This window comes from Balaenoptera physalus, assembly GCF_965194825.1.
Source record: "Balaenoptera physalus genome assembly, chromosome: 13".
In the NCBI taxonomy this organism is placed as follows: Eukaryota; Metazoa; Chordata; class Mammalia; order Artiodactyla; family Balaenopteridae; genus Balaenoptera; species Balaenoptera physalus.
Window position 1 is genome coordinate 37,257,502 of NC_138892.1, and position 265,126 is coordinate 37,522,627.

General features: G+C 36.3%; 2 protein-coding genes and 1 pseudogene across 12 annotated transcripts; 2 read left to right on the forward strand and 1 right to left on the reverse strand.

The window, feature by feature from the left end:
• Nucleotides 1-931: 931 nt before the first annotated feature.
• On the reverse strand, nucleotides 932-172,399 carry METTL25 (methyltransferase like 25; the record flags this gene model as incomplete). Of its 10 annotated transcripts, none has more annotated exons than XM_082418980.1 (13): nucleotides 932-3,505; nucleotides 74,244-74,352; nucleotides 75,914-75,985; nucleotides 76,550-76,624; nucleotides 88,220-88,313; nucleotides 100,699-100,772; nucleotides 105,245-105,274; nucleotides 108,668-108,762; nucleotides 141,485-141,632; nucleotides 144,194-144,793; nucleotides 152,572-152,678; nucleotides 153,165-153,329; nucleotides 172,132-172,399. In XM_082418980.1, the coding sequence occupies 12 exons, from the start codon at nucleotides 172,397-172,399 to the stop codon at nucleotides 74,260-74,262; spliced, it is 1,821 nt and encodes a 606-aa protein (XP_082275106.1). In that variant the 3' UTR covers nucleotides 932-3,505; nucleotides 74,244-74,259. The 10 variants fall into 10 exon arrangements, with proteins under 10 accessions (XP_082275106.1, XP_082275105.1, XP_082275108.1 ...); XM_082418979.1 differs by lacking the exon at nucleotides 932-3,505 and adding an exon at nucleotides 27,823-35,769; XM_082418982.1 differs by lacking the exon at nucleotides 932-3,505 and adding an exon at nucleotides 39,828-40,023.
• Nucleotides 168,970-170,176, forward strand: LOC309640399 (LIM domain-binding protein 2 pseudogene; annotated as a pseudogene). Its single transcript has one exon. The product of its transcript is annotated as an LIM domain-binding protein 2 pseudogene (transcript).
• A 46-nt stretch (nucleotides 172,400-172,445) lies between the features above and the next one.
• On the forward strand, nucleotides 172,446-177,649 carry CCDC59 (coiled-coil domain containing 59). Its single transcript, XM_082419107.1, has 4 exons — nucleotides 172,446-172,737; nucleotides 173,718-174,054; nucleotides 175,162-175,261; nucleotides 177,013-177,649. The coding sequence occupies exons 1-4, from the start codon at nucleotides 172,584-172,586 to the stop codon at nucleotides 177,172-177,174; spliced, it is 753 nt and encodes a 250-aa protein (XP_082275233.1). The 5' UTR covers nucleotides 172,446-172,583; the 3' UTR covers nucleotides 177,175-177,649.
• The last annotated feature ends 87,477 nt before the right edge of the window (nucleotides 177,650-265,126 follow it).

Below are 265,126 nucleotides of genomic sequence, written 5' to 3' on the forward strand. Positions count from 1 at the left end.
ATAATCTTACCAGATCTTTAAGAAAATGGTATCATTTCAGCCTAATCAGGTTTTGTTACAAGTTATGAAAAGTTTAATTCTTGGTTGAGACATGGCTCTGGCTGAGCAGTCTAAGGTGATTTCTAGGCTGCTAATCTGTAGTAAATTCCTTTTTCTAATAAAATTCTAATCATTACATTGTGAGGCTTTTAATTTTTTTGCTTTGTTTATAAAAGTTTTAATTTTTTGAGACTTGGTAGCTTTCAAAGAGGTAAGGAATTCTTCTAAGTTTTATCCTATCCATTGCCTTGTCACGTTGATATATTAGTGTGGTTTGTCAGTACTATTAAAATCTTATATATTTCTTATTAGTATTTTATTTTAATTAGTTGGACCATCAAGAATTGTCAGCTCCTAGGAGATGAGGGATTGTGTCTGCCTAGTCAGCTTTACTCTTTTGTACATTTGGTTAATTTATCATTTTAGAACACTCTGTTGAACCCTCCTTTTACTTGATTATTGTATGTGACCAGTGAAGCTGATTAGCTGTGGACACCCTTTGAATCTGATTAATTACATGTGCTGGTCAGGCTTTCCTTTTCTTGTTACTGAATCTACTTTTGCTGAGATAACTTGGCTTTCTTATGGACTCTTTTGATTAAAGAAAGTATATACCTAAACTTTATAGATAGATACTTAGTTAATACTTTTGTATGTTAACAATTCCTTATATATTTGGATCAATAAAATATGAAGCATATTCTATTAGACACACTCTTCTTGTATAATGTGATAACTTTTGGTGATCGTCTATAAACTTTTCTTGTTTGAGTATTATTAGGAACTTCTAGACTTTCTTAGATTCAATCTGTTTAGCTAACTATTATAATTGTCACAAGAATTATTATCATTAAACTTATTTTAATGCTCAAACTGTATAAATTTGGAGGACTCTGGGAAGATGGTGGCAGAATTTTTAAATTTCTCCAAATCTCATCATATAAACAAGTATAGAGACTCGGACAGCAAAACCTAAAACACATGGACAACATCTACCACTAGGTTAACTATAATCTCCCAAATATGAGCAGGTGAAGACCAACCACAACCACCAAGAAGACTCACACCATTTCAACAGTGATGTGAGAGAAAGCAGAAGGAAGACAAAAATTTCTGATGGCTCCAGAGCTAAAAAGTATCCAAATTACCAGCAGGTACTCACTGGTAAACTCATCAAGAAAATTCGAGGCTAGCAGCTGGAACTGGGAGGGAGAACTGCAGACCTTAATTCACAGTGTGAGCTAAGGGACCATGGTATGCATGATGGTGTTGGACAAATCTGGGCTTTATAAACCTTCGAGAGTGTTCAGCTAAAATTCCCTTCCAGTATCAAATCTTGCATCAAGTAAAAAGTACTGAGAGTAGAACTTCAATAGGAAAAAAATAAAAGAAAAAGTTCAACAAAATATTGGGGAGAAGGAACCAGAGTTAGCAGATCTCAGGAAAATGTCAACTTTTGGTTTTGAACACATTTTGAATATTACAGAAGGAAATCTAGAGCTATGATTCTAGGAAAGCTATCTTGATTCCTCCCTTTCTAATACAGAAAAATGCATAACAAATGAAAAGCACAACAGAAAAGGATTTTTATAAAGAGACAGTTTTATAATAAGAAAGAAAATAAGGAGCAAAATAATATCCTTACAGACAATGAAGGCATGCCAGGATCATTTGAACACAAAAATAGATGAAAACTGTAACCAAATTCTTCAAAGATAAAATGATTTAAGAAAACGTTAAAGCCATGAAACAACAGAAATCTTACTTCTAAAATTTTAGAAATTAGATAATTGGAGAACAGAATAAGAAATAGAAAAAAAATGCAATTTGAGCTCACAAATGTAGAAAATTATTAATAAATGAAAAAGTCATTTCAGAATTGAAGAATAAACCTGAAGGAATTAATAAACACAATGAATGCCTTAAGAGAAATAGAAAGTAAAAGGTGAAAAATGAAAAAGAAGTAAGGTGTTAAAAAGTATTTGAGAGACAGTGATAGCTATAGATGACAAGCAAAGAAGACTAAACACACATATAAAAGGGGATCCTGAGGACAAAAACTAAAGCAATGGAAGATAAAAAATACTAGAAAATATAAATCCAGAGAACTTTTCTGAAACAAAAGATGGCTTGAAACTACCTGTTGAAAGTGCAACTGTATTCCTGCTTATGAAATAGCTAATTCTATTCTGAGCTTATGTCTTTCTTATAATACTTTGCCAAATGCAGTCAATGGAAACTAACACTTGCTACTAACATTTTGTCTTTCAACTTCTTCCCCTAAGACTTCAATTCTAATAGGTATATTAACGGCTTTATAATTTTTTTTGGTGACAATTTTACCATGTGTTTTGTTATTGCATAATATGGACCCTCCTCCTTACAGCCTCAGATAAAAGTTTTCTCACTGATCATCACCCAACCCCTAATCCAATGCCACATATTCTTTTTTTTTTTAATTGGGGTATAGTTGCTTTATAATGTTGTGTTAGTTTCTGATGTACAATGAAGTGAATCAGCTATATGTATACATATATCCCCTCCCTCTTGGACCTCCCTCCCCTCCCCATCCCACCCATCTAGGTCACCACAGAGTACCAAGGTGAGCTCCCTGCGCTATACAACAGGTTCCCACTAGCTATTTTACACACGGTAGTGTATATATGTCAATCCCAATCTCCCAATTCATCCCACAGCCATTGCCACCCCCCTTTTTCACTGTAGCACTCCAATTCTGGTCTAATACTGTATTAGCCAGAATATACTAGACTATGCTGTGGTTACTAACCATCCCCAAATCTCAGTGACTTAACCAAAAGGCATTTTTTTCTCATGTTGTGTCTCTATTGCAGGTCAACTGGAGGCTCTGATTCATGGTTTTCTTATTCTGGGATCCAGACCTTCATCTGGATCATTGTCAGTAGCCATGACAAAGGAAGAGAGTTACTGAGGACCTTAGATGAACAATTAAATGTTACAGTTCGGAAGTGGCTCATGTCTTACTGATAACTCATTTACAAGAACTAATAACATAGCCCTGTCTAAACACAACAGGATCAGGAAATATATTCCTATCCTGGAAGGGTGATGAAACAGTATTTACCAAACAACCCTAATGACCTTCAACATAAACAGAAACAAATGTTATTTTATACTTTGCTTTTATCACCTAACAATGTTTTAGAATTCTTCCTATCAGCACATTTTTACATCATTTTTCAAAGCCGCATAGTGACCCAGTATATAGCTATAATAATCAGTGATTTAGCCTTTCTGCTGCTGGTAAATATTTAGAATGTTTTGCTATAAGTATTGCTATATTGAACATATTTATACATAAATGTCTTTGTATAAGTAAAAGTATAGCTTTAAGTTAGAAAGAAAAAGAAAGCTCTGACATCACTTACAGATAGGTTTCTGTCGTTTGAAGCTGGGGTGGCACTCACAGCTGGACCATATTATTCTCCTGTTGGACATAAACAATTTCATGGAACACCAACATCAAACAAGGTAACTCTGAAACCATGATAAAATTAGTCTAAACAAGACCACTTTGTAATTTTCTCTAAGCACAGACAAAAACAAGGTCACTGTACAAACACCACAAAATACCAAGCAGCCTCTCTTCCACTTAATAAGACTGGCTGTTGTTTCTTTACTAATTATAGCTTTAGCCTCATTTTAGTCTGTCCTCCCTCTAGATAAGATTAATTGAGATAGTCATAGACTTGTCCTGACTTTCTGACAGCACCCAATCTAGTTCAAAGTCTCACTTCCTTTGACTCTCCCCAAAAGCATCCAATCAAAGGTGAAATCCTATAAAAGAGAGTTAGAAATGAACCCTCTTACTGAGGCACCTCGTGGCTCCCTGTGGTATGCATTCTGCTTTGCTATAATGAGTCATAAATCCAACCAGTTCAACTACATGTGCATTCTTGGTGCTCCTTGACTGAAAGTCATTGACACATATGATCCTTGAAGTTAAATTGTGTAACAGTAAGGTAGTACAATTTAATTTTGAGCAATGCTGGTAATTGTCCTTTAAAAAGATTGCACCCATCAAGGATGGGTGAAGAGGTCTGTTTCCTCACAGCTTTGCCACATTGTATAACACCAACTTTTTTGATCTTTGCTGATCTAATATATAAAAAAATAACATCTGCTTCTTTTGATTTACATTTCTTTAATTATAACTGAAGTTAAGCATCTTTTTATATTTTAAGTCATTTTTTCCCCCTCTTACTCAGTTTCCTATTGGGTTTATTTTTCCTTTTGATTTGTAAGTATTCTTTAAAGATTAAGGCTATTATTTCTCTGTGTGTTATATGAGTTGCGAATATGTTACCAGCTTGTTACTTGCCTTATTTTTAATAAAATTGTGTTATTGTAGACACGTAGTTTTATGTAGTCAAATTTATTTTGCTTCTTTATGGCTTCTGAATTTTGTATGTTAACTAGTTCTCACTTTAAAATTATAAAAATAAAAATTATCCCATGTTTTCTTCTAGCACTTTTAGAGTAAGTATTCTCCGTTCGTACATGTTTTTTCCCTGTAGCAATTGCCTTTGATCCCCACACCTTACACGTTGAAGATTTTGCATTTATTGGCACTATCTTTTCTTACTTTTTTTCCTACTAATTTGTATTTTACTTTCAGTTTCTTTAATAGTTTCCCCCTAATCTGGTGTATAATTACTGTTTGTGACTATATTTCCCTTTCCCTATAGCAGTAATCCCTGAAGAAAATGGTGTGAAACTACCCTTGCTATTCTCAGCTATGTATTATTGGGTTGGGTTGCTCCAGAGAAGCCCCTGAAAGTCTCAGTGGCTTAAGTTAAATGGTGATTCCATCTCCTGGCCATTATGGTCCAAGGTAGGGCCCACAACCTCACTGGAGGTAGTTACATACAAAGAGACACACTTTGCCCTTTATGGAAGGAGAAATTTACTCTCTCTTCTGCAGGAGCTAAAGAACCTATCATCTCTTAGTAGGTAGAGTGTGAAGATGTGAAGTTTAGAACATGGTAGCTACTTTTTAACTCTAATGGACAAGCCTGAATATACTGAGGTCACCATGTAAACCCTGAAGGATGAAGCAGACACCTTGGAAGGATGAGGGAAGGACTGGAGAGAAACGATGCTGACATCGTTTGAATTGCTAGATCCAGCCCTGCCTGAATCCAGTCCTACATCTGGATTTTTCACTTAGGTGAGATAATAAATAGGTCCCCCTTTAAAAAGCCAATTGGAGTTGAATTTTATGTCATTTGTAACCAAAAAATTCAGGATACTTTTTTTCTTTCTGCCTGTTATCTTTTTTTTTCTTAATAAATTTATTTAGTTAGTTAGTTTTGGCTGTGTTGGGTCTTCGTTTCTGTGCGAGGGCTTTCTCCAGTTGCCGCGAGCGAGGGCTACTCTTCATCGCGGTGCGCGGGCCTCTCACTGTCACGGCCTCTCTTGTTGCGGAGCACAGGCTCCAGACGCGCAGGCTCAGTAGTTGTGGCTCACGGGCTCAGTTGCTCCGCAGTATGTGGGATCTTCCCAGACCAGGGCTCGAACCCGTGTCCCTTGCATTACCAGGCAGATTCTTAACCACTGCGCCACCAGGGAAGCCCCCTCTGCCTGTTATCTTTTAATGTTTCTAACATTTCTGTCTTCTAATTTCATTTCACTCTAAGTCAGATTGCACCTGGTAGGTTATGCCCTGACTCTGGCTCATAGCTACTTTCTTGCTGGCCCACACAGAATAGACATACAGAATATACTTTTTTCTTTTAATTTGAATTAGTTGCCAACATTTTAAAATGGAAAAGAATTTCCATAAATATGCAGATTTGTCAAACTGGGTTGGCCTTTAATTTCAATTGGTTGGAACTAAGTAACAACTACGATCTCAGGCACATGTCCCTTTGTTTATTTACCTGTCTAGTTTCCCTGGGCTTTTGGGTTTGGGATCCTTATCTACAGCATGATAGATAATAGGATGAAGAAGAAGATAGGGGCCCAGGCTTGTTTCCAAGTAGAATAAGAAAACAGCGACCCCTACAGGATGTCTTCACTACTTTAGACTAATCTCTGTTTTTCTCAAAGTATTCAGTGAATTGCCAGTCATACAGGGAGTCCTTAATAAAAAGATTAATTGAAAAGTTAAGAATTACTTTTCCAAAACCTGTAAAATACAAAGCCAGTTAAAATAAGAAGTCTTAAAGTTATTTTCTTCTGCTTCATTTGATACATTATATATGCATAAAAACCCATCTCATAATTGAATGCTACTTTAATGAATGTGCTAATGGTGGCTTAAAGCTTTTTAAATTTAAAAAGATCTAAAAATACCACTCCATTCTTATCTCTAACACATTCTACTTTATATCAATCCAGCTTGACTGAGTCTAAATGACACTCCATGGAACACTTTAGTTCTTTATAAAAGGCTGCACTAACAAGCAAATGTAATCACAAGATGCTATCAGTCCTTCCAAGCAGGAGAATGAAATCAGTCCTAGGCTGGTGACATGTCTGGAAGGATTGCCTGCCTTCTCTAAGTCAAAGGGGACAGGCATATTTTCTAAGAGAGTCTGAATTCTGTCCTGGTAAATGACCAGGCACCCTGACTCTTGGTGGATTACAGCTGGCAGTTATAAAAAGAAGCATTATACAGATAAGAGCTTTTATTTTTAAAATAAAAATCTATCACACTTAAAATTTTGTTTTGGTATGACATGGGCATTTGAATAACATGTATATCTAGTAAGTACTTTTAGTATATACACTCCAACATTATATGTGAAAATGCTCTTTCATAAATATTCTATAAATATTTTATAAATATTATTCATGTTTCATTTTCTTAGAAGAAAGATATGTTTATTTCTTTGTGTTAAGATTCAAGGTCAAGAGTCAGGTTAAAGGCATATAAATTCTGTTTAGTGTTCAAAGTCTAATCTTTTCACTGATGAATTTGAATATGGAGTTGGGCATGATAAAGAGGAAAAGTGAAGTCAAAGGCTACTGAATCATAATAATAGCTACCAATCCTGAGTACTTACTATGTGCCAGGCATGGTATTAAAATCTCTCTCCATATTTCTCACAGAGTCTTTACAATATATCCTTATTATTCCCATTTTCCTTGCCCAAGGACTCTAGAAGGGTTTGAAATGCTGTTCTGTTTTAGGGACATGTGGTCTTTGTTGAGAATCCTGGTCCAGAGATCAAGAGGAAGATTTTCAGGAGAAAAGTGCAAGTTGGAGATACATTTATGTACTAGATTGTTCAGTAGCAAGTTACTTTCTCTAGTATTTTCATTTAGTTAAGTCTTAGGCAAATATTTCAGGCCATGTGAGCCGCACTTTTACATGCTGCCTTTTTGCAAATTAGAAAAAGGACTCCCCTCTGGGCAGGTAAGGCTGGCCAGGGGAATGTGAGCTGTATTTCTACCAACACTAGCTCAGTTTGTCAGGAGCCCTTGTGCAGAACACAACCTAGAGAACCAATTCCTGTGTCTCTGGCTGAGAATAATCCAACAAAGCTGAAGCAGCGGCCCCTGAGGTCATAATGGTAGTGGCACATTCAAGAGGAAGCTGAATCTCAGGGTCAGTTGATGGCTCAGTAACCCCTGTTCACATAGAGATTGTTTTCATTTGAGAGACTTGGGAAGCCTGAATTTACTTTCATCAAGGAGGTTATAGCAGCCCTTTTAGTTAGGAAGACTGCCTTTTAGAAGATAAGGACCTCAAATAGATTAGGAGAAATAAACTACATTAATATGAAAAAGCAAAGAAATTGTTAACTTTTTAACTACAAACCATGGAAGGTCACACCATGATCTGTTTGGGAAGCTTCCTGGAAAAGAGATGATTAGAAGGGTCAAAGAAGCAGAAATAGCAGATCAGTGTGAGGAAATTTTGAACAGGTGCTTTGAAGATATCAGGAAGTGGAAAACTGGGCAAGGATAGTGGGACAAAAGAGAGATTACATGATATGGGAGCACTGAACACAAACAACTTGAAAAAAATTTTTATGATACAGCCGTCTACACATCAAGTCCCATCTTGATTACTTGCTATTTGATCTTTACCAAATCATTTGGCCTCCCTCTCTGAGCTTTTGTTTATTGACCTATAAAAGAATGTTAAGGATTAAAGGAAGCATCATAACAATATCTACCTCAAGTAGTTCTTTTGATGATTAAATCAAGTGATGTATGTTGAAGTGCTTTGTAACCCATGATGCACTATGTCAAGTGGTATCTCTATTTATAATTTACCATTCATTTAAACAGCCCCTGCCCATAAGGCAGAATGTCAGATCCTGAAGGATGTCAACTGCCAACGCTCAAAAGACATAGATAACCACCAGAACAACCTGGTGATCAGGCAAATCTGGGCCATTATCTACTGTTGTTATTATATTATTATGTCCTTACTGTTAGAGAGAGTATCACCTTGATAGAGTCTTAATAGGGTCTCTGAAGGAAGAGATCAGAGATGGATATTTACAGGGGTTTAAAGTCTGGGCTCCTGTGGTTTAATCCTAGTCTTTCAAGTCAGGGATCTCTTTGGGACTGGGAAAACTTCATGATATAAATAGTTTAAGACTGGTAGTCACAGACAGGTGGAGATGAATATGATTCTTGATGAATAAATGATTATTTCATCAGCAAGCAGCTTGCCAGATGAGCAAGCTATTGTCCTAAGAAGGCGACTGGTTGAATAGCTTATTTTTCTGAATGAATTTTCTTGAAGTCCCTGAAGTAAGCTGAAGAGTAGCAGAATGTGCCCTCCCCCACCCCTCTAATATGCTTCTTTGGTATAAGGATTATTTTGTGCTGATTATTTTTAAGAAACTGCAGACACTGGAAAAGCTCTGAAAACACAGTAGAGTTACACTTTTGTAAGGAAAATCTATATTTATAAAGGAAATTTACATTAGAAGGTGGGTCTGTATCAGGAAGAGACCTATTACCAGAGATAATCTTTTTACCTGAGAGACTTATCTGCTTGGCAGGATAACTTGTGTTTACCAAATATTTGCTCCTCTCACCTTTCCAGGAATGGCTTTTCCCCCTTTGAAGCCTCATTCCCCTATCCCTTGCCTTTGCTCAGGATGACATATAAGTCTCAATTGTCTGGCTGCATTTTGAGTCTCATATCTTTGTGGTGCTCCCCTATGTGTTTATGTAATTAAAAAATTTTTTTTCTCATGTTAATCTGTCTTTTATTACAGGGGGTTCTCAGCCAATAACTCAGAAGGGTAGAAGGAAAATTAATTTTCCTCCTCCACAAAGCAATGAAGTAATTTGCTGGTTTGTAGCCTTATCTTCCTGGAAAATGATAGTAAAGTCATATTGATGTAGGCAACCTTAGTTCTGTTGCAATAACCATCAAGGCCCAAGATAGAGCTGTCCTGCCAAGAGTGCCACGTCAGCAAATTAAAATCTGGATAATTTTCGTGTCCTTATAAATGTTCTGCTTGACCAGAAACACACTACAGCCAGTCAGCCTGAAACCAAGTCCCCCTAAAACTGACTTCCTCCACTGAGTTTATGATTAATCTCTCTATTCAAAACTTTACTCCCTTTCTTGTCCCATCCCTGTTCCCCTCAGAACTGAGGAATAGCAAAGAAAAGAGGGGGTTGAAAGCAAGCAGGACCCTATGGGGCCTCCCCAGGTAAAAAAGCCCCTCTGTGTACCCCATTTCTTGTCTGTAGAAAATAACTTCAGTCTTCCAGACCTTCCCTCAGTTCCAAAGAGCAGACTCAAGCAGTTAATGATTAGAACAATAGAGTCACAGGCTCATAGTTCTTCCTGAAGGGATATAGATAACAATTGGATGCATATCTTTGAGCTGTTCTGCAGAAACTAAGACCCACCCCCACCTGATGGAGAATGGTGATCATATGCTGACCACAAGCACGTAGACCTCAGACTGGTTGGAATCAGAAGGTTGATGAGTGAGATACTTGAAACATCACCCTGTTACCTCACCACCAGCCAATCAGAAGAAGGTACACAAGCTGATCATACATCCTATGACCTTCTCCCTTAACACTTTTTTAAAAAACACTTGCCTGAAAGCCATCAGGGAGTTCAGGTCTTTTGAGCATGAGCTGCCCATTCTCCTTGTTTGGTGCCCTGAAGTAAACACTGTACTTTCTTTCACCACAATCTGGTGTCAGTAGATTGGCTTTGCTCTGTGCAGGCAAGGGGACCCGAGTTTGGTTCAGTAACAAGCCATTCCTCAAATGCCAAACCAGCTCTGGGCTTTTTACTTATTTCCTTGTTCCTTATTCATTTTCTAGTTTTCTCTTCCTTGTCCCTTATTCTTTCCTCTTTAAATGCTTGCTACTTTCTCCCCTGCCTTACTGCTCTCCACATGGAGACTGTCCACTTCATGAAGTATTAAATAAAGCTTGTTTGTATCACCTAAATTGCCTTCTTCAATCATTTTTAATAGTTCTTAGTCTTGGTGGTGAAGTTATGTGGCTACGTGCAGTCTTATTTTCAGGGATATATAAAGATATTTCGAGGGAAAACCTAGCACTGTGGAATAAACTGAGACTTCGGACCTACTGAGTTCTGGGTGTAGTCCTTGGAAAATTACTAAATTTCCTCATTTTTGAAAATTGAGACCAACTCTGTCAATATGACTTAACTATTTATTTCAGGTAATTCTTGTCCAGGAAGATAAGAATGTAAACTAATGTATAATTTCACTTTTTGCTTTAGAAAATTCTTGCAAATTAGTTTTCTGGGCAAAGAGTTTGCTTACTCTGGCCAGCAGTTCTTCTATCAGAACAATAGATGACTCATCTGAGCAAACAACTCACTTATCAGAAAATTTTACTATTAAGACTCCTTTAAGGGACTTCCCTGGTGGCGCAGTGGATGACTCCATGCTCCCAGTGCAGGGGGCCTGGCTTCGATCCCTGGTCAGGGAACTAGATCCCACATGCATGCCACAACTGAGAGTTCGCATGCCAAAACTAAGGAGCCTGCCTGCTGCAACTAAGACTTGGTGCAACCAAATAAATAAATAAATAGATAAATATTTAAAAAATAAATAAAGCCTTACACCATTCTAAAAAAAAAAAAAAAAAAAGACTCCTTTAAAACCTTCATCTTGATGTGTCCTCTAATTTTGAATTATTATGCAACAACTTTGCCCAAGCTTTGTAGTATAGTCCAAAGTCAGGGAGCCTGATTCCTCCAGCTCCGTTTTCCTTTCTCAAGATTGCTCTGGCTATTTGGGGTCTTTTGTGTTTCCATACAAATTGTGAAATTATTTGTTCTAGTTCTGTGAAAAAATGCCATTGGTAGTTTGCTAGGGATTGCATTGAGTCTTCAGATTGCTTTGGGTAGTATTGTCATTTTCACAATGTTGATTCTTCCAATATAAGAAGATGGTATATCTCTCCATCTGTTTGTATCATCTTTAATTTCTTTCATCAGTGTCTTATAGTTTTCTGCATACAGGTCTTTTGTCTCCTTAGGTAGGTTTATTCCTAGGTATTTTATTCTTTTTGTTGCCATGGTAAATTGGAATGTTTCCTTAATTTCTCTTGCAGATTTTTCATCATTAATGTATAGGAATGCAAGAGATATCTGTGCATTAATTTTGTATCCTACTACTTTACCAAGTTCATTGATTAGATCTAGTAGTTTTCTGCTAGCATCTTCAGGATTCTCTATGTATAGTGTCATGTCATCTGCAAACAGTGACAGCTTTACTTCTTCTTTTAAGAATTGGATTCCTTTTATTTCTTTTTCTTCTCTGATTGCTGTGGCTAAAACTTCCAAAACTATTTTGAATAATAGTGGTAAGAGTGGGCATCCTTGTCTTGTTCTTGATTTTAGAGGAAATGGTTTCAGTTTTTCACCATTGAGAATGATGTTTGCTGTGGGTTTGTCATATATGGCCTTTATTATGTTGAGGTAAGTTCCCTCTATGCCTACTTTCTGGAAGGTTTTTATCATAAATCGGTGTTGAATTTTGTCAAAAGCTTTTTCTGCATCTATTGAGATGATCATATGGTTTTTATTCTTCAATTTTTTAATATGGTGTATCACATTGATTGATTTGCATATATTGAAGAATCCTTGCATTCCTGGGATAAACCCCACTTGATCAGGGTGTATGATCCTTTTAATGTGCTGTTGGATTCTGTTTGCTAGTATTTTGTTGAGGATTTTTGCATCTATATTCAGCAGTAATATTGGTCTGTAATTTTATTCTTTTGTAGTATCTTTGTCTGGTTTGGTATCAGGGTGATGGTGGCCTCATAGAATGAGTTTGGGAGTGTTCCTCCCTCTGCTATATTTTGGAAGAGTTTGAGAAGGATGGGTGTTAGCTCTTCTCTAAATGTTTGATAGAATTCGCCTGTGAAGCCATCTGGTCCTGGGCTTTTGTTTGTTGGAAGACTTTTAATCACAGTTTCAATTTCAGTGCTTGTGATTGGTCTATTTATATTTTATATTTCTTCCTGTTTCAATCTCAGAAGGTTGTGCTTTTCTAAGAATTTGTCCATTTCTTCCAGGTTGTCCATTTTATTGGCATATAGTTGCTTGTAGTAGTCTCTCATGATCCTTTGTATTTCTGCAGTGTCAGTTGTTACTTCTCCTTTTTCATTTCTAATTTGACTGATTTGAGTCTTCCCCCTTTTTTCTTGATGAGTCTGGCTAATGGTTTATCAATTTTGTTTACCTTCTCAAAGAACCAGCTTTTAGTTTTATTGATCCTGGCTATCATTTCCTTCATTTCTTTTTCATTTATTTCTGATCTGGTCTTTACGATTTCTTTCCATCTGCTAACTTTGGGGTTTTTTCTTCTTCATTCTCTAATTGCTTTAGGTGTAAGGTTAGGTTGTTTATTTAAGATTTTTCTTGTTTCCTGAGGTAGAATTGTATTGCTATAAACTTCCCTCTTAGAACTGCTTTTGATGCATCCCATAGGTTTTGGGTCCTGGTGTTTTCATTGTCATTTGTTTCTAGGTATTTTTTGATTTCCTCTTTGATTTCTTCTGTGATCTCTTGGTTATTTAGTAGTGTATTGTTTAGCCTCCATATGTTTGTATTTTTTACAGTTTTTTTCCTGTAATTGATATCTAGTGTTATAGCATTGTGGTTGGAAAAGATACTTGATACGATTTCAGTTTTCTTAAATTTACCAAGGCTTGATTTTTGATCCAAGATATGATCTGTTCTAGAGAATGTTCCATGAGCACTTGAGAAGAAAGTATATTCTGTTGTTTGTGGATAGAATGTCCTATAAATATCAATTAAGTCCATCTTGTTTAATGTGTCATTTAAAGCTTGTGTTTCCCTATTTATTTTCATTTTGGATGACCTGTCCATTGGTCAAAGTGGGGTGTTAAAGTCCCCCACTATGATTGTGTTATTGTTGATTTCCCCTTTTATGGCTGCTAGCATTTGCCTTATGTAATGAGGTGCTCCTATGTTGAGTGCATAGATATTTACAGTTGTTATATCTTCTTCTTGGATTGATCACTTGACCATTATGTAGTGTCCTTCTTTGTCTCTGGTAACAGTCTTTATTTTAAAGTCTATTTTGTCTGATATGAAAACTGCTACTCCGGCTTTCTTCTGATTTCCATTTGCATGGAATATCTTTTTCCATCCCCTCACTTTCAGTCTGTATGTGTCCCTAGGTCTGAAGTGGGTCTCTTGTAGACAGTATATATACAGTTCTTGTTTTTGTATCCATTCAGCCAGTCTATGTCTTTTGGTTGGAGCATTTAATACATTTACATTTAAGGATACATATGTTCCTATTACCATCTTCTTAATTGTTTTGGGTTTGTTTTTGTAGGTCTTTTCCTCCTCTTGTGTTTCCTGCCTAGAGAAGTTACTTCAGCATTTGTTGTAAAGCTGGTTTGGTGGTGCTGAATTCTCTTATCTTTTGCTTGTCTGTAAAGGTTTTAATTTCTCCACTGAATCTGAATTAGATCCTTGCTGGGTAGAGTAATCTTGGTTGTAGGTTTTTCCCTTTCATCACTTTAAATATGTCCTGCCACACCCTTCTGGCTTGCAGAGTTTCTGCTGAAAGATCAGCTGTTAACCTTATGGGGATTCCCTTGTATGTTATTTGTTGCTTTTCCCTTGCTGCTTTTAATATTTTTTCTTTGTATTTAATTTTTGATAGTTTGATTAATATTTGTCTTGGTGTGTTTCTCCTTGGATTTATCCTGTATGGGACTCTCTGCGCTTCCTGGACTTGACTATTTCCTTTCCCATATTAGGGAAGTTTTCAACTATAATCTCTTCAAATATTTTCTCAGTCCCTTTCTCTTTCTTTTCTTCTTCTAGGACCCCCATAATTCAAATGTTGGTGTGTTTAATGTTGTCTCAGAGGTCTCTGAGACTGTCCTCAATTGTTTTCATTCTTTTCTCTTTATTCTGCTCTGTAGTAGTTATTTCCAGTATTTTATCTTTCAGGTCACTTATCCGTTCATCTGCCTCAGTTATTCTGCTATTGATTCCTTCTAGAGAATTTTTAATTTCATTTATTGTGTTGTTCATCATTGTTTGTTTGCTCTTTAGTTCTTCTAGGTCCTTGTTAAACGTTTCTTGTATTTTCTCTATTTTATTTCCAAGATTTTGGATCATCTTTACTATCATTACTCTGAATTCTTTTTCAGGTAGACTACCTATTTCCTCTTCATTTGTTTGGTCTGGTGGGTTTTTACCTTGCTCCTTCATCTGCTGTGTATTTCTCTGTCTTCTCATTTTGTTTAACTTACCGTGTTTGGGGTCTCCTTTTCGCAGGCTGTACGTTCGTAGTTCCTGTTGTTTTTGGTGTCTGCCCCCAGTGGGTAAGGTTGGTTCAGTGGGTTGTGTAGGCTTCCTGGTGGAGGGGGCTGTCACCTGTGTTCTGATGGATGAGGCTGGATCTTGTCTTTCTGGTGGGCAGGACTGCGCCCAGTGGTGTGATTTGGGTGTCTGTGAACTTATTATGATTTTAGGCAGCCTCTCTGCTAATGGATGGGGTTGTGTTCCTGTCTTGCTAGTTGTTTGGCATGGGGTGTCCCACACTGGAGCTTGCTGGTCATTGAGTGGAGCTGGGTCTTAGCGTTGAGACAGAGATCTCTGGGAGAGTTCTTGCCGATTGATAACACGTGGAGCCAGGAGGTCTCTGGTGCACCAATGTCCTGAATTCGGCTCTCCCAGCTCAGAGGCTCAGGCTTGACAGCTGGCCAGAGCACCAAGACCCTGTCAGCCACACGGCTGGAGAAGATGGGCTGAGTTGGGTGTCAGCCACTGCCCTGTTGTAGCTATGTTTCAGCTGTCTCCAAAGGTCACCCAGATACATTGGGTTATTCCACCATTCCTCAGAACTTGCACGTGCCTATCTGGGATTTATAGATGTCCTCCTGATACCCTTCACTGAATCACCTTGCATTCACGGTGGTGAGAAATATGCTAATAGCGTTGGTTCTCTTCAGTTCAGAGACTGGGACAGTCTGAGCCTTCAGGTGGCCAAGTCAGGAGCAGCTGGCCAATGGTCCCAAAGTGATAACATGTCACATTCCAACAAGGTTTTCTGCAGTGCCCAAGCAGTAGTCCCAAGCAGCTGCTCTGCTCAGCGGCAGCACTCTGACCAGGGAACTTGTTGGACCCCTCAAACGAGGATTTCTGCTAGTCCTAGAGCCTGACTTGCCCACCCAGGCAAGGAGCTGAGGAGAGAATCTCCCGGCCCTGTCTCACCAGAGGAGCAGACACCTGGAAGCTGCGCGGCCAACAGCGCAGGAGCTGAGAGCTGGGTGGGTGGGGCTGACAGCCTCCCAAGAAAAGCCACAATCACTTGGAGGGTTCCCGTGCTACTGCCCAGGTGGGGGGAATTAATTCAGAGCTGAGGTTGAGGGTAGTTCCTGGCCCACCCTGCCTGGAAAGCCTGGCATTTTTTTTTTTTTTAACATTTGCCAAAATAAAACAATGGTAACATATAATACATGCACTAAATTACAAGAGTAATACTTGTATTTGCATGTTTTGAATGCAACTAATTTCCGGTTACCATTCCCAGATGCCTAGAAGAAAAACCAAATTTTCTTTCTCAGTTTCAAGGAGGTAATATTCATTTCACTTGGTTGAATACAGTACGCTATTCAGAATTAGCCAGACTCAAGGTTAAGGCCACAATCTTCCAGACTGACAATTCAGTTCAAGACTTGACACCAACTGCAAGTTTGGGGATTTCCCAAAACTATCATCAGTTTCAATAATTCACTAGAATGACTCACAGAATTCAGGAAAAGGTATACCTGTGATTATAGTTTTATTATAGCCAAAGGACACAAATCAAAACCAGCCAAAGGAAGAGATGCACAGAGCTGAATCTGGGATTGGGTGGGCTCCAAATGTGAAGCTTCTGTGTCCTCAGGGACATCTTACCCTTCCCAGCATCGAGATGTGGTAATCCGTACATGAAGTATTGTCAACCCAGGAAGCTCATCTGAGCCTCAGTTTCCAGAGTTTTTACTGACACCTTATTACGTAGGTATGATTGAAGTACTGCCCATGTGGTTGTACTCAGTGTCTACTCCTTTCCACTCCCCAGAGTTCAGGCTGATAACCCATGGCTCAAAGTCTCAATCCTTTCTTCAGATGGTTGGTGTTTGAGTGTGCCCAGATTCCATCTCAAGTCATCTTGCTAACATAAAGTATCCAGGGTGATGGAGTCACCTCATTACCATAAAATACCAGGTGTGGTCTGAGAGACCCACCATGAATAACAAAGTTGCTCTTATTGCATGGGAAATTCCATGGGTTTAGAGTTTACTTCCCAGGAGCAGGGACAAGGACAGACTGCTCTTTGGGTAAAGTTAATTCTTCACTATGTATATGCTTAATACTAATATTTATAAGTTGTTGAGCACCTACAATGTGGCAAACACTTTATATATTATTTCTAATTCTCACTAGGATTACTATGATAAAATCTTATGTCACATTTTGATAGTTAAGAAACTAAATGTTTTACCTTACCCAAGACTGTAATCTAGTATGTAGCTAACCTATAATTAGAACTCTGATCTGTCTAGCTTCAAAGATCACACCCTTTCTACTATCTTTAGTTTCATTTTATTGTCAATAAATATAAACAGACACTATATGTTCCACCATGATCCCCATTCCAACACCTCCTATGGCTGCTTATCCATCCAAATATTCAATACCTTTCTGCCTTTTCTTTAAAGGTAAAAATACCTAAGTTATACTTCATAGATAAGAACTTGGAGTGATAACAATATACTGTAAATTTTTGCAGGTAAGGGAAAGTGCATATGTAGTAAAATTTAAGAGATGCATTTTTCAGTGTTCTCTGATTGTAAGGAACAGAAAACACATCTGGATAACCTGCAAAAGGAAATTTCTTGGAAAGCTATGAAGTAATTCATAGAATTAAAGAAGACGCCAAGGAACCAAGTATTAAAATTCCCTGGGCAGAGGGGCCATTGGTTTAGTTTGAGTTATGTCCCTATATCTTGACAGCCATAAGCAGTCTTCACGAAAAGGAAGAGGGGTAATTCCCCATAGAAAAATCAAAGTGCTGCTATTGTAAGGAGGAGGAATGTATGCTTAAGGGAAGGAAAAAAAAAGAAAAAGAGATTTTATCACCAAGGGGAATTAGTAATAGTGGAAGTACATACACACAAATAAGAGAGACAATAATCACACTCTCCATGGAAAGATTAAAGAAAAAATAAAAGCCCTAGGTTTTATGTATACAGAACAAATTGAAGACTCACAATATTAGGTTAGTGGTAGTGGAGAAATTGGCTTAGATAAATGAAGTTCTAAATTACTAAAATATACCAAAACTTGAACTGCTTTGTCTGATTTTTCCATGGTGCTTTAAAATATAAAATAGTGTCAGTAGTGAGTGTGTGCCACAAAGGAGATGGCATCACACCTCCCTTAATAAATGTATAATCTACATAAAAGCAGGGTGCTTGCTAAGAAAATATAGCCTTAAGATACACCCTGCCTCCCCAGTTTCCATTTCTACCAGGGTTGCTGTCCTGTGTAGTGGATTCATTGCAAAAACTGTCTCAATTTCTACCGGTCTCTCTGCCCACCCTTTTGGAGATATGACTTTCCAGTTCCTTCCATGAAGACCTGGAGTCTGTCTCCCAGCCTTGGCTCCAGGCTATAGACTTGTGGCTTGCTTTGGTCATAAGTATGTTGTCATAAGCCAAGTAATTCCAGTTCTGAGCCTAGGTCTCAAGGGGCCTTGTACACTTCTGCTTGCTTTCTTGGATTCCTGCCACCACAATGAGAGTAAGTCCCTTTAGCCTGCTAAAGGGAAGTGAGAAAACCTTGGAGGTGAGCAGAGTGGCTCCTGCTGGGGCCATCCGAGAAGAACCAGCTCCTAGCTGGCCTTCCAGTTGGCTGAAGAAGCAGAAGCAAGACCAATTCAGATTGGCTGAGCTCAGCTGAGATCTGCAGTACACCAGCCAAGTCCTGTACTCATAACAAAAGAAATCAATGTTTATTGCTGTATGTTTCTCTGAAGCGTCGTGTTTGTTATTTATACGGCAATATTGTGGCCATGGGTAACTGATTTGCCTCCTGCTGTCTAGCAGCTACTGAGAGGGAAGAATCAGAGGCCTGCTCTGGTTAGTCCATGTTTTCTCTTGCCAATACTCACAAATAAATAAAAAATGAGAAGTAAATTATACTATTTGACCATCATGTTTTCATGAAGCATTAAGAGGAATACAGGCAAACCAACTAAATTTTACAAAGCCAACTTTCATGTACAAACACATAACCACAGCCTAAATTTACTTGATCACTGTCAACTTTCCTCTACACTTTGTGGTTTCTTAGACCCAGGCACAACGTTTACTTAAAATAAAATTCTCATTAGTAGGTATCTTAAAAACATATAGCTGTGAGTACATTTTTAAAAAGATGTTTTCATTAAAAATTATTTGCTTATATGAATAAGTATAAAAACGGTTCCTTTCTAATCCAGACAACAAGCCAAAAGAATCTCCTCAAGCTTGGAAATTACTTTTCCTGAAATCAAAAAAAACATATGAAACTTGAAATCAGAGCTGAGAATTAAAACTTTAAATTTTCCAGGTGATATTTATTAATATCTATTGCATGCTAATGGGACATTCAGAACTATATATACCCATATACTTCCGTCTTATTTTTATAGATCTTGGACTCAGCTTCTTTTTTTAGGTTCCTTCTGGAGCAGAAGTTGCTCAGCACCTTGCATCCTCACTCATAAATCTTTTCTGTTTTTATTTGCCGCAGCTAAAATCTCTACAGAGATCTTTGAGTCTCTTCCTTTCCCAAATCTTTCCCTACCTTCATCTTTTTCTTAAATAAATCAAGATAATCTTAAAAGAAAATGAATAACCCCTCTTAAAGGAAGTGATAGGAGTTTATAGTTTCCAACTGCCTTTTACCTGAGTGCTCCGTGACATGCTATTTTTTCCTCTTTACTCCACATGGTAGCAAATTTTTATAACTGGTTAATACATAATCATTGGAAACCAGATTATATTCTGGATAAGCCAGAATGAAAGGAGTCAATTTCCTGAATACAAATAGATGACATTTTTCTCTTTGAATACTATGATACCAAGTTTTTAATTATGGACTTTTTATTGTAGTTCACACCCTTATCAAATAATTGTTTTCCACCCAATTCTTAGAGCAGCATTCCCAAAGGACTGAATTTGTTAATCCACAATTGATAGAGAGCTATTTTGTTTTGCTCATTTACATGTTTAAAAGAAGGGACTGGGATACAAAATACACCCTGTGCCCCAAAGCAATGATGAGACAAAGGAGCTACTCCAAGTGGGGAATGAGGGGAAAAGTTAGTGTGCTGAAAGAGTACATACAAGCATTTCAAAAAGAGAACAATGGAGAAGTCCAAGGACAAATTGATAATTTGTCTTTTAAGGTGAAAATATGCCTCATGAATATCTGATTGGGGATTTGGGAGGGTGATGGGAATGAAAAGGAGATATGCAGATCTTGTGTCGAAAAGGTGTTCTTGGCTGTAGGAGGTCTTTCCTTGAGACAGTTGGGACCCCAGGGTCTACAATTGCGGAATGGTAAATGTTGTTTTCAAAGAAGGCCTGAAAGAGGAAAAGGATAAAAAGAAGATAATATCTAGGGACAGTCAAAGAAGTTAGCATCTTAGGAACAGCTGGAGAGCTGGACCTAAAAATACAGATTGAAAAGAAGAGACAAAAAAAAAAAAAAAAAAAAAAAAAGACTATTACTTGGGTCTGGTCTGGGGAAGAATGGCAAATATGGTCAAGTGTGTGAGTGAATTAAAGAGGTAGAAAAGAGAAGTCAGTTGAGAATATACCTGTGACCTTATCTGGGTAGGATCAAGCTCCTATGGAAACCCAAAGGAAGGCTAATAAATCATCACCTGGACCCAGAATAGGAATGAGAAGTTGAATGGGCTATTCGAAATTCTGAGACAGCACTTGCAGAGAAAAGGGGAGCAGATATACAGCATATGAAATGATTGAATTGTGTCAAAAGACATGGCATTAATCAGGCTTATGGCCTTGCATCATAACCCTTGGGTGTAGTTTCTTCTCTTATAAAATGAAAAGGTTGCACAAACTCATCCCTTAGATGTCAGCTCTCATGTCCAAGGAATCTGACACTCTTGTAAAATCCTGGTTGCATTTAATCTGTGGACCCATGTTTCTCAATGGTGGGGGGGATATTTGGCAATATCTGGACATTTTTATTTGTCATAACTTGGGGAATGCTACTGGCATACACTAGGCACAGGGCAGGGATTCTGCTACATATTCCACAAGGAACAGGGTACCCCTCCTCCCCCAACAAGGAATTGTCTAACCCACAATGTCTATAGTGCTGAGGTTGAAAAACTCTGTTATAGGCCCAAATTTATTTGCATCCAATTCTTGTTTACCAATCAGTTAGCTCTTCAGCTCCTCTAATTCGTATAGAAAATACTGGCATTAGCATTCCGTTAGAGAGAACATGCATAAGCTGTGATCATTCTGAAGGAAGAAAGCTTACCCTTGAAACTATCCACTGATGAAGCAAAAATGTCACAACTATAGCTATCATAGAACAGCAATGGAAAAATTATTTGTGTCCTTAATTCTCTAATGAGGCCTATTCAGCAGTGGGAGCAGATTTTAGGAGCCAGGAGATATTGATTCCAGTGTGTTCTGTCATTAACCCAGAGTCATTGGAGCAAGTCACTCAGTCACAGAGATTTGATAGTAATGTAGAATTAATATCTGTTTTACCTTACATCAGCATTGCTATGAAAATCATATGAAAGGAGATCTGAAAGTGATTTGAAAAGTTAAAAGTGCTAGAACTATATAAAAAGTGATTTATGCTTATGTTTGACATTATTTCAAGCATATTCTCTAGCTAAATCTTGTGACATATGAAACTGAGCTCAACAAAAATTTGAATTCCAATTTGGAATAGCACTGTAACAGATATTATCCACACTACAAACAGGAAAACAAAACAATAAAGTTTCTGTTCACTAAGTGCTGAAAGTCTAGTGTGGGAAAGGTATCAGTTATCTATTACCACAATAAGGCTGCACAATAAACCATTACAAAACCCTAAGTGTCCTACAGCATTAAATCTTTACTGCTCACCTGTCTAGGATCAGCTGAGGTTTAGCCAGGTGGCTCTGTCTTGGCTTAGCTCACTCATATATCTGAAGCTTGGCTAGTTGTCAACTAACCTAGGACGGCTTGGCTGGGGCAATTGGCTCTGCTTCATGTGTCCTCATCCTTGTGTAGATTAGCCTTGAGCATGTTCTCATGTTAGTAGTAGAGGGCAAGCTTCTGCTTACAACTTGTCTGCTACCTTCCCACTGGTCAAAGCAAGTCATGTGACTGAGCTCAGAGTCAAAGTGTGGGTGCAACCTTTCACCCACAGTGAGTGGACACTGTAAAGTTATATGGCAAACGATGCAGATGCAAGGAGTGGTCATGATTTGGGCCAATGATGCAATCTACTTTAGGAAACAAACATAGATACTGGATGATGAAGAGTTACATCCATACGTGATGCAGAGGATTATACATCATTGAAATTTTCTGAACTTTGAGTTGGATGAAATTACTGAGTGTAACTCTGAGTTGACTTCCTTGAAGGGGTAATGATTTTGTTTCATGTGTAAGAAGAAAGGCATTCACAAATGTTTAGTGGTGAAAGGGATGGATGGTGGAAAAGTCCCTTTCTCCCTAAATCTATATGGAATTGTATGACTCACTCTTGCCAATGGAATATGAGCAGGAGTAATTGTGTCATTTCCCCAATAAGATAGTTAGGAAGTAGGTGTACATTCCCTGTTCTTTCTTTCCCCTTCCCCTGGTTGGAGGCAAAGTACTTCAAGGCCCTAGGAGATGATGAGCCACAAGATGGACAGAAGCTGAGTCCCTGAATCTCCATATAGAGGAAAGTCAACCGCCAACCATCAATAAATGGCATTGGACCAGTACCTGAGTTTGAAAGAAATGGTTGTGTTAAGCCACTAACATTTTTAGACTTATTTGTCACATCGGCTAGCATTATTCTAATATCACTCAATTTTAATATAACACTATCACCAATTTAAAAAAATTTTTAAAGAATTAAAATTGTTTTTTCTTAGAAGTTTATTACAGCTTTTCACCCAAGCCTGAGAAATTAAATCACTAACATATTTCTCACCAAGTGAGTATCTAATCTGTTTGAAAGTTTCCAGCAATGGTAAGCTTACTAACTTCTGAAGCAATCATTTCTCTGTGAGAAAATTCTGTTTATAGGAAAAAATTTCCCTAGTTTCAGTTGCATATCCCTATATATATACCCATTTGTCTATTCTAGAATTACCAGGCTTAAACTTATTCCCTTATTCTCTCTTCTGAAAGGCTGGTTTGATTTTTTTTTTTTTTTTTGGCCGTGCTGCGTGACTTGTGGGATCTTAGTTCCCCGACCAGGGATCAAACCTGGGCCCCAGCAGTGAAAGCGCGAGTCCTAACCGCGGGACTGCCAGGGAATTCCCACGGGCTGATTTTTTTATTATTTCAAGATATCTATACATTCTACCTCCAACCTATAATGTCTTTTCTTCACAAATCAATCATGCCTTAAAGAAAATAAATTAAACTTTAAACTATCTTTGGGAAGCCCAGCAGCAGTAATTACATATCAAGCTTCAATATTCTTTGTAAACTGTGATAGCCACTAGTTATACTAACTCTGTGACAGGGTAACTTATATTGTTAGTTGAGAAAACTAATACATTAAAAAAAAAAATCTAACATACAGAATGAAAGTCACAGGATATTTTGGGGCAAAAACAAACATTTGAGATTTTTAAGCATTCCAAACATAGTGGTAGAAAGAGACCACAAAGCCATTTACAAATATACAGATTTTACCATGTTGGGACTGATAACTTTTTGAGGTTTTTGTCCCAATATTTTGACATAAAGAAGGATCTGTATTAACTAAGTCAACTAGAAGAGTTTTTAATGTAATTTCTAAGAAATTCTGTTTTTTGAAGTTCTATAACACCAGCATCTTGTATCCATTATTTGTATTTATACTTTTTTTTCTCTGACTTGAATATTGATTCAATTATGCAAAGCTTCCAAGAGGAAAGCTTCATACTGAAAACTTCTGACCCTTTGTGCATGTTTTACTAACCAATCAGATTTTCAGGAGTTTTTTTTCCTCCCCCTAAAATGCTAGAACATGGTACATGGCGACCTCTACTGGTTCTCAGATAACGTAGCCAAAGTCACTGACAATCTCAGCAAACAGCAGCTGCTTTTGTGAGGCCTAGGGAAAATTACTAGCATGAATTGAAAAGTAAATATTTAAGAAAAATAACAGATCTCTGCTAGCTTTAATGCAGTTGCAAATTCTATATTTAATAATTTCTTCAGTTCAAGAAATGTGTTGGGTTTTGACCCTCACCTCCCACCTGTGTTTTACTTATTTCTGAGAATGAAAGCATAGTTGCTATAGAGTCAGGAAAACACATATTTCAGATTTCAAAAACAATTCTTGATAGTTTTACTTATTACAAAAGGAAGACAAGCTTGTTGGAAAAAAATGCAAACATTCATGAACCGATACCAGTAAAAAGGTGAAAGTCTCTTCATCAGCATTTCCCCTCCCTAGTCCTACTTTCCAGGATTCAGATTAATTTCCTATGGGAAAAAAATATTTTCCGTGTGTGGATTACCTGGCTTGGGATTTTAGGCTTAGTTTGTGTAGATGGAATTTAAGCATATGTTGGCTTTTAGAGTGACAGGGTAAGGAGGAAAAAACTACACTCTCCTTCCTTGGTCTTTAATAATTTAATACTCAAGAAGATTGCTCACAGATCTTGCCAGAGGAAAGATTTAGCTAGTTTTTTTCTCCTAAAAGTATCAGGGTGCTAACATTAATTTTCAAACAGGTGGGAAAAAGAACTCAGTGTTCTTGAATATAAGTATCCTAAATCAAGGTTTTCAAAATTAAGTACACGGTAAGAATTGTGCTCCACCAGAATTAATAAATTTATTTTTAAAATAGGCCAAATTCCATTTAGAAATGTTGCAACATCAAAAATCTCTGAATAGGGACTTCCCTGGTGCACAGTGGTTAAGAATCCGCCTGCCAATGCAGAGGACACGGGTTCAAGCGCTGGTCCAGGAAGATCCCACATGCTGCAGAACAACTAAGCCCACGAGCCACAACTACTGAGCCCATGTGCCGCAACTACTGAAGCCCGCGCGCCTAGAGCCTGTACTCTGCAACAAGAGAAACCACCACAATGAGAAGCCCAGGCACCATGAGGAAGAGTAGCCCCCGCTCGCCGCAACTAGAGAAAGCCTGCGCACAGCAACAAAGACCCAACACAGCCAAAAACAAAAACAAAAAAACTCTGAATAATAAGGCTTCTTAATTCTTCACTCATAGGACCATTTAATATTAGACATCTAACACAAACACAAGACAATGCCAAAAAACAAGCAATCTTAGTAGTTTCATGGAGTTCATGGTTTGATTTAACCTATAAAAAAGAGTATTAAAAAAGCTGTCTTATTCAGGATGAAAAAAGGAAAGCTAGAATTAAGAGTATTTTGTGCATGTAAGTTAGAAGTTTACTAGCATTTCAAGATAAGATAATAGTTTTAACTATTAGAAAACGGGTAAAATCCTAACTATATCAGGTCCTTGAAAATGTAAATTAAAAAAAGAAAGAAATTGTTTTTCAAGAAATTTATTGAATGGGTACAGAATAAAACACCATTCTCCAATAAATGTAACATTCACTAGAAGATTTAATCACTTTGTCCTAAATTACAGGAGTTTGCTGGATGTTGGAAGTTTTTGAATTAGATTTTAATGGTTGCTTAGGATAGAGAACTAGCTTGTGTTTATGAAGTGAATCAGGCTAGTGGTTTTCAGCTGTGGGTCCTCAGACCAGCTCTGGTTTGCCACAGTATTTCCCCTGGTCCACCATGAAATCAGAACACTAAGATAAACCAAGATGATTTTTCATGAAGCTCAGTACATTAAATTTAAAGAACTGCACTTTAAACTTTGTGTTTGTGCTATCAATTATCTTTTTTATGAAAAAGATAATAATGGAATAAAATAAGTAAAAATAAAATTAAAACTGATCTTATTTGGCAAATGAAGAAGTTGACAATACTCTGGTTGCCCCCTCCCCAAACTTTTGAAATTTTTTTACGTATCTTTAAAACACCAAAGACTGTTGTCACTGCCTTGTCAGTCCTTTAAGTTTTTCAAAACGGTCATTTTACCCTAACATCTCAGGTATGCAACTTCTGAACCAAGTTTCCTCAGGTCAGAGTTCGTATAGCACTTACAGAATCCCCTATTTGACAGTAAGAATACAGCTAAAATAACATGTGACTTATCATAATTCCAAAGTATTATAGAACTTCTGCATTTTGTGGAAAGATTTTTTTTTTTTTGTCTTCTGGTTTTTGAGAAACACTTGTGAAATCCACATGTATATCAGTGGGATTTATCTTTCAGAATTTGGAAGATATGTTTTGCCAGTCATAAATGAACTGTAATCCCCATAGACTCAAGTTTAATTCAAAAACACTCTCTCCAGAGCTGCTAAATTTGGCAATCCACAGTCTCTCCTCCATATGCTCTCCTTAGGGGATTTTACATACAGTGTCCATAATGGTTTCTGCTAAGGATGTCTGGAAAAGTAGATATTATGGACACACAAGGGCCATTAAAGGGAATTTGAAAACAGATCCATTAAGTTGAAGTATACAATTGTAAGAGTCTTCAAGCTGGATGGACTCTGCTAATTGATATTCAAGGAATAACTCCATCTACCCGCAGTTTATATCATAGAGTCTAACTGCTCATGCTTGTATCGCTAACCAACCTGGTTTGGTAGTCTCCCTTGGAGAGAGGAATATCAGCAGGACGCGGTGAGCATAAAAAAGAACAGCAGATAAATAATGAATTGTCCCTAAATGTGGGCCTCATTTCCATTCCATTCTGTTGTTCAGCGCCTTCACTGTTTCAAATAGCCATCTTTTTTTCATTAATTACATCAGCTCTGCCTCTGTTATGTCTTGTTGGAAAAGAGAAAAGCAAGTTTCCATTATTTCCCTTGTAGACTGTGGAATGCAGCAGCTGTTGTGTTCTGCAAACATCCAGTCATATCTTAGAATCTCTGGTCATTTTTGAGTGGATTTAAAAACACTTTTCTGTATTGTTATGCTCACTTTCCCAAAACTTGTGAGCTTGTGTTTCTTTTCATTCTCTGCTCATCTTTTGTGGCCTTACTCCCTTTTCCTCCACCTGGCTCTCATTTTCAAGCTTTGTAATAGTTCTCAAGAGCAATGCAAGTATCCCAAAGGTTTCTCTGCTGGGCCCTGTCTCAGCCCTACAGCACTATTTCTGAGGGGTTTGCTCTGTTTTAATTATGTTACCTTTCCTTCTGTTTAAATGATTTTCAGGACGCAATCTCTCTTCTGCCGTGCATGTTGGACAACAGCACTGTGGTCCTTGTCATGCGACACTTGGCAAAGGCAGAATTTGCAGTTTTACCTGCAGCAGCTGCCTTCACGGGTTGGGAATGACGTAGTCATAATGATTCCCTGAATGTGGACAGTACTTTGTGGTTTTGAAAGTTCTTCCCCATCCATTGTCCCATTTGACACCACAAGGATCTTACAAAGCAAATAGGATGTATGTTATTCTTCCCATTTGATAGATGAGGAGAAATATGGCCCTAAGAAGTCATGGAATTGGATCAGCAAACTCTGAGCGCTGGTGAGACATAGAACAGGAACAAGAAGTCTGGCTTCTGTCTTCGGTGTTTTCTCCCAGTGCTTTTCCTCCGGTCTCTCTTTCTTCATCCGTAAAATGGGAAACATACTACCTTTGTGTTATGAGGAAAGAATGAAAGAATCCGGGTGAGAGCCACTTAGTAAGTGCTCAGTAACTGTTTATTGTGATCCTTTGTCATATAAATCCAACAGCTAAACTGGCTGAATAACATACACATGCAGCTGCTCTCTGGCTGCATGCAGCAGGATGTATTGCTCCTCAAAGGAGAGCTTTTGAGCAGCCACTGACTGAACTACGTTAATTAGAAATTGACGTTTGGTTCCAGCAGCGCAGCAGCAGCAATCCTCCTCCCCTCGCTCCCACAAGGAAAACGATACATATAGGTTGATTTTTCTACACAACACAACCAGCTAACCCAACACAACCAGCTAACCCAACACAACCAGCTAACCCAACACAGTACGGTGCACATGTGGATAACAGATTCTGCATTTATAGTATCCAGTCTCACGATTTACAAGCTGTATGATCATGGTCTGGACAAATTATTTAATCTCTCTGTGCCTCAGTTTTTCCTCTCCATAAAATGTGCATACTGAGGCTTATCAAATGGGTTTGTCGAGGGGAATAAATGAGTAAAATAGGGATGTTTAATTTAAAAATTTGACCAGGGCACCAAGGTATGGTAGCTACCAGATATAACAGATCTTCAAAATGCAAAATTCTCGAGTCCATTGTAAAGAAAATACTCGAGTCCATTGACGTTATGAGCCCTTTACCTGGGTCCTTCACTGAGAGCAGCGATATGAAAACAACAAAAGGGCTGGGATTTGGAGAGGGTCTATCAGGAGATTTTCCCGGGTGAGAGCTGCACTCTTACCTCCCCCCGCGGGGAGGGGTGTGGTGGTGCAGCCTCCCCAAGGCAGGCCTGGTGAGAGGGGCTTGCCTGGAACCACTCAGAGAGTACGGTAGGTGTCCCTGGGCCCCAGGCACTGTAGCCCACAGCACGCCTGAGAGAGTGAGAGCAGCTGATGACAACAGAGCAGAGAGTTGCCTCTGGGCAGTAACTGCACCTGCCCTGTAGCAAGTTAAGGTGTACGGATCCTGGGGACTAGCTGTGGAAACTATGGCTGTGAGGTCAGCCTGCGGTTGTTTTTAAAGGGATTCCACTCGAGTACACGGTCCGCGGGGAAAGGAAATGCTAGGCACACGTGACTATCCTGGGCGGGGCAGGGACTAAAGCAGGATGGAGAGGCTCAGTCAAAGCTGAGGCCCAGCCCATGATAAGAGAGTTTCAGCGGAGGGATCTGGGAGGGAGTCCCCAGGGCTGGAAAGGTTCCCGGGAGAAAACATGTGAGTGCCTGTTGGGGAAAACTTTTCCTGTTCCCTATTCCTCCTTCCACGACCCTTCCTGCATTGTAAGTAGCTAACCAAAGGCAGACAGACCAATGGGGACGCAGAGGCAGGAGAGTTTTCCCTTTAAATCAAGTTTAAACTTCGACTATAACACGATAACGTACGTTTATTTTATTTTCATTTTTTTTAACATCTTTATTGTAGTATAATTGCTTTACATTGTTGTGTTAGCTGCTGCTGCATAACAAAGTGAATCAGCTATATGTATACGTATATCCCCATATCTCCTCCTTCTTGCATTTCTCTCCCACTCTCCCTATCCCACCCCTCTAGGTGGACACAAAGCACGGAGCTGATCTCCCTGTGCTATGCGGCTGCTTCCCACTAGCTATCTATTATACATTTGGTAGTGTATATATGTCCATGCCACTCTCTCACTTCGTCCCAGCTTACCCTTCCCCCTCCCTGTGTCCTCAAGTCCATTCTCTACGTCTATGTCTTTATTACTGTCCTGCCTACGTTCTTCAGAACCATTTTTTTTTTTTTTTTTAGATTCCATATATATGGGTTAGCATACGGTATTTGTTTTTCTCGTTCTGACTTACTTCACTCCGTATGACAGACTCTAGGTCCATCCACCTCACTACAAATAACTCAATTTCGTTTCTTTTTACGGCTGAGTAGTATTCCATTGTATATATGTGCCACATCTTCTTTATCCATTCATCTGTCAATGGACACTTAGTAACATATGTTTTAAATCATAAATTAGGTTGTGTTTATGACTTGAAGTGAGTGTAGGACTATTAACTAAATAGAACTTGTAAAGTCACAGGCTGGCCCAAGACACCATCCAAATAGGGAAAGGAACAGCCCCACTGAGCAGGGCTAAAAGGAGAGAAGGAGAGACAGGAACCAGGTTATTGTGTAATTAAATCTGATGGCTTCCAATTAAGATCAGTTAGATAAAGAATCTTGAATATAGAATGTTCACCAAGCTATTAGTATTCTTTTTTCTTTACTCTGAAAGCCTATTTTCTTACCTGAAAAGTAAAAAATTTGAATGCGAAAGAATATTAACAAGTAAAGTTTAAATATTTAAAATCTCTCACCCAATAGAATAAAAAGAGAGCCATCATTACTTCCAGTAGTAAGGAGCTCACTACCTCATTAAACTATTAGAAACCTACAGATGCTACAAAGTTTGTTCTTATATCAAAACAAAATCCATATTCATGTAATTTCTATCCATTTGTTTATGTTTTATCCCCTGGAGGAACACAGATCATGAAATTCTGTGGTTTTCAGGTTTTTTTCTCTCTTCCACATAATGTTAGAAAACAGTTACATCTTCCCTTATTCATTATTTTCAGCCTAAATATTACTGTTTCCTTCGATTCTTTTTCATATAATGTATCACACTTCTCATCTTGATATCCCTCCTCTGCAGTTTTTCCGGTTTGTCAATTTCCCTCCTCCTGAATTGAACACAAGGCTGGATCTAACCTGAGAGCAGAGCTACTTTAGCCATCATATAATGTGCATATTAGGTTTGTGGTCAACTCAGACGTCTCAAGTTATTTTCTTAGGAAATAGCCCCAAAAGTCAGGTCCTCTTTATTCTGTACTCATACAGCTGGTTATTAAAAAGTGAAGCAAAAAAAATGTACTTTGTTATACTACATTTTGTCAGTTTTACCCTAGTGTTCCAGGCTTCTGAAAATATTTGGAATCTCTCTTCTGATTCAGACTGATTTTTTAGAAATTATTTTTTCTCTATCCCAGCTTTGGCCATTTGATAAGCATTCTTCTAATCTGCATTTAAGGCACTGATTTAAAAAAAAATTGAAGAGGACAATTATTTTCCAATGAACATCCTTGGATGTGTAGATACTTGTGCACACTCAGTGCATTTCACCAGGTCATATACTCCAAAGTGCAATTATTGGGTGATAAAATATAAGTATTTTCATTTTATTAGATGTTGATAAATTGCACATTTTTAAGATGTTAAATACAATTTGGTTACAATTAACTTTCTTTACATGAGGGAGTTGCTGTTCGTGAAGTCAGAGTTTACGCTTACTGTGTAAAACAGGCCATGGAATGCATGTGACAATGACACCCAGTGTGTAGGGCTGGACGAGCCAGCTGCACGGTCCAGATTCCCATGAAGGCAACAGCGGTGATCTCATCGCACTGGCTTGTACCATGATTTTGGCTTTGGTCTGACCTTGTTTCGGCCCACATTCTAAGCGTGGTTATTTGACTTTATGGTGCTTCTATGAGCTAAACTTTATTCATTAAAAAAAACTCCATTTCTGTTTAAATGTAAGGCCAGAATTATTTTCTGTTGCTTACGGCTAAGAGGGTATCGCAACTCTTTTCCTATTTCTACTTAAACGCTCCTTTCCATTTCTTTCCCCAACAGTTTCAGAGTAAGATTTCACTCCTCTGTTAATACGCATATTCATACATATTTGGACACTCCCACAAACTGAACAACTGCTATCCCAAATGAGATCCACTCAGTTTTTTTTCTATGAATGTCCAGGCTGCTTCTTCAGCTAGGAAATTCAGCAGAATGGGGTTTCCCAGTCTTCCCACACTCTGTATTCTTTCTTCTCTTCTTTCGTACTCTGCTCTTTGTTTGATTTTGATTTTGTTTCCATGCTTATTTCTCACACAGGCAACGAAACAAAACCCAGAAATAAAGGAATATGGTATCAATGGCCGTTAAAATTAGCAAATTTAGCAGTGATCAATACTTGGAGGAGAAAGTTGCATGTGGCTGAAAAACACACTGTAATTGTTTTCCTGTTGGAAGTAAATATTTTCAGCACCGCGCATAAATGGTAAGTCACAAAAGTAAAATAATAAGAATGCATTGCATGCTTGTTGGCCTCCTGGACTTAAGCTCCGTTCTGGCTCCTTTAGTTTGCTTTGCAGATTTATACTCGAATCCACTGATTGTATATCTTATAATTTGTTTCTCAAAGGACAATTTTATTTCCTTTACTTGCTAGTTTTCAGGAAAGGGAATGCCATTTTTGGTACACAGCTGCATTTTAATAGGAGTATTTTACACAAACATTAAAAAGTGGTTGAATTGGGAGTATCTCTAAAAATTCTGGTCACCAATTCTAATGTGTGTGTGGGGGGGCGGTTTCCACACCACCAAGAAGCAATTCTCTGACACCATCTGCGTGGCCTACACTTCAGCTCAATCCTGACCCTCCCTAGAGAACAGCATGAACTCCTACAGATTAAGGGCTCAGTCCCACAAAACCCCCTTCTCCCACATCAGATGCAAGTCACAAGCCCAGGTTGTTACCTGTGCTTCTGACCAACCAGCTATGGATTGGAGGTTCCAAAGAGCATCTCACAGAACTCAGAAAAACAATTTACTCGCTAGATTACTGGTTTATAATTAAAAGGTATAACTCAGGATCAGCCAGGTAGACAAGAGTGTAGGGCAAGGTATGGAGAAATGGCGAGCAGGCCACTGTCTCCCCACCTCCACGCGTTCACCAACCCAGAAGCTCTCCAAACGCTGTCCTTTACGGTGTTTATGAAGGCTGCGTTACATATGTGTGATTGATTAAATCACTGACCCCTGGTGATTGATTCAACCTCCAGTCCCTCTCCCCTCCCCAGAGGTGCGGTGGGATTGAAATCTCCAACCCTCTAATCACTGGGTTGGTTCCCCTGGCAACCAGCACCATCCTTAAGTGCTTACAAAAGTTACCTTATTGACATAAACTCAGGTGTGGTTGAAAGGAGTTTGTTAGGTATATTAAGACACTTTTAACACCCTTATCACTTAGGAAATTCAAGAGTTTTAGAAGCTCTGTGCCAGAAACAGGGACAAAGACCAAATACATATTTAATCATAAAATAACATTCCTGTTAGTTTCCAATAAGTTGTATCTGAAAAGACTGAATCTCAGCATTAAGTTACCAAATAAAAAAGAAGAGTATCTCAGACTAGAGCCTCTGGTCCCTACATCCTCAAAAGGCTTCTGAACAAAGCATCTAATCTGAATTGCTGAGGGTAAGCCTCTGGCATCTAGTTTTTACAAACCCCAAGTCATTTCACTGCACAGCCTCTGTTGACAATTAGTGACCTAGCAGAAGGTTAATAACAAACACTGTGGTGGACTTACTGGCATTGCTGGCCTGGCGTCCCTTCTGTCTCCTGGTGCAGCCATCCTGATTTCCTTCTGGGGAGACACGCTCAGCCAATAGTTCAAAAGGGGCTGACCCCAGGCTGCCTGCTCCGGCGGGGGGGAGATATGTAACTCAGGCTTAGCCAATCCACAGTGATTGGTGCAGGGATAGGTATCTGACCCAAGCAAGCCCTGTAAGGCTTGATTGCAACCCTTCTGTTAGAACTGTGGGTGAAGAGACGCATTCTTCCCCCTGGGATTTCATTAGGCTCATGCGCCAGAATCACTAGGATCAGCTAGTGACCTAGAATTGCTCGGTCAGCTTGAGGAGTGGGGGCATGTAGAGGATGCTGAGCTAAGAATGAAATCAATTCAGAGGAAAGCAGAACAAGAGTGGGCGAAAGGGACAGAAGGAGGGCAAGAGAGAGTGAGAGAGCGAGAGAGAAAAAGCTAGAGTATTATATTGGTATTTGAGCCCCTGAATCCATCTGTATCTGAACTAGATTAGCCCTAGGACTTTTCAGAGCCATAATGTGTCTTAGTCTGCTCAGGCTGCCATAACAAAATACCATACACTAGGTGACTTAAACAATAGAAATTTATTTCTTATGGTTATGGAGGCTGGGAAATCCAAGATCAAGGTGCCAGCAGAGCAGGTTTCACTTGAAGGCCTCTTCTCTTGGTTTATAGGCAGCCTCTGTGCTGGTGTCTGCATATGTGTGTGTGTGTGTGTGTGTGTGTGTGTGTGTGTGTGTGTGTGTGAGAGAGAGAGAGAGAGAGAGAGAGAGAGAGGGAAAGAAGAAGAAGGAGGAGGAGAAGGGGGGAGGGGAAGGGGGAGAAGAGGGAGGGAGAGAAAGAGAAAGCTCTCTGGTGTCTCTTATTATAAGGACACTAATCCTATCATACCAGAGCCCTACCTTTATGATCTCATTTAACCTTAATTACCTCTTTATAAGCCCTATCTCCAAATACAGTCACATTGGGTGTTAGGGCCTCCGCATTATGAGCTTTGGGGGGCTAAAATTCAGTCCAAAGCATGACACAATAAATTCCCTCTCCTCCTTTTTTTTCTGAAGGCATTGGGTTGGATTTTCAGTCACTTAATATGACAGAGTTCCAAATGCTATATAGCCACTGCTGTTGACTTCAGCACTCAACTCATTCCATTTCTGTCCTTATGAGTCTGTCTGCCTTCCTAAGCAGACCAGTGCAGTGCGCAAAAAAGCCTTTAGGACAGAAGAGGCCATCTAGTGGGGTTTAGAGCATGGCCTCTGGAGTCTGAGCTGGGTTTGAATTCCAGCTCCGTCATTCACTTAACCTCCCTCTGGGTGTGTGGACTCACCTGTAAGTGGTATGGACAAAAGTCCCTACCTCTGGAATTATTATGAGGATTTGATGCATTAATATTCATAAACTACCTAGAACAGTGCCTGGCACTGTGCTACAATGATGTTTGTTAAATATCAGGTCTATACATACATACCTGTGTTAAATCTCTGCTTGTGCATTTATTAGTGTGTGACTGCACGTTACCTAACTCTTCTGAGCTGTTCCCTTCGAGTGACAGCACATATAAATTTACTAGCACAGGTCCTGACATAGTGAACACTCAATAACTGGCATGTGAACAAATGGATAAGTTGCAATTAAAAAAAGAAGTTCCCCTTTTTGTCTTGAAATTTTCACTTTGAACTTGAGTATATTTAATTTGGAATTCCTTTATGGATTTATTAGATTCATCTATTTTCCTCTCGACTTCAGAAAGCATTAGTTATCTAATGCTCAAATATAATTATATGGAAATGACAGTTGTGTCCAAATGAGATGGAATAATTTAGACGAGCATTTGATAACAGTGCTTTCCACAATTCTTAAGAAATCTGTTGCTGAAAAAATACCAGGGCAAAGTGGAAGTCTAACAGAAGCTGTGTAAATTAGCAATTATTTAGATAGATGACTTTTCTAAGAAACTTTCTGTAATGGAACAAACCATAGACTGCTTATTAAAATTATACTCTATTAAAAGAAAAGACCAGAAAAGCAGAATGGGTTGCCTCTTTCTTGTTTAATCAAAGCAGGGGTTTGTTCAAAGTCAGGGTTCTACCTGACTTTAGATGAAATTTATATCATGGAATTCCACATGAAAGGACCTCTTGAACTGCTGACTTAAGTTGGGAAAAGAAGATAACTGTGTGATTTTGCAGCCAGATTCACATTATAAATTAAAATTTTCCACTTTGTCCAAGTTGGTGACTCTCAGAAGCAGACCTCTCTTTCTCATCAGGGAAATGGATTCCTGTCCCAAACAAACAGGCTATGAAGGTTATTCAAAATTTTGTTTCCAATTTTCACTTAAAATTTTTTCTATTTTAAAAGTATTCCTACAAAAAGTCAAACGATAAAGATATGTTTAAAGAAAAAGTTGTGTCCTTCATCCTCCATTTCCCCCTCTATTCTTATCTGTCTGAGGTAACCAGTGTCTTCAGTGTATTTCCTTTTTTAATGAAAGTGGAATCATATTGTACACATTACTGTCTCTTGCTTTTTTTTTTTTTTTTGGTATGTGATTAACATCCCTCCTCCAGGGCAGTACATGTAGCTCAAACACATTCTTTACATAGTGGCATAAAATTTCAAGTAAGCATCACCAGATTTTATTCACTAGACCATTTAAATTTTTTTCAGATTTTTTTTTTTTGTCACCACAAAGGATGTCAATAAACATGCACATGTTCTTACATTGACAAAAAACACAAAATGAGATTTCTGTAATGTGCAGTGATTTTAGGGTAATTTTAAGATGATACCACATCCTTCCAACACAGTAAAAGGAAATAATGACCTTTGTGAACAGAGGACTCTGAAAAAAAAAAAATAAAAGAATGTAAGGAATACATTTAAATAATGTAGGTCACAAGTGATCCCATTCACTTTTGCAATGTGGTGCGTGTTGTAGTCAACCTCTGTAAATCATTTCTAGATCTATGAAGAGGGCCATGAAGTCTCCATACTCATTGGAAGGCCTTGGGTAGTTTCTCAAAGTATGGTTCCTAGAGGCACACTGGTGGGGATCACACACATGTTCACAGTGAAGATTCCACCGCCCACCACCTGGAGATTTTTATTTAGTGGGTTTGGAGTGGGGCCCCGGTAGCTTCACATTTCAACCAAAAATTCCCAGGTGGAATTCCCAGGTGAAAGCCTTGGAGTTTGTAAGCTTGGGACTAGATTGTGGGTCAGCCAAATTCAGCCTTCCACCTGTTTTTGATGGCCTGTGAGCTAAGAATGGTTTCTACATTTTTAAATGGTTGAAAAACAATCAGAAGAAAAAGAATATTTCATGATACGTGAAAATTAAATGCAATTCAAATTTCAGTGTCCATAAATAAAGTGTTACTGGAACACAGCCACACCCATACATCCTGTACCTATGGCGGTTTTTGGGCTACAACAGCAGAGTTGAGTAGTTGCCACAGAAACCATCTGGCCACAGAGCCAAAATATTTACAATCTGGCCCTCTATAGGAGAAGTCTGCCAACCCTTGGACTAGATGGTCTCTGAGGTCCCTATCCTTTCTGAATGTATTTTATTCACTGTCTTATTTACCTCCTTCCAAATGCAAATGCACCGCCAAACCCTAGAGCTGGCACAGACCCCTGGAGGTGCAGAGTATGGGTGGAGATCAGACACCAGGAGGAGTTATAGCTTAGGAGGCAATGTGAGCCACGTAGAATAAATTACACATTAGCACAGTCAGAAAGTGAGTACAACTGCACCAGCTAACCATTTCATGCCACCTTACACGCACCGGACTCTGGTTCCAGTGCTCCCACACGCTGGCTCATGGAATCCTTGCAACATCTCTGTGATGTAGGTGCTATCTTTATCCTCCTTCTACAGTTGAGGAAACTGAGGAATGGAAAGGTTAAGTAACTGGCCTAAGCGTACGTTATTATAAGTAGCAGAGTGGGAATTTGAACCGAGGTAGTCTAGCTGCAGTGTCTAGGCATAAAACCACTAAGCCATTACTGCAGGCGATAAGGTGAAAGTCATTTAAAGGTAAAAATCACCATGTTTGGACTCATATCTCAATTCCAATTTGAAAAGTCAGGGTAGTGGGAGGCTGCCCTCTGGTGAACATGACCTCACCTTTTTACCCAGGGTCACAAGGTCAAATATCCTCAGGGCCGGTTGGGAGGTCACTGAACGAGGAGCACTGCCTTCTCAAACACAGCTGTTTTTCCTACTTTGAAGAGCACCGTGCAAACAGAGCCTTTTCATCACAGGAAAACAGCTGTGTGAGGAGTGATGGTAACTGGCAGTTGAAGGGCAAGGAAACAATCACGTGTGGTGAGGACCGTGCGTGGCTGGAGAGGAAGCGCCCCATCGAGAAAGGGCCCGCTAGTCACCTCTAGCTTCTTCCTGACATGTAGAAATGAGGGCAATCCAGATTTTGGTAGTGTGATCTCCCAACATTTAAGAGTTCAGCCATTAATTCAAATATTAAAAACAAACAAAGAAAACACACTGTCTGGGCCAAACAAAATAAGATTTCAAGTCACCCGTGTGGGACCCATGCTTTAGTAATTTTCTCTTTAGGCTAAATCATCTTAATGCCAAACCTTTCCAAACGGATCTGTAGGCCCAGACCTTTAATCAGAGCATGGCTGCCCCCTTGAACTGGTGCCAAGTTTTGCAGTCAACTGTAGTTGATGAGAGCTACAAAGTTACCTTCAGATGTCCGAGTCCTACCTGTCAGATACTTATGCTGTGATCAAGCCTAATGCCCTCCTTATGTATGTTACAAGAAATGTCTGCTTTATATTAGTACACAATCTTTACCAGGGCTGGCAGCATTGATAAGTGCTTTTCCTTAATGGAAGAGCATGTTTTCATAGCTTTTCCAGGAGTATCTTGGTGCTTTTAATGGAACCACGATCCATCCCCTTAGTTATTCTTCAATCACACAATGCTTATTTCATTGACTATAATGGCTCATGCCCATTCACTGATGGCCCCCAAATAAAAGCTCTTTTTTGAAATTTGAAAGTGCTCCAGAGTAGAGTACACAACAAGGAAAAGAACAAAACAGAAAAATGCCAGTTGTTCAGTTGAAGCAAAAAAAAATAATGTTCGGAGTACTGTAAACTTGAGTGATAAATCACTGTTAATAAAATAATTTAAAAACATCCGTCACTCTGACGATCTGAAATCATATTTAAATCGTTTAGACATTCTATGAAAAATCTACCTAAAGAACTTTCAGATCCCATAGGAAACAATTTTTTATAAAACAATATTTTAAAATATTTTCCGTGAGAGTCTATACAGAAAAACAGTGCCTTAAATGGAATTTCAAAATCAATCAAAATTTATTGCTCAACTTTGACGTTTATGTGTTCCAGTTGGAGTTCATGGACTCTGCACAAAGTAGGCATTATTTTGAATCTTTTCAGTCACTTTAATATATAGTGTCATAAATACAGGACAAATTGCCTTCAGAGGACTACCTAGGAGTTTGGAGTATGAAAAACATGACACTTTGGCACTCAAAAGCAATTCCCAAATGAAAACTAACGGATTATATAGAAGCACAAACAGGACACTGAATTAAGAAAATGTGAAACTTTACAAAACATCAATTGAAAAAAAAAATCACAAAACACTTAACACAATATGGTATCTTGGATTAGATCATGAAACAAAAAGACGTTAGTGGAAAACTACTGAAATCTGAAGAAAGTCTGGAGTTAATACTAATGTACCAATGTTGGCTTCTTAGTTTTGACAAATGCATGGTCTGAATGTAAGATGTTAACATTAGTGGAAACTGGGTGAGAGGTATATGGGAACTTCATTTTTGCAACTTTTCTGTAAACCTAAAATTATTCCAAAATAAAAAGCTTACTTGAAAAAAAAAAAAAACACAAAACAACTGGTAAGAGTATTAATCTGTGCCCTTAAAGCAAACAACAGAATAGCGTAGGCTGATAAAATTTACTTGCCATTAGTGCCATCTGTGTATGCACATGTGGGTGGTGTATATATATGTCAGGGAACAGGTGGGGATGTGTGAACACAGGTAACATACTTCCATCTTTTCCTCAGTTGACAGTCTGCTACCCAAAGTGTGAAAGGACAGAAATGAGTGTGGGAAGTGAGTTCCTAAACATTCTATTAATAAAAATATATATAATAAAATATATTAATACAATATATTAATTATGTTTATATAGACATTAGGAATTCCTGTGTTAAAAAAGATAGGTCGTCGTAATTGGACTACCTCCAACTTTGGCTCTTTTGTGTGTTTTTGATTTTTTTTTAACAGTTTTATGTCTCTTGGTTGTATCTTTAAAAATATATACCAATGAAAAGGATTATAGTTTGTTTCCAGACTCTATAAAGCACACTTTTATACTCAATTTCTATCCCTTCACCAAAGAAGCTACATTGTCACAGGTTTCCCTTTTGCTGTACAGAACAGATGTGTTAATGAGGTGGAGCAGATATATACCAGCATGTTAAAAATAACTTGAATAGGTCTGCTTTTGGGCAGGATGTAGTAGGTCATAGCAAGCCAACACTTTTACTGCAACCACCAAAAAAAGGGCAAATAGACTACCAAAAAAAGCACATATTTTAAAAGATATCAGAAAGTAAGGAAACGGCATAAACAAAAATTCCAGAAAGAGGACAATCACTTCCTGAAATAAGCTGGCAGTTGTTGGCCATCATTTTCTTTAAGGTCTGAGGATTGATCTTGGCTGAGCCAGAGAGCTCCTACTGGGGGAAAAGAGATCCTAGCAAATCTTTCGGCTTTCTTCTGGGGCTAGAGGAATCAAAGGGAAACATGAAGGGTCTCAGACAGAGATGATAACAGTGGAACATTTGAAATGCCAAGTAGAGAACCTGAATTGTGCCAAAAGACGTTTTGATATGGTTGAGATCTCAAGAGTCAGGATTGGGACATTGGGATCCAGCTGACACAGATTCTATACAGAAATGAAGGGTAGAGCAGATCTGAGATGGCCGATTCCTCCTACTTCATCACCTCCTATGACTCCAGCAGCCGATTATGACGCCCGTCCGCCTCTGCACCAGCACCAATTCCTGTGTCAAAAGTTCGAGCAAATGGGAACCAGCAGAAGGGCACCGGGTTCAGCGGTGATGGTGTTGTGTAGTGAACCAGAGCGAAGCTCCTTCCTGGAGACTGAAGGAACCTCAGATGGAAGCATAGGCTGAGCTCATCTACAGATTTACCATTGGGTGCCTAGAAGTTCCATGGTTCACGAGGAAAATGTGTGCCAGTTGTCAATTTGACTCCATCCCCGATGACATTAAGACCTGATTTCTGTGCTAGGCCTTCAACACTCTGAGTTAAATAGATATGACTCTTTTTCTCACTCAGTAAACATGAGTTGAGGACATTTGCCTTGAGGGAGCCAGAATCCTTAATTTTTGCATGAAGTGCATTACAGAATAACAGAGCAGCTCTGTGCTGAAATTGTGCAAAGGTGAGAGAAAAGCAGCGCTGCAGCTAGTGAGTCACATATGGAATCTTTTCTTGATGGATTCAGTCACGATTTTTAAATTTGTTTTTAAACCCCACTATTCTTGGTATTCTAATGTGCATTGTTCTAAGAAGCTGCAAAGGGAAGGTCAAATTCTAGTTTCTTGCTGTACATCATTTGTCATCATAAAAGAACAGCTTAAACCTGAGTCAGCAGGATCTGTTAATTTTAGTGAAATTGAAGAATTAAAACTCCATGTCATGAAAGGATTAATCTCCAAAATATATAAACAGCTCATTCAGCTCAATATCAAAGAAACAAACACCCCAATCCAAAAATGGGCAGAAGATCTAAATAGACATTTCTCCAAAGAAGACATACAGACGGCCACAAAGCACATGAAAAGCTGCTCAACATCACTAATTATTTGAGAAATGCAAATCAAAACTACAATGAGGTATCACCTCACTCCTGTTAGAATGGGCATCATCAGAAAATCTACAAACAACAAATGCTGGAGAGGGTGTGGAGAAAAGGGAACCCTCTTGCACTGTTGGTGGGAATGTAAATTGATACAGCCACTATGGAGAACAATATGGAGGTTCCTTAAAAAACTAAAAATAGAATTACCATATGACCCAGCAATCCCACTACTGGGCATATACCCGGAGAAAACCGTAATTCAAAAAGACACATGCACCCGAATGTTCATTGCAGCACTATTTACAATAACCAGGTCATGGAAGCAACCTAAATGCCCATCGACAGACGAATGGATAAAGAAGTTGTGGTACATATATACAATGGAATATTACTCAGCCATAAAAAGGAACGAAATTGAGTCATTTGTTGAGACGTGGATGGATCTAGAGACTGTCATACAGAGTGAAGTAAGTCAGAAAGAGAAAAACAAATATCATATATTAATGCATGTATGTGGAACCTAGAAAAATGGTACAGATGAGCCAGTTTGCAGGGCAGAAGTTGAGACACAGATGTAGAGAATGGACATATGGACACCAAGGGGGGAAAACTGCGGTGAGGTGGGGATGGTGGTGTGCTGAATTGGGCGATTGGGATTGACATGTATACACTGATATGTATAAAATTGATGCCTAATAAGAACCTGCAGTATAAAAAAACAAACAAAACAACTAATACTAAACTTTCATTGGGTTATTTGTATGGAAATATGTTAATATAAATGTTTCAGACATTACATGAAATTCCTAAAAATCTTATATTTGTATTTGTATGGAAATATGTATGGAAATATGTCAATATAAATGTTTCAGACATTAAAAAAAAAAAAAAAAAAACAAAACTCCATGTCATGACCTTAGGAAATATTTTATCCCCTTTATTTTGTCCTCATCTTGATGTATAATCAGCTGCATTTAAGTTTGGGGTTTATTTATTGAAACAAAGCAGATATAAGGCACATGATTTAATCTATAAACAATTTCAGTTTGGCCTATTTGTCATTCAAGGTGTGTGCACAATTTAGAATGGCTTCTGCTCACTCAACTCTCTCTCACGTGCTCAGTGATTAAATATTTAGATTTACAAAAAGCTCTTGACACCACCATAAAAAAGCCCACATTTAAAAGAACTGCAAAGTGCCGTAAAGGCCTCAGAAAATCAAATATAATCTTGAAAAACACTGCCAATATATGGGAAGACAGTATAGTGTATATTTTTATTTTGTTTTGTTGTGCTGATTATGTATACTGAGTTCTCATAAATGAAAAGAAGTCATATGTTCTAAAAAAAATCTGTCAAAGTAGCCTAGGTTTATATGCATCACATTGTTTTCTTTAATAACGGGTTCAATTTGAATTTTGATATAAAGAATTAATAGAAAATTGGGGCCCTTTGGGGAGTTAGTCCGTGGCAAGTTTTTCTAGTTACAAGGAAGCATTTAATTTATACACTTTTATTCTAATAAAAGATGCTAGTAGAGGAAAATAAAATACCAAACATCAGTAAATGTGATATTAGCAAATATAATTTCTATCATTCACATATAAAACAGATGGTATATAAGAATTAATATATTTGAACATCAGCCCACTTAGAAATATTATCTAGATTTATTAATTTTTACAGTGCTTTCTTCACATGGGTCAGCTGGAAAGTCTAAATAGTTGCTATACATTAAAAATATAATTTTAGTTGCAGATAATTTTTAGAATCAGCTCAATCTTTTACAAGAGTTTAGGTTCCCCTGTTACTTCCTTTCATAAAATCCTGTTTAGCTCCTTCATTTTATTTGTTAAATTATAATAATTGACTAATTAATTGTGTAATTTTCATTGTAGTGCCTTTCCTGTTACGTTCTGGACTCCACGAGAGCTGAGACTATGTTTCTTGTTCACTATGCTAAACTTAATATTTAGTCCAGCGCTTAAAACATAGATCTGTTCAAAAAAGATGTTCTTAATGGATAAAGGACCGAATGACTGGCACCAGCGCTGGGCAAACTATGGCTCAACGCCAGCCCACTGCCTGCTTTTCACCGCCTGCAAGTTAAGAAGGTTTTTTCCATTTTTAAATAAATCTACTTTTCAAATGGTTATATAAGTGCCTAAACAGTAACCTCAGTTTTGCCTGTTGGCCCATAAACTCTACAATATTTGCTATCCGGCCCTACAAGAAGAAAGTTTTCTGACCCTGATCTGGACCAGCACTGTTCACTGGAACTGTTCCATAGGATAGCCACGGACCACACGTGGCCCGTGAGCACATGAAATTTGCCTGATGTGAGCACGGAACTGAACTTTTTATTTTATTTCATTTCATTTTAACTAATTTAAATAATCCCACGTAGCTAGCAGCTAGTGTGTTAGATGGCAGCAGACCTAGAGATACAAAAGAATAAACCTCATATGAATACAGCAAATAATTACTCAGAGATCAAGTATATCCGCAGAAAAATATAAAAATATGCACTAATCTAGCAGTTTAGTTAGTCTTTCTGGCAACAAAAAAATAGAATATATCGGGGCTTCCCTGGTGGCGCAGTGGTTGAGAGTCTGCCTGCTAATGCAGGGGACACGGGTTCGAGCCCTGGTCTGGGAGGATCCCACATGCCGTGGAGCAACTAAGCCCGTGCGCCACAACTACTGAGCCTGCGCGTCTGGAGCCTGTGCTCCGCAACAAGAGAGGCCGCGATGGTGAGAGGCCCGCGCACCGCGATGATGAGCGGCCCCCGCTTGCCACAACTAGAGAAAGCCCTCGCACAGAAACGAAGACCCAACACAGCCATAAATAAATAAATAAATAAATATTTAAAAAACAGAATATAAAAATAAACTAAATTATCTACCGCTAGTTCATTAAAACAACCAATGTTATGACAATACTTTTAAAAAGCACAAAGGTAAAAATTAATTCATTTAATTTGATAGTTACACAGAAGCTCATTTAAAATAAGTGGTGGTTCTTCATCCTATGAACTGTGGTTGAGAAAAGAGCTCTTTTAGATAAGGAAGATAATGTTAATGTTCTAGGAACAAATAAATGAAGAATATTGCTTTAATGAAGATTTTAAAGTTTTTCTTTGCTTTATTGAAGGACACACCACTTATCTGCAAAGAAATTCTTGAAATACATAGAATTCTATGAAAGCAAAATGTTCTATAGAACAGTAGGAAGACATTAGAGCCCATAAACAAGTAAAAACAATGATATAATCTGATGGTATCCTCAAATAGCATTAAAGTAGGTATTAAGGTGGATTGAGGGCTTCCCTGGTGGCACAATGGTTAAGAATCTGCCTGCCAATGCAGCGGACACAGGTTCGCTCCCTGGTCTGGGAAGATCCCACATGCCGTGGAGCCACAACTACTAAGTCCGTGCGCCACAACTACTGAGCCTGCGCTCCAGAGCTCGTGAGCCACAACTACTGAGCCCGTGTGCTGCAACTACTGAAGTCCATGTGCCTAGAGCCTGTGCTCCGCAACAAGAGAAGCCACCGCAATGAGAAGCATGTGCACTGCAATGAAGAGTAACCCCCGTCTGCCGCAACTAGAGAAAGCCTGCCTGCAGCAATGAAGACCCAACACAGCCAAAAGTAAAATAAATAAAATAAATAAATTTATAAAAAAAAATGGATTGAGAAGTAAAGATTCAAATTGCAACGTGAAGTTTACAACACCCACATTAATAAATGATTTCATGTCTTTAAGTTGAGAAGCTCTTAAAAGGAAATCTGAATTATGTGCTATTTAGCATTGAAATTGTTTGCTGCTGTTATTTATAACACTTGAAGTTAAAATAATTAAAAATTGGAGTAATCTCCTTTTCTTGCTTATGCTGTTTCTGACATGTCTATGTATGAAAAAATATCTCCCTGAGTAAAACTACTTTGGCTGCCCTCTTATTTCAAATGATTTTATTATTAGGGAAAAATCTGAAATCACAGTGGACAAATAATCCCTTAATGCTTTTCCTGGCTAGAAAGTAATTTGTCAAAACAATCCAATTTCCAAATGGCATACAAAACCAACAAGATACTGAGCCAATACATCTGTTTCTCTCTGTATTTAGAGTATAGACAAATGCCTTTCATTTTGGGTGGAAAATCCTGATTTTGAATTCTTTAACATGACAATTTAGCTCTAGTAACAAAATATCATTTATCATTTCTCTTTGATAAAACTTTAGAATTTTTTAAAAGTCGGGTTTTACTGAGATACAAGTCACATGCAATAATATTCACCCTTTTAAAGTGCAGTTTAATAAATTTTGACACACACGCAAGTTGTGTGTTCACCACCCAAATTAACATATGGGACATTTTCATCACCCCCACAAAGTTCCCTTATGCCCCTTTGTAGGCAATTCCTCCCTTCACCCACAGCCCAGAGGCAACCAGTGACTGAGCTGTTTTCTGTTTCTACAGTTTTGTCTTTTCTAGAATGTTGTATAAATGACATATAAATACAGCATGTACAGCAGGTGTCTAGCTTATTTTGCTTAGCCATTTACTGTAATGCTTTTGAAATTCATCCATGTTGTTGCTGGTATCAGTAGTTCATTGCTAGCTGTTGCTGAGAAATATTCCATTGTATGAATGTACCACAATATTTTTATCTATTCTGCTGTTGATGGATTTTTGACTACTATGGATAAAGCAACAATTAACATTTGCTGTATGGACCTCTGTTTTCATTTCTCCTAGGAAAACATCTATGGAATTGTTGGGTCATATGGTAAGTATGTTTAACTTTATAAAAATCTGCCCAATTGTTCTCCAAAATAACCGTATCATTTGCATCCCCATCAGCAATCTTTAAAGCTCGGGTTGTTCTACATTGTCTCCAACAGTTAGTATTATCAATCCTTTTAATTTTAGCCATTTTAATGGGTGTGTAGTGATTATCTCCTTTTAATTCATCTTTTCCTGTTAATGATGTTGAATAGTTTTACATGTGTTCATTGCTATTTGCATATCTTCTTTGGTGAAATATTTGTGCAAATCTTTTGCCTCTCTTTTTGCTGAGTTTTTGTTTTACTATTTATGTACTCCGCCGATAAGCTCTTTATCAGGAACGTGCTTTGCAAATATTTCTTACCAATCTGTGTCCTGCTTTTCATTTTCTTAAGTGTCTTTTCAAGAGCAGACATTTTAAATTTGATGAAGACCAATTTGTCAGATTTTTTGCTTATGGTTTATGGTTTTTTGTGTCCTAAGGAACCTTTCCTTAACCAAAATATTTCCTCCTACATTCTATTCTAGAAGGTTTTTAGTTTTCTCTTACATTTAGATCTAAAATCCATTTCAAGTAACCTTTTGTATGTGATACGTGGTAAGGGGTTGAGATTTTTTTTTTTTCATTTTGATACCTAATTATTTGTTAGCACCACTTGTTGAAATGAGTGTTTTTCCCCTTGAATAGCTTTGACACCTCTGTCAAAAATCAACTGCCTATATATATGTGGGCCTATTTCTTAACTCATTAGTTTGTTCCATTCACCTATTTAACTGTCTTTAAACAAATACCACATTCTCGTTTACTATAATTTTATAGTAAGCCTTATAAAATTTTACATTTTAAATATATAAAGGAATACTGATACCCTTCATAAACCTGAGTACTCCTGAAATAGTTGTTTATCATATAGTGTAGGTAGAGGCTTACACTGATTTGGGGAGATAGCATTCCTCTAAATACGGAAGAATTGCTATTCATAGTTGTTATTTTAGGTGGTCTGTTTTCCTGTGTTCTACAGGTAGAGGGTATACGGAACCCAGGGGATCCACAGATAGAATTCAGGGTATCCATGATCGTGGATCTTGGAGAAAACCTATTTCTTTATTTTCACTAACCTCTGATTGAAATTCAGTGTTTCCTTCTCTTATAAAAGTGGACAACAAACCTCAGTATGACTGGCAGTACCTGAAACTCTTGCCAATAGAAGGTGCAGATATTTTCATGTCACATTACAGCTGTGGCCGATATCTTCAAATATTGCTCACATTTATTGTTACTTCAAAATCATAGTAGTTTTTATTATTTATTTTAAATTATTTATTTGTTTGTTTTTGGCTGTGTCGGGTCTTAGGTGCGGCACACGGGATCGTTCATTATAGCACGCAGGCTCTTCGTTCCGGCGCGCGGGCTTCTCTCTAGTTGTGGTGACTAAGTGGGCTCCAGAGCATGTGGGCTCTGTAGTTACGGCATGTGGGCTCTGTAGTTATGGCACATAGGCTCTCTAGTTGTGGCATGCGGGCTTAGTTGCCCTGTGGCACGTGGAATCTTAGTTCCCTGACCAGGGATCGAACCCACGTCCCCTGCATTGGAAGGCGATTCTTAACCACTGGACAACCAGGGAAGTCCCCATAGTAGTTTTTAGAACTGCTACTTGATCTTGTTATTTAATGAGTAATAAACACACATATTAGTAAATTATCATTTTTAAAAGCTCTGTTGTTAACTATCTCTATATGATTGGCTTCCTTTGTCAAATTATGTATTTTACTATATGTTAAAAAACATTGCTTGAGAAGGGGTCCAAGGGGTCTCTGGCACAGAAATGGTTTAGCTCTGCCCTCTGTATTCCCATTTCATAGATTTACTGCTTAGGCTGTCTTCCAGCCTGAGAGGTCCATTCAGAGTGTCTTTTATGCTCAGTTTAGAATACTGCAATATTACAAGCTTTGGGTTATTTCACCTTATACCATATATAATATAATTATGATATATAACATATTATATATTATAAAGGTTCAATAAACCTTAATTTAACATGTGAGACTGAACAGTGCTCCATGTCAGAATCTGGAGCTTCAGTGGTGTTTCTCATGGTTCCTGCCTTTGAGTCATTTCGGCCCAGAATTGCAGGCAGATAAGGAAGCAGGCCTGGCAACGTACTGTCCACGTGCTCTCCACATGCAGCCACCTAGTGATGTTCTTACGCCTCGCCTGGGCGGCGGTGGAGGTGTGGGCAGAATATCAGCCACGGCTTCTCACAGGAATTGACACACATGAGGAAACCTAGAGAACAAGCAAGCATGAACCAGAATGGGAAGAGACTCACACAGAGGAAACCTGTGCAAGCATGAAACTTACCTCTGCCTGCAGCCTTGGGGCAGAGGAATGGCCAAGGGGGGAAATGTGCATGGCCTGCCTTCCAACTCCCCCGGATGTGTCTGGGAGGACAATCCTTCTCACCATGCAGAAGTCAAGCGGCTTCCCACTCTTGATGAGACTATTCAGCTTGCATTTACTATTCTATCCCGGCAGGCGAAAGTGCTTTCTCTGAGGCTCCCTCTTCCCCCCACAGAAGCTATTAGGTGCAAAGCCCTTGGCTGACGCAGCCCTTCCGGAAGGGCCCCTCCCCACTTCTCGTGCCTTCCTCAGCGCCTCTTCCACCCAAGAGCGCTCTCAGTGTGCATCCTTGGCTTCAGCCAGTTCCTTCCCTCCTGGACTAGTGAGTGGTACCTGAGAGCGTGCTTAGATACCATGGTACAAATGGGAGGGACACCTGCGGACAGACTCACCGTCCCAGTTTCTCCTTCAGCACTTCAGCCCACGGGACCCAGTCTAGAGGAGTAGAGGTCTTCTCCCACCTGGATTAAATGAGCCATTTATTACATCCTAAGCAGAGATTATTATGAAGAGACGTTCCCTCAAGCCTCTCCTCAGCCGGCCAGCAGCAGGGGCTGCTCGGCTAGTGAGGGACTAACTGACTCTCCGGCACTGTTAACAGCTGGGACAGAGCCTTTCCTGCCTGTGTCTGCTGGGGCACTGGGACCGTTCCTTTGTGATGGGCTCTATTTTTCACTTTGTTTACCAGCGTCTAAATGGAGCAAATGCCACCCACACATCTTGGTAAGGTAGGGGTGTAGATGAAAAATCTTTATATTTTTGAGGGTTTCTGTTTACTTGAGGAAATTGCTTCATCTTGCTCAGTTATCCTTATGGGAAACAGGCTGCCTATCTTTGAGGAGTTCCTGCTTCCAGTTGCTGAAGTGATATTATACTTTCTGAGGTTCCTGCTTCCAGTTGCTGAAGTGATATTATACTTTCTGAGGAAGAGGATGGTGCTCTTTCTTGCCCTCTGTAGGAGAGGGGTTTTTTTGGTTTTTTTGTTTATTTTCTTTTTGGAGGACATTTTAAATTATGACCATAAAATTTCATGGCTTCACTTACTGGGCATTATTCGTTTCTCTCAGAGGATAGGCTAGTTTCCTTCCCCCTGGAGGATCAGTGTATTCATTTCCTTCCTTTCCTCTCCAGCATGCTCTGAATGCTTTCACTGCTAGGCACAGGACAAACAGTAAAAATGATAGATTTCCTGCCCTTCTAGGTCAAATAGAGGAATACAAACATTTTAAAATTAAGCGCGATAAAGTGATATTGATGCTGTCACAGTCATCTGTGCGGAGTACCACTGGGGCATAATAAAAAGAAGAGTATTTAAATGTGGGGGCAGGCTCATAAATACTGAAGGACAACACAGGAAAGTGTTGGCAGGAAGAGAAAGGGATGCTAGCCTTCCTGGAAGAAGGATCGGTGAGAGCAAAGTCCAGATGGAGGCAACACTTGAGATGCCGTGGGAGTTGCAGCAAGTCTGGATCATTTGAAACTGGGGTTAGATGGAGTGCAGAGAAAGACTATACGAATGAAGTAGGCAAGGGAAGCATCATGGAAGAGTTGGACGCCCTGCTTAAGAGTTTGGATTTTCCTGTCAGAAAACTGGAAAGCCATAGAAGAGTTATAAGCAGGGATAGGAGACTGATGCCAAGGAAACCAAAGGGCAGTTATGAGGCTCTGAACTTAGTAGCAGTGGGACTGGAGAGGAGAGGCAGTGAGGAGAAAGGTAGGAGGTTGAATGAACATGACTTAATGTTCCAATGGATTGGAAGGAGAGAGAAGTCTAGGGTGATTATAGTTTTCAGCTGAAAGTTTACTTCACTGAAAAGGAGTATTAGAGGAAGAGTAGGTTTGACCGGAAGTTTAATTTTAGACATGTTGATTTTGAAGTGCTGGTGGAATGCCCATGGGAGTGGCAGTGTCCATCAGGCAGATGAATAAACAGGTCTAGAGCTCAGGAGAGAGAGGTAGCCTAGAAATTCAGATCTGAGCATCATCAGATACAGGTCCTTTTGGAAGCCAGGACCATGTCCCATGGAAAGTGTGTAGAATGAAAAAGGCCCCAAGGACAGAGCCTTCAATGGAAAAGACTAATAGTAGTTAAAGGACAAATAGAGAAGAGGCTTCAAAGAAGGCAGAGAGAGAACAGATAGTGGAAGGAGAACAGTCTAGGAGCAGTGGCTCTTTTGGCTTCTGGGAAGCAACTCTTGGGGGTCAGATGTTCTCTCCATCTCCCTGAATCTTACGGCCTTCCTGTTTCTCTCTGTGTATTGGCTTTATCTCTTCTCTCTAATGACCTCTTTCTCTGCTCATTCATAGTTTCTGACCCTCATAACTTTGGCTTCACATGGTCAAACACTGCCCCTACAATCTCTTTATATACCACGACTTTTTAACTTCCACCCCATACTTTTGTCTATTTCAAACTCCTGAGAAAGGGAGAATCTGATAGGTCTAACTTTTCTTCAGGTCACATCGAGGATCTAGGTTGCCTTGACCAGGTGTGTACTCATGCTCCCATCACCTGTGGTCCTGAGAGTCCTGGGTATAAAACATGGCTGTCTGTGTTCACCCCTTTGACAGGAGATATGGGCAGGGAGAAAAAAATGTGGTTAGTTAGGCTGAATGATATCTGTAGTTTTAGAAAGTTTATGGAAGGGATTCCTCAACAATGGCAGACACCGTAGTATAGTCAAGAAAGTATCCTGTGGATCTGGTGATGTGGATGCCAGTTGCTGGGATGGGGGGAGGGATCTGGTTGCTGTTGAGTTGGCAGTGAATGAGGGAAGGAATTGGAGACATAGAGCTGTGGCTCCCCCTTAATCAGGATCTCTACCTCAAACTTTATAATATAAAGGAAGGGGGTGATGTTGATACAGGACAGAGTCTAGTGGTGGTTGTCCTTTTTTTTCCTTCTCAAACATATGATTATTATTTAGTTATTTGCCCTTGTTCTGTACTAGAGCAGTGGGTTTGGACCTATGAACACAGATAACAGAACTACCCTTAGAAAAAGGAGAAGGGATCCCTTTAAATGAGACTGTGGGAGGGAGGGAAGGAGAAGTGATGTGGGTAAATTGTAGGAAAGGTAAGAGGTTGGCAAAGGGCACTGAAGTTCACTCTGCAAAGCCTTTCCCCCTTCACTCCCTTCACTCCTTCACTTCTCCTCTCCTCCCTAAGAGTTAACTGATAATTGAATGATCCTGCAGATTCTGAGATATCCTAAACAGATCCCATAGAGAATCCAAAGTAGGGTAACTGTCCTGGTCCTTTAAGACTGAGCAGGCTCTGCTGTTGAGGGCAGCACACCAAGGAAAGCCAGGCTGCTAGTAGGCTTGCTTTATGTTATAGCTTTCTTTGGAATGATCTGTAATGCTGATCTATTAGCAGGGGTTTCTGCCAGCCCTACCAGCATTCTGGGGCAGCCCACCCAGTCTGCATTCTGCCCCTCAACCTATCGATGGCCATGGTGTCATGGGCTACTTATAAAATATCATAGAACTCACTGACTCTCATTATGTAAATTCTCTCATTGACTCTCTTTATATAAACTCTCTCATTGTGTAAATAAAGGAACTGAGAACTGAAGAGGTGAAGTAACTTGCCCAGGGTCACATACTTGACTTGGTGGCAAAACCAGGAATAGAACATAGGCTTCCCAACTCAAGGCTCAATGTTATTATTATTATTTTAGTGTGATCATTTTCCCACTAATTTCTTAATATCCTGCCAATATCCATTATGTGCTCAACGAGAGTCCTGGTTTTTCCTGAGAAGGTGATATTTCAGATGGGTTGTGAAACATGAGCAGAACTCACCAGGCAAAAAGGTAAGGCAAAGGGTTTGACTTGGGCTAAGTGTGCAACATCTACTGCCTGGGATGAGGTAATTATCATGCGCAGAGACAGAAAGTGACCATCAGAGGCCTCTCAAGGCCTCTGTTTGAATTACCAAAAGCTTGGAACTACATGCCTTCACCTGGCCATCCTTCCTAAGTGGACAAAACACATGCACCACCCATCATCTTGTACGCTCACGCTCTTACATGTAACCTACTGTGCTCTTCCCCCTTCTCACTCATTCTCCCATTGCTGTGATCCTTTCCACCGAGGGCTTCTGGAAACCCTTGTTTAGAGAAAACCAACGACCCTATACTATCACCTTATTCACCAAACACCTACCACCCTGAAGCTTGGTTAACTCTCAAGGAACCACTTGCCAATCTCTCCAGTGCCAGATGCTAATTTTCTCACATCACATGGACCATGAGGAGAGGCTGGTAGCCTGAGTGGAGGAGAGAGGGGTTAGCCTTCTCCCTGGTCCCCACTCTCCGTCTCATCGTAAATTCTCCACTGTTGAATAAAAGAAGCTGGATGTTAGCTGGCTATAGCAGTTGCCATCATTTGTCTTCTACCAAATTCCCAAGAAGATTTAACATTTGTCTGTTGTCAACTAATGTTATTTTCCTAGATAATCTCTCTGAATAACATTTTTTTCCAATACTCTTCTCTCTCTAGATATTCTTCCTCAGTAACCCCTTGAACAGCCATGATTTAAACAACCATTAATAGATCTTGAGCTCAAAGTTTCCTATGGGTTCTAGGTTGCATATTGGATATCTTCAACATGTGGGTATTTCACAGACACAGCATATCCAAAATTGAACAATAAGCAACCCCTAATTCCCAAGCAACCCCTTAGACCTTTGTTCTTTCTTAGACTTTCTTCCTCAGTAAATGGCTGTGCTACTCAGCTAGTCACCCATGCTAGAAACTTGAGGGGAGGTGAAGGGTGAGTATCCTAGACTTCATTCTGTCTCACCTACAATATAGAATCAGTAACCAAGTCATGATAATTTTACCTCCTTGACTTAACTTTTTTCTTTTCCATTTCTACTTCCTCTGCCCTAATCAAGGCATTATCTCTTTTCATTTAGGTTTTTGAAATGGGGTCCTAACTGCTGCCCTGGCCTTCAGCTTGATTCTACTCCAATCCATCCTGTAGGCTATACAGTCAGAGCGATTTTTCTAAAATAGAACTATAATCACATCACTCTCTTCCTAAACTCCCTCAATGAACCTTTTATGCCTTGAGAGGAAATGTATCTCTTTGGCATGCCATTCATGGCTTCCACGCCTAGGACCCTGTCAACCTGTCTGATCTTATCTCCATACTCACCATTCACATTAAACAACTTTCAAGCCCCTAATGGAGTCATGCTCTCTCATGTTTTTGCAATAATTGTTGCTTGTCCTTATTGAGACGTTACTATATACAAAGATCTCTATTACTTGATCTCTTTCTGCTCATAACTGCATGTGGTTACTGTTTGTCCCCCAGTTGACAGATGGAAAAACTGAAGCACAAATAAGTTAAGTAACCTAACTAAGGTCACATAGCTAGTGAGGGACACAACTGGGATTTGAGCTCTTATCAGTCTCTCTCTAGAACCCATTCTTTTAACCGCTATTTACAGCACTATCACTCTGTCCCTCCTCCTGGAAGACCCTTCTTTCTTCCTTCACTGAGCTCACATCATACTTACCCCTTGGCCATTTATTCTGGCTTCTGCTTCCATCAAAATTCTGAAAAATCTCTCACAAAAAATGTCAATGATGGACTTCAGTGGGAATTTTCCCATTCTCTTCTTACTGGATCTTTCAAATGCTTCCAACCATTGGTTACTCCATAGGCCTTGAAATATCCTCTTCCTTGATTCACATGACGATCTGCTCCTGGTCTTTCTGCTTTATCTCTGGATGTGCTTTCACAGCCACGTTTGTTGTTCACACTTCTCTATAGAAACTTCATATTGGAGTTTTAGTTTCTCCATTCTTTTCTCCCTATGCTTTTTGCACTGAGTGATCTCATCCATGTTCTAGCTTCAATTTCCATCTATATGTTGATAACTTCTACATTTGTATCCATGCTTTCCCTTTGTTCTACAGACCCTTTTAGACCACTGCTTCTTTAATATTCCTTGAATTTCTCAAAAGTATCCTGCACTCAACATATCTGAAATGGAATTTTTAGTTTTTTCCCCAATATTGCTCTTCAGTGTACTTTAGCACCACCTTCCACCTAGAGAAACAATCTAGAAACTTTTATAGCCCATCAACCAAAGAGCACTAAGAACAAAACTGTAGTCCGAACTAGATTTATTTCGCTGACCGCAGCCAGGGGGCACGCACTCCAGGAGAATAGGGGGTTGTCTCAGTAAGAGAGCGTTTTTAGGAACTTCTTATAGGATTTGGGCTTGTAATGCATGGTTGTAGGGAGGATTTAAAAACATGAGGTCCAGTTTTGAATTGGAGGTTGTCAAGAAGCTAGGGAAATTCAATAACTGGTCTTATTTTTTTTTTAATATAGAAGGCAGGAGGATTAAAGTGGGTTGAGAGTAGTCACTGCTATGAAGTTGGAATTACATGTTAGCCAGAAGGGAGATGTTGAGAATGGGCTTGTCTGTCTTGTTCCAGACGGGTCACTGAGTGGCCTTCTCTGAATATTGTCTATAATTGTCATTTATTTTGAGTTTTAGTACCTCCCAGTTTTAGTTAGATGATTTTGGAAAAAGTGATTTTAACTCTCAGCTTTAATTTTCCAATATAAAAAATAAAGCAAATATCTATTATTATTTGGAGCAGAAAATTCAAGAACACTTTACTTACGATTTTAGTTGTACACATATTTCCCTTCATTTTAATAATGAAACTCTTTTTAGGTGTCTCAGAAAAAAACAAATATTTTTCCTGCCATTTGCAAAAACAGTTCCATCTGATTGGTAGATTATGAGACCTATCCTTTAGAGGCAGGAAAACCAAGAAATCATCAATTACTTGAAGTTTATAGGATTAGGCATCCACCAATATCTTGACTGTCTCAAGAGGAAACCAAATAATTAAGACAAACACAGAAGACCCTCAAATAATCAAGAAGTAAGACAGTATCTGTAGTGGCTAAGCAGTTAGACTCTGAAGCCAGATGCCTGAATTTGAATCTTGACTTTAACATTCCCATGCCTCCTCCAACTTGGAGCAAGTTGCTGGACCTTTCTGTATTTCAATTTTCCCTTCAGTAAAGCAGCAGAAATAATACAGTCCCTTCCTCTTAGGATTGCTATAAAGATTAAGTAAGTTAATAAATACAAAGTGCTTAGAACAGCACCTAGCATAGAGTAGGCACTCAATAAATATTTAGTTGGCATTATTATTATAATCCATCATGTCGTTTGGAGTTTAAAAAACCTTTTAAAATTTGAGTAGTTGCCAAGGACACTCTGTATAATGGTATGTAGGTATATAAGAGACATATAAAGTTGGAGTAACCTCTAAAATTTTTAAAACAGATCTGGCTACTCAAGAAGACTCCTTCAGAGAGAGCTCTCAGATGTCAACACACTTGAGAATAGTGAATCTGGAATTATGTTAACATATTGGAAGCTTCCATGGAGACTGCAATGGTGAAAGAGCAATTTGAATAGTAGACTTTCAAAACTGTCAAAGAAATTGATGATGTATCCCTACTTGCCAGAAAGAGGCTTATGCAACACCTTTGGACTGCATATAAGAGGAACTACTCGGGGGGGGGATTTCATGAAATCTATAACTGAAGTGGCTCCTTCTTCTCTTACTGTCAAGCTGGCCATTTTGACATCTATTAACTAATACATGTAAGTGGGGTAAAATTTTTTTTGATTATGACATCTGTTTAAATTGGACTTCTGTGTCTGTTCATAATTTCACTTAAACTATGTGCTTTTAGCATTTACTACACTGGAGGTGGATTCTTTGGGGAAGAGAAAAACAGAGGCTACAAGAAAGATTAAATTGTAGGTTATTATTATTTTTTTAATAATCAAATGGGGCACATAGAAAAGTTCTTTGTATTTATTCTTATATTTGGTGACTGGTCATTTGTGCAGTTTTGGAGGGTATCTTTGAATTTAATTTATTGGCACACTTATGTAGACCTCAGTTATCTGAATTGATTTCTGTCTAGTCATTAGTAGATTGCTTGCCTATGTTTCCTTATATTTTATGTACAAATATCTAGGCAGGAGCCTACTGAGGGTTTGCAGTTCATTGTTATTGAAGCTGTCTGTGGATTCTATGTTTAACCATCAATGATTTCCCAAGCTGGCAGCTTTTATGAAAAGAACTAAATCCAAATTTGGCCCTGGATTGAAAAAAGCAGAGTTCCTAAATAGTTAATGTATATGATATACTTAATAGTATTATCAACCTTTAACTAGCAATTCTCCTTCTGGGAATGCAGTCATACAGCGTAAATTATTGAAGAAGAGAATAATGTCATATGCTCAAATGTATTCACAACAGTCTTAGGCACAATAGCAAGAGGTTGGAAGGTCTAACAATAAAATAATGGGTAAATAGAGTATATGTCATTAGGATGAACTCTTAAGTCATTAAAAATGATCACGATGAAGGCAGTGTAGAATTATGGGGAAATGTTTCTTACATAATATTAAGTAAAAGAGGCAGAATATAAATGATATGTTGATTGTTAAGGCAGATATAAACAATAAATGCATTTGGACCAACTGAAAATAACTACTTGGTGGTGGGAATGTGAGTAATTTAACTATAGTTTCTTCATTTTTTTTTTAAACCAAAAGAGGGAAAGTAAAGAGTTTTAAATAGCATGATCATATTATTCGAGAGCCAAATTCCTCATTCATTTTTCATGGATTTGTAAAAATGACAGCTTGTATGTTAACTCAATTTGAGGTTTAGCCCAGGAACCTGATTTGTTTGCCTCAATAGATTCACTATATCTTGATTTTTAAAATAAATTCTATGCAAATTCCAATGCCAACTGGTCTGCTATCTTTATTAATACGAAAAGATCGCATGGGTGAAAGATACCATAATCAGAGATAAACAGAAAAAGCACGGAATAAAACGTGGAGCATCTACCAAAAGATATGAAGGCCTTTTGAAGAGTTGTTCCTAATTTATATATATGAGTTAGAGTTTTATGGTAAATATACAGATAATACAGAACATTTTCACATTCTTAAATTTTACTTACAAACTAAATCTTTTACATTATATTGAAAAGACACAGCCTTAGTCAGTTGTGAGAAATGGCTGCAAAAAACCCCACAATTCAATCCCCAAATTTATTAACAAGTCCTGTTGGAGTAATGCCTGTTAAAAAATGTCAGCTGAAGGCAGAAGGGATTTGTGAAATTCTGGTCTCCTTTGTATTTATTCTTTGGCAGTGACTGAAGAGAGGGAGGTCTAATATTCTTAGGTACAGACCTCTCGAGCATGAGGCAAGATGTGGTCCATTTAGGGCAGGGCTGTGAGTGAGTACCCTCGGGATTTGCATGCTCCCTCACCTTGGAATGCAGCAGATACTAAGGGGCCTGGCAGGGTCTTCTGTGTTCTTGGGCATAAAACTCTCTCAGAGGAGCCTTAAAGAGGCTGTCTTCTCAAATGTTAAGCACTTGGGGGGTCTCTTAAAATACCTATTCTGACTGAGTAGGTTTGGGGTAGGGACTGAGATTCTGCATTTTTAACAAGTTCTCAGGTGATGCTGATGCTGTTGGTGTGCGGAGTGCAATTTTGGGGAATAAGACTCTTAGCTCAGCTTACCTGAGGAAAAAAAAAGTGATGCAGGGAATCTCCTGCTTAATCTTTGCTTCCCATATTACTTCTACGACTGGAAGCTAATCTTTGGACAAGGAAGCATGCCACTGGCGTGGACGTCAATGTAAAAAGAAGTGTTATTACATACTGGAATAATTTCTTACAATTTTAACTTATCACTCTGGTGTCCAGAAAGATCAGTACTGGTAACTAAGAAATATACTCTATAACTCATATGTTGAAGTTTTAAGCATTGCTCTATGCCCACCAGCTTTTTGGAATGTTATTGTCCTAACATTATGCTGTGTGGTCATCTATTTGGTTAGCTGTTTTTAAAATTTTCTTTGGAATTTTCAAATTTCATTTACAGGCCTCTTTATAAAACCCCCTCTCTGATTCTTCTGGGGTGGCCCTTGTATATATGATATATAAAATGTCAAAGTAGTTGGTATTTAATAATTGGCAATTATCTTTAGGTTTATTTTTAGTAATTATCTTAAGATTTATTTTAAATTTTTATTTATTTTTTATTTTATTTATTTATTTTGGCTGCGTTGGGTCTTCATTGCTGCGCACAGGCTTCGTCTAGTTGCAGCGAGCGGGGGCTACTCTTCGTTGCAGTGTGCAGGCTTCTCATTGCGGTGGCTTCTCTTTGTTGCAGAGCACAGGCTCTAGGCACATGGGCTTCAGTAGTTTTGGTTCGCAGGCTCTAGAGCGCAGGCTCAGTAGTTGTGGCGCACGGGCTTAGTTGCTCCGCGGCATGTGGGATCTTCCCGGACCAGGGCTTGAACCTGAGTCCCCTGCATTGGCAGGCGGATTCTTAACCACTGCGCCACCAGGGAAGTCCCAAGATTTATTTAAAAATTAAAATTAATATCATGGGCAGGAAGCTTCTTGGTTTTCACTGATCTTCCTAAGTAAGTTAAAAGTAACCACTATCTGGCACATATATACAATGGAATATTACTCAGCCATAAAAAGGAACGAAATTGAGTTATTTGTAGTGAGGTGGATGGACCTAGAGTCTGTCATACAGAGTAAAGTAAATCAGAAAGAGAAAAATACCAGATGCTAACGCAGATATATGGAATCTAAAAAAACGGTACTGATAAAACTAGTGTCAGGGCAGGAATACATACGCAGACATAGAGAATGGACTTGAGGACATGGGGCGGGGAAGGAGAAGCTGGGACGAAGTGAGAGAGTAGCATTGACATGTATACACTACCAAATGTAAAATGGATGGCTAGTGGGAAGCTGCTGCATAGCACAGGGAGATCAGCTCGGGTGCTTTGTGACCACCTAGAGAGGTGGGATAGGGAGGGTGGCAGGGAGATGCAAGAGGGAGGGGATATGGGGATATATGTATACATATAGCTGATTCACTTTGTTGTACAGCAGAAACTAACACAACATTGTAAAGCAATTCTACTCCAATAAAGATATAAAAACAAAACAAAACAAAATAACCACTATCATTGGTGTTCAATTCTTTCAAAAGTGGCCTCGGGCTGCCACTTTTAACTTTAAATTGCAAAGTTCTGATTTTAACTTAGCATATACTTACAAGACAATATAAGCCAAGTATGAATCTATTATCTAAAGTAGTAAAAACAAAATACCGTATTTGGAATGTCAATGGGATTCTTATCATTGAATTTTTTTTTTCTTAATCTATGAACAGTGAGCTGAAAGATCTCTTAAATGTGTTTCCTGTAAGAACACATTTTTATAGAAAATACATTTACATGGTTATTTGTTTAGTTTTGAATATAGTACTATACACCTTAATTTTTTGGCCCACCAAAGTCTGGAGATCACAGGGTTAGACAAAAGGAAAGAACAAAAAGGAAGTCTGTAAGCAGACACTGGGCACTGAAATCATTATGCTTTCAAGATAATAATTAAACCCTAGAGTGAATGAAAAATGGGTGAACTGTTCTCAAGTATTACTGCTTGCTCCTTGGGTGTATATTACTGTTTTGATACTAACAATCTATATCCCTAATACATGCTATTGAATTAATTTGTTGTTCTGAGAATTGAGGTTAAGTGTGAAAACACCAGTTTATAGATGTTCAATAAAGTTTTGTTGGACTTTATATGTCTTACTTGATCAGAAACACATACTCTGTTTTTGGAAAAGTCAGAGAGATTTCGTCTTCTGTTTCCTATTTTTCCAAGATGGCATTTCCATTTTGGCCCTGACAAACAGCTATCCTACCCTTCTTATGCATTTGCATCTTATAGACAGTTTAGAATCTAAAAATCAAGACATAAATTAAATGTGTATTTGATGTAACTCCACCAGGCTACTATGACCTTCAGAAGCTGTGTAACACTGCTTTATTTATTAACTAAACAAAGCTCCAAGAGATATAAAGTTTTAATTTTCATAATAATAGAACAGTAAGGAGATATTGGTTGAATTTACTATTGTTTCATTAATCTTAAAGGTAGGAGGTATGCTATTAACAGCAACAATTTTAATGAAATCCTTTCTTCTCTAAGCATCTGCAACCAATTTATTAGAAGGAAAACACATTACCAAGAATCTCATTAACAAAAGTGGATATTAAAACTGTGCTAGAGATCTAAAATGTGAAGCATATTTTTAAAAATTCAGATCTGTTTATTTTCAAGAGAAACAGACAGTATTTGCTATTAATTAGAGAAAAGTTATCCAAGAAAATCATTTACCTTGCAAAAGCTTTCAGTTCTTACACTGTAAATGTTGATCCTCAAAACTACTAAATATCACTCTTCAGTACAGTAAAACCTGCTGTGAAGGGATGACTTCCCAAACATAGTATAAGCTGGTAACATGAATGTAAATGTGGAGCCTTTAAAGGCACTGTTTACATATGAAAAAAGATGGGCAACATCCTATACATCAAAAGTGAACCCTCTCCTTTGCCTTCAATTTTATTTTTAGTTCCTGTCCTTTTGGATTAAAGTGGAAATAGAGCACTAACATTTTTTCTTTATGATTTAAAAATCTGTCCCTTATGCCTTTATTCACAGAGGTTCACCTGCACAGTTATATTGTCTACTAAAATTGGAAATAGTCTGAAGTCACCAGAGCACCAGAGATGTCTGTTGTCATAATCAAATGGATCTGGAATTGTTTTATCTTTCCCTTGAAACACATTATTTGAGTATAGTTTGCTCGATGGAAAACCACCATCAACTAATTTTCTTAAAAGAGTTGTGGCAGTATTAGAAGACTGGATTCTTTCCTGAGAGGGCAGCTAACTCTGAATAACGTGCATTTAGTTCAACATGATTAGCTGATGCACACCAAATCTCATGTTGACTAAATGGAAAGCAACGTGTTGAATTTCAGGTTGGAATTTGCATACTTTCTCTATTTTTCTAAAATCCAACATGTTCAATCATAACTGTCTAAGTACAAATTAAAGGCTTTTCCTCCCATGAATTTTAAATACACGCTACTTTGTTCTGTGCTGTAATGTGTTAACTCTCTTATTCTAGATTGTTCATTGGAAAATTCTGATAAAAACAGTACAATTAAAAAAAAAAAGGTCTTTCATTGACAGAACATCTGCAAACTTAATGAGGCAATCCACTGAGATAAATACCTCAACTAATAAATTCCCATACGTGTAGCCAGTAGCATCACTGGCCAAGTACAAATCATCTGGGAAGGTTTGGAGACTTTCAGTTCCTTTGGTCACAGGTTAACCAGAGCACATATATCACATAACAGATTATTTCTTAAACAGTCCTCTCCTCCACGAAAACAGGCCATTCTACTGACCACATTTAGAAACAACCCAAAGGAAACTATAATTAAGGGGAAGAATGGGACAGAAGTCAACAATCTAGGACATAGTTCATGGTAAAGCATTGTGTCTTTATGTAGACACTTTCTTCTTCTCCTCTCAAATGTCATTATCTAACTCTTAACTCTTCCATATGCCTCTCATATGTGTTTCAATGACTAGATTATGAACTCCTGAAGATTAGGAACTATCAACAGCTTTTAAATCTTTCTCCCCAACCTTAAGTGTTATAGTCACATAGTTGCGAACTAACAAGATAGTAGGTAACTGAATTACATTTAACATCCACCAAGTACTTTTATTGAGATGTAGGAAATTAATAGAGGATTAGTTGCAGATTCAATATAACAGTTATATGATTATTTATGTTGTATTTTTCTTCTTTCGGCAATTTTGGCATATTGCATTTCTTCGAGAAAAATTTCCTTTTTACACAAATGTTCAAATTTATCAGTATAAAGCTGTTCATAATATTCTTATTACCATTCTAATTTTTGTAGGATCTATAGTGATGTTCCCTTTTATATTCCTTAGTTATTTGTTTTATTTTTTAAAAATGATTACTCTGTCAGAGTTGTGTCAATTTTATTAGTTATCTAAGAACCAACTTTTAGAGGTGTTAATTCTCTCTCTGTGTGTTCTTCTTCCACTAACTACTAATCTTTTGATTTTCGGTCTTTTTCTTTTCTAATATGTGTTCACAGCTAATGTTTCCTTATATCATGGTTTAGCTCATCCTACAAGTTTTGATGTCTAATTTGTAATGAAAATTACAATGATCTGTAATGAAAAATTATAATTTTTTCATTATAATTCAATTCAATTATTTTAATTATTATTCAAAATGTTTTCTGATTTCCACTTTCTTCTTTGACTCGAAAGGTATTTAGATGTATAATTCTTAAATTTAAAGCATATGGGACCTTATCAAAATACCAATGGCATTTTTCACGGAACTTGGACAAATAATTCTAAAATTTGTATGAAAACACAAAAGTCCCTGAAAAGCCAAAACAGTCTTGAGAAAGAACAACAAAGCTGGGGGTATCACGCTCCCTGATTCCAAATACTACAAAGCTACAGTAACCAAAACAGTATGGTGCTGGCAAAAAACAGACAATAGATCAATGGAACAGAATAGAGAGTCCAGAAATGAAGCCACACTTTTATGGGTAATTAATCTCCGACAAAAGAGGCAAGAATACACAATGAGGAAAAGGCAGTCTCTTCAACAAACAGTGTTGGGAAAACTGGACAGTTATATGCAAAACAACCAAAGGGGACAACTCTCTCAAACCATGCACAAAAATAAATTCAAAATGGATTAAAGACTTAAATGTAAAACCTGAAACCACAACACTTCTAGAAGAAAACATAGGAAGTAAGCTCTTTGACACTGATCTTAGTAATATTTCATGGATATGTCTCCTCAGGCAAAGGAAACAAAAGCAAAAATAGACAAATGGGACAACATCAAATGGAAAGGCTTTTGCACAGCAAAGGAAACTAACAACAAAATGAAAAGGTCACCTACTGAATGGGAGAAGATATATGCAAATGATACATCTAATAAGGGGTTAACATCCAAAATATACAAAGAACTTACACAACTCAACATCAAAAAAACCCCCAACAACCCAATCAAAAATGTGCAGAGGATCTGAATAGACATTTTTCCAAAGAAGGCATACAGATGGTCAAAGGCACATGAAAAGATGCTCAACATCACCAATCATCAAGGAAATGCAAATCAAAACCACAATGAGACATCACCTCACACCTGTCAGAAATGGCTATCAATGAAAAGAACACAAGTAACAAATGTTGGAGAGGGTGTGGAGGAAAGGGAACCCTTGTGCACTGATGGTGGGGATGTAAACTGGCGCAGCCACTATGGAGAACAGATGGACATTCCCTAAAAAACTAAAAATAGAACTTCATATGATACAGCAATTCTACTCTTGGGTATTTATCTGAAGAAAACAAAAACACTAATTTTAAAAGATAAATGCACCCCTGTGTTCATTGCAGCATTATTTACAATAGCCAAGATATGCAAGATACGGAAGCAACCTAAGCGCTCCTCAGTAGATGAATGAGATGAATGGAAACAGAAGATGTGACACACACACTATGGAATATTACTCAGCCATAAAAAAGAATGCAATTTTGCCATCTGCAACAACATGGATAGACTTGGCGGATATTATGTTAAGTGAAGTAAGTCAGACAGAGAAAGACAAATACTGAATGATTTCATTTATATGTGGAATCTAAAAAGCAAAACAAATGAATAAGCATAATTAAACAGAAAAAGACTCATAGATACAGACAACAAACAGGTGGTTGCCAGAGGGGAGTGGGTCAGGGACAGGGAAGGAGAGAAATAGGTGAGGGAGATTAAGAGGTACAAAATTCCAGCTGCAAAACAAATGAGTCATGGGTATGAAATGTACAGTGCGGATGGCAAGGGTGGGGGGGTGGGGAAGGGATGAACTGGGAGTTTGGGGTTAGCAGATGCAAACTATTATATATAGAATGGATAAACAACAAGGTCCTACTGTATAGCACAGGGAACTATATTCAATATCATGTGATAAACCATAATAGAAGAGAATATATTGATAAAAAAGAATATATATATATATATGTATGACTGAATCACTTTGCTGTACAGCAGAAATTAACACAACACTGTACATCAACTATACTTCAATTAAAAAAGTAACTATGGCTCCCATCAAGCCTCTTAGATAGCCTCAACCACCAGAGGGCACACAGCAGAAGCAAGAAAAACTACAATCCTGCAGCCTGTGGAAGAAAAACCACATTCACAGAAAGACAGACAAGATGAAAAGGCAGAGGGCTATATACCAGATGAAGGAACAAGATAAAACCCCAGAAAAACAACTAAATGAAGTGGAGATAGGCAACCTTCCAGAAAAAGAATTCAGAATAAAGATAGTGAAGATGATCCAGGACCTCGGAATAAGAATGGAGGCAAAGATCGAAAAGATGCAAGAAATGTTTAACAAAGACCTAGAAGAATTAAAGAACAAAACAAACAGAGATGAACAATACAATAACTGAAATGAAAACTACACTAGAAGGAATCAATAGCAGAATAACTGAGGCAGAAGAACGGATAAGTGACCTGGAAGACAGAATGGTGGAATTCATTGTTGTGGAACAGACTAAAGAAAAAAGAATGAAAAGAAATGAAGACAGCCTAAGAGACCTCTGGGACAATATTAAATGCAACAACGTTCGCATTATAGGGGTCCCAGAAGGAGAAGAGAGAGAGAAAGGACCAGAGAAAATATTTGAAGAGATTATAGTCGAAAACTTCCCTAACATGGGAAAGGAAATAGCCACCCAAGTCCAGGAAGCGCAGAGAGTCCCATACAGGATATCCCAAGGAGAAACATGCCGAGAAACATAGTAATCAAATTGGCAAAAATTAAAGACAAAGAAAAATTATTGAAAGCAGCAAGGGAAAAACAACAAATAACATACAAGGGAACTCCCATAAGGTTAACAGCTGATTTCTCAGCAGAAACTCTACAAGCCAGAAGGGAGTGGCATGATATACTTAAAGTGATGAAAGGGAAGAACCTACAACCAAGATTACTCTACCCGGCAAGGATCTCATTAAGATTTGATGGACAAATCAAAAGCTTTACAGACAAGCAAAAGCTAAGAGAATTCAGCACCACCAAACCAGCTCTACAACAAATGCTAAAGGAACTTCTCTAAGTGGGAAACACAAGAGAAGAAAAGGACCTACAAAAACAAACCCAAAACAATTAAGAAAATGGTCATAGGAACATACATATCGATAATTACCTTAAATGTGAATGGATTAAATGCTCCAACCAAAGACACAGGCTTGCTGAATGGATACAAAAACAAGACCCATATATATGCTGTCTACAAGAGACCCATTTCAGACCTAGGGACACATACAGACTGAAAGTGAGGGGATGGAAAAAGATACTCCATGCAAATGGAAATCAAAAGAAAGCTGGAGTAGCTATACTCATATCAGATAAAATAGACTTTAAAATAAAGAATGTTACAAGAGGCAAGGAAGGACACTACATAATAATCAAGGGATCAATCTAAGAAGATATAACAATTATAAATATATATGCACCCAACATGGGAGCACCTCAATACATAAGGCAACTGCTAACAGCTATAAAAGAGGAAATCAACAGTAACAAAATAATAGTGGGGGAGTTTAACACCTCACTTACACCAACGGACAGATCATCCAAAATGAAAATAAATAAGGAAACAGAAGCTTTAAATGACACAATAGACCAGATAGATTTAATTGATATTTATAGGACATTCCATCCAAAAACAGCAGATTACACTTTCTTCTCAAGTGCGCACGGAACATTCTCCAGGATAGATCACATCTTGGGTCACAAATCAAGCCTCAGTAAATTTAAGAAAATTGAAATCATATCAAGCATCTTTTCTGACCACAACGCTATGAGATTAGAAATAAATTACAGGGGAAAAAACGTGAAAAGCACAAACACATGGAGGCTAAACAATATGTTACTAAATAACCAAGAGATCACTGAAGAAATCAAAGAGGAAATCAAAAAATACCTAGAGACAAATGACAATGAAAACACAACGATCCAAAACCTATGGGATACAGCAAAAGCACTTCTAAGAAGGAAGTTTATAGCTATACCAGCTTACCTAAAGAAACAAGAAAAATCTCAAGTAAACAATCTAACCTTACACCTAAAGGAACTAGAGAAAGAAGAACAAACAAAACCCAAAGTGAGCAGAAGGAAAGAAATCATAAAGATCAGAGCAGAAATAAATGAAATAGAAACAAAGAAAACAATAGCAAAGATCAATAAAACTAAAAGCTGGTTCTTTGAGAAGATAAACAAAATTGGTAAGCCATTAGCCAGACTCATCAAGAAAAAGAGGGAGAGGACTCAAATCAATAAAATCAGAAATGAAAAAGGAGAAGTTACAACAGACACTGCAGAAATACAAAGCATACTAAGAGACTACTACAAGCAACTCTATGCCAATAAAATGGACAACCTGGAAGAAATGCACAAATTGTTAGAAAGGTATAACCTTCCAAGACTGAACCAGGAAGAAACAGAAAATATGAACAGACAAATCACAAGTAATGAAATTGAAACTGTGATTAAAAATCTTCCAACAAACAAAAGTCCAGGACCAGATGGCTTCACAGGTGAATTCTATCAAACATTTAGAGAAGAGCTAACACCCATCCTTCTCAAACTCTTCCAAAAAATTGCAGAGGAAGGAACCCTCCCAAACTCATTCTATGAGGCCACCATCACCCTGATACCAAAACCAGACAAAGATACTACAAAAAAAGAAAATTACAGACCAATATCACTGATGAATATAGATGCAAAAATCCTCAACAAAATACTAGCAAACAGAATCCAACAACATATTAAAAGGGTCATACACCACGATCAAGTGGGATTTATCCCAGGGATGCAAGGATTCTTCAATATACACAAGTCAATCAATGTGATACACCATATTAACAAATTGAAGAGTAAAAACCATATGATCATCTCAAGAGATGCAGAAAAAGCTTTTGACAAAATTCAACATCCATTTATGATAAAAACTCTCCAGAAAGTGGGCATAGAGGGAACCTACTTCAACATAATAAAGGCCATATAGGACAAACCCACAGCAAACATCATTCTCAATGGTGAAAAACTGAAAGCATTTCCTCCAAGATCAGGAACAAGACAAGGATGTCCACTCTCACCACTATTATTCAACATAGTTTTGGAAGTCCTAGCCACGGCAATCAGAGAAAAAAAAGAAATAAAAGGAATACAAATTGGAAAAGAAGAAGTAAAACTGTCACTGTTTGCAGATGACATGATACTATACGTAGAGAATCCTAAAAATGCCACCAGAAAACTACTAGAGCTAATCAATGAATTTGGTAAAGTTGCAGGATACAAAATTAATGCACAGAAATCTCTTGCATTCCTATACACTAATGACGAAAAATCTGAAAGAGAAATTATGGAAACACTCCCATTTACCATTGCAACAAAAAGAATAAAATACCTTGGAATAAACCTACCTAGGGAGACAAAAGACTTGTATGCAGAAAACTATAAGACACTGATGAAAGAAATTAAAGATGATACCAACAGATGGAGAGATATACCATGTTCTTGGATTGGAAGAATCAATATTGTGAAAATGACTATACTACCCAAAGCAATCTACAGACTCAATGCAATCCCTATCAAATTACCAATGGCATTTTTTACGGAACTAGAACAAATCATCTTAAAATTTGTATGGAGACACAAAAGACCCTGAATAGCCAAAGCAGTCTTTTTTTTTTTTAATTAATTTATTTATTTATGGCTGTGTTGGGTCTTCGTTTCTGTGCGAGGACTTTCTCTAGTTGCGGCAAGCAGGGGCCACTCTTCATCGCGGTGCGCGAGCCTCTCACCATCGTGGCCTCCCTTGTTGCGGAGCACAGGCTCCAGCTGCGCAGGCTCAGTAATTGTGGCTCACGGGCCCAGCCGCTCCGTGGCATGTGGGATCCTCCCAGACCAGGGCTCGAACCCGTGTCCCCTGCATTGGCAGGCGGACTCTCAACCACTGCGCCACCAGGGAAGCCCCCAAAGCAGTCTTGAGGGAAAAAAACGGAGCTGGAGGAATCAGACTCCCTGACTTCAGACTATACTACAAAGCTACAGTAATCAAGACAATATGGTACTGGCACAAAAACAGAAACACAGATCAATGGAACAAGATAGAAAGCCCAGAGATAAACCCACACACCTATGGTCAACTAATCTATGACAAAGGAGGCAAAGATATACGATGGAGAAAAGACAGTCTCTTCAATAAGTGGTGCTGGGAAAACTGGACAGCTACGTGTAAAAGAATGAAATTAGAATACTCCCTAACACCATACACAAAAATAAACTCAAAATGGATTCGAGACCTAAAAGTAAGACTGGACACTATAAAACTCTTAGAGGAAAACATAGGAAGAACACTCTTTGACATAAATCACAGCAAGATCTTTTTTGATCCACCTCCTAGAGTAATGGAAATAAAAACAAAAATAAACAAATGGGACCTAATGAAACTTCAAAGCTTTTGTACAGCAAAGGAAACCATAAACTAGACGAAAAGACAATCCTCAGAATGGGAGAAAATATTTGCAAACGAATCAACAGACAAAGGATTAATCTCCAAAACATATAAACAGCTCATGCAGCTCAATATTAAAGAAACAAACAACCCAATCCAAATATGGGCAGAAGACCTAAATAGACATTTCTCCAAAGAAGACATACAGATGGCCAAGAAGCACATGAAAAGATGCTCAACATCACTAATTATCAGAGAAATGCAAATCAAAACTACAATGAGGTATCACCTCACACCAGTTAGAATGGGCATCATCAGAAAATCTACAAACAACAAACGCTGGAGAGGGTGTGGAGAAAAGGGAACCCTCTTGCACTGTTGGTGGGAATGTAAATTGATACAGACACTATGGAGAACAATATGGAGGTTCCTTAGAAAACTAAAAATAGAATTACCATATGATCCAGCAATCCCACTACTGGGCATATACCCAGAGAAAACCGTAATTCAAAAAGACAGATGCACCCCAATGTTCATTGCAGCACTATTTACAATAGCCAGGTCATGGAAGCAACCTAAATGTCCATCAACAGACGAATGGATAAAGAAGTTGTGGTACATATATACAATGGAATATTACTCAGCCATAAAAAGGAACGAAATTGAGTCATTGTTGAGACGTGGATGGATCTAGAGACTGTCATACAGAGTGAAGTAAGTCAGAAACAGAAAAACAAATATCGTATATTAACACATGTATGTGGAACCTAGAAAAATGGTACAGATGAACTGGTTTGCAGGGCAGAAGTTGAGACACAGATGTAGAGAACAAACGTATGGACACCAAGGGGGGAGAACCGCGGTGGGGTGGGGATGGTGGTGTGCTGAATTGGGCAATTTGGATTGACATGTACACACTGATGTGTATTAAAATGATGACTGATTAAAAAAAAAAAAGTAACTATGCAATATCTTTGTATGGTGACAGATAATGACTGGAGCCATCACGGTGATCATCTTGAAATGTATAGAAATATCAAATCACTATGTTGTGTAACAGGAACTAACATAGTGTTAACTGTAGGTAAATTATACTTTAAAAACAAACAAAAACAAACAAACTCATAGCAAAAGAGATCAGGTTTGTGGTTACAAGAGGAGGGGGATGGGGTGAGGGGGAATTGGATGAAGGCAGTCAAAAGGTACAAACGCCCAGTTATAAGATAAATAAGTAACAGAGAACATAGTGCACAACATAAATATAATTAACATTGCTATATGTTATATATGAAGGTTTTTAAGGGAGTAAATCCTGAAAGTTCTTATCAAAAGGAAAATGTTTTTTTCTTTCTTTAATTTTGTATCTACATGAGGTGATGGATGTTCACTAAACTTATTGTGATAAACATTTCATGATGTATGTAAGTCAAATAATTATGCTGTACACCTTAAACTTAAACAGTACTGTATGTCAATTATATCTCAATAAAACTGGAAGGAAAAAAATAAAGCATATGGAAATGTCATATATTTATTTATATATGTACTATTCATATACATATATGTGTATAAACACACACACACACACACACACATATGGAATGGAATACTACTCAACCATCAAAAAGAATGACATTTTGCCATTTGCAACAAAATGGATAGACTTGGTGGGTATTATGCTTAGTGAAATAAGTCAGACAGAGAAAGACAAATACTATATGTTATCATTATATGTAGAATCTAAAAAATGAAACAAACTAGTGAATATTTGTTCACTAGTTTATATTTTGTTTAGAATAACAAAAAAGAAACAGACTCACAGATATAGAAAACAAGCTAATGGTTGTGAGTGGGGAGAGGGAAGGAAGGAGGAGCAGGATAGGGGTAGGGGATTAAGAGGTACAAACTACTATATATAAAATAAATAAGCTACAAGGATATACAGCACAGGAAATAGACAATAGACAATATTTTATAAAAACTATAAATGGAGTATAACCTCTAAAAATTGTGAATCACTATGTTGTACACCTGAAACATATAATATGTAAACCAACTATATCTCAATTAAAAAAAAATAAAAACATGTATTAAAAAAAAGCAGTCAATTTAGCTCATAGCCATCTAGGAAAAAATGAAACCTCATGCCTCATGACAAAGACTTTGGAATAACTATGCATGTTAAAGAGGGTAATAATAATAATTATTATTATGCACAGTAGCTAGAAACGCCAATTAAAGAACAATCATCAGATGCATGTAGGGTGGGAGGTCTTTTGCATAAGTCTCAGCATTTATACCTACAGATACAGAGCAATCACTGTTAGAAATTAATCTAAAAATGAATATTAATCTTAAAATGATAGATTATGTCAGCAAGCAAAATTGCTGTGAAACATACTACTGAGCATAAAGTAATGTTCTTCATCCAGTAATCAAATCCACTTTTAAATGTGGACAATTCCTCAAATTTTGAATGGGGACACTAAAAATCCATTTGTAAGCTGTCTGATTAGAATCTAGAACACATTTTTTTTCCCTACAAAATCAATGTCTTAACTTATAAATAAGTTCCCATTTCTGTCCCTCTAGGACACTTAAAAAACACAACTATTGCTTTTATATTATGCATTATGTGCCAGGAATTAAGTACTTTACAAGGAGAACCGCAACCATGTGCATCAATATGACAGAGCTATGGGGTCTAAGAACTGAGACCACCTGTTTCAACATGATTTATTTGTTTGTTGCAAGAAAACTTTCCCCAGGAAAGATAAGACTGTAAACCAATAAATAACTTCATTGTTTGTTTCAGGAAATTCCCATATATTAATTTACCTCAGACAAACAATCTGCTTTCATTGGCAGAGAGTTCACTTATCAAGCAACAGTTTACGTATCAAAACTTGGTTCAAGACCCTCACCTTGCTATAGATACTAACCATAAAACTTACATCATGAAATTTCCCCAATCCCAGTCTGTTCTCCACCTTAAAAAAGCTGCCTTAAGCTCCTTGAGCCCAGACTTCCAAATCTTATAAATATCCTTTCCTGACTTCCTCCTTCAGAGACAGTCAAGACTGTCAAGGGGAATTCCTCTATTGCTGAAGAGAATTCTAATAAACTTAGTTTTGCTTGATTAACAGGGTGCCTGGAGATATTTTGGGGGAGCTGAATAACATATATTTAGTCCGTTAATCCTCTTAACAACCTTATGAGTAAATTCTATTCTTACGTTATTTTTCACAGATGAGAAAACTGAGGCACACCGAATAGTTAAGTGACTTAGGCAAGGACACAAAACAACTTAAGTCACATGAATCTAAACTACGGTACTAATATTACTGAGTCCTTCTTCCCCCTAAGTCTATTGATTTGAAGATACCCTAAAGAATCCTATGCCCTGATCCTCTCAGCCCTGTTCAGTAATTATAGTTCTAATTACTGTAATTAGTAATTGTATTGTCTTCCTCATTGAACTCTTTGAGGACAGGGACATGTCTTGTTTGTCTCCATACTGCAAGTGCCTACCTAGCATAATCTCTGACACATGGTAGGCATTCAATAAATGTTTATAAAATAAATATTAAATAAAACCCTACTTTACAAATGAGGCTCTGAGATATTAAGAGTCTTGCTTTAACTCACCCAGAAGGTAACTGTCAGAATTGGTGCTCCTGCTAATGCACCACTCTTTAGTTCAACTTGTAAACGAGTTCTCGAAGAGCAGTTTTTATCAGATGAGTCTACAAACAGTGCAACAGGGAGTCACGTGTATAAAGTCCTACCAAAATATTGTATTTCTTTGCTTTCTGCTGAAATGTTATCATCTCAGTGTGACCGTACAGATCATCTCATGTTGATTAGATGCTGGAATCTCACATTTGTCTCTGATTAATAACAAATGGAAAGCTTTAATTGGTAAATGCAATTTCTGACAATGTTTTGAAACACTGGGAAGTTACTACATACTTTCCTTGGTATTAAAACATTTGTAATGCACTTCTCTTTACCCATATAAGTAGAGCTTTACCCATATAAGGTTCTTTTCTTTTTCTTTATTATAAGGAGAAATGAATGTTATATAAATATTTGGGCATCAGAAAAAAAGTTTAAAATTTTACATAGAAGTTAAAATTATGAAAGGAAAGAAGGTAGGCTTGGAATGGTTTTCTGCTCCTGAGATAGATACTCATATAGCAAACAATATAAGGAAATAAAATAGAATAAAATAAGCAACCTAAAGAGACGCATCAACCAAATGCAAATGTGTGAACCCTGTTTTGATTTTGAATTGAACCAACTGATATAAAAGACATTTTGAGCCAATCACGGAAATGTGAATGAGGATAAGTAATAGATTATTATGGAAAGAAATCCTTAACTTAGAAATATATATTTACGTATTTATGTGAAATAACAAATTGCTTGAGATTTACTTTAAAATTCTCCAGGGAAGGTGAGTATGGGTGGCAAATGTGTGTCTGTGTGCACTTTCATGTGTGCCCTGATGAAACGAGATTGGTAAAATGTTTATAATTACTGAAGTTTGTGATGAGTACATGGGGATTTATTATACTCTACTCTCCACTTCTGGACATGTTTAAAGTTTTCAGCATAAAAAACTTAAAAAATGGCTAATTTTCCCAGTGTTGTACTAGGTATACAAAGCACCTGATCATTCACACATATACTGGCTACCAACGCAGTATCACAACCCAAAGCAAAAAATTATTCTCATCTGTGTATAGACTCTAAAATTTAAGAAAGCAGTTACTTCTTCTTCTGGGAGAATTTTATGCAGTCTCTAGCTGAGAATCAAGGAAGCTTTTTCCCAGTTGTCCATCTCTTCTGTGTGTATTAGAAACCTCAGGTTTTCTGCTAATGAAAGGACTCTGTACCACACTGGGCAGAGTGTGGGTCTTCTCTTATTCACTCCTGCTTCTCCTAGATTGGTTTTTTACAGAGTACCAGGTGATTCATTAAGTGCCAAGCCATCCTTTATTTTAGTAAGATAAATAGCCCCAAGAATCCTGAAAGTGAATATCTCAATTATAAGACACATATTCCTTTAAGGACACAGAATATGTCCTTATGCAATTTAGAGTAAAACACAGTACAAAATATGCTTTATATTAAGCACTTTTTATTTCTGGCCTGCTTCCTGGGTATTTATTTAAGCATGACTTTTTCTCTCCTGATAACGTGAAAAATCCTTCCAAAATGTGAAAGAAAATGCTAATGATCTTCAGGACCAACTAGTTTTACTGTATCTATACCTATACCTTTCATCTGATTTTTAAGCTGGTAAAAAGTCAAAATGTGATATGCAGCAAATAACAAGGGTCTCAAATACTGAACAGGAAACAAGGCTCAGATTACAATGTCCTATAGACGTACTAACTCAGAAATGTAGGTCAAATCCTTTTATAATATTTTCATGAGTTCTTAATTTTTTTTAAATTAATGTATGCTTTGACAATGGAAAATGGAGTAAGGCATTCTGTTGTTAGCTATTATTTTATTGCCTATTTAAAATATATTGCAATGTTTTTCAAATATTTACGTAACATGGCATTAATGTTTAGAAAAGCAAAATTAGCAATTGATTCCACAAACAGATACATCTAATACCTTGCTTCAATTGAAATCACTGCTGCTTCTTCAGCGCAATAATGGCATAACATCTGGGAGATTTCACAGGATCAAACAACTTCACAAGTGCAGACCATGCAATATCATCCTGCAAATTGGTAAGTGATTTAAATAGGCAACTACTTGTTGTAGATAAAAATGAGAGATGTTAGACTACATACTGGAATATAAAAACTACATGAAAAACAAACTATATAAAAGAAAATTATTCTTTGTTGAATAAAATTAACATTTAGAAATTCACCTTCGGGAATTTATGTTGAGGAGATAATTAAAGATGTGCACAGAGAGTGAACCACAAAGCTACTCCTTGCTGCAATTGTGAAAAACTGGAAGTGGCTAGAGACAACTGGGTATTACTTAAATAAATTATATGATGAAACATTATTCATCTTCTGTAGTACATTTAATGAGATGGAAAAATTCTAAATAAAACAAATGAAACAAATTAGATGCAAAACTGCATTTACAATTTGATTCCAACTTTAATTAAAGTAGAAATAATATGCTCATATACATACATGCAACAAACATATATTAGAAGCTCTAGAAAACATATCAATAATTTAATAGCTAATGCTGAAAGGTGAGATAATCATTACTTTTAATTTCTTCTTTATATTCTTCATTTAAAATTTTCTAACATAAGTGTGTATTACTTTTATAATAGTAAAATATTATTTAAAATATTAACAAAATGAACAATTATATGATTTCTATCACTTCATTACCAATCTGTTAAACTTGGTGCATACTGTTTTGCCTACCTATTTTATTTAGGTCACTGGAAATTGTTTTGAAAGGGAAATGATGAGTACCTAGTAAAATAAGGCTGATTCTGTGACCTAACAAGTTGAGAACCAAAAGTTTCCAGTGATTTTCAATTAGTTAGTAGCTTAGGAAAGTACATAATTATCTAAATATTTAAAAATTGCCTTTCTCCATAAAAATACCATTTATTAAAATCCATTTGTTCCAAGTAGTTTGCTGAAAAGAAGTAAAGCTCTCCATATGATAAAACAAAATTATTAAAATAAAGAGTTTATACTGGAAACAAGGCTGAATCCACAAATGGGCTTAATTTTAAATAGCTCAAAAACATAATTTTGATCATAGCTTAGAGTAGAATCTGAAAAACACATTTTTCCCAAAGATAACAAAAAATCATATTTTTTGGTCATTCAACAAAGATAAAACAAATAAGACTGTGAAAAAAACAGAAGCAATTATCACTGATGAGAAAGAAATTTCTACACTGCAGAGTGTATATGTCCGAAAATTCAAAAGTGAATTAAAAGGTGATTCTTACAAAATGAAGCATATAAATGATATCTTTTACATCTGGCCTTTATTAATTTTAGCTATACAATATGTCATATATGATGGTTTGTGTGCATTGTCTACTGTATAGTAATTACCATAAAATTAAAAGAATGTAAACTTTATCATAGTAGCTTTGCTGGAAACATCTGTTGTACATATGTTTTTGTTTCAAAAGAGATGGAAAGAATATTTAGACTTGGAAAATATAATGAGAAAAATTATCTTACTAGTTTTATGTGAAAGAATGTTATCCTAGTTATAAGCAGATCTATATTACTGGGTTTAATAAAGATATTTGTTATGCATTTAAAATTAACATAATTTACCTGCTCTTTCAGGTAGCAAAGTCGATCCAGAAGAATCAATGTCTCTATGCAAGGAGCCAGAACAACTTTCAACTAAAAGGAAGAATAAGATAGGACAGTGGTACTTTAAAACAAACAAAAATACTAGCTTAACACTTGCTTAAGAAAATGTATCTACAGAAACTCATATAAGGCCAAATCTCCAATACCCATTGTACATCTTCAGAAAATAAATACTTCAGAGATCAAAAGTTTTTCTTTAATAGTAAAAGGAAAAGGATGTCCTTTAAGTGACTTTGGGGTAGAATCCAAAAGCAATCATACATATGTGATAGAAAGCTTTTAAAGGGGTACTAAGAATGAAATTCATTAAAAGGAATGCTTGTGAAATAACTGCATTGAGACCAATATGTGTTCAAAGAACTCTAAAACTTCTTTCCATGCATTTATAATACACTTTAAGAGAAATCTACCATGTGTTCTCTTTATTACATTACTGACACCTAATATAGTTCTAAAACAGGAAATGATACAAAACGGTTTTTCTACATTAAGAGAAAAACAACACAGATTGGTTGGCCCCATAAAAAAATTTAATAGGATCTTACTCAACTCTAGCAACATATTCAACTTAGTATGTTTAATTCTGAGATTTACCATATTAAAAGCCTCCAGCTCATTCATTCTAGGCTTATACTTCTCGTAGTAGTCCATTATAATTTTTTCTGGCAGCTTCAAGAGAAAACAACAATAATAAATTTAATAACAGTTAAAAATATTTTTTTCTAATCAAACATACCCTAAAGTAAAACAAACATAACAATTTAAAACAACCTTAGGTGTCTGAAGAGCTCTAAGGATATTCATGAAGCAAGTCAATATAATTAAATTCTTTCATTTAAATCTTCTGTACCAATATAGGTTATTCAGTATATCATAAGTAAAATCACCAATAACAACCTATTAACTTTGTTTGATTTCAACAAGTAGTGATGAAATACTTACTTTCACTTGTTTCTATGCTTGGGGTGCACAGTAGGTAGGAGCTCAATAAACAGTTCTTGAACAAAATTAAAATTTAAACAATATATCTAAAACTGTATCCTAAAGAATAACTCAAAGGCAAAAGGAATACAGTAAGGACATACATTCATATTTAAGGTAATTTCTTCTAACATCCACTTAACAAATCCATCAACAAGCATTGCTTTCTGTTTTTTCTCTAAAACATATGACACCCATAGTACACTGAACCTTTGTGGTTAGTAGGCCACTTTCTAGATCATTTACATGTTTCTGTTCCCACCAGTTGAGCTTTATGCCTACTGAATTAATTGTATTTGTTCCTAAACTTGTTATTCCAGTTATAATATTATAATATGACATGAATAAATATTACAAAACCAATGAGATATAAATATAAAAGGAAAAGTTGTTTCTCTATAAGTTAAATGCCTCTGTGAAAGGCCTGATAAAGGAAAATCACCAGAAGAAATTGCTGTCAAATTATATGTGGTCAAAACAAATGAAAGACTGAATAAAAAGAGTCCAAAATCTGAAAGGATTTGTATTCAGATTTCCTTGAAAATATCTAAATATTTTTTCAAAGCCCCTATTCTTTTTCTATTACATGAAATTTCTTTTGAATCCAAAAAATACAAAAGGTAGGTAACAGTAACAAGTAAAGCTTTGTCTCATCCAATTTCTAGTGTAGCCTTCCAGAAAAGATCTCCCCTTTGGCATAGAACCCAAGCAGATTATGGCCTTCTCTCCAACCCTTTTTAAAGTTTTGCCCATCTTTGAATCAAATGAGTACCTCCTGGACCAAATTTTTGCAGTAGAGTATATTGGACTAGATCTAGGTCTGCACTTCAAGCCAGCAAAAACTCTCATCTCAAAAAAATTGTGTATGTGTTTGAATTATAGCCTTTAGTCTTCACTTCTGTCCTGTCATGTGAGATCAGCAGTTACAGGACAACTCAGAACTCACAATCTTTTTTCAATCCTGCCTCATCAGCATACTGCTTCCTACAAACATGGTTTTTCAATGTGATTCCTTGGGTTCTCCAATATTCTGTCTCCCCTTTATGTCAAACTGAGAAGCACCACCCTGGTCATCAATTGCATTTGTTCCAAACTAGGAATTGTTGATTTTTTTCCTCAGGATATGCTACTTTAAAGAACTATATTGTTGGTTTTGTTGGTGATCTGTATGTAACCCTGGGCAATTTCTCTTGGCGTCTTTCTGCATCCCTCTTTACCTTCACTGTACTTCATAATGCACATGGTTTGAGATTTAATATGCTTTTTGATTTTGTCAAAAAAGGAGTTTGTGTTTCTATTTCTCTTTTTATTTGTTGCTTTTGTGTAATTTTGAAGAGAAAAGGTGAGAACATCACCTTTACTTTCCTATTTAAAAAAAAAGTGGAAGTCTTTTGCTTTACTTTGAGTAATCCAAAGCTGGATACTGTAAACTATGCATTACAGGTATGTTTGATGGACAGAAGTTAAGGTAGAAATCCAACTAGTAAAACTATATGCAAAGCTGTGGGCAAAAAAACAAAACAAAATAAATGGCCTTGTTCTTATACCAAAAGTTTGGTGGATATAATTATATTAATATGTTTCTAAGTGAAAAATTCAGTGTTTAAGATATGATTTCATGCTTTAATCGACTTTTTCAATCAAATGCTCAACCATCAGTCTCATAAGATTAGATCAGAGAATCTATGGAAATTTTATGAAGACACAGTTTTTTAATTCTAATATCAATTTGTAACATATGTATATTCATGGTCTTACTTTGCAGATGACATTATTGAGTGTTAAATCCAGTAAGAGCCAAGATAGGGCAAACATCCTAGAGATAAAGGAGGCGTCAGAATTGAGGAAGTGCCTGAGTGTAGATCATACTTAGGCAAGGACATACATGGAAACTTACAAGATGAAGTGCACATTGAATGGCAGCTGGGAGTTTTGGTCATGAATTCCATTGCTCCCTGCTGCCCATCTCCTAGACTCCAGAAAAAGGGATTAATATTAGTTAAGCTGTATAACAGGGCCCTAGCTCAGTGAGCTGTCATTTAGGTTCAGGGAGATATCCAGTCCTAAAGAGAAACTGGGTGAGAGACAGTAAATGAGCAGTCATGTTGAGGAGCTTTAGGTTTTTTTCCCTTACTTTTCTTACAATTTTTTTGACATTTTAACTCCAATACAGTTTATGTGTTAGATCAGCGGTCCCCAACCTTTTTGGCACCAGGGACCAGTTTCAGGGAAGGCAATTTTTCCACGGATGGGGAGGGGGGTCGGTGGGGGGGGGGTGGATGGTTCAGGCGGTAATGCGAGCGATGGGTTAGGTGGTAATGAGAGGGATGGGGAGCGATGGGGAGCGGCAGATGAAGCTTCGCTGGCTCGTCCGCCACTCACCTCCTGCTGTGCGGCCGGGTTCCTAACAGGCCGCAGACCTATACCGGTCCTCGGCCCGAGGGTTGGGGACCCCTGTGTTAGTATATGTCCTACGATTCAACACACTTCAAATGCTTGATCAACTTCATCCTGTCTGCAAAAGTTTCAAGAATCAAAGTTCTGGATATAAGCATCTCTTCTTTAAATGCTTCAGTAAGATTCATCATTCCTTGAGTTTCTTCTGCCTTTATTTCAAACCTCAATTCTTCAATCTGCTTTAGAAGTACATTTATTTTGTCTGTTGGCAAGCACAGAGTTTTCTCTTTATTCTTCCTCGTAGGCTTATTTGTCTGATGAACACTAGTTTTAGAAAAATGCTAAGCATTCTTCTTGAGTTCAATGTCTGTTAATAAATTATATGAATATGACAAAAAGGAGCATTGGCTCTACAGTTAGACAGACTGCATTGGAATCCTTCCTCCCCAATTTCCTAGATTTGAGCTTTAAGAAATCCACTTAACCTATGTCTCAATTTCCTTACCTATAAAATGAGGATAACTATTCATTTCATAAAGTCATCCTTAGCATTCAGTGAGATAATATAAACAAAGCTTTTAGCACAATGTTTCGCACAAAACAAAGGTTCAATAAACATTAGCTTTGCTCACATTATTTTTAAAAAATAAACATATTTTAGAAGTTTTAGATTTACAGATATTTTGAAGATAACAGAGTTTAGATATACCCTATATCCAGTTTCCCCTATTATTAACACCTTACAATACAGTTATTTGTTATAGTAAATGAACCAATAATGATATATTACTATTAGCGAAAGTTTACATTTCATCCAGATTTTCTCACTTTTTACCTAATGTCCTTTTTCAGTTCCAGGATCCCATCCAGTTTACTACATTGTATCTAGTCCTATTGGTTGTGACAGTTTTTCAGACTCGCCTTTTCTTTTCTTTTCTTTTTTTAAAATTTTTATTGGAGTATAGTTGACTCACAAGACTTGCCTTGTTTTTGATGACCTTGACAGTATTGAGGAGTACTAGTCAAGCATTGTGTAGGATGTTCCTTCACTGGGATTTGTCAGATGTTTTCCTCATAATTAGACTGGGGCTATGGGTTTTGTGAGGAAGACTACAGAAGTAAAGTATGATATTCCTCACATCATATTAAGGGTACATACTATCAATATGATTTATCACTGTAGATATTGACCTTGAGTACTTGGCTGAGATAGTATTTGTCAGGTTTCTTCACTGTAATGTTCCTCCTTTTCCCCTTTCCACATTGTATGCTTTGGAAGAAAGTCACAACTTGCAGCCTACACTTAAGGAGTGAGGAGTTATGCTTAAGGAGTGAGGGTGCAATATCCAAAAAAATTATTTAGAATTCTTTTCCATGGAAGATTTGTCTCTTCTCTTGCATTTATTTATTAAAATCATCTTTTTATAGATCTATATAAGGGGCCCAGGTACGCAAAGGTGGACCATACTTCAACTGCATGGGGAATGGGTCGTATGATTGGATGAGAGATACATAGTTATTCGGAGATTCTCCCCATACGCTACCTGATCAGAAGATAGGTTAGCAATTGACCTTATTTTCACCAGTAGATGGTAGGACTGAGGCTGCTGATATACCCTTGGCTAGAACTCAAGGTAGGTGGATGTGGTACCAAATTGAGAATGCAAAGGAAAACTTCTTAAAGGAAATTAAAAGTGCTACTCCAGTGAACATATGAATGATAATGAAAACAAAAGTCTTATTGCTGATACTGAGAAAGTTGTAGTGGTCTGGATAGAAGATCAAACCAGCCACAACATTCCCTTAAGCCAAAGTCTAATCCAGAGCAAGGCCCTAACTTTCTTCAATTCTATGAAGGCTGGGAGAGGTGAGGAAGCTGCAGAAGAAATTTGAAGCTAGCAGAGGTGGGTTCATGAGGTTTAAGGAAAGAAGCTGTCTCTGTAACATAAGAGTGCAAGGTGAAGCAGCAAGTACTGATGTAGAAGCTATAGTAAGTTATCCAGAAGATCTAGTTAAGATAATTAAAGAAGGTGGCTATATTAAACAACAGATTTTCAATGTAGATGAAACTGCCTTATATTGGAAGAAGACGCCATTTAGGACTTTCATAGCTAAAGAGGAGAAGTCAATGCCTGGCTTCAAAGCTTCAAAGAACAGGCTGAAATCTCTTGTCAGTTAGGGGCTAATACAGCTGGTGACTTTAGGTTGAAGCTGACCTCATTTACCATTCCAAAAATCCTAGGGCCCTTAAGAATTATGCTAAATCTACTCTGCTTGTGCTCTATAAATGGAACAACAAAGCCTGGATGATAGTACATCTGTTTACAACATGGTTCACTGAATATTTTAAGACTATTGTTGAGACCTACTGCTCAGAAAAAAAAGATTCTTTCCAAAATATTACTGCTCATTGGCAATGCACCTCAAGAGCTCTCATGGAGATGCACAATGAGATTAAAATGTTGTTTTTATGCTGCTAACACAATATCCATTCTGCAGCCCATGGATCAAGCAGTAATTTTGACTTTCAAGTCTTATTTAAGAAAAACATTTTGTAAGGCTATAGCTGCCATAAATAGTGATTCATCTGATGGATCTGGGCAAAGTAAATTGAAAACATCCTGGAAAGTATTCACTATTCTAGATGTAAGAACATTCATGATTCATGGGAGGATGTCAAAATAACAACATTAACAGGAGTTTGGAGGAAGCTGATTCCAACTCTCATAGATGACTCTGAGGGGTTCAAAACTTCAGTGGAGGAAGTAACTGCAGATGTGGCAGAAACAGCAAGAGAACTAGAATTAGAAGTGGAGCCTGAAGATGTGACTGAATTGCTGCAACCTCACGATAAAGCTTTCACAGGTGAGGAGTTGCTTCTTACGGAGGAGCAAAGAAAGTGGTTTCTTGAGATGGGATCTACTCCTGGTGAAGAGGCTGTGAAGACTGTTGAGATGACAACAAAGGATTTAGAACATTACATAAACTTAGTTTATAAAGCAGCAGCAGAGTTTGAGAGGACTGACTCCAATTTTGAAAGATGTTCTGCTGTGGGTAAAATGCTATCCAACAGCATTGCCTGCTACAGGGAAAATGTGAAAGGTCAATCTGTGGGTCAAACTTCATTGTTGCCGTATTTTAAGGAATGGCCACTGCCACCCCAGCCTTCAGCAGTCACCACCCTGCTCAGTCAGCACCACCTACATAGAGGCAAGACTCTGCACCAGCAAAAAGACTAGGACTTGCTGAAGGCTCAGATGATGGTCAGCAGTTTTCAGCAATAAAGTATTTTTATTTATTTACTTTTTGAATTTTTGAATTTTATTTTATTTTTTTATACAGCAGGTTCTTATTAGTTATCTATTTTATACATACTAGTGTATACATGACAATCCCAATCTCCCAATTCATCCCATCACCACCCCTGCCACTTTCCCCCCTTGGTGTGCATACGTTTGTTCTCTACATCTGTGTCTCTATTTCTGCCCTGCAAACCGGTTCATCTGTACCATTTTTCTAGGTTCCACATATATGTGTTAATATACGATATTTGTTTTTCTCTTTCTGATTTACTTCACTCTGTATGACAGTCTCTAGATTCGTCCACGTCTCTACAAATGACCCAATTTTGTTCCTTTTTATGGCTGAGTAATATTCCACTGTATATATGTACCACATCTTCTTTATCCATTCGTCTGTCGATGGGACACTTAGGTTGCTTCCATGTCCTGGCTATTGTAAATAGTGCTGCGATGAACATTGGGGTGCATGTGTCTTCTTGAATTATGGTTTTCTCTGGGTATATGCCCAGTAGTGGGATTGCTGGGTCATATGGTAATTCTATTTTTAGTTTTTTAAGGACCCTCCACACTGTTCTCCATAGTGGCTGTATCAATTTACATTCCCATCAAAAGTGCAAGAGGGTAGCAATAAAATATTTTTTATTAAGGCATGTACATTATTTTTTTAGACATAATGCACACATAATAGACTAAAGTACAATGTAAACATAATTTCTATATGCACTGGGAAACCAAAAAATTCACGTGACTGGCTTTATTACGATATTTACTTTATTGCGGTGCTCTGGAACTGAACCCACAGTCTGAGGTATGCCTGTGTTATTATAGTGGTTGTAAAAAGCAGCAGGAACTTACTTATGGGAATAATGCACATGTTCTTTGCATATCACCAAAGATGACAGGCTTCCTATGTATTTAAACTGTATCAGGAATTCGCTGTTTCTTTAGGGTCAGATGACCTCATTTAACGTAGATCATTTCTGGATATAGTCAGTCCTCCATATCCATAGATGTGGAACCCACAGATACAGAGGGCTGACTGTACTATACCATTTTATATAAGGGACTTGAGCATCCTTGGGTTTTGTTATCAGTGGGGGGTTCTGGAACCAATTCCCCACGGATACCGAGGGACCACTGAATATTACTACATGGAAGTTTATGAGCTCCTTGTATTTTTTGTTGCCCTCCCACTTGTATTGAAACCACCGAGTGATTATGATTACTACTAATTAATCTTTGGTCTAATGTCCAAAGATCAGTTTATTTGGTCTCTCCACATGTGCCTAGTCCTTTGGCCTCATCTCTCACCACTGTCTCCTCTACTTGCTTTATGCTCCAGCTGTGCTGAGTCCAGAATCATGTTTCTTACTCTCTGTGGTTTTGCCCAAGCAATTCCCCCCACCACACACATCTGAAATTCCTTGCTCCCTACCTTCCCACCTTGTTTGCTTAATGAACTCCTATGCATCCTTCAAGACCAAGCTAAGGCATCAATGTCCTCTGAGAAACCTTACAGGCAGAGTGAGTCACTCCAAGCATACATACTTTATATATGTCTAATGTTGTAAGTTCATGCTATAATTACTTGTTTTCTTTTCTCATGGGTTATGTCTTAATTATCTTTGTAGCTCCAGAGTTTCCACTCTTCTTGGCACATGGGAGATTCTTCAAAATAAATGTTTGCTGGTGAATAACTAAATGATTTTGGTCTAAAAAGTTTTGCTTTTGCTGGCCTGTTTTGGAGAAATATTTAAGGATAATTTTCTGAATTATCCTCTATCCCTTCCACTAAGGTTCTAGCTTAGTGATTTTCAACTTTGTCCATTCAACAGCACACACCCCACTCCCATTAAATCACCAGTTTTATTGTCTATTTCATTCTCAATATCTGCGAGTAATATTTATTTGAATATTCATCATATGTATACAGCACACAAACACACATACATGCAAGCTCTAGAACATAAGCTCCTTTTATTTTCCCTTCTTATGGACAAATGGTCCAGCTCGTTCTTTGTCCAGCAAGCAATAGTAGTTTTGCTGCTTTTAAAATCTGATGCTTTAAAAATTTACGGATGTGTGTGTGTGTGTACGCTCATGCATCCGTGTGTGTGCAGTACATGCATGTGGAAGGAGAAAGAGAGGAAATTAATACAAAAGAAGAAAAAAATGCTGTGGACCATGAATATGAAACCCTGAATACAATTTTAAAGGTTTCCTGAAATTTGGTGAGATGCCAAAGTTTGGGACAGAAGATAAAATTTAAAAATACCTAATTTTTTTAAGGACTAGGTAAAGCTAATCACTAGGATTTTGTTATTTTAGACAATTGTAAAGTTCTATTAAAATATTTTACAAAGAAGTAATTGAACTTTACTAAATTACAAAGAATATTACTGTAAAATTTCATTCTAAGCAGTCCATCTATTATAAACAGTATACTTGCTGATATAAGGTAGCTGATGTTCTGCTACAATTTGTTTTCAGTGGCTTGGCTTTACTGTGAAATCTAAACACTCTTCTTAAACAGAACTGTATCTTATGCAGGGGTGAAACAATATCACCCTTAAACGGTTAAGGCTATAAAAAATTAAAAATCAAGGAGGGGATCATTTTGATAAAAAGTCTTCAAAATATAAGAACAGAATCACTGCTTTTCCCCACTTCCCCACTCTATGTTCCCTGGTGTAACATGGCATTTTAAGATAATATGGGGTCTATAATAGGAATGTTAATGGAATCACTAAAATGACAAATGCTTGAAGACAGCGGATCTTAACTGGGGGTGATTTTAACCCCCAGGACATTTGTGGCAATGTCTGGAGATTTTTTTTAAAATTTATTTATTTTGGGTTGTTACAATTAGGGTGCTACTGCGGACACCTAGTGGGTAGAGGTCAAAGATGTTAAACATCCTCCAACGCACAGGATAGTTCTCCACAATAAAGAATTATCCAAATGTGCTGAGTTTGACAAAATCCTGCTCTAAGAGGAAATGTCCAATGCTGTCTGTCACAACTGACTACAGGACTTATGGATTGATATTTTAAGCTGTGTATGAACCACTTATATATCCAGCACATGCTGTTCTGGTCTTTGGAATGATGATTTGTCTGGGAATGTTGTTTTTCCTCATGTTTACATGATTTCTTGTGACTAAGAAAGTATCAGAGCATGTTAGGAGATTTCTAGGCACTTCACTTGCTTACATAGTTTTGAATATGAAGAGATGTGCTTTGAGAGATCAGAAACACATCAGTGGTATTCAACACACTTTCAATTATATATAAAAGTTTGTTAATAAATGATTATAAATTTAGTCAAAGATCTTTTAAACACTTTGGTATATCTAATATTTTAAATTTAAGTGGTTTTGATACTTTTTAGTAATTAGAATCTCATGAAAATTAATTTCATTTTTAAAATAAAACTATTCATACATCTCTTCTTATTGTGTTTGTGGCCAAAACCTTCATTTTAGCACTGATATTTCATAATGTGGGAGAAAAATAATAGGATTTTGTATTATATCAGAAATATAAGCTTGGTTTTAATAACTTATCCTATTTCCAACCACTCTGGCCTGACAGACACAACTCTCAATTCCTCTTGTTTAACATAAAAACAAACAAAAAACCCCGCAAAACACGTACTCATCTATTTGCTTCCTCTCACCCTACTATCTTTGAAATGCCTTATTAGGTTCTGTACTTTCCTCCCCTTCCAGCTTGGGTTTCTTGTTCCTTTTCTTTTCCTCACCCATTTTATTCAACATATTTATCTTTCAATGAACTTAAATAGTTTTAAGAGAAAAATCAGCGGGGCACTATTAATTGTCTTTACTAACTAATAAAGGTAATCGTTTAAGACTGATATTTTATGGTGATACTTATCTACATTAGTCTTTTTCCTTTTGTTTTTAATTTCACTTCTCAGTACAGTGGTGGCTGACAGTGGAGGTTCTGATGTAAGTTGAATCTGCGTTCAAGTTCCAGCTCTGCCACTTGCTCTTCAACTCTGAGAAAATGACTTGCCTTTTTGTAAGCCTCTCTTTCTAGATCATTACATTGGGAATAATAATAGTATCTTACTCTTTTAGTGAAGAGTAAATGCGATAATGTTATGATGTCTTTAGCATAATAACTATAACATAGTAAGTGCTTAGTAAATATTAGCTATTATTAATATTCTAATCAGTAATATAATAAGCATATTAAGAAACATTTACTATGGTTATTATTAGAGACAAACCTGGGAAGAGAAAGCCATCATGAAAAATAAGTAACATTCTTTCTGGATTTTTACAGTTTGGTTTTTGATAAAGGATAATACATTTTTAGTTTAAGTAAAAACTTAGCTCTATATTTGTAAAAATTATGCTTAGGTTTGTGTTCTTGATAGTAAATGTAAGACGTGGAATTGAGACATGAAGTAAATATATGCACTAATAAAGACTAATTGGAAGGAAGACCAGTATGATTAAAAATATTTTAAAAAAACAGAAATAAAATAACTAAGATAACACTGTCTATTCTTATTTATTTATGCAAGACTAGAAGGATCTTCATTTTGGTGACTAAATAAAAATGTTTATAGGAGTCATATCAATTGTATTATTATAAGCAGTACATATACAAAGATTAAGAATCATAAAAAACTAGTATTATTTAGTTAGCACTTACTATGTACATTTTATTGAGCATTTTATGTCTATTACCTCATTTAATTTTTCTTAAATCCTATGAATTAGAAATGAGCTATTTTACAGAGGAGGAAACTTATTAGTACCAGTCTAATTGCTTTAAGTAATAAAGCAACTGGGGAGTAAATGGATAACTGGTACAATAAACAATAATACCCTCTAGCTTTGATATAACTTAACCATATCTGTATAATTTTTCTCTTTCAAGAAGAAACCTTAACCACCTTAATCACCATTCCTTAACCAACTATTTTATGCTTTATTTCAATTTATAATGAATTCAAAATACCAAAGTGATCCAGATTCAACTTAATATTTTAGTTAATAACTCATTTGAATCATGTTGAGAGTTATTTTTTTTCTCAGTGTTAGACTATTTATTACCACTAGTCCATCAGCTTACCTTTTGTGTCTTCAACAATATGTTCTCAATTATTACCTTGGGCTTTCTATGACATTACCACTTTCCAGGATTCTCCCATTCAAAGGGTTTTTGAATTTAAGATTTTAAATTTTAACACGTTATACAGCCTTTAAATACACGCAGTTTAAAATTAAAACCATCGTCTCCTGCTGTACTTACAATTCCCATTTGTTCTTGCTTTTTAAGTCTATTTTGATTTGAAAATTGGCACATTTTTACCTGAATAAACCTGAAAGGGGAATCACTCTGGAGGTGTACAACAGCAAACTATCCGTATAATATTGACAGAAAAGGTGAACTGGAATAAAGGTAACTGAAGTTTGGCTTCAATATAATTTAGATGTTTTTCATGAATAAGAGAAAAGTAGACGGCAAATAATTTTGTATTATCTCAATTCATAACCCTATAGAAGTTCTCTTGTTTCTTATAAAACAATGGGTAATCATATACTGACCTTGGACTCATCTAATCCAAGCTTCTTTAGAGACTTTCTGACATAATCCAGAAAGGAAGAGGATTTGGAATAAATTTTACCAACATGCCGATCACTGCAAAACAAAATTGAATCACTCTTTAGTTTTTCCAATTTAAATTATAGATGATTTTAAATTCAGTCATGAAATATTTTTAAATACCTTCTGTGCATATGGCACAAGCTCCACATGTGATAATAATGTAGTAATATTTTTGTGAATACTTTTAGTTTATATATTATAAAAATATTCGGGATCTGCTTTTGAGAATTCCTTCAACGTACAACAGTGGAAGACAATATTATGAAGACAATACTATGAGAAAGAAGTTGTAAACTTAGTATTAAAAAAGCCTTATTTTTAAAGGGAACTCTAGGTATTTCGAAAGGTTCCATTGTGCTACAAAGCACATTTTCACTTTACTGGCTCAACATTACAGTGCACATTTCATGGCAACACCTGCTAATAGTGGTGACATCCAACAGCCATGCAAAGAGAACTTCAATGCCAGCCACTGAACAAGCACCATATGCTGCTGAGTTGGGTCTGACTTGATCTCATTTATGCCCTGCAGATTTTCATTACAGTATAAACAAAATATGAGATGGTTTTAAATTTAAATAATGCAATGCTGGACTATCACATCTCACAATTTTGGTTGCATTTAGGTATAATGTAAAAATCAAGAGAATAAAAAATTTACCACCTCCAAGTATCAAAAACAATGAATAAAAGCTCATTTACTCTTGGCAGTATAAATATTAATCCCTATGCTTAGTCAGACATGAAGCTCTATCAATTCTTCCATTGAAATATACCTCAAATATATAACTTCAGCTCCACTTCTAGACGGCCACTTCAATTACACTTGTTATTACCTCATGTCCTAATTATTACAGCTACTTCCTAATTAAAGCCGATGTTTATCCCTTCATTCCTGCCTACATTGTCATGCTATTTTGTTAGAGGAGCATTTCCATTTACCACTTTCCTGCTCAAAAAACTACTTTGAAATAATAGTCATTTGAAAAGGTATAGGTTCCAGGAAACAGAAATTATATTTTTTATTAGTTTTTGTGTAATTCTCAGATCCTACACGTTTATATGTAAGAGATATCATATAATCGATATGGACATCTTATGTATCACAGTATATTGAATTGATAAACTGTATAGCCAGAAAAAGAAAAAAAGCCATTTAATATTAACTTCCTGCTCCTCATCTTAACAGGTTTTTAAACTTTTATTATTATTATTTTTTAATCCAGAGGGGCAAGCAATTCTCTCCCATGAGATAGTGATTTTGGTTCTTATTTTATACCATCTATCACCACCTAGTGGAGTAGCTTAAGAGAGAAAGCAGAGCACAGTAGATAAGAGTGTAGCTTCCAGTCTGTCTCTATCACCTACTAGCTCTCTGTTTATAAAAACAGGATATTAATAGTACCAATTTCATAAAGTCACTGTGAGGATGAAATTAGGTAACACATGTAAGGTGCTCAGAACTGTGCCACCATGTGAGTTGTTTTCTTTGCTATCATGATTGTTGTTTTTATCATGATTGGAATTATCATTTGGAATTTTCTTCGATTACAAAGTTAAAAGAGCCAGATTGAGATGCTCATAGGAAAGTGCTAACCACTGTAAGCTGAAGACAGTAGACAGTATAAGTGTAGGTGGTATCGACTTGTTTCCTGGGTTTTGTATTTCAGATTGCTTGAAAATAAGAGAAACATTTAAAATTTTAATTTGCCCTCGTCTTACTTTTTCTTTTCAGAATATACTACCCCTTTTCTGTTACAAAATCTCACAACATGATTATGAGATTACTTTTAGTGTATTAAGCAATAATTTGCTACATAAGACTTGTCCCTTAAATCCTTTGTTGAGGTATACTATTTTGGACCTGTTTTTAGCAGCAACCAGTAAGGGAGAAAAATATCATCCAAAGAGAATTAGAAAGGTGATTATCTGATCATGTTACTTCTCTTTAAATTCCTCCAGAATTTCCCATGACTCTTAGAATTAAGATCTAAATGCTTAACATAGTATATAATAAGCCTTGTACCACCTGGTCCATTCTGACAACCTCTCTAACACTCCTAGGACACTGCCTCTCCATTCACAATGACAGTCTTTCTAGTTTCTTGAACACATCATGCTTTTGTCTATAAACACTATTTGTGTTACACTTCACCCCTGATCTTTTTGCCTAGGGAATCCCAAACTCATCCTTTCAGATCCTATCTTTTTTTTTTTTTTAACTTTTGGGTTTATTTATTTATTTATTTATTTATTTATTTATTTATGGATGTGTTGGGTCTTCGTTTCTGTGAGGGCTTTCTCTAGTTGCGGCAAATGGGGGCCACTCTTCATCGCGGTGCGCAGGCCTCTCATTATCGCGACCTCTCTTGTTGCAGAGCACAGGCTCCAGACGCGAAGGCTCAATAGTTGAGCCTAGTTGCTCACGAGCCTAGTTGCTCACGAGCCTAGTTGCTCACAAGCCTAGTTGCTCTGCGGCATGTGGGATCTTCCCAGACCAGGGCTCGAACCCGTGTCCCCTGCATTGGCAGGCGGATTCTCAACCACTGCGCCACCAGGGAAGCCCCAGATCCTATCTTAAATGTTGCTTCCTTAGGAAAGTCTTCTCCGGCCTCCCAGATGAAGTTAGGCTCCTGACACAGAGAACTTTTCCTTCACATGCTTACTCTTTTTTGTTTCTCTGAGTGTCTGTCTTTATTTTAAGTCAGTGGACTCCAAAGAGGGGTGAACATACCCCAAGGGAAAGAGAATATTAGAATTTTAACTTCTATTTCTATTTATCTTTACCTTTTTAATTTCAAATTTTCAGTTTATTTAAAAATCTATACAATAGACTAGTAGAAAGACACATATATCACTTATAAATAATTAAGTATTCATTTTGGGGGTGCATGCTCAAGAATGTTTATTGACAGAGGTGTGAAATTTGAAAATACGTTTGAGATCACTGCTCTGAGCAGCTGGAGAGCAGAGTTTCCACCTGTTCTGCTCATGACCATATCCCCTGTGCCTAGCGTAGACGCTCCAATATAGCAGGATCTCAATAAATGGATTAAATAATTAAATAAATATCTCTTGCAGCTTGTAGAAACAAAAACATCTAGTCAGACTATAACATGAAATGCGTTAATACGGTAAATAGATCTATTTGCTAATCAAGTAGAGTTAGGAAGGCAGGCTTAACTATACAAATAAACAAGTGTGATTTAAAATATATATAGAGAGAACTACTGAACAAATATATAAGGAATAGTGCAATGTAAACAAAACAAATAATAACAGTTAATATTTATTTCATGTTTACGATGTGCCAGGGCTCTTAAGTCCTTTGCTGCATTTACTTATTTAATCCTTACTACTACTCCATGTGGTAGGTCCCACTATTATCCCCATTTTAAAGATGGTGAAACTAAAGAACAGAGAGGTTAAGTAAACTGCCCACAGTTTGAATTCAGGAAGTGTGGCTTCAGAATCTGGGATATTAACTACTATTAAATATTAACTCCGGCACAGTTCTTCAACAGGATTTATACTCGATATTGTTAAACTTCAGATGAAGAATGTCTACCTCTGTGTTATAGACAAAGAGAAGTAGGCAAACTCCATGTGAACTCAAGACTGAAATAAGTTTGATTCCTTGCTCTACCACGTATTTACCACTTAAAAACCTCTCTTTGCCTCTCCTTGTTCAGCAGTAGGTTGAAGATAAGAGTCTATGTATGCACCATGCTTGGCTGTGTCTGACAAACAATGAATGGAGGTCATTTTCCTATTATTGTGCTGGGTTCTAGGGGTAGAATCATCTGCAGTTTATAAAGGAAGACAGGTGAACAAATGCTATAATTCAATGTGATAAGCACAAGATGGTGCTCAGGATACAGCACAGAGTAGGGAGTGCTTTAGCTGCTGGAATTGACTAGGGTAAGCTTTCTTAGACGAGGAATTAAGTTTCAAAACGTCTCAGTTTCCAACAGTACTGCGAACAGCAATATTGATAAAACAAATGATAAAATTATAAAAGTAACATACTAAAATTAGGCCAACACATAAAATATAGAAATAGGTTACAACAATTTCTTTTTAAACTGTCCTCCTTAAGGACTCCAAAGAGGTACTTTAAAGGGTTACAATTTTCCATAAAATATGAAAAGGATAATTGTGTAAGAAATAAGTCCTTTCCTAAAATTTATTAAATTTATTTGGTTCTATGTAAGACTGTATTTGAAAATAGAGTGCTATTGTTAAAAAATTCAGAAAAAATGGTTTTATTACTTTCACGGTATAGAAGGAGAAGGGAAGTACCAATAAGTCCATTTTGGTTTAAGAAAAAAAAAGTATATTTTACAAGAAACAGAATGTCAATTTAAATATTATTACCAAAGCAACACAAGATTTAGTATAATGAATCAGGCTTTTAGAACTTTTGGAGGTAAAAGGTTACTTTTTCAGGACATGGCACTAATCTCTAAAGTCTGGGTGTCTTACAAATCAACCTTCTTAAAAATAATAGCTGTAAAGAGAGTTTATGACGTAGAATGCAGTCTGCTCTTTTGCAGCTACAAGAAAGAGAATATTTCACTCATCAGACTTTAGAAGGGTCTATAGTTTTAAGGATAAATACTGCAATTCTAGTAATTAAGAAACGAGAAAAAAGAGGCAGGTGCAAAAAAAAAATCTCAAAACTTACCTATGTAGAAAGTAAAAGCACAGAATAGGACTGTTAACAAATGGAATATGGGGCAATCCCATTTTTAATTTTAATTTTTAGTAAGTGCCTATTGCATTTTTGTCATTATTTAACACTAAAGATTTGGAGTCTACCTTTTACAGTTATACATTATGACATCACAGAATCACTGCAGTCTTAATTTTTGCTGACGTGTGTGAAGATAAATAGAAATCCTTCTCTCTGTTAATTAGTTAATATAATTAATATAGTTAATATAATTGCTTTCTGTAAGAATATGCCTAAGATCAGGGATCTGGAGGCCATCTTGTTCTGCCTCCTCTGATGTATCTTCAACTTCTCTTTACTCACTGAGTCTTTACTCTTATCATTGGAAAATGCTCAAGTTTCTCTGTCTGAAAAAACCAACCAAGCAAACCAAAATCTCCCACGCCAAACAAAACTTCTTTCTGGTTCTATATCCTAAAACTATCTACTATATGGTGGTTGTCACGTGACCAAACGATAAAGAGTTGAACGTGAGTTTGCCTGTCCAATCACGTAAGTTAGTTCACGTGTCTGGTGTACATTGTCATGTGCACGCATCCTCTACAAGTGGTTGTGCTTTTGTGTATTTTACTATACAGTACTGTATAGAGTACAGTAGTACAGTATCTTTATTACAAGCCCAGGATGTCCAGAAGCAAGTGTAAAAGCAGCGGTGATGTAGCTGGTACTGCTAAGAAGCGCCAAGCGATAATGATGGAAACAGAAGTGAAAATAATCGAGAGAGTGGAGTGACAAGAGGAAGAAGAAGTAACTGAAGAACTGAAGAGATGCACATCGCAGGGAATGGAAAGGGGATTTTCTTTATTTGAGGAGGCACTGTTACCGTTTCTGAGGCACAGGACCCGAACGTAGAATTGTACACAATGGTTGCATCAGCCGTTCAGAATGCAATCCATTGCTATAATGTCTTCTAGGACGAGAAAAAAAGAGCTACTACCCAGACATCACTGGATCATTTTTTCAAGAGGGTAGATAGAATTGAATCCAGCAAGGAACCAGAACCTGTGCCATCAGCGTCAGGCGTGAGTGAAATTGCAGCTTGCCCTCTGTCTCCTATTGTGATGATCCTTCAGCTCTACCATCTCCCACCTCCTCTCCCTCCTCCAGTCAGTAACTCTTCTTGCCTGTTCACTCGATGCCAGCCCCTGTATGCCAGCTGTTGTACTGTACTACTGTGCTTTTCAAGGTACTTTACAGTAAGATTAACAATGTTTTCTTTATTTTTTGTGTTTGTTTTTTATGTATATTTGTGTGAAAAGTATTATAAGCCTATTATAGTACAGTACTATATAGCCAACTGTGTTAGTTGGGTACCTAGGCTAACTTTGTTGCAATTACGAACAAATTGGACTTACAAACGCACTCTCGGAACAGAACTCGTTCGTATGCAGGGGACTAACTGTATGGCAATATGAGCTAATGAGAAGCTGATGACAGAGGAGAGAAAGCAGATAAGAAATGTTAGAGAAGAGTGATGGTGGATATCATAGAGATGATAATTTTGAGTAAAGAACTAAAGAAAGAGAGTGAACTAGCCATGTGGATATCTGGTGAGGAGCATTCCAGGCAGAGGACACGTTACGTGGAAAGGTTCTGGGGTAGAAAGTGTTCCTGGTATTTTCAAGTAATACCAAGGAAAGCAGTACAGACATAAATAAACGGGAAAATAGTAGAAATGAGATCAGAGAGATAATGAGTAGCTCCGTCATATAAGGCTTTGTAGGTCATAGTGAAAATATTAGCTTTACTTCCAAGTGAATAAGAAACCATGGGAAGACTGTGAGAGAGATCTCACTTCAAAATATTAACAGGATCACTCTGGCTATTGTGTGGAGAATAGACTCTAGGGGGCAAAAATAGAAGCAGGGAGACCAATTAGGAGGTTATTACAATAATCTACATGAGAGATGATGGTGGCTTTGACCAGGGTGGTGGCCCTGAGGATGGTTAAGAAGTGGCAGAATTTTAGATATATTTAATTAGACAGACTATAAAATTGTTGAAGGACTGGATCCAGGCAGTGTGAGAGAGAGAGGTCAAAGTTATCCTGGCCTGAGCAACTAGAAGAATACGCTTGTCATTAACTGGACTATAGATTTGAGATTCACCAGCATATAAATGGTACTGAAAGCCATGAGACATGATGAGATCACCTAGGTGGTAGGAACTGATAGAAAAAAGCACTCCAAAAATGAGAGGTCTGAAAGAGGAAGAGGAGTCAGCAAAATAAACTGAAAAAAAAAAAAATAGAAAAAGGTGACTATCTTAAGAGGGACTTTCTCTAGCATATGAGAGAAAGTAAAAAGTGGTAAATTGCGTGAAATACTTATGGCAGGCTAAGTAAGTTGAGGATTGAGAGCTGACCAGGAGATTTAGCCACATGGGGTCATTAGTGCCCCTGAAAAGGGGAGTTTGATGGAGTGATAGAAGTAAGGTCTGATTGGAATTCAAGTGAAATGGGAAAGAAATTGGCAGCACTTTCAAGGAGTTTTCCAGTAAAGGAAAGAACAGATATGGGATAGTAGTTGGACGGGAAAATGGTTCCAAAGAGGATTTTCAGAATCTGTGCTCTTAACCACTATGATAGACGACTTCAATTAATAAAGCTGAAAACTGGCCATCAGGGCTCACCAGGTGGCAGAGGAGTAGACACAAACAACTCATTGTACATTTAGATTCAATAAGAGCAGTGAATCCCAGATTAAGTACTATGGGAGGAGAGAGTGAGAAGGAGAAGGGAAAGATACCAGAGATGTCTTCCAAACTGGGTTTTAAAGAATGCCTAGGATTTCACCTGCCAGAAACAGGGAAGGAAAAGATGCAGAAATGGGGAGGAGAATATTTCAGGTAGGCAAAGGAGCTCCAAGGAAGCATACTAGGTCCAAAAATAATTGCATGGAAATGATGAATAATCCAGTATACAAACAGTGTGCATGGGCAGCTGCTTGGGGTGCAGAGAAGGAAGAATGGGGTGATGAATTAGGCTGGAAAGGACATTAGTGGCACCTTAGAAATGGCCTTGAATGCCATAATAAGGATATTTTAGTTTTTGAGTATAAAGAAGAGAAATCATCAAACATTTTGAAGTGAGAAAAGTGACATGACTGTTTCTGAAAGATAAATGATGGGACTTGAAGAACAGATTAAAAGGGGGCCCTCTGTCAGAATAAAGCACGGTTAGCATGCTAAAAAGGAATCAGTATCCTTCCTTTTAATAAAAGTGAATGCACTAGATCTAATTAAAATTCTACTCAAGTGAATCCAACACCACCCACATGCTTTCCCCAAAATACAATTGTAAGAACATGGTTTCCTTGTAGCATTTTCCAAAGAAGCAACATTAGTTTAGGAAATTATAGGAAAAGGTAAAGTAGACATATACTAAATAAAAATAAGCACATGAAGGACAGAAAGTATCAAAGTTCAGTGTCTCCATCATCAGAAAATATTTATGAAGTTATTTATTTTGTGTTTTATATACTAATACCTACTGAAAGACTTAAAGGACCTTTAAGTATTTCTTGAGACTTAACATAAAATTTTGCTGAAAATGGCAATCACTTAAGGAAGTTACAAAAATCTTCAAAATACTCTTCAATTTAAAAGATACAGACCTGCTAATCTGACCACACATTATGGACTAAATAAGTAGCTTTAATTTCGTGAGCCAGTTTTCATGATCTGGGTTTTCACATACCTATTTGATTACTGCAAAATTAAAATGAAAGTTAAACTAATTCATAATTACAGGCATCAAAATTTATGTATTTCTTCTACAGCTGTTTACAATACTCATTATGAAAGAGAATAATAAAGTAAGTAAAGTATATACATCAATTTCTCTGCTCTCTTTTGAAGTGTTCTAAAGGATTTTTATCCTATTAAATGCTTGTTTTGGTATTTTATTCCCTTAGAAAGTTTCCAGATAAGGACTAATTATAACATTTTAAAAATTATATAAATTATTGAGTTTTAACATAAGTGTTAAATGCTAATTCACAATTACAATAGAGTAAAAATGCTATAGATTTTAAGTCCACGAAAAAAGTTTACTTCTAATCTTATGTTATATAAACAATTAAACTTAAAGAAACTTTCAGAATAATATTTCAAGTAGTCTGAAACAGTATATCACTGGAAGACTATTTATTTAATTAGCAAGGAAAGCTAAACAAAATGCAGAAGAAATAATTCAGTGATCTTATTTTCTGTCTTTAGTACTCTTGCTGGCCAGAGATTCCAATCAAGTTAACCTTGTTAACAATGCTAATACAAGGAGACCTATAACTCCACTCATATTAAAAATATCCCAAAGAAGTTAAACTAAAAAGAAGTATGGGATAGCAAAAAGAAAACTTTTGTGGACTATGAATTTGGTCCTAGCTCTGGTTCTTTTAGGCTGTATGACTGAAGACAAGCTTTTAACCACTTTATCTTAATTTTCCTTATTACTATAATGAGGTGACTGGAACAGATACTAGGAGTATAATATGTAGTTCAACTAACCCTGGGGTGTAGCCTGAAATGAGATTATAATTTCACTGCTGTTGAACACAAACAAGTATTTACAAAATACTATGTATAAGGTATAAAGAATGTCAATAAAATGAACCCTTATATGCAACACCAAACTTGAGAAATAGAACATTAACCGTCTCTAGAAATTCCTATGTGCCCCTCAACTTCCCCACCTCATCACTTTGTCTACTCAGTTGTCCTCCCTCCCATAGGATACTATACCACTGAATATTGCTTGTGTTTATCATTCTTATGCTTTTCTTGATTGTTTACCACATATTTACACTCTTGAATAATTATACGGTTTGTGCTTGTTTCCAAATTATATAGGAATTTTTCTATAACGTTTAGATTCACAACATTCATCCACTTGGATGCGTGTAGTTGTAATTCATACATTTTCACTATGGCACGGTATTCCACAACAGTTTATCCATTCTCCTATTAATGAAATTTTTATTCCTAGACTTGTGCTCTTATAAACATTGCTGCTATTGATCATTCTTTTTGTTGTTGTTATTGCTGTTTTATTTATTTTTTTAATTTTTAAAAAATTTTTATTTATTTATGGCTGCATTGGGTCTTCGTTTCTGTGCGAGGGCTTTCTCTAGTTGTGGCAAGCGGGGGCCACTCTTCACCGCGGTGCGCGGGCCTCTCACTATCGCGGCCTCTCTTGTTGCGGAGCACAGGCTCCAGACGCGCAGGCTCAGTAATTGTGGCTCACGGGCCCAGTTGCTCCGCGGCATGTGGGATCCTTCCAGACCAGGGCTCAAACCCATGTCCCCTGCATTGGCAGGCAGATTCTCAACCACTGCGCCACAACGGAAGCCCTGCTGTTTTATTTTATTTTTTAAAATTTGGCTGGGCCGAGCCGCGCGGCTTGCAGGATCTTAGTTCCCCGGCCAGGGGTCGAACCCGCGCCTGGGCAGTGGAAGCGCTGAGTCCTAACTGCTGGACTGCCAGGGAATTCCCCTTTTCTGTAGTTAAGAAATGGCATCTAGGGGAAAATGAAGCCCTAAAAGCTGGCTTCATTTCTCTTGGTTTCCATCTTCTCCTAGATATTTGCTGTGTAATTTTTAATTTCCTTGATAGTCTCTGATGTTCTCAAACCAATTAAAAACAAATTAAAATACACACATACTTGTACACACACACCACACACTTGCATATATACACATCTCTAGCATTTTTAGTTTTTCTCAGAAGGAGGGTTAGCCCTAATTACTTAGTCTGCTGTTACTGGAAGCAGGTTTCTATCATTTTCTTTGGTTTCTGCACATGCCATCCTGACTAGAATATGAAAGACTCCTGTGTGGACACTACATCCTATGCATTCAGAACCTGATAGGCTGCCTGCCCCACAATAAACAACCGCTGGGTTAAAAAATATAACATGTGCAAGTCTTGGCAACTAATTAGAATGTGTGGTTTGATGATGAGAAAAGAATCGAATATGATTTTAAGATTTCTAAAGCTTGATAATGGTCATGCAATTCCCCAGAAATGACAAAAGAAGTGAAGAGACAGAAGAAAGAGGAATAGAATTGGTGGGAAGCTGACTTTGTTTTCTGGCTGTGGCTGAATCTGGTGTATTTTTAAGGTGCTTAAGGTACTTAAGTGAGGCTGTTCAGAAGCTGTTTCTCTATATTGAGAAATAGAGATTTGAACTTCAAAAAAGAGGTGGGAGCTGGATACATGATTTAAGTTATTTGTTGTGAGGGTAACTGTTAAGAGAAAGAGGAAATATAAAGAGACAGCAGCTAAGTATAAAACACTAGAGAATTTCTGGATATACCAAGGGGATGAGTAAGAAGAAAAATGCTTACAGAAGACAGAGAGTTCAAGGTAGGAAAAGGAAACTTAGAGGAATGCAGCTTAATGGAAGACAGTGAGGACGAGAGTTCGGAAAAAACAATTATTACATGATCAAATATGGCTGAAAGCTCAATAAAGATCTGGAATGAAAGAAGTCTTAAATAACATCTACTGAGTAATAAAGGCAGGCAGGAATGTGGAGGGTTGGAGAGATGTGGATTTTTAAGTGAGAAGAGAAGTTCAGAAAAGAGTGTAGATGGTCTTAAGTGGTCATCAAGAGAACAACAAACACAGTAATAAACAGATTTGAGGTCTTAAAGGAAGGCAGGCAGTCAATATTTGAGTAGACATGAATTTGCACAATTTTGTGACTTCTTCCAACAAGGTTAGCATCTTGGGGTGAGTTCAGAGAAAGGAACCAGTTTTCAGGAAACCATGAGAAATTCACTTTCAGACATTTTGAAGATTAATATATGGAAAAGAGAATGGAGATAGGGACACAGATTTGGGAGTTATCTACCTAGAAATGACAATTAAAATCAATGGTATATGTAGATATTTGTATGTCATAATTTCTTTTAGTAAAAAAATAGACTATTTTTCTTAGAGAAATTATACCTAATCTGAAAATAGCTTCTATTGCTGTTAATAAGTTTGGATTTGTTTTTGAGAACTTGAAAACTACCCTATTTTAGTTTGAAGAATAATCCTATTATAACCAAATGGCAATCAGAATCCTAAAATTATAACTAGTACGAAGAAACGTTCATGAAACTTGAAGGGACTGCAGATGTATGCTTGAGTATGGCAGTTATTAAACCAATATTATGAAAAATTCTCCTAATCCTTGCCTTTCTGTATAGGCAGCCATTATTATCTGGGGAAAACAGAAACAAAACATATGCAAGGCTACTGTTCTACCTGTAGAGACATGAATGGCCACACTGGCTGTTTAAGATTGATATCTGTTCTAATTAGTTAAGTGTTTATGTTATAGTGGTTGTGAAATATTTTAAATATAACCCCTGCTCATATTATAATATTATATTCACTGAATTACTTACATATAACATTTCAATACTTCTCAAATTCTAAAGTACATTTTACATATATTTCTTTATCATCACAACAACCTTTCAGGACAAAAGGGAATCATTAGAACCCTTACTTTAATAACGATTAACCTAAGATACGGTTGCTGCACAGTTCTTCGTTACTTACTGAAATCACGCTCAAATTCAAAGCTTCTTCTACTAATAACAGTGACCCTGAATGAATTCACCTGAAAACTAAAAGTCACTTCACTTATAATACAGGATAGTTATTCTTATTGAAATGAAATCATCATACCATTTGGTGATGCCATAACAATCTTTAATAATATCCTGAAGTACGGCACGATAGAAGAGTGATTCAGTAGGCAGCTGAAAAAAAATGCAGATATATATGAGCACAAGAACCAAATAAAAAACAGAAATCAAATCAACACTTGAGAGTCAGAACCATAAGTGAATGTTAGAAACCTGAGTTTGTTGCTAAACATAGGGGATAATTTTATAACTTTTCTATTCTAAGTTAAAATGTACTTGGAGGCTAGTTCTCACTGAGATAATAGAAGAAACTATGAAAGAAGTAGTAGTGAATGAGGAAGAAAAGGAATAATCAAAGAAAAATTAGCTAATGTCCCAAATGGAGTGTTTATCAGTTAAAAACGTAGAAATATACTTCATGACCAACAAAGTCAGGCCTGTATAAGAGAGCAGACATGTAGGATATGTGCAAAAGAGATAAGAATGTGCATCTTTCCTAATGGTGGTGGATTAGAGATATTACCAAGGATTCACAGCCAGAGAGAGAAGGTACTACCCTAAGTAAGGACATACTAAAATACGTCTGAGGCCTAAAAGATCACAGCATTGCTACTACAGAGCTGAAAAGAAGGGCCTTGGAAAGGACATGAGATCAGAGACTGAAGTCTCAGCAGGACTTCATTTCCTGGGGAAAAAGAGGTGGGAAGTGTCCATGAAGGTGCAAAGGTAGGAAAGAAGGAATGGCTGACGAGAAGGTCCCTAATGACGCGTAAGAGTTTCAAAGTAGAAGGTTAAAAAGTACTATACATAAAAGAAAGAGTGCTTCACTGTAGCAATGTAAGAGGTACCCTTAAACTAAGAAAGTACAAAAAGTTGCCAAAACTCCATCCACGTCCCCATCCAACAGAGATATCAGCAACAACCACCTTGTTTCCATGCAAAGTTATTATTGAAAAAAAAAGAGGAAAATGAGCAAGTATGGAGGGAGGTTGGCAATATTGAATGCTTTTGAGAAGTCAAGTAAGTTAAAAACTAAAAACTCCAACCATGGGTAAAGTTTTAAAGATAGAGTTCAGTGGAATGTGTACTTCACTGAGTTATCCTTTTGTAACTTCTATTCTCCTTCTGAGCCCCAAATTGTTATCTTCATTTGTTTTCAATGAGAACACATCTGGATTCAGGTGGAGTTTAACAGAAAATAAAATTTTGCCTGTGAGCTCAGGCAGAAAACCTACTCTACTGTCCCTTTCCCCCATCTAACATCAAGTTCCTACACTATGGGCCCCAGGTGCTGAGACTACAAAAAACCACAAGTTGGGAGTCGAGGGTCAACCATTATTTCTTGGGTCTTCACCCGACGGCATTGCCTTCTTAAGTCACTGGAGAATGTCTGACTTGTAGGGTCTTGACAGAGAACTTTGAACAACACAAGTTATATCCTCTCTGGATGTTGACAACAGTGAGGAGGGTGATTCCAGTAGGAAATGGTGTTAGGGATACCACAGTCCCCAACTCAACTCCTAAAATAATTCACTGAAAGCAGACACAAATACATACTTGAGCGCCCACACTAAAATTTATAACCTTCAAAAGGCACACTCCTTACGTAAAATCTCTTTCCAAATACAACTTCTTGACTTGAGACAAAATCTGTCTGTTTCTAAACTTCCCTTTCCTGAACATTTCTCCAAACATTTCATTAAGAATTTCCTCTCTCTGGATATATTTTCCATTTGATGTTTTTTCATCTTGAGTAATGTTTTTCTTCAGTACCCCAAATCTCTACTTTATCATCTGCTCCCCACTTTCCCCAAATCCTTTCAGTTCTCTCACAAAAATGCTGAAATCCCTTTTCATATATTAACACCTACTCTTATACTGTTCTACTGAAATTCAAGGCATTTTGGGAAATAAATTATTACATGAAGTGAAATATTAGTATTATAAATGGCTTACAAAGTTCTTAACCTTTTAGTTGATTAGCTAAAATAGGTAGGAACTTCATTTTTATTTATTTATTTATTTATTTATTTTTAACATCTTTATTGGAGTATAATTGCTTTACAATGGTGTGTTAGTTTCTGCTTTATAACAAAGTGAATCAGTTATACATGTACATATGTCCCCATATCTCTTCCCTCTTGCATCTCCCTCCCATCCTCCCTATCCCACCCCTCTAGGTGGTCACAAAGCACTGAGCTGATCTCCCTGTGAGGAATTTCATTTTTATGTAAATTTTATATGAAACTTCTAAAAATAGTTGAGCTGTTATTTGAACTGAAGAAGCCTAGCTCTGATGTCCCAGTAGTACCAAGCCATGATGCTATTTTGCCTCTCTGACACTTTGGCAGGGATAGGGTGTCATTAATTTTTTTATTATATACTTTCATTTAGGAAAGCAAAGAAACTCTTAAAAATAAAGCTCTCCTTTCCCATGCCTTTTAGAAAAATTATGTAAAATGGTATCCAAATAATTTAGAAATAAATGTATATTTATATTGTTATTAAAAACTGATTGTAGAAAGGCCACCAAAAGAGACCAAGAAATGTATTTTAAGCAAGAGAACATACAAAAATGGAATGCACAGAGGAACACAAACAGGATAGAATAAATCATCATTCCCAAGTTACCCTGAGTAAATAAGAGCTTTACAGTTGTTTCCTAAGAGAAAGGAGAGTTATGAAGTGCCTTCGAATGTGCATTCCTGGAATAACTAGGACTATCCATCCTGATAAATACAGATGGGGGTAAGTGGGAAGGAAGTCAACATCTCCTGAGCAGCCTGTGCCTGACTACTCCAGGAATAAGCTAGATGTGGCTCAGAGTTTACTTTCTTTCCTTCACAAGTGATAAATCAACTTAACAGTTTAATGCATTTTAAAATGGGGCGGAACAGAAAGAGTACACCCTTAAAGTGTGTGTATATATATGTGTGTGTGTGTGTGTGTGTGTGTGTGTGTGTGTGTGTGTGTATATTAGACATGTATTTTACAGGTCTAGTGGAAAGGGCACTAAGCTGAAAGAACTCTGCAATTAACTGAGCTAGAATGCACTACTAAACTTCTGCTGTATATCACGTTCTCATGTAAGTTTGGGGAATACCCAACTCATAAGATTGACTGTAAACATGAACAAGCCCTTGGGAAATTGAAAAACAGAGCACAAATGCATTGGGGCACTGTTATGATTAAGGCTCTTTCCTCTTCCAGACCCCTAAGGAACCACTATTTTGATCTGTACTATAGTTAAGAGCTAGGGCTCCAGAGTCAGAGACTCAAATCTCAGTGTTCACTACTTAACAGTTTCCTCATGTGTATCGTGGGATAACAGTCCTGATCTCACAGGCCATGTATGCAGCACTTTAATTGATGAAGAAAACTTTGAACAGTACTTTGGTAAGCTCTGTGTTAAACTTAGGTATTATTTTCATGATCATAATTATTAACCACCTGTAACAGTAACAACAGTTGATATTTATCGAACACGTACTACGTGATAGACATTGTTTTAAGCATTTTACATCTTTCACTCATTTAATCCTCACAAAAACTCTATGAGGAAGGTATTATTGTTACTCTTATTTTTTTAGTAGTACTATTATTTGTATTTTAAAGATAAAGAAATTAAGCTATGGAGAAATCATGATGTGTCTCTGATCACGAAGCCAGTAACTGATGAAGACCAGCACACTGCTGATGCAAACCAGCAGTCTGAGACTAAAGTTCACACACTTAAACAATATGCTCTAATGCCTTTAAAAAATCAGTTTTTATCAATTTTCAGATAGGTATAATGAGTATTTTTTAAAAAACCACACAAAGTTCTTAGCATTGTGTCTGGCCCAAAGAAAGCACTCAGTAAATGATACTTGTTGCTACTATTATGCTACTATTATTTTTAAAAATTCAAATTGACATATTAATCCTCCCTGAAAATAAGCAAAAGAGAAATTTCTAAAATTTAGGTCCAATAAGAAAACTTTTGTGAAAAATTTAAAAGGAACTCTTAAAAAAATACTTTAAAATTCCTAATACGTTTCATAAATCTTAAGGTAGAGGAAAAGGCAATTACATGAATATGTGAAGGATACATTTAACATCTGTTTATATGTAAAAACCCATTTGGTTGTTGCAACTAACTAATGACTAATGAAGTCAATAAAGAAGAAAGTTAAAAAACAACCAACTAAAATGTGTGGTTTGGACTATAGTTAAAAAATAAATTGAATGCTATACCTTGTTTATCTTTGCTTGAACTAAGCCCATAAAAGCCTGACAGTCAGCAATAACATTCTTTAGAAATATTTATAGACTGTTTAATATAGTATGAAGAAATGAGACATTAGTACAAGAGTATAACGTGGAAGTTTTCCTAAAAGTTCAATTTACTTTTCCTGAGAATTCACTTCTCTTTTAAAGTAAACTTACAGAAAATGTATAAGTTTGAATATGAATAGGTGACAAGAAGAGGTGATATTTATAAAAATCCATCAGGTTTTAGGTTCATCAGCAGGTCAAGTATGAAGAATACTTTGAGAAAAACTATCACGTTCATCAGTTGGACTAGAGTAAACACGCTCACTTACCCCTTGGCCGACTGCAACACGCTCCAGTGCCTTTAAGGAGAAAAAAATAAGACAAAGACAGCTGAGATATTTAGTCTTGCCTTATAAGACTTATAAACACACTGTATAAGGGCTTGTGAAAGTGACATTTAAAAAGATTAATTAAATGATAACATATAAGTTTATACACTTAAAAGTGTTAATATCATTAAGGAACGTTAACTGGTACACTTGTATAATTTAGGGCTGATATATGGATGTGTGCCACGCAGACAAACACATACACACCCCAACTGTATACACTCCTTGAATTTTAGAAGGAATTAGAAAACAGGAAAGAAATAAAATGACATATTCTTGGCTCACTTTTATTGCAGCTAAAACAATCAAATTCAAAACTATTATTATGTATAGACATATATAAACATATTTATATACGTACTACTTTTTAACTTATTTTCTTCCAATTTTTTATAAAAGTATAATTTCATCTTTTATTAAACAAGATTATATTGAACTGATTATAGTTGAAATCTTAGTTTAGAAAAGTACATATATTTTTGGTCTGCATGGTCAAATTCAAATCAAATTCACATATGATCAAGTCGCCATAAGAGAAAGTAATATATATTTCTACAATTTTATATGTAGCTGGTTTTACATTGATATTTATTTAAAATTCAAAACACTTTTATAAAAAAAGTTTTATAAAATTTTCCCAATATTTCTCATAAATACTCATAATCTAACATACATGAAAGGATTTGTTATAATTTAAAAATGGAATAGGGCCTTCTGAAACTTTCAATTTTTTAGACATGCATTTCTACACTTATGTTGCTTTATAACTAAATTAGATATAACATTTTAGTTAAAATTTTATTTTTAAAGTTTTCGTTAGAAAATATTTCAAACATAAAGAAAAACAGTAAAATGTAACAGTGCATATACTTCCTACTCAAATTTAAAGTACTCATATTTGTTTCAGATGGCTATGTCTTCATAAATAATACTTTTCAGATACAGCTGAATCATGTACTTTTAAAACTGAAAGAAAATGTGCAGATTATCCCAAGTGCAATTTTCTCATATGCACAAGGTCACTGACAATGGCAGGGTCTTGCCACAAGCTGCACAGCTAGTTAGCAGGTGAACAGGAACTAAAAACTTGTTTTCTGAACTCCGGTTTACTTCTCATGCGCTCACACCATGAAGAGTTAGTGGGAAAATGAGTTCATGGTATAAAAGCTTGCTTTAAAGAAATTGTTTGAAGAAAAACAGTGTAATTTTTCCATTGACTTCAAGGATACCTTCATGAACATCTAGAACCAGAGTGTTATGAATACAGAAGATAGTTATTATATAATTTTTATATTAAATTAAGTAGCAACAGGCCCAGAACAAGTATGTTATTGACGAAAACACTGAGTTTTCATTTACAGTACTGGTTGTGTTCATTTCAGATTAAATTTTTGTGTTACTTGCTTTGCTAAAAGGCCGAACTATCAATAATAAAGAAACAAAAGTTTTTAATAATAAATGATTTAGCATCAATAAAAATATCATATAACACAGGACCACTTTTGGTACGTGTTGCTGATGTTTGTTTTAGAAATACCAATGATAAATTCTGATTACATAATAAAAGGTAATCAGGTAGGTGATAAGCAGTTTCTTACAAACATTAATAATTTTTCTTGGCCAATAAATATACCAAGTGTTCATTTCATACTAATCTAAAATATTTTACAGTTTTATCAGGCTAAAAGTATGCTGACAAGATTGCACTAATGTAATTAATTTTTCCCCTCTGGTTAGTACCCTTAACAATTTATCTCAAAGTGTCACCAGAAAGGTATACTTCTCTCTCTCTCTCTCTGTGTCTCTCTCAACCACTTAAGCTTTGAATATTTGTAGAAAAGGTCAGTTATGGAGCAAAAGGCAATAAAACAAGACGCACCAAAAGAAACATGTTCCTTAGACTTTCCTAGATTACTCTAGCATCAAAAAAAGAAGTCAAGGTGAGCAAAGACAGGGATAGAGTTAAGGAGAGGGGCATTCCATGAGAAGCTGACATTGGTCAGGCAAAGTTCTTAAGTGCGGCACAGTTGACAAATTTTACATTTTGGAATTTATTTTTCAAAAACTCTTCTTTTTGGTTTGTTGAACGTTTATTTTTATAGCAAACATTTTTATTTTGTGGATATATTATATCATTTTATCTTTCTAAGGGATACTAATAGTTATTTTATTTTACTTTGGATAGTATCCGTTTCCTCCAAGTTGCTACTTTTCTATTTGTTTATCTGATCTCTTTTCTTTCATGTTAGACTTTCTTAGACAACTAATGATTCTTGGCTTTTTGATAATTAAAATGCGGTAATCATAAACTTGATTAGAAGTGCTGTGCTTATGAGTGAGGACTTTTAATTGTGGGTCTCACCACAAAGGTCCTATTTCATTGTGAAATCCCTAATGCCAATATCTTCAGTTTTTTCTCTTAGGCTAATCAGATTCCCTATAAAAGACTATTTCAATTTCTTGCCTAGAGGGTGTAAGCTGCCAGCATTCTGGGAACCAAGTCATTCCAAGAATGACCTCCCATTCTAACAAGACCCTAAATGAGTATCATTTACAAATGTAATAAAAGAAAGACAAATTCCCAGGAAAGTATTTTAAGAGGACTCACAAAAGGAAATCATTATTTAAGCATAAATAAGATTTCGAAGTTAATTCTCAGATATGTGACCCAGAACACTGGAACACTTCTTTATATTGCTGTGTTACTGGCAATATAAAAAATATTGAGATAATGACCATAAAATAGTTAATTTATCTTGGGATTGGACATTAAACACATTATTTTAAAAGCTATATTTTAAATTTATGATGACAAAGTCCATTTATACCACTTAACTGGCATCTGTTCCTTTTTAAACCAACATAACACCACAAACAGAGAAGACTGTGGGCTAAAGTGTTCTAGGTCTAAGGACATGAGCTAAATAAAGATTTCACTTAAACAGATAGTTACTTCATATCCCAGGTAGCTTAATATTTTTCCCACTTCATAAAAAATTAGGAGACCAAATGATCTGCTACAAACAAATACAAACATATCACAGAGCTGTGGATAAAGCACTAAAGTAATTCTGTGTTTAAGACTTGGTTGTTGGTACATTTTATATGATAATTAAAGTAATTATATGTAAGAAATTAAGTACTATAATGTAGAATTATAGTATAATTACACATTGTTACCACACTGCATGCAGAGTGAGTAATGTTGGAAGGGTAAGCCATTTTTTTCCTCATAATTTGCAATGCACAAAAACATTAATAATGACACTGCAAAATCTGGCATTTAATGAAGCCAAAAATCAATAAATAAAATTCTGCAACATCTGGATAAAGCTCTAAGTCCAGGAAAAAATAGAGTCATACCAAACATGCTGACATTCTGGCATTCCGGCCACAGCACCATCTCTCTTCCTTTAAATAGCGGCACATTGGAAATCCCCACTTTTCTTGGGTACATTCTGCAGATGGAAGAAAAATATGGATTATTTAAATAAGATTCTTCCTCTTTTAGTTAAAGTAAATAATCTATTGAGAAAGCAAATCAGTCATTTGAAAGTCAAACAGTAGTTAAACATGTAAGTGGTAATGTTTAACAGTTCATTCCAGTATGTTAATTAAAAGCATACTAATGTTATGAAAATGATATTTTCTCAACAACAGCTGTTTTGTATTTAAGCTCCAGGTCTGATACCAACCAATTTGCCAAAATTATTTCTCAAATATTTAGCAAAAGCAATTTAAAATGGAAATACTTTGCATGTTCAGTGTAACTACAGAAGATAAGTAATGAGATACTACTGGGCATTTACTGCTGACCTGACTTTCTAATAAAACGGTTTATTAAATGTGACATTTGGCAATTTATTATAGAACAATATTAATTAATTCCTAACAATGCTGAAGCACCAATTTTTTTTCCAGCCACGATGTTCACTTTCCAGAAAATGAACAGCTGTATAGGCTCTTATTTTTTCACTACATTGACAGGCTGTAAGATTTTCAACTGTGATTCAGTTTGTCTCAACTGCATTTATGGTTCGAGTAACAACAAAAAAATCAACATTTTCTGCTTAATCACAGGTATCTGCTGCCCAACTCACTAACAGAGTTACACGTGCAACTTGAGGATGTGTAAGCCCCTTATGTACAACTATTAACTGCACAGGGTTTCTCAAAAGGAAAAAAAAAATTTCTATTTTAAATTAAAGTCTAGAAAAGCTTAAGCCTATCAAAACTGTGGCAATTAAAAGAAAACTGAGATGAATATAAATTTTCTATTAGGTTAAGTAAAAGAGAACTAGAAAACAAGAAAAAGCTTTAAAAGAAAATACTGTTGAGGTAGATTCCACTAAATAAACTTCTGTGTTATGAAAGGTCAAATGATTTTTTTATTAAAATAGAGAAAATTTAAATTTCATGCAGATCATAAGCCTGTGATAGTGATTTCTTTCAGGTATTAAAGTAAGATTTACAATAGACGTTATTGATACTCAGATGGAAGATACTGACCCTGCCCCAGGAATACAAATAATAATAATGTTAGTATTTATACAGCACTTAATATTGTTAGGCACTATTGTAAGTGCTTTAAATGTAATAACAAGCTTTTTTTTTTTTTAACATCTTCATTGGAGTATAATTGCTTTACAATGGTGTGTCAGTTTCTGCTTTATAACAAAGTGAATCAGTTATACATATACATATGTCCCTATATCTCTTCCCTCTTGCATCTCCCTCCCTCCCACCCTCCCTATCCCACCCCTCTAGGTGATCACAAAGCACCAAGCTGATCTCCCTGTGCTATGCGGCTGCTTCCCACTAGCTATCTATTTTACACTTGGTAGTGTGTAATAACTAGCTTTAAGTGCATTAACTAGTCCCCACAGCAATTCTGTGAAATAGGTATACTATTATTCTCATGTTTCAGATAGAGAAAGTGAGCACGGGGAGGTTAAGAAAACTGCCTAAGTTGCAAATCTAGCACATGGCAGAGCTGGAATTTAAACCCAGGCAGTCTGACACCAGGGGCCATGCTCTTAACCACCAGGCTATATAAACAATTTCACTTTACAAGTGCCCAGGAATCGTGGAGCCCTTGAAGCCTACCCAGTAACTAGGGACCCTGGACTACTTCCTCTGTCAATTTCCAAGATGCCTTGAAACAGCGGTTTGAGTTTTACTGAAGGCTTTATGATTTAACTGAAACATGATTATTGCTAGATCAAAGGGTTACTCTAAGTACTTCAATTTTTTTCTTGCAACTGAAGAAAGAAATATCTAAACTTTACTGTAAAGGGTAAGGGGCTAGAGAAATGGGGTTGTGGTCTTTTATTGAGAGTGTTAGGAAAAGTGCTAACCAATAAAACAGCTAGTTCTTTCCCTTTCCCCATCTGTTCTCTCCTCCTTCCTTGTAGTAACAGCACTCAATTTTTACCTGGCTATTCAGCTGCTCAGGTTAAAGACTGCAATTCCCAGACTCCCATGCAGTCACTAGGATAGCTAGAGGGCAAGTTTTGGCTAACTGGATGTGGGCAGAAATGATGTGTGCAAATGCTCAAAGAGGAGTGGGGGGGGGGCATGATCTTTCCCCCACACTTTCCACCCCACTTCATCCCTCCCCTGTCTGGAATGTGTTCATGTTGGCAAGCAGACGGTGGAGCAACAAAATAGAAGGATTCTGGGTTCTTGGAAGGCTTTTTGGTGCAGAGCTCCCTTACTAACTCTGTCTACCTCTGGACTGAAACAGAAATATCCATCTGACCCATTCTGCACCTAAATCTTTATCTTAATTTAATGCTTCCCAAACTTTTTTTGTAGCTAAGCCCTCTGGGAATATGGCAAATTTTGTACATCACAGTGGAATAAACAGATAACTGTGTTGAGGCAAAACCCATGGGATGAAGGAAGCAGTATCCCGGGAACTCCCGTATAGCATCCACTGCACACTAGTTGAATCGTTCCGTCCTAATTAATACAGAAGTCTTCTCTGAGGATGTGATATTTGAGCAGAGACTTAAACGAGGAAGCAAGCCATGCAAATATTAGGGGAAGACAATGAAAAACAAACAAACAAAGTGCTTCCAACAGGATACAGTTAATCTCCAAAAACATAATACCAGAATATTTTACCATTTAAAATGATTAGCCAGCAATTTCTCAACTTCTAATATCCCAACCAAATACCTACAAAATAAACTTCTAATAGGGGAAAAGAAGAGATGAAAGTAAACTTACTACAGAACACGAAAAGAATCCCACTTAAGAAACAGCAATGGATTTGTAATGAAAAGTATAATTAGTGCACCATCATTGCTCTGCAATTCACCTTATGTTGCCAGGAAAAAAGCAGGTCTACTTGCCTGAAAACAGGTAGAAATTTCCTCTGCCAATAATAATCTACAAAAACTGACTGAGAAAAATTACAACTTAACATTACATTGAAATGGGAAGAGTATTTCTGGAAAATATATTACAATGGAAGGGGTATATTATTTCCAGAAAAAAAAAAAATCTAAGAAATCCATGCCAAAGTTACTCACAAATTGTTGACCTATAGAAACTGTAAGAGATAATAAAATTTATTCTGCCTCTAAGCCATTCAGTTTTGTGGTGATTTCTGAAACAGCAGTCGATGATACATACAGTCTTGAAGTAGCAATACAGAGGTTAATTACCTCATACAAGGGAACTGAGACAGAAAAATGCACTGCTCCATGAGGATGGGAAGTATGCTTCCTCAGGAAAGAGCTAAGTTTTGATTAGACAGTAAACGCATTTTCAGAGAACAGGCTGCAGATAAAGACACTTTTAGTAATGAATGACCAAATTCCAGAAAATTTTGGAATTGAGGAGAGGTAGAAGACTAGTCAGAACAAAGGACATATAGAGATACATTTGATGAGAATCCCAGAAATCAGGACTGAATCGTGAGGCCAGGGTTTCTGGTGAGGGCTGACATGAATGGGGATCAAAGGCACGATGGGATTGGTCTTTCCCATCCCTAGAGAGATAGTGGTGAAGCTGTGAGTGTTGTGGTAGGGGCGGAGGAGGGAATCTTTCAGGCGAATACAGAGTTCTGGGCTTGACAGTTGATAAAGGGAAGATGCAAACAGGGATACACAGGCCTCCTGGCATTCCTCTTGATTTCAGATGATATAGCGTGGAAGCCAGCAGGGGAGCAGTCACACACTGAGCACACAGGGCTGTCACTGGAGAAATGGAGGCTGAAAGATGGCAAGCATGTTCCCTAACTTGTGTTGATGAAGGTGACGAGGTGGGGAGAAGGGTTACTGTCTTCCTTAGGGCTCATAAAACTTCTCTCTGCCACCACAATGAAGGCCTACAGAAGGGTACCCTTAACCTGTGTGTAAGAAAGTTCCCCCTTCAACCCTACATAACAGCGTGAAGGACAGCTGAAGGGCAGTCTTACTCCATGCACATGGCTCCCCAAATCTCTATCCAAAACACCCATGAACTTTAAGGGCCTAGGGCAGTTTATAGCAATTGCCAGCCTTGGCTCAGGGCTATGTGAAACCACATTAGAGACTCACTTCTCTGGACACCCAGTGATTGTGTCATCACCTTGAAGTTTTCTGAGTCTGCATCACAGTTTCCTCTTTGACTGAGGTCACGGTAGCCTCACAGCTCTGTTCAATTTGTAAGGGAACAAGTGCAAAAAACTGATACACAGACACCCTCAAAGTCCAACAAAGCCTTTCATATACTGATTCAATATAATCTTTATAATCTATTTCACCAGCTTCATTCAGACTGCAGTGAAGAACGAGGCTCCCTTCTACATCCCGAATCAAAGTCACTGTGTTCATCATTTCTATTGTTAAGTCTCGGTCTCCTATTTAACTGTGTCCATATACTTATATTCAAATCTAGTCAAACTGGGCATTAAACTTCCTTATCAGTGAATCAAGTTGCTTTCCTTTAGGAGCACTTTCATGCTATCTTTAAATGATAATTTTAGAGTAGATGAAGCCTCCTGTTTTTTTCTTCTATTTCATTTCTTAGTCTTTTTTTTTTTTTACATGAGATACAATTTGTTTTTATTGGTTATCTATTTTATACATATTAGTGTATATATGTCAATCCCAATCTCCCAATTCATCCCACCACCCATCCGCCCGGCATTCCCCCCTTGATATCCATTCGTTTATTCTCTACATCTGTCTCTATTTCTGCCTTGAAAATGGGTTCATCTGTATCATTTTTCTAGATTCCACATATATGCGTTAATATACAATATTTGTTTTTCTCTTTCTGACTTACTTCACTCTGTATGACAGTGTCTAGATCCATCCACGTCTCTACAAATGATCCAATTTCATTCCTTTTTATGGCTGAGTAATGTTCCATTGCATATATGTACCACATCTTCTTTATCCATTTGTCTGTCGATGGGCATTTAAATTGCTTCCATAACCTGGCTACTGTAAATACTGCTTCAATGAAATTGGGGTGCATGTGTCTTTTTGAATTATGGTTTTCTCTGCATATATGCCCAGTTTCTTAGTCTTTGCTGGCTTTAGAAATGCATTACTGTTGTAAATGTAGATATTCTACTAGTTCTTCCTTCTTGTGTTAATAATATTATCCACTTAATTAAACAAGTTTGAATTTTAGAACAATCTTTTATTCTTCTCTCCTTTAATCTCCAAGTTCTTATATACGTATCTTCTTAATTATATCTCCTTTTCGTTTTCAATCTTCATTAGTTCTTGAATGGGTAAATGTAATACCTACTAAAAAATTCTTTTTCCCTTTCTTTTTGTCTTCTTGTCCTTCCTCTATATTAAGAGTAACAGTATCTTTCTGAAAAGATCTACATAGGCCACTCAAACAGCTCTTGTTTCCATCATCACCAGCATCTGAGACCAAACCCAACGGGTATTTTTCTTACTCTAGAGTTTCAAGAGCTTCTGATACTCCCTCCTTAAAACATTCTCTTCATCTGGCTTCCATGGTATCATTCTCTCTTATTTGTGGCCTAATGCTCTTCATAGCCCCTTGATAGCTCATTATTTTCTGTCTATTAAATGTTCTTAAGGCTTAATCCTCTCACTCCCCAAGCCCCTTTTATACTTCTTTGAATAAAGGCTCATAAACTCACATGCCTTCATCTGGTAAACAAAAGTATGAAGCGGCTAGGTAGAATGTAATGGGTACTAAAAATTTTGTATGGTAACCAAGTATCACATTTGCCTGGTCTTACTGCTTTTTAAAGTAAAATTTGGGCATAGTAAGTCTATCAAATTGCCTAAAATTAGTCTGAACTCTTGCCCTATCTATACTCTTTCCCTAGACAATCTTGTCCATATCTCAATATGTACTGATGATCCCTGTAATACTTTCCGAGGGCTGCCATAACAAATGGCCACACACTGGGTAGCTGTATTCTCTCATGGTTCTGGAGGCTAGAGGTCTGAAATCAAGGTATCAGTTGGATCATGCTCACTCCGAATGCTCTAGGAAAGAATCTCTGCTTGCCTCTTCCTAGCTTCTGGTGGTTGCTGGCAATCCTTGGCTTGTAGGTGCCTCACTCCAGTTTCTGGGCAATTACATCTACTCCTTTACATTTAATTCCCACATTATTTCAGTCTGAACTTCTTTCTGGATTTTGACATAAGAATTTTAAACTATTTGCTGAACATTTCTAAAATGAAAAATATGCAAAAGTAAACTCATTTCCTAAGCCCACGAATCTGATCTTCCCCCATAATGATATATCATTATGTAGTCAACCAACCTAAAACCTTGCCATCATCTTTAGCCTTCACCGCCACCCTCACCCCGACCCTACCACATTTCCCTACCATTGGTTACCATGTTAGTTGGTTTTATCTCTGAAAAGGCCTGGTAAATTGTTGTCTCCTCCTACTGTTCTTATCTAAAGTATCCTTGCTTTGGACTCTTATAACTACTCCCCAACCAGTCTCCCTGTCTCTGATCTAGTTCCATGCCAGTCTATCTTCTATTATGTGAAAAATTACTACTTTTCAGAAATGTAAATGAATGTATGCAACTCCTTTGCATTAAACACTCAAAAATATTTTTATGGAACAAAGTATACTTTGCTTTCCACTGAATAATATTCTGAGACCTCAGTGTAGCATTCATGGCTCTCATAATCTGGCCCTAATTTGTTTGTTCATCTTTCTAAATGAAGACCAAATGTCACCTTTTTTCGAAAGCTTTCCTTTATCCCTTAGTTATGAAAAATTACTCTCTCTTCTAGTCTTAATAGCATTTGGTTTATACATCCATCACTCATTACTTCTTTCATTCATCTTTTCAATAATTCATATCTGTAGTTGATTAAGATCTACAGGTCATGAATATATCACTCTCAGACATGCATGAAAGTTCTATGTAATTGCTTGTGAATTCCTCACTACATCATGAGCTCCCTAAGAGGAAAGAGAGTATCTCACTTATCGTACATCCTCTACTGTCTACTACAGAACTTTGTTGAACTGAATCAACAGAATTACATAGATGAATCAAGATTATCTACATGTCCTCACTCTACTTTGAAAATACACGCTTTTAAAATTTCTTTAGACCTAAATGAAATCTGACATATAATTTTATCTAGGAAAAATAAACAGGTATTATGCTGTTAGAGACAAATTTTTGTCACCTAAATTAATAATCTCAACTTACATTATACCTTTGTATATAGAGGGTTTTAGACTATCTTATTTAAAACCACAATGACTATTATTGAAAGATAGGAAAAAAAAGATAGGGAAAAATATATAAAGTGATTTTTGAGAGATTTTGCTTTACTCTTCACATATCTTACCCTCCTCTCCCTATTTAGTTTTTCTCCTGTCTATAACCTGACATTATGTATCTATTTATTTGTTTTTGTATTCCCTGATGCCTTCTATAAGAGTATAAACTTAATGAGGGCAGGGACTTTGTTTTGATCAATCTTGTATCCCTGGTCCCTAGAATAGTGACTAGCATGTGTCAGGCACCCAATAAATATTTCTTATATGAAGAAAAAAAACCCCAACAAAATCCTTAGGAATAAACCAAACTAAAACTGGGCAAGATTAACACAAATATCTGAAACAAAAACCAAATAAATGAAAAGATAATTTATGTTACAAAGAAAAAAAAATATCAAAGACATAATTTATTCCCATAATGATCTTTAAGTTCAATACATGTCAATACAAATCCCAACAGGCTTTTTGTTTTTTTTAATGGACTTTACAATCTGATTCTAAAACTCATTTGACACACAAATTATCAAAATCAGCTTTTACTTTAAATCTGGTCAGCAATGTTTATTATGATCTAAACATTATAAAGAAAATGAGATAATTCAAAAATCACTCTTTTTAAGCATAAAACATTTTGCAACTTTTCTATGAATTTGCACTGTAAACCACACATACTTTAATCCCAAATGAAAGACTCAAGTAAACTTTTCTACCTAAGCCTTATTAAATTGTTGATGTGATCAACATTTCAATTTTCCTCTTGCCAAGATCTCTGGATAAATAAAATATTTCATCATCAAATTTTAAAATGCTTCCTAATTGTTAATATTAAATAAGCTTTTTTAATATTAATTATCTCCTTTTCTAAAAGATGGTCTACCCTTTTCGCATCTACACTAGAAATATTAGAAAGAGCTCTAGCAAAATATGAAACAAAAGCCTTATTGTTCGACTTTCCTATCTGGCATTGTTCACCATATGTGCACTGAATATCCTGGCTTCCACTGCTGAGCCCAGACAATAAATGAGCTGCAGTCAGCGAGCCCTTCGTGACTGAAATCTCTTCTTTAGGGAAATTCACTCAGTAACCCTATATCTGGTCTCTAAAAAATATAAAATTGCATCTGTATGTCTTACACAGACCAATGAAGTAAAATGGTCACTCTTTTTAAAGTAAATAAATAAGTAAAACTCATATAAAAGAGAAAAATGCATGAGGTTAGCTAAGAAAATTCTGAAATATAAGAACTTTGGGGGACTTGCTCTACTGGATTTCAAAGGTTCAAATAAACTACAGTAATTTTAACAGTATAGTATTATCACAGGAACCAACAGATTAAGGGAAAAGAAGAGAACCTAAAAATGCACTATCTGAGAAAGGTGCCATTTCCTATCAATGTGTGAAAGCATGGATTATTCAATAAATAGCATTCAGAAAAATATAAAATTAGAACCATTTTGCAAATCATAAACAAAAATAATCCAGATAGATTACAGAACTAGAGAAAACAAAAATTATAGTTAGAGGAGAAAATGAGAAAACAAATACCATCAATATAGCAGAAGCAAAACAGAACATGGTACATCCATTCCAAGGAATACTTTGTCCTGTATTAAACAAATTTAGTAAATCTATATATGTTAACAATGGAGAGAGCTCCAAGATACATTGCTAAGTAAGAGATCAACACTGTACTGTTCTTCCTTATTAGGTCACCTTGCTGGTCCTCCTTATCTTCCCAAACTCCTTTGGAATATTCCTAGGTTCAGTCTCTGTACTTCTTTTCAAAATTTCTGTTCCCTAAGTGATCTCACTCAGACTTACTATCTATACGTTAATAACTCAGGGATTTATCTTTAACCCAGATTTGTCCTCAGAAACTCAGAATTATCTATCCACTGATAATATAGCCTCCACACTTGAATTTTTAAAAGGAAGGTCAAACTCAAACTGTCCAAAACTAAACAACTTCCACCTCAATTCTATTCTTTCAGCAGTCGTATCCAGTTCACTAAATGACAACTCCATTTTCCCATTGTTTCAGGCCAAAAATCTTTGAATTACACTTGGCTTTCTTCTTTCCTTCACACCCCCATTGAATCTGTCAATAATTTCTGCTAGCAATACTTTAAAAATAATATCGAGAATTTAACCATTTCTTCTACTGCTCCTCTCTGATCTAAACCACTATCATCTCTCATCTAGATCAGCTTCCTAACTGATCTCACTGCTTCTGATCTTGACACTTTGTTTCATCCATACTGGTGTCTGCAGTGTTCCTTGAAAAAGGCAAGCAAGCTCCTCCCTTTGGGCTTTTTACTTGCTGTTCCCTCTGCCTGGAACACTATTTCTCCAGAATAACTGCATTGGTCCCTCTCTCATCCTTCAAATGTCTGCTCAAATGTTATGTTAACAACAAGGTCTTCCCTGGCTGCTTCATATAAAACAGTGTCCCTTCCCAAAAAAAGCCTCAACAAATTTAAGAGGACAGAAATTATTTCAAGCATCTTTTCTGACCACAACAACAGGAAACTAGAAATCAACCACACAAAGAGAAACGAGAAGAAAATGATTACATGGAGACTAAACAACATGCTACTAAAAACCAATGGGTCAACAATGAAATCAAAGAGGAAATTTAAAAATACCTTGAGACAAATGACAATGAAAACACAAACATACGAAACATATGGGATGCAGCAAAAGCAGTCCTAAGAGGGAAGTTCTCAGCAACACAGGCCTTCCTCATAAAGCAAGAAAAATCTCAAATAAACAACCTAACCTACCACCTAAAAGAATTAGAAAAACAAACAAAACCTAAAGTCAGCATAAAGAAGGAAATAATAAAGATCAGAGAGGAAATAAATAAAATAGAGATTCAAAAAAATTAGAAAAAAATCAATAAAACCAAGAGCTGGGTTTTTGAAAGGATAAACAAAATCGACAAACCTCTGACCACTCACCAAGGAGAAAAGAGAGAGGACCAAATAAACAAAAAAAGAAATGAAAGAGGAGAAATAAAAACCAATACCACAGAAATACAAAAAAAAAAACCCCACAAGAGAATACTATGAACAATTATATGCCAATAAATTGGACAACCTAGAAGTAGTGGACAAGTTTCTAGAAATATACGGCCCATGAAAACTGAATCAAGAAGAAACAGATAATTTGAACAATTATCACTAGACTTGAAATAGAATCTGTAATAAAGAAAAAACTTTGCAAACAAAAGTCCAGGACCAGATGGTTTCATTGAGGAATTCTACAAAACATACAAAGAAGAACTTATACCAATTCTTTCCAAACTCTTCCAAAAGACTGCAGAGGAGGGAACACTCTCAAAGTCATTCTATGAAGGCACCATTATCCTAATACCAAAACCAGACAAAGATACTACCAAAAAAGAAAATTACAGGCCAGTATCTTTGATGAACACAGATGCGAAAATCCTCAATTAGCAAACTGAATGCAACAACACATAAAAAGGATTATATACCATGATCAAGTTGGATTCATCCTAGGGTCACAAGAATGGTTCAACATACACAGATCAATCAATGTGATACACCACATCAACAAAAGAAAAGAAAAAAAACACATGATCATTTCAATAGATGCAGAAAAAGCATTTGATAAAATTCAGCATCCATTCACAATAAAACTCTCACCAAAGTGGGTATAGAGAAAACATATCTCAATATAATAAAAGCTATTATGACAAACGCACACCAACATAATACTCAACAGGGAAAAGCTGAAAGTCTTCCTGCTAAAATCTGGAACAAGACAAGGATGCCCACTCTTACCATTTCTATTCAACATAGTATTGGAAGTCCTAGCCATAGCAATCAGACAAGAAAAGAAATAAAAGGTATCCAAACTGGCAGGAAAGAGGTAAAATTGTCATTATATGCAGATGATATAATAGTCTATATAGAAAACCCTAAAGACTCCACATAAAAACTATTAGAACAGATAAACGAATTCAGCAAGGTATCAGGTTACAAGATTAACGTACAGAAATCTGTTGAATTTCCTTACTCTAACAATGAAATATCAGAAAGAGAAAGTAAAAAAAAAAATCCCTTTTAAAATTGTGTCAAAAAAAAAAGGTAGGAATAAACCTGACCAAGGAGGTGAAAGACTTACATGCTGAGAACTGTAAAACACTGATAAAGGTAACTGAAGATGATTCAAAGAAATAAAAAGATATCCCATGTTCTTGGACTGGAAGAATTAATATTGTTAAAATGGCCACACTACCCAAAGTAATCTACAGATTTAATGTGATCCTTACCAAATTATCCATGACATTTTTCACAGAACTAGAACAAATAATCCTAAAATTTATATGGAACCACAAAAGACTCAGAATTGCCAAAGCAATCCTGAGGAAAAAGAACAAAGCTGAAGGTATAACCCTCCCAGACTTCAGACAATACCACAAAGCTACAGTAATCAAAACAGTGTGTAATTGGCACAAAAACAGACATAGGATCAATGGAACAGAATAGAGAGCCCAGAAATAAACCCACACAGCTACAGTCAATTAATCTTCAACAAAGGAGGCAAGAATGTAAATGGAGAAAAGACAGTCTCTTCATTAAGTGGTGTTGGGAAAGCTGGACAGCCACATGTAAATCAATGAAGTTAGAACACTCCCTCACACCATACACAAAAATAAACTCAAAATGGCTTAAAGACTTAAATATAAGACATGACATCATAAAACTCCAAGAAGAGAACATAGGCAAAACATTCTCTGACATAAATTGTACCAATGTTTTCTCAGGTCAGTCTCCCAAGGCAAAAGAAATAAAAGCAAGAATAAACAAATGGGACCTAATCAAACTTATAAACTTTTGCACAGCAAAGGAAACCATAAACAAAATGAAAAGACAACCTACGGAATGGGAGAAAATATTTGCAAACAATGCAACCGACAACAGATTAATTTCCAAAATATATAAACAGCTCACGCAACTCAATATCAAAAAAACAAACAACCCAATCAAGAAATGGGCAGAAGACCTAAATAGACATTTCTTCAAAGAAGACATACAGATGGCCAATAGGCACATGAAAAAATGCCCAACATCTCATTATTAGAGAAATGCAAATCAAAATTACAATGAGGTATCACCTCACACCAGTAAGAATGGCCATCATCAAAAATTCTACAAATAATAAATGGTGGGAGGGTATGGAGAAAAGGGAACCCTCCTATACTGCTGGGGACAATGTAAATTGGTGCAGCCACTATGGAAAACAGTATGGAGGTTCCTTAAAAAGCTAAAAAGAGAGTTGCCATATGATCCAGCAATCCCACCCTTGGGCATGTATTTTGAGAAAACTCTAATTCAAAAAGATACACGCACCCCAATGTTCACAGCAGCACCATTTACAATAGCCAAGACATAAAAGCAACCTAAGTATCCACTGACAGATGAATGGATAAAGAGGATGTGGTACATATATAGAATGGAATATTACTGAGTCATAAAAAAGAATGAAAAAATGCCATTTGCAGCAAAATGGATGGACCTAGAGATTATCATACTAAGTGAAGTAAATCAGAGAAAGACAAGTATAATATGATATCACTTATATGTGGAATCTAAAAAAAAAATGATACAAATGAACTTATTTACAAAACAGAAACAGACTCACAGCATAGAAAACAAATGTATGGTTACCACAGGGGAAAGGCGGGGGGGGGGGGGGTACATTAGGATACATTAGGATATATATATAGAGAGAGAGGGAGATAGATATCGATCTATCTATCTATCTATCTATCTATCTATCTATCTATCTATCTACTTATTACTCTGCTGTCTCTACCCACTAGGATCGAATGATAAGACATGACAGCAGGAACATTTTTCCTTCCATTTTTCTAGCTCCTAGAAAAGTACCTGGCACATTGTAGACGTGCAATAAATATTTGTTAGAAGAATAGGTAAATGAATTAGTGAATCATTACATTTATCTTAAATCCTAAATATTTATACATATATGTATTTGTATATATGTACATGCACAGAAAGAAATATGAGAAGGTGGTGTCACTGTGGGTAGTGATGCCAAAAAAGGGCTTTAACTTTTTATTGTACATGTTTGTATACTGTCAGAATTTTTTTATTAATGATAATATATCTATGTATTACTTACGTTAAAAGGTAAATAAATGCTTAATATTTTTAGTTTATTCACGGTACAAAGTACTTTATTAAAATTTATTTTTGTGTGTGTGACATGCATCTGTGTCATTTTTATAATGCTTTATAACAATAAAAATAAAATTTAGGTTGATAGGCACCTTATAGTTTCTCACAAAAAAAAATTTTTTTTTAAGTCCAAATACACATCATTTACCAACCCTTTTGTTTTGAAGTTCAGTCTCTGTTCCTTGTTATCCTTTTCAAGGATCGACTAAGACTCCCTAGGCTTCCTTACAAATACTCTTCAAGGGTATCTGAAGACTTGCCAGGTAGAGACTGACACACTCTCAAGTAAAGATAACATTTGAATTTTAGTTGTAGAAGTCTGGAAACTTATTTTCCACCTTAGAATGTTATAGCTTAAAATAAGCATCAAAGGCTATAGCACAATTCTATGAAAATTTCTTGATATTCATTTTAGCCTTTAAATAAGGTTAACTGTATATGGTATTCAAAATATTATCTAAGGATAACAGGCACATTGAAATTATACCGAACTGCCCAGATTTCTGAAGCATTCATATCTTACCATATATTCTTGAATATATTAAAACTAAAAGGATAAATATAATTCAACTATGTAAATCAGACCTATACTCTTGTGAAATAAAATTTGTATTTTATGGCAAGACAAGAAAAATTTAAACATAAAAAAGTCTTCTCTGTCCTTTTGCCTCCTCTCTCCCTGCACTGTGCATTGTGTATCTGCATCATGCATCGACCAAACCTCCCCTATTGGCAGGAATACCTGCTCAACCATAAAGAGCAACATTCTCCTAGCATCAACAAGACAACTCCTTAAAAGATAACTTACCTTCTTGATCTTGTAAGGGGCCAAGATGACGCTTAGATCTGGATTGTGTAAACTGTCAATAATATGCCATTTATTTAACATCTTTATTGGAGTACAATTGCTTTACAATGGCGTGTTAGTTTCTGCTTTATAACAAAGTGAATCAGCTATACATATACATATATCCCCATATCTCCTCCCTCTTGCGTCTCCCTCCCTCCCACCCTCCCTATCCCACCCCTCTAGGTGGTCACAAAGCACCGAGCTGATCTCCCTGTGCCAGGCGGCTGCTTCCCACGAGCTATCTATTTTACATTTGGTAGTATATATAAATCCATGCCACTCTCTCACTTCGTCCCAGCTTACCCTTCTCCCTCCCCGTGTCCTCAAGTCCTAATATGCCATTTAATGTACATCTCAAAAAACTAACTGTGCTTTGACTTTTAATGGGTAGAGCAGTTCGCAGAGCTTTCTGAGATGCTGTTCCCGGGTTATAACCTTCAATTTGGCTTGAATAAAATTTTCCATTTCTTTCTTAGATTGACTAATTTTCATCAACACTCTGCAGTTAAAGAATAAATTCAAACTAGTACAACCAGAAGAGGAATAACTAGATAATTTAAAAGTAGATAAATTCTAAAAATTGATCCATTCTCTTAAAATGCTTAGAATAAATATGGGTATAAAAATTTGGTAACTTAAAAATATAAAAGTTATGTGTTGCTCTCAATAAAGATTCAAGTTGTAAAAGAGGTACAGAGAAAGATCCTAGAATTCAAGACATTTAAAGAAAATCACAGCAGAACAATCATATGTTCACATTAATTAATTAATCAATTCCATAATATGAACTGAGGCCCTACTATGTCCTCTCCTTCTGCCTTTACCGGAAAGTATCTTCAATTTAAGTCACTGAGATATATATTCCATGCATGGTCTCTTGTTTCACAGAATACTCTAAAGAGGATAGCTGGTTAGTCAGTGGTAAAAGAATAATTTATTATTTCTCATTTGTTTCTCTCTAGACAACACCAGGTTTAGCCCTTTTTACATCATCCTTTTTTCTGCTTCTCATCTCCACTTGTAGCTCCATTACATAATCAGTGTATTAATATTTCACTTATCCTTTGGTTAAAAGCACAGCTAGAAATGTAATCTCAAAGGAATATGCAAATTACAGTATATACACAAAAGAAAAACACCTAGTTTAAAATGTATATATTGCTTTAATAGAGTCATATCTACATTCAAATATTGTTTCTTAATGAATCAGTCTAGATAGTACTGCCTTGGTATTTTTATGCATGACTATAAGAATGGCAAAGTTCAGGTACTGACAGAAAACACTGCACTGGTCTGGCAAACACTGTGATAGCAGCTTCTCACTGTGCATGACAAGTTTCCTCTGCTGCTCTTGATACACTCTTTATATTCAAGACTCCAGTCTTGATAAAAGAGTTTACATTGAGACACATATGGACCATCTGAAACATTAAGTCAATGAGACAATCTTTACACTAATATTATGAATCACATTGTAACTTCATTCCTATGAAAATTTTGCTCATTGTGCCAGACTGATGAAAGAAATTTAGACAACTTGCTTATAATTTATCATGTGAAAAAAGAAATGTGAGAATACAATATTTATAGCAAAATATTTTTCAACATCCTTTGCTATACAGTATACAAATCCAAATTTGTATATAAAATTAGTAGAATGTAAAGTAGTTTTTTTTAAAAGCCTGTTTTATATTAGTTTAACTGTAAACTTTCTGATAAGAATTTCTATCAGCTTTGATTTCATATTACCTTATATTTGAAGCATATACTATTTCTATTTATTACTTCTTTTAAGTGGATATATTAATTTTGTTTTAGATTTAATTACATTCACGAGCACAGGGAGAACTTGTTTTTTGTTGAATAAATACAATCTGCATGAGCTTCTAAAACCACTTTCTATTAGTCACAAAAAATAACGAAGCGCCAATTAAAGAAAGGGGAAAATGTATTAAAACTCCATGTCTAACTACTTGTAGGCAGCAAGAAGATGCCCTATGGCAAAAGTAAAATCAGTGCCAATACTCTAGAAAATGCACAACTGACTGAAGATCAGATACAGCTGTCTGTGTGAGGTGATTGTGCACAGACTGCCAAGTACATCTAGAAATCTCTGCATTCAACCCATGTTAACTGGCAAGAATTTTCATGAGACATAAGCCCAGCTGAACAGTGAGAAGTAATGTTATGTTGTAACTAAAGCTTATAAACAGCTGAATCTACAAGGTTGACAGTAGAGTCTACTTATCTGCTCTAAGATTACAAGAGCAATACCTTCTTCAAGCCAAGACAGCTCCTGATAGTTACTGAGTTTCTGAACAGGTTAATAAACTGTTAATATTGATAGTTAAGAAAATGAAAACTTAAATATGAGTTTAACTAGGAATTACTGTTAGATAATTATACCTCAACATAAAACTTTGGGAAAATTTATGGCCATTCTTACAATGTTATAGATTTAAAAGTATGATTTTCAAAAACTCCCCATTATCCTACTCCAAATGCAGAATCAAAGCAGGAAAGCACAGTATTTGTTTATGCAAACCCTATATAATTAAGAAGAAAAGAAACTAGAACTAAATCTAAATGTTGTGATAAATATAGGTGAAGTTCAGTTTAAATAAAAGACACGTTTTGGAAAGCTACATTCAAGTTACAGAATCATATTATTAGAGTCATAAGAGAGACCTCCAAGATAATCTAATTTAACACCTCTCTTTTTACTAATTTACAAATGATCCACAAAGGCAAACTGATTTATCCAAGGCCATAGCACTGCAGAGACAGAAGTAAAACTCTAGTCAGTTAAAGCATCTCCTTCCTATAGGGTATTTTTGGACTTCCTTGGGCATTTACATATTACTCTCTCTGTGCATCCAACTCTAATAAGGAAGAGGGAAAATATATATGGCAAAGAACCTTGGATGGTGGAGAAAAAGCTGTCAAAAAGTTTGTTTCCAGATTGGAAATCAAGATGGAAAAGCAAAGAATTATCAACGAAGGAAGATATTTACGATGAAGATTTTCCCCAAATGGTAATAATGGAAAAAACTATAAAACAAAGTCATGAATTTTCAAATTTTAACAAGGACTTGGATTATATAGAGAAGTTGGAGGGGAAGTGTGAAAATCAGGTAGAACATTTCAGACCAGTGACCCTCACCTTTAGAGAAAGTCCCACCGGGGAAAGTGTTTACAAATGCAATACGTTTAGAAGCATCTTGCCTTTAAAGTCTATTCTTTCTGAACCACAGAGAATTTCTGCTAAAGGGAAGTCACATAAACGTGATATATTTAAGAAGAGCTTACCGGCAAATTCAGTTATAAAAAATGAGAATATCAATGATGGAAAGAAACTTTTGAATTCTAATGAAAGTGTGGCAGCCTTCAGCCAAAGCAAATCTCTTACCCTTCACCAGACCTTTAATAGAGAGAAAATCTATACACGTAGTGAATGTGGGAAAGCCTTTGGGAAACAATCAATCCTTAATCGCCATTGGAGAATTCATACAGGAGAGAAACCCTATGAATGTCATGAATGTGGGAAGACTTTTAGCCATGGCTCATCCCTTACTCGACATCAAATAAGCCACAGTGGAGAGAAACCTTACAAATGTATTGAATGTGGGGAGGCCTTTAGCCATGTCTCATCACTTACTAATCATCAAAGCACTCACACTGGAGAGAAACCATATGAATGCATGAACTGTGGAAAGGCTTTTAGTCGTGTTTCACATCTCATTGAACATCTGAGAATTCATACTCAAGAAAAACTCTATGAATGTCGAATATGTGGGAAGGCCTTCATTCACAGGTCATCTCTCATTCACCATCAGAAAATTCACACTGGAGAGAAAACTTATGAATGTAGCGAATGTGGAAAAGCCTTTTGCTGTAGCTCACAGCTTACTCGACATCAAAGAATTCACAGTATAGAGAAACAATTTGAATGCAACAAATGTCTGAAAGTCTTTAGCAGCCTCTCATTTCTTATTCAGCATCAGAGTATTCATACCGAAGAAAAACCCTTAGAATGTCAAAAATGCAGGAAATCCTTCAGCCAGCCTGAATCACTGAATATGCATTTGAGAAACCACACTAGATTGAAACCTTATGAATGCAGTATATGTGGGAAAGCCTTCAGTCATAGGGCATCCCTGTTTCAACATCACAGAATTCATACTGGAGAGAAACCCTATGAATGTATTAAATGTGGGAAGACCTTCAGCTGTAGTTCAAACCTTACTGTACATCAGAGAATTCATACTGGAGAAAAGCCATATAAATGTAATGAATGTGGAAAAGCATTTAGCAAAGGCTCAAATCTTACTGCCCATCAAAGAGTACATAATGGAGAGAAACCCAGTAGTACAATAAGTGCGGAAAAGCCTTTAGGCCATACAAATCACTATACATGTGAAAGATCATATAAGAGAGAAACTGCATAAATGCAGAATTTGTCATAATATACTGTAGTCATAGATCCTCCCTGATTCAAAATCAGAAAATCTGTACTGGAGAAAATTCTTATGAATGTAATGAATATGGGAAACTCTTTAGCAATGATACAAGCCTTATTGTCTATCACAATTCACACTGTAGAGAGACTATATGAAGGCAATAAATGTGGGAAAGACTTTAGCCAGCATTAATCCCTTAATTGACATAAGTAAATCCACACTGGGGAAAAACCCTTTACATGTTACAAGTATGGGAAAGACATTAGGTGATATGAATCTCTTAAAAAACATTAAACACATACAGGAGAGAAGCAATATGAATACAAAAATTGTGGGAAGTCCAGTTAAAATGCATCCCTTTTGTTATTTGTCTTCCCATTGGGTTGTCAATTTCTTTATACTGTCTTATCTAGGTATCCCTGGTGTCTAGCAAAGTGGGCAGTTGGTGGGTACACAGTTTCCTGAGTGTCTCCTACATCCCAGCAATTTCTATGCTGAATAAAATGTTCACTGATATTCTCAATGCCCAAACTTGTTACTAAATCAGTTCTTATGTCTTCATAATTTCAGAGAATCTTCATTTTAATTTCAGGCTGATTTTAAATTAGTCAGACTTGCTAAAAAATTTCCATGCCCCAATATCCAGATTCTGGATCAAACAGTAATGATTTATAGAAAGACTAAAAGAAAGTTCATTGAAAAGAATTAATTTGAAATATTACCAATCATTTATAAATTACTTGTGTTTAAAACTTTCTTTTTGGGGGGTGGGGGAGGGAAGGATCTGGAGTTTGAGATTAGCAGATGCAAACTATTATATATATGATGGATAAACAACAAGATCTTACTGTGCAGCACAGGGAACTATATTCATTATCCCGTGATAAACCATAATGGAAAAGAATATGAAAAAGAATATATACATGTATAACTGAATCACTTTGCTGTACAGCAGAAACTAACACAACACTGTAAATCAACTATACTTCAATAAAAATTTTAAAAAATTCTTTCTACGAAGAATTATTTTGAAATACAATCACTTATAATTTGTTTTTAATAATAATTTGTTTTCATTTTCTCAAATTTTATGCTAAAATTCTTTTAAAAATTTTAAGTAATGAACATGTGATATAGCAGGAAGTTATTAACAAATCTGAAAGATCTCTGTGAGATTCAGTTGAGAAACTGAAGTCTTTATTTGAAAAGTTAGACAACTGAAAAAGAAACAAACTAAGGAAGACATAAATATTCCTTTATATTTGTCAAAAGAAAGCGACTCATTCTTTTAACAAATATATATTCAGCATCTGCTATATACCAGACACTGTTTGGGACGCTTTAAAGATAAGCTGATTTGCAGCTTAAATGAACAAATTCACTTACTTATAACAAACCTAAATTTATGTTTATTTCAAACTGTGGGTTAAAGCCAGTGGTGCAGTGAAGTTGGCTCCAGAGAGAGAGAGATTGTGTCATCTCTTCCCAGTTCAGCATTCAGTGACAACAGATAGCTTGAAACTGGCCAAACTGGGTGTATTTATACCATGGAAATCAGGAAACGCTACATATTAGGGCTTTTATTCAGGGACGGAGCAAACCATTTAAACATTCAGTGTCACACCACTGGCTATGACCCACTACTGGATCATGAAATTAATTTAGTGGATTGTGATCAATATTTTACACAATAGAAAGAAATAGAATAAAGAATACCAGCACACATTGTGTGTTGTGAGACCCAGTACCTTTCAAAGAACAAATATTAACTACAAAGAATAAAAAGTACTTTTTAATAAAAGTTCGGTACCAGTATTATTTATCTATTTATCTATCCATATACATACTAGGTAGTGATATAAAATATATTTAATGTGGGTCTGAGTAAAACAAATGCAGAATCACTACTATAATCAAGAGAACAAATACAATTTTCTTCCAAGAACACGGTTTACAACTTTGTGGTCATCATATGCTTTGTGGTTAAAGATAACACGCTTGGGAGAAAAAAATTTTGTAGTTAATAGGTGAATATCTGAAATCTTTTTGTTTCTTCTCAAGAAATAACAAAGAGAGGAATTATAATTTATAATCTGAGGTTATAGAGATTTAAAGTTCAGTAAGACCTCTATCTCATCAGGGTAGTGTGCTTTCATTATTTTGCTCTAGTGATCTCTGGAATGTAAAACTTCCCTAACCTGTTTCTTAACTTTGCTATGAAGGCCAAAGCCAGCCTAATACCTTTAATTCTCAAACTACTTATTTCAACATAATTATCTTTTCTCAAGATGTCTTATCAAATACTTTTGTTCCTTCTTTAGTTTTAAACAGTGTTGAATCACTTTTTCCTTAATTTATAATTTCATTTCATGCCATTTCTTTAATTGAGCACTTACTATAATATCACATATTATGGTGAGTGTTAGGCATTTAAAAGAAAAATTTTAAAGGTAAGCTTTTTGTCTTAGAGGAGCTCAGAGTCTATCGTGAGAGATAAATACTAAATCACCTATGGTTGAATAATGTGGTGGTACCAAAGCAAAAGAATATATGGAGAAATCACTGCACCTCTCCTTTAGAGAGTTATTCCTCTTAATCCCCAAAATCAGGACACAGAGAGAGGAGACAGGGAAGAAGGAAGGAAGGAGCTGCTGGTAGGGTGGGCCGGGGGGGAGAAGAAAAAGGATGTTTCTGCAGATCCTTTTAGAAGCTATTCAACAGTCATTTTTAACGCCTGTCTACTCTGCTTGCCCCACAACGGAAACTGAAAAAGTCAAATATTCACTTTGTCAAACTCCTTTGCAGCCAGAAGGTACCCTGTGAATTATGTCTAGACAATGAGACATGAGGCAATTCTGCTAAGAAATTTCTGGACGGATTTTTTTTCCTCCTTGACAAAAGGAGAGAGATGCTTGAGAAGAAAGGCTCTAATTCATACCTACTTTTCATGAAGACATGATGCTTACAACTGCAGCAGTCACCTTGTAGCCCGGAGAGGGAAGTCTAGATGTGAGCCCAGTGCCCTGATGTCAGGAAGCCAGTGAACCAACCCTAGAACTGCTACCTCCTGACTGCTGATAATGTGAGATAATGACTTTATTGCTTACGCCACTGTTAAGTAAACTTGCTATTATCTGTAGGCAAAAGAATTTAAACTGATACAGGTATGGTTAACCACTCTCTTGCTTTCCAAGATGTGGCTCTTCAGAAGTCACATACCTCTACATTACAGGCAGAATTCATCCTGAAGCTTTCTCAACCTCCTTTCTCTCAGTGCCCATGTAGCCCACACAGACAGAAAATGATTAGAAATAAAAGAAGCTAATTATGTAGTACAGGCAATAAAAGCAAAAAAGAAAGGAGAAATTAAAATAGGACAGAATTATTCAAGTCATGTCCATTTAATAAAATTTTAATCCTAATAAACAAAATAGCTGATATCTGCATAAAAAGACAGCTTATAGAAAAAGTGGGAGATGCCACATTTATCTTATGAGTACCTATATTTACTGAACCTTAACACAAAATAAAGGCCTTTAAGGATAGTGCTGCTCCGCCAGACAAAAGGTGAGCACTTTTGCATGAGCTGGGACACTCAGAGACACCTCATCCTAACCATATTCCAGAGAAGGAAAACAGCATCAGGTCACTTTACTCGACTATGAACAAATTATAGAGTACAAAACTGAAGAGAGCGAGGCAGGGATTAGGGAACTGTCTTAACCCAGTATTAGCAAGGACACATTTACCGATCCCCAAACTGTCTCAGTCTCTGCCAAATCAATGTCCCTACCCAGCTGCTAAACTCAAACTAACCAAGCTTTTCCATATTTAAGGAGCACTGTTCTTAAACCCAGGTGAGGGCTAGAACTAGTCTTCAGTTCTATGCTTGGCCTCTATTCTGTACCCTGGAAGAACCAGCATTTGTGTACTCCCTGAAGAGCATCTTCCCCTACTCACCCCTATTTATGCCCACACAGTCTGCCTATAATTTTGTCTCAGGTTCTCATTTAGATTCTAGTCCTCTGATAAAACTGGTACCCATTCAGAATGCTAACACACTGGGTTATAGCCCTGATGGTTTAAAATTTAACAGAATCTCCCCAGAGGCCACATCCTATCCCTCTACCCCAGCTTTGAGTTTTAAGAGTGTGAATCTAAGCCAGAATGACTGGGCTAAAATTCTAACTCCTTCACTTATTAACTGTGTGACCTTACACAGGTTACTTAACCTCTCTGTGATTTAGTTTTCTCAGCTGAAAATGAACACGATGATAACAGTACAGTCAGCCTTCCATATCCATGGGTTCTGCATCTACAGAATTCAACCAACTGTGGATTGAAACTGTTTGGAAAATAAATTCCAGAAAGTTCTAAAAGGCAGAACTTGAATTTGCTGTGCACCAGGCAACTATATACATAGCATATGCATCGTGTTAGGTATAAGTAATCTAGAGATGACTTAAAGTACACAGGAGGATATGAGTAGGTTACATACAAGTACTATGACATTTTATGTAAGGAACTTGAGCAGCCATGAATTTTGGTATCCACAAGGGTCCTGGAACCAATCCCCTATGGATACCAAGAAATGACTGTATTACTTGACAGGAGTATTATGAGGAATAAAGTAATTAATATAAGTAAAGTATTATATTTGAAATAGTGCTTCACTCATAGTAAATCCTCTTTTTTTTTTTTTAAGTAGAACTCTTTCATTTTCACTGTCCAAACGTCAGTCAATATACTGGGAGAGCCAGAGAAAGCCCTTGCCATAGTATTTATTAACCATCATGTGTAGTTTTACATCTGATCAGAAACACCTGCTGCGTGTGCTCCAATTTTCCAGTAAGACCCTTTGATAACAGATGTCAGCTCATATCTGACTGGAGTTTGCCTTTTGAATACCAGTGTCAGCAGCTAGCTACCTCCTTTGGGGTGAATGCTTCTCTTGCATTAGTTCTCCTAGCCTTGGTCCCACGATTTCAGGTTTCCCCACTGTTCCACTGCTAGGGTCCCAGTGAATCTCATGATTGAAAAATCACAGGCCTTAACAACTTCTGCTTTTGGTCATGTTATTGTTCTGCTCAAAATTCTCATTTCCAAAATGGACTTTTGGCCCTTTTGAACTGACTCCTGCTTTTCTTTTCCACCTCATATCACACTTCTGTACTTTATATGAATCAGGTTATCACCTAGAATATTCATCCATCTCCAATGAGTGCCCTGCCGTGCCTTAACCCACCTTGTTCCTAATACTTGGAATGCTCCTCTCCACATTTTTGTCTACCTAAATCCTACCCCACAAAGCTCAATTCAAAAGTTACTATCTTCACAAAGCTCTTCCTGATTTCCTAACAGGAAATAATTTTTACCTTCCGGCTGGAATAGCTCTTTTAACACTTATCATAGTCTCTTTTTTTCTTACCTCTAAGAAATCACTTATAAATCGTATATATTCATATATATAAAATTTGTTACTCTTTGTTGCTGCTATTATTGTCGGCTTGTTGTATATTCATAGTGCATAACAGTTACAGTCTCAAGGTAAAAGTTTCACCAAAGGAGAGGCATTCAGAACAAGACCTTAGATCCACCTGTACTAGATAGGGTACCACAAAAGAGCTCAGAACGTAGGTCTTTAAATAAGATAGAAATCTTTTTCTCTTGTCATAGTACAGAGAGAGGCAGGCAGTATAGAGCATGTTATCCAGAGACCCATATGGGTCAGGATGCTCTGCCATCCTTAAAGAGTTAGCTACCAACTTTAGTATCAAGGTGATTGTTATTCCTTAGCCAGTAGGAAGAGCGAAAAAAAAAAAAAAGGGGGGCAAGCAGTTCCCTTTTAAATAAATTGCACACATTATCTGACTCACATTCTACTGGCTTGAATTTTCTCCCATGGGAGATAGGGACTCTAGCTGTGTGTCTGGGTGATGTTTGCTCTACTAAAACTTAGAGGAGTTATATTATTAAAAGAAAGAAGAGGACAATGGATATGATTACATTCTGTTACATGTACATACTGTTATATTACCCACACTCCTTATCACTCTCCCCTTGCCAGGGACCTATTCATGTATTAATATTACACATGTGTGTCTATATACACACACACACACACACACACACACACACACACACATACAGAGGCAGACAATGCTAAATGCCTACCAATATCCAGTTTCTCCTTCTTCGTTACTCACAGAATCTTGATTTCATTTGGAGCTGCAGTGTGCCCATCTAGGAGGTTACATTTCCCAGCCTTCTAGAGATGGCCTATGGAGGAGAGGAAGTTGTTGGGTAGAATTTCCAGGGAAGTTCTTTAAAGGATGCTGTCTCACATGGGAAAAGTTCTTCCATCTTCATATTTCTTTCCATTTGAACTACAATGGCTGGAGCAGCAGCAGCCATTATGTAACCATAGTGAAAGGCCAATAAAACTGCAGAGACCTTGGCCCTCACACCCTTGAACCATATGAACCAATGTCAGCTACTACCTTACAGATTTTCTGGAAAATAAGAGAAAAATAAATCCTATGTGATTATGCTACAACAGTTGCATTTCCATGTATTTAGATGTCTGTATTTATAAAACTTTCCCAAAATATGATCACTCATATATAAAGCAATCTCAAATTATTAAGCATGTTCAAAACTTTGCCCTGAAACTTGGTCCTTCCTTAGTTTTTCCCATCATGTAAGCTGTACCATCACCTACCCAGTGGCTTGGAACAGAAATCTGATAATAGTCCTTGACAATCCTTCTCCTTTATCTCTACTTCTCTACATAATCTTAAATGTTTCAATCTACTCTATTTCTACTACAGCTGCTCTAACTTTAGTCCTTATCCTTGTGGTCTCAACTTACGAGAGTTTGTCCTATGGGACTCCTCTCTGTGTTTGCCTAAGTGCAAGTTTTATCATCTGTAACCCACTCCTTGCAGGGCTTTGAAACCAAAGCTCAAGTTTGCCATGGTATACAAATACCATTAGTAGCTTCAGCATTTCCATCATCTTTGTGGGCTCCTACCTTCTCCTCTATATTGACCTGATAAATACTATGTATCTTTCCAGTACTTCAATGCTTTTAAGAAATGAAATTTAATTACATTCAGTATTTTTAGTTGAATGGGGTGAGGGGCAGGCAGGATACCTAGCCAGACAGATTTGGTGATTTAGCTTTTTTTTTTTTTTTAAGTTCTGAGCTTACATTTGGTAGATTTTAATCAGTAGAAATTCCAAGGGCCAGAACTTGGGAAGTATTCCCCCACAAAGATTTGAATTTGCTTCGGCATGGGACTGACGGAAGACTGCCTTGTCTCATTCAAGGTCATGGCTTAGTATGAGCTTTTCAGGTCCAGCTCCCCCAACATGTAGGAGGGCCCAACATTAGCCTCTAGATCCCAATGGGACCAGCATTTGCCTCAAGACAACACCATCTGCTATCTTATGGCTCACAGTTCCCTGCTATAGTTTCAACTCCTGTTCCTCTCTCTTCCCCTTCTCTCCTTTTAATTTTTTGGTTTTGATTTTTCTTGATCCATGGAGATTTCCCTTATTTTTGTAGAGTCAGCAATGCTTAAAAAAATACATTTTCTAATTTAGGCAGGGTCTAGCTGAACTATAGAAGGAGAGTTCCTCAGAAAAATCATATACGGCTGGAAATGGAAGTAAAGTACATGCTCTTTTGAAAAAAGAAACCACACTTTATTCCTCTACATCCTCCAAACTTCTAGCATTAAAAGATGAAAGCAAACAAACAGATTTGTTTAATAAAATACATATTATATGAGATAGAAAATACTGTTAAATCTTTACTGAAAAGACAGCAATTGTGTGCATTGCTGCAATGATGAGATTAATTCACTGCTATTTACTTGACTAAGAAATTAGTCATACCTTTCTGTAGCTACAGTACATGGTGTAATGCTGATACTAACTAGCTAATACTACCTTAGGAGTTTTTAACAGCGTATACTGAATATCCAAAAGATCTCAAAATATAAGATACACTTACTTTTAAACAGTATGTTACATTTTCAAATAATATGCTCAAAGTATTTTCCTTCAACATCCAGATACCTTTCCAGGTGAAGTACCTCTACATTTAAAGCAGTGAAACCAATTGTTAATTCTAAAAGACATTGAAGATGACTATGTAAGAATCTAGCCTCCTTCCTTAAAATTCCTACTGGTGACATAAATTGAGAAACAACTTACAGTAAGAAAGGTATCATATCTCCTTAACAAATTTCTATTTGATACAGAAATGGCAGGACCAGATTGAAAGATGCCGCTACAAGATGATCTACAGCCCTCCTTTGGTTAAAAAAACAAAAGGAGATGGAGGGCTCTAGGGAGGATCACCTTAATTTCCGGGTAAAACATTAAGGCTGGGGTAAACATGAAGGTAGGCCCAAGGCTTTCAAGGGTTACACCACTTATATTTGACTCTGCAGATCTGCAGTATTTGGAGGCACTACGATATTAGCAGACTCCCTGACATTGGGCTGGGAAGAGGTAGGGAGAGACCAAGCACAAGCCTCTGCCCAGACAAGGGCTGCTTCTAGAAGGAGCTCCTATTAAGGCCACTCAATAAGCTCTATGAAACCACCTGATCTGACTTTCTAGGATCCCAACTCTTTCTCTACTCATGCTACACTCCTAGGCCTCAGATATGATCATATAAACATACAGGAAAAGAAAATTACCATTCATTCTTCAGACCGGGCCTGAATGACTCAGTTATAGCACTAACATCAATTTCTGACAGAATACCTAGCAGGTTGATACGTTAGGCTGAAAAAACACATACAGATGATAAAGTCCAGAGGCAGAAAAAAAGTGCTGCTTCTGTCTTGTGTTCACTTTTAACAGAAAAAAAAAAATTTCCTAGGAAACTCTCTAGTAGATATGCTCCTCATTGATAAGAACTGTGTCTCATATCCTTTCCTAAATAAATGGAATTACCATAACTAATTTAGATTGAGAGTCACATATTTCTGAGGCTATAGCAGGGCTCAATCTTCCTAATAACTGATGCTTGAACAAAATCATAGTTCAGTTAGCAAGGAAGAAGAGAGATGTGGTCTGGATAGGTAACCAGTAGTGTTTCCTCAGCATGTTTCTACCTTTATGGGAAAAACAACCAAAAGAAGTTCTCTCTCCAACTTCAGGGGGAAGAAATAATATCAATATTTCAAATTAATTATGATAATGATAATCAATATTAAGACAAAACACTGAAACAAATCAAGCTTGGGAAAACATATATGTTCTATAAAGCACTGCAATAAATAATACTGTTTCTGGTATTTCGTGTTCTCCTAGGAACTACTGGCTTATAATGTATAAATATTTAAAGCAGTTTTTAAAACATATGGTAGAACTTTGGTATTCATAATTGCTCAGAGAGTTTTGAGGTATTTTTGAAAATTAACATTCATGACAGACCACCTCTATGGTCTACCACTGCATACTTGGTAAACATATTCATGTAAAACACATATTGTTTACATAGTACACATCATCATAAAGAGTTGCAGTGTACATACCAGACTTTTCTACTGTACTATGTTGGACTATTAATAACCCAAATGTACATCCCAAAGGGCAACACTGCCCCAATCCAAACTTAAAAACAGCTGTGCAAACAAACTGAGGGTTAGAGGCAAGTGTGTAAGATATGAAGAGAGAGACACATGACATACTTGATTATTCAGAAATATACCTCCATGGAACCTAGTCCTAGACATATGACAGGAAATACTCTAACCTTGTCCATGCGAACACCTTGCCCTATAAGTTAGTTATTTTAATAGAATGATCAAACTGTACAGTGGTGGATTTCTATTTTAGTAAGGAATACTAGGACTATATAGCATATGCTGTATATACAAAGTAAGACCACATCCATATTCTATCTTTGCGAACAGTCACTGCTAAATAGACAAGAACAAACTGCTTGCTGTTGTCTGCCTTCACACACACACAGACATCACTGCTCATCAGTAAAGTTAAGCTATCAAAATTCTAATGGTGCTCATAATAATTATCTTGGACATTCTTTTCTTGTTCTACATTTTTCCCCTTGATTTTGTCTAGTTTCTAACCCTTAACTTTATTGTGCATTTATGCCCTCTATGTTTGGTTTCCCCAGGTTTTCACTCTGAGTTCTATGCTTCAAGGGCTTTTGGGGGGGCGGTTAATTACTTTGCACTCTAGACTCTGATATACCCTTCTGGACCCTTCTGGGTTCAGCCTTTGGTTTGGATATGCAAACGAGCACATGAGTAGAGTCCACCTAAGTCTCTGCATGGGAGAGGTTAAAATAACTACAAATAACCTTGAATATATTTCTACAGAACATCTTCTAAAATTCTGTCTTCTTAGGAACCATAACAAACACTTGTTTTCAACGATGCTGTTCATCAGAATTACCTATAGTGCTTCTTAAAAATACTTATATTCAAATCCCAGCCTTAGAGATTATACATTAGAAGGTCAGAAGTGGGTCCCAGGCATCTAGACACCGAAACTGTCATATACGATCCAACTGGCCAGCCAGAGTTGAGAAACACTGTTATAAACATTGCAGGAGAGGGTTCATATCTTCTCTCCTTTTACTATAGCCAAGATAAGGCAAGGAAAATGGAAATAGGGGTGTGGGAAAGAGAGAAGGGAGTGACTTTTGCCATCTGGTTTTTGAGATGAGAAAATGTGGCAGTCCAAAGCTAGGCAAAACTGCAACATGAACCAAGGTTGCTTTTGTTATTCCTACCACTTATTTTTCTCCTATCTCTTGGCTTTCCAACTCTTTCTTTCCACAGTATTTGAAGGTACTCACATTGCATACATCTTCACCTAATTCATCATATCACTCAGTCCTGTTTCTTCCTGCTTATTCTTTGCTTTTCTGACAAGCAAGGCTCCCACTCTCTGTTCTTTTCAGGTATTTATGAGGAAATCAAATAACATTAAGGTATTACTATTAGCTTTAACCACTTAAGCTTAGTATTGTTTACCTGATCATCTCAATGATTCTCAATGGTTAAGATATTTTTGACAGGAAGGCCTTTCCATGAATTAACTCTGCCTGTAAGAAGGGAAGATGAGAGTTTGCAGCTGCCACTCACTGTCATTAACAAACCTTTCCAACACTTTTTCTTGCCTGAGTTCTAGGCCCAAAGTCATCCTATCGATGCAGTGAACAAAGGCAACTGCCACTGGATTATCTATTCAACACACATTGTACAAACATTGATCAACATGAACCATGTTTGAGGCAATGTGCTTAGTTCTGAAGATACAAAAGTGAATAAAAACTAGTGTCTACACTCTACTCATAAATCTATCAAATCTTTCCATGGCAGAAACGAAGTGGGAGAGGCTGAAGATGTGGATGCACTAATCTTTCTTCTTCCTTCAGATTGCGCAAAGGCCTCTCTACCGAACATGCCTTGTTCAGAGATATTTCTCATTTCAGTCTGAATACCTGGTCAGTAAATACTTCTAAACAATTTAATGCAATAGTGTGTTAGAAAAGGTAACTAAAGTGGTCTCATAACCCAAAGGTCTCTCTCTAATCTTTTTATTTAGCTCTAAAAATATATATCTTCCCTTACGTTTGTTTACACTTTATTAAAGCACATTATAAATAAGTATAATTAAGAAGATTAAACAACTATTTGACTAGGGAAAATAAAAGAAAAAAAAGGTACCTAAAGACTGACATAAAATGGACAGGCACAGGAGCAACTGGTCACTCTCTTCATTTTTTTCCTATCCTGGCAAGTAGCTTCTGCCAACCCCCTTACAGAACAGAACTGAAGAACCAGACATCAGATGAAAAATGTACCAGAGACACTTCCTGGTTGTCATAAAATAACGATAGCCACTTAAATCTGAATTTCTTTACATACTCAACAAAAACCAGACAGAGGATAGATAAAATTACTCATAAGCCACATGTACACTACGTATTTTGATTTAAGTGTAAGTGAAGAAATAAACATCTCAAACCAGCAGAACCAGCTCTGGGGATCACTCCAGAAGGAGAGTCAGATGTAGAAAAATGTGTGTGACAGAGAACAGAGCGCGCTGCCAAAAGAGAGGATGCCACTCATGGTGTAAAGTACAGACATTAGGTCTGAGACCTGACGATACTGAGCAATGGCTGCAAGGGTCCAGCCTGACCAGAGATGGCAGTCTTAAGATGTGTCACCTAAAGAGGAGAGGGAGGCCCTTTGGAAGGGGAAGGCATTTGGCGGGGCATGATGATAAAGTGAAAGAAGGAAGCGGGCAACTGAAATTAAAGATCTCACACTGTGAGACAGTATCTCTGAATTGAAAGACACACCAAGTGGTTACACCTACCCTGAACTAAGCCAATTATTAAAAAAACCCATTTCATTGTACCTATAGAACAGGAAGCTCTTGAACTAAGAACAAAAACTTCCCTACCTAAAATTTTATGCTTGCTGATCCAGGAAAACAGTTTGCATTTAATATTTTAAAAGCTGTAAAACTGTGATTGTATTAAAGGTTTTTTTTTTTTTCATTTCTTTTAGGAAAGATGCACAAAAAGAGCTATAAAGTAATGTAAATATTTGGGTATATACTTTAGAATAAATAATTTTTTAGGTTCACTTTCCCCCCCAATTTTTATCTTGAAAATTTTTTTACTCAGAGAAAAGTTGGAAATAATGGCATGACAAACACATATTCTTCATTTAAATTAAACTTTGTTTAATTGTTTAAATTGTTTAATTGTTAACTTTTTGCCAATTTGCTTTCTTTCTCTCACTCTGTGTATCTCTATATATTGACAATTTTACTTCTGTGTACTTTTCCTAAAAGATACTTTTTAGAACCCTGACATAAAAAATTCAAATTCAATTGACTCTTTTCCCCAAAAACCTTTGCCAGTTTTAAGGATGACCTGTTTCACCCAGGCAATTTTCAGTAGAATCATACCATCATAATTTTTACCTGTTGGAAATGACTAAATGACAAATAATCAAATTTTTACAGTCATCTGGGTTTTAAAATTGAGAAAAAGAGTAAGCAATACCATCTATATTCACACAACTTCCTGACCTAAAAATTCTTACCAAGGGACACTGGATGTTGATAAACACTTCACTAAACTAACAGAAAAGAGAACTGCTAATATTAATAGATAACCATCTAAATAACCATCTAACCTGAACCAGTGGTTTTGAAACCATGTGTCTAATAAGAGAAATAACATATAAAATGGATCAAAGAGAGGAATTTCAGGAGCTGCTCTGGAGGAAGGGTTGTAGGTGTTTTCAGTCCTGTCAACGTACTCTGTACTTTGCCCCTCAGGCACCTTCTCAGCCCAGGGAGCACAGTTTGAATACTATTATTTTAATACAATTGCACAGTTTTCCAGCTTTTTAAAATCATAGTATTTTGACCCTTCAAACTACTGTAAGAAACTTTTTGAGGGGACAAATATCAATATTTGTTACAAAGTTGAGAAGGCTTTGGAAATGAAAACAAACCTTGCCCATTCTATATTTATGACAAAAAAACTTAGCTTTACTACCTTAGTAAATGTATATCTTACAAATATTTTTAAACAGAAGTTCTCTAAAAATACACCACACAAATATTTCACATATTTGCAGTTTTCGGCATTCATTAAGACCATACTATGACTAAAAAATCTATAATAAAATACAATGCAAGTGATAGTTCATCAAATTTCATTTGATGTAACATTTCTAAAATTGCAAGAACATCAGATATTATCTCAAATGTTAATTCAAAGTGACAATAATGTCAACAACAAAAAAAGGAGCGATACAAAGCAGCCATTATGCTCAAATAAATAAAATTATGGGATATGAAGAACTTGTACCTTTATGTGGGTTTTCAAACTCTTCAGATAAGAGGTGGTAGCAACAACCCACACTGCAAACTCCCTTGATTTCAGACTTGGAAGTAAATATTCGCAGAGTATTTGGAGCAAGATCACCACAAGTATGCAGACCTACCATCAAACAATCCTCAAAAAATGAAAATAAAAAAAAATGAGAAGGAAAAATAAATTTTGGAAATTAAAAGGAGGGTTAAAAAACATTTAAATGTTTATTAGAAGATGTAGAGCTTTTTAAAATGATGAAATTTTACCTAGAAAGTATTGTATGTCTTTTATTTTCATAACAAATAACTATTGCCTTTAAAGGCAAAATGACTGATCTTTTACCAAAACTGACATAACTTTCAGTTGATTTTCTAGTGTTTTTGGTTACTCATTTGAATTTTCTCTGGTTTCTTTTACAACTAATATTTGCTTAACGACTACTCAAATTAACGTTGGATCAATACAACGTAGCCTGCCCTACTAGGACAAACTTATGATTTGAGACACATTAATACCTTACTAGTCAATTTTTAAAATTCACTTCTTCACCCATACCCATCGAAACTTATAAAACATTGTCATAAAAAATAAAATTAAGTGTTGCTAAGTCGGCATTTCTACTCCAACACCAAAAGTTTACTTAGTTCGTTCACTGCATCAAATATGACAAGATTAAATTCAATACAAAATTTTTGTTCTAAATTTTATAACATGAATTTTATGTAAAAATTTTATTTTTGGATAGAATTTGGATAATGTTCTCCTAATTATCCAAAGCGTAATTTAGATGTATACACATACAGAATGGGTGCATAGGCATGCACTCACAGAATCTTGATCAATATACCGTTTGTTTGTTTTAACTCTTCAGTTCCTTAGTTTCCTCTTCTGTATAATGAGGCTAATAATAGTATCTCACCTCAATGGGTTATTGCAAGACTTTAATAAGTTAATACTGGTAAATGACTTAGTACAATCTCTGGCATCCAATAAAATTCAGTAAATGTCTTCTATTCTTACATCATCATCATCATGTTATAAATTCAAAATAATGGACATTAAGATGTGAATCAAGTATATTTGTATAACTATCTTCAGAACAAATACAATTTTTTCACTTAAGTTATTTTACCAAAAATGTGATTTTAGCCCATATGATGTAGACATAGACAGGACTGAAGTGTTACCTTTCTAAAGAAAATAATTGTACCTGTAAGTTGCTTCAACCTGATAGAACATTCTGTTGCTTCAACCAACATTCTCTTCAAAGCACAATTTCTGGAGTGTTGTGCAACTATTTTGCTTTTCTCAATGATTACATAGTTTGGGTAGGTTTTATTTAGACATTATAATGTTATAAATAAAAAGGAATTCAGAGAGAAAGGGCTTATTGTTAATTAAGGGTAGATAACAGAGACATAAATTTCTCTCTTTTAGGCTAGTTCTCCCTAAAGATAATACCAAGATATTTAATCTCATTTTTCAGTGTATTCATTACACAAGGTTAGTTAAAAATACCAGCAGGTGGCAAACAAAAATACGTAATCAGCATATTATCCTAACAGTAAAATATTTAAGTATTGTATGTGTGTGCTGTAGGGTGGGGAGGGGAGGAGATGGGAGGTATTGGTTAACTCTGGTTATTAAATTGCTACTTAACTAAGGACCCAAGAAACAATCTTCCAGCATATCTTTTATAAGTCAAATTCTTATAAAAGTCTGCATACAGTTTTGATCATATATTTTCCAGAAGACTTTTAAAAACATAAATATATGATAATAAGCCCTAAAAATGTATACATTTTTAAGTCACGTTAAAGTAATTGGGGTTGTTTAACCCTAACAGAAGGTTAAGCTATAACCTAATTACTGATTTTATATATTGGAAAAACAATTAATGAGGATTAACCGGTTTCCCATAATTAGTGAAATCCTGAAATATCTGGGAAAAAGAAAAATTCCCCATTCTAAAATGACAAAGTAACAAAACACTGGTTAGCTACCAAACAAGGATTTAAATTTATAAAGAATTCTGGTATCTTTTGTTTATTCATTCTTTAGGGAAGAATTTTCAAAAAATTTAACAAGAGTAGAATATTATAACATCAAAGGCTACCCCATTTTTTTAAAACAATGAGTCAGGCCAAATGATTTCTAAAAACTCCTCTACAATACTGTTTTCACATACAATGTTGCCTTTAAGATATATTATCTCTGCATAACTTGACATACTTGTAGTTTAGAAAAAGTTCAAATTTTTTAAGAATACTCAGAAGTTGGTCTTGCTCAAGAAAATTGCAAATTTGGTTACCAAGGCTAACATTAAACATAATATTGCCCTAGGTACATCTTTACTTCAAATTTAAATAAAATGTAAGAGCTTTCTTGGATTGGAATTTTAACAACTCATAAATTGCATAACGAGAACTTAGCTGACTAGATTTAGTATTGGCACTTCTGTCTAATTTAGGCTTACAAATGAGTGGAGGGTACTCCCTTCTGGAAAATCATAATTGTCAGATTGTCAGATTTTGATAGCTGTGGAAATCATGAAAGCCTGAATATAATTTTATTTTCTTGGTCCTTTATATTAATGTAATCAAATAAGATATGCAGGTTAAGTAAGCTATCATTAAAACTTAATTCTATGTCTTAAAGCCTTTATATATAAATGAAATTAAGGAATTAAAAAAATAAAATTACCTCCAGATCTTTAATAATATCATGTAGTTCTGAATCAGCAGTGATAAAAGATGTTAAAGGTGAATATATATTGGATTCATTTGACTTTGACGTCATTTTTCTTCTCTCTTTATTTGTTTCAGACATTTTTCTCTTGGGTATATGGGATGAAGAAGTAGGTTCTATGGCATTAATAGGCAAAAGGTCCCTAAGAGAAAAGGCATTTTCAAAACACAAATTTTCTTCTCGATGTGAATAAACATGTAGGTTTTCCATTTGTTTTCTGATGTTAGAAATTACAGAGGCTGAAAAATCTGGCAGAAAGTCCGAGGTCGACATCTTTTCTTGATTTGCAGTACTGCTGTTACATACTCCCTCAATATCAGCTTTAAATTTAATTTCATCTTGCACTTTCCTTTCTTTTGCCATTTGTAATGCCAGTCCATTGACATCTAATTTTGACCGCCTACGATAGACTTTCCAATGTTTCTTCAGTTTCCTGTTTCTCTCCTCAGCTCCATGAGTATTGGTATTTGAGGAATCAATTCCATAAACTTTTAAGCCATACTTTAAGGACAAAAAGGAGCTTAGGTAGCCTTTTCCAGAACCCAGGTCAATTATCTAAAGAAAACCAGAATGAATTAAAAGGATTTTAGTCAGATGGTAACTGAAAGCATTCGCGATATTTTTTTGAAAAGCAAGTAAAGGAATGTATAATTTATACAACCTGTTATGCTTTTTTTAATTTTAATTTTTGATTACTATTAAAAACCAACAACTCTCATCATTTTTATTCAACATTTTAAGAGAAGTTCTAAGCAGTGTAATAATAAGTCAAGGAAAAGATGTAAAAGACATAAATATTGAAAGTAAAATTGTCTTTCTTCATAGATGACATGATTGTATCCGCAGAGAATTCTAAGGAATGCATACAAAAGTTAAAAGAACTAGTAAGTCAAGTTAGCAATGTGTCAAGATACAAGCTCATTAGAAATGAATAAAGAACCATCAGAACATATGCATTACAGTAGTAAAGAACAATTAGAAAATAAAATTTAAAACCAACTGAATTAAAATAGCATAAAAATACAAATCTAGGCATAAATTTAACAGAGGTTATGCATGATCTATACACTGAAAACTAGAAAACACTGCATAGGAAAAATTTAAAAGAGCTAAATAAAGATATACCATATTCATGAAATAGACTCAATATTAAGATGGCAATTCTCCCAAACTGACATATAGATTCAATGCAATCCTAATCAAAATCCCAGCAGGGTTTTTAAAAGAAATTCATAAGCAGATATTACAATTTATATGAGAAGGCAAAGTACCTAGAATAACCAAAACGATTTTGAAAAGAAAAAATTTGAGGATTTACACTGATTCAGGAATCAATATAAAACTACAGGGCTTCCCTGGTGGCACAGTGGTTGAGAATCTGCCTGCTGATGCAGGGGACATGGGTTCGAGCCCTGGTCTGGGAAGATCCCACATGCCACGGAGCAACTAGGCCCGTGAGCCACAACTACTGAGCCTGCACGTCTGGAGCCTGTGCTCCGCAACAAGAGAGGCCACGACAGTGAGAGGCCCGCGCACCGCGATGAAGAGTGGCCCCCGCTCGCCACAACTAGAGAAAGCCCTCGCAGAGAAACGAAGACCCAACACAGCCAAAAATAAATAAATAAATAAATTAATTAATAATATTAAAAAAAGAAAACTGTTTTTTTAAAAAACAAAAAAAAAACTACAGTAATCAAAACAGTGTAGTGCTGGTATAAAAATAGAAATATAAATCCATGGAATAAACAGAGTCCAGAAATAGACCCACAGTTATATATATAGTCAACTGGTTTTTGACAAAACAACTAAAGTAATTCAAAGGAAAAGACAGTCTTTTCAACAAATGGTGTGGGTATAACTGGATGTCTGTATGGGAAAAAAAAGATTTTTACATGTCATACGCCAAGCAGGCATATCTTTAATTCCTGCGTATCTTTGTGACATTGGGAGGGGAAAAGATTTCTTACGTAGGACATAAAAAGCATAAACTACAAAGAAATAATTGAAAAATGGACTTCATTAAAATTAAAACCTTTGCTATTCAAAATACATAGTTAAAAAGGGTAAGAAATATTTGCAAAACATGTATCTGACTAAGGGTTTGTGTCCAGAATATATAAAGAACTCTAACAACTCAATAATAAGACAAGCCACCAATTAAAAAATGGGCAGAGCATTTGAACACACACTTCACAGAAGAAGATATACAAATGACCACTATAAAAAGATGTCCAATATCACTACTCTTTTGGGAACTGCAAACTAAAATCATAATGAGATATACACAAATGTAAAATGGTACAGTCACTTTGGAAAACATCAGCAGTTTAACATAGAGTTAAAGCATACACTTACTATACAACCTACAAATCCCACTCTGGGCTATTTACCCAAGAGAAATGCAAACATGTCCACAAAGTCTTGTATGTGAATAAATTCATAGCGGCCAAAAAAACTGGTAACAACTCAAATATCCATCAACCAATGAATTGAAAAACAAATTGTGGTATATCCATACTGTAGCATACTATACCCAAAAATGAGGAACAAAGAGTCAATGCACATAAAAATATTGATGACTCTAAAAACTATGCGCTAAAGGATAGTCAAACACAAACATCTACATATTATTTGATTCCACTTATACGATGTTCTAGAAAAGTCAAAACTACAAGCAGAGCAGTAATTCCTTGAGAATGGAGGAGGAAATATCTTGCAAAAGGGTATGAGAAAACTTTTTATGGTGACAGAAATATTTTTTATTACAGTGGCTAAACAACTGCATACAATTACCAAATGCATCAAAGTGTACACCTAGAATTGGTGAATATATAAATTATACCTCAATAAAACTAAAAATGATAAAAGACATATAAAATTACCAAGATTGTTTACTGTATTGTCATGTCATTTCATAAGAAATAAATGGACAATTACAGAAATATTATCATAGGAAATCATTATCTAATCTCATTATATCTAATCTTTAATTCCTAAAACCAATTAAATCCTGACATAAATATGAGCCACTCAAGGAAAATTTCCTATATTTGAAATAATGCATATCATCAATGAAATCCTCAAAAATTTCAATTCAAGCAAAATTGCAATTCATAGGTAAAACTCCAATAAATGATGTCTGCTAAATAAGTGTCTAGCTTACAAATAATTCCCTATGCCCCCTTTTTAATGTTAATCTCTAGGTTAGGTATTATGGGAAATACAGAAGCATTATATATCTTGATCCTAAGGAACTACAATCTATCTGAAGATACCATACTCATGAATACAAGGGCTATAGAGTAGAAACTCTATTAATCAATTTCCCCATATCTGAATCTCTAGAGAAAGCAAAGCTCTCCATTCCCTTCCTTCTACAAAAACACATTCACTGATGCCAATGGCAGGCTTAATGTTAGCAACCAATGGGTTGTTTGTAAGCACCAGGACATTTGTTCCCCCCAATACAGATGTTTTCTTACCAAGAGGTAATTGAGTTTGTTCCCAGATCTGCATATAACAATTCCACTTGTGAATGAGGAAAATTTTGTCTGCAAGTAACAGAACATCAAATTTCCATCACTGAGAAAAACTCACCTCACTTAAGAAATCTGGCAGTAGAGTAGCTGAACCAACCAGAGGCTCAACCACATATGGCGTTTGGGCCAACGTATTTGTAATTCCTCTGGTTGCAAGATGGCTGGGGAAAACCTAAGAATCATGTCTTCACAATATAATATCTGAAACCCTTTTCAGTAATAGGCAAAATTTCCTAGAAAAATCTATCAGCTCACTTGTATCTTACTGACCCAAACTGATTTTTATCCCTCTCCAAATTGGCCTTTCAGTAATATATACAGTGTTAACAAGAGAATGGTAAACTCTGCAATTAAAGGTTACATAAATCATACATATTTTTGCCTTCAAACTCTCTTATCTGAGTGGCAAAACCTTCACAATCCTGATCTCTTACCCCTTACTCACAACGGTCTTTTCCTTCCTGGATCATCTTATAGGTTTGAAGATAGAGGAGTCTCCAGTGTAATACCTGGTGGGAAGTATCTTCCTTGTTTCCTAATACTGCTTAGAAGACTTTCTCATAGAAATATTGCTACACATAGTGATTACATTTCTTAATATTAGTATTAGTATGGTACTATACTTCAGACAGGAGAGTTACATTTTGTTGACTGACCTGGAGATCTCCCTACTATTATAAGCTAATGACTTTCAAATTTATAATTCCAGTATGGAATTCTACCATGAACTTCATACTCATATCCAACAGTGTACCTAACATTTCCACTTGAATGTCTTATAAGCATCTCAAATTTAACATGTTCAAAACTAAGTTCTTGATAGTCTCTGTAAAACCTGCCCCTCCCATAATCTTCTCCATCATAGTTAACAGTATCTCCATACTTCCAGGTGGAGAACAAGACTCCTTTCTTCCTCTCATACCCTCCACCTGAATTGTGAAAAAATCCAGTCTTACCAAGAGTATTTCATACCAACTGCACCCTAAGTCTAGGTTATTGCAACGGCCTCCTCAATGATCTCCCTGCTCTCACCTTCCCTCCTTGAGTCTATTCTCAAGAGAACAAAACAAAGACTGATCATACCACGCCTCTAAGTAAAATCTCTCATCACTTCCCTAAACTTATCTCCTGCTACTAACCTCCTTTGTTACTGAGCTTTTTGCCTCAACTCTGGAAGCTCATGCTTACATATGAGCTAATTTCTGAAAAGAACCAGCTTGAATGTTTACAAAGACTATGGCGAAGAGTGCAAAGGTAATGGAAATATCGGGTTGGCCAAAAAGTTCATTCGGGTTTTTCCATAACATGTTACCAAAACCCGAACAAACTTTTTGGCCAGCCCAATATCTGCTTCATAACACTCCGCAACACGGCAGTCAGACTGATCCAGTTGCTCCAACGGCTTCCCATCTCATTCAAGATAAAAGCCCAAATCATCACAATGGCCTCTAAGACTCTACAACTTCATGACCTGCTTCTGCCACCACAACCTCAGCTCCTACTACTTTGTCCTTGCTCTCACCACTGGAGTTAATCTGGCTTCTTGGCTCTTTCAAGAATAGAACAAGTGGGGCTTCCCTGGTGGCACAGTGGTTAGGAATCCACCTGCCAGTGCAGGGGCCACGGGCTCGAGCCCTGGTCCGGGAAGATCCCACATGCCACGGAGCAACTAAGCCTGCGCGCCTCGAGCCTGTGCTCCACAAGAGAAGCTCGTGCACCACAACCAAGAGTAGCCCCCTCTCGCTGCAACTAGAGAAAGCCCACATGCAGCAACGAAGACCCAATGCAGCCATAAATAAATAAATTAATTAATTAATTAATTTTTAAAAAAAGAATACACCAAGTATATTCCCGCTTTAGGGCCATTGAACGTGCTATTCCCTCCATCTAAAAAATTTTTCATCCAGATATTCTAATGGATAACTCTCTTACCTCTTGAAGGAGATCTTAACTCAAATGCTATCTTTACAATGAGGTCTTACTTGCCCCTCTCTTCCTAATCAAAAGCTTTAATCCCCCATCCCTGAATTAGCTACTTCCTTTTTATTTTTTTTCTCCTTAAAGTATATCAACATATACAATAAAATATACTTATAATGATTTTATTATCTATCTCTCCTCATTAGAGTATAAATGCCATAAAGGCAAAAATATGTTTTGTTTTGTTTACTACTGTATCCTCAGCATCTATAACGGCACCTGACACATGGTAGGAGCCAAAGAAATATTTAATAAATGAACGCATGCATGCAAGTGTGGATCAGTGAACATATTTTAGAAATAAAAATTAAGAAGTAAGAAGACTTGGTAATGGGGATGAGAGAGGCAAAGGTTTTTGGCATGTAGGGAGCAATGTGGTTGAGGCAAAAATAAATTGCTTTTTTTTCTTCTCTAGTTCTTTTTGGTCACTAGTAAAGTTAAGATTTTAGTATCTGGGTTTCCAACTATCCCCATGAAATCTACATTTATTAAATCTGCTTTTTAAAAGTAAAAATAGTACACACGTAATACGTTTCAAACTTAACTATTTTGAGAATCAAATATTGCTATTAAGTAATTTCAAGAGAAAGACCCTGTAAGTCTTTAAAAAAGAAAAAACCTTTAATACAGGTTTTTTTCTTTAAAAAATAAAAAACCTTTAATACAGGTTTTTTTCACTCACTAGAAACAATCTCCATCACTATGAAAAAAGTTCCCTTAGAGAAGGTCTAACATGAAACATTAAGCTATTTCAAATTTTTTTTCTCTGCACTTTAGAAATAAATCTGCTTTATTAATTTAAAGTTATTTATTATGTAATATTTCATATAAATAAAAGAATAAATGCAGTTGCAATGTAAAGTTATAAAGAACAATAGTGGTTAAGACTCTGTGCTTCTACTGCAGGGGGCGTGGGTTCAATCCCTGGTCAGGCAACTAAGATATCTTGTATGCTGTGTGTCGCAGCCAAAAAAAAAAAACAAACTAATTTTATTTCTGGAAAATTTTAGTTAATTTCACTTTAATGTTTTGACTTCTGTTATGTACAGATGTCAAAGGGCTTTTACTTACACACATGTATCCATATGCATACATAATTTACTCCTCACAAAAATCTTCTGAAGAATGGACTTGGATTTCCATTCTAATAATAAATACCCCTCGAAGATTTAAGTATAGGTGACTTATTTGGGAAGTGAAGAAAACACTGACAGGAAAATAGAGAAGAGAAAAAAGAGAAAGGAAGACAGCCCAATAAAAGGTATGTTCTTAAGCAAAATACCACTTTAGGGCAACCTGGGTTAATCACACTGAGAAACTTGGAGAGCTACTGTAGAACACATACCTCACAGTCATCCCACCTGGAAAGTCCGGGAGTTGATGTATTTGTTTATCAATGTGTATTAGTCATTAATTCAAGGATGCTCACAGGGAGGAATTAATCCCCAGAACTTGTATGCAGGCAGTGCCATGCTTCAGCAGACAGAGAAAACCCACAGGAAAAGAAATGTAGAAACAGGTAGAAAGCAGCCCGGCACACCATGAAATGGTGAGGCCCAAGAGCATCTGAATAAGGCATCCAGTAGCATCTGCTATACCCGTGAACCCACCAGCCATCCTAAGAACTAGAATGTTAGTATTTCCAGTCCATATAACTTGTTTTCTTTCCATATCCCATCTCCCTGCTTCCCCTACCGGAGGTAACAACTATTCTCAAATGATTGTTTATGATTCCTTTGCTTCTTTAATTTTTTTTTTGCATATATTTTTTGCATTAAGAATATACCATTATTTTGCTTAAGAGCTTTTAAAAAACGATACCATAAAATACGTAGTCTTCTGTAAATTGCTTATTTTTCCCGTTCATTTTTATGTTTCTAATATTCATCCATGTGTTATGTACAGCAGCAGTTTGTTAAATTTTACTGTGTACTTGCCCTTTTTACTCCGGGTGAGTATTACTGTCACGGTGAGCCCGTTACCGATCCTGACAGGTACTGCTTAGCTATGATACACTGGAGAAAAGGCTGAAAACTATTACCTTGGCTCTTGCCTTTTAGTTCCTACTCTAGAGATCTCTGTTGCCATAAGTGGTTCTGCATGCCCAGCCCAAGCTGTGATCGTTTTCTAATCAATCTCAAACTCTCCACAAGTCTGAAAGAATACATGGAAAAGATTCTAACACCTAATAAAAACTGAAGAAGGGAAAAAATCCTCCATTACCCCCATAGATGTTCTTGTAGGGATAAGAAAAATAACTTACTGTTTTTATAGGCCAATGGAGGCAATCACTGATTTTATTTTAACATCTATTTTCAGACATTACTACCCTTCATAAAGGCTATTTTTTACAACAGGAATGCATTATAATTCTGACACTATGAAAGAATCCAAGTTTCTTTATGTTACAATAATGAGGCAGGTGCCCCAGACCACAGCATGGTAACCCAGGTCCTTGAGAACACCTAGTGGTAAACAATTTTGCAGAATGCCATCTTCATAATGCTGCCTCAAACTGGAGTTACAACATAAGAAAAAGAGAATTACCATACCTTCTATCCACTCTGAAAAGAGTGAAATTTGTGGCAAAACATTAATAGTCATATCTTATTTTTAGTATAAATTTGTTTTTATTGCAGTATATTGGGAAATGAGAGCAGTTTTAAAGGATCAGACGTGATGTGACATCTCACATCAGCTATTACTTAATGACATTTTAAAGGCTAGACAGTGATAGTAGAAAAGGAAATTTGAATGATACCCCCCAAAATGGCAATAATTTTAACACATGAATATATAGGCAAATACTCTTACCTGCTTTATTCCACAGTAATCAGCAATACTGCTGATGAGCTCTGACATTGCCTGAACTTCATGAGATTTTTTCAAATTCATAAACTCATCTGGCTTCACATTTTCATCTGAACAAAAATAAAACAAAATTAAAGTACTGCTACTAAAGAAACAAAACTTAATAAGAATCATCAGTTGATGCTCATGTTTTCTATAATTAAATATGAAAACAATACAGAGATCCTATTGTGGTGTCTGTATGATAGATCTCTATTAGTTTAGCTGCTATGAATCAAATTTGAATTAATAAAATGAAAAGACTCATATAACATTATTAAAAATGTTCCTTGAAACATAAAACAATTAACTACAAAGGAAAAGACTGATAACTAGACTGCGATGTAGGAAAAAAATGTGGAGATCTATACCTAAGTTTTTTGTTTAATATGGTGCATAAGAAAACCTACTCATTTAGAACAAATCAGTCTATCGGGGCTCATGATACAAGGTCTAACAATAAATTAAGAACATGTTGGAAATATATACACATATGAATAATATATTGCTTCTAAATGCCTAAAAAATCATACATACACACACACAAACACACCTACCAGTTCTCTGTTTTTGATTTCCACGAAGGGCTACAAGCAACTGTTCAAAAGGAGTACATATCCCCAAGTTTTGTACAGAATAATATTTAGCAGTCAGAGCGAAGGCTTCCACACTCACCAGCTTCTGGGAAGTTTCACAAAATATTTTTGGAAAATCAGTAATATCTAAAAAAATCAAGATAAAAAGAATAGTTAGCAACAAAATAAATAATCACTAGCTAATTTGTTGGAGATTTAAAAAACAAAAATCACCGATCTTATAACAAATTATAATATTTTCATTTTGGTGTGAATTTTGGCAATATCACTAATGGTTCCATTATATTTGTTATTTAAACTATTAGCTATTTGTAGCAGCCAGTTTTCTCTTTAATACACTATACCATTATACACTTAGATTCCAAATTAAAATTTGGCCTTTTTGTTGTTTTTTTAAAAGCCAAAAAAAAAAAAAAAGAAAGAAAGAAGTTTAAAACCGTGCTAAACTGTAACGTACTCATTAAATTTATGAATGGTCCTGGCTGACGTACAGCTGTGAATTTAAAGGAGGTCAGTCCATCCAATGCCGTTACTCCCTGTCCACACTGCATGTAGAACAGCAATATTCTCAATGGTATAAATGTTACTGTAAAACAGTTCCTGCATCATTTGGACCATGTAGAATTGTGTGGGCCTGTGTGTATATGCGTTCAATGCACTGTCAATACGACTTCTTAAACTAATCAGGTTATGATTAGGTGAAAACAGTTCATTTTCTTCCCATAGTCAGTTTCAAACCAGACATTGTCTAAGCTTCATACAGAAACTACTGATAGTTGCTGAGAGCTCACTTTAGAAGAGTAAACTGCCACACTGTTTGCAACATCCAGTGTACGTCTCTGCGTGAGGATCATTCACCCTGTTGAACTCAGATGTGGTTACATCTCGCCAAGGTGAACCATGCCATTTTCAGGCAGAAGTTTTAAAAATATCAAGAGTCACTACATTTTCTTTGCCCAGACTGCAATTGTCAAGATAGAACCTGCCTCAGCCTGAGTCCCCAAGTGATGACAACAAAGGCATCACTGCTGTCAAACTACAATGAACATGTGGCATACACGAATAGTAACCTTCATTGTTTTTAGTCACTGAGTTTTTAGGCTTATTACTGTAGCATAATCTTGCCTATTCTAATGGATACATATCAGTACAGATTTGCTTTTTATTTGTTCAGTTTCATTTTCCTATAGCCATTTTTAATGCATATTAATTTATTTATGAAGGTTTAAAAAAAGGCATTCTGATATGTATGTAGTAGTTCAAAGAAACTCTTTGGATGGAGTAGTCCATTTACTGAAAATTATTTTTAATAATTAAAAAAAGTACATCCAGTGGTTAAATAAAGTATTCAAAATGTTCACCTTACAAAAGCATGGTGCAATTCTGGGAACAACTTAGGTCCTATCAGAAGAATCATACTATATGCTATGAAGTTCATTCTAGCTAGCTGATACTCCAAAGTTACCTATGAAATTATAGAAACCTACTTAAACACAAAAAACAATGATGCTCCCTGGCAAAAATTAAAAGCAAGAAAATTGAAGAAGCCTTGCAGAATGCTAACTAAATAACTAAAGACTACATGTTTAACACAGTACCTTTTGAAAGCTAACATCTATTAAGTTGACGGTAGTAATGTTTACCAAATTAATTAACTAGAAAATCAGCAGAGATGTATAACTTCCATTTCTGAATCTATTAAATAGAAATTTAAACTACAAGATTACTATAGTGCATTTATTTAAGATACATTTTGTGTATTATATAAAGTTCTTTCGACATTTTACAAACTGAATTTACTAATGCAGCCAAAAAGTAATAAAATCCACATCAAAATATTTAGGCATGATACAGAGGGGAAAACTCAGTCAACTATTAAGTGAGCCTCTCAGGTTTAAGGGCAGTCTCAACATCCTCAAGTTCCAGGGCAGCAATTTCTTAGCATGTGATAGAATAAGAGTAGTAAATCTCAAAGTGCAGAGGGGCTATTATAGTAGTCAGTTATTGGACAATGTTGCCAACAGAAAGAAATGTGATGTTTCTGTTGGAAAACTAAAGCTTCAAATCAATTTAACTACCCTACTGAAAATATTTGAGAAAATTCCAATCTAAGCCAAATTAATGTTGTTAATTTGCTTTTAATTACAGGCCTCCTAGTAATTTCAGAAATCTGGAGGTCTAAACTGCAAAGATATTAAATTTTTAACAATGTTTCCTTTTATAAAAAGGATAGTGTTCTGATTCAGTCCACTGGCTTATGTCATTTAAGGCTACACCAGTTTATTCAGATAGTCTAGAACTCTGTGAAAAAAATCTTTTTGAATTATGAAAATATAGCTTTTGTAACTTTGTTTTCAAATGATCCAGCCTATAACTTCCATTACTTGCGGTTTTTAGAGATTCAGAGAGAGAGAGAGGTGTCAATGATCTTGTCTTTACTTCTATCTCTGAAACAGTATGTGAGAAAAGTTCCGTGGTGACGGTAATAGTATCCATAGTCCTCATAATGCATTCCCAGATACTTGCACACTGAATTTGGGTTTGGCAACTAGCAAAATAAAAACCACAGTGTTACCTGACTTATTACTTAAATTCTTAATTAGTTAAATTTTTTACACAGGGAAAGCTTCATTTTTAAATTTGATACCCATTGCACCTGCATATTATGTGGTTTGATTGTTTTGCCAATATCTCCCTCTACTGGAAGTACTTGTTCTGCTTTATTACATGCTCTGTCTTTATTTACTCTTATTTTTTGTACACCCACAGAAGTTTCTTACAAGATAGGTTATTTGGGCATGAGCGAGCAAAGGCACCAGAGAGGCAAGGGAGAAGTTAATTCTATTAAATATGATATCAGTATATCCCTATAATTTTTTTGTTTTTTTTTGTACAGCAGAGATCAATGTACAAGGAAAGATAGAAAGGTTATACATACACATGTTGGATTATGAAAATTTCAAGATAGAGAAATAAATAATAATGTTTCAAAGCTAAAAATAAAATAGAAACAATCAATGAATATACAATATTGACATTTAAAATAAATAAAATTTCAAAACTAAATGTCTGGTATTTTACTTGAATATTATCTAGCACTTTAAGGAAGACAGAGTACAGTTAGGATTCACAATTATCTCACCACTATTATTGCTAATATTTATTGCACATATACTATGGGCCAGGCACTGTGCCAAACAGTTGACATTTAATGGAACGGACTTATAAGTTAGTTACATCGTGCTCATATCCCCACTTACAGAGGAAGAAACCAAAACTTAGAGAGGCTGCAATTAAGCCAGGTTCGCACAAACACTAAGTAGCAAGGCATGTGAACCAAGGCCGTGCTCAGACCTTGTTCTTAATTCCCACATTCGATCAACATGCCACTGCAGTGAGTAACAAATGAAATCAGGAAAGACAGCAGTTAAAAAAGTGCTAGGCAGACTGACTGTCAGAATCAGGTCTGACAAGAATTCCCTCTGGCAGAGATCAATACATGGTAATATCTTAAGACAGTTTCAAACTCATTTATCTTCTTAATTCTTTCACTTCCCTCACTCCCCTCCACACCTCCCTCTTTACCAGAAGCGATTTTAAGATTTCATGAAATTAAAAGAGTAATTTCTACATTTAAAACAACTGATAAGTCTCTGAAAATTAAAAGTTTTTATGATAATATGTTGTTGTAGTTATCTATTTCTAGAAACAAAGTATCCCTACTGCTTCATGCCCAGTTGTAAGGCAATAATACCTTGCATATACTAGGTATTCAGTAAGTAGGGAATCAATGAAGGGATGAACGAAAGCAATTCCTCAATACATTTACTACTGTAGCATCACCAGGTACACTGAGAGAAACAAATTCTAAGATTCTGGGGTAGTAGTTTTCACTGAGGCCACTACAGGGACTTCAACAGTACTTCTGAACCTGTTAGAAGAGTGTAAAACCTCATCTCAGCCCTAATGTTTACAATCACAAGGTGAGACAAAAGTGATTTAAAACATTTAGAATGTGATATAAGATAAAATACAATTACGTGCTAAATTCTGACGTTTAACTGTGTTACAGGGGTTAGGGCAAAGGTCACTACTGTTATTATCACACACCCTAAAAATGTCCTGTGGTCCAGAATTTCAAGAAGAAGTCAACAGTGCCCTCTTAATAACAATCTTCACAAGGACATAGTAATGTTATGGACTCATTTCTGCATGTCCTACAGATGTCTCCAATTCAAAAGGCCCAAAAGTGAACTGAAAGTTCTCAAGCTCGCCAAACCTTTCTTTTCCTATTTGCTATCCTGTTTAATAGTGTCATCAGTCACCCAGTCCTGAAGTTAAAAGTCTACATTATCTTAAATGCTCCTTGTACCCTCAATGCACATATCCAGTCGCCCATTAAACCTAATGTAAAAATGTCTTTCATTTGGGACCCCCCCTCCCCCCCATCACCACCGTGGTTCAAACTCTATTAGTACCACCAGTGTTATCGCAATAGTGACTTTTTTCCTTATCAATAAAACTCCCATAGCAGAATGCTCAGTAAGTGTTGGTTGAGCTGAATTGAACATGTTTTCTAAAATGGAAATCTACTTATATTCAATGCAAGTTTAATTATACATTTTAAGGCTTTGGCTTCTACCAACAGTTGACTTTAGGCTTCAATCTTTTATACTTGTCTAGCAGACTTCAGTCAAAAGTTAAAGCTGTCTTGCTGAACTATGAAAATTATATATAGGATATAGTAAATTTTATGAATGGTTAAATATATCCATAACCCTATAATCTATTTAAGGAAGAAACAGAATATATACTGTTGCTTTTTAAAATAAGTCAATTTATATCACTCCATTATGTGCTAGGAAACTTTTTGCATAAGCTCCAACATAATTTATGGCTGCATATGAAATGAAAAAAATATGTTATCTCAACATGTAAACCATGCTCTTAGAAAGAATGATATAATTAACAAAAATTGACATGCATATCCTTATTGTGCCAATATTAACGTCACACTGAATGTATAAAGAACACAGAACCATTTCAAAAGCATTTTCACATTTAACTAAGTTTTTACAGAAATCAAATTAAATATAAAAACAGGAACATCTAACCACAGTATTACTACTCTAACAAACCCTTTTCATAGTTTAATTTGAAGGAAAATAAAAATATCATACAAAGAAACAAGTTTAGAAAATTGACTTGGTATATAAAAAATAAACTTGTTAAAAAATAAACAATTCTGGGATGCCTACTATGTGCAAGGTAATAACTGAACCTGATAAAGCTAATTTGTTAACAACTCGTGATTCATCTAAGGGATATAGTGTCTTATCACTTACGAGGCATGTGGGCAACGAATGTTCAGTGTGGATTCCAGAGGGCTCAGCAATTCCCAGTTAGAATTCTTTTGAATTGCCACATGGGATGAGCTTACTCAGGTCTTTGCACTTGTTTTTTCCTCTGATACCATCTTCTCTCAGATAGTTTCATGGTTCTCTCTCTCACTTCCTTTAGGTCTTTAATCAAATGTCACCATTTCAGTGAAAACTTCTCTGACAACCCTATTTAAAACTGCAACCTCACTCAACCCTCATTCCTCACTGATCCTGTATCAATGTTTTATAGCACTTAACACCGTCTGACATAGTAAGTAACATGCAAGAGGACACAGATTTTTGTTTACTGCTGTATCCTGAGAACCTAGAATGATGCTTGTCATAGCAGGTACTCAATGAATGAATGGGTAAATGAATGAGCAAGAACTAGGTCTGAATTCTGGTTCTCAGACTGCCTCTCCCTCTGTGGCCATGAGCAATCTATTTATCTGCTCTAAGACTTGATATCTTCATCTATAAAATGGAGGCAAATATCTACTTCACAATATTTCAAGGAATACACATATATATGCACATAGGCATATATGTAAATATGTACATATACATATATACATGTAAGTATTTAATTACACACACACACCCCATCCTAAAACAGTGCCTAGAATATAGTAGGCAACTCCCAAAGCACAAAGTCCGAATTAAGTAACTGAGTGTCCTAACACAGCACTTGGGACTTTGTTGGAAGAATGTGGGGCAGAAAATACTCAAATATTCAGGCCCAGAATACCATATAGGCTACTAGAGAAGAACTTGAAACAATGATCAATATAAACACTCAGTTTCTAAACACGGGGCCTGCTGGGAGAAAGGAAGTTTGGGCTCTGGAAGTTGGATGCAAGCCCTCCATTGTTAGAATGAAAGCATGACTAGGGACAGGTAAGCTGCAACTTGAGACACAACGTGCAAGTCCAACAGCCAGCACTGGGTTCTACAGTGTAAGTAGGTTGAAAACAAGAATTTCTCAGTGTTTGGGAGCCCAGTGGTTAGCAGTGGGCACCAAGTCCTAGAATCAGCTTGAAAGCTCAAGGGAGAATTTTATTACCAATGATATTTCTTACTAAATTTGAAGTGAAATTCAGTAGATAGATTATAATCCTGACCATGCCTTAAAGACCTAATATAGTTTCAAGTCTGCTTTACTATCGTGTTTTAATTTCCTATATTAGAAGTCTCTATTTTCAGAAAATAACCAAAACCAAGAGATAGATTACTAGAAATTCCACAACTTCAAACTCCATTTAAAATTAGAAGCACTGAAGAATAAATTAAATAAATATTTGTAAATATTGTCTGAAAAATAAATTCAATTTAATAAACCAAATATGATTTTGTTAGCAAAATACAAAATAAATTTTAGATTCGAAAACTTTAAAAATTGCTTTATAATTGTAAAGAATACTTTAAAAACGAACCTATTTCAGTGCAGTAAGTGCTATGAAATCAATCTCTTTGTTCTTCTCTTATTCCTACCACAGAGATCTCATTTCCGATTTTCAGCTGCCATTTTCTGAACACCAGGGTAGGCTCCACTGCCCCACAGTGCCTCAAGGATGGCAGTATCTTAGTAACTAACACTGCCATTGATCTCTTACTGAGAAGACCAGTATTTCCTTTCTATACACACATTGACTTGGGCCTAGGCTTCCAGGCTTTCAAGAATAAAAAAAAAGACTTCACAGCTTGTTTATTATTGAGGCAGGAAAAATAAAGGACTTTTTGTCCCAGGTAAACAGTAATTGTAAGTAAAATTAAATTACTAATAAGGGATTTTGAGAGAGTAAAATTAAGTCACACTTGTCTCTTAAAATTGTACTTTTTTCCATTGTACATTTCATTAACTTGAGTTTAATTTCATCTGCTATTCTTATTCTAAACTCCATTACTTACATTTCAACATTAACACAAAATAGATGTGTGTCTATTCTACTCAACTGAATTCAGTTATAATCATATGCCAAGTAAAAGGAACTTGCAAGAGGAATCTGCATTAAATATACACTTTCTCTAGTTCCTACCGGACCTCCAGCAGATCCTGCTCCGATCTTGCTCTTTACTTGTTTAATTTTTGTAAATGATGTGTAAAATTCATAAAAACCAGATCAATTTTATTCTTTAGGGACCATTATTTAAGGTGACTGCAATAGAGAAAAAACAAATAAAATGCCCACCTAAACTTTACATTCGCCATTCTGATTTTAATGATCAAGAAAGAGGGAAGAATTCATTTTCAGTAATTGTTATTGGTATTGCCTAAAGATACCAGTCTAACACTCTGCGGCTATATCGGAAATGCAGTTCCCCTCACAAGGGAAGTTTCAGAACTTCATAAAGATTAGTTAAAGAAATGTTTGAAAATATATATCATAATAAGGAACAAAAAGCGACAAGGAAAAAAAGAAGAATGAGTACAAGTGCTGGTCTAAAGCAAGATGAAGTCAAAGAGCTTTGTAATACTAATAATGCTTTCAACCAGCGGTTCTTATCCTGAGGTCTAAGAGCTAAAGAAGCTTTGAATCACGGAAAGCTATCTGTAAATTTTTACATCTATGTGTGAGCATATATGCCTCTTTTTAAAGAAGAGGTATGATAGTGTTCATTTGAATTAGCCTTTTAATGGGATTTGTGACCTAAGAGATTAAGAATCACTATCTTTTACTCTTCCTCACCTTTTACTTTACCCAGTGTTGTTAATATTATAACAGACAATTCAGCTAAGTATTTTTCCTCTGGCTTCTAGAGATCATTTTAAATATTTAAAACAACATAAAGTTATTCTTTTATTCATTGGTAGATAGCTATTAATTCTTAATATAAATTTCATAGTTTTAAAATTAATCTAACTTTGAAAAGGTAACACTTTTCTCTCCAGTATTTTTAGTACTAAACAGATCCTCTCTTATTGTTGATGGTCTAAGTTACTAGTCTGAGTTTTTTAGATAATGCCCATCTAACAAAAATAAATAAATAATTTAAAGTACCAAGCAACATAAAATGAATATCTAAACAAATAGAAGACACTCACATTTATTCTGATTGGCTAAATACAAGCATAATTTAAGTAGAATGAGGGAAAAAATTGCCATAGATAAGAGGAATCTTCATGAACTTTGTTTTACTAAACTTCTTAATAATTGAATGATATGGGGGAAATCAGAAGTTGGGGTGGGTAACCATTAAAAACTAGAATATAAATTCAAGTTCTAAATGGCCCCATCTAAAAGGAACAATCGGAAAGCACTTTCTATATATCAAATAAATAAAATATGATGACAAATTATCCTGAGTTCCCACAGATTTGTTTGCATTTTTGTCACCCTTACCCATAATTACAGCAGCAACCCAGGAACTGGGCTGACAGTTGCCACTATCTTTTTGTTGTGTGAAATTATTTCCACACTTGAAGGCTGCTAAAAAGACCCAGAAAAATATAAAAAGGGAAAATAGAGTTCAGGAAAATACATATGGAAAGTGAAAGGATAAAAGTTAAATACAACAGAGTAAAACAGATGACGCTAATTATTTCTCTGTTGTTCTCACTTTCTATTTCCAACATGCTTTCTGGCTTCATGTGTTTCAAATTAAATGTGAGCACAATTTCAATGCACCATAATCACCACCATCACCACCAGCAAGAAAAAAATACTTAGAATGGCCAAGAAGCAATTTAATTTATTGAGATGCAATAAAAATAAGAGAAACCGCAACAAAATAATCTATCATAGGCAAAAACTTCCTGTGTTGTTCAATTAAAATGATAGTAAATTAATTATGCAGATGCTCACCAAAGGAACCAATTCTAAACATTTATTCAGCACCCAATCCTGGTAAGGATCATGTAAGTGACGATAACAAGAAACAGGAGAAGTAGCATATGGCCTCAAGAAGCTGAAAGAAGAGAGTCAAGGGAGGCCCTGGAGGCTCTGGCAGAGTCTTAGAGCAGCCCTGGGCTTTGGCAAAGTCACAGAGGATGGCTTTGCAGGCACAGAAACCTGGATTTCCTGAGAGCTGAATAGGTTTTCCACAACTGAGTCTAAGCAAAGTTATAAGAAGCTGGCTTTATAAACTTATTACTTTACATTGAGATAACCCATATCATTCATTTGATGAGACACTGTCTCCTAATTTTAGAATTACAACTAGAACAAATAAAGCCAGATATTCTTAAAGAAAATTTTAATCAAGCTGGGTAGCTGTTTGAGTGGCCTGTGTAGTCATGATCTATTTTGGTTTCATAAAATATTTTGGCTATCCTAACTCAGAATCTCTTCCGTTTTGCCTTTTGGAAGATTTTTCTATACTTATGAAGACCAATTAACTCCTGAAGACCAAAAGATAATTCACTTGAGAATGTTACAGATTTATAAATGTAGTCATTACTTCCTAAGGACACAGCCTAGTTCCCTTGAAGTGGGGAAAACAAAATCTTAATCCCTGAGATGAGATATAGGAGATTGTTTTATCAATAAAGTATTTAGAAACTATCACTACTGGCTTTTTTCTGCAGATGGTTAATCTCACCCATATATGTGATAAACTTTCAGAAATTTTAGCCTGAAATGATGCCTGCCTTGATTTTATCCCCAGATTCCCATGGTATCTTTCTGTAATTTTCAATGTACTGAATGAAGTACTGCATTTTCACACAGGAAAAGAATAGCAAATTAAGTTAAAAAACCTATTAGTTGGATCGAGTCATACAAAAACAATGACGACAAACATAATATGGACAGAAATCACACCACAGCTATCTAGTTCAGTACCATATTTGCACGGGTACCTTCAATAACATTCTTTATAGATCTATGCTTCACTTCATTCTTCAAGAATAATTTACTCATCTATATGCCAGAAACTGTTCAATGTGCTAAGAACACAAAACTGAAAAAGGCAAACACTGTACTTTTGCTTTTAGAGAGTTTATAATCTAGTTGCAGATAGGGACAAGCCAGTGGACAACGACACCAGGATGACAGGTGTTGATACGGGAGAGTATATGGGGTGTTATAGGAGCGCGTACATTTCCAGATGTTCTTGAAAATTTATTTTTTCCAAGGAAAGAAAGACCTAATTACACCATCACCACCAACATCATCATTACCACAACCCTCATCATTTATTAGCCACAACTTATTGAATCCATGCTGTATTCCCAGTTCTATGTTAGGAGCCATATTACATCATTTTTCAGCTTTACTACAACTTTGTAAGATAGGTAATACACTTGTGAAAAAGGAAAAAAATAACAATCAGCTGTGACAGAGAGATAGCAGCTTATAGCTGGGGTGCAACTGGCGCTGGCACACGGACCACACTCTTCCCTATTAAATATGAAAGCGTTTACAGTAGTACACCAATATCAGACCAAGTCTGTGACCATGCCAAGTCCACAACCATGACTGAGCACAGAAAAAAACAAGAACATCGTGCAAACACAACGGCTTCCATGAAAGGAGCCCCACAGAGAGGCTCACATGGTGAGAAACTGAGGCCCTGTGCCAAGAGGCAGCACCCACTACCCCCCTATGTGAGTGAGATATTGTGGAGGCGAGTTTCCCAACCTCAACCAACTTCAGCAACTGCAGCCCCACCAGCAAGTGGACTGTGAAACCGTGAGACCCTAAGCCAGGTCCATCCGTTCATCTGTTGCTGAATTCCCACCCCACAGAAACTGTGTGAGAGCGTGTTATCAGCAACAGGTCACGTGTAACATTAATATAATTGTCAATGAGTGTGTACTCTTCCAATGAAAACAATCATAAGGGAGGTCGTATAATTAATATTAATACTGTGTTTCCCTTTAATTCTTAGGCTGTTTTCTTCTATTTCTTTGAACATATTTATGATAGCCACTTAAATCCAACATCTGAGCCCAATCAGGATCAGCTCCTATTAACTCATTTTCTCCCCCCTTGGGTCACACTTTCTTTTAATTCTCTGGACACAGCTACTTAAATCCAGCATCAGGGCTCACTTGGAATCAGTTTCCTGAGTATGAGTCATACTTTCCTGCTCCTTTGCACATCTAGTAGTTTTTGGTTGAAAAGCAGAATTGTGGATAATTTATTGTAGTGGATCTATTTTGTTTTCCTAAGGATTTTGTTGTTGTTATTCTACTAAGAAGTGAACTTGCTTGGCCTCAGACTGAAATCTATCTCCCCCTCAGCGAGCAGCAGCTGGTGTCTCTGCTCAGTTGCTGATTTATTAGCCTGCCCCCTGAGGGTATCCCTGAGCCTGTGTAGTTCAGCAGGCAGATAAAGATTTGGGTGGATTTGATAGTCAGATTGGGGGGCTCATCCTCTCTGCGGTTACATTTGTTTCCAACGCTCCCCAGCCTAAATTTCCAGTTGCTCTGCCAGCCCTGAATTCTGCCCATTGATACAGAAATTCAATCAGGCTTTCGATTTTTGCCACCCAAGCTGTGTACACAGCTTGGGGAATATACTCTGTCAAAGGTGCAGCAAGTCTGCACATCTTGCCAGGAGCTCTGCCTTTCAAGGGTTCACCATCCCCCTAGTTTCGTCAGTGTTTTTGCTGGATTCTCTTAGTCTCCCGTGCCCACATGTGCACACGTGTGTGTGTGTTTGGGGGTGGGGGTGGGTGTGTCTATACTTCATCCAGGGTTTTAGCCAGAGTTTATACGCACATCTTAGATCTCAGCCCTTCTGTGGCCCTCCTTCCAGAATGTGCTCCTTAAATTTCCATCTGCTCTCATCTCTGAACTCTGTCGTGGCCATCTTGAGCTGGGAAGAATGTCGTTTTCCACTGCCAGATCTAGGGGGATTTGCAGCACCCCCAGCAAGAAAGTCATGAATTCACAGTTCTTCCCAATCAGTAGCAGTTTTCCAACAGCAAACTCTGCTCGTATTTCTGTCCCGCTTTGGTCACCTTCCAGAACCTTCCAATAGTTTTTAATAATCCGGTCAGTGTTTGTCATTGCTACCTGCTGGAGGAACTGCCGGACCTCTTCAAGCAGCCATTACCTGAAGCCCACCCTGGACTATTTTAATAGCCTTATCCTGTCCTCCTGCTTCCACCCTCACCTCCTCCTCCCTCACCTTCTCCACAGAGAAGCCAGAGTCATCCCTCTGAGACATAAATCACACACAGCATACCCCCTCATGAAGTCCTTGAAGAGCATTCCATTCCACTCAGAGTAAAAGCCAAGCCCTCAGTATGGTCTGCAAGTTCCACATGACGTTGCCTCAGGCCGCCACTCAAACCTCATCTCTGATCAATCTCACCTGGATGGCTCTGCTGGGCTCCCAGCACACCCAGCATGTTCCCACTTGGTGCCTGCTATTCACTTGGCCTGACACACTCTTCCCTCAGATAGACCATTTTTCACTTTCCCTTCCTGGAAAACGAGTGTGTGTGTGTGTGTGTGTGCGCGCACGCACGCGTATACAGTTTTCTGGGTATCAACCTTCACTAAAACATAGGCTCCACATACGCAGGGATTTTATTGTGTTCAGTATCATAACAGTAGGGTCCAGAACGGGGCCTGGTAGGTAGAAGGCACTCAGTAAACATTAGTCAAGTGAATGCATGGGTTAAGTGCCGCTCTTTGTTAGGCATTCCGCTTAACCCTTACCATGTATTTACTCACATAACTTTCAGACTGCCCCGTCAAGTAGGTACTATAATTATCCCCATTTTATGGATGAGGAACTGAGGCACAAAGAGTTGTAGCCCAAGCTAACCAAACGAGTAAGCGGTGAGGCCAGGACTTGAACCAGGCAGTCTGCAAAGCCCACTGCGTTAGTCTGCTCAAGATGCCATACAAAATGCCACCGACTGGGTGGCTTATACAACAGAAATCTGTCACAGTCTGGAAACTGGAAGCGCAAAATCAAAGTGCTGGCAGAGCTAGCTGGTTCCCGGTGAAGCCCCTCTCCTTGGCTTGCAGACAACTGCCTTCTCACTGGGTCCTCACGTAGTTTTCCTCCGTGTGCACCCTTCTGGCGGTTCTTCCTCTTCTTATTGGATTAGGGCACCACCCTTTTGACCTCTTTTAACCTTAATTACCTCTTTAAAGACTATCTCCAAATATAGTCACATTGGGGGTTATGGCTTCGAATTATGAATTTGGGGGGGGACACAATTCAAACCACAACACCCATAATTTATGCCCTTAAAATACAGTTATTTTCACCATCTTTCCTTTTTAATTGTGGAGAATTAAGATTGTTTTCTCTCTAGTTCTTTTTAGATGAACAGAGGAAAAGAAACTTTCAGGACTCTGACCAGGCCAGAATATGACCTGGCAAGAGAAACCTACTGAAATGGCTACACTGAGGATTTTCAGAAACAACTTGGTCTCATAAAATACCAAATGATTATGCCAAACATATGCTACTGTACTTTCACACACTGTGCATTAACTCAGTGCAGCTCTGGGAACTGTGTTTATTTGTAACTCCTCATATCAAGCTGGCAGAAAACCATACTTCTTGTGAGACCCTAATGGAAATCCATTTAGGTCTCCTTGCTGCTCCTTGAACACACCACGCCTGCTCCCACATCAGGGCCTCTGCGCTCCCTGTTCTCACTATCTGGAATGCTCTGCCTCCAGATAGCTTCATGACTCAATTTTCTCCTTATTTAGATTTTTTGTCCAGAGTTATTTCCATGAAGTTTTGCTAGGACAACCTATTTACAATTGCAAACATATCTTCCTCCTGCCCATCCCCTTATTTACTCCTCTCTTTGCTACTTGATTCTTCTCTGTGGCACTTTAAAAAAAATATTTCTATTCCCTCTAGAATGCAAGCAAGATGAAGATATGGATTATTTGCTTTATTTACTACTATTTCCCTAGCTCCTAAAAAAGTACTGGCACACAGCAGACACTAAGTAAATGTTCCCTGAATGAATGAATGAATGAACAAACTTCCCCAAGGTCACAGAGCTGGTAGAATTGGAATCTGTACCCTGTCTGACTAAACAGTATAAAAATTAAGTGCTAAATTATACTTATAGAGAAACTAACAATTCTTTAATAAGATACAAATCTGGTCAAAGAGCAAAAAATACTCTTCTCTGACACAAACAATAGACTTCGTATAGTAATGGAGAAAATGTCCATATTTACATAATCTTTATGTAAACAAAAATTAATATTCCTTACAAGCATACATTATAAAAAATTCATTATTTTTAATACTGGAGGTGGCAGACCATTTGTACAATTGAATATCTTGTATATAAAATTTGGCAGGGTTAGAGACATTTCAAAGGTGAATAATCTAGTCTAGATTCCATTATTGTTGAATTGACACAAAATTGGTTGTGTTTCCCAAAAGATGTATTTTATTCCTAGCTGAGAGAACAAATAAGTGGCATCATTCATTTATTTATTCGTCAAATATTTATCAACTGCCTACTCTGACCAGGCACCATTCTAGGCACTAAAGATACAACAGTGAACAAAACAATTCTTACATTCTTGAAGGGGAAACAATAAAAACAAAACAAAAAATAAGAAATGTATCCAGGTCATAAAAATATCAGTTTTGATAATAAATGCCCTTTGTAATTCAATCTTAAATAATCCAGAAAAACCTTTATCACAGTGGTAAAGACCTCAGACTCTGTGGAGTCAGATGACCCAGGCTTGCATATCCATTACAAGCTGTGCCCCTAGTAAATTACCTCCTCAACTGGCAATTTCACAAATGGGGAAAACAGAACCCATCTTGCCAGACTAATGTAAATATTAAAAGAGAAAATATGCAAACAAACAATACACTGCAGGGAAAATAGTAAATATCAATTAATCCTATTATTGTTATTATTAGGATATGTAAACAATCTAATTCTTCCATTGTATGAAGCCTAGGCTAAACCCATATGAAAGTCTTGGGCTTCATATTTAATTAGTTTCTTTTACTCTTTTGGAAGCCAGAATGAGTCATTCATTAACTCATTCAACAAATAGTCATTGAGTATTTAATTATGCATGCTAGATATTCTACTAGGTGCTGGAATACAGCAGGACAGACATGATCTTAAACTCTTTTGGAGTTTAAGTTGCCACGTTATCATAGGTATTAGGTATTATGAGAGTGGTGACCCAGCACTGGAGCCTACCCGGCTCTTTGGTGGGGCTAATGGCCGACTCTGGGAGGGCTCACGCCCAGGAGTACTTCCCAGAACTTCTGCTGCCAGTGTCCCCGTCCCCACGGTGAGCCACAGCCACCCCCCGCCTCTGCAGGAGACCCTCCACCACTAGCAGCTACCGGCAGGATCCTCATCCCCCGTTACTTTAGCACTGTGTGTGTAATACTGACCTGTATTACATTCTCAAACACTCGAAAGAATCCTACCACAGCTCATCCATCACGGTGGCCTGAGGCCAGCGTGCGATGGTCACCCAGCATGGGAAGCCCATGTTTACCAAGGTGTGTACGGAAGGCAGACTGATCTTGGAGTTCACCTTTGATGATCTCATGAGAATAAAAACATGGCACTTTACCATTAGACAATACAGAGAGTTAGTCCCAAGGAGCATTCTTGCCATGCATGCACAAGGTCCTCAGGTCCTGGATCAGCTGTCCAAAAACATCACCAGGACGGGGCTAACAGATTTCACCGTCAACTACCTCAGGTTGTGTGTAATACTGGAGCCAGTGCAGGAACTGATGTCCAGACATAAAACTTACAACCTCAGTCCACCAGACTGCCTGAAGACCTGCTTGTTTCAGAAGTGGCAGCGGATGGTGGCGCCGCCAGAACCCACAAGGCAACCGACAACGAAACAGACAAAAAGAAAAAATCCCACCAGCAGCACCTCCAGCAGCGGCACTGGGAACACTGCCAACAGCACAGGCGGCAAGAAGAAGACGCCAGCTGCCAACCTGAGTCTGTCCAGTCAGGCACCTGGGCTAGGAGCGATCCTGAACTGCAGCCTCAACCCTGGGAGGGATGGAGACCTGTGTCATTCAACAGCAGTGACCCCTTCTGGCCAACTTAAGGAGAAGCATTGAGAGGCCCTGAAGGAGTCACTTCCAGTCCTCCTTACAGGATGTGATGGTGGTAGGAGAGCCAACTCTGATGGGAGGTGAGTTTGGGGACGAGGACGAAAGGCTTATCACTAGATTAGAAAACACGCAGTATGATGCAGCCCACGGCATGGACGACGAGGAAGACTTCACCAGTTCACCCGCCCTGGGGAACTGCAGCCCATAGAACAGTGAACCTCCCACCACTCAAGAGACCAAATCAGAAAACCCCCCACCCCAAGCTTCCCAGTAAGACTGACCAGCTCCAGAATCCACTGTCCATAGCCCCTGTGAGTTACAATCACTATTTCAGATCCTTACTCACAGCAGAGAAAGGAAGAGACATTAAAACTTTTCCATGCAAATACCTATTTCTAAACCGCAGGGATCTGAGTTTCTTTCTTTTTTTTAATTGAGAGGATCGGTCCAAATAAACTTCCATGACCCCTCCCTGGAGGCCTTCACAGGCAACACAGATACTGGCAGTGATCGTAATTAAAATAAGAGCAAAAGCTAGGCTTCTCCTGGCTCGGTTTTAACCACATTTGTTAATTTCATTCCCCCCCCCCCCCCCCCGCCCCACCCAACCATCCAACAAACGCCATATTGTCAATAAACTCTCATTGCTCAGGATCTCATTCTATGCTGAACCCAACTACAGATAGACTTTTTAATATTGTAAAATATTTTCTGCTTTTTGACTTGCATCTGAGAGTTACTTGTTTCAGTAAAAAAAGAAAAGGAAAAAAATCCACTTTTGGAAAGTAATTTAAATGTACCTTTTTTTTTCCCCTTCACCTTTTCTTTCATTGGGTAACAGCTAAGAGGGCCCAGCAGGGTAATTTATGGCCGAGCTAATGTCAATTGGTCCTTGATCCTGAGTTGGTTCAATCGAGCCTGAGTGCTGAAACAAGAAATGTCTTTTTGTCATCAAAGACACCAAGGCTGATTTTTATGTAAAGAAAGGCACTTGGCTCCTTGAGAATGTAGGCGTTTGTAAAATTTGTTGATCCAAATATTTTCAAGCCATGTAATCCATTAATTTTGTGGGCAGTTTAATAAATCTGAAACTCTTTTGTGTTTTTTTTTGTTGTATCTGAGTTGACTGTTGTTTCTTTTCATGGTATATTTCCTGTATAATATTTTGTAAAGCCCTAACCTGGTTCTTTTATGGGGACTTTTCTTTGGGAGCAATTCCAGTGTATTTATGTGAAACTTTATAAAAAAACTAATTTTCTATTTGCATATTAATGCGTTTCTCTATACGTGTAAGACAGTGGCTCCGTGTATTATAAAACAGCTGTATTTTATGTATGCTTTACTGTTAAGTGTGCCAATAATAAACTGTGTTAACGACCAAAAAAAGAAGTGCCTAAGTTTCCAACAATAAACAGTGACTTTAAAGAAACCATTATTTACCAAGATTTATCATAGGAAGGCCCGTTAGTGGTGCTTTGCCTTCAGAGAATGCTCAAGTGAATAAAGTTCACTAGCAAGGGCAAGGTTGGGACCGCCTGGAAACAAAGTAGAAGAAATCCCAGGATCCTGCTGGTGTCTTCTCATCATACTACTTCCAAAATGTACTTGCCTTAGTAGAATCTAAGTTTCAGTAGTAGATATTTTATAAACAGCTTTCAAAAGAGATAGCAAACATTCCCGGTCTTCACTACTACCATCCCAGCCCACAATCGTCTCATCTCTTCCTTGTATTACTGAAATGGCCTTCTAACTGGCCTCTCAGATTTGCCCTACTAGTCTGTTCTTCAAATAACTCTCACAGTTATCTTTTCAAATGTAAAGTATATTAAGGCACTATATTGACTAAATGGCCCAAAGCTTTCTCATCCTACTTCAAACCCAGTATCCTTCCGAGGCCCAGAGGGCCCCGCACGATCCGGCTTTGCCTACTGCCCTGGCCGCACCTGCCACTGCCCGGCACCTGGCTTTAGCCACTCAGGCATCTGAACCTCAACCCGCCCCGCTCTTTCCTGCCCAGGGCCTCCGCGATTCCGTGGGCTTGAAATCCCTTCCTGCGGCTCACTGCAGGCCGGCGCCTTCTCATGCTCATGACCAACCAGGTGAAAGCAGCCTCCTCACACAGTCGCTATCACAGTTGACTGGTTTTATTTTCTTCTTGGCCATAATCACCATTTTAAATGATCTTGATTGTTAGGTGTTGATTTAGCTTCTGCTGTGCTCCACGTGCAATCTATAAGCACTGTTCCCCTCCAGTTAAGAAAATGACTGCTGAATTACTAAATGAAGAAAGGTCCTAGCAATGTTTCTTGCTCTCTTTAAACTGTGGAAATACACATGGAAGACAGGGGATTCGGGAGGAGCGTCCCGCCGCACGCCGCCAGGAAGCGGAGAAGGGGCTCCGCTCCCTACCAGAGAGCGCATCCTGGCCCCGCCAGTGCCAGCCCCGCCGCGTACCTGTTTCCGCTCGACTTCCGCTACGGGGCACCACCCTTCACTGGGCGGGACGTCTCTCCGCTTTCCTGAACGCCCCGCCCACCAGCCATTCACCTGATCCGCTCTCGGCTTCCACCTGGAGGCGCGCCTCCGCGGGCTGGGCCTCCGCCTCCGCCTCCGCCTCCGCCGCCGATCTCAGCGCCGCCAGCACCGTCTCCGGGGGCAAGTCGACCACCTGCTCCCACACGGACTCCGTGTAGAAGTCCACCGTATGTGCACTGGAAATGGATAGGGCTTCCGTCAGGAACCGCAGCATCCCCTGCAACTTGGCACGCAACGTGGACAGGTCCTGGGTCACCGGGAGCGACCCAGAAGCCGCCATGACGCCCACCCTCCCGGGCTGTAGGTGGCGCAAACGTGACCGCAAGGCAAGGGCTCAGTGGAAAGTGTAGGCCGGATAAGTAGAATTCCGATCTGGACTGTGGGTGGGCGGCTGATTGCTTCTGCCTGATGACGTATTTTTTACCGCGCCAGTTGTGTTTTTCTGGCGCCGCGGTTGGTGTGCCATGGCGCCGGTAAGGCATGCAGCAAGGGGGCAGAGAGGGAGATTTGGGACGCGTGGCGAAGGAGTTTCACTGGTCGGATTCAGAAATAAGAATATGAAACGGAGGACGTGGCGACCTAATCATCCGCAAGCCTTCTCGGGGAGCGTTCGCGAGGGTATGTATGTAAGAAGGCAGCCTTTTACAAGTCCTCGGGCCTGCGAAATCTTAGGATACGCGATCCGCCCAAGCTGGGAAGGATTTAGGAACCAGACCGAGCCGTACTTGGGGCAGAGAAATCTGTTCTTAAATCTGCTGAAGCCGTGGGCTTCTCACAGTTCTGGATGGGAAGGCGAGGCAATGTTGCTCTAAATCTTTCAACATTTTCCTCGACTTAATCCCATTTTTTAATGAGAACTCTTTTTCTCTACATTTTCGCCGTGAAACCGTAAGCAGAGAGAATCTATGAGTCCATTTGTGCATGTATTACGGTAAAGGATAGAAGGCGGGGCCGGAAATGTACTGCCCCACCCTCTTGCTGATGACAAATACCCCAGAGCCCTCCAGTCTTCTCTTACTGTGTTTATTTGCTTCGTTTTAGTTTGTGTTTTTCATTTTGTCTTGCTGTTTGTAAGTACTTTTAAAACCCATTTGGAATGTATAAATCTTAAATAAGTAGTTTTCTGATAATTGCTGTTGAGAAAGTCGTACACTGTCTTTCCTCGTTTGCGCCGAATTACTTTAGAAAATCAGTCGTAGAGTATTTTCTCTAATGTAAGGTAATAGATTTGAGGGTTTTTTCCCGCAGGTATTTAGTGAAGACCTAGGTTAAGTGTTTTAGATGAATTAAGAAATCTGTTTGATTTGTGAATACAATAAGTTGGAGTTGTGCAACACTGTAGTCTTTTTTCCTTCTTTGAGATTCTTTAGTTCTGCACAATTACTGTTAGCCTGGTCTTTTTGCGAAGGACCAGTATACTGTTTATTCCATTAGCTTAAACTTGTTTTCTTGAAATAACGTTTTAAAGCAAAACATAATGTAATTCTAGCATCTAAACGTGATGATGTAAAAAGTTTTTAATTTTAATTTAGCAACTACATTTTTCATGCAAATTATTTTCTCAGAAAGTCATTCATGACTGACATATTCTTCAACAGGACAAGGCTTTGCATTTCGAAGAAAACTAAAAATTCAGCAAAATTACAAGAAGTTGATATGGAGGGAAAAGAAGGCTCAAACCTCACGGGAATCCCAGTTCACAGATCGGTACCCTGATCATCTGAAACATCTCTATTTAGCTGAAGAGGAAAGACTCAGGAAGCAGCTTAGAAAAGCTGACCAGTCTTTGTTAGAACAAGTTGACCAGCCTCTGTCAGAAGAACAAGTTGATCAGCCTTTGCCAGAAGAGCAGTGTAGCATTGACCAGGCTTTGTCTGAAGAACATTGTAGCATTGAGCAGCCTCATGCAGAAGAACAAGGTAGCATAAGAATAAAGTATGTATTACCATCTTTTGAAATTCTTCATTGTAGATGTAAGTAGGGTTTTAGGAAAGAGATTACAGAACAATTTCTGTAGTAATTGGGATTTTTCTTAAGGCATATTAGAAGTCACAGGTAATTATGTGAAAATATTTTCACAGAGGCTTTCATGTTAGCTTAAATGACTATAAATTAAGTCAGGTAGCCTTAATAGAAGAAGTAATGGAATGGGAATTAAGAGACCTGGGTTTTAGATTTCAGCCTCTCAAGTACATTTAACTTACTTGGACCATGGTTAACTCCTGTTATTAATGTATGTTTTTTAAAAAAATCTAATTTTTGAGAGGTATTATAGTGTAGTGCTTAACATCGTGGACTTTGGAGCTGGCTTTAATATGTTGGTGCCCAATGTCCTCTTCTCTAAAATGCAAATAATAATAGTAAGTATGTAATTTATAGCTGCTATGTTGTACAACCCCAGAATGGATTATTTACAGACTATGGTATCTTAGACCTATCTCAGATGTTGTGAAGATTAAATGAGTTCATTAATATAGGTGTTTAAAAAGGCATGTGATACATGGGAAGTGCTACATGAGTGTTAACTGCTACTACTACTGTTATTATTAACCTGGATTTTTTTTTTTCCCCAGAGGACATAGACTTGGTTGCAATTAAAAAAACAAATAAAATGGAATAGAGACAAGTTGGTCAAAGAACTTTGGGATTAAAGTTCATGTACACCCACAAGGTCCTTCATAACGTCCTTCAAATTAATGCCTTTTTCAGTCTGTCATTTCTACCATTCATATGTGGTTTCCTGTTTTTAAACATTTTCAGATCTTTCAGAGCTTTCTGTATTTTCCCTGGTTGAAATATTTCTCCAAGACTTTCCATTTACTATTTTCTATATCTTGAAAGCTGTAACAAAATTTCTAATATGTTATTTGGACATTTTACTAATAAAGTTAATGTCCTCTTTCTTTCAAATTCTCTTCACCCCCACCCCTTAAGTTGCATTAGTGAGATTTGACTATACAAGTGCTATTTGACATAACTGTGTCATAATTTTGGTTATATTATTTTTAATACTTGTGATTTGTTTTCATTTATCTTGCAAAGTTCCATTACTATTCCAAAGAAAAATAAAAAGAAAACATCAAATCAAAAAGCACAGGAAGAGTATGAGCAGATACAAGCTAAGCGTGCTGCTAAGAGACAAGTAAGATCTACTTTTAAAATATTTAGATTCATGTTTCTTCATCCTAAGTGTATATGTAAGCTTTTCTTCTTAATATGGGGCACATAGTATGCCCTCTGTAAATATTTACTGAGTAAATGAATAATCTGAGAAGAGCTGGAGAATTTCAACATTCAGATTCCTTGACTGTTTATATTACCCTTGAGAGGTGATAGTAGTAGTCAAGAATAGGATTTTAAAGGTACTGCTCATAGGTTAATAATATGAGCATCTGGGACAGTGTTTCTCAAGAGTAAGGTCCAGATAGTTGCATTTTTTTTAACAAGTGCCTCAAGAGATTATGCATAATAAAATTTGAGAACTACTAATTTTAAAAAAAGTAGATGATTTTCATAAATTTACATTAAAGAGTTGGTCTTGCTTATTAAAAACGTTACTAGATTAACTTAGCAAAAAGTTACCACACTTTGTTATCATTCAGAAACCCAAAATTATAACAGCCTTTTTCAAATGAGCAGAACAAAAGTAACCACAGCTTCAACAAAATTATTTTATTTGTGGATAATTCTTGTTTATTATATTGAAGCTATATTAATCTATCACTTTAAAAAGGAGAGCACATCAATCAAAAATACCCCAAAGATGGCGCTGACATATAATTTCTTTTATGTCTTAGCTTTACAAATTGTGTAATTAAGAAATCTGGAAGTTTAACATCTAAAATTCGTATGATTATTCTTAAACCGATGGCAGACTAGGGTAAAGCAGAAACATTTCTCCATGGAAAAACTGGACCTTTGTTTCATAGTTTGTTAAGATTATGCATATTTTTAACCAACCTTCTGATACCTGCCACCTTTGGAAATAGTATACCAGATGAAATATGGACCATTATACTGTAAAACATTTTACTAGTTCAAAAAAAACTTCCTTTATGTATATATAAATGTTACATCTTTGTAATCGCGAAAATTGAGCATCAGCCCCTTATCCGTAAGGTGAAGATAAATCCTAGCATAGAAAGTTTTAAAAGAATGGAATATGCTGTGACATATATGAAAGCACTTTGTTAATTATGTCACCATACAAATGTAAGGCTGTGTCATTTGGGGGCTATATGCGTTACAGGGGAAACTGAAAAACAGTTCACATATTGCATTATTTAAGAATTTTTAACTTATATTTAAGAATATTGTATTTCAAGTAGTGATTTTTAGGTCTATATAACTTCAAATTATTTTTCTTTAAACTCCAATGAATTTGAGTCTTTATCTTTGCAAATCAAATGAGCATGATAATTCTTAAATAATCAAAACCATAATACCTAGCACAATATTTTACATATATATAGTTTGTAGTCAATAAATGCTTCTTGAATTAAATCTGGATCAGATGGCAAATTTAAAAGAATACCAGATATTCTGGAAATGATTTGTGTTACATGGACTAGATAACCTCTAACGTCACTTCTGACTCTTCAGTGGATCTAATTAAATGTGAAACCATTAAATAAATGTGCCTTCTTTCTTCTGTGCTTTAATTTTATTTGTATACAAATAATTAAAATTGTTTAATAACTTTACATTATTCTATGGCATAGCATGTATCATAGCGGCAGAGGGTACACTGCTGCACTTACGAGTAACACTTCACATTTTGCAAAATATAAGACAAACCTGAAGTTTTTGCATGGTGATAGCTATTTCAACAAAATTATTGAACAATATCTATTGTTTATTACTAATGAAAATTATACATGTTAATAATTTCAGGAATTTGAGAGGAGAAAACAAGAGAGAGAAGAAGCTCAAAGGCTCTACAAAAAGAAGAAAATGGAAGTGTTCAAAATATTGAACAAAAAGACTAAAAAGGGGCAACCAAACTTGAATTTACAAATGGAGTATCTTCTAAAAAAAATACAAGAAAAAAATTAGGTCAGACATGTTGCCTGATTAATCAAGTGTTAAAGTATCTGCTGGCTATTGAGTTCTTTTGTATATGTACTGTCCCTCCTAACAATTAACTAAATTTGTCAACACAGACTGGATTGCTAAGCTATACTCAATATAAAATGTCCAAATATGTTTGTTTTTCTAAAAGAAAATTTTCTATATATGCTCTGCATTATATATGATTTGTTTCTTATTTATTTGCTGCTGAAGGAAGGTTGGCCTTAAAAACTGGAAGAGGGAACTTCCCTGGCAGTCCAGTGGTTAAGACTCCACGCTTCCACTGCAGGGGCCACAGGTTCTATCCATGGTCGGGGAACTAAGATCCTGAATGCTGCTTGGTATGGCCAAAAAAAAAAGGAACTGAAAGAACCTGCTATTTGAGCAACAGATTCAAGCATGTAATAACTTTTATACCGTATGAAATTCAGATGAAATAAAGTGTTTGTTTTGAAAATAAGGGAGCAGAGCTTTCAACAAATCATTTCAATCAAATGTTTAAATTTAGCAATCAACTATTACGGTTTTGAAATTCCATAGTAATGGAATGGTGAAGGAGGCAGAGACTCCCCTTCGACTTTTTAATTTATTTTGAATTAAGTACATTTTATAGGGGGATGGTCTTTCCAGAAACCTGTAAGCAGGTTTATACCTTCAGCCCCCACCATATTATAGTGAGGTCTTTATAAAGCAGAGTTTGATACTTATAATCTTTTCCTTAAGTGGATGTACATAGCTTGCTAGTGTAATATTTTTTGAATGATGATGGTAACGCAGCAGTGTCACAGCAGGAATTAAGCTTTCCAGATCCTGTGGGACCCTGTCATGTAAGAACATTGTTACTGGGCCTTACCAGTGTTGTCTCTGTTGGTAGGTTTGTGAGCCAAAGGAAAGTACTGGAATACTGCTTCTCCTGCCTCCTTGCAATCACTGCAAAATGAGAAAGGCTTGGTTATCATCATTAAAAGAACTGCAATAATACTTGTAAAACATAGCATAGTAAAGTGCAATCCTTTATAAGTGGTAACAGATGCAGCCCAGTATTGCATTAAGGTTTTGGTAAGTCCTCCCACTCTACTGAGCATTCTGCATTTAAAAAGTACAAGGGGCGGGGGGGGGGGGGGCCTTCCCTGGTGGCGCAGGGGTTGAGAATCTGCCTGCCAATGCAGGGCACACAGGTTCGAGCCCTGGTCTGGGAAGATCCCACATGCCGCGGAGCAACTAGGCCCGTGAGCCACAACTACTGAGCCTGCGCGTCTGGAGCCTGTGCTCCGCAACAAGAGAGGCCGCGATAGTGAGAGGCCCGCGCACCGCGATGAAGAGTGGCCCCTGCTTGCCGCAACTAGAGAAAGCCCTCGCACAGAAACGAAGACCCAATGCAGCCATAAATAAATAAATTAATTAATTAATTAAAAAAACAAAAAACTTAAAAAAAAAAAGTACAAGGGGGGAGACACGAGGGAGGAGATATGGGGATATATGTGTACATATAGCTGATTCACTTTGTTATAAAGCAGAAACTAACACACCATTGTAAAGCAGTTAGTTATACTCCAATAAAGACGTTAAAATAAATAAATCATGCCAGTCATAAAATGCAGTGTAAAAGAGCAAATTCTGAATATAAAGAGATTTTGATTATACTGGATAGGAAAGATCGGGACCACAAATGACACCTTGTGATTGGGACCGCACCACAGCAAGTCTATACCTTGCAAGATAGTATCAGTGTTTGTTTGAAATGCCAGAGAGAAGATACAGTGTGCCATGCTAAATGCATGGTGATAAATCTAACTTCTTGCTGAAAAATGTCTTCCAATTTATTTGAAGCGTGCAGGGCATGGACCCCTGACAATTGGCATAAACTGGTTGGCATTATGATGAGGCTGGAGCCATCCCCAGTTACCCTCCTTCCTACAGACCCACGAGTTTCTACTACAGAGTTTGTACTATGAATTGTCTTTGACAGTAACAACTCCTGGGTTCTGGGAACATAATTTTGTCCAGGATAACTGCTGTGTAAATCTGGTGAGTGTGAGGCAAGTGTTATAATTACTTCGGATGTGCTATTCTTTGGACCTTTTAAAAATTGAGACACACCATAGACTTGATGTTGAATTAATATTAACTTGAGGAGCTGAATGAGCTACATCCATTTCCAAGGAAAACACACAGGCTGCAGCTGCTGTAGGAATCCATCTAGGCATTAACATTTCTGGCTGTAAGTGAACAAAATAAGAAACTGGAAGGGACTTTAATTTAGTTGGACTTTTGCCTTATAAGGGCAAGAGAATTGGATTTTGGTTTTGAGTTTTTTGCCTTTGGACATTAACTTGAAAGGTAATTTAATATATAGACTTTATTTTCTCCCTAGGAGTTTGAAAGGGAAATATTTATACTAAAATGTGGGACATCTGCATTTTACTGGCAGTTTAACACTGGGCTCTCTTTAAGTATTTGGATAATTGCCATTGAGAACACTTGATGGAGTCACCCATGGAGCTGAGAGCCTTACATCAGAGATGCACACTTCATGGGCCTAGAGACCCTGGGTTTCACAAATAGATATATTGAGGTATAATCAATTGAACATATTTAAAATGTATAATTTGGTGAGTTTGGGCACATGTATACACTCATGAAACCAACACCACTATCACAAATCCATCACCGTTACCTCCAAAAGTTTCTTCATGGCCCTTTGTCATCAATCCTATCAGGGGCTCCCCAGATGGGTCCCTAGCAGCCACCGATCTGCTTTCTGTTACTATAGATAATTTGCATTTTCAAAAATGTTATAAAATTGGAATTATCTGCTGGGTACTCTTTTCTGTCTGGCTTCTTTCAGTCAGACGAATTTGAGATTCATCCGTGTTGTTGCATTTATCAATAGTTCCTTTTTATTGCTAAGTACTCTATGGTATGGATGCATCAGCATTTGTTTATCCATTTGCCTGTTGATTGACATTTGGGTTGTTTCTAGTTTGGGGCTCCCACAAATAAAGCTTCTATGAACATTGTGTCTTTGTGTGGACATATGCTTTCATTTCTCTTGGGTAAATGCCTAGGAGGGAAATGGTTCAGTCACATGGTAGGTATAAAACATTCTAGGAAATGTGACATCTCTAAAGAGATTAAGGCACTGGAAAAGTGGCTACCTGCTGAAACTGAGAAAGGAGCTTGTGAAGTCAAATTAGGGACCCAACAATGACACTCAAGATATAGCATTGTCTGCGTTGTATCTGTTTGTACGCAGGCCTTTCAATGCGGATGCTTCATTTTCTGTTTTAAATCTCACCACTTATCTCAACCTGTTCCTTGGAGTACTAATAAAATAACTGGGGAGGTTGTCTCCAAAAGACATTGAAATCTATGATCTTACTAGTCTTGCAACTTTTACTAATTTCCATTGTGTGCTTCTGCTCCAGCAAGCTTAATTGAGACTTGCTCTGTAACAGCATCATCAAATTAAAGGTGTGCCAGGTGGCACCACATCAGAACAACCCAAATTATAGCAGTTCATTCACATGTACCGTCCTCTCTGGTGCAATGTTAGATTCCTTCTACTCTTTGGATTAGACGTGAGTAGAATATTGACTCGACTGACGTGAATAGAATATTGGAAAATGACCTACTAAGATACAAATGAATCCTTATAACCCCCCACTGAGGTCATCCCAGTATCCATTCAAACTTGAAGAAATCTCAGGAATAAAATTCATTTCTCTGAGTATGAGAATAAGGATGGCCACATCTTAGTCTTTGCAAGACTCCCACACAGCCAGTTAAGAAGCCGATGAGAAAAGGCTACCCCTATTTGTTCAAGATCTCAAGGTGAGCTATAGAATTGTGATCCCTAGATTCCTGGTAGTTCCCAACACAAATATGCCCTGTCCTCTGTCCCTGAAAAAGTAAATATTTCACAGTGGTCAGTTTATATGCAGCTTTCCTTACTAGACACATAAAGACAGTTAATATTTGTTATTTTTGTGGGAAAATTAACAGTATATCTAGATGGTTATACCTCAGGGATTTACAGAATTCTCATCTTTCCTTCCATCTAAACAAGTCAGTCTAAACAAAAGGATTTAATTTTTCTTTGAGAGTTCATCCTTGTACAATATGTAGATTACTCTGCCCTCTTAATCTAAGTAGTTCACAAGAAGACTTCATATAGCTCTTTTCAATATCAGCTGAAAAGCTTTACAAACCATGTAGAAAAAAAGCTATAATTTTGTTAAGAAACTGTATAAATTATTTGGGTCACAATCTGTCAGCCATGGATGTTTTCCAGTCACCAGAACAGAGATGATTCCATTTGACCAACGTTCTAAAGTAAAAACAATGAAAAGAATTTTGGGGGTATTAACTGGTTATTGCGAGCAATAAACGCCTAATTAAAAAAAAAGTAGCTCAGTCCTCTCATGAACTTATTAAAGCAACAATTCCTGAGTCGCTTCCATGTGAAGCAGAAGTGAAAGCAGCTTTCTCTTCTTTCACTGCTTCTCTTCAACAATCCCCCACTTTGGGTACCCCTAACCATGTCGACCCCTTCTCCTTTTGTTCACGAGAGACAGGATAATATATTAGGAGTATTAGCTCGCTGGAGCCTGTAGGTTGCCTCTCTTAACCTAGTCCTTGGTTTAGTAACTGAGGCATACTTTTTATGCTTGCAGAACTCGGCAGCAGCTGTCAAACTGGTTGAAGCCTCTGCCAATATGTTGTTTGCTTCTCACTGACTCTGTGGTTTGCACCTGCTGAACAATCATTGTTACTTTTAGACAACACTCAAGATTTCTCTATCAGCAACTTTTCCATTTATGAAGCCCTTTTTATCTCTTTTACACATCACTATTTAACAGTGTTCAAACCTTACTCTTGTAATTTGATTCCTTTTCAGGGTGAAGGGGAAACGTGACTCTAGCAATAACTGAGGAAAGCATGCCCAGGACTGATCTTACAGAACCCCTTTTAGTTCATCTTGATTTAATATGGTTTATAGATGGATTTTATTTTAGAAATTACAAAGGCCTACTCTTTTGTTGTATCTGCTGAAAATGCAGCCATTAAGGGGCTCCATTTCATAATATTTGATCTTCCCAGGTAGCAGAATTAATAGCTCTGACTGAAGCCTTTATGGTGGCAAAAGACAAAAGTTATGCTTTTAGAATTGCTCATGATTTTGAAATGTCATGAAACCTAAAGGATTTGTGACTTCTTCAGATATTTTGACTAACTGTGGGAACAATATCAATGATTTAGTAGAAGCTATTCAAAACTCACAAAGAAAAAATGGTTATTAAATAGAAACACATAGGCAGACCAAAAGCCGATGGCAATGCCCTTGCAGGGCTACATGCTAAATGAGCAGCTTTTACCACCCCAGCTGTATGAGATGCTTCTCTCCCCACAAAGTTGACATCCTTCCCCCTCAAACCTTCGGATGGATAACTGCTCAATTTAAGCCAGCTACAGTTGACTCACAGCAATCAGACCAACCTTCTGAAAAACAGAATTGTCCATCACAGGGATGGAGGCTAGAAGTCTGAAATCAAGGTGTTGGAAGAGCCATGCTCCCTGGGAAGGCACTAGGGAAAGATCTGCTTCACGTCTCTCTTCTAGCTTTGGCTCCTTGGCATGTATTAGCAAACTCTAGTCTTCACGTGGTGTCCTACCTGTGTGCATGCCTTTGTTTCCAAATTTCCCTTATGATAAAGACACCAGTTGTATTAGGACTCACCCTAATTACCTTATTTTCACATGATTACCTCTGTAAGACCTTACCTCTAAATAAGGTCACATTCTGAGGTCCTGGTGGTTAGGACGCCAATATATCCTTTTTGGGGGATACAATTCAATCCATAACACATATCAACTTGAAAATGCTTTACAACATTACCGAACACCATTTCTGTTCTTATTATGGGTTCATGTTTCACAGTGCAAGCAAACTGCCAACCAAGCTACCAACTACCAAATCAGTGGATTTCTACTCACATGAGACCTTAAACTGAGGCTGAGTCAAAAAAGTCTCCAGAAGCAGACAAGAAGCAGTCACTTTGCCCAAGAACTCTGAACCAAGGAGATGACAGTGGATATATAGCCCATGCCTGAAACTGACAAAATAAGACAGCTGAATGAATTTCTTTAAAACAATCATTCTCTTTTTGTAATTATTGTTCTGGTATTCTTGGTCATTTAACCCAAATATCACTAGTTCATTGTTTTCTCTCAGCATAGTTGAGTTTAACCATATTCAGTTCTTGGTGTATTCGAAATACATGGTTATAGTTAGCCTGTGCCTTTGCAATAGCATTTAGTGCAGAAAGGCTTGGGTATATGGGAACTTTTTTTTTTTTTTACAGAATATCTCCATGCTACCAGTATCTTGTAATTCTAGTTATTATGCAAGGCATCTGTGATTACTCTAGTCCCCAATGACCATGATCCATATGAGGTTTGGGAAAACTTTCCTGTGTTTCTCTGCAGAGGCCCAGTTCACCTGATCAAAAACCACACAGGCCATGAGGTCTAAGTGGGGACAACTTTTGTTACAACTCAATTTCAGAGGCTAAAAACAATAATAGATAATGATCAACACAAATACGTGTCACTTTCAGGTATGTTCAAGAAATAAAAGATAATATAAAAACGACAGTGGGATACAATACCAAGGGTCTTCAGTGCAAGTTTTCTAAGGATTGATTTTGAGTAACTCCTTCTTCCCTATATCAGGTTGGTGAAACCAGGGCTTACTGCATGTTACCTGTTAGCTGATTAGGCTTAGAAATTTAGCCTACCTTATGTCAACCTTACAGATTGTACAGAATCCATTAGTGAAGGCATTCCATCCACCAAAATTAGTTCATCACTTGGATCAAGTAGAAAACTTCTACTTGCAGTTGTGTTTATGGTAATACAATACAGTTGTATAGGTTTCAGAGAATTGTTATCTTAATGAATCAGCTTTATTGCTGAACCTCTGATATACAGTGACACTCGAAGATGATTCTATGCTAGAGTAGACTGAATTCCTTATGGTCAAACTTTCTCCTCTGGGATAGAGGGATAACCACAAGAAGGGACAGGTGAACTTTGACCTCTTGGGCACACTACATACAAAGCAGAGGCAGCCAAATGCCATAATCCCAAATTGGGGAAATCACATATAATGCAGAGGTGCTTTGATGGTGGAATCCTAAAATGGGCACCATACAAACACTACCCAGCCTAGGGCTTACTTAACCCACCAATCCAGATATAGCCATCCAATGGACGTCACTGAGAGATCTTGTTTTCCTAATGTGGAACAGAGATTGTTCACCATCTCATGGTTATAGAAGACCTAACTCCATTTCTTATCCCCCCAAACTCTTTTTGTGAGAGTCTCCTATATTTGGTCTTTTATTATTATATATATGCATACTAAAATTATTTTATTATCATATACTATTATTATAGTATATGTAATATTAATACAATAGAAATAGAGAAACTAGTAGAAGGAGCTGGTTTCACAGAAGTGGAAAAAGTCAAGTAGATCTTTAATACCATCCACTCCCACTTGCCATCCTTAGGAGAAAGTCTTTTAGAAATTCTGCTTGAGTTAATAACAAGGCAGTAGGTTTTGAAGGTGACTTTTTGTGCTTTTAAATGTAGATTAAAACCTGAATTTGTTTAAAAAGCATTAGCATACCTGTGTGACCTGCATTTTATGCTTGCTTTTTGAGAAGAGTAGTTTGGATTTCTTTTTTCCTAATCTACATATAATGGTGTAGTATCAGTGTATCATTTTAAATTGTAAACATTCACAACAACTGCTTCCTTTATTAAAAAGTGATAAACTACTGCTAAATTCACTTATTACATTTACCCCCAAACTGCTTTTCCAAGCAAATTTATTTTGATATACTTTATTAACAAATTAATTAAAGAAACAAATCTAAGTTTTGAATCAGAGAAGAGAGGCCTAAAATTTAGAGCAACCCATGCCTAGCCCTTTAAAATTATTTTTTGAGATATATTCTGCGATATGGATTAACACAATTTATAATTCTGGATATTTCTATATGCTTCCCAGGGTGTATACTCTATCATCAACTCTGAAGGCTTATCCACATTATTTGATTTAATAGAATGTTTTTACATTAGTGGCCTAAAAAGTAAGCCATCCACAGGAGTCACGACAACAACCTTTTTGTATACAAAGAAGTTTTAGCAATAATGGAATATGTATTGTTCTCGAAATCAGAAACCACTAATCTAGTGGGAAAGGAGAGAATAGGTCTTTGCTCTTGATTGAAATAGTTTAAGAGTTTGCAGTATTTTACTGTCCCAATAATGCCTAAAGCTGGGAAACATTAATAATTTATGTAAAGTATGACAGAAACAAATATGTTTGAATTATCAACTTACATATTTACAATTTGACTAAGGATGGAATTTATGTTTAGAGTTGTGATTACAAAATTATTGTTTTGCCACTTTTTAAAAAGCTATTAAAGAGTTGGAGAACTAGCTTAAATGTTCAATCTTGGGACACACTGTAGATGACAATTTCGAGTTTGGCTTCTGATACTATGAAATGGGACAAACTGCTTCAAGATTACACATTGAAATAGTAATAAATACTACTTTTAGGCCTTACTAAAAATGGCTCAATTAACTGTACTCATGTACATTTATTTCATTTATATTTCATAGAAACAGAATTCTAAATATAATTTAGAATTTAGAAGTGGGAATCTATGAAGTAAAATACTACTTATTTACTCAAGGTCACACAACGATTTGGTTTCTAAGCCAGAGACAGAAACTCAATTTCCTAACATCTACCCCAAGCTGCTACATGGATAACTCTAGAAATTCCATCTGTGAAATTTCAATCAAGACAGATATTTAAGCCCTTTGAAAAATTTGCTTACCCTGTAATTCCACATTTCAGACTGATTATTATACAGTAAGCCACAGTTGGGTTTTTTTTGGATAGTACATGCTGGCACAGCATTTTGCACCACTTTGGAGTAACCATGACACACACACATTTGAATAAATTAATGTCTAGTCTCAACTGACTCTTCTCAATTGACCAGTATAATCTCCTCTCTAGAATATAAAATGATTTCTTAGCTAGTTTTTCTTTCCTTTTAAAATGACACTCATATCTATAGGTGTCCATCTAACATTCCACATCTGAGACTTTGGAGTCAGTGGAAAAGGAAGAAATGATGAGAAAACCATTTAGAACCATGTTAAATGTTTACATGAAAATTAATCACAAGTCTACTACTTACAAGCTGTGTGACATTACAAAATAACTACTGCCTCTCTGCCCCAGTTTACCTTTCCGTAAAATGAGCATGATAATATAGGTTCATAACTTATTTTCCAAAACCCTTGGGTCCAATGGTGTTTCAAATTCAGAATATTTTGGATTTTAGATAGGTAATTCAGTGCAAACACCATATATTTACATAACAGTCACAGTAGGGTTTCAAGCAGTATATTAAAATATTAAAATTGCTGCAGCAAAATGAATAAATATTCAAACTAAGAGATAATTCAAGAATAAAAATAGCCTCATATCAATTCAGGTCAGATTTCTGCCTGTGTGAAAAAAAACCAAAACCAAACAAAGTTTTCAGAGACTTTTGCCTTTCAAAATTATAGCTGAAAGATCGTAGACCTGATATAATATGTAAATCATAGAGTAATTTAAGTGGATAAATAAGTTATTTCATGCAAAGCATTTATACTGGTAACTGACACATAGTAAGTTACCTAATTATTATTTTAATATTGTGTATCATTTTTTCTTTGAGATGTTACACATCAATTACATCAACTTGTTTGCAATAAAATATAGTCAGTTGCCCAAAATTATACTAAGATCTTTATATACACTATCTCATTTACTCCCCTTATCAGTCCTCTGATAAACACTATTATTGTTGCCATTTTCCACTGAGGAAATTATCATTCTTTGTAATATACTCCCTTAATCAAATTTAATAAATTGATGTGCAAGCCATGCTTCATACATTTCATACAGAGAATAGTATTCACCTCAAATAAATTCCTCAAAATTTGTTCTTTGTGAAAAAAGTTTTCAAAATTGCACTTCAGTTGATTCAAGCATCTTGTTTCCAAATAGGAATGATATTCATTACTTATTTGATGAAAGTTTATTTTAAGCCAGTGACTCATTTTACAATTATAAAAATGAAGAAAAGATATTCAAAGCTATCAAACTCACGTATAACATGTTTCTAAAAAAATTATAGTTAAGAAATATCTACACTTGTCTTTTCTTATTTTCCAGTATCAGATGTATACACAAAAGGGTTATCTTAGCTATCTGGTGGCCAACAAATTTTTGTACAGTATGAATTATGCTAAAGAATAAGCCAAGTAGCAGTACATTTAAAAAATGTATAAGTAAATGAATATTATAGATTTTCCCTAAATATTAGAGTCAGATGAAAATGCAGATTTTTTATAAAGGAAAATTATGTAAATTATGAACTACTAATGCATTGGTATACATCTTCCCTGTATAGTGTCTTATATTCCACTTACTATATTACAAACATTTTTTTTTTTTTTCACACACACACACACTGTATTTTATTTTTACAAGAGATAAATAGACTGACACCAAGCATTGTACATGGATGACCACAACAAAAGCAACAATGATTGCCATTACCAAACATGAAACACACTCATACTATGTCATAATATCGACATTCAGTCCAGTAAACCTCCACTGTAACAGCTCCTTTACTTTGCAGTGAAAATTGATTTGTATATTCTTTGCCTCTGAGTCCTTGTGGGATTTTTTTTTTTTTTAATTCAGACAGAAAGTCACAAAAATTATACTCATCCTCATCAGTTCACTCAGTCCCATGTAATTAATTGTTTTTTTTCATCTTGATCTTTTGTTAGCACTTTTATGAGTTCATCAGTTTTTCATCAGAGTTCTGAAAATGCTTATTCATTCAGTTCAGCAGTACAGTCAGTTACCAGAAACCTGTACATGTCAGAGTCTTTTCCATGAATTTCTTGAAGATGAAACCCTTTTATAGGAACATATTTGCAAAATCATCAGAGTACACCCAGAACTGTCTGTAAATGACAAAAGCCTTAAAAATGACCACGGTAAAAGATTTGATGAAAGTTCATAATAATGCAGTTGACAAGAAAATTAGTTATTTCTGAGATATACATTTTAAAGTAATAACTAGGATTATTACTTATAACATTATACCAGAACATATAAGATTTTTAGAAATTTCATGTAATGTCTGAAACATTTATATTAACATATTTCCATACATATTTCCATACAAATACAAATATAAGATTTTTAGAAATTTCATGTAATGTCTGAAACATTTATATTAACATATTTCCATACAAATACAAATATAAGATTTTTAGAAATTTCATGTAATGTCTGAAACATTTATATTAACATATTTCCATACAAATAACCCAATGAAAGTTTAGTATTAGTTGTTTTGTTTGCTTTTTTATACTGCAGGTTCTTATTAGGCATCAATTTTATACACATCAGTGTATACATGTCAATCCCAATCGCCCAATTCAGCACACCACCATCCCCACCTCACCGCAGTTTTCCCCCCTTGGTGTCCATATGTCCATTCTCTACATCTGTGTCTCAACTTCTGCCCTGCAAACTGGCTCATCTGTACCATTTTTCTAGGTTCCACATACATGCATTAATATATGATATTTGCTTTTCTCTTTCTGACTTACTTCACTCTGTATGACAGTCTCTAGATCCATCCACGTCTCAACAAATGACTCAATTTCGTTCCTTTTTATGGCTGAGTAATATTCCATTATATATATGTACCACAACTTCTTTATCCATTCGTCTGTTGATGGGCATTTAGGTTGCTTCCATGACCTGGCTATTGTAAATAGTGCTGCAATGAACATTCGGGTGCATGTGTCTTTTTGAATTATGGTTTTCTCTGGGTATATGCCCAGTAGTGGGATTGCTGGGTCATATGGTAATTCTATTTTTAGTTTTTTTAAGGAACCTCCATATTGTTCTCCATAGTGGCTGTATCAATTTACATTCCCACCAACAGTGCAAGAGGGTTCCCTTTTCTCCACACCCTCTCCAGCATTTGTTGTTTGTAGATTTTCTGATGATGCCCATTCTAACAGGAGTGAGGTGATACCTCATTGTAGTTTTGATTTGCATTTCTCTAATAATTAGTGATGTTGAGCATCTTTTCATGTGCTTCGTGGCCGTCTGTATGTCTTCTTTGGAGAAATGTCTATTTAGGTCTTCTGCCCATTTTTGGATTGGGGTGATTGTTTCTTTGATATTGAGCTGAATGAGCTGTTTATATATTTTGGAGATTAATCCTTTGTCCGTTGATTCATTTGCAAATATTTTCTCCCATTCTGAGGGTTGTCTTTTCGTCTTGTTTATGGTTTCCTTTGCTGTGCAAAAGCTTTGAAGTTTCATTAGGTCCCACTTGTTTATTTTTGTTTTTAATTCCATTACTCTAGGAGGTGGATCAAAAAAGATCTTGCTGTGATTTATGTCAAAGAGTGTTCTTCCTATGTTTTCCTCTAAGAGTTTTATAGTGTCCAGTCTTATATTTAGGTCTCTAATCCATTTTGAGTTTATTTTTGTGTATGGTGTTAGGGAGTATTCTAATTTCATTCTTTTACATGTAGCTGTCCAGTTTTCCCAACACCACTTATTGAAGAGACTGTCTTTTCTCCATTGTATATCTTTGCCTCCTTTGTCATAGATTAGTTGACCATAGGTGCATGGGTTAATCTCTGGGCTTTCTATCTTGTTCCATTGATCTATGTTTCTGTTTTTGTGCCAGTACCATATTGTCTTGATTACTGTAGCTTTGTAGTATAGTCTGAAGTCAGGGAGTCTGATTCCTCCAGCTCCATTTTTTTCCCTCAAGACTGCTTTGGCTATTCGGGGTCTTTTGTGTCTCCATACAAATTTTAAGATGATTTGTTCTAGCTCCGTAAAAAAGGCCATTGGTAATTTGATAGGGATTGCATTGAATCTGTAGATTGCTTTGGGTAGTATACTCATTTTCACAATGTTGATTCTTCCAATCCAAGAACATGGTATATCTCTCCATCTGTTGGTATCATCTTTAATTTCTTTCATCAGTGTCTTATAGTTTTCTGCATACAGGTCTTTTGTCTCCCTAGGTAGGTTTATTCCTAGGTATTTTATTCTTTTTGTTGCAATGGTAAATGGGAGTGCTTCCATAATTTCTCTTTCAGATTTTTCATCATTAGTGTATAGGAATGCAAGAGATTTCTGTGCATTAATTTTGTATCCTGCAACTTTACCATATTCATTAATTAGTTCTAGCAGTTTTCTGGTGGCAGTTTTAGGATTCTCTATGTATAGTATCATGTCATCCGCAAACAGTGACAGTTTTACTTCCTCTTTTCCAATTTGTATTCCTTTTATTTCTTTTTCTTCTCTGATTGCCGTGGCTAGGACTTCCAGAACTATGTTGAATAATAGTGGTGAGAGTGGACATCCTTGTCTCGTTCCTGATCTTAGAGGAAATGCTTTCAGTTTTTCACCATTGAGAATGATGTTTGCTGTGGGTTTGTCATATATGGCCTTTATTATGTTGAGGTAGGTTCCCTCTATGCCCACTTTCTGGAGAGTTTTTATCAGAAATGGGTGTTGAATTTTGTCAAAAGCTTTTTCTGCATCTATTGAGATGATCATATGGTTTTTATTCTTCAATTTGTTAATATGGTGTATCACATTGATTGATTTGCGTATATTGAAGAATCCTTGCATCCCCGGGATAAATCCCACTTGATCGTGGTGTATGATCCTTTTAATGTGTTGTTGGATTCTGTTTGCTAGTATTTTGTTGAGGATTTTTGCATCTATATTCATCAGTGATATTGGTCTGTAATTTTCTTTTTTTGTAGTGTCTTTGTCTGGTTTTGGTATCAGGGTGATGGTGGCCTCATAGAATGAGTTTGGGAGTGTTCCTTCCTCTGCAATTTTTTGGAAGAGTTTGAGAAGGATGGGTGTTAGCTCTTCTCTAAATGTTTGATAGAATTCACCTGTGAAGCCATCTGGTCCTGGACTTTTGTTTGTTGGAAGATTTTTAATCACAGTTTCAATTTCATTACTTGTGATTGGTCTGTTCATATTTTCTGTTTCTTCCTGATTCAGTCTTGGAAGGTTATACCTTTCTAAGAATTTGTCCATTTCTTCCAGGTTGTCCATTTTATTGGCATAAAGTTGCTTATAGTAGTCTCTTAGGATGTTTTGTATTTCTGCGGTGTCTGTTGTAACTTCTCCTTTTTCATTTCTGATTTTATTGATTTGAGTCCTCTCCCTCTTTTTCTTGATGAGTCTGGCTAATGGCTTATCAATTTTGTTTATCTTCTCAAAGAACCAACTTTTAGTTTTATTGATCTTTGCTATTGTTTTCTTTGTTTCTATTTCATTTATTTCTGCTCTGATCTTTATGATTTCTTTCCTTCTGCTAACTTTGGGTGTTGTTTGTTCTTCTTTCTCTAGTTTCTTTAGGTGTAAGGTTAGATTGTTTACTTGAGATTTTTCTTGTTTCTTTAGGTAGGCTTGTATAGCTATAAACTTCCCTCTTAGAACCGCTTTTGCTGCATCCCATAGGTTTTGGGTCGTCGTGTTTTCATTGTCATTTGTCTCTAGGTATTTTTTTATTTCCTCTTTGATTTCTTCAGTGATCTCTTGGTTATTTAGTAACGTATTGTTTAGCCTCCATGTGTTTTTCTTTTTTACGTTTTTTTCCCTGTAATTCATTTCTAATCTCATAGCGTTGTGGTCAGAAAAGATGCTTGGTATGATTTCAATTTTCTTAAATTTACTGAGGCTTGATTTGTGACCCAAGATGTGATCTATCCTGGAGAATGTTCCGTGCGCACTTGAGAAGAACGTGTAATCTGCTGTTTTTGGATGGAATGTCCTATATATATCAATTAAATCTATCTGGTCTATTGTGTCATTTAAAGCTTCTGTTTCCTTATTTATTTTCATTTTGGATGATCTGTCCATTGGTGTAAGTGAAGTGTTAAAGTCCCCCACTATTATTGTGTTACTGTCGATTTCCTCTTTTACAGCTGTTAGTAGTTGCCTTATGTATTGAGGTGCTCCTATGTTGGGTGCATATATATTTATAATTGTTATATCTTCTTCTTGGATTGATCCCTGGATCATTATGTAGTGTCCTTCCTTGTCTCTTGTAACATTCCTTATTTTAAAGTCTATTTTATCTGATATGAGTATAGCTACTCCAGCTTTCTTTTGATTTCCATTTGCATGGAATATCTTTTTCCATCCCCTCACTTTCAGTCTGTATGTGTCCCTAGGTCTAAAGTGGGTCTCTTGTAGACAGCATATATATGGGTCTTGTTTTTGTATCCATTCAGCCAGTCTATGTCTTTTGGTTGGGGCGTTTAATCCATTCACGTTTAAGGTAATTATCGATATGTATGTTCCTATGACCATTTTCTTAATTGTTTTGGGTTTGTTTTTGTAGGTCCTTTTATTCTCTTGTGTTTCCCACTTAGAGAAGTTCCTTTAGCATTTGTTGTAGAGCTGGTTTGGTGGTGCTGAATTCTCTTAGCTTTTGCTTGTCTGTAAAGCTTTTGATTTCTCCATCAAATCTAAATGTGATCCTTGCCGGGTAGAGTAATCTTGGTTGTAGGTTCTTCCCTTTCATCACATTAAGTATATCATGCCACTCCCTTCTGGCTTGCAGAGTTTCTGCTGAGAAATCAGCTGTTAACCTTATGGGAGTTCCCTTGTATGTTATTTGTCGTTTTTCCCTTGCTGCTTTCAATAATTTTTCTTTGTCTTTAATTTTTGCCACTTTGATTACTATGTGTCTCGGCGTGTTTCTCCTTGGGTTTATTCTGTATGGGACTCTCTGCGCTTCCTGGACTTGGGTGGCTATTTCCTTTCTCATGTTAGGGAAGTTTTCGACTATAATCTCTTCAAATATTTTCTCTGGTCCTTTCTCTCTCTCTTCTCCTTCTGGGACCCCTATAATGCGAATGTTGTTGCGTTTAATGTTGTCCCAGAGGTCTCTTAGGCTGTCTTCATTTCTTTTCATTCTTTTTTCTTTAGTCTGTTCCGCAGCAGTGAATTCCACCATTCTGTCTTCCAGGTCACTTATCCATTCTTCTGCCTCAGTTATTCTGCTATTGATTCCTTCTAGTGTAGTTTTCATTTCAGTTATTGTATTGGTCATCTCTGTTTGTTTGTTCTTTAATTCTTCTAGGTCTTTGTTAATCATTTCTTGCATCTTCTCAATCTTTGCCTCCATTCTTATTCCGAGGTCCTGGATCATCTTCACTATCATTATTCTGAATTCTTTTTCTGGAAGGTTGCCTATCTCCACTTCATTTAGTTGTTTTTCTGGGGTTTTTTCTTGTTCCTTCATCTGGTACATAGCCCTCTGCCTTTTCATCTTCTCTATCTTTCTGTAACTGTGGTTTTTGGTCCACAGGCTGCAGGATTGTAGTTTTTCTTGCTTCTGTTGTCTGCCCTCTGGTGGTTGAGGCTATCTAAGAGGCTTGATGGGAGGCTCTGGTGGTGGGTAGAGCTGACTGTTGCTGTGGCGGTCAGAGCTCAGTAAAACCTTAATCCACTTGACTGTTGATGGGTGGGGCTGGGTTCCCTCCCTGTTGCTGTGGCATCAGAGCTCAGTAAAACCTTAATCCACTTGACTGTTGATGGGTGGGGCTGGGTTCCCTCCCTGTTGGTTGTTTTGCCTGAGGCAACCCAACACTGGAGCCTACCCGTGCTCTTTGGTGGGGTTAATGGCAGACTCTGGGAGGGCTCACGCCAAGGAGAACTTCCCAGAACCTCGGCTGCCAGTGTCCTTATCCCCACGGTGAAACAGAGCCACCACTCGCCTCTGCAGGAGACCCCCCAACACCAGCAGGTAGGTCTGGTTCAGTCTCCCCCAGGGTCACTGCTCCTTCCCCTGGGTCCCGATGCACACATTACTTTGTATGTGCCCTCCAAGAGTGGGGTCTCTGTTTCCCCCAGTCCTGTCAAAGTCCTGCAATCAATTCCCACTAGGCTTCAAAGTCTGATTCTCTAGGAATTCCTCCTCCCGTAGCCGGACCCCCAGGTTGGGAAGCCTGACGTGGGGCTCAGAACCTTCACTCCAGTGGGTGGACTTCTGTGGTATAAGTGTTCGCCAGCCTGTGAGTCACCCACCCAGCAGTTATGGGATTTGATTTTACTCTGATTGCGCCCCTCCTACCGTCTCACTGTGGCTTCTCCTCTGTCCTTGGACGTGGGGTATCCTCCTTGGTGAAGTCCAGGGTCTTCCTGTCAGTGATTGTCCAGCAGCAAGTTGTGATTCTGGTGCTATCGCAAGAGGGAGTGAGAGCACGTCCTTCTACTCCGCCATCTTGGTTAATCTCCACAAACATATTTTTTTATCATTAAATAGTCTGATAAATCCTTATATTAATTATTTATAGGTAAATAATATTTAATATAATGTTGAGCCATAATCTTCTAATTAATTGCAAATTATTGACTTTTAGATTATGACTATCCTAAAATGAAAAACAATGTAATGAAATTTGTGTATAAAAACCTTTAAACACTTTTTGAATAAAATTTTCTTTAGATTTCTGTCTTATATAAAATATCTATACAAAAATTCATAACACATTTTATGTTAAACTAAGCCATAATGTGTATCAGGTGGATGTTACAAAGTATTCCTTTTTGTGCTTTAAAAAAAACACTTTTGGATCACACAAATATTCAATTTTAGTGGAAAGAAAATATAGAAAAAGAGTACTGTATATCTTTCAGATCTGAAAGAGAGTGAAAAAAATATGATTATTTTTTCCAACTCCTTCTTACATAGGCTTATTGAAAGATGAAAGCTCCTAATTATATTGTTTTATCATAAAGCTATGATAATTACCACCATTTTTAAAGGAAGGATATTTTGTTTTAATTAATTTGAAATGGTAGTTTGTACAAATGGGAGATAGAAAAAAAAAAAAAAATCACTTCGTGCAATTGGCTCCAAAAAACATGAAGCTCCAACACCTGGATTCAGATGACATGAATACTATACATAGAAAATCCTAAAGATGCCACCAGAAAACAATTAGAGCTCATCAATGAATTTGGTAAAGTTGCAGGATACAAAATTAATACACAGAAATCTGTTGCATTTCTATACACTAACAATGAAATATCAGAAAGGGAAATTAAGGAAACAATCCCATTTTCCAGTGCATCAAAAAACAAACAAACAGATGGAAAGATATACCATGTTCCTGGATTGTAAGAGTCAATATTGTTAAAATGACCATACTACCCAAGGCAAGCTACAGATTCAATGTAACCCCTATCAAATTACCAATCGCATTTTTCACAGAACTAGAACAAATAATTTCACAATTTGTATGGAAACACAAAAGGCCTGGAATAGCCAAAATAATCTTGAGAAAGAAGAATAGAGCTGGAGGAATCAGACTCCCTGACTTCAGACTATACTACAAAGCTACAGTAATCAAAACAGTATGGTAGCGGCACAAAAACAGACATATGGATCAGTGGAGCAGGACAGAAAGCCCAGAAATAAACCCACACACTCATAGTACATTAATCCATGACAAAGGAGGCAAGAATATACAATTGATAAAGGAAAGTCTCTTCAATAAATGGTGCTGGGAAAACTGGACAGCTACATGTAAAAGAATGAAGTTAGAAGATTCTCTAATACCACATACAAAAATAAACTCAAGATGGATTAAAAGGCCTAAACATAGGACCAGATACTATAAAACTCCTAGAGGAAAAACATAGGCAGAACATTCTTTGACATAAATCGCAGCAATATTGTTTTGGATCCATCTCCTAGAATAATGGAAATAAAAGCAAAAATAAACAAATGGGACCTAATTAAACTTAAAAGCTTTTGATCAAGAAAGGAAACCATAAACAAAATAAGAAGACAACCTATGGAATGGGAGAAAATATTTGCAAACAATGAGGCCGACAAGGGATTAATTTCTAAAATCCCAACAAGGGATTAATTTTGATATTAAGCTCATACAGCTTAATATCAAAAAAACAAACAATGCAATAAAAAATGGGCAGAAGACCTAAATAGACATTTTTCCATAGAAGACATATAGATGGCCAATAGGCACATGAAAAGATGCTCAACATTGCTAATAATTAGAGAAATGCAAATCAAAACTGCACTGAGGTATCACTTTACACCAGTCAGAATGGCCATCATCAAAATGTCTACAAATAATAAATGCTGGAGAGGATGTGGGGAACAGGGAACCCTCCTACCCTGCTGGTGGGAATGTAAATTGGTGCAGCCACTATGGAGAACGGTATGGAGGTTCCTTAAGAAACTAAAAATAGAGTTACCATATGATCCAGCAATCCAACTGCAGGGCATATATCTGGAGAAAACTATTTGAAAAGATACATGCAACCCAATGTTCATAGTAGCACTATTTACAATAGCCAAGACATGGAAGCAACCTAAGTGTCCATCAACAGATGAATGGATAAAGAAGATGTGGTATATATATACAATGGAATACTACTCAGCCATAAAAAAGAATGAAATAACACCACTTGCAACAACACGGATGGACTTAGAGATTATCATACTAAGTGAAGTAAGTCAGAGAAATATCATATGATATCACTTACATGTGGAATCTAAAAAAAAATAATAATACAAATAAACTTATTTACAAGACAGAAATAGACTCACAGACATTGAAAACAAACTTACGGTTACCAAAGGGGAAAGGTGGGGAGACATAAATTAGGCTTTGGGGATTAAAAAATACACACTACTATATATAAAATAGATAAACAACAAGGACCTACTGTATAGCACAGGGAACTATATTCAGTATCTTAAAATAACCTATAATGGAAAAGAATCTGAAAAAGAATATATATATATATTTATATCTGAATCACTTTGCTGTATACCTGAAACTAACACATTATAAATCTTCATTATAAATACTTCAGTAAAAAAAAAAAAGCAAAATAATTACCACATTCCTTTTCAATAATATCCTGATATATTGTAGTATGTTTCTAGAAACTTTCAGTTCTCTAGAAGATTCGATCTTATACAGATATTCTAGAGCGGAAATATGCTTTCAGTAAATATGTTTTTTTGTTTGTATGATTTTGTTTAAAGCAATTAATATGAGGTCTCAAAATGACATTCTGGAATTATAAGTGCCTTGAATTTAAAAACAAAAAGAATGGATATCCAAATTGGGGAACCCAAGAATGTGGGTTTGATGGGCAGAGGTTATAGGAAGAATGGGGACCTGGACCATGTATTTCTTAAGTCTGATTTTTTCCCCTCATGTGCATATAAAGAACCATTAACAATGTAATGATTAATTTCAGAATAACAAAAAAGTCCAGCTATGATCCTGAGATTTAATGAGCCCTTTTCTGGAACACATGACATTTGTTCTTTCCTTCTAACAGATAAGTCCTCTTTGAACCAAAGCTAGACAATTGTAAAAGGCTGTCTGGCCTGAAGAATCCCTTATGGACTAAGTAAAAAACTTGAATTTAGCTTACATTTAATTTGTAAGTAATGTAACAATCCACACTTTATGTTAACAAATGTGTAACAACACAGGTAGGCGACCAATCGTTATTCTTTACCCTCACATTTTGTAGTTAACGTAGTTATATATTATATTATAGTTAATATAAAATAAACAGGCAATACAGCATAGGTAGGGAGAGTTGTGGACATGTTTCACCCCAATACTTTATAGTTAATAAATGGTACTATATTTGAGATAGGGAGACCTTTAGACAGGTTGGCCTTCTTCATCTCATGTAATGCAATTGAACATTTCCCCAGTAATACTGATCAAAATAAAGAACAAAGTCTATATGTTCTCTGAATTGTGTTAAAGTTTGTAATTCCCTGGTTATAATACAGATTGACCTTTAATATAATGCATTTTGTTTTCTAAAATGAGATGAGAACATAAAATTTGCATTATCTAAAGTCACAGCATGAGACTGCTTAAACTCTGCAGCTGGATGTTTATAGCTGCTTTTCTCCTAATTCTCTTTGTAGTTCTGTAATTGGATGGGCTACATATTAAAATTCACATCTTTTGTGCTGATGTTGTATTAATGCATTTTCTCAAGTTGAGTGTTCAACTGTGACAACACAAATAATATGAAAATATAAAGGGCTCTGCTATCCCCGTTTTCTTCCTTTTGCTATGAATTAAAGAAAATGACCTCATTATGACAATGGATTTCTCCATGACCTACTACTTTCTTATTTCTTTAACGTCCTCTCCTGATGGTCCTGTATATGCAATTTATGTTGTACTAAAATTCTCATGATTCAGTAAGAATTGAACCGTGATGCCACACTAGGTAAGAACAATGTTGTAGGGAAGAGAAGTTATTTTAGATGTACTGAATTAATTGAAAGTGGGATGTAACAGAAAAGGGATAATCTTGGATGACTTCCAAATTTGTATTTTGTGTGACATAGTGAAATGAAGTCCTAAGGGCAGGGTGGGAGGGTAAGAATTTGGAGATGACATCATATCATATCCTTTGGTTTCTCTACACCTTGCCTGTACCTGTGTAAATAGTTTCCGTGTGAACCTCTTCTCCAGTTTATGTCATCTGTTTCCTGCCAGGACCTTGACTGGTATAATAACTGGCACCCAAATTGGCCTCAGGAAGCAGAACTTCAAATTTTGGAAATAGATTGCTCACATATTTGAGGAGTGCTGGGAATGGACACGGGTAACCCATGACATGCAGTGACATTATGATTACTCAAATGATCACTTACTTTAGCATGTGGTGAAGTATATGGGCAGGCAACAGTATGGGGCATTCAAGTGGATGTAAAACTCAGTTGCCATAGCAAAAACAGTGATTATAAAAGTTGTGGTGTCACCTGGCTCCTTCTGATGGCCCTAGAGAGTAAATACATTTAAAATGAACAGTTGAAAACTAAAAATATCTGGCATGGATGATTAGAAAGCTTAAAAAGAAGTCTTGAAGAAGGAGTTCCTCATTTCCTATGGCCAGAGGGTGAGAACCAAGTCCAGGGTCCAATTCTGAGGATTTCAGAATTCAAATAAATTCTCAAGTGCACCAGGTCTCTTACACTGATAGAAAAGTATTGGTGGCAGAAGGGGTGGAGTTTTAAACCACGAGAAAGGGTCATCTGAGTAGCAAGGATGAAGCTGGGAACTTTGATGTTCTCCCCGCTCCCACCATCAATTCACTGAAACACAAGACATAGAGGAAAAAAAAAAAAAAAAACTCTTCTGTATAAAAGCCTTTCAATGACTGCACTTGCATCACAAACTAATTCCCCTCACAACCCACCCATCACTGCTTCTGGATAAGGATTGCTCTATGAGGAGATGGCCCACACACCCAAAGGAGGTCAGGACCTCTCCAATCTTTATTGGCAAGAAACTAAAGAATGTGTGTGGGAGTGGATTTTAAGGGATTAGACCAAGAAGGATAAAATATAAGGCATAGTCAGGCTGAATCACTGTCATGGATGCATTCAGCCAGAATATGAAATTTAATATATTGGCCTAAGCATGTGAAAAGTCGTTAATAATCTGATGAGTTGGCTCATTGAAGCCTGGACTCATCAATAACCCACATTTTACAATGTGGAAATGCCTGACCTTTGCTGGTATACTCTAAAGGAAGAAGTCTGAAGGCTCAAAAAGACACAAACGTTGGAATGAATCCACTCAGCCCCTTCCAACCATATCCCAAAGATGGATACTTGAGAATACTTCCTTCATCAAAGCTCTAAGAAATGTGTTTATTACTGAGGAGGCTGCCAGCCTGGTAGGTGTGGAATTTTAACTGGCTGCTAACCACAGCCATTATTAAAAATTAAATTAATTATCCCAAAAGGCTATTAAAATAATTCTTCTTTCCCCAGCTATATATATATGTGGAGCAGGAACTCCTTCATATACTTCAACCAAAACAACATATTGCAACAAACTGGATACAGAAACATATATGGGATCCCAACCGTCTTTTATTAAGTCTGAAAAAAATGAAGAGATTTGCAAAAATATGGAGTAATGCCATTTTTCTTATTATATTTTTTATTTTAGAAAATAGTTATTTTTCACAAACTGCATTACTTATGTTAGCATGTAAGCCTCTCTACTATCTGATTTATTAATTTTAAATAAATAAATATTTTGAAATTGTGTGATTTTAACTTATAATACAGTGAATGGTGAGATATACGTGTATGTGTCTATGTATAGTAAAAGACTTCTTTCCTTAATAAATCTTAAGAGTTTAAAAAGAAGGGGTTCAGAGATAAAAAAAAGTTTAAGAACCAGTGCTTTAGACCATGTTTCTGCCAGATAGTCAAACAGCTCCCTCTCTCATCTTTCCTTAGGTCTTTATTAAAGATCACCTACAATGACTATCAGAAGTAAAATTGCAATTCTTTTCCTCCGAATATATATCTCCTATCTCCCTCCTTTGCCTTATTTTTAAAAACTTATCATTAACTTACATGTATCTTATTTATTTTATTTACTGTGTGTCTCTTCAGGTGAATATTATAAGTTTCCTCAAGGCAGGGAAATGCTATGCCATATTTACCACTGTATCTATAATGTCTAGAAGAGAGCCTTGTATGTTTAAATGTAAATGTTTAATAAATATTTTTAAAATATATATTATCTTTTGAATAAATATTTTGTTGAATGAATAAATGAATTTCAGTTATCAATTCTATGGATAGACTTCTCTGACTTCCCTAATTAGCTAGAGCAAGGGTTCTAGTTTTGTGCCATGGACTTGTCAGAGTATATTTTTCTAAAGTTTAAGAATATTATCATAAAATATCAAATGAACACTTGTCAAAATGTATTCAATTCATTAATGAGGTAACTAGCAGGAAGGTTAAGTTTGTTCAAAGGAACAGATGTTGGGTTGTCATTGGAAAAACAATACCAAATAAGCTTTCTGGTTAGATACAAAACTGGTTAATATCCTACAGAGCAATAAAACCATAATTTGGGGGATTATATTTCCTACTGAAAGAAAATAAACAGACAAACATACACAAGTTAACATGTAAAATCATATGGTCTGGGTCTTTAATTGATAGGTGATAATGACAAACAAACAATAGAATTATTGAGTCCTCTGGGTAATAAAATATTCTTTGGATTTCTCTGTTAAACAATATTCCAATATGACATTGAAAGGATATATTGCTCTCCCATCATCTTATTTCCAAATTTTAGACAGTTTTTTTCAAGCATTGTCCTTGTACGATCATAAGTAATCTCCAAAGACTATGTCCAACCACAAAAATGGTTGGTGTCATTGTGTTTTGACCTGATTATTTACATAGGCTTACTGTACTGAGAAGTGCTAATTAATAAAGCCTCATAGAAAATACAGGGTTGAGCAAATTTAGGCTAGAAAATTAACTTTTATCTAGAAATTTCATAAGGAATATAGGATCGGACTTTTAAAATCTTTATTTGCTCTTTTATTTTGAATCTAGAAAACCAAGCACAAAAGTCTCTTTGTATAAGATTTCTTGCAGTCCCTATGAATTTGGGTGAACTCTCTTTCTGAAATCACCCAAATAGTCTAAGAGCCCCGGCCTACCAGGAAGTGACTTTTCTTATCAGTTTGGGACTGGGATCTTGTAATTCATATAATAGATGCCAGTCCAGTTTGGTGTGAGTGTGTTGTGGACATTGGTTCCATATGTGAAGTGAAACACTTATTCCTTAATGGTGAGCTTCTGCGACATATTATCAAGTATAATACTCTATTATGACCTTGGTTGCACTGTCAATTTGTCAAATGTGTCTGGGTAAAATGAAAGGTGTATTTTTATTGAACCTATGAAATAAATGAATTGTCATGAATAGTAAGACTAAATGAAAGCATCTATTTCTAAATTCTAGAGGTCAGTGAGACTCAGATATCATTTTCTAAAGGTTTCATTTCAATTTACAAGAGCATAGTCTACTAAACTGAGGGCTAGAAATGGATTAATAAGAAAAGGAAAGGCATCCTCATAAACCCATCAGAAAATAGATATTTAGAAATAATAATAACAGTATGCCCAAAGAAATAACCACAAGTAAATATGCCTCATTAGTGTATTTGATTCTATGTAATTAATTCCTGTTCTTCTGGATCTGTTTTCCTGAAATCTTCTGCTTCTGAATGAGAACGATTCCTGAAAACCATAATCCAGTCCTCCGGGCTGCCTAAAAATTGTCTGAGCAATTTTCACTTAAACTCCAAAGGCTGTAACCATGAGTCTGTCTCTAAAAAGATTACCTGGTATAGTCCCTTTCAATGAGTCTCTGAGACTGCCTCAATTTTTTGTATGTAGTGTATAGCAGAGCCCTCAAGAAAATATGAAAGGAAATAAGAAATTATCATTTGATGATAAGACTGATGAATAGAAGTAGTTAATTATTAGAACAACCAAAAATATCAGAATGAGGAGAGATTATCAAATAGACCATAAAACCAGATTCCCACTTATTGATGCTGCAAATTGCGTAAGAATAGACATAAAGATGAATGGAATAGCATGGAGCCCAGAAACAGACTTATGCAGAAATGATCAGGTTTTGCTTTTGTCTTTGTTTTTTTTTTGCATAAATGACAAGATAATTCAATGGGGAAAGGATTATCTTTTCAATAAATGGTGCTGGACCAATAGGATAATCATATGCACACACACACACACACACACACACACACACACAAAGAAAAGAAAAAGAAAAAGAAAGAAAAAACCTTGACCTATATAAAACTTGAAATGGCTCATAGGTCTAAATGTAAAAGCTAAAACTATAAAACTTCTAGAGGAAAACACAGGAGAATCTTTGTGACCTTGGCTTAGGCAAAGGTTACTTGGACATGACAACAAAAGCATGATCCAAAAAAGAAAGCATTGATAAATTCAACTTCATCAAATTAAAAATGTTGTTCTTTGGAAGACATCATTAAGAAAATGAAAACACAAGCCACAGAAAGTATTTGCAGATCATGTATCTGATAAAGGACTTGCGTCCAGAATACATAAAGAAGGCCCACAACTTAATAATAACAAACAACCCAATTAAAAAAGGGGCAAGGATTTGAAAAAAGACATCACCAGAGTAGACATAAGGATGGCAATAGGTACATGAAAAGATGCCCAGTTTAATTAGTCATTAGGAAAATTCAAATTAAAATCACGCCTATTAGAACGGCTAAAATCCAAAAGGGAAAATGCCAAGGGTTGATGACGATGTGGAGAAACTAGAACTCTGCCAAAAACCATGAAAGGTCTGAGATTTTACCCTACTTGAAAGATAACAAAGTAGCCTTCCACATTTTGTGGATGCTGGCAGAAGACACAAGACCCCTGACTCTGAGACAAAGGACAGTTTATCACTCAAAACAATAACAGTAGCCAGAGCATTATTTTCCTGCATCAGGTCCCTGAGCCCTAATTCCCACAGAGTGATGGCAGTAAGGGCCAGGTGGATGCTGTGAGTGCAGTGGCTTTTTTTTTTTTTTTTTTTTTTTTTTTTGGTGCAGTGGCTTTTTATCACAGCTGAAGAGCCCTAAGCTTAGGGAATCTGAATCTTCTGAAACTGAATCTTCAAATCTGCTGATCTTTGCCTCAGAGGAGGATGTTATCTTATTATACTAGGTAGTAAGCAAACATGCTCCTGGCTTTTTCAAGGCTGTTCACTATACAAAGATACTTAAAAAGAGATAGCCTGAGACAAAAGATCAGTCAATTGCTCTGCTCACAAAATGTGCAGAAACATGAAAGATACATGAAAATTGTCTCAGTATCCTCAAACATTACTGGTGAGAATGTAAAATGCTACAGACATTTTGGAAATATTTGGCAGTTTTTTAAGAAGTTAAACATACACTTACCATACAATTTGGTGAGTCTATTCCAAGGTATCTACCTAAAAAGCAGAGAAAAAATATACAATATATCCATAGAGACTTAGATACGAAAGTTTATAGAAGAATCATTATTCACGATAACCCCCAAATTATACCTCAGTAAAACTGTTTTTAAAAATTCATGGAAAGAAAAAAAAATGCAGCAGTGTGTCTAAAGTTCCTGGTTTTAAATTCTCTTCTATCTGGCAACAACCATCTTCTTACCTCCTTCAGGCAGTCTGGCCGAGGCATGCAGCGGATTCCAGTTAACTGTCTCAGCACCAGGTTTAAGGCGCTTAACCCTGTTAATGGTTCTCAACCCCTGCTGTGCTTCAGAATCACCTGGAGAGCTTTTAAAATGTACTAGCAGAGGAGAAACAATCCTCAATTCCAAGATTTTGATTCAACCAGCTTGAGCACACTATTCTTTTGTTTGTTTGCCCCCCTGTTGATTCTAATGTGCAGCCAAAGATGAGAAAAAAATACTACACTACTTTTCTAGAAAAATTTTGAAGCTATTTTGGGAGTCAGTATTGCTGGCACCTGTGATCACAGCCGGCCCCCAGTGAAACTCATGGTAAGCAACTGAGGAGAAGGTTTTCCCTACCTAATCCGTAAAACTGTAGTTCTCAGCACGGGATTGGGGTTCAATACCCCTTGGGGAGTTTTCTCAAATATGTGTACTTGGCGTGTCATTGTTCCCCTACTCCATACTGGAAATTCCCCTGCCATTTTCCACTTCTCTCCACTCAGATTTCATAGACGCACACTGCTGGGTGGATAGAATTTCTTTCACTTTTTTGAGGGGCGGGGAGGAGGGAAGGGGAGAAAAACAAAGAGGAATTAAGATAGAGCCTATAACTTAAATATGTACAGAATGTACTTTATGTCCTGAAAGATAAATATTTCGTATTAATTCTTTCTTTTCAATTTTATCTTCTTTATTAAAATTTCAAATTATGAATGTATTGGTAATCATTTTAACTAATTAAAAATTCAAAGATACATAAATGAAGTTAAGATTCGCTCCCACCCTCTTCATTCCTACCACTTGGTAGCTACTCTAAACGGCCTAGTTCTTTTTCTTCCTCCATGTCTTTTATGCTCACACAAACATAAAAAATCATATCTAAAAAGCCTATTGTTGTTATGTCTTAAATTCATCTTAATGATTCATTATGATCAATACATATCTCTTTCTGATCAATATATATGTGTATAATTACATCTTCCTTTAAATAATTGCATAAGAGAACGACTGTACCAAAGTTTTTTGATGGATATTTGAACACTCCCTAGTTTTTGCCATTACAAATATATCACCTTAAATGTCACTAAATACATAGCCTTACATGTTTGTACTGTGGCACTTTTATTTTTGTTGGATAGACTCCCCCAAGTAGGATTACTTCATCAAAAGTTGTGTGTGTGTGTGTGTGTTTGATTTATAGATATTGCCAAATATTTTTTAAAAGATTGCAGCAGCTTGCACTGTATTTTACTGTATTTTAAAATTTTGCTAATTAGCACAAGGCTGAAGATAATTATATTATTAATGACTTGTAACCCTCACTGTGCATTTCATTTTCATTTTTTATGTTTCAGGTGTACAGCATTATGGTTCAACAACTGTATACACTACAGAGTGATCACCACCACAAGTCTAGTTACCATCCATCACCATACATTGACACCCTTCACTCATTTCACCTACCCACCAACCCTCTTCCCCTCTGGCAGCCATTAGTCTTTTCTCGGTATCTATGAGTTTGTTTTTGTTTTATTTTGTTTGTTCCTCTTTTTTTTTTTTTTAGATTCCACATATGAGTGAAACCATATGGTATTTGTCTTTCTCTGTCTGACGTTTTTCATTTAGCAAAATGCTCTCAGGTTCCATCCATGTTGTTGCAAATGGCAGAATTTCATTCTTTCTTTGGCTGAGTAGTATTTCATTGTGTATATATACCACATCTTTATCCTTTTATCCATCTATGAAGACTTAAGTTGTTTTCTTATATTAGCTATTGTAAATAAAGCTGCAATGAATATAGGGTGCATATATCTTTTCGAATTAGCATTTTCTTGTTCTTCAGATAAATGCCCAGAAGTGGAATAGCGGGGTCGTATAACAGTTCTATTCTTAATTTTTTGAGGAATCTCCATACTATTTTCCACTGTGGCAACACCAATTTACATTCCTACCAACAATGTGTGCGGGTTCCCTTTTTTCCACATCCTCTCCAACATTTGTTATTCCTCATCTTTTCGATAATAGGAATTCTAACAGCTGTGAGGTTGCATTTCACTTTCACTTTTCTCGACTACCTGGGAGTATGAGCAGCTTTTTGTATGCTTATTGACTATTTGGATTTCTTCTTTTATGAATTTCCTTAGAGTAAGACTTTGGTTTTTTTTTCTATTAGGTTCCTTGTATCTTTCTTACCAACTTATAAACCCTTTTTGTGTCTTAGGGAATGTATGTCTTTACCTATCATATCTGTTGCCATATTTGCCCCAAATCACTTGTCTTCGACTTTGTTTATGGCGTTTTCCTCTTACGACAATGTATGTGTAGTTAAATATGACTACCTTTTCCCTAATAACTTCTGAACCTCCTGTCTTGTTGAAGAAGACTTTTCCCATCGAGAGCTATGAAATTTTCCAAAATGTTATTCTAGTGTTTATATGGGTTTAGAGTTTATATTTAAAGTTTTAAAATTTCATCTGGAACTTACCTTTGTACAGAGGTAAAGGTTTAATCTTTGCTTTCTTCCAGAAATGTGACTAATTATGTCACCATTCATTGTTACCAAAGTCCTCATTCCCCACTTGATTAAATTGTCATGTCTGTCATTTATTAAATTCCTAACACACTCTTTTGGATGCTGTACTCTACACTTTTTGTCTTTTCTTGTGCCTGCCTCAAACTGTTTTGATTACTGTGATCTTATGTTAATATTCTTTCAACACTCACTTCTTATGATACTAAACTGTAATTTTTTAGCCTGAAATAGAATAAATATGCTTATTTTTACTTGAATTATTATTATAGTTGAAGTCTTTATGTAACATTTAAAGTGTTTCTGTTTTTTCTCTGCTAGATTACTATACAAATATATGAATGTCTTTTTAAAGTTAAACTATTTCTTCAAGCCAGCAGAGGGTGTACAAGGTACTGTTTTACTAGTGAGGAATTAAAAATCATTTAAACATGTGTTCTTTTACTGATTTAGGGAATAAATTTAAGAATTCAAAATATTTATTCCATCAAATATCTTTATTATTAGAAGTTTATGCTTATATAATCAAAACTTGCCTAAATATTTGTTGGCCCGCCATAAGCCACATAATTTTATTATTATTATTATTATTATTATTATTATTATTATTATGGCCACACCACACAGCTTGTGGGATCTTAGTTCCCCAACCAGGGGTTGAACCCAGGCCCTTGGCAGTGAAAGCACGAAGTCCTAACCACTGGACCACCAGGGAATTCCCACTTTTAAATTATTATTATTATTATTATTATTATTTTTCGGCTGAAGTCACATAGTTTAGAGAAGAACCTAAATTTTCTTTTGAACAAGGGTAATTTTTGGCATAAATTTATACATACAATGCAGATAATACAAAACTGAAATAATGTATGGAGTAGAGTGAATGTAATTCCAACTTATTTTTGAAAATCAAACTCATGAAAAATTCAGAGAAAGTGACTGTAGAATAGTTAATAAACTTATTATTTTGTCACTTATTTTTGATCACATGAGCCCTCATTTAAAATGCTAGAATGTACAGATAAACACAGGAAAGTCTTGAATGAATAATGTTTCTAAACATTTTTGATGTGCTTCTTTCCTTAAAGTGTAAGAAATTAGAAAACACTACAAACATGTAAGATAAAAGGGGGTTGATGATTTAGTAGGAACTTATAAAGGGGCTAGTTTATATTGGATATTTTGAAAAAGCTGTGTTATTCCAATGAAAGATTTTGTCTGCAGGCTGCTGCTCTTTGATATTTGGAAATATCAGAATGATGGAGACTGCTGTGAAGTAGAAAATGCTTCACTGAATCTCTCAGTAGCAGTAATTCAATCAAGCAAAGGTTACAAAAGCCCTGTGGGCCACTTGTTATGTGATAGCAGAGGTAGACCTGATTTTGTTGTATCAAATATTTTTTAAGCCAGGAAGCTTAGTGTTAAATTTAAAGCTCTATCAGGGTAACTCTATTACTCTGAGTTTGATATATCCATTTCATTTTTGCTCCACATTTTTTTCCTGTTTGTTGTCAGTATATATTGTGTGCTGTGTAAATGATGTAATGTCTAATTAAGAATGATGATGCAAAACTGTTTAAACATATGTTGTGTATTTGTGTATAGACATATAGCTACTGACACACATACCCTCAGTAAATAACCCTAATTTTACTTACATTTGTGAATTAAAAATGTCCAGGAGGAAACATACCAAAAATATAAGGAGAATTTAGCACTGGAATGTTGGTTGTCAGGAATACAAGTGGTTTATTTTTCTCTTCATAATTTTCAGTTTTCCAAAATTTCTACAAATAAAATAGATATTAATTTTTATATTTACAATTCTATTATTATCAGAAAAATAAATAAAAATTAAATAGAAGCACTCAGAATTCATTAAAGTAAATCAATGGTGTTGCTACTAATTCCTATCCTGTAGAAGAATTATTGGTAGTGGATAAATAACATATCCTGGGCAGATGAACTCAACCTGGTAGATAAAAGTTTGCTTTGCTCACAGTTGCCTATGAATATGGGTTTCAAAACAAACATAAAGGCTTAACTTAGAATTTCGTTATGTTTTAGAATCATCACTGCCTTAATGTTCAAACATCTATTTAAGTTCTCCTAATAAGGAGAAATGCATGTTTGTTTATGGCTTTTTGTAAATATATATGCAGTGATCTATGGGTTTAAAAAAATTCTGTGTTTCTGTGACAGTGTTTGTTAATCCAGCCAACGGAGTTATTTACAGAAAAATGGAGCATGTAATAGTTCTTCATGTACAAGTAAGAACTGTTTCCCCACAAAACCTTAGTTACCTGAATTGTTCTAAGATTATTTGTAAAATCTGAAACTCAGTGATTAAAGAGAAGTGAGAATTCTACCTTTTGTGTGGATTCTTCAACATACTCATAAAAAAAAAATAGAAACAGTCCTTATAAAGGATTTACTAGGAAAGTAAGAAAAATTAAGTTTCAAGATGGCACAGTGATTAATCACCAGTTTTATATCTAACATCATTAGGTTTATTGTCATGAAATTTTTATGTCAATCTGTTCAGGAGGATGTGGAGTCATTTGTCCCTGGAGGTTTTCTAAAAAAGATGAGAGAACCATTCTGTTGGAAAGTTGAGAAATTCACCTATCTGAGAACAAGGGAGTGGGGCTTATGTACTGTAGCCTCCCTTTAGTCAGTCTAAACTGACATGGTTTCAGCATATTGCACATTTTATGATTCATCAAAGGCATATTAATTAAATAGGAAAGTCTCATCATCTTTTCTTGACTCTTCTTGCTTTGCTGTTTTTAAAATTTGACACTATTATGCTCACTTTTTGGATTCTGTCACTTTCCCTTACCGTTAGTTCATCAATTAAATGGGTATTCATGGAGTGCTACAACAGTGCCAAGCTCTGTAAGCTGTGAGTTTGAATTTGGGAGATTATCCTTGCTGTTTGGGCACAGGTGCTCACGCCAGGGGCTTGTGTTTGGGCTGCCTGAGAACCAGCATCCTCTGTGCACCAGGCTCACAGCACATGCATGGCCATGTCCCCTGAGCACAATAGGCTCCACACAAGGGTCTGGCCTGTGTCAGGATTGCATGGGAGCCTTGGAGGGAATTGTTGAGAACAAAATCATTATAGAGATTCCTGGGGTCTTGTCCTCATTTACTTGTACCTTGATTGACTGGCGTTGGCTTGCGACCTTGGAAGCTTCCCAGGTGAAATCTGAATGCTCCCTGCCCCAACACACACAAAAGGAGGCAGCTTTTTTCTCTTTTTCTTAAATTTACTTTTTATTGAGGAAACATTGGTTTATAACATTACGTATCACACATGCGTACAATATTGTATTTCTACTTCGGTATGCACTAGAGTTGCTCATCAGCAAGGATTTCGTTTCCACCTGTCACCACACAGTTGATCCCCTTACTTATTTTGCCTTCCATCCCCTTCCCCTCTGATAACCACTACTCCGCTTTCTGTATCTATGTGTTTGTTTTTGTTTGGTTTGTTCATTTATTTTGTTTGCTTGTTTTCCATATTCTACATGTGAGTGAAGTCATATGGCATTTGTCTTTCTCCATCTGACTTATTTCACTTAGTATAATACCCTTCAGGTCCATCCATATTGTTGCAAATGGCAAGATTTCATCTTTCTTTATGGCTGACTAGTATTCCATTGTACATGTATATATGTATATATATATACCACATCTTTATCCATTCATCCATTTATGAGCACTTAGGTTGGTAGGTGGCATTTTTTTTTTTTTAATAAAGCTGTGGCTATCCTGAGAGAGATCTGTACTTTCTTTTTCTTTTTTAAGTATTTATTTATTTGGTGGTGCCGGGTCTTAGCTGCAGCTCACAGGCTCCTTAGTTGCGGCTTGCCGGCTCCTTAGTTCTGGCACGCAGTCTCCTTAGTTGTGGCATGTGAACACTTAGTTGTGGCATGTGAACTCTTAGTTGCGGCATGCATGTGGGATCTAGTTCCCTGACCAGGGATAGAACCTGGGCCTCCTGTATTGGGAACGTGGAGTCTTAACCACTGTGCCACTAGGGAAGTCCTGGTAGGTGGCAGTTTTAATAAGCAAGGGAAATTACATATGAGGCTTGTCTTGGGTATCTGCAAGATGAGTAGATCTCCACACCCACACACCAGAATCTTAAAAGTTTCTATAGAAGCCTTAACTGGATTCAGTCAGGTACACGGTCCAGATGGTCACAATAACACATTGTTCTCTCAAGGCGTTGCTCTTGAAAACTGCTCCCACTCTGGGAACGGTATGCAGAATGGACATTTTAAAAACAGGGAAGGGGTTGGGGAGTCTACAGTTGCCTAGAGCCAGCTTGGGGTCAAGCAGTGGTCACATCCTCTCAATGACCTCCAACAACCAGGGTCCTAGTGCAAGAAAACTGTATAGAAGCATATTCTCCAAGGTAATTGGCCATATCCATTAGATAATTCTGAGAGGAGGAGAAAGATAGAGAATTGAATTAAAAAATAGTGAATTATTCCCCTTTTACTATTTTAATTCTAATGTTTAAATGCTGTTTTATGCAATTTGTAATGCTTTGACAAGTGATATATATGTAAGAGATTTCCCTGAGATATAGAGTACAATAAAGTCAAATATACTTTTAAAAAGATACTTTCATGTTTATTAATAATGAATTCATTGAGGCAAGGAAGACTTGATTTGCAAACCTTACCTATATTATTGGAGGCATAAATGAAAGCATTTTTAAAAAAATTTACTGATTGTTCTGTCCTACTGTGGACATTAGCCAATATTAGGCCTTTTATCACCAACATGAACACTTCCATTTTTAGCAACACTGTTCGTCATGAAAATCTACTAGTGTACCTCTAGGGAAATCTATTGGACTGCCTCTCAGTTAGCTTTCTAAGTCCATTTCTCCAAAAGCCATTTAGCACATCAGTGATCCCGAGAAGCTATTTGTATCAAATCACATTTAAGCTGGTAAGAAGAGCCACTTCCCTCGTCCTGCACAAGACGTTGAGTACAACTCTGCTGATGACCACTAGGGCTGTGGGAACCCCCGCCTCAGTCTTCCAGTGTGACTATGTCAGTCATGCGTGCGGAAAACAAGGATGTCTCTGCTAATATTCTCTCTCAAGCTTGCTCTCTGGTTCTTCCATTTATCTTTGGTGATATTTATAAATTGTAAAAAGGAAGGTTCAACCTTAAGATGGAAAACCAGAATTTTTTGCATGCAATCTCTGATGGTTTGGAGGTGATACAGTCATCTACCAGAAGGAAGACTGACAGAGACTAAGCCTCTGACTTATTTCAGAGGATCCTATGTTTTCTGTGGGTTAGATTTTTTTCCAGGTTAATTTTAGTGTTTCTACCCAGGGATTAAGAACAGTGAACCATATCCTGGATAAAACACTCAAGTCAGGGATATGCTATATTCATTGTTATAATATCCATCATGTGCCTGACATAGCAAAGAATTGCAATAAAATTTTCTTCAGTGCACTTCAGTTCAAGTCCCAGCGTGTCACATAGACCTGAGCCAGCCATTAAAGGTCCCTGAGGCTCATTTTCTCCATTTTAAAATGGGTATAAAAAAGTTTCTGTTGCTCCATTTTGAGGAAAAACCAAGCTAATGTTAATAAATACATTTTTAAAGCTATGGTTTTACATGGAAAACCAGTTATTACTGTGTACACATGTTATAGATAAACAAATACTGTAATGTTGAAGTTATGAAGTGAGGTTAAAAGAGACTGATGGAATATCCAATTTGAGTCCTGAGCAGGGACATTGGTGCATTATATGTCTGTAATTTTACTCTCTTTAACTTTTCTTCATAGCACTTATATCCCATATTTTTGTTTGTTTTAAAATATCTTTCTAAGTAGTTATTAACATTTACTAAAGTAGAGACCTTGCCTGTCATCTTCCTAGCTGAATCCCAAGCATTTAAAACTATGTCTGGCACTGAGCAGACACTCAACTATTTTTAAAATAAATCAATACCACTATGTTGCAGAGAGCCACTCACCACTGGGTCTCTGTCTGCTAATGTTTATGGCTGGTCAGTATTTTGAATCTACTTGAGACTACAGATTATTAATGATAAGAAAATCACAATTTTTATAACCTATGTAAATAGAAAAGAAAAATATTAAAACACTGTGCTTAGACAAGTATGATTTGCTGCTTCAAATTAGGGGGATTATGCAGGAAAATATAACGATTGAATCACAATCTTATCATAGGCAATATGTGTTTTACTTCAGATCATCAAACTTAACCTTTGAGTGATTAATATCATGCTTTTATTTATGCTGCATTTTCAAAGAAATAGATTCCAGTGTTTGATATTTAAAAGCACTGTTGGCTATCCTACTAAGAGAAAACATTTTTTGAATGAAATTTTATAAATATATAACAAAATCTTATCTTTGATCAGTAAATCCAAATATTGTTTCATGTTTATTCAAGCATGCACTTAAACTAGTTGCACATTTTTGGCAGTTCTGGTCAAATTACTTTGTCTTTTCAGAAATGTTTAAACCAACTTGACAGTTTGGACTATCTGACAGCCTTTATTCATGATTGTCTAATTTTTTCACAATATGAACCAAATGATTTTCTTGCATATAAAGTTAACAAAAAAAGGGTTGTGTCCCACAATTGTTACTTTGCAACTTGAGAATATATGGAAAATCACAGCTGCACTCAAGGACATGACATATGTAGCTATTATGAAATGTTCCTGGAAGAATCATGTTAAGAATTTTAGGAACTTTAGCAATTTTCTCTTATATATTCTACTTTCTCTGGTAGGAGTAATTTATATGTCATTCTGAATTTGAACATTTTGTTTGCTTGAGTTGAACAGTGTTCCATTTCTCTGTCTGAATATCATTATACATTCTAATAATTTGTTCTCTGGCTGATATGAATTTTATTTTAATATTTTAAATGTTAGATGACTTGATTGGTCATTTGGCACTTTCTCAGTTCTTAAAAAAATCTCATCATTGTTTCTGTTTTGGCAAAAAACTTTTAAAAAGTTACAATTTATTTTCATTGGAGTTCATATAGATTAATGGAATTCAATTTTTTAACTTTGAGAAAAATATCCAAATTCTTTAATACCGTTATCTTCCTTTCTTTAATATCGTGATAGCAATTCCAGATCAAAATAATTTTCTGTATCAGTATACTGTGGGCAGGGAAAATAAAGTAAGGTCCATTAATGTGAGAAACTAGTATATTGTGTTGGACTCTTTATTGCATTTTACTTGATAGAGAAATACTATGGCATTACTTAGTATGCTTGCCTTAATTAATATTCTATTGATTGCAAACAGAAACCAACTTGAGTGAATTTAGGAAAAATAGGAACTGTAATGATATGTACTGAGTTACCCAATGGAACTCAAGAGCAGCTAGGGGGTCTCAAATCACTTAGAGTCAAGATCAAGAAAGCCATCAGGACCCTGATCTAAAATTTGTCACTTTTCTCTGTTTTGCTCTAAACATCTGCCTCACTTTTTTTTTCCTTTGTAGACTGGCTTCTCCTACTTCCATATGACCATAATGGAAAAATGGTTAATCACAGATACCAAGTTTATATCAACATTGCTTCATCTACCTTAATTGGCTGTCTCTGACCTTCAGTTCCAAGTTCTTGATAAAAACTTCCTTTATTAATTTGGCTTTGACATTGTGGTAGATATTCATTCTATTTCCCAAGTATTTACAGCTTTCTTTCCACCTTGCAAGCATGTAATAGGATTGCACTTCCTAGTTCCGCGGTAGTTGGGTTAGACCACGTGCTGTCTCCTGGTCAGTGAGGTGTGAGCTAGTGAAGTGTGTCATTTAACTACCAGTAAGAAATTCTCTAGAGTGTGCTCTTCCTCTGGCTGGATGATCTGCAGTGTTACAGTTAATGGCTACTTCATTGGCTTGAGTTCCTGAATGAAGATATGCCAGATTAGGGTCCCCACGTATCCCTCAATGGAGCAAGAAATAAACCTTCATAGATTTAAACCACTCAGATGTTGAGGTTGTTTGTTATCTCAGCATAGCTAAGCCTATCTTGACGGATATACAAATATACCTAGAATTGTACTAGATTTGCAACAGTTTCATTTAAATTTGATCGTTCTTTAAAACTCAGCCCTAGGCCCCTGCTTTGTTCCTGTTTGCCCTGCACTCACACTATTTTCCTGTCCCTGGCTCAGTACCCATTTTCTTCTACAATGCTGTGTATTGTAAGAATTCTCAGAGGACATATAGTCAGGCATTAAAGTGTGTTGGAATAAACACTGGCCTAGGGGTTAGAAGACATACGTTCTTTTACTTATTATTCAGCTACGATCATGTGGCAATCTATAATTTTGAGACTTGGTTTCTTCATATGAAAATGCATATATTATACTCTACTTACCTCAATTATAGTGTATAGAAAGTAAAGTACTATATTATACAAATGTAAGTTATTGCTATCTATCAGTAAATTATCTATTTGTCATCTTTATGTAAATTGCTTAGGTGTGTTTTCCCAAGGAAAAGCTGGGCATTGGTTTACTTGTTCAAATTAGCCAATGAATATGCAAGTGTACAAATTCATAAACGATGATAATGACATGTAGCAAATTAGTTGTGATTCTTTTAAAATTCTTTTAAATTGCCTCTAAACCTTTGTTTCCTCGGTAGCTCTTAAATTATGCTTTAAGACAGTGATGAAACCAAATGATAATGCTAGTTACGTACTTCAAAACAGTATAGATCACGTCCAGGTAGTGATTGAACTATGATGCCCATTGGATGCCAGTGTCGGCACTAAGTTATTCCCATGTAGCCATCTTTCTAGTTGCACAGGGGATCTCTCCATGTGCACTGGTGTCAGATTTGGGAGGCAGAGGCAATCTTCTTGTCCGCTTTGACTGTTATTCTGTGAGAAATAAAGTCATGGAGATGTGAGGTGCTTCTGCCGTTGCGTCACAGGCTCCACTCCACAGCTTCTGGTACTGAGAGGCACATAGGTGGAAGCAGTAACAGTGGTTTCTGAATTTCAGCATCCTGAAGGTACAGCATATGTTCTTGAGATCAGTTGTTCCAGAGGTGGAGCCAGAGGTGGTCATTCCCTAATGAGTCAGTTCTGTTCTGTTCTTTATTTCTGGAGACACTGTTCAGAGCTTGTTCTTGTAGACTTCTCAATGATTCTGTAAGCAGCTAACCTGTATTTCATTCACTCTTCCATAAAATATCTTGAGCAGTGGTTCTTAAACTTTAGTGTGCCTCAGAGTGACCTGGTGGACTTGTTAAAACATACCCTACCTGGCTGCACTCCCAGAATTTCTGATTTATTAGGCATGGGGGTAGGATCCAAGAATATCATATAAGAAGTTCCTGGATTGCCGAACCAGAGACCACACTTCGAGATCTAGAGTATTTTCTGTTTCCTACTCAGAATCCGTAGTGAAATAGGCCTTGTCCCAGAGTGTATCAAATAATCCAGGCTAGTTACAATCGTTGCTCAAAAGTTCAATAATTGGACTCATTAAGTGCTGCATCACAAATGGAGAATATAAATTGGATTTACAACGAGATGTATATTAAGCAGTGTTAATACATATCTGATAATTAGTAATGTATATTAGAATGGCTATGTTATGTTGAGTATGTATTTTTATTTTTATGCTTTGGAAGAAAGCCTGTCTGGTTGATATTATATAGTAACATTATCATACAGTAACATACACTTTTTTCCCCCTGTCTGAATATAAGTTCAACACAGACAGATCATTTGGAGCTTTTCTATAATTTCTGATTTGAAAATAGAACCTTAAACAGAACTACCATTTATGTTTAATTATTATCCTTTTATATTGCATATGTTAGAGAATCTTCTTTTTTTTAAATTTTAGCTTAATCATCTATTTAACTTAGTTCAGCTCAATACTTTTTACACAAACTATTTTGAGGTCCAAATATATAAGAATTTAGAGAAAGAGTTAAAGCTAAAATCTAAATCTTTTGGTACCTAGTCCAGTTTTCTTTTTACAGCTGCTATCAACTCTCTGGAGTGTAGGTTTCATTGTTACCTATTTTATGTGTGTTCAAATCAACAATGGAAACTTCTTTGCCATATTTTAAACAAAACTTTAAAAATATATTAGTATGAATTACATTGCCAAGCCCATGCTAATATTTAATATTTAAGTATTAGGTAGATATCACTAGTTGCTATCAATTCTTAAGTTGTTATCTTAATGCTATTTAAAAGATCATTTCATGCTATTTCAAGTTGTTTTTTAATTCTCAGTAATATATTTGGATGTCATCCAATATCTCCCTATGAATTAAGCTCCCTCACTCTATTATCATGTTATTTAATCAAAAATTAACTTCCTGCCAGAGTGGCTTGTTAAGGATTTGCTAATTCTGACTTTCTTCTCTGAAACTTAATTGAAATCGGCAGTCAATAGCTCCTCTCCCCAGGTCTCAGATAACAAAATACATTTTGTTTTTTTCTTTTTTTCTCCAGATTTATCATTTCTCAAACTTTTTTTTCTTTAAAAATTATTTTTTTTACAATGATTGAAGCAATTGAAAAAGATAAACAAGTCACCATTAATTGACGATTCTAGAGGCTTTGCTATTTTTCAATTTGGGGTGACTCAATTTCTTCTAATATGATTTTGCATCTATTAAAATATATATAATACAGTCTGGAATTTTCTAATGCAGTCTAGCCTTTTGGGCAACTCAAAGACATTTGGTTCATTCTTGTCTAGTTGTCAGTTCAGTCCATGGAAAGTATCCTTTCAAGGTGATGTAGGCTACTCATATGTACCAGTAAAATAGTGAAAGTCTCTCATGGAGTTGAGAAATGCTTTAAAAATTTAATTTTCAAGTTAAATATCTAATTTAATTTAGTGAGGTTTGAATAGTTTCTGATTTAGAATTGATTAGGTAACTGATGATTGTCAAAGCTGGGTTATGGTACAAAGGGTTTACTAGACCCTTATCTCTACATTCCTATGTGATTGAAATTTTCTGAAATAAGAAGCTTTTAAAAACAAGATGTGAAATGATATTTATAAGAATTGTGTGGCAATAGTGCATATAGAGAGGTTTAGTGCATAATACATAGGTAAATATTTAGGATATAAGTGAAAAACAAAACAAGTATATCTTTACTGGGATTTATTGTGTGCAACTAGACCATGGCTAGGAGAAAATGGGTTAAAAAAGAAGTTTATATGTCAGAGTAGGGATAAACTATTTCTTTTGTTGTTGTCACTACTTTATACTATTGTTTACATCATAAATTTTTTGTTATCCCTTTTTCATAAAGTGCAATGAAATAAAATAAAATTCAAAAAATGAAATTTAGTTCTTGTTCTTATTGCCAAATTACAATTAGTAATGAAGGTCACATTCTTGCATTTAAAAATGATGACAGAGTTTTGTAGGACAAACAAGAGCAAACACTGCAAAGTCTGAATAAATGATGCTGTAATTCGTGACGAAGAAGTAATTTTAACTTTTTTAGGGTAAGATCATAAACCACTGCCCCGTAAAAACTGGCATAAATGTAACTCAAATATCACAATATTAGAGTGTTCGCGGAGCAAACCTTGAGAGAGCAATGTGTTGTTGAGACCACGTGACCAAGTGTCTATCTGAACCACATTAAGGCCTCTGTATAAACTCTTAAGATTCTGGCAGGTGGAGCAGAGATCTACTCATTCTGCAGTGCCCAAGTCAATCCTCGCGTTCCTTTGCTTAATAAATCCGCCACCTACCAATCTGGAGTGGCTGCCTCTTTCTTCCGTCTCTCCATGCTCTCTCTGTACGAGGGCCCATTTTGGATTTCACCTGGGAAGCCCCTGAAGGTGCAAACCAACAGTACTAAATAATTGGAAAAATAGTAAATTAAAACATGGAAACCTGTTATCCTTTGTACCAAGGCTGGTACTAGGGTGAAGCAAGAAAGATGCCTAGGGAGCAAAACATACAGAAGTACTCCTTCTCTGGGTCACACAAGTGCAGGGTAGGCGCCTGGTGCCTCCTTAAATTTTACCCCATAGACACCTCACTTGCCTTGTTTTTGTCCCAGCCCTGCCTTGCATTAATCAAATAAATTCAAATTACGGTTATGATCGGCAGTGTCCCAGGTGGTTCCCTGTGATCCCCTGCTTCTGAGACTCATACCTTTGTGTATGGCTTTCATAAATATATGGCATTCTGTGTGACCAATAGATTATGTCTGAAGTGATGGTATGGGACAGTTTGGCTACTGTTTTGCTCTCTCTTCCGGGGGAAACTCTCACTCTGGGAGAAGCCAGCTGCCATGTGGTAAGGCTAACCAAACTGCTAGATGGAGAAGTTCAGGTGGTAAGGAACTGAGACCTTCTACCAACAGCCATGAGAATGAGCCATTTTGGAAGCAGATTTTTTAGCCCCAGCCAAGCCTTCAGGTGACCGTAGCCTCATTAGGATTTTAACTGCGAGCTCATAAGAAACCCTCAGCCAGAACATTCAGCCCAGCTACTCGGAATTCCTGACTCACAAAAACTTTGAAATAATAACTACTTATTGTTTTAAACCATTTTTTATGCAACAATAGGTAACTAACACAACAGCAGACTTGAGGCATTTTATCATTTGAATCTAAAGAAAAAAGAATTCTGTGTGGTAATATAGGCTTATCATAGTGATTAAGAATACAGACTCTGGAGCCAAACTGTCTCAGGTTGAATTCTGGATCAGTCATTTATTAGCTGCGTGGCCTTGAGAAAATTACTTAACCTATTTGTGTTCTTAGTTCTTCGTCTATAAAGAGGGAAAATAATAGCACCTATACTACAGGGTTGATGCAAGAATTAAGAAAGTAAATATATGTAAAGTGTCTATTAAATAATAAGCATTATAAAAGTGTTTGTTATTATTATTTCTAACTATTTTTGTCTGTGCTTATTTCTCACATGGATAAAGGTATTATCGTTAACATTGAATTAAATGCAGCTTTCTTTATGTGCAAATATATTTCACTAATGCCTTACACAGTAATGCCTGGGAATAGAGGTACATGGCTTCCAAAAAAAGGTGTTTTGTATCTCCAGAGGAGAAATCAGATTTCTCCCACCTTGGTTTTGGGTGGGGAAAATAACTTTCTGAATTATGTAGCCAGGAAAAATATCCCCCTATTACTCACATTTTATTTTATAGGTATTTTCTTCTTGCCATATCGGAGGTGCTCCCAGCTTCAGTAGTTGGGGTTAAATTTTTGCATGCCTCATATAAGAAAAGAGACTCAGAAAGGTTTTATTGTCCAAACTTTGCATGCCTACAACATGCAGCTTGCACTTCCCTGTAAATGAATCTTTTATTCTCTTGCATCATGTTTGTATGTATGTGACCTACATGCATTCTTCTCTCTTTAAAGGAATGTTCTTATGCTCTGCAGACATCATCCAGACTGAGCTGGAGGTTACCATGGTGATATGGCCATACAGGATGACTTCAAGACTACATCTTACTGAATTGTTTTCATGGAAAATTGAGGACTGTTGTCTTTTGCTGATTGATAGGTTATACTTAAACTTGACCTTCCCTGCCATTTCTTTCAAGAATAATTAAAGAACTTTGCTGTTGGTGGATGACCAGGCCAGCTGTTTTCAAAAGTGTAAAGTAGGTAATATTTATTTTTACATTTCCCTTTTCTGTGACCTTTTCCCCAGTAACAGCATCCTTCTTTTTCTCTAGGCATTTGATGACCTTATATTACCTCAGATCGTCCTAACAAACAACAAACTAATCTGATAAGCTTACCCACACTATGATTTTTTTAAAAAATCATATCACTTTTTTGATTTGCATTATTTAGACTCACCTCAAGAGTCATGGCTTCAGAGACAGATACTCTGAAGAAAAAAATTTATTTTTTTGGGAAACACACATATGTGGTAGAAATCTCTGCAGTTAGGAATATGCAATTAACTCTTTATTTTAAAATTACAACTATGAAACACATAATTAGCTTTCAAATAATTCCTCAAATATGTATATGAGGCAGAACAACCAAATGTGTCAATTTCTGCCCAAAACAGCACAGGTTTCTTTTCCCTCTGTCCCAAACACTTAATCCTCCTGAAGATGACTTCAATTTAGTTATTTTTCTTAATAAGCATCATTAAAATTTTTGTTTTTATTTTTCCTGAATTGTCTGAAATAGTTTTCTAAGAGTTTCTCAAAATTTTGTTACCAGATTACATATTCAGTTGGGTATCAAAATCTTTAAAAAATGCAATTACATTTCAACAATGAAGAAAACAAAAATAACTGCTCCTGATTATTATCCTGTGAAGTACATGCATTTGAATCTTAAACTATTTCTCCTTATTCATATTTGTGTCATTCTTTAGCATTTAATGTTTGCTGCCTGGTAGTTAACTTTTTATGTGTAGTTATTCACCTCATCTAAATTTAAAACACCTTGATATTAGGGATCATGCCTAATGTTTTGTTGTTTATTTCCAGACAACACTTAATAAGCAATTGAATAAACATTAATTGATTGACAAATTTACTTAGAAGTAATTAAAGAATGTATGCAAAGTTTCAGGGAAAGTGATTACTCTTTTATTTTTTTGCCCAGAGACATTTTGCACTAGCTCTTCAAGTTTTAGTTTTTCTGTCATAAAGAGAGTTAATAAGTTTGTGTACACACTGAACAAATTCTTACTGAATACTAGGCTCTGTTCTTTGATAATATCAGAAAAGAGCAGACAGGATTTGGTTTAATGTAAGACATCGGTGACTTTGACATAAACAGTATTTGTGAAATGATGGAGACAAAGCCTGACTAGGGTGCGTTTATCTATGAAAACATGAAATGAATTATCAAATGATAACATGTGCCTCATAATATATATAGCAGAAGGTAACAACAATAATAGAATGAAAACACCTATCACTTAATGGGTGTTGGCTTTATGTATGGCATTTTGCTAAGCACTTTTCATATATTATTTCACTAAATGCTTATAACAACACTTTGAAATCTATATTATTACCTTTATTTTAGAGATAGGGAATTTGAGACAGAGAATTTAAGTGACTTGCAAAGGTCATGTTGCTTTATTACAAGCAAAAGATTTGTAGCATTAGTTTTAACCTAAAGAATTAAAGGAGTAAAAATGTTATTGTGTATATTTATTTTCTATACATCTTTACAGATTGAAACAATGTTTAAGTGGTTGTCTCTACTTAGTTTAACAAAAGGCAGCAAAAATAAATACTAATAATATCTAATGTTGGCAGGGTGTGAGGAAATAGACACTTTTAAACACCCTGGGTAGGAGTAACAAATATTTGCTATGGGAGAATTTTTCAGGAGAATCTCTAATTAATGTCAGCTGTGTAAATTTTTTTTTCTTTTAATGGGTCTGGAGAAAAACAATACTATAGACATTGTTTATAAGTGAAGTTTTCCAATTGTTACCAAACTCTTTTCTCTAAGGCAGAGGTCTCACTCAGGCTACATGTGAGAAACTCCTTGGTAACTTTTAGAAAATACCCCCAACCAATCAAGTAAAATCTCTGGGAGTGGAGCATAGACATTACTAATTAAAACATTTTTCCCAGTGGAATCTAATATATACTAGGTTGAGATCTCTTTTATAAGTATATATCTTCACCTCTCCTAATAGGGAGAGTGAATAACAAATCTATAGCCCATTCTCGAGTCTCTATTGTTCAGGAAAATTGGCCACCTACCTTACTTAATGGAGAGAAAAGCATTTATCTCTTAGCTAAGCTCGTCTAATGAGATTTTGCTTAAGCAGAAGGCTAAAGGGAATAAGGCTGGGGACGGTGGCTAGATTTCATTGGCAGCATCACTCTCTGTCCAGCGAAAATAATAATGGATCTGAGCACCTCTTCTCCTTTTTCCTCATTTACCTTCTAATATCTCTGGAGCTCAGGAAGCTTCAGAGGGGTGGACTCCCACCTTCAGTCAGAAATCCCAAATCAGAGTGGTCATGTTCAAATAATTTAGGTACATTATGCTTAATTTGGACTAAAGGACAGGTTGAAGACATTTGATTTAGCTCGGTTTTTCTGTGACTTGAAATTTCCTTTTCGTTGATCTATAAGAATCAAAGTATGATCCATCCAGGAGAGGGTTGCTGAGCAAATTATGGCAGACTCCAAAACGATATTTTCAGTCTGTTTGTAGACCGTTTGGCAATATCTATTTTAAAAATGTTCATACCTTTTATGCCAGCATTTCCATATACTGGGGTATATGGTATACGGCTTCCAAATATGACTGTCAATACTTTCTCCCTTCACTGTACATGCATAGACTCTAAGAAATGGGGTTTGTTTTCTCTCTCCTTGAATGTGGGCTGGTCTGTGACTTACTTAGACCAACAGACTGCAGTGCAAGTGCAATTCTGGGATTTTCACACTAAACTTTAAGAGATACTGCAGCTTCCATTTCCCCTTCTTGGATCTCAGCAGACGTGATGTAAAGAAGTCCAGGCGAGATGACTGAATGAGTAGCAGCACATGGAGAGACATTCTGAAGGTTGAGAAGCTCTTAGATGAGCTTCCAGTTGACTGCAACTGCATCTGAATGCAACTAGTCAATATCATCTAGAGCAGAGAACCACTGAGATGAGCATTGCCTGAGTTCCCGATCCACAGAGTGGTGAGAAATAACAAATCACTGTTGTTTTAAACCACTAAATTCTCAGCTGGTTTGTTACACAGTCATAGAACCACTCATTCATTTGTTTACCCTTTCATTTACTGAGCACCTATTGTATACGAGGTACCATGCTATACACCAGACAAACCAAACTTGACAGAAACATCCTTTTCTTTTGGAACTTATCTCCTAATGAAGATAAATAAGATAATTTCAGACTGTGATAAATGCTAAAGAGGAATTAAATATGGTGATGAGATAGAGTCAATGTATTGAAGATACTATCCTAGATCAGTGCTGAAGGAAGTCTTCTCTACGAAGATGACTTTTGAGTTGAGATCTGAAGAAAGGAAAGGCTCTAGTCCTGAAAAAACTGGAAAATTCCAGACAGAGAAACTGCAGGTGTAAATGGGAATGTTCTAAGAACAGAAGAAAGGATTATGTGGCTGGGTGCAGTGACGGATGGGAAGAGGAAGCCAAGAAGTTGTCTATTTAGCATCTTGCTAGCCATATTAAGAATTTTAAATTTTATCCTAAAATTGAAAAATATTAGGCGCACTATGGACTCATTTAAAATATATTTAAACATATGAATACAATAAGTTGGAATATGTAACAACCCTTTACAGTAGTTATCTCTAAGGAGTGGTCTTAAGTACAATTTTTAAGTATATTTTATAGTGTTTAAATTTTGTATAAATATTTGAGACTCTTTCTTCCAAAATCATTCTCTCCTTTTATATTAGACTGTAGTAATGAACATGTTTAGATTGTGTTAGTTCCCTCGTGATTAGTGTGTAGTTATATGGCTAAATATGTGAAATTTATAAATATGTGAAATAATATGTGTCATTCTCGTCTGAAGGTTTTTTAAAATTTATTTATTTTATTTATTTATTTTTGGCTGTGTTGGGTCTTCGTTGCTGTGCGCAGGCTTGCTCTAGTTGTGGAGAGCGGGGGCTACTCTTTGTTGTGGTGCGCGGGCTTCTCTTGTTATGGAGCAGGGGCTCTAGGCGCATGGGCTTCAGTAGTTGTGGCACACGGGCTCAGTAGTTGTGGCTCGCGGACTCTGAGCGCAGGCTCAGTAGTTGTGGAGCACAGGCTTAGTTGCTCTGTGGCATGTGGGATCTTCCTGGACCAGGGCTCGAACCCATGTCCCCTGCATTGGCAGGTAGATTCTTAACCACTGTGCCACCAGGGAAGCCCCTTGAGGCTTTTGCAATAGTAGGTTGGCCTCTTCCATGCTTTCTTTCCTCTTGTTTTGACTACTTGCAGAGGCTGATGAGAATGAAAAAACCTTAGGATGGAAAGAAACTTGGCCTTGGATGATTGCATGAAGAAGAGCCACACTGATACATGGGCAATAAAACTTCTGGGTGTTAAGCCTCTGAAATTTTGGAATTTGTTACCATAGCTTAGCCTAACTTAACTAAATACAATGAAATACAGGCATTGCTCTCGTAATGGGATTACATTGAATATAATAATTTCAATTGTACTGCAGGTTAAGACTAAAGTCCTTATGAAGCTTTGCTGCAAATAGGTCAAGGAATTAATTGGAGCGCTAGAACAAGAGAGTATTTAAGAGTTTTTGTGAAACAGTATTTAATAATTTCAGTAAATGATCTTATAGTGTATAGCAGATACTTAAGGATTCTCAAATGATCTTACTCTATCACCTCATATGTCATGAAGCTTCTACTCGTCTCTGTCAAAGACTAGGAAGTACCAGTGGATTATACATTTTCAAATCATGCTTTACTCAGTGTATCACCAAAATGTGATAAAATATAATTTTTTACATTGTCAATTTTCTGAGACCATTATTAGATTATTAAACTTAGAGAAAGTCTCTTGCTATTAAAATTAAATAACTTGTGCTCTAATGACCAGGCATGTTAAACTGCCTTGATATGAACCTTGCACTATCTATTTACAATATCTTATTAGCATCTGTAGCATGTATGCACAGAACTGGAGAACATAATTCTAAGTCTGCATGTCCATTTAGAAAACAATTCTAGAGTTCATACAAAGACAATTCAAAGACAATTCTAGAGGTCATGATACACTCTTATTCTCCCTTTAATTTATATTATTTCTGCCAAGCCCATCCAAAATGAGAAAGTCTTTTCTAACATCCATAGCATTGTTTATGGTAAATTGCAGTAAACTGGGGTCATATAATAATAAAAAAATTATTCCTTATTCCCAACCTAATATTACTGATATAATGTCCAACCTAGCTCTGCTCACTGCTAAAATATTCAGACATTTAAGGGACATTTACTGTGCTGTTACTTCTAATACTGAAAAATTTGATTTAGAGAAACCTCAACAATTTAATAAATTATTCTATATCTCTCTAATGAAACATAAATACCACTAGAAATGTATAATCTGAACATTCTATAATAACCTAGAAAAATTTTGTGTTAAGTTAAAATTAACCAAAAGAATAAAAATTGTATTTGTGACGTTGTGACTAAAATTATATAACTAAATAATTTTGTAAGGATGTAGCTAAAGAAAAAAAACATAATTTAAAGACGATTTATTGGGATGGCAAAATTGTGGTTGGTATTTTTCCTATTTTATTTATATTTTATTAATGGTGCTATAACATTGTTTATGTATTAGTAAATTCTCTTGTTCAAAGTCATTCTTTATTTAGTCATGATTAATTATTGATTATCTATCTTATCCTAGATTCTGTTTTGGGCATTGGGAACTATGTATGTCTTTTCATACACAGTTGAAAAGACAAACTCACTGCTTTTATAGAACTTACATTCTATTGAGAGAGAGATACAATAAACAAATATATGATATAATTTGCTGTGTCTCTTGGGTGCTCTAGAAAGTAGACACTGAAATGGACATAGGAGTGAAAAGGTTTATTGGGGACTAACATTAGTGAACAGAAAAGGAAGGAATCGGGGTTGGGCAGAGGTCAGCTATGATGCTGCCCCTGACAATATTCCTACCAGTCAATTGAGGCACTCTAGAGCAAAGAATTCTCATTAGAAATGGCTGGGTCTTTGTATTGACACGTTGGCTGATGTCACCCAGAGAAGCATATCACCTGTACTCAAAGCTGAGGCAGGTTCTGAAGGAGTTAATAGTGGGGCTGTTGGTTAAGCCCACTCCTCACTTTTGGGCAACGGATCCTTTCTTGAAGGGAGGTCTGAGAGGAGCATCTTTTTGTGCATTTCTTTTTTTTTTTTGTAGATTAAAATAGGATAAGAAGAAAAAGTGGGAAGTTTATTTTGAATAGGTTAGTGAGGAAGGCCATTGATAAGATAATAATGGAGCAGAAATTTGGAAGTTAGCTTCAATCGTTTTGGTGATCTGGGGTAAGGATATTCCAGGAGAGGGGATAGCAGTGAGAAGATCCTAATATGGGAACGAGCCAGCGTGGCTGAAATGAAGAGCATTCACAGAAAGAGTTAAGGGGTGGGATTGTGAAGATAGGCTAGGAAAATAAATAGGAACATTAAGACCATGGTTAGGATATTTTCTGAGTAACATGGAACGTTTTGAACAGGTGGGTGCCATGATCTGATTTACATTTTGATAAAAGTTGCATTGGAGAGCTGTGGTTTGCACGAGGGTATTAGTGGTGCTGCAGTGAGAAGAGGTAAGATTCTTGTGTATTTGCACACCATGGCTTTCTGATGAGTTGAATGTAGGCGATGAAAAAAGAGAGAAGTCAAGGATGACTTCTGGACTGGTGGCCTGAGGAAACATGGGGGAAAGAACGGGAGAGGAACAGGTTCATGGTCCTAGTGGGGAGATAAAGAGTTGTTTCAGATATATTAAGTGTAAGTGTATGTTAGATTTCTAGTTGACATGTAAACAATTGGTTTAAGAAGATTATCATGAAGCTGAGAGAAGTAGAGTAGAGATTAAATTTGGGAGCCATCTGAGTATAGATGAAATTTATAGCAATGACATTGGATGAGATTACATTTGAGTACAGATGAAATTTACAGCAATAAGATTGGATGAGTGTAACTAGAGAAGTATACCCAACACACTCCACAATCCAAAAATAGAGATAAAGAGGAATAGGTAGCAAAGAAGAAAGAGAAGGAGCAGTCAGACTGTAAGGAAGAACACCAGGACATATGGTGTCCTAGAAAGCCAAGGTTTTTTTGATTTTGTTTTTGTTTGTTTCATTTTGGTATTTTTTGTTTGTTTTGTTTTTTTAAAGGGGGAGATGATCAACTATGTCAAATGCTGCTAGGAGATCAAGTAAAATGAGGACTGGGAATTGACTTTTGGAAATGGTAGAATGGAAATCAATGGTGACCTTGACAGGAGCAGTTTCATTGTGTTCATAGCAGAGAGGAAAGCCTTGTTTGAAAGCAAGGTTAAGAAAAAGGGAATTGGAACTTGAGAAAAGAGAAGCAATGCAAAGGTGTGTGTGTTTGTGTGTGGGTGTGTGTGTGCACGTGTGTGTTTACATTTTATCCCTAGAAGAAATTATTTTTTAAAAGGCACCATACATTGTGCTCTTTGGACTACATTTTTTATTTTCTCTTACAGATGAGAGATCTGAAATAAGTTAGTGAGTTGATGAAGCCAGTAAAGTTCTACTATTACAGTTTTAGAATACAGGTAGTGCTAAACTCTTTATAAATACTGTGTTTGATAAAAAGAGTTGGATAAATTTCATTAATGCAGAAGTTTCTACCTTAGATGCCAAGAGTTAAATGTATCAATATAAATTATATAAACTTTTTTGTTTGAGACAGCATCCAATTTACATTTCTGCATCTATAATTAACCAAGTAGAGGAAAAATTAACTTGTAGTTAAGTTATAGTAATTGCTATGAGCTCACACGTGCCATTATTATTAGATTGTTTCCACATACATTATCTCATTTAATACTAAAAATGATCCTGCAAAAGTCCTTTATAGATGAGAAAAGTGAGGCTCTGAGTTTCAGGTAACTTGCTCAAAATCACATAGCTAGTTTCAGACAGAGAATTTGATTGCAAGTCTGACGTTAGGCTTTTGCTTACTCTGGTATGCAATGCTACTTCTTGATTTAAAATTACCAAACAGCTTAAAAGAGGTAAACATTTATACCTGGTATGACACCAATCAAAACTTTTAAGTACTTCAGAATAAATTACAACCCAATAATTAAAGATTTAGGAATTATACATGTAAGTTAAGGTCAAATTTTTTGTTTTTCCTAGATAGTGGTTGGTTAAATAATTATGACAGTTGACCTAATTAGTAGAAATAAATCTTATATTAAAAATATTGTGGGGGTTCATATGTTCTATATATAGTCTTAGAAATGCACTTGTTATTTCCTTTTTATATAAATTCAGTTGTATAGCTATTAACATCTTTAAGACCAATACACGTATAGATATACAATTATGAAATTTTATAAAATTCTTGATCTTGAGGGGAATAGGCAGAGAAGAACAGATTATAAATTGGCACTTGAAATATTGACCCTGATGGAATAAATAGGCGTATTTGGTACTGATAGATAACACGAAGGTTAATACACTTGTTTATGACTGTATTTAAAATAGTGATCTGAAGCTATAGTGTAGCACCAATTATGAATAAAATGTTAAACTGATTATGCATTCCAGAGCTATGGTAACTATTACCTAGGTAACCACAAAAACATATAATCTTGAATTGCATTTATTAAATGAAAAGTTTTCTTTTGGGTTCCTGATATTGTAATATGTAAAATGAGAACAGGATTTAAAGTGATTTGGAAATGCATAAAACAGATTTTGAATTACATTTTTACATGATTAGAAAAGATAAAATAATTACAAAATTTGTTTCAATTAAATATCCCAAACAACATGTGGTGATGATTTACACTTTATAACACATTTTCCCCTAAAGAATTTGAATATGCTTTATACTGTTTTTAGAGAATTCTGATAATTTTTATGTGAATTAGCTATTGGTAGACATTTTTATATTATACCTACTTTTATTCAGTGAGAAAAAGACACAAAAAAATCCAAGTTAGATAGATGCACATCTTTAATTCCCATTTATCTTTCTTTTTAGTTATTTTAGCATGATTTTGTTGCCTTGATATTGAGGCAGATTCCATTCTCAACTCCCCTAGACCCCCCAAACCTCACAGCTAGTTCTATTTCCAAGTTAGGTATGGTCATGTGACTAAATTTCCTCTAAAAATATGTGAATGGAAGTGATGTGTGCCACTTCTGGACCTAGTCTAGGGTATGTCCCACTACAATCTCTTCTGCCTGTTAGTCAAATGTAATCTTAATGTGACAGTGACCTGACTTTAATCATATGATAAAGACCAGGCATGAAGGTTTCTTCTTTATGTCTTTGGATGTAGAATATCTTTTTTTGGTAGATTCCAGTCTTTTTTTAATCCATGGTTGTTGAGCAGTTAGTTGTGATTTTGGTGTGCTCATGAGAGGAAGTGAGCTCAAGATCCTTCTACTCTGCCATCTCGTCTCCCGCCCAAGCTCAAGACCAGGCACTGAGGAATGGTGGACGAACATGAAGGAAGGATCCTGGGTTTCTGAATGACCATACGGAGCAAAGCAGCCTTTTGACCTGGACTGCTCCTTTCAGACTATCAGACGAGAGAAATACACTTTTGTCTTCTTAAAGCTACTCAATTATTAATTCTCTTTATTTCAGCAGCCTAACCTAAATAACAGTGAGAGAAGGAATAGGTCCAGATAGTTTCTCAAGTTCACAGGTTCAAGTTAGTCCATTTATATATGGGTCATATTCTCCCCCATAATGACATCAGTCTTGGTGATACAATCTTTCTCCCACTCCTCTCCAGTTCTTTCATTATCCTTTTATGGATCTACTTCTAATTAATGCTTGCTCTGTTTACTTGTGCTTTTTCTTATTTTAATGCTATTGCCATAAGTAGGAGTGGGGTTGGTGTCTATTGCCAGGACAACCAGGAGAGGCTTTTTTGTACATTGCAATTTTGCAAGAGACATTTAACTCAACTTGATTGGTTTCCTTGTTGTTCTTGGCTACCCTTACTCTCGTAAGTAAAAGAATCCATAGTATTTCATGGTCTATCCATATTCTTTCTTTGTTTTCTCTTTTCTATCTCTGATAATTTACATAGATTCTGATGAAAATATGAAATTAATGACTTGATGCATTTTTAATGTAATATATACAATTTATATTTTCCTAAACATATATATATATATATATATTTGTACTATATATCACATTTACATTTTTGTATACAATATATTTGATGTATGTTTTTCTATACAATATTTATTATTTTTATATTTTTTCCATACACTATACTTCTTTTCTTAATTTATTTCCTGGCCAGCACTCCCTGAGTTTACAGAGGAATAAGCAGAGAAATAGAAGGAATAATTAGCTTAGGTGATTTCACACAGCTGCCAGTTCTCAAACTTGGTTCTTCTGACTCCAAGTTCTTTTCTTCCCCCTAAATAGTAATGGAGCGAGGTGCTAGAATGTACAGTGGAAATAGTGGAGTCAACAGCTTGAGGGAAGAAGGAACAGAAGCTCAGCAAAGAAAAATAAGGGATAAAGAGAGATTTGCAGACATGTGAAGAAGCTGGCCTTGTTTTAGGTGACCTAGGATTGCATGGATGAGAGGCTTCATTGGAAGTAACTGTTCTCAGATATGCCAATACTGGAAGAACATTTTTATCGTCAGAACTGGTTGAGCATACCCAGTATCTGCATGGATTAACTTTCTATGTCCAGAGTAGATGTAAGTGTCTCTTCCAGCAGAGGCTGGAAGGTATGTGGCTGTGGATTGTAAAAATCTCTTCACTGGGTCTTGCTAATTTCCAAAACGAAAGCGCTAACAGAAGGAATCTTTTCCTGGTGACTGGCCATGGTCTAGCTCTCATTTATAGCTTAGGTACAGACTTATTTATGGCTTTATCATCATTCTATTCCTCTTTAACTGTTCTCCTTTTATCCTCACTATGTGGATTATATCATATACTAATTTAAATACATGAAGCAATAAATGTATACTTTTATATACAGGGATATATAAGGTGGAATCTGTGAGGACAGGAGGAAAGAGATCTTTATGAGAAGCTTGAAAGAAATCAACAGTTAAAAAATCTAAGAGAAGATATCAGCTCTTAAAAATTGGAAAGAGTAATTTTGTGTTCTCTTTCAGTATCTCATCAATATCTTTATGTACAAATTTTAAGAGCTGGAAACAAATTTGTTGGGATTGTTCAACCACTAGTAATGGCTAACATTTACAAATGTGTCTGCATTAGTTTGCTAGGGCTGCCATAGCAAAATACCACAGACTGGTGGCTTAAACAATAGAAATTTATTTTCTCAAGTTCTAGAGGTTGGGAGCCCAAGACCAAGGTGTCAGCAGGTTTGGTGTCTTCTGAGACCTCACTGCTTGCCTTGCCGATGGCCACCTTCTGGCTGTATCCTCACATAGTTTTTTCTCTGGGCATACGCAGCCCTGGTGTTTCTCTATGTGTCCAAATTTCCTCTTCTTATAAGGGCTCCATTCAGATTGGATTAGGGTTCACCCTAATGGCCTCATTTTAACTTAATTAACTCTTTAATGGCCAAATCTTCAATAAAGTCACATTCTGAGGCGCTGGAACCATAGCTAACATTTAATAAATGCTAATGATGTGTCTGCACTGTTCTCAACTCATTTCACGTACTGACTGATTTAATCTTTGAAACGAAGCTGTGAGCTAGATACTATGAAAAATTCTCTTTTCTTAGTATCTAGCTCATACTACGTGAAAACTGAGGCACCGAGAGGTGGAACAACTTTCTCAAGGTCACAAAGGTAGTGAGTGGCAGAAGAGAAAACACATGGAGGTGGCCTGGTCTCAGAGCTGCTCTCTCAGCCACCATGCTGTTTAACATTAGTTTGTACAAATTTAAGGGTGAACATACTAAGAATGGATTCTCAGTTCAGAATACGACTTCATGTTTCAGCCCCACTAATCTGTGCCTTTTGGAAAGCCATCTGTTCTCTTTAGGTCATCCATAGTCTTCTTTTTGTGAGGAGTAACAGAAAAGATGATATAAAGCTCTTCTGTAAATAAGGACTACATAAGTGTTGACTGTTGTAGTAATTTAATCAGTAAGGGTGTGCTTGTCACTTATATTTGTAGGCAGCCTAGTTACTGAGCAGAGGGGATTGTGTTGATTTCCAGAGAAAACAGATCCGTGATAATGTGAACGAAAGAAGATCATATAATGTGTGGTGGTAAATCTTTTGCTTCATATGGTAAATCCAACATGGTACCCAAAGATCTCAAGCCTAGTTCATGTGTACATTCTAATTTCACAATAAGTAAAAGATTTATTATTCCAAAAGCATTCAGAGGTGAGAAAGAAAAAAGTAGCCCTTGACATTGGGGAACTGTTGTGACACAGCTCTAGGCTTCAGAGTTATTTGGTGCTGGCCTGGTACTTACAGCTAGTGGTTCTCCCATTGTACAGAAACAATGAAACACCAACATCAGACAAGGCCACTCTGAGACCATGACAGAGTGGTCTTTTTAAGAACATACGAAAGCAAGGTCACTGTGCTCTCCACAAAATGGCAAGCATCCCCCTCCCCTTGCTAACATGAGGGCTGCTACTTCGTTACCAATTACAGCTTTAGCCTTACTTTGGTGGGCTGTCCATATAGAAGAGCTGTATTGCGATACCCAACCACAGAAACATCTCTGCTTTCTGACAGCATCTAGAGTGAAGCCCTGCTTTCTTAGACTCTCCTCAAAAGCACCCAACCAAAGCCCAAACCCTCTAATACACTCTAACACCCCCTTACTGAGATGATCCACGGTTCCCCATGCAGCTTCCCTCTTTGCTTCAGTGAATAATAAACCCAACTTGTTCAATTATAGATGTGTTTCTGGTGGTCTTTAGCTGAAGGGCAAGGATAAAGGCAGTGCAATTGCTCAACCAGATTTTAGGAAAACAATTTCATTTATACTACTATTTTCCCAAGTGAGAAAAATTTTAAAAGAACTTTTTCAGCACATAAAGCTTTGGGGTGTTTTGGGGAATCTATTTCGGTAGGAGAGGAAAACTTCCATTTGAACACCTCCGTTTTGCTTTTGCCTTTACAGATCATGTAGGCTCTGTTCACACATATTTCTAAGTGTATCCTTAAATTTTGCTTGCCTAAAAGTGTGAGGTTCTGAATATCATGAATTCCATCTTGTTACAATGACTGTCACACATGGTTTAGTAAAAATTCTGGTTCTATATATTCTTACACTCCTCCTACCCACAATGGAAGAAGAAAAAAGAGAGAATTATACTGGTGTGTGCTGCCTGCCCAATTTAGTAGCTAACTGTCCACCCACTGTTCTTTTCTTTTCGCCTTACGCCTATGCTGCAGTTTGAGTGATCAAATTAAAAGATAGGCCTAATTAACTGTAAGAACTTCATAAGCTTCTAACTAGAAAATCTGCTTCTTCTGGCTCATTTTGTTTCCTCACAGAAAAACTGCTTTATACTTACAGCTTATTACTGTTTGATAATTTAAACAGTATTTGCCTGCACACACATATACACATTCAACTAATTTTATTCTAACACCTCAATTCGTGTGCCTATATCCTATGGCTTGAAACCCCTCTTTCCCTCGATGTGGTTGCATAGCAACATTTGCAAGTTGTGAACAACAAAATGCCTTATTATTGCGTTCTAGGAGAGAGATTTCCAAGTACCGTCAAGCCAGGAGTTCCATGAGTAAATATTTTTTTCTTATACTTTGGTGGAAGCATATTTAAAGAGGGAGGATTGGAATCTGTGATCAATCAGAGAAAAATAGAATTTACAGACACCAAAGAGAAATGTTGAGACAGGTTGATTACCGACTAGCTTGATGGGTTCAAAATTTTTTATCCTTTGTTGAGCGTGAGTTTCAGCATTTGACTTGAGTTTCAAATGGTTTGAGTATAGATGTTTATTTTTAACATAATTAGGCTAATTCAGTAATATACTGAAGCAACAACCCTACTACATATGATGCCAGGTGCTGGCAGTAAAGATGTATCAGACACAAACACTAGTACAAAGAAATTTCATAAAATAGATTAAATTCTATGTTTCATAACAGTTGATAAGCTTCCCCCAATTTTGGTTTACTCCTTGGATCTGACTGAAGGTAAAGAGGTGAGAAGGCTCAGGGCCTGAGGACCCTTCTCTTTTATTATAAGGATAGTTTATTCTTTCAGAATAAAATCTGTAAATCTGTGGTCTTGCTGTGGAAGGTCCAATCTAGAGAAATCCAGTTTGAAAATATGCACATTTTTTTCTTATTATTCAAACAGTTTGCTATTTGTAGAATTCACAGTGTCAACAACCCAACTTTATATGCACTATCTGACTAAATGTACCTAATTAAAATACACTCAACTCACACAGAAAACCCTCTGTTCCTGATTGCAGCACACTAGGGTGAACTTGCTGGTGCTGGACTTTTCATCTGGCTCCATTATTCTCTACCTTTTAGTCATTCTCTGTCATCTTATTCCTCTAATGTTTCTGAAGCACTTCTTTTCTGTGTGAGCTGCTTATTATTGTCTAAGTAGCTTCAGTTTGCTAAAATGTAGTGGTCACAGTAACTATGTTCATCCATTCTGAATTTAGATCATGTCCATTAAAATTGTGTTTCAAAAAATCGTTTTGGTGTTAATGGACTACTGCTGATATTTTGAGACTGCGCTGTTGATGAGATCTGTGTTTCACATTTCATACTCAGGAAGATACAAGAGCAATTCTCTTGTTGACTCTGGACCTAATGTCTGTAATAAAGTGTGATGATTAATTTTACGTGTCAACATGACTGGGCCATGGGATGTCCAGATAGCTGGTTAAACCTTATTTCTGGGTGTGTCTGTGAGGACGTTTCTGGAAGAGATTAGCGTTTGAATTGGTGAACTGAGTAAAGCAGATGGCCCTTCCCAATGTGGGTGGGCATCCTCCAATCCACTGAGGGCTTGAATTGAATTCTGGGACTTCCCCAGTGGCGGAGTGGTTAAGACTCCGTGCTCCCAAAGAAGGGGGCCCAGGTTCGATCCCTGGTCAGGGAACTAGATCCCACGTGCATGCCGCAACTAAGAGTTCACATGCCACAACTAAGGAGCCCGTGTGCCACAAGTAAGGATCTGGCAAGCCGCAACTAAGGAGCCTGTGAGCCACAACTAAGACCTGGAGCAACCAAATTAATTAATTAATTAACTTAAAAAAAAAAAAAAAAGAGGCAGAGGAAGGTTGAATTCAGTTTTTGTCTGCCTGGAACATTGATCTTCTCCTGCCCTTAGTGCTCTGGATTCTCAAGGCTTTAGACCTGGAATCTATACAATCAGCTCTCTGGCTCTCAGGCCACTGAATTACACCACTGGCCTCCTGGCTCTCCAGTTTGCAGGGCAGATTGTGGGACTTCTCAGCCTCTATTGGTTCTGTTTCTCTGGAGAAGCCTAATACAAAACTCTAGGATGGAGACTGTATAAAATCAGTTTTCTAATGGAGGGAAAGTATAAGTAATATTCACTGAGCTCCTACTATGTATCAGTGTCTATTCACACACTATTCTCATTAATGCTTATAGCACTAAGATGGATATACTGTGTGACTCTTAACGGATGAGATAACCACATTTCAAAGAAATTGAGAAAATTGACCTATGTCACAGAGCTAAGTAGTAGCAGAGGTGGTATTCAAACCTGTCTGCCTGACTTATGAAACTCATTCATGCCACCCCATTTTGAGGTTCAGAGAGCTAACATTTATTGACTACCTGCTGTTTGTCAGACACTGGCTAAAAGAGGTATATATAGTTTATGTATAATATATTCTATAAGGTACTCTGGATGCAACAAAGGATTCTAAGCCATGTCTTCTAAACTCAAAGACCTTGTAATATATTTAAGGTGATTAACCATATGAGGCAACAGTAAGTGCCAGAGGAGTGGAGATAGTGCTATAGGAGCTGAGAGGAAGGACTCCATGAAAATTCTCAGGTCAGTCTGTAGCTTGATAAACAGGAAACATATGTTCATTTTCTACTTTTTGTCTAAAATATCAAAGAAGAATTTGTTGTTTTTGTCATAAATTGTGGGAGTTGCTTTCCACTCTATTTTTTTTAATGACCTTTTGAATCTTGAATGACTGTGGTACAAATGGGTATGTCCCAGCTCTATCATGTACTAGATGTGTGAATCTGGGCAAATTATTTACCTCTTTGTGTCTAAGTTTCTCCATTTGTAAAATGTACACACTAACAATACCCAGTTTATGAGTTTGTTGTGTCAATTAAATGAGAACTTAGAATGCTTTGAAGTTATGTTATTAGGTACATACATATAGTTTAGTTTATAACTATAACATCTTCCTGTCAAATCTTTCTTTTTATCATTCAATCACTCTTTATGCCTGATAACACTTTTATATATTTTTTCTTTTGTCCATAAATTCTCTTTTGTTTTATGCTAGTTTTCTTTTTATTAGTATTTCTTCTTTTTATTTGACGGTATCTGCTGTCTTCTTTTCCTTTATCCTTTCATCTGCAATTCTGGGGGGCCCATATGTTTTAGGGATTTAAAAACTACATTTATGTGTATTGTAATTGTTATTTTCATTTATTTTGACCATTTTATTTTGTGTTATTTTTTCCTATGCTTACATTTTCCTTATGTGTTCTATTGGATTGACAGAGATTACCTTAAGTCTTTTAATCTTTCTATTCATTTGAAAATTGTGTACTTCCACTGAAATGAGATTATTTATTTCTTTTAAATGTTACCCTTAAAAGTTTAACATATATATTTAAACAAGTTTAAAGAGATCCAAATTTCTGCATTTTCCCCAAAGAATACAACTGATTTAGAATGTTTTCTCTTTATTAACTCCCATCATGTCTTCCATGTTATTGTGATCAACTGTTTTTAGTTCCACTTTGACTTTATATCCCTGAAATTAATATTATTCTTGTTTATAGTCATTGCTTTCTTGGTAATTTTCTCAGCATTAACAATTCACTAATCATGTATTCAGCTTCATTTAACTTTCGTTTTTACTCTCGAATAAAATTTGAATTTCTAAAACTTATATTTGGAGAGGGCAGACAGCAGAAGCAAGAAGAACCACAATCCTGCAGCCTGTGGAACAAAAACCACATTCACAGAAAGATAGACAAGATGAAAAGGCAGAGGGCTATGTACCAGATGAAGGAACAAGATAAAACCCCAGAAAAACAACTAAATGAAGTGGAGATAGGCAACCTTATAGAACAAGAATTCAGAATAATGATAGTGAAGATGATCCAGGACCTCAGAAAAAGAATGGAGGCAAAGATCGAGAAGATGCAAGAAATGTTTAACAAAGACCTAGAAGAATTAAAGAACAAACAAACAGAGATGAACAATACAATACCTGAAATGAAAACTACACTAGAAGGAATAAATAGCAGAATAACTGAGGCAGAAGAACGGATAAGTGACCTGGAAGACAGAATGGTGGAATTCACTGCTGCGGAACAGAATAAAGAAAAAAGAATGAAAAGAAATGAAGACAGCCTAAGAGACCTCTGGAACAACATTAAACACAACAACATTCGCATTATAGGGGTCCCAGAAGGAGAAGAGAGAGAGAAAGGACCTGAGAAAATATTTGAAGAGATTATAGTCGAAAACTTCCTTAACATGGGAAAGGAAATGGCCACCCAAGTCCAGGAAGCACAGAGAGTCCCATACAGGATAAACCCAAGGAGAAACACACAGAGACACATAGTAATCAAATTAGTAAAAATTGAAGACAAAGAAAAATTATTGAAAGCAGTAAGGGAAAAACGACAAATAACATACAAGGGAACTCCCATAAGGTTAACAGCTGATTTCTCAGCAGAAACTCTACAAGCCAGAAGGGAGTGGCATGGTATACTTAAAGTGATGAAAGGGAAGAACCTACAACCAAGATTACTCTACCCTGCAAGGATCTCATTCAGATTCAATGGAGAAATAAAAAGCTTTACAGACAAGCAAAAGTGAAGAAAATTCAGCACCACCAAACCAGCTCTACAACAAATGCTAAAGGAACTTCTCTAAGTGGGAAACACAAGAGAAGAAAAGGACCTACAAAAACAAACCCAAAACAATTAAGAAAATGGTCATAGGAACATACATATCGATAATTACCTTAAACGTGAATGGATTAAATGCTCCAACCAAAAGACACAGGCTTGCTGAATGGATAAAAAAACAAGACCCATATATATGCTGTCTACAAGAGACCCACTTCAGACCTAGGGACACATACAGACTGAAAGTGAGGGGATGGAAAAAGATATTCCATGCAAATGGAAATCAAAAGAAAGCTGGAGTAGCAATACTCATATCAGATAAAATAGACTTTAAAATAAAGAATGTTACAAGAGACAAGGAAGGACACTACATAATGATCAAGTGATCAATCCAAGAAGAAGATATAACAATTATAAATATATATGCACCCAACATAGGAGCACCTCAATACAAAAGGCATATGTATACATAACAGCTATAAGAGAGGAAATTGACAGTAACACAATAATAGTCGGGGACTTTAACACCTCACTTACAGCAATGGACAGATCACCCAAAGGGAACATTAATAAGGAAACACAAGCTTTAAATGACACAATAGACCAGATAGATTTAATTGATATTTATAGGACATTCCATCCAAAAACAGCAGATTACACTTTCTTCTCAAGTGCGCATGGAACATTCTCCAGGATAGATCACATCCTGGGTCACAAATCAAGCCTCAGTAAATTTAAGAAAATTGAAATCATATCAAGCATCTTTTCTGACCACAACGCTATGAGATTAGAAATGAATTACAGGGGAAAAAAACGTAAAAAACACAAACACATGGAAGCTAAACAATACATTACTAAATAACCAAGAGATCACTGAAGAAATCAAAGAGGAAATCAAAAAATACCTAGAGACAAATGACAATGAAAACACGATGATCCAAAACCTATGGGATGCAGCAAAAGCAGTTCTAAGAGGGAAGTTTATAGCTATACAAGCCTACCTCAAGAAACTAGAAAAATGTCAAATAAACAATCTAACCTTACACCTAAAGGAACTAGAGAAAGAAGAACAAACAAAACCCAAAGTTAGCAGAAGGAAAGAAATCATAAAGATCAGACTGGAAATAAATGAAATAGAAACAAAGAAAATAATAGCAAAGATCAATAAAACTAAAAGCTGGTTCTTTGAGAAGATAAACAAAATTGATAAACCATTAGCCAGACTCATCAAGAAAAAGAGGGAGAGGACTCAAATCAATAAAATTAGAAATGAAAAAGGAGAAGTTACAACAGACACCTCAGAAATACAAAGCATCCTAAGAGACTACTACAAGCAACTCTATGCCAATAAAATGGACAACCTGGAAGAAATGGAAAAATTCTTAGAAAAGCACAACCTTCTGAGATTGAAACAGGAAGAAATAGAAAATATAAACAGACAAATCACAAATAATGAAATTGAAACTGTGATTAAAAATCTTCCAACAAACAAAGGTCCAGAAACAGATGGCTTCTCAGGTGAATTCTATCAAACATTTAGAGAAGAGCTAACACCCATCCTTCTCAAACTCTTCCAAAAAATTGCAGAGGAAGGAACCCTCCCAAACTCATTCTATGAGGCCACCATCACCCTGATACCAAAACCAGACAAAGATACTACAAAAAAAGAAAATTACAGACCAATATCATGATGAATATAGATGCAAAAATCCTCAACAGAATACTAGCAAACAGAATCCAACAACACATTAAAAGGATCATACACCATGATCAAGTGGGATTTATCCCAGGGATGCAAGGATTCTTCAAGATACGCAAATCAATCACTGTGATACACCATATTAACAAATTGAAGAATAAAAACCATATGATCATCTCAATAGATGCAGAAAAAGCTTTTGACAAAATTCAACACACATTAATGATAAAAACTCTCTAGAAAGTGGGCATAGAGGGAACCTACCTCAACATAATAAAGGCCATATACGAGAAACCCACAGCAAACATCATTCTCAATGGTGAAAAATTGAAAGCATTTCCTCTAAGATCAGGAGCAAGACAAGGATGTCCACTCTCACCACTATTATTCAACATAGTTTTGGAAATCCTAGCCACAGCAATAAGAGAAGAAAAAGATATAAAAGGAATACAAATTGGAAAAGAATAAGTAAAACTGTCACTGTTTGCAGATGACATGATACTATACATACAGAATCCTAAAAATGCCACCAGAAAACTACTAGAGCTAATCAATGAATTTGGTAAAGTTGCAGGATACAAAATTAATGCACAGAAATCTCTTGCATTCCTATACACTAATGATGAAAAATCTGAAAGAGAAATTAAGGAAACACTCCCATTTACCATTGCAAGAAAAAGAATAAAATACCTAGGAATAAACCTACCTAGGGAGACAAAAGACCTGTATGCAGAAAACTATAAGACACTGATGAAAGAAATTAAACATGATACCAACAGATAAAGAGATATACCATGTTCTTGGATTGGAAGAATCAGTATTGTGAAAATGACTATACTACCCAAAGCAATCTACAGATTCAATGCAACCCCTATCAAATTACCAATGGCATTTTTTACAGAACTAGAACAAAATATCTTACAATTTGTATGGAGACACAAAAGACCCCCGAATAGCCAAAGCAGTCTTGAGAGAAAAAAACGGAGCTGGAGGAATCACACTCCCTGACTTCAGACTATACTACAAAGCTTCAGTAATGCAGACAATATGGTACTGGCACAAAAACAGAAACATAGATGAATGGAACAGGATAGAAAGCCCAAAGATAAACCAATGCACCTATGGTCAACTAATCTCTGACAAAGGAGGCAAGGATATACAATGGAGAAAAGACAGTCTCTTCAATAAGTGGTGCTGGGAAAACTGGACAGCTACATCAAAAAGAATGAAATTAGAACACTCTCTAACACGATACACAAAAATAAACTCAAAATGGATTCGAGACCTAAAAGTAAGACCAGACACTATAAAACTCTTAGAGGAAAACATAGGAAGAACACTCTTTGACATAAATCACAGCAAGATCTTTTTTGATCCACCTCCTAGAGTAATGGAAATAAAAACAAAAATAAACAAATGGGACCTATTGAAACTTAAAAGCTTTTGCACAGCAAAGGAAACCATAAACAAGACGAAAAGGCAACCCTCAGAATGGGAGAAAATATTTGCAAACAAATCAACGGACCAAGTATTAATCTCCAAAATATATAAACAGCTCATGCAGCTCAATATTAAACAAACAAACAACCCAATTCAAAAATGGGCAGAAGACCTAAATAGACATTTCTCCAAAGGAGACATACAGATGGCCAAGAGGCACATGAAAAGCTGCTGAACATCACTAATTATTAGAGAAATGCAAATCAAAACTACAATGAGTTATCACCTCACACCAGTTAGAATGGGCATCATCAGAAAATCTACCAACAACAAATGCTGGAGAGGGTGTGGAGAAAAGGGAACCCTCTTGCACTGTTGGTGGGAATGTAAATTGATACAGCCACTATGGAGAACAGTATGGAGGTTCCTTAAAAAACTAAAAATAGAATTACCATATGACCCAGCAATCCCCCTACTGGGCATATACCCAGAGAAAACCATAATTCAAAAAGACACACGCACCCCAATGTTCACTGTAGCACTATTTACAATAGCCAGGTCATGGAAGCAACCTAAATGCCCATTTTCAGACGAATGTATAAAGAAGAAGTGGTACATATATACGATGGAATATTACTCAGCCATAAAAAGGAATGAAATTGGGTCATTTGTTGAGACGTGGATGGATCTAGAGACTGTCATACAGAGTGAAGTAAGTCAGAAAGAGAAAAACAAATATCGTATATTAACGCATGTAGGTGGAACCTAGAAAAATGGTACAGATGAACCAGTTTGCAGGGCAGAAGTTGAGACACAGATGTAGAGAACAAACGTATGGACACCAAGGGGCGAAAGTAGGGGTGGGGATGGTGGTGTGCTGAATTGGGCGATTGGGATTGACATGTATACGCTGAAGTGTATAAAATTGATGACTAATAAGAACCTGCTTATAAAAAAATAAATAAAATTAAATTAAAAAATTAAAAAATTAAAAACTAATACTAAACTTTCTTTGGGTTATTTGTATGGAAATATGTTAATATAAATGTTTCAGACATTACATGAAATTCCTAAAAATCTTGTATGTTCTGGTATAATAAGTCATAATTCTATTTATTATTTTAAAATGTATATCTCAGATATAACTAAATTTCCTTGTCAATTGCATTATTATGAACTTTCATCAAATCTTTAACCGTGGTCATTTTTAAGTCTTTTGTCATTTACAGACAGTTCTGGGTGTACTCTGATGCTTTTGCAAATATGTTCCTATAAAAGGGTTTCATCTTCAAGGAATTCATGGAAAAGACTCTGACAAGTACAGGTTTCTGGTAACTGACTATATTGCTGAACTGAATGAATAAGCATTTTCAGAACTCTAATGGAAAACTGATGAATTCATAAAAGTGCTAACAAAAGATCAAGATAAGAAAAATTAATTATAGGGGACTGAGTGAACTGATGAGGATGATTATAATTTTTGTAACTTTCTGTTTGAATAAAAAATAAAAAAATAAATAAATAAAACATATTTGGCTCTTTTCCAAATCTGCTTGGATTTTTCTGATTGTATTTGTTATTTTTATTTAGGTTTTCTATTCCCTTCTTTATACACTTAATCATTTAAATACACTTAGTATTTTATATAAGATTGTTCTATTTTCTGAAGTCTTGGGGGTCTTACCTGCTGTTTATAGTATCTGCTGATTCTTGCTCTCAATGGATGGTTTCCTTGTGTGTTTTCTAATTTTGGACTGCTCATCCTTTGCAGGCAATCGTCTATTGCCCGGACTTGGGGTGTATCCTTTAAGAATGACTTTTGCATTTAATTCTACCAAGAGTCTTAAAAAATTATCAGCCACTGGGCAAAATTTTATATTAATTTCAAGCTTTGGAGATTTGAATTCAGCAACTGATGGGAATTCAAACACCAAACTTGGACTGAGGTCAGGCCTATGATCACAAATTCTTAGCACAGATTTCTTTTCCTCTCTCTTACAGAACCAGACTAGGAGAAGAGATATGCTACTTTTTCATTTCCCTCTCATGGGTGCATTTTTATAGCTTTTCATTTTGCATGAAGGTGCCCCCTGTGAGGATACTAGTTTTATAGGGGAGGGGCAAGGGCTCAAGGTAGGTAATCCACAAGGCTCTTGGTTAGAGCAGCAGTACATTCTACCTATGCACAGTACCAACTTGGTGTTTACAGTTTTGGATTTTAGTTTACTCTTCATGTTTGAATTACTCTTTTTTTCAGATTTCCTTGAAATGTTGATATTTTCTTCTGACCTACTATGCATTTAAAAATGTTTTTTATATCTATTCAATGTCTTATGGGTTTTGTAGTTTGAGGGCTTTTAGATTTTCTACTTTACCATATTGCAAGAAATGCCTTTACATTAACGGGCAGTAGAAAGTGGATTCAAAAAGCAGTAGAGTTTATTATGGCAGTGATGAGGATAGTTCCGTGTTCTTATAGGACATTTTCCACATTGTATCCATGCCATTCTTTCTAAATCACAAATCTTATTATACCATTGCATAAAAACCCTTTAGTGATTTCCCATTGCTCTTGGCATAAATTCTAATTCTCTTAGCGTGTCTTTTACTAAATGGATTTCATTATCTGCCCCCTACTTGCCCATCCAGTGCTTTCCTTCTCATGTGGTTTTTTTGTGCCGCTAGAATGAATTTCCTTAAGTTCTCCAAGTTTGTTGTTTTGTTTTTCACCTCCAGCCTTTTTACCACACTGATCTCTCTGCTTGGAACACAGATTCTTTCTCATCTCTCCCCTTCACCTCAACTCCTTTGATAATTGTCTAATTTTTCAGGATTGAATTTAAGTACCACTTCCTCCAAGGAGCTTCTCTTGACCCTCCCTCCTCACAATGCATTTCCATTATGTGCTCTTATAGCATCCTGTACTTCTTATTTCCTCTATTATGTCACTAAAAAACATTTATTTGTACTTGACTGTTCATTGGTCTTTTTTGCTAGTCTCTAAATTCCATGACAGTAGACATCCAAATTATTTCATCCAAATTATTCTAGCATGATATGTTGTAGGCAATTAGTAAATATATGCTGAATATTTCAAACTATAACTTCCACGGTTATTATCATTTTCAATAGCTATTATTTATGTGCCTAGTCCTGGGTAGAAATTATTGGCATTATGGTGTTACAAGGAAGCTTTAATTTGGTTTTATTTATAAGAGCATTTCACAAATAGAAAATGACCTTTCCTGTAATCCTAAATATCTACTTTGTGAGGCTGTGTATTCAGATCTATCATAACAACTAGTGAACATTTTGACTACGGTGACTGATTTCAAGCAGAATATCAAATGGGTCATTTTGTGGAAAGAGTCCTTGATGATGATGCTGGAACAAAGGCAATTAAGTTCACTAATATATTGCCCTGTGGTTGTGCCATGTATGTTGGCATGAAGAGTAGGAAAAGCTTTGGAATTTTTCAGGGTAGTCTTTCCCCCAGGTATGGACATCACAATTAGTACTTATTGAATTACCAGATGGCAAACGTGGGTGAAGAAAAGTCCAGACAGATATTGTGGTGTGTGTTATGGCTCCAGGTAAGGCTGTGGAATCATCAGAATAGGTGTCCATGGACCTTCATGGAAAGGACCTATAGACAGAAATGCACATACTGAAGAATACCAGTAATGGAATATGTTTATGGGTGCAAATAGGAGTTCATGTGGATATCAGCGAATCAATTAGGCAACTAGATCAGTCTGTGTTGCTGGCAGGTGAGGAAGATGAGGTTCAAGGTAGGCTGAGTGATGGTGAATTCCTCCTTCAAAAATAGGGCAAAGACTATTTTTAGGGATTGACAGTTCCAGCACAGTCAGGTATTCTAGGTATTCTTACTTTTAGGTTAGATACCTGGCTTAAATATCTAGGTTTTAGGTTAGATTCCTAGGTTTATCAATAGTCTTGCAGTTGAGATACACAAAGAACAGCAAATACCATCTTTGTCACCACTTAACTACACAATTTATGGAGTGTTAAGTTATGGCAGTTGGTTGCATTTGTTATATTGTGACATACCCACTCTCTTAGTAAAGACATCTCACCTTAAATGTGGTTCTTGAGGTTTTGTTATCCACAAGGAGTGAATAGTTGTTTTCTGTTGGACTGAGCTCCTTTAAGAATCACATGCGTAGGAATAAGAGCAAAAATTTAGAGTTCTTCTGGGCTTCTACAGCAGCCATGGTCATTTAGGTCTATCAATCTCAATCACAAGCAGCTGAGAAAGTTTTCAAAGTGAAATTTGAATTACAGACACTGGAGAATATATTATGCTATCAGGAATCATTGAAATGATGAATTCTTCTTCAGGGGATGTGTGAAAAGGACTAGGTGATGTCAAAGATGGAAAATAAGAACCAATATTAAAAACGAGCGATTTTTGGAATCATTGAATGCTCTCATTGGTAAGTGCATTACTAGAAAACTAATTTTTTCCAGAAATGTTTGGACTCCCTTAAGGAAGTATCAATACATATGACACTCAACACTAGGAAAATTAAGTACATCTTTCTCAGCTCTTATAAGCAAATGATACTGACACAAATAGCCCAGGATTAACAGGTGGAAATAAATTTTTTGAGTTGGGAGTATGTGAGTGTATTAAGTTGATTAAGTGGTCATTCAGATATCAGATTATTCCTTGGCCTAGAATCTTCTGTGTGTGTGTGTGTGTGTGTATGTGTGTGTAAGTAGGTACATTTCACAGGCCAAAAGTCACCAATGGACATTCAAATGTTCCAATGATTTTTGTAAGGTGTATTATTTTGTTTGCATATAATGAACCCCAGCTTATACTAACTTATGGAAAAAAATATTGGAAGGATTCTGGGAGAGGTTTTAGAGTCCAAGGTGGAGCCAAACATCATCTTCAGGAAAGCACGAATAGGATAATTCTGGGGTCCATAGGTACTGATTCAGGGGATTGAATGTCATCAGGATGGTTGTGTTTGATCTCCTAGATCTTTTATCTTGCCTGTCCTCTGCGTTTTGGCATGCAGGTGAGTTTTCTATGCCCAGGAGCAGGGGAGGGGTGTACATGATGCCTAGCAGTGTCTAGGACTTCTTGCAGCTTAGTCATTAGGTATTAAAACTCTGTGTCCCACATTCTGTTCCAGTTATTAAGAAGCCCAGGGAAGGGCTTAGACTGGTCAGGTGTGTGTCCTGTGACTGCCCCAGAGAGATGGAGGTTGGATCTCACTGGAAACATATGTTTCTTTTATTGTGAATTTACTTTTACTCTGTGACCTTCTCCCTTCCCTTTAGCTCTGGCTGCTAAACATGATTCATCCATCATTTGGGGGTGGGGGGGGTGAGTTGTCCTGGAACAGAGAAAAAGTACACATTTTTACTTTTAAAGTTAGACAAAAAGCCGTGATCCAGACATCTGAATGCATGTGTGGGAGAATTCTTCCTAAACCAATTTTTACAGTTGCAGTTCTGAGGTCTCATGAAAGAAGGGTTGCAGAAGAAAGAAATTGCTGAGAATGAATGATTTCACTGGGAAGGACCCTCATGCTTTGCCTCCCATTCTGGTGTTAGTTCTAAGCTGGGTGGTAAAAATCATCCCCCTCTGTGAGTTTGGGAGATTAAAGCAGACATTCCCCCTGGTTGCCTGGGTGGCAGAATGGCACATCCATCTGATAACCATGGTGTGGGAAAATAGAACTGGAACAATTGTATCAGATGCCTGGGCAGAAGAGGGTGTGGTAGGCTCAACAAATTGATGTAAACCCTTTTACAAGTGAGGTGCTCCAGAAGCAGATGCTAAGACAGAGTTTGGGGTGCAAGATGTTTATTAGGGGTTTAAAATCTTTGAAAGGAAGGAGGGAAGAAACAGGATAGGATAGGATAAGTCTGTGATACAGCCTTGGCCAACCTCATGGGAAGCTTTGGAACAAGAATTGCCAGTCAGTTTCCTAGACTGGCTGAAATGGCTGGGTCTCTCTCTCTCTCCCCACTTTGCTCTTCACTGGGTATAGACCATCCAGCAATATGTGTGACCTCAGGCAGGACAGCTCACTGAGTCTGAGACTGACTGAGAAGGGGTTGACAGCTAGAGACGGTCTGCTGACCATATTCCCTACATCTGGGCCCCAAACCCTCCTTTGAAAGGAGATTTGGGGATGCATCTTTTATCATCACATACTCTCAAAGGATAGGGGAAGCAACCATTGTTTTCTTTTGCATCTGAGAATGATGAGGACCTAAATGATCTTTAAAGAGATAACAATGATACAGAGAAGAAAACAACCATGGGTTATGCGGTTGTTGACTTAATGAGAAGGCAGAATTCTTCTGCAGTTGCCAGTGTCATAAAAGGAACATATCCAAAGAAAAAGCAGGAATTTGAACTTCAACAGATGAGAAAATAAAACATTCTTACTTCCTACGTCTCCCTCCAACCTCCTACCTCTATGTCATGGTGTTGTGTAAGCCTTGAATTTACATCATTCAGGGAGAGGGTCTGAAATAACTGACTTGGAATTGAAGAAGATTATGCTTTTCCATCAGGAAAAGTGTTGATTCAAAATGAAGATGAAGGTGAGTTACAGAAAAACAAAAAATTTAGTTTGTGTATCCCGGGACATGGCCTTGAAAATTCAAAACCACCTCAAAGTAATTGAAATAAAACTATTAATAAACTCTTGCTATTTACTTTAATTAGGAGAATATGGATGGTTCTCAAAGTGTTTGGTTAAATTGGAACTATGTTTTATAAGAAATCAGTGACTGCCTTCAAAATGTTTTATAATTTTCAGTCTTATATACTTACTTGGCAAAAGTACAATTTACTGTTGTGATGTTATTTGAATACATGCCCACCTCACAGCCATTTCCCACTGTATACCCTCATTCTGGAATGCTCTTCAACAACATCTTATTCCTCTGTATCATTTTGTTCCTTGCTCAGATGTCACTTGCTCAGAGACATTCCCTGGCCAACTTATTTATAATATTCCTTTAACATGTTTTAACTTTCTTCAACTCTTTTCACTGTCCGACATTATATTCTTTGTTTATTTGTATGCTGTCTCCTCACAATAAAGGAAACTCTGTGAGGGCAGCACATATTTTTCATCATCCTTATATTCCCAGTTCCCACTACTGTTATATGCTCAATAAATGTTTATTGAATAAATGAATCAATGGCATTTACAGATTTGCCAGTTCTGGAAATTCACTTAAACTGCATCTATTGGGGAAAATTATGCAAATTATTTTTCTTTAGATATCTTTCTATAAAAAATACTTCTGTATCCATTCAAAATAATGTCTCTGAAAGAAATTTTAAAATATGAAGGCACTAAAATGGCCTCATTCTGAACATATTTTCAAACAGTATTAAATTGGAGCTTCAAATATATGTCTTTCTAGATTGCTGCATTAGAATGAAATATTGTCAAATGCAATATTGGATTAGTATTGCTAATCAGACATTTGTATTACTAGGCTTCCTGCCCATAGCAAGATCACAGTCTGTTAAACAGAGGTCAGACACTTTTGGGTATAGCTCAGCAGTGGCTGTTCTTGGGGAAATGGCACTGGGGTCAAAGGTAGACACTCAGGTTTTCCAACTGTAAGATTTGAAAGAAAAAAGTGCTTTTTCTTTTTCTCCCCCTTCATCTTCCTTGTCCTCCTCCCTGTTCTTTGTTCTCCTTACCCTCTTGTTATTCTTTTTCCCCTTCCTTCTCTTTCTCCTCTTCTTTCGTTAATCCTTTTGTGAAGAAACCTCACTGGGTGGAAGCATGGAGCTAGTTTTACCAGAAAAGAGCAACAGAAAACAAAACTTAAAAATAGTATGGCTATTTCATGATATTAACGCTACTATTCTTAGAAAGTCTTTTTGTATTTTTAGAACTTCTACAAATTGAGAGGAGAAATGACAAATGGCATCGGGGGATGTAGATACATGACAGATTGTCAAGACTCGTCCAGACAGGACAGTTGGTGCTTTATTTCACTGTAAAAGTCTTCAGCTCATAAGAAGAGGACCAGTGAAGAAAGTATTCTAGAATTAACTGTGCTTTGATGATATATTTCCTTAGCTTATTTATTAATTTCCTAGTCACATAAATTATGCAATTTCAGCTTTTCTTTCATCAAGATTTGAGAAAAAGTGATAATGAATTACTGAAATAAAATAGCTCAAAGGGGTTAGAAACTGGGTAATGTTCATATTAAAAGTATGATGTATTGCTTTGAATTGATGCCTTAAGCAATCACGTTTATCTCAGAAAACAAAAATCTTAAGTGTGTTACTTACTGAGCATGGGATAATATTTAGTTATTTCCTATTTCCATGTATTAAGATATATCTCAAAAACAGTGCAAATGTCTTAGCAATACAATTTAAAATTGTTATACATATAAATGCCTGTCTATTGACTGGGACTCTTACATGTAATTAAATGCAATAATCAGATAGGTGTCAGAATAAATATATGAGTTTGCATTTTTCTTAGAAAGCAAAATGTAGATTTCATTTAATAAATTCCAGAGGGAGACACCACCAAGAGAAGCTTGCCACTTAAGATTAGTTGCTGTGATGGTATGACTGTAGACAAACCATCTCCATGGTAATTTAAACAGCTTTAGGCATGAGAGATGGGAATAAATACCTTAAATTCAATATAGATGTGAAAAACAAGTCACTATGTACTCTGATGTATTCAGTGTGATGGAAGAGTAAGTTGCTTTAATCCTCTGCAGCAACAACTCCTAGCTCCAAAAAAGGCAGACAGTTGAGGATAGAGGTCAAAACTGTAGCCAGAGTGATCTTTGAAAACATAAATCTGTTAATGTCATGACTTTGTATTTTTACAGAGACACAAACCTTTATCTCTTTGTATTGCTTTCAGGTTCAAGACCAAAATCTTTATTCTGGGTCTATAAGGCTCTTTCTGGTCTTATACCACCTTCTTTTCCAGTCTCTATTTCAATCACCCTCTCTTTTCCCTCTGTTCCATTAACAGTGAACTTATTTTATTTGTTCAAATGAGCCATATCTCCTCCAGCTACAAGCTCTTCCAGCTGCTTGGTAGCCTGGGAAGGCCAGAGTTCCCTTGTCCACTGAACTCCCATTCATCTCTCAAAGTATCACTTTCTCAGGGAAGCTTTTTTGGCCTTTCAGGTTGGTTCAGCTCCCCAGTTGCAAACTCTCAAGACATCATGTACGTTTCCTTTGCTGTATGATTATTTGATTAATGTGTTTTACCTAACTTGACTGTGAGCTTCAGGTGGGCAAGGGCTGAGTCAGATTTTGGTCATTATTGTACTCACAGATCTAGTATTTTGTCTGTGACCCCACTCCCTCTCTCACTGCTTCATTATATACTGCCTATTTTTGAATACTGACTTTGAGATTATCATAATACTCTATACCATACCAGTTCCTCCCCTTCAGCATACAACCAGAGATTGGGGCTATGCATCAAACCCTGAGAGATATTCTACCACCAAGAAAAGTGAGGTGGCATTTGAAAGGAACTTGTTAGCTATGGGTGCAAAAGGCATAGCTTTTCACGAACTCATCAGAGGAAAAGAAAATAAATGTAGAAGAAAATCCCACTCCAAACCAAGAAAACCAGAGCAGTTGAAAATTTGCAAGCCACATTTTGGACTGTGCATGTGACACAAGACTTCTATGCTGAATTTCTTGTAGTTGTCTATTTTAAAATAAATACAAACAGAACAAAGTGTTAACATTGGTACCCAAAAAAGTGAAAAAAAATTCTCCCTAATTAATGTTTAGCACTTTTTTTTCTTAGTAATAAGGCCACCATCTGAGACCAAAATGACACCTAGGAGAGGGTCATTGTGCCTTAATTGGGAGGAAACAGTGAGAAAAGGAAAATAAAGTCTGTGGTTTAATTACCAGTGGCATCAATTGTTATCCCCTCAGATGTAAATAGTTTCTTCATCAATTTCCTCAAAGTCCCTGATAAAAGAGAGATGATTACAGTGCTTCATATAGGCAAGTGTGGGAAATTTATGTAATGAGAAGTTGTTTCTTTTTTCTTTTCATAGCTTGCCAGATTAGAGGTCATCTAATTGGAATTCTTCATTAGCAGGTGAGAAAATACACTTGAATTGTGAATGCACAATATCAAAGTAACAAGGTGATTTGTTACACTTAGTTTGCCTCTGTGTGTGAGTATAAGTACATGTGTACATATGGCATTTTTTTTAGTGAGATGATGCATAGTTTACTAATTTCTCAAAGCTGTCTATACATCAAACCACACTTTTAAGAATAAGACATTGCCTTATCTAGTCAGGGTCAGAAAACCAAAGAAATCCAGTAAAAGAGGGGAAAGATAAACAGAGAGAACAATTGGAAAGGGAAAACTTGAGAGTGCTGTGTATGTTACTCATCCCCTCCTAAAGGTATTTACATTACTGCCTATGAGATCTGAGGCTCAGTCTGGATTTGCTAACATTGCTGTATATGGATATTGATACAGTATATTTTATTATGATGAACCAAGAAGTAGTCATATTATACACTGAGAAAACTGGGAGGAAGTACAGCTGTGTACTGACATTTGGGTGGGGAGAGAAAAATGTTCTGGACTTAGAAAAAGCTACAGGCAGAATACAAATGATGCCTTGGACATATGATGTAACTCACTGACTGCCATTTTATGATGAAAACCAAAGCTGTGCTAAAAAGTGACTACAGTGATGCAATACATTATACATGGACAAGGTTTTACATTTTAGAAAAAGTGATGGAATGGGATCATTTCAGTTAATTGTCTATAGCTATATTTGTAATTCCTATAAAAATATTCTAAATCCACAAAATGTGTGTGAATTTAACAGAGAATTTTATTTGTTGATATTAAACATTTTTCCCCTTAAAGCCAGCTAACATCCAGACATTACTTAGGGTGAAGGTAATCAAATATTTCCTGTTTTACGTACAGACATGTTCTAAAAATAAGGTTGAAAATGTTCACTTTTGTTACTACATCATACAGGTGATTTATAGTATAGTTATTGTAAGTTTTCAGACATATTTTGTTGACATTTGTCAGTTTTTCCTGATGTGAAGGTTTTATGAATTTTTTTCACAAATAAGGTCCAATACACTGGTTTAGCATTAGGAAACAGTGGGAGTAGTATAAATTACAGCTCTAAGGGGATCTCAGACATGAAATTATGGCATCAATAGAAGCAAATTATATTAAAAAGATAGTGACTAAGAATTTATTTACCAATTTAAGTAAGGTTGAGATGCTAGGTGGATAAAGAAAATAATCAAACTTAGTATGGTAGAAACCTGGTGTGATCTTGGTGAGAACTAAGATTAAAAATGACCAAATTTTGAATTATTCCTTATAGGACTAGGGTATAACTGAAGGGACTGCCTGCTATATTACATTACTGCACAGTAGCCCAGAGTGTGGGCTCCAGATTTAAGATGCCTTTGTCTGAGGCAAGTAACTTGTCTTCTCTGTAACTCAATACCAAATTTACAGCGTTGCTCTGAGGATTAGATGACTTTAGTATATATAAAGATCCTAGCACAAGCCTAGCACATAGCAAGTTGCTCCAAAATGTTTTCTGCACTGTTACAACTGCCGCCAGTATTAATATTTATAATCTGTGAGGAATCGTGGAGAGGATCTAGAAGGCTGGAGAAAGTTATTGATATATCGAAGAGAAGAAAATAGAATGCATAACTATAGCCTTGAGACCTTATGACTTGATATTGATTCTTGACCAAAAAAAAAAAAAAGAAAAAAAAGAAAAGAAACTGGCCATCAGGAGCCAAGATGGAGTCATTTCAAATGAATCATATCAGTCCAAATAAAAATTTTTTGACAGAAATATGACAGAAATACTAGACTGATAATCAACCTTACACCCTCCCCTCCAATATCATTAGGTATAGTGTTTCTGAACTTTAGTAAGTCAATAGACAAGCTCTTTTATCTTATACTTGTGAACAAGATAAAGGAAAAAAACAAAAAAGACAGATGCTTGAACAGTTAATGAGAAAAATAATCGATCAGGGAGCACTGTTTAAAGGGTCCAGATTAATGAAGTAGTATAAACATATAAGAGAATTTCTAACAGTGTTTCAGCGTTCAGCTTTGGCTGTCCTCTATGAAATACATTTTATCAATTAATATATTGAATAATTATAATAATAATGATAATAATGAAAAGTAAGAAAAACTTAAGATTATTTATTTCTACCCACAGCCAACTCCCTCCTTGTCCTTTTAATAAGACCCTGGTTTTCTTCAGCTATTAACTATCTTTATAGCAGCCATGTACTCAAGGGTAAAAACCTCACCCCCAGCCCCAGAATCATGACTGATTTAAGACAATCATTGTGCCTCCATACCATTTTACCAATGATTGGTTTGGCAATGGGCATAAGAGAATATTTTGACATGTAAGGAGAGTTGGCTGGGAAAGTTTCTTAGAAGCGTGACAAAGAGAATGTTTCTTAAGGTTTTTGGACTTTACCATGAAGAAAAGATGGCTGAAGTTACCAATGTCATCTAGAGACCATGGTGGGAAGAAGCCAACACACTGAACTATAGCAGGGAAGAAAGATAAAAAGACCCCAATCATTGACAATGTCCTTGAACCACTGAATAAACTAACCTTCAGACATAAGGGTGAAGTAAAATTTCCCTACTGTGACAGCTGACACTGGGTTTTATCAGGTCACTTTGACATTAGCATTTGCATTCTTAGTTATTATAATATACAGTCTTTCCAGTTAAGATATAGAAAGAATAATTATAAAGTTTTTAGAGGAATATCAAATGTGTTGAGTGGCAAATTAAGATCCCAACAACTTTGAAAGATAGGCTGTGCTGAAGGTGCTTTTGCCCTGAGGGCTTTTCCTGGGCTAGGCTATCTTGAGTTTCAGATCTGATGACCTTGTGAGGAACTATGTGTGGAGCCAAAGCTGAGGATACAATAAAACATGGTGGGGTTGGCTGGGGTCGGTGTGTGGATTAATGCAGGAATTCTGAGGCCCCAAAGGCCTACAGCTTCAGGGTAAGTGTGAACAAGGAGCTAAAGCTGCCTCTACCCACATTCTCATCCCCAAATCTTACAAAAAAAGTTTCTCTGCCACTTAGCAGAGCAGGAGAAAAGAAAAACAAGTCCTTCAGAAATTATGGTCATGTGGAATTTTGAATTGAGTTGTAGTAAACATTCTCATCACTTGGGGAGTAAAGACAACAACAACAAAATAATCCTCCAACCATGAATAGTTTATCATGCCAATAGTAGCCAAAAGCAAACAGGTGCAGCTCTATTACTATCAGATGAAACTGACTGTGTATAAAAGGATTGCTAGCAATAGAGCCAGCCACTTCATAGAGACAAAAAATTCAATTCTCAAGAAAGTTATAAAAATTATACATATATGGACATCAAGTACCCATATAGGCATATATACAAAATATATGAAGGAATAATTTTTAGAACTACCACAATAAATACATATATCTCCAGTCATGGTAGTAGATTTTAGCAGACATCTCTCATTAGTTGATAGAACAAACAGACCAAACAATAAGTATGATATGAACAATATGATTAGCATATTGTTGACCTAGTAGACTCTGAAACTCAAGAATATACATACTTTTAAAGCATATATGAGAAAATTCTTAAATATCGACTGTTCCCTAAGTAAAGTTTCAAAAATTTTAAAAGGACTGAAATGATGTGCAACATGTTATCTCACCAAAGTGCATTTAAGTATCAAAAGTAATTTTTAAAAGTTAACAAGAAAATCTCCATAAAATGGAAAATCAGGAAACATGGTTTTAAGTAATTCATGGTTCAAAGAAAAAAATCATAAGTGGAAATCCTGATTAGAAATGAGAGGAAATTAGAGGCTATTTTAAATTTAATTAAACAATACTAAATAGAAAATCTAAGGGGACATAGCTAATGTAATAATTATAAATTTGGAGCTGTAAATATTATCTTAGATAACAAGGCTGAGTATTAATGTGAACCACGTCTCCAAAAGTTAGAAAGGTACAGCAAAATAAACCCCAAAATTATATGACAGAATATAATAAATATAAGAGCAGAGATTAATGATCTAGAAAACAAATATACAAGAGGAGGTATCAACCAAACCAAAGGTTGGCTGTTTTGAAGAGAAAAGATCAATAAAATTGACAAACTTCTGGCAAGTTTGATCATGAAAAAAGGAGAGGAGGCATAAATAATCTCTATAAAGAATGCAAAAAGGAACATAAGCATAGATGCTACAGACAGTAAACAGATAGATGGTATTATGATAAATTTATGCCAATAAATTTGAAAGTATGGAAAAAATGTTCAAATTCCTAGGAAAATATAGCTTTTCAAAGTGAGTCAATGCAAGAGAAAACAGGAATTGTTCTATAAACATAAAATGAGTTGATTAACGATCTTTTGACAAAGAAAACCTCAGACCCAGATGGCTTTTATCAGATTAAATAAGAAGAAATTCCTGTCTTATGCAAACTCTTGGAGAGGCTAGAATTGGAGGAAACATTCTAGTTCATTTAATAAGGCTCATGAAATTTTATTACCAAATACCAATTTTTCATGAGATATTGAAAGCTTTCTCTTGAGATCTGCAATCTGGATGCCAAATAATACTAATTCTGTTTGATATTATACATATAAATTATGCAAATAATGAAAAAATTCAGCAAAGTTTCTGGATACAAAATTAATACCCAACAATAAATAACTATACAATGCTATATCAGCCACAAACAGAAAATATAAGTTATGAATATAACATCACAATAGCAACAAAAATATCAAGTACTTAGGAACAAGTTTAACAAAAGTGTGCAAGCTCTCTATGGATAAAATTATGACATTTTTTGAAGGTCACTATATATGTAAATAAACTGATATATTATGATCATGGACTGGAAAACAGTATTGTAAAGATATCAGTTCTTCCCAAATTAATCTGTGGATTTGATGCAATTCTCACTGAGGTCACTATAGATTTGTTGCTGCTGCTGTTGTTGAATTTGAGGAGTTAATTCTAATGTTTTCATGAAATGCAAAGAAGCAAGACTTTCTTGAAGAAAAAGAATATGATTGTTGGTGAACTTCCTCTAACAGATATTAAGTCTCCTTATAAAGCTACAAAATAAAGTGTTGTATCGGAACAAGTTTAAATACATAGACCAAAGAAACAGAGCAGAGAGTCCAGAAACAGATCCAGGCATATATATCAGAGGTGGCACTGTAGTTAGGAAAAAAAAAATGATGGCCTTTTCAACTTATGGTAGTGGGGTAATTGAATGTTTTCAAGAAGTGAACAGAAATGATAACCAGTTGCTCATACCATTTTCTGCATTTGTACAAAAGTCAAATGCAGGTGACTTAAAGTTAAGATTTTAGAATATCCGATGAATATATTTATGTAATACTTGATATATAGAAATATTTCTTTGTTTAGATGTGGAAACCCATAACCATTAGTCTCACTACATTAAAATTTCTTTACATAAAAAGAATAAAGACAATTACTGAGTAGAAGTTGCAGTGTATATAACCAATAAAATACTTGTATTCATAATGGATACAGATTCCTACAAACTAATGAGGAAAGCCAGACATTTCAATAGACAAATGGGTAAGAGGCTTGTACAGAGACTTCACACAACAGGAAATCTAAGTGGTCAATGGACAAATAAAAAGCTGATCAATCTCATTTATTATTTAAAAAATACAAAGTAAAGTCATAACTAGACATCATTACTCACCAGAGGAGGACATGAAATTTAAAAAAAAATTGAGGGGCAAGAATGTGAAGTATAGGTTTTTTTGGTTAATATTTTGGGAAACAGTATGACATTATCTAGAAAAGTTGAAGATATGAAAATTAGTTATTCCTTTCCAAATATATTCCCTAGAGAATCTCCTGCATGTTTGTATCAGGAGACAACTGTAAAAATTTTTATACTGACAGGTTTTAAAAATAACTCCAAATTGAGAGCAACACAGATGTTCATCAACAGGAAAATGAATTAAAAAAAGTGTGGTATACCCATAGAATGGGTGTCATGTAGCGATGAAATTGGATGTACAGTTAGACGTAATAATGAATGAATGAATCAGACAAATATAATGATAAGCAAAAGAACTAATTTAATAGTATGTACAATATTATTTCAATTAAAGTAAAAAACAGAAACTAATTACATTGTTAAAAGCAAGGGTTATATTTTTTAAAGTAAGAACATTGGATATCTCCAGGCAGGAGGGGGAAGGACATGATAGAGGAAGGCATAATTTCAGACTTCCCAGGATGTTGTCAATGTCCTATTTCTTCAACTGATTAAATTAGGTATCTGTTTTATTAATATACCTTAAACTATACAAGTATACTTTATATAATTTTAAATATATGGTATATCTCATAGAGCTATGTTCAGAAAAATAACAAACCAAAAGTTTGGCAGTGACTTAAAATGTTAAATGTAGAGTTAACACATGACCCGGAAATTCTACTCCTAGGCATATACCCAAGAGAAATGAGAACATATGCCCACAAAAAACTTACACACAAATATTTACAGTAGCATTATTCAAAATAGCGAAAATATAGAAACAATTCAAATATTGATCAACTGATTAAAGGATAAATGTGGTATATTCATACAATGGAATATTGTTCAGCAATTGAAATAAATGAAGTACTGATATATGTTATAATTTGGATGTATCTTGAAAACATTATGCTAAGGAAAATAAGCCAGTCAAAAAAAAAAAAAAAAAAAAGACCACAGATTGTATAATTCCATATTTATTAAATGTTCAGACTAAGTCATTTACAGAGACAGAAAATGGATTACTGGTTGCCTGGGCTCAGGAAATTGGAACAGAGAGATGGGGAGTGATTGCTGAAGGGTACAAGTTTTCTTTTTGTGATGATTAAAGTATTCTAAGATGGATTGTAGGGATGGCCGCACAACTCCGTGAATATCCTTGAAAGGACTGAATAGTACACTTTAAATGGGTGAATCATATGGTATGTGAATCTCAATACAGCTGCTAGAAAAAAATGGCCCCCAAATTAGGATAAAGAAGTAGAAGATACAGGAAAACAGATTTTGGCTCAATATATGAGAAAAAGCTATCTAAATAAATTCCTAGCTGAAGGAATGATCTGCCTCTGTATATGCTGAGTTTCTCCTCACTCCAGATGTTTAAACCTAGATATAATACAATGTATTTGGATTTCATAATTAATATTGTCTGAACAACTCAATTCCTTTGTGGGATGAGATAGGGCCTAAATATATGAATAAAATAGTTAATACAATATGGAATGACTATATAGTCTTTGTTAAATTACATTGTGAATCAACTGTCTTTTCTAAAAATTGTGGTATAATTGACATATAACATTATTACATTACATCCTCATGACTTATTTGTTTTGTAAGTTTGTATCTTTTGGCTCCCTTCACGTATTTTACTCACCCCGCCCCTTTGCCTCTGGCAACAACCAATCTGTTCTCTATATATGAACTTGGTTTTTGTTTTGTTTTGTTTTTCTGTCTTGATTTTTAGATTCCACATATAAGTGAGATCATACAGTATTTGTCTTTCTCTGACTTATTTCACTTAGCATAATGACCTCAATGTCCATGCATACTGTTACAAACTCCATTCTTATTTATGGCTGAATAGTACTCCAGCGTATGTGTGTGTGCGTGTGTGTGTGTGTGTGTGTGTTTCTGTGTGGATCACATTTTCTTTATCCATTCATCCATTGATGGACATTTACGTTATTTCCGTATCTTGACTACTGTAAATAATGTTGCAATGAACATGTGGGTGCATATATCTTTTTGAATTAGTGTGAGATAATCCATTTAAACCATTTAGCACAATACTTATATGGTAAGGGCTCTATAAACATTTATTTTAAAAGCCCAAACAAAAACATATGGCTCTGTCATCAAAATGGGTAGTTTTTAAGCAAAGTTTCAGAAATGCAGTGGAGAGTTAGGAAAGAAAACTGGATTTTATCAGAAGAACTCTTGTGGGATTTATTTATATTTACTTTGATCTCAGCACAGTTTTCCTCCTTCCAGTTACCCAACTTGTTCTCAGTCTAGGAGGTGTAGAGGATGGATTGCCAAACAGGGATTTCTAGGCATACATAAACATGTCACCTCACATATGCCCCTCGAGGCCAAGGATGCATCTGTTTAGTGGAGTGGCAGAAGACAAAAGGGAATAATCTGTTGTGTATATTTATCAGAACACATTATTATCTTTCTATGGACATATGTGGAACCTCACAGGGCATTTTATAAAGTCTTGAAATAACTGATGGGATTTGTCATTTTATTCTTGATGCTTAAAGTACATCCAAGATAAATCCAACAAAATTGTGAAAATTTCAGCTTCAGTGCTGATACTAAAAATATAAAAGCATGAAAAGTCATATCTTGGATGTCTGTCTACCTTAAATTTTATTTTCAGATTCCTACAACAGCCTTTGGCTTTGGGCTGATAGGGCAGTCATAATCTGAGTTCTGAATTTATAGCTTGGGTGAAGGTACATTTCATATTCAGATGTTAGTTCCATAATGTTTTCATTAATCTTCAACTTGAAACAAACCCGAGTTTTAGAGACTAAGGTATTGCTTAAATTAGTAAATAGCTGTGATATCTAGTGATATTCTTCCATTTTCTGAAATTTTTGGTACACTCTAAAAATGTATACAGGGAATAAAATATTTTTAGAATAGCAGTAGGTCTATATCTTTTTAATTGTTTTATTCTGATGTTGAAATACATTATAAAATTTAAGTATAGAGGAAGCCACCAAGATTTATAAATATCTTGAGGAATTTCTCTCTTACTATATCTTGCTGTAAAGGCATTTATCTCCTCTCATCATTAAAACTGAGTTGTTCAAAAGAGGTAAACGCCTATCTACAGAATTTCTGTCTTCTCAATCTCCACATTCAGTACCCGAGTTCAGGTTTTCAGAATTGCTCACCTTCTTCCTAACCAGTTATCTAGCTTATTTTTTCTTCTCTCTACCAGCCTTTGTATTAATATTACTTTCCCCTAAATATTCTCCACCAACACATATATAGCCATTATCAGAGTGTGCCTGATAAAATTCTACCAACCCTTGTAGGAAAAAGATGAGATATTTTTCTCATGGTTAATTTCTCTTACTACCAAAACCAGAATTAATTTATTTCTTTAGTGTTCCTTAGCACTAAAGTACTTTCCTTAAATTTAGCATGTACTATGTGATCTTTCACAATTTAAAAAATGCATGTGTTGTTCCATGTTGTTAAATTGAGAGCTCTTTGAGAAATGAGATTGTGTCTATATTTTAAAAAAATATGGTCCCCAAACCTGCCATGATCCTGGTTCCTTGGAGATGAAATGAGGTAGAGGTAGTAGAAATGAAGAGAAGTAAACAATTTTGAATATATATTAAAAGCAAAACTTTGGAAATTGCTAATGGATTAGATGTAACAGATGAGAGAAATATATCAAGATAAATCCTTCATTTTTTTCTTGGACAACTGGAACTATTTAGCAAGATGTGGAAGCATAAGAGATACTGCATTTGTGTGTGTGTATGTGTGTGTGTGAATCAAAAGCCCTGTTTTGTAGATATTAAGGGAGCAGTTGATCAGGGATGAAATGTACATTTGGGAGTCATTAAATTACAGTTAATATTTAAATGCCATTGGAATGGTAGAGATAAGGTAAGAAGATAGTATATATATAGAAGAAAAGTTTGCCCAGAAATAATCTTAGGAATTCTTCAACATTAAACAGGAAGAGGATGAGGAACTGAAAAGAGACTAAGAGAAAAGAGTCGATGAAATGGGAGCAAAATCTGAAGAGTGTGGTATCTCAGAAACTAGTAGATGGTATCATTGTGCCTAGCTATCCACTCTCTGTCGTCTAAGAAGATTAGTCAATCCTGCCTGTTGCCATACAAGTCTTAGAGAAGGATACTTTCACACTGCACTACTTTGGACTCGGTCATATGACTTGTATTGGCAAATGAAATGTGAGCAGACATGATGTACACCATGTCCGAGGAGAAGATTTAGAGGCAATGAAGTTTCTACCAGGTCTTTTGTTCTTGACTCCTCTGCCAAGGGAAGGGTATGTCCCAGAGAGAAGCTGCCCATTTGTTCTGGGTCCCAGAGTGAGAAGATACATGTAGCAGATACGAACTCATAGTATAACTTGGAGCAGAGCTATGGCTTGCAAAGAACAGAAGCTGGCATGTAACTAGAATCAGAAATAGTTATTCATTTTCTTAAGTCAGTATAATTCTGCAACACAATTTACATAGTATAATGGAGCCAAAAGAGACTAATACAGAAACAAAGAAAAATTTCAAGGAGGACCAGTGATCAATTAAGCCGAATATTCTCAAATTGTGTAAGATAGGTATATGTTGAAAGGTGTCCTTTAGAGTTACAACATGGAGGTTTTTTGTGACCTTGCAATTTAAAGCTTGACTGAAAGGGGGTTAAGAGTGAGCAGAAAGTAAGGAAGTGGAAATGGTGAATGTAAATATATTTTCAGACTATTTTTTATGGCAATGGATCTAAAAAGTGAGGTGGTAGCTGTAAGTGGATGTATATCAAGGAATGTTTATTTGAAGACAGGTGATAGTACAGCATATATGTTGAAGGCAACGATTAGTGTAGAGAACAACTGGCAATAAGAATAAGGAGAGAAGATAAGCTCAGAAGCAAATACATGAGAACGTTAGAGGTCGTATGGTTGAAAGTCTAGGGTGAAGAATTGGCCTTTGGTAAAAGGATGGTCTTTTGTAACAAAGGAAAGAAAGTCAGTGTAAGTACTGCTTATGTTGTAAGTATTGCTGCAGTAGGCTGGCGGATTGAAGAGTGGGAAGATGGGGGAGTTCTCATTTGAAGGCTATGAAAGAGGTATGAAGTGAGTTTGTTGGTTGAAAGTGGGGCAAAAATGTAATGTACGAGATCTTAGGAGAGAGGGTAAAGGACACAATTGGCATTTTCAGAATGGGAAAGCAAACTTACTAGGAAAAAAGGGTAGGATGACTAGGCAGAGTTGTATGTTTATTTGAGGTTTAGGATCATGAATTTAAAGTGAAACCATTCAGCCCAGGTATGTACCTTTCTCAGCAACATTCAGCTTCTTGACTGCAGGTTTGGAGAAGGCAGATACCTGGGCTCAGTCAAACTTGGAGTTTTGCCAGATGTGTATGTCAGTGGGAGGGAAGGATGAGGAGTGGAGGATGCCTTCAAGAAGAGATTATAATCATGATCAAGGAACATAAGCTTAGTAAGGAATGAAAGGGAGAATGAGGTAACAGATAATGGAATTGAAGAGTGAATGGACTGCAAGTCTCAATGAATAATTAGTGCCTGTGTAGTATATATGCTGTCAGACATTAAATGAATAATTAGTAATGAAAATGAAGTTCTATCGCTTGTGGTTAATGGTGTTAGATAGGAAGTATCATGGGTCCAGATAATGTTATCTTGGACACCAAGTAGGATGTGACTCATTGTGGTAAAAACATTTAAAAAAAAAAAAAGAAAGAAAGAAAAAAAGGAAAAAAACAACTCTCTTCCTCTCCTAAATTGTGCAGAATGCTGGTAATGGCCAGGAAACTCAGCTTCTAAAAAAAAATACAGTCACAGAGTATTTCAGATTAAAGAATAAGTGGACTGCAGCTTTACAAAAGAAGCCAGATGTGGTTTTGGAGACTATTATGAAAGAAAGAAAGGCCTTTCTTTGAAATCAACTGAGAAAAAGATTTAGTACAAAAAGTTTGTATCTTGAGCATGTGTGTAATCATATTCTAGGGATAAACCTACAGAAGAGATGTTTATTTTGCTACAACTTTATAAAGAGGATAAAGAGACCTTTAGAAAAGGTACTTAGCTCAAATTTCATGTTTTCTCAAAAATAAAGCAATATGAGTGAAAGCGTGGGATGTAGGGATGTTTCCTGAATAACTCAAACCACCGTATATTAACTTAAGAAAAGCCAATAGTTAGAAGCCTGCTAAAGCCACAAACCCAGAAATGTACTTTGTGAACCTAGTTTATATGATCCTTGTCTCTTATAAATACTATTATAATAGCATCTGTCCTCTTTCTCTCATAAAAATCTCAAGAACAAACATGAATGGAAAGCAACTTTCTAATATGTATTGTTACAAAGTCAAGATATTTAACATCCTATTGCTATTTTCTTAGTTTATTTTTTGTACATTTTTGTACTTTTTAAAATGTATTTTTGTACTTTTTAGTACATGTAAAATGAGTTCATGTCTTTTATATGTTTACTCATAAATTTTTTCCATTTAACAATATTTTTCTATATAGATTTTGGGTTCCTCAACCCTGATATCTCCTATAATGGTTTGAAAAAATTAACACTAATGTATTTTCAAAAGTCTCATTTGGAATTTGAGCTATAGTTACTATTCACAGCTGTGTGTGGGGTAGATGGGAATAGGTTGCCAGGTCAAATATAGGACACTCAGTTTAATATGAATTTGAGATAAAATTTGAATTTCAAATATTGCCTGGAACATACTTAGACTAAAGAATTATTTGTTGTTTATCTGAAATGCAAATGTAACTGGGTTTCCTGTATTCTTATTTGCTAAACCTGACAACCCTAAATGGGAGGGAGTGTCAACAACCTTCCTCCCTCTTGTCCCTTTCCCAGTGCTGTCTCAGATCATATGACCAATGTATCTTAGGACACCCCAAAGCTGCTAAATGTCAAGCTCTGAGCATAGTAGCCATCTTAGGACTAGATTGACAAACAATTAAAATGCCAACCAAAAACAAATGTAAAGAGAAAACTAAACCAATGCGTTGTAACATGTGGCTCAGAGTCCAGGCCATGGGGTCAGTCAGGTCTGGGTCAGAATCACTGCTCAGAATTCCACTCTCTGTGTATCCTTAGTCATGCCCCTGTCTCTCTGAGAGATTCAGTTTCATCACCTTGTAAAATGAGGATGGTACTATTACTTTCAGTGTTTTTGCGAGGATTAATTACGTCTATAAAATACTGTGCCTGGCACACAGTGTATCATT

Bases quoted from the DNA above. Each gene is read 5' to 3' on its own strand.
- CCDC59 (XM_082419107.1), top strand. From the start codon at position 172,584: ATGGCGCCGGTAAGGCATGCAGCAAGGGGGCAGAGAGGGAGATTTGGG. The intron at 172,738-173,717 runs GTATGTATGTAA...ATTCTTCAACAG, and splicing joins CTCGGGGAGCGTTCGCGAGG to GACAAGGCTTTGCATTTCGA. The intron at 175,262-177,012 runs GTAAGATCTACT...TAATAATTTCAG, and splicing joins AGCGTGCTGCTAAGAGACAA to GAATTTGAGAGGAGAAAACA.